General features: G+C 45.8%; 7 protein-coding genes, 1 non-coding gene and 1 pseudogene across 9 annotated transcripts in view; 3 read left to right on the top strand and 6 right to left on the bottom strand.

The window, feature by feature from the left end:
* The window catches only part of IGDCC3 (immunoglobulin superfamily DCC subclass member 3), a 45,502-nt gene extending 38,521 nt beyond the window's left edge, over nt 1-6,981 (bottom strand). Inside the window, 2 exon segments of the mRNA XM_049782850.1 lie at nt 4,066-4,371; nt 6,906-6,981. Coding sequence (XP_049638807.1) covers nt 4,066-4,371; nt 6,906-6,981 — 382 coding nt within the window.
* Nucleotides 6,982-14,546: 7,565 nt separating this feature from the next.
* IGDCC4 (immunoglobulin superfamily DCC subclass member 4) lies at nt 14,547-55,608 on the bottom strand. The gene is given in 22 exon segments (XM_049777643.1): nt 14,547-14,934; nt 15,176-15,313; nt 15,920-16,154; nt 16,569-16,674; nt 17,728-17,865; nt 18,039-18,198; nt 18,200-18,210; nt 19,918-20,045; nt 20,568-20,751; nt 24,266-24,367; nt 24,465-24,701; nt 25,880-25,937; nt 25,939-26,051; nt 26,779-26,916; nt 27,649-27,813; nt 28,590-29,003; nt 30,431-30,586; nt 33,860-34,000; nt 35,117-35,253; nt 42,679-42,820; nt 43,477-43,821; nt 55,549-55,608. Coding segments are annotated over 21 exon segments (3,525 nt in total). The 5' UTR covers nt 43,799-43,821; nt 55,549-55,608; the 3' UTR covers nt 14,547-14,634.
* An 18,048-nt stretch (nt 55,609-73,656) lies between these two features.
* DPP8 (dipeptidyl peptidase 8) lies at nt 73,657-138,187 on the bottom strand. Of its 2 annotated transcripts, XM_049777686.1 has the most exons (20): nt 138,048-138,187; nt 134,461-134,730; nt 128,184-128,296; nt 120,370-120,543; nt 117,093-117,261; nt 111,657-111,767; nt 110,425-110,553; nt 109,090-109,151; nt 107,643-107,743; nt 104,343-104,520; nt 103,086-103,245; nt 96,198-96,277; nt 86,505-86,657; nt 85,016-85,151; nt 83,064-83,209; nt 81,823-81,969; nt 80,342-80,494; nt 78,542-78,684; nt 76,155-76,266; nt 73,657-74,293 (listed from the first exon to the last, which is right to left on the bottom strand). In XM_049777686.1, the coding sequence occupies exons 1-20, from the start codon at nt 138,061-138,063 to the stop codon at nt 74,171-74,173; spliced, it is 2,676 nt and encodes an 891-aa protein (XP_049633643.1). In that variant the 5' UTR covers nt 138,064-138,187; the 3' UTR covers nt 73,657-74,170. The 2 variants fall into 2 exon arrangements, with proteins under 2 accessions (XP_049633643.1, XP_049633649.1); XM_049777692.1 differs by lacking the exon at nt 110,425-110,553.
* On the top strand, nt 121,272-121,378 carry LOC126026193 (U6 spliceosomal RNA). Its single transcript, XR_007501586.1, has one exon. It is a non-coding gene; the product is annotated as a U6 spliceosomal RNA (small nuclear RNA).
* A 21,232-nt stretch (nt 138,188-159,419) lies between the features above and the next one.
* On the top strand, nt 159,420-193,189 carry HACD3 (3-hydroxyacyl-CoA dehydratase 3). Its single transcript, XM_049778720.1, has 11 exons — nt 159,420-159,517; nt 175,431-175,473; nt 178,365-178,438; nt 179,329-179,493; nt 181,459-181,510; nt 182,446-182,556; nt 183,329-183,456; nt 185,091-185,203; nt 187,350-187,456; nt 188,668-188,799; nt 191,705-193,189. Exons 1-11 carry the CDS (start codon nt 159,431-159,433, stop codon nt 191,779-191,781), a joined length of 1,089 nt encoding a protein of 362 aa, XP_049634677.1. The 5' UTR covers nt 159,420-159,430; the 3' UTR covers nt 191,782-193,189.
* LOC126012314 (ubiquitin-like protein ATG12) lies at nt 169,367-174,292 on the bottom strand (annotated as a pseudogene).
* Nucleotides 188,961-189,566, bottom strand: GSTP1 (glutathione S-transferase pi 1). The gene is given in 5 exon segments (XM_049769404.1): nt 188,961-189,156; nt 189,158-189,270; nt 189,273-189,392; nt 189,395-189,518; nt 189,520-189,566. Coding segments are annotated over 5 exon segments (600 nt in total).
* A 502-nt stretch (nt 193,190-193,691) lies between the features above and the next one.
* On the bottom strand, nt 193,692-226,187 carry INTS14 (integrator complex subunit 14). Its single transcript, XM_049778686.1, is given in 15 exon segments — nt 193,692-194,671; nt 196,379-196,444; nt 198,388-198,506; nt 200,215-200,282; nt 200,284-200,346; nt 202,059-202,203; nt 205,898-205,990; nt 210,420-210,562; nt 211,003-211,121; nt 212,782-212,937; nt 220,060-220,167; nt 223,424-223,438; nt 223,441-223,554; nt 223,557-223,693; nt 226,164-226,187. Coding segments are annotated over 14 exon segments (1,554 nt in total). The 5' UTR covers nt 223,650-223,693; nt 226,164-226,187; the 3' UTR covers nt 193,692-194,419.
* An 18,992-nt stretch (nt 226,188-245,179) lies between these two features.
* Nucleotides 245,180-265,484, top strand: SLC24A1 (solute carrier family 24 member 1). Its single transcript, XM_049782841.1, has 8 exons — nt 245,180-247,000; nt 254,284-254,561; nt 257,051-257,244; nt 258,066-258,172; nt 261,881-262,303; nt 263,086-263,175; nt 264,060-264,226; nt 265,235-265,484. The coding sequence occupies exons 1-8, from the start codon at nt 245,180-245,182 to the stop codon at nt 265,482-265,484; spliced, it is 3,330 nt and encodes a 1,109-aa protein (XP_049638798.1).
* The last annotated feature ends 1,704 nt before the right edge of the window (nt 265,485-267,188 follow it).

Genomic DNA, 267,188 nt, shown 5'->3' with positions numbered 1-267,188 from the left:
CCAGGCTTTTCAGAAAGAGGTTAAAACGTAAGAGCTATCCTTGGTCTCCACTCATCCCATCCCTGACAAATGTCCCTGGTACACCATCTACCTGACTCCAGGGGAGGAGGGAAATAGCACAGATGCATATCTTGGGCTTTTGCTTGTAATGTCAGATAAACATCTTTTGGTGGCCAGAAAGATAGTACAGTAGAGAGGGCATCTGCCTTACATGTAGGCCAACCCATATTTGATCCCCAGCACCCCAGACAGTCTCCCATATCCACCAGGAGTCAGTCCAGAGCAGCAGTCAGACCCAGAAAGAGCTCTGAGGACAGCCAGGGTTGGACCAAAAACAAATAAACAAACAAAGCAGAAGACATTTTCTGTAGGTGAAACCACCTGGCACTCTCTATGCAGTAGACCAAAGTACAGGGGAGCTAGCTCCCAGCTATCTTACAGAGCAGTATCATACAAATTTTATAGATGAGACAACTGGGGTATGAAAGGGTTCTCTTGCCCAGCTTCTCCTCATTAGTGAACATTTCCATTCGAGCTCTCAAATTCTAAGCACAGGCAGAGCTGAGACACCCGATACGACGGCCACATGAGCACTCTTGGAGCCTGAGCCCCTTCAGCAGCAAAGAGAGATGATGCTCGTAGTTGAAGCTCTGCTTCAGTCATGCCTGGAACTGAAGTCCCACCCTTAGTCCTGAGAGATGCTGAAGTTCCACCCCTGTCATGCCAGAAGCTGAAGCCACACACACAGCCACATGAAGATCTGAAGCCTGGCCACAAGCATGCAGATGGAGCTGAAGCCCACCCTTGGCCCACAGGCCAAGGGCCTCACAGTCTGCTTTGTGAAAGCTGCTGTTCAAGGGGCAGGAGCATTCCAGCCACCACCTCTGGCCATGAGCTGAGGCCCCAAGAACCCCACCCCACAGTCCTTGGGTGGACTGCTTGGACCAGGCAGAAGGAGGCTGCGGCTTTGGAAGGCTTCTCACATCTTCTCCAGCAGGGCCTCTCCCTCCCACGTCACACAACATCTGCAGAGCCTTTGGGCCCAGTGCAGAGAATTGTTAGAGTCACCCCTGGCCTTTAATCAGGTGTCTAAGAACATCTGCTTGAGAAAGGGGACTCAGTCACCTGCTTCTAGATACCTAAGCACTTCCAGTGTTGCTGCTCTGTCCACAGTGCTCGATGCTCACTTCCCAGAGAGAGGCTATGTCAGACCCCTCCGGAGCCCTAAACCGATGAGCTAGGCTGATCCTACTGCCTGCCCTTCCCCTCCTACCCCCAGATTCTCAGTTCTCACACTGTTAGGAGCTTTTGGGAACCGTGGGCCTTCTCTCCATGAAGACGCAAAACCAGGGTCCTGGGCTGAAGATGGAGGAAGCAACACCACACTGGCTGGGGAGGAGGAGTGGAGCCACTCCAGGAAGACTTCACTCACCAGCCAGGTTTCCTTGCGCTCCCACCCTCTATCCAGCTCCCACCCTCTGTCCATGCTTCTCTGCCTCACACTCAGCCATCTGCTGAGGCTTCCACTCTGCCTGGAGCACCCGCCAGGGCAGGAGGGGTCGCTGAGCCAGAAGTGATTCCGTCTCAGGGTCCAGAGCTGCCTCCCAGAGAGCTCCATATGGGGGCCTCGGCCAGCCAGCCCAGGAACAAAGGGGAGACTTCAACTCATGAAGAGGGTGCCCGCCTTGGTGCGATTCATCACTCAGCAGCCGTTCAGAGCAACTGCACACAAGCCCTCAGCCGGCCCCAGGAAGAAACTTGTCAGCGAGCAGAGGAGGGGGAAGGCGAGGGCTGTGAGGGGGCTGGCACCATGGCTGGAGGGCAGCATATTACTTTGAGAGCCCTTCTGGCTCCTCTGATTCTCAGAATGTCAGTTTCCTCAACTTTCTCCCAAATCTCAGTTTTCTCCTCTGTAAAAAGGGGCCACAATAACAAGATAACAGCATGCCTCCCTGAGGGGTTGTGATGAATAAATAAGACAATCCTGCAGGGTACCTGGCACACATCAAGGCTTAGAGAGTAAGCCAGAGTGATCACCAACAAGACCTAGAGGGACCTCTTTACCCAGAACTCAAAGGTATAGGAATAGTTACCACTAGCCACCTGTCATGTCCAAGTATAATACTTCATTCTGGGGTCCAGAGAGAATACAATGGGCAGGGCTTTTGCTGTGTATGCTGCAAACTCCCTTTTGATTCCCAGTACCACATATGGTTCCCGGAGACCCACTGGATGTGGTTTAAAAGCCAAAACAAAAAGCAATTCAAAAAACTAAAGATGGTAAAACTCTACCTTTCAGCCATTCTCCAAGATACTGAAACTTTTTTTGTTGTTGTTGTTGTTGGGGGCACACTCTGCAGCTTGGAGCTGAGCTAAAATATCAGTCCTGGCAGGCTCAGGGGACCATAGGGATGCCAGAAATCAAACTTGAGTTGGCCACGTTCAAGACAAACACCCTACCTGCTGTGCTATCTATTATTCTGGTCCTACACTGGCAATTTTTGTTTAAATCACATGAAGATGAGAAGAAATTTTGTAATCACTGCGATGTACCTGAAATTATTATGTATTTTGTACAACAAATTATTGACAAGCTTTAAAACTTTTTTATTCTTTTCTGGAGGGTGGGGGGTCATACCCGATGGCACTCAGGGTTACTCCTGGCTCTGTGCTCAGGAATTCTCTCCTGGAAGGCACGGGAGATCATATGGGATGCTGGGATTTGAATCACCAAGCTGGATTGGTTGCTTGCAAGGCAAACACCCTACCACAGTGCTATCTCTCCGGCCCCAGAACTTTTTTTTTTGGTTTTTGAGTCACACCTGACAGCACTCAGAGGTTACTCCTCCTGGCTCTGCACTCAGACATCGCTCCTTGCAGGCTCAGGGGACCATATGGGATGTCGGGAATTGAACTTGGGCCTGACCTGGGCTGGCCACATGCAAATGCCCTATGCCCTATCGTAGTGCTAACTCTTTGGCCCCAACTTTTTTTTAATTAATTAAACTTGGGGGGGGTCATACCCGGCAGTGCTCAGGGGTTACTCCTGGCTCTATGCTCAGAAATCGCTCCTGGCAGGCTCGGGGATCATATGGGATGTTGGCATTTGAACCAGTGACCTTCTGCATGCAAAGAAAATGCCTTACCTCCATGCTATCTCTCTGGCCCCTTATTTATTTTTTTAAGCTTCAGAACTTAATTATAGGTATAAGATTTGAGTTTCAGACCACATATGGCAGTGCTCAGGGGTTCCTCTTGGTTCTGTGCTCAGAGGTCACTCCTGATGGTACGCAGGTGACCATAATTAGTGCCAGGGTTTAAGAATTAGTATATAACTGAAAAGTCTCACGGAGCCCAAATTACCCTTACAAATGCTTTTTTCTGTTTGTTTGTTCTTTGTTTTTTGTTTTGGGGCCACACCTGGTGGTGTTCAAGGGAACCTGCTGGCTCTGTGCTCAGAAATCATTCCTGACAGGCTCCGGAGATCATATGGATGTCGGGAATAGAATCCGGGTCAACCAATGTAAGGCAAATTCCCTATTCACTGTGCTGTCACTCCTAAACGCTCTTTTTAAATCAACCATAAAGTGTGGTAATTTCTTCTCACTAAACTCACTAACTGGAAGCTCACAATAAACCCATCACACAGATCAAAGAGCTAGGACAAGCTCATATACGCTGTCCCCATCTTTTTACTACAAGATTTACCAAATCACATTCAAGTCAGTTCGCCGAGTTCACAATACAATTTTCCTACCACATTTTCTGTTTGTTCCTTTTGGGCCACACCTGGCTGTGCCTAGGGATCGCCCTTAGTAGGCTCAGGGGGACCATCTGGGATGCTGTGGATCAAACCCGGGTTGTGAGTACATATAAGGAAAGGGCCCTGCCCACAGTTCTATTGCTCCAGCCCCTCCCACCACCTCTGACCATCTCAACTACTCAACACAGAGAAATTAGTCTCATAGAACTCAGAATAAGATGGGGCAGTTCCCCGGGCCCCAGAGCCTTCGTTGAGCTGGCCCTGGCCCCCAGTCTGGGAGAAATGTGAAGTTGTCCACTTACTAGCAGCCTGGATGCGAGCTTTCCGGCTGACTACAAGCCCGAAGCGATTCTGAGCCATGCATTCATAGTCCCCCTCGTCGGAAGTGCTGCCTCCCCTATCTGGCTCGAAGTGAGGGATCATCAGGGAACCGTTGGTCATCACAGAAGCTTGGGTGCTCTCGGGCAGCTCCACCCCATTCTTCCTCCAGGTGATCCGAACAGGGGGGTTCCCTTCCACCATACAGTCCAGCACAACAGGCTGCCCAGGGACGGCGACATCATCATGTGGCTCCAGAGCAAATGCCAGTTCCGAGGAGTGGCCAACAGCTGAGAGAGAGAGGAGAGAAAAGCAAATGGAGAGGTGAGCCAGGAAGAATGTCACACATGGGGCGTCTAGGATCCTGAATCTGAGCACCTCATCCCCATTGTTCTGTAATGTGCACAGAAATCTCTGGGGGGGGGAATTTAGATCTCCACATATTCATAATGGGCACAGGAGTGTATAAACCAGGATAACATCTGGGGGAGACACTGTTCATACATTCCCTTTGACAGATGAAGAGTCGATGCCCAGGCAAGTCCTTGCACTTCATGAATTGGAGACATGAAAACAAACTGGGGGCCGGCGAGGTGGTGCTAGAGGTAAGGTGTCTGCCTTGCAAGTGCTAGCCAAGGAAAGATCGAGAACGCGGTTTGATCCCCCGGCGGTTTGATCCCCCGGCGTCCCATATGGTCCCCCCAAGCCAGGGGCAATTTCTGAGCACTCAGCCAGGAGTAACCCCTGAGCATCAAATGGGTGTGGCCCAAAAAACAAAAACAAAAACAAAAACAAAAAAGAAGCAAACTGATCACAACGTATCTGTGGGCACCTTGGTGGTTGCTCTGAATAAGCAGTGGAGTCCCACAGAGGGACTAGGGGGACTTTAGACTAAGTGTTGGACTTCTCTGCCCATCCATTATGTTTGTCAGGAACAACACAATTGTGCAGGAGGTGGAACTGGTGATCCTAAGGAATAGACCCTAAGACACTATGGAAGTTCTCGGGAGATGGAACAGAGGGGAAAGCACTTGTTCTCATAGGGCTGACCTGGGTTCAATCCCTAGCATCCCTTGTGGTCCCCCAAACCCATCAGGAGTGATCCTTGAGTGCAGAGTCAGATGTAAGACTAGAGCACTGCCAGGTGTGGTTCCTAAAACAAATAATATCAATAATAAATAAGAATGTTGCTTCAGGCCCGGAGAGATAGCACAGCGGCGTTTGCCTTGCAAGCAGTCGATCCAGGACCTAAGGTGGTTGGTTCGAATCCCAGTGTCCCATATGGTCCCCCGTGCCTGCCAGGAGCTATTTCTGAGCAGACAGCCAGGAGTAATGCCTGAGCACGGCCAGGTGTGACCCCCCCCCCCCAAAAAAAAAGAATGTTGCTTCTTTCTGCAGCAAAAATCTTCCAAGGTACAGTGTGGGGTAGGAGCTGGAGTCAGGGTGTGGGCCATTCCAGCCCCCACCCCTGGGAGCCCTGGGTTTGCTAGGTTTGCTGGATTTGCTAAGGACACATGCCAGCTAACAAGCATCCGTTCAAGTTCCCAACCTTTTGGGAGGAGGTTCTTAGAACTTCAATTCTGGGCTCTGGTAGAAATCAGAAGGGAGTGGAGGAGGCAAAATAAGAGGTACCAAGGGAGTGGAGGCTTGGGGAGGAGCCTGGCAGGTGGCTCCAGTCTCCAGTCCCATGCAACATGCCCAGTTGCCAATATGCCCACAGACACAGTAGAGCAGTTACAACTTGGAGAGAAAAGTATCCTTGGGGCCAGAGTGATAGTCCAGCAGGTGGGATGTTTGCTTTGCACACAATTAACCTGAGTTCAATCCCCAGAACTGCATATTATTGGGCCGGAGAGATAGCAGGGAGGTAGGGCATTTGCCTTGCTTGCAGAAGGATTGTGGTTCAAGTCCCATATGGTCCCCGAACCTGCCAGGAGCGATTTCTGAGCGTAGAGCCAGGAGTAACCCCTAAGCATAGCCGGGTGTGACCCAAAAACTAAAGAAAAAAAAAAGAACTGCATATTGTCCCCCAGGTTCAGTCAGGAGTGAACATAGCTAGGTGTGGCCCCAAATCAAAAGAAACAAAAATCTTCTTAAAGTACTGCCAGGGAGGGCAATTATGGAGCCTTCTCAGATGGCAGGAACATGCTGCCCTGGACTGGCTCCTCCCGTGGAGCAGAGTGACCAAAGAAGGGAGAAGAAAGAAAAGGGCTGGGGCATTCCCCTATGTAGAGGAGGGGCGGGTCACACTTTAAGCCTCCGAAGGACTGCAGCCTCAAATCTCTGTGCCCTCTGCACCCAACCCAAGTTTGTGCGTTCAGACTCAGGAGAAGAACTGCGGGATAAAGTTTTCTGTCCATGCTGCAGAGGTCCGCCGAAATCACCCATGCACCCCTGTTCCATGACAACAAGGACAGAGGAGCTGGGGGTAGCAGACACAGCTCAGTGGACTGTGGGGGCCTGTGGTGGGGGACACAGGGAAGGAGTTCACTCAACCGGGGCTGCTTTTTGGTGCTTCTCGGTCCTCATTTGGGGTGATGCGAAGGCAGTGCCTAACCTCAGGGAAGTCCTTCCTTTCCTCCTCTCCCTCCTGCTTCTTTTCTCCCCTTCCTCCTCCAGGAGTCTTCTTTCTCCTCCGGAATCCTCCTTCTCCTCCTCCTGCGCTCCCGTCCTCCTCTGGGAAGCCTCTTGATCTTCCTCTGGTTCCGCATCCCGCGCACTCGCCCCAGACCCGATCTGCTTCCATCCAGGGGCTCAGCAACGCGCCCCCCACTGTGCCCAAGAGCCCCGTGCCCTTCTCCTGGCCTCCAGCCGCGAGCCCAGCCTTGCCGCACGGCCAGCATCTCCGCGGAACTCCGCGTCCTGCCCCCGGGGATGCTAAGATCCTCAGCACCCCGCATCTGCCCTGGGTACCGCACCCCTGGATCTATCTATCCGTCCATCCCGCTCAGTGCTTCGAGTCCCGGGTGCCCGCCCGGGTCGAGTCTTGTCGGCAGGTCGCTCCGCTGCCCCCAGACCCGCGTCCCCAAACGGGTCCTTGTGCAGTTACGCATCTCCAGCCCCGCGCGCGCCGCTGCCTCGCTCCAACGCTCAACTGGGGGGTTCGCTCGCGGGTCCGCACCCCCGGTTCTTCCCGGGTTTGCTCGTAGCTCCCCGCAGCCCGGTCCCCGGCCGGTCCTTCTGCAGGTCCGCGCCCCCCCGGGTGTGCCCACATGGCGCGGTGCGCCCAGGTCCGCGCCCCAAGGGTCTGTGCGCACATCGCGCGGTGCGCCCAGGTCCGCGCGCCCCAGGCCCGCCCCGCATAGCCTAGGTTCTAGGGTTCGGGCTCACCCCGGCCAGGCGCGGGTAGAAGCAGCAGCAGGAGCAGCAGCAGCAGCAGCGGCAGCGGCAGGAGCCGGAGCCAAAGCCGGAGCCGGGGCGGGCTCCTGGGCACAGCCATGGGGCTCTCCGTCCGCTTGCGGGGCGGCGACGCGCGCTTCGCGGGCTCCGCCGGCAGCTCACCGGGGCCGGGCCCGAGGCCGGGGCCGGGGCTGGGGATCTGGCCGGGGCCTCGCCCGGACGGCGCGGAGCTGGAGCCACATGCCCGCCTCAGCGTCTCCGGGGGCGCACCGCTTGCGCCATCTTGCACCCGCCGCGGCGATCTGTCAGCCGGCCTCGCCCAGGGCGCGCGCTCCGCACCCCGCGGCCCGCCCCGCTCCCCTCCCTCCCTTCCCCCAGCAGCCCCGCTCCCCCGAGGCCCGGGCTGGGGAACAAAAGAGCCGGCGAGCGCTCGGAGCGGCCGGACAAGCCCGGCTGCGCTGGCCACGGCGGCCCGTGCAGAATGGCAGTCCCGGGCTGCGTGCCGGACTCGCGGGGGACAGCGAGAACACGACCCTCGCTGGCCGCTGAGTCCTCGATCCCCCCCCCCCGCCCCTGGCCCCACGCACCTTTTCGGGATCATTGCCCCCCCCAAAAAGCTGTACCAAGTTGCTGCCGCCCGAGAGGCGTTGGGTCTGGCATGGGTTGGCCAGGGTCCTTCCACCCACACGCAGGGTGGGCAGCTCAGTTGCAAGAAGCTGATCTGGTCCAGAGTTCTTGGCGCCCGTGGAAATCGGGAGAGGCCTGTGAGGAGGCAGATTTGATGGATCCTGACTTCCAACAGCACAATCTGAGCCCCCCAAAGCATCCCTGATTCCACCCCAGTTCTTGCTGGCTCGGGAGACAGTCACTCGGGTGCTTAAGTGAAAGAGAAAAATAATCTTTTTCTCTCCCACTCACCCGATAGAAGTCCCGACAGATGACTGGGAAACTGGATTGGCACACTGAAAGTTGAAATTCCTGCTGCTGTCAAGATAGGACAGCAGGTGGGTACTTAACTTTTCATGCAGCCAACCGAGGCTCAATCTTCAGCACCGCATATTATTCTCCAAACCCACCAGAGTGATCCCTGATCATAGAGCCGAGAGGAAGCCCTAAACACTTCCCCGTGTGCCCCTCCTAAAAACTTTAAAATTCCAGCGGCATTTACATTTCTATGCGACAAAGAAGACTTTTAATAATTCATATGAGAGAAGGCATAAGGAGGAGAGAGAGAGTTCAAGATAAAAACATTCCAGAATGGACCATAGGTACTCAGGAGAACCCTCAGGAGATCTTCAACTTGGGTCCCTTAATCTATAGATTTTTTTTGGTTTTTTGTTTTGTTTTTTTTGGGTCACACCCGGCGGTGCTCAGGGGTTCCTCCTGGCTGTCTGCTCAGAAATAGCTCCTGGCAGGCACGGGGGACCATATGGGACACCGGGATTCGAACCAACCACCTTTGGTCCTGGATCGGCTGCTTGCAAGGCAAACACCGCTGTGCTATCTCTCCGGGCCCAGGTCCCTTAATCTACAAAGAGCATTTAAGTCCAATTGGACAGAATGGCCCTTCCAAATCAGGAGCATTTACTGTGTTCCTGGGCAGGAGGGGAAACAACATGATAGTGAATCTGTCTCACTAGTGTTAGAAGGGATGGCAGAAGAATAAACTGACACTTTTTTTGGGGGGTGGGCCACACCCAGTGATGTTCAGGTGTTCAGGGGTTACTCCTGGCTATGAGCTCAGAAATCGCTCCTGGCTTGGGGCACCATGTGGGACGCCAGGGATTGAACCCAAGTCCTGGGTGCTGGATCAACTGCGTGCTAGGCAAAAGCCCTACCGCTGCACTATCGCTCCAGCCTCAAGCTGACACTTGCTGATACCAGTCTTGTCTTTTAGTACCAATTCAGAAATCTAGGAAGCAGGAGTGTCACAATATATATAACTCATTTTTTTTTTTTTTTGGTTTTTGGGTCACACCCGGCGGTGCTCAGGGGTTACTCCTGGCTGTCTGCTCAGAAATAGCTCCTGGCAGGCACGGGGGACCATCTGGGATGCCGGGATTCGAACCAATCACCTTTGGTCCTGAATCGGTTGCTTGCAAGGCAAACGCGCTGTGCTATCTCTCCGGGCCCATAAAACTCATGTTTTATATAGCGAGTATAGCCCTACATAGCGGGTAAGGCGTTTGCATTGTATGTGACCAACCCAGGTTTGAACCCTGGCATCTCATATGATCCCACCGCCTACCAGGAGTAGTTTCTGAGCGCAGAACCAGGAATAACCCCGGAAAGCCACTGGGTGTGCCCACCAAAATAATCACCTCATTTTAGGGGCTGGAATAAAAATACAGCTGGTAAGTCCTTGCACACAGCTGGATCTGGGTTCAAGCCTTGGTATCTCATATGGTCTCCCTCAGTACCTCCAAAAGTGAGCCCTGAGTACAGACCCAGGAATAAGAGATGAGCATTTCCAGTGTGACCCAAAATTCCCAAACCCAAACAAAACAAATTAATGTTGGTGTCAAGAGGGGAAAACAACACAGCCTTCCAGGAAGAAATCAGAGCTGAGTTCACTGACTTGGCGGTTTTGTGCAGTCCTGGAGTCCCAGCAGTCTGTACCAGCAATTAGAAGGTAGGTGAGTAGAGAGACAGGATTTAAGGCAAAGGGAAGCATCAGAGAAATACAGGATCAGGGACACCTGCTAGTCCAAGGCAAACATTAACTTAATTGCAGGGAGGTGTCTCTGGGTACAAAGTCCTAGAATTTCCTCCTGCAATGTTTGAATTCTCAACACCCCCTTCTAGGCTTGTCCTGGATTCTGGAGGGGTCAAATCTGTGTCCTGAGCTGCTCTCATTTCAAATTCATTTTGACAAGTGTTTAATTCTTCTTTATCACAAAGCTTGGTTCAGAGTGATATGCAAATAATGCCTGTTCTGCTGCGTGCACTATCTCTCTGTATAATCTGTCAATTAACTCCCTGCTCAGCCTACAAGCCACTTTGGGGCGGGGGAGGGTAGCCTGGATAGAGCAGCCTCTGGTAGTAACAGAAGAATGTTCAGGCTCTACCCAAATCCTAGCCCAGCTTCTGAGATAGTGTGAGCATGGAGTGGTGTGGGACTTTGCCAGTTTAGGCATACTGGGTAAATGGCCATGTGGTGGTGGTGGGGTCTCTGAGCATGCAGGCAAGGACTCTAGGTATGGTCCAGCCATGAGCAATTCTGGTGAACAGAATTAGAAGAATTGGGGGTTGGAGGAGGGAGGTGCCTCAGCAATAAAAGGTAAAATACTTGCATTGCATATGTGAAGCACTGATTTCAATTCCCAGAACACACTCACACATGCACACACACAATTAAGCCCAACTCTCTGGAGCTGTTTATTCACTACCTGTTTGTACCCATGAAAGCTCAAAATAGCATGCTGGGATGAAAAGAGATCCATCCCCAGGGACAGAGTGAGAGTAGAGAGAATAGGGAGTTTGCCTTACATATGGCTGACTTGGGTTCGATCCTTGGGTTAGTCTGCCAGGAGTGATATCTGGAGTGGAAAAAACTGGAAAGAAGGGGCCGGAGAGATAGCATGGAGGTAAGGCATTTGCCTTTCATGCAGAAGGTCATTGGTTAGAATCCCAGCATCCCATATGGTCCCCGGAGCCTGCCAGGAGCAATTTCTGAGCTTAGAGCCAGGAATAACCCCTGAGCACTGCCAGGTGTGACCCAAAAACAAAAACAAACAAACAAACAGCGGCCAGGAAGGTGGTGCTAGAGGTAAGGTGTGTCTGCCTTGCAAGCGCTAGCGGTTGGATCCCCCGGCGTCCCATATGGTCCCCCCAAGCCAGGGGCAATTTCTGAGCATCAAACGGGTGTGGCCCAAAAACAAAAACAAAAACAAAAACAAAACAAAACAAAAAAACTGAAAAGAAAAAAAAACCTAGAGAACCAACAGAGCACAATCAGGAGCCAGAATGATAGTACAGGGATAGTTTGTTTGTTTGTTTGTTTGTTTGTTTGTTTTATGAGGCCAGTCATGATTGATTCTTAGCATCACATTTGTCCCCTGAGCCTACCAGGAGTGATACCAGAGAGCAGAGTTAGGAGTAAGTCCAGAGCACCATCAGGTGTGCTACACCTTCTCCCCCCCCCCAAAAAAAAGAGTATAATAAAAGAATGTACCAGTTTCAAAATTGCTGCCTTGGGACTGGAGCAATAACACAGTGTGTGTGTGGGGGACATTTGCTGAAATAGATATGGGCTAGATCCCTGCCATCCCATATGGTCCCTGGAGCCTGCCAGGTGTGATTCCTTTTTTTTTTTTTCTTTTTGTTTATGGGTCACACCCGGTGGTGCTCAGGGGTTACTCCTGGCTTTGTGCTCAGAAATCGCTCCTGGAGGCTCAGGGGACCATATGGGATGCTAGGAATTGAACCACCATCTCCTGGGTTTGGCCAGGTGCAAGGCAAACGCCCTACCTTTATGCTATCTCTCCGCCCCCTCCCCAGAATGATTTGGGGGGGTCACACCCAGCAGTGCTCAGGATTTATTCCTGGCTCCAGGCTCAAAAATTGCTCCTGGCAGACTCAGGGGACCATATGGGATGCCGGGATTCAAACCAATGACCTGCTGCATGAAAGGCAAATGCCTTACCTCCATGCTATCTCTCCGGGCCCCACAGAGTGATTTCTGAACACAGAGCCAGAAGTAACCCCTGAGCTATGCTGGGTATAGCAAAAAAAAAAATAAACATAGAAACAAACAAAAAAAATGCTGCCTTCCTCCATGTGCCAGAGGAAGATAACTCAGGTCTTTCTTTCACAGTCACTGCCTTTTCTCCTCAAAACCCAACATTGTTCCATCCTGCTAGGAAACAGTCTCTAAGGCAGGAAGACTAAATTCCAGTCAGTGGATCCTGGAAAGAAATCCACAGCTTTTAGAAAATGGTTTATTATTTCATTAAAGGACAGATACATGATCAATGTCTTGGCTTAACACTAAATAAAAGCATATTTGTAAAAAGAACAGAATGCTAGGAAAATAATTAAATAATGTGGCGTCAACTAAATACAAATAAATGAACGGGTACAGGTTACATTTGCCATGCATCAAGAAAAGAGAAGTTTAAAAGTGAGACGCAAACATGTAAGGCATCAATGGTAGGTGACAAAGGGAATAATACCCTGTGAAAGGCCAATAGGCTCTTTTCTAATAAAAATACTGTTCTAGAGACACAAACCTAATACTTCGCAAATTACCCAAAGCCCAAATCATATATAATGCTAGTAAGTAATGGCCACTTTCTTATCAACTGTGAGTTATAGGCAGATACGAGATTTATTACTTATTTGCTTTTGAGAAACAATTTTCCACCCAACCTAATGGGTTATAAATTGTCTCATTTGCAGCTATTTAATCTAAACCAGAACCTCAGTGCCAGTTAAACAAGAACATGAAAAATGACTATGTGGTGTAATGCTAAGCGCCTACTGTTAAAACAGCCATTTTATTCAGGACAGTTTTTTCCCCCCTTTTAGGGAAAAAAAAAATTAAACCAGCAAAATAAAACGAGGCCTTTGACCTTCAGCGCGATGATGAAACCTATGCACCGCCACACTGTACGCGGCAGAAATAGTGCAAGTGACAATTCTGTCCTTAGCAAGATACAAAACCCACATTCATAATCTTTAGTGTTATCACAGGCTGCTGAGAGGGGGAGGGGAGAAGACAGCGCAAGTGTCAACTGTAAATGACACCTGGGTAATCATAAACACAGATGCAGAGAGGGTCTGAGGAAGCATCAACTCGGCTGACAGTCACCATTAAAAAAATAATAATAAAGCGAAGGGAGACTGCTTGTTTCTGATTTGGCCCAGAAGCCAGAGTTAACCATCAATGTGCTCATCAGTTTCAAAACAAATTAAAAAAGAAGCTGCATGTCAGGAGGGAAAGATCCCAGGTTTTTCAATTCCTGTCAGAGAGACGGGGTGGACATCATTTGCTCCACACAGGAGACTGAAGTCCAGCGTGCCCCTGGATGGCAGGTCAACGGAGCAGGACTTCAGAACTGACTGGAAACTTAAAACCCAAACCCAAGATGAAATGAGCCTGTCATCCTCCTGGCCCCAGCTCTCAGGTCACAGACAAGTGCAGCATGAGAAGGCAGGAAGAGAGACCCCAAGGCCCTTGGGTCCAGTAAGCATCCCTCCCCACGGAGAAGAGGGGGGGTCCGTTTCTCCTTAATATCCTGGGTGATGTCCTCCTTCCCTGGACTTGATAAGCTGCAGTGGGGCTTCAATGTAGCCCCTCCAAGGAGAACCCCCCCATCTCATAGTGGGGGGTGTGATACAGAGAGGCCAGGAGGGATTCTGGCAGAAGGCGTGGGGTATGGGGAGTAGTGTGCCTGGGGGCGGGACATGGAGGCATAGAGATATGATGGGCCAGGGGATGAAGGCAGGAGAAGGGTCACGCTATGGCCTCGAAGCAGACATGAGGTAGCCATGTTGTCTGGGAGCAGTGCAGAGATGGAAGCCAGGCAGGAGAAGGGCATGCTACAAGGCAGGACTGGAGCGGGCAGAGACCAGGAGAGCAGAGAGGGAGCAGCAGGGGGAGTGGGGGCAAAGCACCAGGGCAGTGGAGGAAAGGGGGACAGAGCTTTTCAAATCCAGGCACTTCCCAAGTTACAAAATGAAACACAGAGCAGCTCAGTGAAGAGGCAGGCTACCCTGCCTATGGATTGGGGCTGGGCAAAGGGGTGGAAGTGGCGGTGAGATCGCACTCAATTGGCTGGCCAGGGTCGGGGCAGGCTGTCTGTCAGACAGGGCATTGGAGACACTCTCAGAGTGTGTAATAAAAGTGGGGCTCCGAGAGGGGCCCTCGGGTCGGCCAGTTGCCTGGGAGCTCCAGAGGGAGCCCTTATTTCCCAGATCACAAGCAGCAGCACAAGCACACAGGGGCCGGCCTGGCCTGAAGAGCTTCATGTGCCACAGGTACAGTCGTCCTTCTCCCTAGTCGAAGACCCCAAGAGGCTTCATGGTGGTCAGCCTCTGCAGACACACGTGTGTTACTTAGCACGTGTGTATACACGCATGGCTATGTTTGTCACATCCCGCCATCCAACTGCATCAGCCTGCACCCTCTGGGGGCACCGAGTAGAGGAGGAGACGGCAGCTCCGGGTGGACAGGGGGCCCTGGGCAGGCAGCTGTATCCGGAAGCCTCCTTCTATATCTCAAAGGACTCGGGAGCTGTGTAGGGGGACTCTGGCAGGCAACTGAGTTTGTCTGGCCCGAGGTTGGCCGTTTCACACCCTCCCAGCTCCCTGTCCAGCCACGTGGCCGCAGACCCAAGATCCATGAGTCCTGGGGTGAGGGCAGGAGCTTCTGGAGGAGGGGGGTCGTCAGGGGCCGGGTCCTGAAGTGGGAGCTCAGGGTCCCCTTCGGACATACAGAAGCCAGAGTGGACGATGACCTCGGCCTCCACCTGGTTCCTGCAGGTAGGGGGCGCCTTCTTCCTGCCATTGCCCTGGTGGTGTGGAGAGAGCAGAGACAAGGTGGTTGTCACGGGGAGCAGGGGAGTTGGACAAGGATCACGATGCACAGGACAGCCAGGTCCTCCCAAAGCCTGGAGGTATGTACGCAGCAATGGGGCATGCATACCAGAGGCACTGTCTCTCTGAGACGCCTGAGGGGGCCCACCCTCAGGTTCACAGCTGCAGGGCCACCCCAATATCAGAAACTCTGCTAGGCTGACCCGGCAAACTGACCTTGATGGCATCGTACACCAGAGCTTGCAGCAGGAGCGTCTGCCCGGTGCCAGCAGGAGGCAGCAGGGCCCGGGTCAGGGCAGGCATGGGGCCTGCCTGGGGCAGCTCGCAGCCTGCCCAGGCACCTGCCCAAGAGATCTGCACCTGGGAGAGAGGGGCGCTGAGGGATGGGCTGAAAAGTGGAGTGGGTAGGGGGTGACAGGGGTCCCAGATTTTTGGCCTCTGCTTCTCCATCCCTGAGGCTACAGGGAGGTGCTCAGATGGCTGAGAATCTGCGGGCACATCTGAGGATATGAGCTGCAAGTCATGAATCTAGAAGAGCCACGAACCCCCCCCCCCACCCATACACACACTGAGCAGGAATTCCTTAGTCATATGGGCAAGGAGAGGAGTCTCTGCATTGCCAGTGGGGCCCTTGGGGACCCTGTCCCACTTGGCTGCAGCCCTGAGCAAGTCTGACCCAGCAACCTGGCTCCTGAGGTCACTCAGAGCTGCTGGGAGGCAGTTTCATGGGGTGTCTGAGCACCCTGAGACACCTGCAAATGTCTTTGGGGACGGGGTGTTTGCCCTCTCCCATGAGATCCAGGCAGACACATCTGCTGCCTTGTCCAGGCTGATTTGCCCGGGGCGGGGTGGGGCTGGGGTTCTGGGCCAGGATGTGCTCTGACACCCCCTGCCGGCCCCACATGGGAGCAATGCGAGTGGCTCTGTCCTCGTGCTTTCTGGCACCCAACTTTTCCTCACCTTTCTCTTGGAGTGACCCCGGCCGCTGCCATCGGAAACGCCGCCCCCCATCAGGCTATGCACTTCGGCCCTCTCCTCAATGTCTGAGGGTGGAGGGGACCATTCCTGGGGGCGAGGGTGCACCAGGGACTCCAGTTCGTGAGCAGCTGGGGGGCTGGGAGGGCTGAGCCGGGCTCTGGAGTACAAGGCTGAATTCCCGGTAGTGGTGGCAGTGGATAGGCCTGGGAGGGCCTCCCTGGAAGGGGAGATCGGGCCAAGCACTGTGGTCAGGAGAGAAGGTTGACCTGTGCTCCTGTGTTCCTTCCTGCTCTCCTCTGGCACTTGGTTCCTCTTCTGTGCAACACCAGAAAGGGCCAAGACAGCCACTGCTCTGTCTGTGGGTCTCCCCACCACCCCTGCATTTTAGCCCCAGCTACCAAGAGACTAGGTGGGGCCTCTTTTCCAGTCAGAGAGGAAGCAGGACAGAGCACTGTTATAGCTCAGGGGCACAGAGGGGTAGATACATCATTCTCAATTCATGTTAGAGTCCTAAATAACCACATAGTGTGCTAGAAGAGATGTCTGGGGCAAGACACAGCCTTTCTCCCTGCTCTCTCTGCACTCACTGCTTCTGACAAGTTCTCCCCTCTGGGCCCGGCTTAAGGCCCACCTGTGGGGGCTGCGACGCAGGCCAGCACACATGCAGGCCAGGAGGCAGAGGAGACCCAGGCACACGCCTACGATGATGCCGGTGACCGACTGCACATCCAAAGAGTCTGGGAGGAGGAAGGCGTGGAGCAGAGGTTAATTCAGAAGGACTCCTGGCTTCCTCTGGAGAACCCTGCCTAGTTCAAGTCTCATCCCGGGGACTCTTCAAAATCTGTTGCAGGGAGAAGACAGATCCCTTCGCCCCCCCCCCCTCCATGTGTCCTTCCACAGCACACCCAGAAAGTTGTGGCCCCTCCAGATCTAGCAGGTTTTCAGGAAAAATGTGCTACTTGGCTGGGGCTGGGGCTGCTCACCTGAATAAGAAAATTATAGGCTTTGCATTGTGAGAGGCCCTGGTGTATCTTCAGGCCTATTGGCCCTAAACCAGACCAAACAAACCCTTGCCATGCCCTAGGACCAGTTTCAAGCCTGATTTTTTTTGGGGGGGTGTCCACACCTGGCAGTTCTCAGGGGTTTCTCCTGGCTCTATGCTCAGAAATCGCCCCTGGCAGGCACGGGGGACCATATGGGATGCTGGGAGTTGAACCACCATCTTTCTGCATGCAAGACAAATGCCTTACCTCCATACTATCTCTCCAGCCCCTTGATTTTTTTTTTCAGGAAAAGCTACACATTTTCATTTCCCAGAGCAATACTGCTTACCTAGCCACCCCATAAAGCCCAAGCCAAGCAAAGAATTACCCCCCAAAAAACTCATCTCCAAGCTCAGCCTGGATCCCATCCATCTGACCTCACCTCCCACTTAATATTGAACTACACAATGGGGCTGGAGAGATAGTACAGTGGGGAGCGCATTTGCCTTGCACACATCTGACTCAGTCTCAATCCTAGGTATCCTGTATGTATGATACCACCAGGAGTGATTCCTGACTTCAGAGCCAGGAGTAACCCCTGAGCATCGTTGGGTATGCTCCCCCCAAGCCCCACTGAACTACACCCATCTATTTATTTCCCTCCCAATGTGTCCTGATGGCAGAGCATTTTGCCCACATAAATGAGGCCCCGGATCCCTTACCACACACATGTAAGCCAAACTCTAGGGCTTACTACTGGGGAGACAGGGTTTCCCAGGATGCCCCACCCCACTCTTAATCTTATACCTGATGACTTCTCCTGCAGGGTGATCACATCCCGCCATCGTGAGAAGGGCCCAGGCCCCACTTCAGTGCGTGCACCCATCTTGAAGAAGTACCTGGTGTCGCTCTCCAGGCCCTGCACCTCCAAACTGAAGATATTGCCTGAGGGTTTGGGGTAGTAGAGGAGAGTGGGGTTGGCAGGTGGGGCTGGGAAGCAGATGGAGATCCTCCAGCTTTAGGCAGTGCCTTCTACCAGCTCCTGCAAGGGTCCCTTAGAACAAATGAGGGGCTCTTTGAGGACCCTTGCCCTGGAGAGACAGCTTGAGGGGCCTCACCCTCTGTGGTGAGCAGTGTCCACTGGTGCTCAGGCTGGCTGTGGTTGCTGCTATAAAGGATCAGGTACTCCACGATCTCTCCGTTGGGCTCTGTGGGTGGGCACCAGTGCAGCCGGACCGTGGATGGTGTCAGGGAGCTCAGGCGCAGGTCGGAGGGGGGGTGTGGAGGGCCCTAGGGTGCAGGGAGGAGATGAGAAGTGGGATTGGGAGTGGCCACTGGGAGCCGTGAGTGTGGACACGGCTTCCCTTTTCCTCCACTGGAACCAACCACAGAGCACAATTTGGATTGGCCCACGGTGAATTTATGAAAAACAGTGAGTTACCACCCACAATCCCATCCCCCCTCGACTTCCCAGAAGGCTTCTCATGCTTCCCAAATTTGCAAAGGAGGATGCTATATGCTCTTCTGGGAACTTTGGGGGAAAACTTTAGTTGGGGGGGCAGAAGAGATAGTGTAAACAGAGAGGGCACTTGTCTTGCATAGGGCCAGTATGGGTTCTGTGGTCTCCCAAGCCCTCCAGGAGTGATTCCTGAGCACAGAGGTAGGAGTAAGCCCTGACCACAGTCAGGTGTGTCCCACAAACATACAAACAAAAACTTGCAGCGGGGCCAGAGAGGCATCAAAGGGCTGACAGCAGGCATTGCTTGTAGGAGGCCTAGGTTCCATGCTAACACCAAGGAGTCCCTTGAACACTGCTGGGAGTGACTTGAGCAGAGCTAGAAGAAGCTCCAGAGCATGGCTAAATGTGACCTCAATACAATTTTGGGGGGACTGGTGGATACACCCGGTGGTGTTCAGGGATTACTGCTGGCTCTGCTCTCAGGAATTACTTCTGGCAGGGCTTGACAAGCCATATGGGATGTTGGAGATCAAACCTAGATCAGCCACCTGCTGATCAGCCTACCTGCTGTACTCTCTTTAGCCCCACAAACACAATATATATATATTTTGGTTTTTGGACCACACCCAGCAGTACTCAGGGTTACTACTGACTCTGTGCTCAGAAATCACTCCTGGCAGGCTTGGGGACCAATAGGATGTCAGGGGATTAAACCAGGGTTGGCAGCATGCAAATGCCTACCCATTGTGCTATCACTTGGCCACCAAACAGAATTTTTCTTTAATAAGCAAGTTCATGGCCAGAGTGATAGCGCGGCAGTAGGGCATTTGCCTTGCACACGGCTGTTCCAGGATGGACCTCGGTTCAATCCCATATGGTCCCCCAAGCCAGAAGTGATTTCTAAGCGCATAGCCAGGAGTAATCCCTGAGTGTCACCGGGTGTGGCCCAAAAACAAAACAAAAAAAGCAAATTCATGAGGACAGGGGGCCTCCAACACCCCCACCCCATCCCTGCTTTGCAATCTATTTTGGATCCTGTGAAGGGAGCCAAAGAACATCTGCTGGGAGAGAAAACATTCCCTGGATCTTGAAATGTCATTTGCAGGGAATCTCGAGTCTAAGATTTTCGAGAGGAATAGACCTATTTGTGTGTGTCTTACATTTTATTTTTTTGTGGTTCATAGGATGGAATCAGTGCCTTATTCAGGTGAGACACATGCTATAATGTATAGTCCCAGCCTTTCTATCTCTCTACTTTTCGACTGATCATCTGGGCTCAGGGGACCAAAGGCTGTGCTGGTATTAACTGCATGCAGAACAAATGTCTTAGCCCCTTATATCACCTCTCTGCCCCCTTTTGTATTTGTTTATTTGTCGGCCTCACCCAGGAGCACTCAGGCTTACTCCTGGCTTTGTTCTGTGCTTCACCATCACTCCTGCAGGTACTAAGGGGATCATATGGGGGAAGCCAGGGAATGCTGAAGCAGAGGAGTGGGGGGTCAGGATGGCTCGGTGGCTAGAGATCCAGGGCCACTCACGGTCCGGCAGGGTGGAGCGCTCCACCACGGAGCCGAAGGGCCCATCCATGTCCACGCCGTGGGACTGGACCGCAAACTCGTACTTGGTGAAGGGTTTCAGCCCACCAATGAGGACGTCTTCTCCAGAGCTGCAGAGGCAGGACAAGGGACTGCTGCTCCCCCGGCGCCATCTGCTGGCAGGACCGGCCCCAGCTCTCCCTCCAAGCCTAGGCCGCACCCAGACACCCGCCTTGGGAGGAGAGGGCTCCCAATGTCCTGGCCTGCACTGCCAATCTCCGGGAAGGCCCCACTCCTCCGGCAACCTCCTAGATCAATGCAAGTCATTCTCCACCCAAGCCACCAGCCTCAGGCACTATCTCCTTAAGTTTAACTTTCCTTGAAATCATCTCCCTCTGCTGCATTTTATGCCACATTTTTCTGCCAAACCAGCAGTTCCACAGAGCAGCTGTCTCCCCATCCACTAGGTGGTCTGCTCAGGACAATCTCAGGGGACAGAGAAACAATCCAACATCTTGTTTCCAAGGCTTGAGTACAAGGATCAGTTGTTTGGAGCTAGGTTTGGACTGGCCACCTCCCTCCAATTAGGTCATCAGACCCACAAGTTGCCCTCCAGAGTCCCCTCTCCTCTCCTCCTCTGCCCCTTGTCCCACCTGGTATAATAGGTGACCAGGGAGGCATTCCGTAGCCCCCAGGGGCTGAAGCGCACTGTGTAGTTAACGATCTTCACAGTGGTGAAATCTGGCTTCTTCCACCGCAGCCAAATGGATGTGGAGCTGTTGGATTCTGCATGGACATGAGCAGGGGGCAAGGGCGGGCCCCTCTGGACAGGTAGATCTGGTGGGTGACAGGCAGAGTGTGGAGAAGGAAGGGAGACACTAACCCCATCGTAGGGACAATGGTGTACAATTCCCTGCTGAGATACTTTTTTGTTTGTTTTGTCACACCCGGCAGTGCTCAGGGCTTACTCCTGGCTATATGCTCAGAAATAACTCCTGGCAGGCTCAGGGGACTATATGGGATGCAAGGATTCAAACCGCCGGCCCTCTGCATGCAAGGCAAATGCCTTACCTCCATACTATCTCTCCGGCCTCAGCTGAGATACTTTTTACCTACTCCTCTTTTTGTTTTTCTTGGGTGGGAGTCCAGCAGTATTCTTAGATGGACTGTTCGTTCATGTTGGACTGGAACAGGGACTGTTCCTAGCCCTATGCTTAGGAGTGACCCCTAGCAGAGCTGCTCTATCTCAGTGGTGCCAGGATAGAATTGAGGTTGGCCAGATATGAGATTACCTTTCCCACTTTCCCTTTGCTTTTGTTATTGGGTCAAACTTGGGGGGTGCATAACAGTTACTCCTGGCTCTACACTCAGGAATTATTCTTGGCAGTGCTTGAGGAAACATGGGGGATGATCAGGATCAAACCTGGGTCAGATGTGTGCAAGGCAAGCACATTACCCATTGTACTATTGCTCCAGCCCTTCCCACACTCTGCTTTGGTGCTCCCAATTGCATGATTCCTTCTTCATCGAAGAGAAAAATGAAACTCTCAGAATCCAAATTTGTTTGTTTGTTTTGGGCCACACCCAGCAGCACTCAAAGGTTACTCCTCTGTGCTCAGAAATTACTCCTGGATGGCTCAGGGGACCATATAGGATGCAGAGATTGAACCTGGGTCAGCTACATGCAAGGCAAAGGTCCTACTTGCTATACTATTACTGCAGCTCCAAATCGAAGTGATTCTTTTTGGTCAAGGTCATGCCGTAGCAGACTGTGAAATACCAAAATATAAGGATGCAATTGAAAGACAACAAATCATAGCACTTAGGAATATAGATTCTAGAGCTTCTAGAATATAGAACATAGATTCTAGAACATAGATTCTAGAGCCTTGTGCAAATGTCAGCTCTGCCATTGAATTAGGGGCCGGAGAGATAGCATGGAGGTAAGGTGTTTGCCTTGCATGCAGAAGGTTGGTGGTTGAATCCTGACATCCTATATGGGCCCCCGAGCCTGCCAGGAGCAATTTCTGAGCATAGAGCCAGGAGTAACCACTGAGCACAGCCAGGTATGACCCAAAAACTAAAATTTGAGAATTAGGAGTGGGAGAGATAGCACAGTGGTAGGGTGTTTGCCTTGCACGCAGCCAATTCAGGATGGAAGGTGGTTCAAATTCTGGCATCCCATATGGTTCCCTGGTGCCTGCTAGGAGCTATTTCTGAGCATAGAGCCAGGAGTAACCCCTGAGCGGCGCCGTGTGTGACCCCCCGAAAAAAAGTTAAGAATTAAATTGGTGTTTGAAAAGTTTAAAAAGTGTATCTTACATATCCCCCCAAAATTCATATGGTAAAATGGTAAAATCTGAACATATAGTAGAAGGTTCATGAATTGATCAGATAGTTGTCTTTTTTTGCTTTTTCTTTTTTGTAGTGTCAGGATCAGATCCAGGGTCTATTTTGGTTTTGTTTGGGGACCACACCCTCATAGAACTCAGGAATTATTTCTGGCTGAGTGCTCAGGGTCACACCCAGCAGTGCTCAGAGGATTGAACTCTTGCACTCAATGCATTACAGCTTCTTCACGTGTGCAGTTTATCACACACATTCCTAGGACAGAGCTGACACATAGTAGACACTTAATAAAAGATTTGCTGACTAGGCTGGACAGTCTAGGGGTTAACGTGCTTGCCTTGCATGTTGCAGACACTTGTTCCATCCCCAGCAGTGCAGGGTTCCCTGAGAACCATTGGGAGTGAGCTCTAAGCACAGAGACAGGAGCAATTATCTGAGCACCACTGGGTGTGGCTCAAACTGTCACCAGTGCTGTCCCCATAAAAGATTTAGAACTGGAATTAGAACTCAAGTTTCTTATCTCCTGGTTAAGTGCTCTTGCATCGTCTCACAGAGCATGCTGGTCAGGATGGGCTGCCAAAATGTCCAGTGCAGGGCAAGGGTCCTTCAGGGCACAGACTTTGCCTGGCACCCAGGAGTCCTGTGGGATCCTCTGGACTCTTGTGAATCAAGCCCCTGGAGTTCTCTAAGCTTTGGCTTTCTGATGGTCAAAGAGAAAACTCTGGGGCTAGAAAGATGTACAGCAGAGGTGCTTGTCTTGCACAAGAGGGTCAGTCCAGGCTTTATCCTGGCCCCACCGGAAGTGATCCCTGAGTAGAGCCAGGAGTAAGCCCTGAATACCACCAATTGTGACCCTAACCTCAAAATAAATAGACCGACAACATTAGCAAAGCTCATGGACAAGGAAAATGAAGGCCCTGAAAGGTGGGGAGCTATAGACAGAGGCTGTTTGGGACTAGAGGAGCACAATGATTAATGTGTTTGGCTGGCTTGCTAACTGGCCTACTGCCCTTCTCTAGGGGATGAGACAGGTATTTGAGGTCACTCTCTGGGGTGCTCAGGGACCCTCTGTGGCGCCAGAAATTGAACTGAGATCAGCTATATGACAAATAAGTGCCTTAACCCCAGAACTACTTCTTTGGGCCTCTACCACCCAAAAAAAATAATCATCAGCACCTCCTTAGAAATCAGCCTTCTACCCAGAGATAGCACAGCGGCGTTTGCCTTGCAAGCAGCCGATCCAGGACCAAAGGTGGTTGGTTCGAATCCCGGTGTCCCATATGGTCCCCCGTGCCTGCCAGGAGCTATTTCTGAGCAGACAGCCAGGAGTAACCCCTGAGCACCGCCGGGTGTGGCCCAAAAACCAAAAAAAAAAAAAAAGAGTAAAGAAAAAAAAATAAATCAGCCTTCTTTAAGAAAATATGCCCCAGGGGCTGGAGAGGTTGTGCTAGAGGTAGCAAGAGCTAGCCAAGGAAGGACGGAGGTTCGATCCCCTGGCGTCCCATATGGTCCCCCCAAGACAGGGGCAATTTCTGAGCGCTTAGCCAGGATTAACCTCATGAGCATCAAATGGGTGTAGCCCCCCCCCAAAAAAAACCAAAAAAAAAAACACAAACAAACAAAAAGGAAAATATTGGGGCCGGAGAGATAGCACAGCGGTAAGGCATTTGCCTTGCATGTGGAAGGTCGCTGGTCCAAATCCCAGCATCCCATATGGTGCCCCGAGCCTGCTGGGGGTGATTTCTGAGCGTAGAGCCAGGAATAACCCCTGAGCATTGCCGGGTATGACCCCCCCCCAAATATGCCCCAATTGCACCTGTAGCTTCCAGCACCCCCTGGACTGTTTTGATCTGTCCACTTTGAGAAGCATGATCAGATTGGCCTTTGGGGGCCTTAGAGAGCACCTGAGATGGCCTGACCACCAGGACTGGTCTGGGAGCAAGGGAGGACAAGGTGGCACTCGGCCTCGACCAACCCCTCTGCTGGTCTCCTGGTCCGTCACCTGGCGTGGGCGCCTTCTCTGTCTTGCCCTTCCACACAGCAGCATAGCCATCTTCATGTTTGTTGAACGCCACAAGCTTCACTTCATATAGCCGGCCAGGTACTGTGGAAGGTCACAGGAGTCCGAGGTCATCCTGCCCCCACCCCAAGTCCCGCCAACTCATCTTGCCCATCTTGCTGTCCTGCCCAGCCCTCCTCACCTAGCCGGGTCAGCTCGTACTGCTTCACCTTCCTCCTGAGCCGGATGGGCCCCACATCCCACGCCTGCTCTTCAAGGCCCTCAGGGGATCTCTCACCGTTGGCCTCCTCCTCAGGCCCCACTTCCCGCCAATAGAGTTTGTAGCCAGATATCTGGGTGGGGTGTGGCGGAGGCTGCCATGACACCATCAGGGACTCCATCCTTGCCCGGACCTTCAACTCTGTTGGAGCAAATGGGACTGGGGTAGAGGAACAAAGGGAGGAGGAGGAAAAGGAAGAGGAAATTAGAGTGAAGGAAAAGGAGGAGAGGAATGAAGAGGTGGTAGACAGGAGGGTCAGGGACAGAAGAGAAAGAGGAGGCAGAAAGAAGCAAAAAATAGGAGACGGCATTGAATAAAAACATGTCAGCCTTCTCCAGCTCTTGGTCAGCTATCCAGGCACTAGCCTAGACCCTAGACCCACTCTGGACAGGACCTCAACCCAGTTGCGAAGTCTACACATAAAGCTCCTGAGCATGTACAAAGAAATAAGTAAGGAGCACTTCTGGGAAGGATACCAGAGTCAGCACAGAGCCTTGTGCGCCTCTAGAAGAAGGGACATGCGATATTGGCCATCAGGGCCCACAGCTGAAAGGGACAACTGGCCAGAGTGTAGAGGTTCTCTCACTGGCAGTGCTCTGTATACTAGGTCCTCAGCAAGGCATCAGAGAAGTCCTGAAGTCCAGCAGACAGAGGCAGACTTATCTTTTTCTTTTTGTTTTATTTTTGGGTATGCCCAGTTGTGCTCACAGCTTACTCCTGGCTCTGCACTCATTGCTGATGAGCTTGAGGGACTCTATGGGGTGCCAGGGATCAAACCAGATCCACCAAGGCAAACACCTTACTTGCTGAAAGGTACTTACTTGCTGTACTTGTCCCAGATTTTGTTTGGGGTTTTCTTTTGGGGGCCATGCCTGGTGGACCATATTTGGTGCCAGTGGGAAAGAGCCTTACCTGTCTCACCAGCTCCTTTTTTTTTTTTTTTTTTTCTTTTTGGGTCACACCAGGCAGTGCTCAGGAGTTACTCCTGGCTCCATGCTCAGAAATCGCTCCTGGCAGGCATGGGGGACCATATGAAATGCCGGGATTTGAATCAATGACCTTCTGCATGAAAGGCAAATACCTTACCTCCATGCTATCTCTCCAGCCCCTCCAAACGTTTTATTGTGTAGTTTTGTTTATTTGCTTGTTTTGTTTTGGGGTCACACTCCACAGTGCTCCTGGGTTACTTCTGGCTCTCCACTCAGAATATGTAATGCCAGAAATTAAAACTGGATTGGCTTCATGCAAGGCTAATGTCCTACCCTCTATACTTTCACCCAGGCCCTGTTGGCAAATCCCAATGTCCCACAGGCCACTCTATCCCACAGGCCCCTCACCAAGGCTCTGGTTGTGCCCGCTGGGTGTCTGGTGCTCTGTCCACTGTGAGGGGGGGCCCATAGCCAGCACTGGTGCTGGCCGAAATGCGGACTCGGTACCCCTTGTTGGGCTGAAGCGAAGTCAGAGTCAGCTGTGTCTCATTGCCAGGCACCTCAGTGGAGAAGATCTGGTCTGCTGGGACAGGAAGGCCTGGCTGTGGGCAGGCAGTAGGGATAGAGGGGCGAGGCCCTTCCACTGACCCTCCCATCTCTGCTCCTGGCTCCTTATTGTCCCCTCAAACCACAGGTCCTGCAGCACCCCTAGCTGAGACTGACTGAAATCTGGGGCTCGTGACTTGGCTTGCCCCTCCTCCTCTCTATCCTTGGCCATGACCACACTCCCACATGGCCAGGATGGATGAAGGCACAGGGCGTTGTGTGATGCCATTTCCTTCAGAGCCCTGAATACCGCATTCCTCCATCTTGCCTTTCCTCACCCTTCCCTAGTCTTCTCCTAAATCTTCATTAGTTCCCCAATTCCGCTCTGGGCTACCAATTTCTCTACCACACTCTCCCACAGTCCCATTGCCCCTTCACTCTTTCACTTTCCCACCTTGAAGGGCCTCCGGGGATGAACAAGGCTTCCTTCCTTCCAGCCTTTTCATCCTGGGTCTCCCCCTACCCCTCAGCTTCCCCTTCTGTCTCCAGATGCTTTGACTTCCATTCTTATGGTTAATTCTTACAGGTTTTGTTGATAGGCTACATCCAATAATGCTCAGGAGTTAGTCCTGGCTCTGCACTCAGAAATTACTCCTGGTGGTGCTTGGGAGACCCAGGTTGGGCTTATGCAATAACTTACCTGCTGTACTAGTACATAGTTCTGGGTAGTTCTTATAGGGGAGTCCACCTGCCACACTTACCTTCCTTTCCCAAACCATACTCGATCTTGTACTTCGCCACCTGCCCATTGCTGAGGCTGGGGGGCAGGGGCAGCCATACCACCCTGATGTCTGAAGGGCTGGGGCTGGACAGCGACAGCTGTGGCGCAGCACTGGGGACTGAGACAAAACAAGTGTGAGCAGGTCGAAGTGTGAACGTCCACCTCTGTGGGAGGCGGGGACTGCGCGTTAAGCTCCACCCAGGGAAGGCGGGGCTGTTCTAAGCTCCACCCAGTGAGGGCAGGGTCGGTGGTCTGGCCCCACCCACTTGGAAAGCAGGTCTGCGAGCTAAGCTAAGTCTGAGTAAGCTAAGCTTGGAGCTTTTTCCTGGGAGCAAAAAAAAAAAAAAAAAAAGGAAATGGGTCTAGTCTTTTACATTCAGGGAGTTACCATCACCTAGCTTGACCTCTACCTGACTGGATGGGACTGGCATGGGGTGTCAGGAAGGGTCATCTGACACAGGGATGAGAGTCCTGTCTGGGTGACTGACCACAGGCCAGTTACTCTTTTTTTTTTTTTTTTTTTTTGGTTTTTGGGCCACACCCGGCAATGCTCAGGGGTTACTCCTGGCTGTCTGCTCAGAAATAGCTCCTGGCAGGCATGGGGACCATATGGGACACCCGGATTCAAACCAACCACCTTTGGTCCTGGATCGGCTGCTTGCAAGGCAAACGCCGCTGTGCTATCTCTCCGGGCCCAGGCCAGTTACTCTTGTGATTCTGGGCCTCAGTTTCCCTTCTAAGTTGGGGAGAAATGCCCTTGCCCTGCTCCCAGGGCACCAAGATGGCAAGCTTACCCCAGCAGAGGCAACCACTTTCCCCAACCCCACTCAGGGCGTTCTCTGGGCCCTACCATCGTCCAGTGTGTGGACCAGCGCAGGGCTGGAGGTGCGGCTGGCTCCCAGCTGGGAGTAGGCCACCACATAGAACTCATAGTCCGTGTTGGGTTCCAGGTCCCGAACCTGCAGTTCTGTTGTGTCATTGTTCACTGCAAACTGGTATTCCACATTGTCCACCCCTGGGGGCAGTGACACAGGACAGAGAGGTCAACATGAGGCCAATTGCAGGTGTCCAAGAATTCTTCCTACTGTCATAATCTCTGAAAACCTTTTATTTATTTATTTATTTACTTCTTTAGGTTTTGAGCCACATCCGGCAGTGCTCAGGGGTTACTCCTAGCTCTGGGCTCAGAAATCGCTCCTGGCAGGATCGGGAGACCATATGGGATGCTAGGGATTGAATCTGGTCTGTTCAGGGTTCACCTATGTACAAGGCAAACGCCCTAGAGCTGTATTATCGCTCCGGCCCCTATTTACTTATTTTTATTTTTTAGCTCAAGCATCCCAGGTCATCTGAGCTGGAGAGTATGAACTGCCCATCCCCTTCGGGGCTCATTCTATTTTTCTGCTCCTAGAAAGCTGTCTCCAAGGATGTAGGATATAGTACTATATAGTACGATAAAGATATAGTACTGTAGGGATGGATATAGTACCATAGGGATATAGTACCATAGGGAGGGCACTTACTTTGCATGTGGCCCACCTGGGTTTGACCTCCGACACCCCATATGGTCTCTGGAGCCCATCAGAAATGATCCCAGTCCTCCACAGAGTGGGATCCACTCTGAGGGATGTGAACCCTTTCCCCCAACCTCCTAAAAAGGGATTCAAACCGATTTGACGCCAAGAGAATGATTTCCTTCCCAAGGGGTTTCTTCTGGGACTCCCAGCTAACCCCAATCTCATTGAACCTGGGCCTCCCCAATGCGCCCACGACGCCCCCGGGTCTACGTACCCCGGGCCTTCTGGTAGTGGAGCGAGAAGCCGATGACCTGCTCGCTGTGCAGCTCGGGTCTCTCCCAGGCCACCCGCACGACGGAGCCGCTCAGCGCCGTGGCCGTGACGCGCGTCGGAGAGCTGGGCAGCCCCTCGCGCACCACCACGGTCAGCGGGGCGGCGGCGCACGCCGTGCCCGCGCTGTTCTCGGCCACGCACTGGTAGTAGCCGGCGTCCTGCAGGCCGATCTGCGTGATGACCAGGCTGCCGCCGCCGCCCTGCACCTTGACGCGCCCGTTGGGCTTCAGCGGCTCCCCGTCGTGCAGCCAGCGGAGCGCGGGCCGGGGTTCCCCGGAGGCGCGGCACACGAAGCGCGCGGTGCTCGCCCGGGTGCGGGACAGCGCTTCGGGCGCCTGCGAGATGGCCGGGGCCGCTGCGGGGCAGAGGGGACAGCGACGGAGCTCAGCCCCAGGGACTCGGACTCTCCTCTCTCCTCTCCGAAACATCCGATGGCTCCCACGGCCCCTTCCAAATCTTCAGGCTGCTTTTCCCGCTCCACTAGCCAGGCCAGCACCGTCCCGTCCGTCCAGCTTTCTCTCCAGAATCTCCGGCCTGCACCACCGGCTCTTCTGAAGGAACCCTCCTGTCCCTCCCCCGCCAGGGTTGTCCCACATGGCTCGAGCAGACAGACCCGTCTTCACAGCGAGCGCAGTCCTGACTTTTTATTTTCCTAGCACAGGAGTATCCAGAACCTTTCTCCAAATCCCCAACAACTCTAAACCCATCTCCCCTTAAGGTCCCACATCCCTTTCACCGCGCAATCCACCAAAGCCTCAGGAATCACCTCTAGCGCTCTCCATCCATCCTTCCTTCCTTCCTTCCTTCCTTCCTTCCTTCCTTCCTTCCTTCCTTCCTTCCTTCCTTCCTCCTTTCTTCTCTTCTTTCTTCCTTTCTTTCTTCTGCCTTCCTTCCTCTTCCTTCCTTCCTTCATTCTTCTCTTCTTTCTTCCTTTCCTCCTTTCTTCTGCCTTCAATCCTTTCTTCCTTCCTTCCTTCCCTTCCTTCCTCCTTTCTTCTTTTTTCTTCCTTTTCTCCTTTCTCTTTCTTCCTTTCCTTCTGCCTTCCTTCCTCTTCCTCCTTTCTTCTCTTTCTTCCTTTCCTTATTTCTTCTGCCTTCAATACTTTCTTTCCTTCCTTCCTTCCTTCCTTCCTTCCTTCCTTCCTTCCTTCCTTCCTTCCTCCTTTCTTCTCTTTTTCCTTTCTTTCTTCTCTTCTTCCTTTCCTTCTTTCTTCTGCCTTCCTTCCTTCCTTTCCTCCTTCCTTCCTTCCTCCCTCCTTTCTTCTCTTTCTTCCTTTCCTTCTTTCTTCTGCCTTCCTTCCTCCATTCTTCTTTCCTTCATTCTTCTGCCTTCAATCCTCTTTCTTTCTTTCTTTCTTTCTTTCTTTCTTTCTTTCTTTCTTTCTTTCTTTCTTTCTTTCTTTCTGTCTTTCTTTCTTTCTTTCTTTCTTCTTCCTTTTTTCCTTCCTTTCCTCCTTTCTTCTCTTCTTCCTTTCCTTCTTCTGCCTTCCTTCCTCTTCCTTCCTCATTTCTTCTTTCTTCCTTTCCTTATTTCTTCTGCCTTCAATCCCCTTTCCTTCCTTTCTTCCTCCTTTCTTCTCTTTTTCCTTCCTTTCCTCCTTTCTTCTGCCTGCCTGCCTACCTTCCTTCCTTCCTTCCTCCTTCCTTCCTTCCTCCTTCCGTCCTTCCTCCCTTCCTCCCTTCCTCCCTTCCTCCCTCCCTCCCTCCCTCCCTCCCTCCCTCCCTCCCTCCCTCCCTCCTCCTTCCTCCCTCTCTCCCTCCCTCCCTTCTTCCCCAGCTCACCTAGCACGCGGAGCTCGGCGGCGGCGGCGGCGAAGTGGCGCGTGCGGGGCTTGTTGGCGCGACACACGTACACGCCCGAGTGCCGGGGCTGTGCGCTGCGGATGAGCAGGTTGGTGCGGCCCAGGACGATGACATCCGTGGCAATGGGCTTACCGTCTGCGGGATGAAAGGGAGAGGGCAGGAGGGCCGCTGCGGCTTCTATTCGCCCGCTCACTGGACCTCCCTGTTAACTGGGCATCGTTTAAGGGGGGGAAAATTCACCATTGGAAGGAGAGAACAAATTTTTTCCTCCCCCGCCTCATTTCCATTTTAAAAGCCACCCGGAGAGATAAACCGGGGAGTCATCTGACCACAAAGAGCCCTGGCAAGAAGGATGCCTGAAATGTAGAGTTGTGAATATGCTCTGAGCACTGGGGTGTGACTTCCCAAACCCCACCCCACCTCCCAGTAAATAAATAATCAATTGAGGCTGGAGAGATAATAAAGCACTTTAGGGCATTTGCTTGCACGCGGCTGAGCAGGGTTCAACCCCCCTGCATTTTGGTCCCAAGATCAACACTGGTAGTAATTCCTGAATGCAGAGCTGGGAATAGCCCCTGAACATTGTGAGGAGTGATTTAAAAAAAAAAAAAAAAAGCAATAGATTATCAAGCAGTAATTAAAATCAAGTAGTCATTTAATTATTATTATCTAGAAGGAATTAAAATAAATTGTGAAACTCTGTTGAAGGAAATAGGACTTGGAACTCTTTAAATGCAGTATTCCCATTTGGGGGTGGGGCATATGCATTGAAGAAAATACACTCATATGTTAACAATTTTAGTCTGAGTGGTGGGAATTTTTCTCTTTCTGCTTCCTCCTAGCATGTGCAATGAAAACAAAGCAAGCCTTGCCCCTTCCGAGGTCACTTCCTGAAGATGAACTCCTGGGGTCAGGGTGAAAGTGCAACAGGTAGGACATCTTTCTTGAACATGACTGACCTGGATTTGATCCCCAGCACTCCATATGGTCCCCTAAGCCCCTTCAAGAGTGACCCCTGAGCACAAAACCAGGAGTAAGTCCTCAGCACCACTGCATGCTGACCAAACTAAGAAAAGAGAAATAAATGAAGTCCTTTCCAGCCATCTTTTCCCTATGAGTTAATGTCAAGGAGTACTATTCATTTTGCAAATGAGTTCTCAGAACTTCAAGGGCCAGCAAATTTTTTTTTTATTTTGGGTCACACCCAGCAGCGCTCAGGGGCTACTCCTGGCTCTATGCTCAGAAATCGCCCCCAGCAGGCTCGGGGGACCATATGGGATGCTGAGATTCGAACCACCATCCTTCTGCATCCACGCCTTATCTAGATGTTATCTCTCTGTCCCCAAATTCTCAAATTCTTACTGTGAACATACCTTATCCTGAGGAGTAGAGCCTAGAGCAGGCACCCTTTATGCCCCCTTCATATTTTCATATTTTGTTGTTGTTTGTGGTTTAGGGGCCACTCCCAGTAATGCTCAGGGCTTTCTACTGATTCTGGCTGTATTCATAGATCACTCTTGGTGGGGCTGGGGAACCATATGGGATGCCTGAGCTAGCTGCAAGGCAAGCGCCCTATCTACACTACTTAATTCTTGTACTATCTTCCTGGCCCCTCATTCTGTATTTCGTCGAGTTTTGTTCATTTATTTAGTTTGAGGGCCATTCTGTCTGTGCCCAGGCCTTATTCTTGGCTCTTTGTTCATCTCAAAAGGAATCACTTCTGGGGCCAGAAAGATAGCATGGAGGTAAAGCATTTGCCTTGCATGCAGAAGGTCGGTGGTTCGAATCCTGGCATCCCATATGGTCCCCCAAGCCTGTCAGGAGTGATTTCTGAGCATAGAGCTAGGAGTAGCCCCTGAGCACTGCCAGGTGTGACCCCAAAGCCAAAAAAAAAAAAAAAAAGGAAACACTTCTGATGGGGCTCAGGGGCCCTAATGGGGTACCAGAGATTCAAAATGAAGTTGGTGGGATACAAGGCAGGTCTGTTGGTGTTGGATTGTATTCTCTCTTATTCCTCTCCCCCATTCTGTATTTCTTTTTTTGTTTTGCTTTGTTTTGTGATTTTGTTTTTGGGCCACATTGGCTGTTCTCAGGACTTATTCCTGGCTCTGTGCTCAGGGATCATTCCTAAAGGAGCTTAGGGGATACTTTAGGGTACCAGAGATTGAACCCAGGTCTGTTATGTGCAAAGCAAGTGCCCTACCCACTATCTCTTTGGCCCCACCATTCTAATTCTATCTGGGCTCAGAGGGTCTGATCACCAGAGGGCACCTGCTACCTATGATGGAAAGAAGATAGTCTACAATTTCAAATTCCCTGGGTCATCCTGAGGCATGGTCAGAATTTGTAACTGATGGCGGAACAGAATGGTGACAACATGGCCCCGTAATGGCAGGACAAGGGATCCTCTTACTAGGCCAGAGTCCTAAGCGCAAGGAGACCACACAGGAAAGGAGACACAGAGAGCAGTGAATTTCATTAGCATACTGCAAGCACACAGTGCTGGGTCTACTTTTCTTTTCTCTCTCTCTCTCTCTCTCTCTCTCTCTCTCTCTCTCTCTCTCTCTCTCTCTCTCTCTCTCTCTCTCTCTCTCTCTCTCTCATTACATTGGCTGTGCCCAAGGCTTATTCCTTGCTTTGTGTTCAGGGATTACTCCTGGCAGAGCTCAGGGAACAATTTGTGGTGCCAGCGAAGAAACACAGTTTGATCGTGTGCAAGGCAAGAGCCCTGATGTAATACTATTGCTCAGGCCTCTAGGGTCTATTACTTTTATGTTTCAGTGCTCACCAGACACTGAATTATGAAATACCAGGTGTCAAACGGAGACATGGCAGGGAAAGAGACTGAGCCAGGAAGAGGATAAAGAGAACTAGTCTTGGAGGTAGGTACATAGAGTATAGTGAATAAGCTCTTTCCTTGCACGCAGCAGACCTGGGATCAACTCCCAGAACTCTATATAGTCCTGTGAGCCTGCCAGGAGTAAATCCTGAACCACTAGTAAGCCCTGAACACTGCTGAGTGTGGCCCCAAACAAACCAACAAACCAAGTAATCCCTGTTTTTCCTCCAAGCAGGATAGGAGGGTGTAGTGCTCTAGGAAGAGAAAAGAAAGTCTGGTGACTCTCCAAATGCCTCTCTGGGCCTCAGTCTTCTCATCTGTCCATCGGGAAGAGCAGCAGAAGCCCCTGGCTTACCCTAGGTGCTTGTGAGAAATAGGAGTGTTGAGAGTGGGGGTGTTAGGCCCGGTGCAGTTGCGTCTCTGGTGCCACCGTCACTTCGGTACTGACCGGCTACCTAGTACCTCCTTTCATTGCCTTTTGCATCCAGGGCTGCACCCCCTGAGTGGTCTCACACAAGGGCTGAAGGTCAAAGGGATAGTGACCACAGATCAGATCTTCATCCACTTACCCTGGCGAACCCAGGACACGAAGGGGGTAGGGTCAGCTGAGGCCACGCACTCCAGCACCACGCTCTGACCGGACACTACAGTGGTGTTCTCGGGGGCGGCCAGGATGACCACGTCCTGCCCACTGCCGGACACTGGGGGTTCTGCAGAAGGGCAGGCAGGGGGTTTCTTCACGAGCACCGCGCAGTGCGCCAATTGTCAGGGAGTCCGAGCAGACAAGGCCAAGGGGCAGTAGAGGTCAGCAGAGCTGTGGTTGAACCCCCCAAGCGCCTTCTCACCAGCAGATCCCCCCCCCCAGATCCTCCCTCCCAAATGCAGAGCCTGGTCCAGGCCAGAGCCTGGCTGGCTTCTGCACTTGGAATCAGGAGTCACGGTTGAGATCCAGCAGCGCCACGAACGTGCAGTGCGACCGTGGGCGATCCGGCTGCCAAGCGCCTCGGGTTTCCGCGTGGACAAGGCAGCCGGGCGGGCGGGCGCTCCAGTTTCTGCCAACCCGGCAGCTCTCGGAGCTTGTTCCTAGCCAAGAGCTTGGTGCAAGCGGGGCTGGCGCAGTGGCTCCCCGGTTTGTCCAGCAGGTGGAGGCCGGCCACCCAGGCAAAGGCGGGAGCCAGAGGACAGCTGATCCCCGCAATCCCGGGTCAGGGGCGCGCGGGGGCGGGAAGCTGGGAGGGCTGAAAGCGGAGCCACCGCCTTCCTGCATGGAGATCTGATAAGGAGCCCAGGGGCGCGCAGATGGTGCGTGGGGAGATGGGACCCAAAGCAGGTCCTTCTGAGCTCGCCTGCGCCTCCCCAACAACGCACCGGCCAGGGCTTTTCAGAGCAATCCAACAAGGACACTCAGCAGGAAGCCGGGACAGGAGGCCTGGACACCCACAGTGGCAACCCTGGGAGCAGGGCACTGACTGGCACCCCTCCATAGCCTCCCCTCTCCTCCCACCCTTGTCCCTAGACCTGAGATGAGAGAGCTTGGTTCTGTTCTACAGGGCAGACTGCAAGAAGCGGGGACCTGGCTTGCTGGCTCATCCTCTGCCCCTTCACCTGTATTTTGGGGGACCACACCCAATGGAGCTCAAGGATCACTCTAGTTTGCGCTAGCTGGGAAGGGTGGGGGGACTCTATGGGTTGCTAGGGATGGAACCTGGAAAGGCTTCATGCAAAGCAAGCAGTGCTCTCTCTGTCCGCCCCTCCCATCACCTACCTAAAGGCCCCATCCAGCCCTGGGACCCCCACTCCCTGAGCCCCCTGTCCAGCCCCCTCACCTCGGCGGGTCACCTGGAGTAAGGCCTCCTGGCTGAAACGCTGGCTGGCTGAGTTGGCGGCCACACAGCGGTAGGCACCGGCGTCATGTTCCTGAATGTCCAGGATCTGGAGGACGCCGTTGGGAAGAGTGATGAATCTTGGGAAGGGGAGAGGGTAGCTGTGAGGGGGTCAGGAGCCCCACAGAAGGCAGTGTGCCCCACCTGTCTGCCCGCCTCCCCTCCCCCCCAGCCTGAAGTAATTAGAACACTTTACTGCCGAATTAAAGTGCTGTTTCACAGGCTGGCAGCTACCCAACGAAATGGTCTAGCTGCACTAGGAGATGATGGTGGGGATAACTACACCTCATGTACTTTCTCAGCCATTGACACCCCTTCAGGGACTGTCCCCCAGATGTTCATCTGCACTTACCAGTGATGGAAGGAAAACTGGAGAAATAACCCCCAAGGCTGTCTGTCACAGTCAAAGACCCCAGTACCCATTGTACTGGGTCCTGTACATGGGTCTGGGCTCATTTACAAACTAGTTGCTGTGCAGTTGTTTAAAGGGAGGTGTGGGGTCTGGAGAGATCCTACGGTGGGTAGGGCACCTACCTTACAGTCAGTTGACCCAGGTTCAATCCCTAGCACCCTGTATAGTCTCCTGAGCACTGCCAGGAGTAATTCCTGATAGAACGAGGAGTAACCCCTGAGCATTGCTACATGTGGATTCTCAAAAAAAAAAACTTAAAGGGAGGTGTGGTGGGTGCATAATGTGTGTATGACTGGTCTGCAGATAAGTTTGCAATAAACCTCTCTGGTAGGGTCCAGAGACACAGTACAGTGGTGAGGGCATTTGTCTTGTATGTGACTCAGCTAGGCACACATAAGACCCCTGAGCCCGCCAGGTGTGTATGATCCCTGAGTAGAGAGACAGGAGGATGCCATATGTGGCCACAACCTCCCTTCCATTAAAAAAAGAAAATAACTCTAGATCGTGGATATATGACTCTGAGAATCACCTCACTTTTTTTTTTTTTTTTTTTTTTGGTTTTTGGGCCACACCCGGCGGTACTCAGGGGTTACTCTTGGCTGTCTGCTCAGAAATAGCTCCTGGCAGGCACGGGGGACCATATGGGACACCGGGATTCGAACCAACCACCTTTGGTCCTGGATTGGCTGCTTGCAAGGCAAACGCCACTGTGCTATCTCTCCGGGCCCTCACCTCACTTTTATGGTGGGACTTTTGCACGAAGCAGTCCTTTAGAAGCCATTCACTAAGAACTGGACATTTTGGAACTCATCCCTACAAGTTATTTGGGCATGCATCTCATAATTTTTGTTGAATAATTGTATTACTTAATTACATGTATTTTTAAAACTGAAAAAAAAAATAACTCTAGGGGCTGGGCCTTACACGCTGCGGCCCCAGGACAGATGGTGGTTCGATTCCCAGCATCCCATATGGTCCCTCCAGCCTGCCAGGAGCGATTTCTGAGCGCAGAGCCAGGAGTAACCCCTAAGCACCACAGGATGTGGCCCAAAAACAAAAACAAAACCCCAATAAAATAAAATAAACAACTCTAGGAATAAAGATTGTCTCTGAAAGGGGACTTGGATCAGACACAGCTCTTATACACATCAATACCAAATACCCCTGTTTGTACTGCCTCTTCCCTCTCCATTTACATCATTACTCACAATGATCATATTTGGCTCAAAATAAACCCCAAGAGAAGGAGCCGATCACAGCCTCAACCTCACTGGTGACTAAACTGAGGTTGGAGGGAACAGAGCATTCCTCACTGCTCTGCAGAGGGCACAGTGAGAACTTACTCTGGTGGGCCTGAGTGATAGCACAGTGGGGGAAGGCACATGTCTTGTATACAGCCTGCTGACCTGGTTTGATTCCTCAAAGCCCATATTGTTCCTTGAGCCTGACCAGGAGTGATTCCTGAGCCCAGAATCAGAGTAAGCCCTGAGCACCATTGGATGTGACCCAAAACAAGGAATAAAATTAACCTGGATGGGGCCAGAGAGATAGCATGGAGGTAAGATGTTTGCCTTTCATGCAGAAGGACGGTGGTTTGAATCCCGGCATCCCATATGGTCCCCTGTGCCTGCCAGGGGCGATTTCTGAGCTTAGAACCAGGAGTAACCTCTGAGCACTGCTGGGTGTGACCCAAAAGAAAAACAAAAAAGGGGGGAGCGGAGAGATAGCATGGAGGTAAGGCATTTGCCTTTCATGCAGAAGGTCATTGGTTCGAATCCTGGGCATCTCATATGGTCCCCCGAGCCTGCCAGGAGCGATTTCTGAGCGTGGAGCCAGGAGTAATCCCTGAGTACTGCTTGGTGTGACCCAAAACCCAAAATAAAATAAAATAAAAAATAAATAGCCTGGATGGCTTGGGACACGGTGACTTCTGACCCACAGGACTCTCTCTGACCCTCTGTAGTACCCTCCCATCATTGAAGTTGATGGTCTCACTGTTTTTAAGTCCACGGAAAGCATCAAGGACAAATTCATTCGCCAAACCCTTAAGAATTCACTGGTGCCCACAGGCTCCTGGGCATGATGACCACCTTCATATGCAGTCACTACTTCTTCCACGGGCAGAGCCATGCTCATAGCTCATGACATGCACCGGGATCACCAGACAGGGCCAAATGGTTGCTATCACTTTGCTGGGGCTAGCAGTCTCTGCCCTAAAGTCATGACCCTAGCCTGGCGCTGGACCCTGCCTGGGCCCTCAGAGGAGCTCGACCCCAGCCCCAGAATGACCCATGGTCCTGTCCTATTTAACGCCAAGACTCTCCCTTTTCTTCCCTGCCCTGTGTCCATGAGAGGGAGAATGACTCATTGTGTAGCTGACAAGATTATAGATATAGATATAGATTTCTTTTTTTTTTTTTTTTTGGGTCACACCCGGCAGTGCTCAGGGGTTACTCCTGGCTGTCTGCTCAGAAATAGCTCCTGGCAGGCACGGTGGACCATATGGGACACCGGGATTCGAACCAACCACCTTTGGTCCTGGATCGGCTGCTTGCAAGGCAAACGCTGCTGTGCTATTTCTCCGGGCCCTACTTCTATTTTTTATTTTGGGTCACATCGATTGGTTGGATCTGTTCTCAGGGGTCACTCCTGGCAGAGTTCAGAACCCTATTATGTGGTGCAAGGGATTGAACCTAGTTTGGCTGCATGCCAGGTAAGCACTACCATGCAGTACATCACTTCAGTCTTTAATTCAGGAATCTCAGATTGGTTCAGTTAGCATTTCGCATATTTCTCTTGGTGTCTCCCCTTCTCTGCTCCTGGCATCCCACAATAAAAAATAAAACTGACACATGGGATTAGAGAAATAGTACAGGGTTAGGGTAATTCTTTGGCAATGTGGATAACCCTGTTTCAGACCCTGGCATCACATGCTGGGTGCAGTCCTGGAGGCCCTGAGCTCTGCCAGAGCCTGGGGTTCCATTACACTGCAGGCCACATCCTTGTTCCCTCACACTGAACTGCCAGTCCAGTTGGCTGACAATCACAGCTGGGGTTGGGGCAGGCTTCAGAGCCCAGTTAGAATTCCCTCCATCCCCTGAAAGAGGTTCCTTTCAGTGGGTGCAGGCAGGCAAGGGCACTTTCTCTGCAAAGCTGGAAAGAGTAAAGTAGTCAGGGAGCACATCTTGCCTACATCGGATCAGGTTTGATCCCTGACACCCCATATGGTTTCCTGAATACTGGCAGAAATCCCTAATCCCAGAGTCTAGAAATAGCCCTGAGCACCACAGATGTGGCTCAAACTCACCCTGCCCCGAAATAAAAGTGTGTTAGATCTATACTGTACTCCAGCGATTGGAATTTGCTTTCATGGCACCTTCTAGTTTTGGTGAGGATCCTGGTCTTTTGTGGCTCCTTTATAGTAAGTGTGAAAGTTACCAAGGAGAGTTGGTTTAAAGAAATGTATTAAGTTAGTGATTCTATCAGTGGTTGAGTGATGGGCCCAACTTATGAAGGCGCTTTGTTTGAGCTTTGGAAAACAGTGCTTTCATTGATCACTGGTTCCCATGGAGGGAAAAATTATCCCCTATCATTCGAAATTAGTGTAAGTACCACGGAACAGCCTCAGGGTTGGCTCTTCACCATCAGCTCCAAAACTATGCACCCCCCAACGGAGTGAGTTATTAACTGCACATGTGCAAAGCCTGCGCCATATGGTCCGTTCAGCTGCAGTGCTGAGTTTATGAATAGCATATTTATACATGTGCTATATCTGAGCATGTGTAAAAATACATACCTCGGGCAGAATCAAGTTGCTGTTTTAGACATTTCTTTATTCCCCCACCCAGTGTGCGGGGGACATGTGAGCCTGGCTTATTTATAGATGAGGATCACTTTTCAGAGGACTTGGGGGCAAACACTCCTCCCTCCCAGAGTCCAGAAATTGGCAGCGCCCAACTTCTGGGAAAGGGCCGTGGCTTCATGGGATGATGCCTAAGCCAGAGGCTGGAAAGTGAGGGAGTTGTGCTGTTTGCTGAGGAGAAGTCATGCTGCTTGGAGCCCCTGCAGGACCACATAGATCAGCAACTGCTCCAGACCCCAATGCTTTCCCAGCACAACCATGAAATCACAGTGGGGCCAGAGGCGGAGCCCAATGTTCCAGATATAAGCTGTATGACCTGAGGCAAGTTACTCTATCTCTGATCCTGAGTTTCTCAATCAATCGTCTTCCAATTATAATCACTAGAGCTACATATACAGAACACAACAGTAAAGATGCCCAATAATGTAAGAAAGAAGATTAATGTCACAACAAAATTCTTTTTTTTTTTTTTTTTTTTTGGCCATACCCAGCAGTGCTCAGGGATTACTCCTGGCTCTGTGCTCAGAAATCACTACTGGAAGGCTTGGGATTCCGAGGATTGAATCCTGGCAGTCCTGGATTGGTTGCATGCAAGGCAAACGCCCTACCCACTGTGCTTTTGCTCCAGCCCAGCAACAAAATTCTTTTGTTGTTGTTTGTGTTATATCCAACTGTGCTCAGGGATCACTCCTGGCAGAAATCAGGGGAATCATATGGAGTACTGGCAATCAGACCTGGTTGAGGGCCAGAGTGATAGTGTAGCAGTAGGGCATGTGCCTTGCACACAGCTGACCCAGGACAGACCTGGGTTCGATCCCTGGCATTCCATATGGTTCCCCGAGTCAGGAGCGATTTCTAAGCATCACCGGGTGTGGCCCCAAAACCAAAACCAAAACCAAAACAAACAAACAAACAAAAAAAAAACCTGGGTTGATCACATGCAAAGCAAATACCTTATCTGCTGTATTATTTCTCTAGCCCACAAAATCTCTCTTTATAATAATAATAAGGAAGAATGGGACCAGAGCAATAGCACAGTAGGGAGGGAGACTACCTTGCACATGGCAGACTTGGGTTCATTCCCCGGCATCCTGTATGATCCTCTGAGCACTGCCAGGAATAACCCCTAAATACAGAACCAGGAGTAACCCTTGAGCACAGCTGGGTGTGGTCCAAAAACACAAAGGAGAAAGAAAGAAAGAAAGGAAGAAAGAAAGAAAGAAAGAAAGAAAGAAAGAAAGAAAGAAAGAAAGAAAAAAAAAGAAAGAAAGAAAGAAAGAAAGAAAGAAAGAAAAGAAAGAAAGAAAGAAAGAAAGAAAGAAAGAAAGAAAGAAGAAAGAAAGAGAGAAAGAAAGAAGAGAAAGATGAAAGAAAGAAGAAGAAAGAAGGAAAGAAAAAGAAAGAAAGAAAGAAAGAAAGAAGGAAAGAAGGAAAGAAAGAGAAAAAGAAAGAAAGAAGAAAGAAAGAGAGAAAGAAAGAAGAGAAAGATGAAAGAAAGAAGAGAGAAAGAGAAAAAGAGAAAGAAAGAGAGAGAAAGAAAAAAGAAGGAAAGAAAGGTAACTTAGGGGTTGGAGAGATAGTATAGTGGGTAGGCCACTTCCCCTGCATATGGCCATTTTGGGTTCAATCCCTAGCATCACATATCATCCCCAAGTCCCATAGAGAATAAAACCCTGAGAAGAAAACCAAGACTAAGCCCTGAGCTCTGTTGAGTGTGGCCCCAAGCAAAAAAAAAGGATAATTTGGTGGAGTCAAAGGAATAGCATAGGGGGCAAAATATTTGTCTTGCATGCTTTTACGTTTTTGCTTAGAGGCTGCACCTCAGAGTTCTAAAGGGCTCTCCCAGCAATGCTTGAGGAGGGGTCATGAAGCTAATACCAGGGCTAATACCCACACAACACCACAAAAGCATGTGCTCGAGCTGACTGAGCTATGGTTCCAGGTCCTTTATGACGGAGAATAAATCTAAGTGAGAGGTGACTTGCTAAGGAACCCCCAAAGTTAGCAGGACTGCATAGATCTTAGTGTCTATCTATCTATCCATCTATTTAGCTATTTATTAATTTTAAGGTGGGAACACACCGGTAGTGCTCAGGATTTACTGATTACTGGTTCTGCACTCAGGGATCACTCCTGCGTTCAGGGGACCATATTGGGTTGTTGGGATTGATGTGGGTCGGCAGCAGCATGCAAAACAGACAGCCTAGCTGTATACCTGCACTATCTCTCTGGCCCCAGTATTGTTATTTCTTTGCTATCCAAACATTTCCCTACACCTGTACCTAGGCCTAAGGCAGGATTAACAGTGAAGGAGCTTGGTACATTGCAGATGGGTGATGCAGAAAGCAGAGTTAGGACTCAGGAGGGCCACCGCCACTGGAGAGCAGAAAGCCAGACATGACAGGCTGAGAGCCAGGCATGGTAGGAATGGCCTTTGGAGCCACATTTCTGAAGCTGCAAGAATCCCTGGGGTCACAGGGCAACTCAAGAGCCTGCCTATGCAAATGAGCTTCTTTTCATGCTCAAACCCCAGGGTCTGTCCAGGAGGCCACAATAGGGACCAGGTGTTGGCTCTGGCTTCAGTTTCTCTCCTGCCTTGATGGACAGGGAGCAGGTAGACAGGAAGGATGTCCACCAGATGCTATTCCCAATTGCATGGGGATGAGGGTAAAGGTCACACAGCCTGGGCAGCTACCTCATGCAATGTAGTGAGGGCTAGTGGGAGGCTTCAGGGCTTGTCTTCCCACTTGTCCACAGCCTCCAGATTCTAAACAGATCCAAGCAAGAGAAAACCCCTCCAGCTACCTCCAAACTCTGAGCAAACAATGAATATTCTGCCATCAACTCTTTGTGTGGACAAACCACAGTTCCACTCTGACAGTCAGTCTCCTTCTCCATCAAACAAGATTGTCTGAAAGGTCTCAGAAGGGCTCGGAAGGGTTTGGAGGGGCTCAGAAAGGTTCAGCAGAAACTGGAAAAATTTGTCAGAGTTTGGAAGGGCTCAGGATGACTTGGAAAAGTTTGGATGATCTTGGAAAGATTCAGATGGGCAAAGGATTCAGAAGGGCTTTCACTCCCTGCCGTCTGGGCCCTGCAGCATGGTGGGAGTGAATGCTTGATGTGTGGTATTCCTTGGAATCAGCGAGTCACTCACTGTAAGTCAGGTGAGGAACTGGAGACCCCCTCCAACCCAGGCCTCCAGCAACCTACTCCCTCTTCCCAGGTACTCACCGGGGATCCTCCGGCACTACTCCCTGGTCCTTCTCCCAGGTGATGACTGGCGTGGGCAGACCTTCGATGTAGCATTGGAACCGGGCCGTCCCATTCTCCTCTACCACCTGAGACTCTGGGTGCTGGGAAAAGCCCAGGAGTGCTGGGGACAGGATAATAACACTTGGGTGGGACAGGAGAGGGACCTAGGAAGATGCACAGCACTAGACAGACACGCACAGGTGCAATGAAACAAGTGCAGACTGACGGAGACCCCACTGAGAGAGGCTCAGGCTGCCTGAAAGAAGTAGCATTAGGAATTCCTAGATCTCTCAGCCCATCATCTCAGCCTGCTCAGAGTGCAGGATCCAGAGGGCTAAAGAGATCCCACAATAGTAGCACAGGGAAGGCTCTTGCCCTGCATATGGCTGACCTGGGCTGGATCCCTGACGTCCCGCCAAGAGTGATCTTTGAATGTAGAACCAGGAGTAAACCCTGAAATTCACTAGTCCCAACCTCCAAAATATTCCTAGAATTTAGAAAGAATCAGCTTCTTCAGATCAGAAAATGCTATATTCTTGAGAGCCCCCATGTGGTGGGTGGGCCACAGGGTTAGTAGGTCTGACTCTCTGTGAATCTAACCCTCTTTCCAGCTTTTCAGAGGCTTGCCTGCAGGAGACATCATCTAGACTCCACGTGAAGAAAAGGAATAGGGGTATGGAAGAAGTAAGGGTAGTGAGGAGGTACCTCCATGCAGAGGGACTGGAGAGCAGAGCTCAGGTTCCTGGAGGATAGTACGACCCTGGGTGTAGCACTTACTGGCGATTTTGACGAGCACATCCTGGCTGGCCACTGCTCCAACGGGGCCTTGGGCCAGGCATGAATAGCTGCCCTCGATGACTGTGGGGGCTGCCTGGTCACTGCCACTGGGCTCAGGTGGTACATCCAGCCACAGGGATCCATTGGGCAGCAGAAGCAGATGGTCATGCTCCGGAAGGGCACCGCCATCCTTGCTCCATGTCACACCGGTAGGAGGGGCAGCAGCAGTCGACCCAAGGCCACAGTCCAGCACCGCAGCCTGCCCAGGGCCCAGGACCATGTGCAGGGGCCCTGCACCACAGCTCAGCTCCACTATGGCCATCTCCTGGGGTGGTGGCAGCTCCCCTGTATGGTGGTGGGGGGAAAGGGAGCACAGTTATCAGGCCACCCCCACATATCCATGTCCCATAGCCTCCACCTCAGTCCCAGGCAAGTCACAGAGATACCAGCTGGATTTAGTTGGTAAAGGAACAGGGCACTGTAGGGGTCTCAAACTCGCGGCCGGCGGGCCGTTTGCGGTCCTCCATACAACATTTTGTGGCCCTGCCCTAGAGGAATCTTTTTTTGTTTTGTTTTGTTTTAGTTGTTTGGGTCACACACTCCAATATTCAAGGCTTACTACTGACTTTACACTCAAGAATCACCCCGACTTTGCCTCCTGCGGCCCCCCCCCCAGGTAAATTGAGTTTGAGACCACTGGCCTAGGGTGAACCAGGACTGCTGCATGGATGGGAAGGTTGCAGAGCCCACATGGATGGGGAAATCATGTATTTGGGCTCCTCATGTCAAAGAAATGGCAGGAAAAGGCAAAGCCACAGAGACACACTGACAGCTGCTGGGACAGAGAGGGCGAAGAGAATGGAGGAGTGACAGCCGAGGAGCAGGAATTAGAGTAACTCTGGTCCTACAACATACAAATACCAGAGACTTGAGCAATAGTACAGTGAATAGGAACTTGCCTTTCATGTGGCTGACCTGAATTCAATCTTAGGCATCCTGTATGCTCCCCTGAGCCTGTCAGGAGTGACCCCTGAGAGCCAGGAATAACCTTTGGTTATCACTGAGTGTGGCCCCCAAATTGAAAGAAACCCATAAATACACTAACTCACACTCCCTCCTCTTGCACAGCCTATAGTTGATGAATTTTGTTTCAATAGAAAGGCCACAGTTGGGCTTTCCTACTGGGCTCACAAGGACACTGAGAAGACATGAGGGGAAGGGCTGCCATGGCCTGGCCTGTAGTGGGGGCATAGCCTCTCTTTTCCTCCTCTGGAACCTTCCAGAGTATCTTTGCTGCTAGTACCTGAGTGAAAACATACACTAGCATACACTAGGTGTGAAAATACTGTATCTAGAAAATATCCTCAATTTTTTTTTTGAGTATGCAGCTGACCCAGGTTTCATTCCCAGCACCTCATATGGTCCCCTCAAGTACTCCCAGGAATAAGCCCTGAAACACTAACAAAATGGCCCCAAAATAAAAACAAACACTGACCAAGTTAAGTAGATTACCTTGTAAAATAAAGTAGATGTCTCTCACTTCCATCTCCACATTCAGTGGAACAAGTTTATTGTAAAAATAAGCACTAACAATACTCCTCATATGGGCTGGAGAGATAACACAGTGGTAAGGTGTTTGCCTTACTCGAAGCCAACCCAGAATGGATGGTGGTTCAAATCCCGGCATCTCATATGGTCCCCTGAGCCTGCCAGGATCGATTTCTGAGCGCAGAGCCAGAAATAAACCCTGAGTACCACTGGGTGTGGCCCAAAAACAAACAAACAAACAAACAAACAACAAAATAGCAGAGGAGTGAAGTGCATGCAAAAACAGATATGGTTCTATCAGTTCTACAGGGCAATGCTGGTTGCCCTGTTTCTCAAATAACTTGGCCAGTTGGAACTATTTACTAGGTGGAAAAATACCTTCTTAGGGAACTGAAGTGATAGTACAGTGGGGAATGCACTTGCTTCACACATGGCTTACCTACGTTTGATCCCAGCACCCCATATGATTCCCAAGACCCATTAGAAGTGATCCCTGAGCACAGAGCCAGGAATGAGCCCTCACCAACACTAGGTGTAACATCTCCCCCCCAAAAAAAAATTACACATTGGGGTCAGAGAGATAGCACAGTATGAAAGGTGGTTGCCTTGAATGTTGACGCCGGGTCCAATTCCTGCCACCACATATGATCCACTGAGCCCCATCAGGTGTCTCTAAACAAATAATACATGTTGACTTGTGTGTGGTTGTTCCTATCCTGGGTAATTCCCACAAACTCTTCCTTTGTGGCAAGGGCTTCTGGAGTCTCTGAAGAGAATAGGCCCGAGGAGGCAGACGTGACATCTAGCCTGCATTTTGGATGTGGAGAATCAGCTGCAAGAATGAGCCTTGGGGGCCCGGAGAGATAGCACAGAGGCGTTTGCCTTGCAAGCAGCCGATCCAGGACCAAAGGTGGTTGGTTCAAATCCCGGTGTCCCATATGGTCCCCCGTGCCTGCCAGGAGCTATTTCTGAGCAGACAGCCAGGAGTAACCTCTGATCATTGCCGGGTGTGGCCCAAAAAAAAAACCAAAACAAAACAAAGAATGAGTCTTGGCACTTCTGGGGGGTGGGAGATACAGCTGGTCTCTTGTGCCTGATTAGGTTCTTCTGAGGGACCACGTCTGTCATGAATGGATGGCCTGGTAGGGCCTTTTCTAATGGTGTGTACTCAGTCTGGCCATATGGGACAGGAGGGACATGCAGGTGATTAACACATTAGCTGGGATTTCTTGTTTTCTGTTTATTTGGAATATGTATGTAAGTCTGTATGTATGCATGTATGTAGTCCACACAGCACTTCTCACATTCATATACTTTTTTGCAAGGGGAGGTTTGAGCCATACCCACTTGACCTGGGGTAACTCCTGGCAGTGTTAAGGGGACCATGTGGTACCAGGAATAGAACCAGATCTCTTGTATGCAAAGTGTATGTTCAGCCTTTTGAAGCATTTTCCAAGTAACCCCTTCATTCTCTTTGTGTGTGTGTGTGTGTGTGTGTGTGTGTGTGTGTGTGTGTGTTCTTAGGGAAACTCAGGGTTTTGTCCATGGGACATCTGTGCACCAACCCTGAACCAAACCTGTCACAACATATTTATTTATTTATTTATTTATTTATTTATTTATTTTGTTTTTCTTGGGGGGGGGCCACACCCAGCAGTGCTCAGGCATTACTCCTGGCTATCTGCTCAGAAATTGCTCCTGGCAGGCATGGGGGAACCATATGGGATGCTGGGATTTGAACCAACCATCTTGTTTTTTTTTTTTTGTTTTTTTTTTTTTGGTTTTTGGGCCACACCCTGTGACGCTCAGGGGTTACTCCTGGCTATGCGCTCAGAAGTTGCTCCTGGCTTCTTGGGGGACCATATGGGATGCCGGGGGATCGAACCGCGGTCCGTCCTAGGCTAGCGCAGGCAAGGCAGGCACCTTACCTTCAGCGCCACCGCCCGGCTTGAACCAACCATCTTAGGTCCTGCGTCGGCTGCTTGCAAGGCAAACGCTGCTGTGCTATCTCTCCTGCCTCACAACATATTTATTTTTAAAAAGTTGGCAAGAGGGGCCGGAGAGATAGCATGGAGGTAAGGCGTTTGCCTTTCATGCAGAAGGTCATTGGTTCGAATCCCAGCATCCCATATGGTCCCCCAAGCCTGCCAGGAGTGATTTCTGAGCCTGGAGCCAGGAGTAACCCCTGAGCACTGCCAGGTGTGACACACACACACACAAAAAAAGTTGGCAAGGGGCCAGAGCTATAGTACAGCAGATAGAGCCTTTGCCTTGCATGTGGCCAACCCTGGTTTAATCCCCAGTAAGGCAAGCACTGCTATACTACTGCACAGGTCCCATTGTGCATCATTTTAAACAGCACTTTAGCAAGACCCTCTGCCCACTCCTCAGATAGAGAGCTGGTTCTCATAGTCACATCTTCCACCACAGTCATATCTTCCACAGGCTGACCTGCTATCTCTATAAGCCTTTTTGTTTTGTTTTGTTTTTTTTGTTTTGGTCCACACCTGGCGGCACTCAGGGTTTACTCCTGACTCTGTGGTCAGAAATTTCTCCTAGCAGGCTCAGGGGATCATGGGATGCTGGGAATGGTACCCAGGTTGGCTGTATGCAAGACAGATGCCCTGCTCAATGTGCTATTGCTCTGGCCTCTATAAGCCACCTTTCTATCCTGCTTCAGGGCACTGAGAGTGAGCCAAGATAAAACCTCCACAGCTAGTCCAGACTGAGGGTCCTGGGGGAAAAGAAGCCAGTTCGGTGGTCAGGAATCAGGGGTCCCTCTGTGTGAGGCCAGCTGTGGAGTCTAGCTGGGTGGTTGTGGGTTCATCACGTGTCCTGGGAGCAAGGCTTTCTATCGGCTAGTCTGTGGCTGAAGAATTACTCAGTGGCCACACCTATCCCTAAACAAACACAGCCTATCAACACACACCCTTCATGTGGACACAATTTTCCACAAAGGTATGCACTCCCCCTTGTCCCTGCCACACTCCCCAATACACATCAGCATCTGTGGTTCCTGTGGGTGCTTAGGCCTCTTTCCCACTGGGGCTGAGATGGTGGGGTGCAGAGAAGTTCTGATCAGCAGAAATGAAGAGGGTGAGGCAGAATCTGGGGCCAAAGAGGGATAGCCAGACAAGATAGATGGACAGGACTTGACCTAAGCTTCTGTCTTTTTCAGTCCCTCTGCCTCTCCATCTCGGCAGAGTTAGGGGGATCTAGAGGAGCCAACCTTCGAGCCCACTGCTTTCCACTTTAATGGATACTTGCCACTGAATGCCCCAGTTTTGACCTTGTGGGGAGATCTATGCTCCATCCTGTCCTTCTACCTGGTGAGCTGAGCACCAGAACTCTCTGGGCCTCCTTTTCCACCAATGAAATGAAAGTGATAAAAATTCTGTGATTAGCACCAGTAAATGTCACGGGCTCCTTGCCCATGGCCCACAAACCATGTGATGACTCAAGCCCAGGGGTTCCCTTGGTCAAGGCTCTTCAAAGTCTGCCAAGGCTGCCCAGGTCCCTGTTCCTGACAAACAGGTCCCTCCCCTGTATTTCCCAGGCCCTGACTCTGGAGCAAAAACAGGTCAGGGGGAGGCAAGTTGGGCTCTTGGCCCAGCTGCTTCCAGGCCTTGAGCAGTGGGCTTAAGTTTCAGGACCGAGAGTGAGAGGCCCCCCAGGACATAAACCCTTGAGCCCTCCATCCCCCAAAGCATGTCCCAGGCTTGGAAAATCCCCTGCCTGGGAACAAACAATGTGAGCAGTTGGGGCCTGAGCAGCTGCTGGGCATGTCAGCAGCCCAGGCAGGACGGCAGCCAGAGGGGCCGGCTGGCTGGGGAGCTGAGGCAGCTCCGGTTCTCTTCCTGAATATTCATGGCCCAGCAGATGTCCACCTACCCCGCCATCCCAGCACCAACAGGACTGAAAGCAGGGAAGCAGACATAGGGGGTGCCATATTGATAGACGTGTCTGGGAGTCTGAGGGTAGCCGTTTTACAGAAGGGGAAAATGAGGCCCAAAATGTCTCCTCTCAAAGAAACAGTCTGGGGAATTCGCCTTTCCATCATCTAGGAATGAATTCTGCATTAAGGTGATTGTTGCTCTACCCAGAAAGGATTTGCCCACCCTCAGGGACCAACCCAACTTCTGTGCCCAGAACAGTCACTGTCTAGAACTGCCCGCAGGTCCCTTGCCCTTGGCCCCTCTGCACTGGATGGCACCACCAGCAGTGGGTAGACAAGCTCTACTTGGCTGGATTCAGAATTCCGGGCACTGCCATTCCTGGGACCTCAGCATGTCTATTTGAAGATGAAGGGTCAGCCCAGTTCCGGGACATTCTCCCTAGAATGCTCTCACCAGAGATGGGAGCAAATAAACCAGGCAAAGCCTCAGCACCCCAGAAGGTCTCCCGAGTTCCTCCAGAAGTGAGCCCTGATCAGAATCAAAAATGAACCTGAGTACCACAGGGCATGGCCCCAACCAAACAAAAACAAACAAGTTTTCACAGCCCAGGTTTCCAAGATGATGGCGACATACCACAGGTGCTCAGGAAACATTAGCCAGCTCTGTCCCCTAGGGGGGCTACCTCCCCCATGTCTTTCCCAGCTCTGGGAGAGACTCTTGAAGAGACACATACAGCTTCCATGCATGGGAGGCCCTAGGGCTATCTCTCAAACTCCTGTGCCTGACAAATTATTTCACCCCACTAAGAGCATAAATTAGATTTTACGAGGCGCAAATTAGAAGACAGATAAGAGATTCTCGCTGTGGAGGGCCAGTGCCAAGCCCAGTGCTGTTTGGTGGGATTAAGGGGGCTTGTTGCAGGAGGAGTGTCCACTTCTGGAGACCTCCCCCAATACTCCTTAGGAATATAGAAGATGTGTTTTGGGGGAGGGGGCAGTGGACAGAAAAGGCCAAGCTAAAGAATATGCCACAGACATCCCTCGCCTATCACTTCTGAATTTCAAGCCTGGCAGATTTATAACTTGTCTGGGGGCAATTCTCCATGACACCATCACTGATGTCCTTTCCCCTGTGCAGAACTCAGTTCTTTCCAGAAACCCTCACCTCTTTGCCCTTTGGCCACTCCCACAGCACACTCAAACGCCCTCCTCCAAACAGCTTGAAGGGGCCCCTGGCCCCTGAAGGCTCAGGGTAACTTCACCTAAAAGCATAATCTTGTGGAGGCACTTCAGTCTTAACTCCTGGCAAATAGAGCACCCTGTCCCCCATCCAGCTTCATGGTCCCAGCAGGCCATGGCTAAGTCCTTGCCTTTTCCCCCATTCAAACCCATAATAGTGTCCCAAGCAGGCTTTCTCGGTGCTCAGGGACTCATTAGGTCTCGTAAACAGTGAATTCTTCAATAAGGCATTCTTTGATCTAATGAGGCCATGCAGCTGCATGCCTTAAAATACAAGACAGCAACCCCCTTATGTTTTGGAGGGCTGTGGGTTTGGGTTATATCTGGATAGTACTTGGTGATTGTTCAGGTAGAACTGGGCTGGGCCTGTATGAAGGTAAGCACCTCAAGTCCTGTTCTTTTTGTTTGTTTTTGGTTTTGTTTTGTTTTGTTTTTAGGTCACACATGGCGGCACTCAGGGGTTATTCTTACCTCTGCACTCAGAAATCGCTCCTGGTAGGCACAGAGGACCATATGGGATGTCGGGATTTGAACCACCGTCCATCCTGAATTGGCTGCGTGCAAAGCAAACGCCCTGCTGCTGTGCTATCTCTCTGGCCCCACTTAAGCCCTGTTCTATCCCTTCCAAACTCTTCAGACTTTTTTTTTTGTTTTGTTTTTGGGCCATACCTGGTGGCACTCAGGGGTTACTCCTGGCTCTGAACTTAGAAATCACTCCTGGTGGGGCCCGGAGAGATAGCACAGCGGCGTTTGCCTTGCAAGCAGCCGATCCAGGACCAAAGGTGGTTGGTTCGAATCCCAGTGTCCCATGTGGTCCCCCGTGCCTGCCAGGAGCTATTTCTGAGCAGACAGCCAGGAGTAACCCCTGAGCAACGCTGGGTGTGGCCCAAAAACAAAAACAAAAAAAAAATCACTCCTGGCAGGCTCGGGGGTGGGGGTTTGGGGGAACATATGAGATGCCAGGGATTGAACCCGGGTTCCTTCAAGGTCATCTGCATGCAAGACAAATGCCCTACTACTATGCTCTTGCTCCAGCCCCCTTTCCAGGCTTTTCTAAACCCTGTTTTCCTTACTGTAAAAACTGTTTTAGTTTCCTTCAGAGCTGGGGATGACTTGAATACTCTATGTGGAAACTGTCTAGCATACCTAGTAGATGTCTTAAATGCTGATAAGTTACAGAAACAGAATCACAAATTCACAAATGGGGCTCTATACTTAAAACATTCACAGGGCAAGGGGCTCACGGGCTACAGGTTCTCTTGCTCTATGGCTTAGACGAGTAAAATACTAATAATAAAAATAATTTAAATATCCTTCCCTGGGTCAGAGACATAACTGAGGTTAAGGCACTTGCGTTAATCACAGTCAACCCTGGTTTGTTTCTGCACCATGTTCCCCCAAGCCCTACCAGGTTTGATTCCTGAATTCAGAGCCAGGAATAAGCCTTGAGCACCACAAAAGATGGCCCTAAAATGGGACAAAACAGAAAATCCTTTCCTTCTAGAGCCAGTGGGAGGGGACATGCTTTGCCCAAATGATGCCTGGGTTTGACCCCTAGCACCAATCCATTTCACTACAGAGAGACAAACAAATTTCTCCTCCTTGGACTGTCTCCCTGTATTTGCTACTTGTCTGCCAGAGTTCTGTCCTTCGGACCAAAGACAAGATAACAGAGGGGCCGGGCGGTGGCACTAGAGGTAAGGTGCCTGCCTTGCCTGCGCTAGCCTAGGACGGACCGCGGTTCGATCCCCCGGCTCCCATATGGTCCCCCAAGAAGCCAGGAGCAACTTCTGAGCGCATAGCCAGGAGTAACCCCTGAGCGTCACAGGGTGTGGCCCAAAAACCAAAAAACAAAACAAAGACAAGATAACAGGCCCCTAGAAATCCCTCACACCAGCTGCCATGCTCGGTCTGTTCCAGGAGAGCTTGCAGCGTCCCTGAATCCAAAGACCCCAAATGCAGATAGTGCTCAGCTGTGGGCAGCACAGAGAAAAACCAGGTATCTCTCTCTCTCTCAGACTGTCAGTCCTAGTGCTGCAGCTCTGGATTTTTCTTGCCAATCTCCCAGCTCTATCACCCTTCTGGCCAGCCTGGGGTAGAGTCCTCCCTATGAAAATGTTGGAGAAATGCAGGGAGCCCCCAGGTCCACTGAGCAGTGACATCTCTTCTGCATCTGAAATTCTGGGTATTTGTTGTGTGTTTGTTTGTTTTGGGATCATACCCGAACATGTCCAGGGCTTATGCCTGATGCTGCTCTTAGCAATCACACCTGGTAGGGCTCAGGGAACCATATGGATGCTGGAGATCAAACCTCGCTCAGCTATACTCAAAGTAAATGCCTACCCACTGTCCTAGCCCCTGAACTTATGGGTCTTCTAGGTCATCTAGTACCGCAGGAACAGCGGAGATAAAATTATAGGCAACAGGTGGGGTCACAGGCTAGGTGAGCATTTCAGAACCCAGACAGGCACTGGAGAGGTCAAAGTTGACCTTTATTGCACCATGAGAAGTCTCTCAGTTGTCTCATCTGTCAAATGGGTTCAAGATAAAGTCATATCTGGGATCCTGACAGCAGGCAATGTGAGACAATCTCTAATTATGAGACGACTCAACTTGAAAGTGTCTCTGTGAGGAGAGGTGAAAGGAAATGCCATTTACACTTCCCGTGCGGTTAATTGGTCCACAAAAGTACAAACTTCAGGTAACTTCTGGATAAGATTCACTATTAATGAGTTATAAAGAACAAACAGGGATCCAGTTCAATCTGCAGTACCTCGAGATCTCTCAAGTATCTCTGAGTATAGCCATGAAGGCCCAAGCACCACCCAGGCCAGACCTGTCTGCGTCCTCTGGCCCTTGCTATTGAGCTTTTGGACATACTGGCCAAGAATCCCCTGAAAGGGAACCCCAAGCCATCTGAACACCCCTTGGGGAACCCCCCTCACCAAAAACTCACTCCTTTGAGGAATGGTTGAGCCTGCTTCCTCCAACTAGGACTCAAAAGGGTCGCCCCACGCTCTAGAAGCTCAACTGGAGAGACAAGGAGGGGCTGTTCATGGGTGAGGAATTCCTGTGTTCTCAGACTCTCTGCCCGCCCCTCACTCTCTGCATTCTGACTGCATGGGAAGAGTTCCATTTCTTGCATATAATGAACATTGTCTAGAATATTCTACTACCTTCAAAGACAGACATCCCATTTCTAGAAAACACCTTCCCGGCTTCTATCTACTCCCAAACCAGTCAGCTGGTCACCAATATCCATCCCAAAACCCGGATCATTCATACTGAGCTCATAAACTATCTCTCGTATTTGCTGACCCTCAACCCATACATATCATTTGCTCTCCAATCCTAGTGATTTTCTTAATCAGCCTTAGAATTCATTACCTAGTCACCCCATTAGCTGCCTTCACCCTTTTTTCTGCATTATTTCCACAGCCTCCAATGAAGTGGGCACTTCCAACCGAGACCCTGCTCTGTTCATCCTCCACACTGGTGGCAACAGGCTACTGTGAAGCTGATTGTAAAACCCACCTGAGGCCTCATGCCGAAAACCTTGGCAAAATCTACAAAGTCCTTCATGAGCCTGGTTTGGTCCTTGTCTTTCCTCAGCCCTCCCCTATGCCCCAGCCTCACCACTTGTGTGTGAAACTCCAGCTGGACTGAGTGCATTTAGTGGCCCATATCAACTGACAGTCCGTCTTCCTGTGGAAGCCTTTTCCATTCTAACTCTTCTCCGGGTGAGCTCAGCTCTTGCATTCAGTCCTACCAGCTATTAATCCTGGAGGAAGCCTTCCCAGGCTGGCCTCCCAGAGGCCCAGCCACTCTGCTGAAGTCTTCCCAAACAGGAACTTGTCTACCTGTCAATCCCTCTTCTCCTTCTCCGTCCTGAAATCTTTGTTCTAAGGGCCGGGTGGGCACTCAGCTACGTGCAAAAGGTGCTCAGTAAAGGTTGGTTGGATGGATGACCTTGGTCCAAAAGAGAGTGGCAAGTTCGAGTGACCCAGGCCTGCTGAGTTTTCCACAAAGGGTTTGCAACTGCCGACCTATAGAGCAGTTGCTGTGTCCTACTCAGCCTAGGCAGCCCCAGGTCCACCCACCCTGCCTTGTGCCTCTTGGGCAGAAGCCCTGGCATTTACATGAGAGTCATCCCTCTTGGCGTGGAGAGCAGAGCTCCTTCCTGGAGTGCTTAGGAGACACAAGCACCCACCGGGGCAGGCTATTTTTTCTTAATTTCTCAGGCTCCTGGGCAGATCCCTCTGGTACATGCCCCCCCAATTCGCGCCCCTTGGCAAGCCAAGCCCCTCTGCCACCATGTACAGTCCCTGAGCAAGGTCCAGGCAGGAGAGGGGAATGTCTCTGTAGAGAGAAGGAGGTCTAGGCAGGCAGCCCCCACTTTCCCATCTGCTATTTGGGTTTCCAGGAGATGGGGCTTTGGGCTACCCACCCCTGCAGAGCCTCCTGCCTCCCCCTTTTCAATCCCAGCCTCCTTCCCACGTGGCCAGGCCGAGTAGTCTCTGCAAAGCCGCAGCAGCTGGAGAGAAACCCCCTCCCCACCCCCACAGGCAAGTCCCTCCCCGATTCGCCCCGGACACATCTCGGGGCCCCCCTCGGCAGGGAAGGCGAGAACCAGGCGAACAAAGCGGGCGGCCCATCCCCCGCACCGGGCCCTGCTGCTGCCACCTCCCTCCTTCCCGCTCCTCTCCAAACCACCCCAAAAACGCACACGGGCCCGCGCTGGGCTGCGGGAAGAAGGAGCCACACAGCACCGCAACAACCCGGACTTGGGGGGCCCCCCTTCCCTTCTTCACTCACCACACACACACACACACACCCAGTTCTATTCGGCACCCCGCAGGGGAATAAATGCCAAAGCAGGGGGAGGAGGCCGCGCTCCCCAAATCTGCACAAATGGGGGGACCCCGGAGTGACACGCGTCGCGTCCACCCCGAAAGCCAGTGCTGGACATGGACATGGACACTTCCACGAAAGCAACTGGTTTCCTGCCTCCTCCTCCTCCTGCTGGCCTCCTGGTGGAGATGGAGACGGGGGGTCACGGGGCCGGGGCACCCCGCAGGCACGCACATGCGGGGGCCACACCCACCGCAAAGTGGAGGGGTGCAGCCTGGGGTGCCCCGGAGGCCGCCTCGGGCGATGACACCCCGTCCCGTCCCTGCCTGCCTGCAGCCCCGAGCCCCGGCCGCACTCCACCCCGCGCGCAACGCCCGCCGCGCGCACTGCGGCCCCGGCGCCACGGTGCGTTTTTGCGCGCGCGCGCCTGCCGGCCCGCGGGGTGGGGGACACGCACACACACACACACAGACACACACACACGCGCGCACACGCACCCCCCGCGGACCAGGGCTGCCCCCCGCGCCGGCCGGCCTTACCCCGCGCCGCCAGCAGCCACAAGGTCAGCGCCAGCAGCCCGCCGCCGCGGCCCGCGCCTCCCCGCGCCATGGGCCCGGGCGGCCCGCTGCTGCCGCCGCTGCCCCGCCCGCCCGCCCGTCCGCCAGGCTCGGCCACCGCCACGGGAGGGCGCGCGGGGCGTCAGCGGCCCGGGAGGCGCGGCGCCGCGGGCGGGGGCGCGGCCTCGGGGGCCCGGGCCGAGCGGGGGCCGGCGCGGGGGCCCGGACTCCCGGCTGCCATCGCCATCTTGGGCGCCCCAAGCTCTCCCCGCCTCCGGGCGCCGCGGGGTCGAGTCCCCGCACCGGAGTCCGGGTCCTCATGGGCGCCCCGAAGGGCCTCGGCCACCTGCAGGGTCTCCCCCGCCTCCAACCAACATGGGGAGGGATGGCCAGGTGGGAGCTGTCACTGATCCAGGGCTGTGCAAGAGCCAGCCTCAGTTTCCCCCTCTAGGAAACTCACATCAGTGAGTGAGCACTTTTTTGTTTGTTTTTTTTTTTTTGGTTTTGGGGTCTCACCCACCTGCAGGGTCCCCCCCAGCTCCAACCAACCCGCGCAGCACGGGGAGGGATGGCCAGGTGGGAGCTGTCACTGACCCAAGAGCCAGCCTCAGTTTCCCACTCTAGGAAACTCACATCAGTGAGAGAGCACTTTTTTGTTTGTTTTTTTTTTTTTGGTTTTGGGGTCTCACCCACCTGCAGGGTCCCCCCCAGCTCCAACCAACCCGCGCAGCACGGGGAGGGATGGCCAGGTGGGAGCTGTCACTGACCCAAGAGCCAGCCTCAGTTTCCCACTCTAGGAAACTCACATCAGTGAGAGAGCACTTTTTTGTTTGTTTGTTTGTTTTTGGTTTTGGGGTCTCACCCCTGCAGCGCTCAGGGGTTCCTCCTGACTCTATGCTCAGAAATCGCTCCTGGGGTGCCGGGACAAACCACTGTCCTTCTGCATGCAAGGCAAGCACCTTACCTCCATGCTATCTCTCACCCAGGTTCCTACCTACCACACCATCCTGCCTCACTCAACATTTCTCCCCAAACAACGTCCAGTTCTCAAGCCAGGAAGACATTGGCTAGGCAAGCTGGATGGAGAGAGACTGGGTGACCTGTCTCATTCTCATTCAAGCAAAGAGGCCACTTCAGTGAGTGATGTCACTGACCTAGGGATGTGTAAGGGCCAGCCTCAGTTTCCCCCTCTAGGAAACTCACATCAGTGAGTGAGCACTTTTTTGTTTGTTTTTTTGGTTTTGGGGTCTCACCCACCTGCAGGGTCCCCCCCACCTCCAACCAACCCGCGCAGCACGGGGAGGGATGGCCAGGTGGGAGCTGTCACTGACCCAGGGCTGTGCAAGAGCCAGCCTCAGTTTCTCCCTCTAGGAAACTCACATCAGTGAGTGAGCACTTTTTTGTTTGTTTTTTTTTTGGTTTTGGGGTCTCACCCGGCAGCGCTCAGGGGTTCCTCCTGACTCTATGCTCAGAAATCGCTCCTGGCAGGCTCAGGGAACCATATGGGATGCAGGGACCCGAACAAACCACTGTCCTTCTGCATGCAAGGCAAGCACCTTACCTCCATGCTATCTCTCACCCAGGTTCCTACCTACCACACCATCCTGCCTCACTCAACATTTCCCCCCAAACAACGTCCACTTCTCAAGCCAGGAAGACAGTGGCTAGGCAAGCTGGATGGAGAGAGACTGGGTGACCTGTCTCATTCTCATTCAAGCCAAGAGGCCACTTTAGCGAGTGATGTCACTGACCTAGGGATGTGCAAGGGCCAGCCTCAGTTTCCCACTCTAGGAGGTAGTTTTTGTTTGTTTGTTTTTATTTGTTTGTTTTGTTTGTTTGTTTTTGGGTCACACCCGGCGGTGCTCAGGGGTTACTCCTGGCTGTCTGCTCAGAAATAGCTCCTGGCAGGCACAGGGGACCATATGGGACACCGGGATTCAAACCAACCACCTTTGGTCCTGGGCCGGCTGCTAGCAAGGCAAACGCCGCTGTGCTATCTCTCCGGGCCCGCGAGCACTTTCTTACTTACCCAGGGTCCTACCACACCATCCTGTCTCACTCAACCTTTCCCCAAATATGTCCAGTTCTCAAGCCAGAAGACATCGGCCAGGCAAGCTGGTTGGAGAGAGACTGGGGGATCCGTCTCATTCCCATTCAAGCCAAGAGGCCACGTTAGTGAGCGATGGTGCCCTCTCAATCATTGCTCGTTTATCCATAATAATGACCCAGGCTTTGCGAGTCTTCAAGAGAATCTGGCATTTAATCAATAGTAAGCTGAAGGGCTGGAGCAATAGTACTGCGGGGAAGGCTCTTGTATTGCACAGAGCCAACCCGAGTTAGATCTTCTGGATTCCGGATGGTCGGTCTCTCAGTACCACCAGAAATATTCCCTGAGTTCGGAGCTCTGAGTTAACACCTGAGCACTGCAAGGAGTAAGCTAAGACTGCTGGACCTCAGCAGCCTCTACCTTACGATTTGTTTTCTTTTATTGATACCCATATGTTATTTGTTTTGTTTTCTGGTCCCACTCGGTAGTAGGGGAGATATGGGATATTGGGGAGCTAACCCAGGTCAGTGGCATGCAAGCAAGCACCCTATCCGCTGTACTGTTGATCCAGTCTCTGTAGGAACCCAAATGTATGCTCTGGGCTAGACTCTCTCTGGAAGCTCAAAGTTGTGTATCAAGCTGACGGCTAAATATTTCTCTTGGCTATGAGGCATATGGAAGTGAACTGTCCCCAGACATGCTGTGCTGCCCCTCCCGCCATCTCCCCCCAACTTAGTTGCTAGTAGTTCCAATCTTCCCATTGCTCAAGTGGAAAATGTTAAGGAGACAGAGTCCCCAAGTGATAGCACTCCAGGTAGGCCACTTGCCTTGTATTTGGAAGACCTGGGTTCTTCCTTGTCACTCTATAGGGTAACCTGAGTACCATCCGGAGTGATCCCTGAGCACTGCCACATGTGGCTCCAAAAATAAAAAAATATTGGGAGTGACCATTGACGCTTCACATTCACATCCTCATGCTCTCCTGCCCCTGTGGACTGTAACACTAATCTCCTCATCAATCTCCTTATTTCTGTCCTTGTCTCTGTTCAGTTAATTCTCCATACAACATTCTGTTAAATTCGAACAAGAGCAGGGCCCAGAGCGATAGTACAATGGATAGGACACTTGCCTTGGCATACTACTGTTCCATCCCCAGCACCACAGGTGGTCCCCTGAACCCCCCACGAAGTGTGGCCTCAAAAACAGTAACAAATCTTATCACTTCACTTCTCTGCTCAAAACCCACCCATGCCCTCTGTCTCTGAGCCAAAACAAGAGTCCTTCCTCTACAGTCCTGTCCAGCTCCAGGCTTGTTCCAGCCTTAGCCTCTTTGCTGTAATGTGATCTTTCTGCCCCTCCCTTCCAGCCTCTAGATCACCCCCCCCCCACCCACACACACACATACACACATCCCTGCTGCTTCACAACTTCCAGACTGTCCTCTCTGTGTGCCTCTTCAAGCAGGTTCTGTTTTTACTTTATCAATAATTATTTGGTTTCAGGAGGACCAGTTTGCCTTCTTGTTTTGTTTTGTTTTAATCTGCTAGGTTCAGTGCTGAATTCTGAGCAGCTTGAACCTTCGGCACACAACACACACAATCTAATGAACTTCTCTATGCTCATTTCTCAGCACACAGGCTCAGGGGAGGAGGTTTGAGACATGATCTGCTCAGGCCAGCCAAATCTAGTGGAATGAAGAAGAGCTAAGCCTGTTCTCCTCCTGCGTTGGCTGCAGGACAGGTCCTGGGTCAGCTTGGGCAACTGCCTTTTACTCCCTGAGCCTCAGCTTAATCATGAGAAAAGAGAGCTGGAGAGCAAATACAGTTACCCAAAGAGTTCCAGAGAATTCTTACCATTAAAAGTAAATATGGAGGACTGGAGCGATAGCACAGCCATAAGATCTTTGCCTTGCAAGCGGCCAACGAAGGACGGCAGTTTGAATTCCGGCATTCCATATGGTCTCCCAAGCCTGCCAGGAGCAATTTTCTGAGCACAGAGCACAGGAGGAGTAACTCCTGGCACTGCCGAGTGTGACCCAAAAACCAAAAAAAGAAAAAAAAGTGAATATGAAAAGCTGAAGTGATAGTATAGGAATGGATAAGATATTTGGCTGGCAGGTCACTAACCTGGGTTCAATCCTTGGCATCCCATATGGTCCCCTGAGCACTGCCAGGAGTGTCTCATAGCACACAGTCAGGAACAACCCCTGAGCACTGACAGCTATTGCCCCAAAGCAAAACAAAGCAAAAGGGACCAGAATGATAGCACAGTGGGCAGCACACACATTTGCCTTGCATGTGAGTGACACAATTTCGATCCCTGGTGGTCCCATGTGGTCTCTCGAGCCTGCTGAGAGTAATTTCTGAGCGCAGAGCCAGAAGTAAGCTCTGAGTATCATGCAGTATGTCCCAAAGATCAAATAAATAAACAAATAAATAAATATGGAGGGCTGGAGAGAGTGCAGTGGGTAGGGCACTTGCCTGGCATGCAACTGACCTCGGTTCTATTCCTGGCACCACACAGGAATCCTGAAGCCCAGCCAGGTGTGCAGAGTCAGGAGTAAGCCCTGGGGCTGAAGTAGTGGTGCAGTGATAGGGCATTTGCCTTGCACTCGAGGTTTGACCCCTTCCCCCTGGCGTCCCCAAGCTAGGAGTGATTTCTGAGAGCATAGTCAAGAGTAACCCCTGAGCATCACCGGGTGTGGCCCAAAAATAAAAAATCAAAAAGAAACCAAAGAAAAACAAACAAAAAAAGGAGTAAGCCCTGAGCACAACTAGGTATGTCCCCATTTCTGCAAAAAGAACACAGGGACTGGAGAATAGTATAGAAATAAGGTGTTTGCCTTGCATGCAGCTGACTGCATGTGACGTATTAGGAACAATTTCTGAGCACTATTAGGAACAATTTCTGGACACTGTTGGCTGTGGCCCTACATCTCCCAAAAGATGAAAATGTGAGACAAGCGAGAGAGCTCCAAGAGCTGAGCATAATGAATTGCATGCTGGAGGCCAGGGTTCAATAATGCCAGTACCACATGGTCCTCTGAGGTCACCTCTGAGCACAGCACCACCAGTATGACCCCTCGCCCAAAGAATGAATGTGATGCCAGGCATGTGGCTTAACAATAAAGCACCTGCCTTGTAAACTCGAGGCTTTGAGTTTGACCTCTGGCCCTGCAAAATAAAATAAAAGTGAATGGGGAGGCAGGGAGTTGTCTAAGATGGTCAGGGTTACAGGCTCAGATTTGATCTATAGGAACCAAAAGACCAGCACTGCAGGGGATGGTCCTGGTGGTCTGGTGGGCCCAAGCAGTACAGCATGACTGGCTACTGGGACATCTGGCAAGGTGATTATCTATTACTAGCAATGACCCCAGACACTTGGGGTCCCCCCACCTTGCCCTAAATAAGTGGCTCTAGGGCCAGGGGTATGGATCAATTGGTCATGTACATGGTGATGTGCTCCGGATACCATATCAGTACCCAGTTGTGTGCCAGCACTGCTTAGTGTGAACCTCTTCAGACTCAAGACTTACCTCCTATAAGTCACCTGTGGGCCTCATCCCTTTGTCTATACCAGCAGACAGTGGATACTTTTTTTTTTCTTTTGAAAAAAGGTTACCTGGCAGTAATCAGGGGTTACTTCAGGCTCTGCACTCAGGAATCATTCCACTCCTGGTGGTGCTTGGGAAACTATGTGAGATGCCAGGGATTCAACCTTGCCTGATCGTATACAAGTATACAGAGCAAACATCCTACCTGCTGTACTATTGCTCTGGCCACAGATAATGTAATATTTCTTTCTTTTTTTGTTTTGTTTTGTTTGGGGGCCTTACCCAGCAGCACTCAGAGGTTACTCCTGGCTCTGTGAGCAGAAATTGCTCCTGGCAAGCTAGGGGGACTAAATGGGATGCCAGAGATCAAACCCCGGTCCACAGCATGCAAGGCAAACATCCTAGTGCTGTGCTATTTGTTCCAGCTCTGACAATGTATATTTCTGCCTTCTTCATTAACCTATTCTCTACATCTCAGAAGCCACTGGAGCGCCTTGAGGGAAGATATTGGCACTATAGAGGTGGCTATATATACAGTATTTTTTTTTTTTTTTTGGTTTTTCGGGCCACACCCGTTTGATGCTCAGGGGTTACTCCTGGCTAAGCGCTCAGAAATTGCCCCTGGCTTGGGGGGGACCATATGGGACGCTGGGGGATCGAACCGTGGTCCTTCCTTGGCTAGCGCTTGCAAGGCAGACACCTTACCTCTAGCGCCACCTCGCTGGCCCCTGTACTTTGTTTTTATTTTGTTGTTTGCACCACAGACAACCTGGGTTTGAACCATGCCAGGAGTGATCCCTGAGCACTGCAGGGTGTGGCTGAAAAAAGAAAAGAAAAACTTGCTATTCAGAGATTGGTCTCAGAAGCTATCTCCTTGGCTATGTGCCTATGTAATCAAGAGAAAAGGAACCTTGAAGGCACTGGCCATGTAGCACAGTAGTTAATCACTTGCAATAGGGAAAAACGGTGTTTTTTTTTTTTTTTTAATCAAAAAGGTGTTGCAGGGATCTGTGCTGCTTCAGCCTGACCTCCTATCCTGGCCTGCTGGCTTTTCTCCATTCCCCAGGAGACACTGTTTTCCACCTGTGCCCGTCATTGTCTGACTAGTGGCTCCAGAGCTGCTTCCTGCTTGGACCCTACTCCTTGCCAGCCAGCCAGCACTCAGATGGAGCCTTCCATCTTCCTGAGAGCTACTGTACCTCTCTTTAGAGGCTCCCACTGCTCCTCCCGCTGCTGAACACAGAGAAGTGAGGTGAGATAAGCCATGTCAAATATCCTCCCCTTAAGCCCCATCTCCTGTTCTCTTATTCCTGAGAGCAGGTCTTTCCTGGGACCTCTAATTTACTCTAATTTTGCTGGGATGAAGCTCCCATTATTCAAAGCTCATCACACTCCCTCTGTGGTGGCCTACTTGTCTCCCTCCTGGTGCCTGCCTGGGTCTCCTCCTCTCCAGGAAACCCACTCCAATACCTAGTCCCAAAGCAGCTTCTGGAACGTGGCCTTCCCTGTCCACCCTTTATCTCTGCTGCCCTGAAGAAATAGCTCCTCTACGAGCGTGGTGTTTTCTCCAAAGTTGCCAGCCACTCCATGCAGTATTGTCATCAGCTCTGCTCTGCAAAGGAAGCAGAAGCTCAGAGAGGTTAAGTAATGTGCCTATGGTTATATAGTAGGATGTGACAGTGGCAGTGGGTGATGGGACACAGGCCACTCTGAACTGCTATCCCGCTGATTTCTGGGAGTCTCACTGTGGCACTCAGCATCTCTCTCTGCACTCTCTCTTTGGCTTACCTGCCCTTGTTCACACATAGTCAGTGCTTTAAGAATAGGTCTGGCTCCTCTGGAGCATTCCCTGACCAGGCCATTGTTTACTGCCCAGTTTCCATTGTGGATATTGAAGCTAAGAAAGCAATTCACGTGAGTTCTGTGACCTTGGTCAAGGTACCCCGTGTCTCTGGAGCTTTAGCTTTTCTGGGATGGAGTGGAGTGAAGAAACGAGCCTTCTATTTGACATCTATTGGCTGTTTGTGAATTCCAACTGAAAATGCTATTGCCACAAGGGGATATTCTGCAAGTGGTGGGCGCTTCAGTGTCCAATGTCACCAACTGGTGTTGAGAAAGGTGTCATCTGCTAACAGATATAATTGTTGATGAAAGCTCAGGCAGGTGGGAGCAATGGAGACAGAACAGAGTCTCATTTCTATCATGGAGAATGCTGAGCCCAGGCTCCTCATACACATTCCAGAACCCGCTGTTCTCCCAAGATCCCCTAGAGCTGAGTCATATTCTTCTTTGCACTCAGCATCTATCATCTCTTTGGGACTCAAGCTGACAGCTCGGACTGTTCCCACTGGCAGCCTGGACTCCTTGGAGAGGATGAATAAGACACACGGGGCCATGCCAGCTCGAACCTCCTAAATCACTTACTTCCAAGGCCCTTCTTATGCCAGTCCTGTACTTGGCACTGTGGCCCTGACTGTATCTCTGTGAGAAAGAGATATACTTTAAGAGTCCAACAGGCTTGCTCAAGATCACAATTGTTGAACTTGAACTTTGGTCTGATAGATTCCAAATTCCCAACTCCTTCCCGTACTTTCCCTTCTTTCTCCAGCCAAGTTTAGGGAGATTCATATCCAAGACCCGCCCAGTCCATGCTTTCTGAGCTCAGCTTGAGTTCAGTCCCTGAAGGAAATCAGATTTCAGGCAAATACCATATTTTTCTCATTCTAAGACCCATTCTGAATTTGGGGAAAAGTGGGAAGCCTGTGTCCATCTTGGTGTTCTGTGTGGTGCTGGAGATCAAGTTTGGGTTAACTGTGTGCAAGGCATGTGCTCTATCAGGATCTAACAGTACCAACTTTGGTTCTAAGAAAGTTGGAGTTCTAGAGTGTTCACAAATACCTCAGACCATTGAGTACTTCTTATACCTCAGGAAGTTGGCATGGCTTAGTACCAGCTCTGCCACCTGTAATCTATATGGCTTTTCAGTCCTTTCTGGGCTTTCTTTTATCTGTAAAATGCTGAGATTTTGATTGGAGTGGGGCTACGTATGGTTGTGGTAACAACCCAGGGCTCTGTGTGGCAGGCTTGTTCCAGACCTTTGAATTATTCCCCCAAGATCAATGACAGGATTTTGGACATTTTTTGGGGGGGCAGAGCCAGGGATCCAGTGTAGGGCATCACATATGCAAGAGATGTGCTCCACCACCTCTCACATCCTTAGCTTGACTTTCTGCCCTTTTGGTTTGTTTTTTGGGTCACACCCTGCAGTTCTCAGGGGTTACTCCTGGCTCTATGCTCAGAAATTGTTCCTGGCAGGCTCGGGGGACCATATGGAACACCAGGATTTGAACCACTGACCTTCTGCATGCAAGGCAAAAGCCTTACCTCCATACTATCTCTCTGGCCTCGACTTTCTGCCATTTAAGCTGGAGAATTTATTTTCCCAACCATACATAAGCAAAAAGAAAATCTGCTTTGGATGGCAAGATCAGAAGGCTGCAATCCTGTGGTTTTTGCTCTTCTCTCCAACTCTTCCAGGGCCATCCCGGCCATAGCAAATATCTGTAGCTTCACTTTTGCCAATTCTGGTGCTGGAGTGAAAGAAGTGGGTAGTGTTTTGCCTTGCATAAGGCTGAGTGGGTTCGATCCCAAGTATCCCAGATAATACCCTGAGCCCACCAGGAGTAATTTCTGAGTGCAGAGCCAGAGAAAACCCCTGAGCACTGCTAGGTGTGATCCAAAATCAACCAACCAACCAACCAACCAAAAATAAATAAATAAATAAATAAATAAATAAATAAATAAATAAATAAATAACCCAACACTTTGACCAATCTGTCTGGTGTGGGAGAATGTTGCAGAGTGGTGAGTGAAGAGAGCAACAAAAGGAGTTTCAGGGTCGAGCTGTGAGCAGGTGACCTGGTTGCCTCACTTCCTGGCTCTGGGATTGACAGATTGACATTCTTTTTTTTTTTTTTTTTTTTGTGGTTTTTTGGGCCACACCCGGCAGTGCTCAGGGGTTATTTCTGGCTCCAGGCTCAGAAATTGCTCCTGGCAGGCACAGGGGACCATATGGGGCGCTGGGATTCGAACCGATGACCTCCTGCATGAAAGGCAAATGCCTTACCTCCATGCTATCTCTCCAGCCCCTGGGATTGACATTCTTATTTTTTTCTTTTTGGTTTTTGGGTCACACCCAGCAGCACTCAGGGGTTATTCCTGGCTTTATGCTCAGAAGTCGCCCCTGGCAGGCTGCGGGGGACCACATGGGGTGCCGGGATTTGAACCACTGTCCTTCTGCATGAAAGGCAAACGCCTTATCTCCATGCTATCTCGCCGGCCCTGACATTCTTATTTTTAAAGGTCAGAGTTTTTGGGGGTGGGAGGGAGTAGTGAAAATGGCAATGGGAGGGCCGGAGAGATAGCACAGCGGTAGGGCATTTCCCTTGCACGCAGCCAACCCAGGATGGACAGTGGTTCGAATCCTGGCATCCCATATGGTCCCCTGAGCTCTCCAGGAGTGATTTCTGAGTGCAGAGCCAGGAGTAACCCCTGAGTGCTGCAGGGTATGACTCAAAAACTAAAAGAAAAAGAAAAGAAAAGAAAATGGCAATGGGGTTTGTGCCACTCCAGCAGTGCTCAGGGATCTTGTTTTGCCAGGGGACAGCAGTGAAGAAGCAACTAAGTACTTTCACCTTTGTGCTACCTCTCCAGCCTGGTAAGAAAATTCCCATCACTGAAAAGACTTTACTTAAGGTGTGGGAAATAAATGGAAAGGAACACAGAGAGGCACCCAGATTATCTCCTAAAGGATTCTGGTACAAAAAGTATCATTTTTTGTTTTTAGGCCACACCCAGTGATGCTCAGGACTTATTTCTGGTTCTGCACTCAGAAATTACTGTGGCAGTGCTTAGGTGTAGAGAAAGCCTTATACCTCAATCCTGGGGAGATTGGGGTACGTGGGTCTGGAAGCAATGCCAACACAGGAAATAATCCACATCAGGTTAGAGAGAGAAAACAACTTCAGAACTTCCCCCACAAGCTGTCTGTAAGCAAGCTAAAGGGCACCGACAGTCTAGCAGTGGGGCCAAAACTAGAAGTCTCTCTGACCCGAGGTCTTTACTGAGAAGAGTAGGACCATCCCCATGGGTGGAGAACAGTATTAGAGGGTCAATCCAGAGTTCTTCCAGTAATACAGTGTCAATCCAGAGTTCTTCCTGTCCAGGTGGTAGGTACATCACATGCAAAGAGGAAATATCCTGACTAGAGTGAAAACCGTTACTCTACACTTAGGAGACCATATGGAGTACCAGGGATTGAACCTGGGTTGGCTGTGAGCAAGGCGAGTGCCCTACTTACTGTCCCTTTGCTCCAGCCCCTGTCAAACCTATTCTAATATTTCTGTTCCTACAACAAGCCTTCCCCCTCTCCGCATTGCTCTACCTCAGAGATTCTTATATTTTATATTGGAAAGCCTTTTGGTACTCTGACGCTAGATAGTGCAGGGTGCTTAAATATTCCCATTTCATACCTACAGAATTATGTATGAAATTTCTGAGCACAGAGCCAGGAGTAACCCCCTGAGCATTGCCGGGTGTGACCCATAAACAACAACAAAAAAGCCTAATATCAACCGTTACCCACATGTAAAGTGAAAGAAGAGCAGCATTTGGCAGTGCTGTTGAGGTGGGAGGTAAAATGGCTGAAAGCAAAATCTGTGCTCATCAAACTGTGTTTTCTCTTGGTCTAAAACACTGTCCACAGGACTTCAAATTTAATTTGTTTGGTTTTTAGGCCACATCTAGCAGCACTGAGGGGTTACTCCTGACCCTGCTCTCAGAAAGTGCTCTTGGCAGGTTCAGGGGGCCATATGGGATGGCAGGAATCGAATCTGGGTCTGTCCTGGGTTGGCTGTATACAAGAAAAACACCCTACCAATGTGCTATCACTCTAGCCTTCAAATCTAATTTTGTTTAAAGAAAACTGACTTCTTAAAATATTCTACAGTAGGGCCCAGAGAGATAGCACAACGGCATTTGCCTTGCAAGCAGCCGATCCAGGACCTAAGGTGGTTGGTTTGAATCCCGGTGTCCCATACGGTCCCCCGTGCCTGCCAAGAGCTATTTCTGAGCAGACAGCCAGGAGTAACCCCTGAGCACCGCCGAGTGTGGCCCCCCCCCCAAAAAAATTCTACAGTAGGGGCTGGAGAGATAGCATGGAGATAGGGTGTTTGCCTGGAAATACAGAAGGACGATAGTTCGAATCCCAGCATCCCCTATGGTCCCCCGAGCCTGTCAGGAGTGATTTCTGAGCGTAGAGCCAGGAGTAACCCGAGTGCTACCGCGTGTGACCCCAAAACAAAAATTTTCTATAGTTTCAATATACAGAACTACCACACACCCTAACACCAACATATCTGAACCCCTACCACCCCTACCATAGCCACTAGGTCACCTCTAGTCTGGTCTTCTCCTGCCCCCTCACCCTAGTCTCCTTACTTGGTAAGTGATTTTGTATTGGTGCGGAGAATTTGTCATTGTCTTATTGTCTTCTTTTGTTTTGGGGCTGCATCCAGCAGTGCTCAGGGCTTACTCCTGGCTCTGCACTCAGAAATCACTCTTGGCAGGCTTAGGGCGGGGGGGGGGGGGGGGCCAAACTATATGGGATGCTGGAGATGAAATTCAGGTCAGCCAAGTGTGTAACACCAACGCCCTACCCACTGTGCTATCACTCCAGTCTTATTCTCTTGTTCTGACAGATTATAGCTTTAAATGTTTGGGAATGAAAGTTGATAACCCATTCTTTGAAGTCATGTCTTCACCCACATTTCCATCCCCAGGTTAGGAAGCTGTGACAGGGGCTGGAGTGATAGTACAGAATGCTATCTCCAGGTTCAATCTCCAGCATCTGAGGTTCTGAGCCTGCCAGGAGTAAACCCTGAGCACTACTGGATATGATCCCAACTCCCCCACCCCAAATAAAGTTGCTACATACTAATTCCCCTGCTTGACATCACAGGCTTAGACTGCAATATGAACAACAGAAATGAGAAAAAGACAGCCAAGATGGTTCAAAAAAAAAAAAATTAGGCAGGACATTTTAAGTTCCCAATGGAGCTGCAAAAGCAGAGATCACATGCTCAGGGGTGCAACTCTGCCCGTAAATCAGTAATTGAACCCAGAAGCCAAGTCAATGGGGGAAAGCTCATTTTAGAGAAAAGTAGTATGGTGGTGTAGTTTCCAGAACCCTCCTGGTTGATGGGTTTTCCTACAGAGAAGTCACTTTTGAGTAGAATGTTAAAATAAACCATGTACCATTTATGGGGGCAAACAAGAGGGAATACCTGGAACCGGTCAACCTTCTCTCAAGTTTCCACTTCAAGAACGCAAATCTGGGTACCAGACCTATAGTATCTTCAAACTATGGCCCGCGGGCCACATACTGTATTTGTTCCCATTTTGTTTCTTCACTTCAAAAGAAGATATATGCAGTGTGCATAGGAATTTGTTCATAGTGTTTATTTTCACTATAGTCCGGTCCTTCAACGGTCTGAGGGACAGTGAACTGGCCCCGTTTAAAAAGTTTGAGGACCACTGGGAGGGTAGGGTGCTTACTTTGCACAGAGCTGATACAGGTTTGATCCTGAGCATCATCAGTAGGGATCACTGAATGCAAAGTCAGGAGTAAACCATGAGCACTGCTGGATGTGGCACAAAAGCAAAACTTAAGTCTCGGAGCAGAGCAGTTTCAGTTTGTACACAGCAAACCTAACAATTTCAAAACCTGTGATGAGTCCCACCTTAGCTATTTCAATGGAGCCAGATGTCTTCCAGTGTGGCAGGGGAACAGCAATGAGTCAATGGGCAAAATTGGGTTGATGAACATTTATTTAATCCTGGTAACTCCATCATTACTGCAAGCAGCTGTTTTCATGTTTTAACCTCATACCCACCAAAGCAGTAAGAGAGTAAGTAGCAGAGAACCCCCTATAGGTACTAAGCATAGCTTCCTTTGGTGTGAGAGATGAGGCTATACCAGCAGTGCTTGGAGCTTACTCCTGGCTCTGTCCTCAGGGATCACTTCTGGTGGAGCTCTATATAGGAGACTATATGCGGTACCGAGGATCAAACTGGGCTCAGCCATATGCAAAACAAGTACCTTACCCTCTGTACTACCTTCGCTCCTGCCCTTCTCTTTGGACTTGGATGCCTTTTCTGGCGAGTGTTTATACTAATCACTTAAACCGCAAGCACAGAACCTTGTTCACATGTATTACTGACTCCACAGTTGTCACTAATCGAGGCAAGATAGCACAAATAGGGAACCGACGACAAAGAAACATTTACATCAACTAATTTTAGCAGCATCTTTATTCCAACAAAGAACCTGTAATAAAATGCAACAAAACTAATGTTCCACTTTACATGATTAAAAGCCATGTAGCTGAAAATGAGAAAACCATAAACTTACTGGAGTGAGACATGCAATTCTTTTTATACAAGTCAGTGCTTCAAACAGCAGGCACTTTATGTTCTAAAATTAAAGACCTGAACTCCAATTGCATTGAATAAAACATAAATGTGCGTGTGGGTTATTTAAAAACAAACACTATGCGCGCACATGTGTGTATGTGTGTGTGTGCATGTATGTGACTTCTGAAATGATAACCTAAAGTTGTCTTTTGACAAAATAAGGAAAGTTGGAGCCAGCACTTGGCACTAACATGTCTCCACATTTTCGGCTGCCACTGGCTAGGTGAGGCTGGATGGGGCTGGGAAGGAGAGTCAGAGAAGGGTCTTTAATTCTGTTACATCAGCTAGGAATGGACACTCATGGTATCAAGAGAGAGACATGGTTCTTTCAAATAGCTTTAAGCTGGTTTCCCAGGCAAAAGCAAGCACTCAACCCAACATCCAAATCTCGTACCTCACCCTGGAAGACATATTTAGTGTAGTAATTAACTTCAGAATGTCATATACTAATTAGAAGTTCTGCTTCATTCATAAGCATGCTTAGCATTTACTTTAGAATGGAAAAAATTAACCATTTTATGTTATCTTTAAAATGTCTTATAGGAATATATTAATAAATACTTCTTAAGATTTTGCCTTTTCTACATAACATTTAACTACCATGAGTTAGAACATCTGTATGGAGTTTAGTACCCAATGAACACCAAACTGGCTATGTGGCCATGAATATATTTCTTCTCTATATGCAGGGTCTTCCTCTAATAAATGAGAACTTTAGGTTATATCTAAGGTATAATAACTTGACATTGTTATGATCCTATAGTAATGAGATCTTGCAGGAGTCATTCCACCTAAAGAGAGAACAATGTTACATGAAGTGGGTGCACCTTCTAGCAGAAACAAAACAAGCAGTAAAGAAAACTAAGCATCAATATCTAAATTTCAGTCTTTTGGAAGGTTAGACATGCACCATGACTTCATCCACATGTATGAGGCTTTCCATTCCTGGAAACAAGCTAGGAATGGCATAGAGGAAAACAAAACGTTCATTCCACAATGAATCTCCAACAACAGGGATACACACTTTAAAATTCTTCTTTTGGAGTAAGAAGCAGCTATCATAGATAAGCAGCTTACTTGACACTTTTTAGCTTCTTATAAATCAATCCAATGTAGAAATCAATCACCTAGTATCTTCTCAATACAATGCCATTTCTACAGTGTCTTCAAGTAATCCACAAGAAGCTTCCTTAGAAAAGCCTGTTAGAAATGCAGATTCCTGGTCTCCAACCAAATCACTCAAATGGAAATTTCCAAGTGAGGACCCAGACTGCCTCTTTGAGTTAGTATTGTGGGTAAATTTTAAGAAATATTTTTGATCTGGGGCCGGGAAGGTGGCGCTAGAGATAAGGTGTCTGCCTTGTAAGTGCTAGCCAAGGAACGGACCGCGGTTCGATCCCCCGGTGTCCCATATGGTCCCCCCAAGCCAGGGGCAATTTCTGAGCACTTAGCCAGGAGTAACCCCTGAGCATCAAACGGGTGTGGCCCAAAAACCAAAAAAAAAAAAAAAAAAAATATTTAAAAAAAAAAAAAGAAATATTTTTGATCTATATGTTCAAGACACTCGCATCTCTGTACACCTGTCTATTAAGCCTTCAAAAATCCATTTGATGTCTAACCTTGCACTTTCTCCCATGAAAACTTGTTACCTCACTTTCTAACTCTCATCAAAACTTGTTCATTTTAAATACTCTTTACTTTTAAAAAAATTGCTACCCACAGTTTGAGTGCGATTTCTGCCAAGTACCTGAAATAACAACAATGTTTTTCACCTTTATTTTAAAAATCAAATTCAGTCAAGAGTTTCTACAAGTGATTTTGGTTAAGAATTCTCTCTCTCACCAACAACAGAGCACCGCTGAAGGGATTGGGGAGGTGACAAGCATCCCTTATTACCAGAGGTAAAGGGAATGCAAGATTCAAAAGGATCTACCTGTGGCACCAAAAGCATATGAGTCTTTAAGGTCATTTTGGTAAAATAGGAGATACCATTTGGAAAAAACAGCCTTAATGTTTAGGAGGTTTCAAGTAGGCAGTTGAAAGCCACTGGACACCATTTTTACTTTACATATGAAATATGTAAATATGTAAATAGATCCTTGGAGGCATCCTTGGAGGCCAACCAGCCCACAAACATAACCCACCTTCAATTAGACAAATAAACATGTAAGTCTTGGGGAAAAATACCTTCCAGAAAAAACAAAAATTACTTAAATCAATTTAACATTACAAGAAAAACAAACAAACAAACCTAAAACTATCCAAAAAACCACACAAACAAATCTTGGCAGGACAACATACCATACACAAGAAAATCAATACATACACAGCCTATAGAATAGTATAAATGCACAAACACTGAAATCTAATTCTCACCCAAGGACAATGCCACCAGATCATTCTGACACTTCTGGACTTCGCCCAGCTCCCATCTGGTCCTCAAGGATGAAGTCTCTCTCAGTCACCAACCTCACCAACAGAAGCTACATGTTCTACAGGACAAATGTACTCTTCGGAAGTGGCAAGAAAATAACACTTTTTCCTGGGGCATTGCTGAAAAGTATTGGCAGTCGCTTTCCAAACAGGCCTGTGACCAAAGGATTAGGCTCCTAAAGCTCCTTTGGTCACTGTCTCCACTGTGCCCCACCTTGCATCCCAAGACTGAAAAAGGACACCAAGCCTATGAGTTTCCTTAGTAGTAATACGTTAGGACTCAATGAGGAAAAAGTCATGGCCAGTCAAAAAACTGCAGTCTTAGAACACTGAGCAGAGACCAGCTGAGAGTGAAAAGGTTGTCTAGAAACCTTTTTCATTTAAAGTTCCTAAAAGCTAAAATTAGGACTTAATCATTTTATAAGGGTATAGGAAGCTTACATTGTGAAGATTTCCAGCTTAAGTAGAAAATAAAAAAATTAGAATGAATATTATAAAATCAACTCTAAGAACTTTTCCCCTGAATAATAATTAAGTAACTGTGAAGATAAGATTTCTTAATTCTGGGTTTCCTAACTAATATTCTAGTTTTCTTTTCTTTTCTTTCTTTTTTTCTTTTTCTTTTCTTTTTTTTTTTTCTTTTTTCTTTTTTTTTTTTTTTTGAATACCTGGAGATACTCAGGACTTATTCCTAGCTCTGTATTTGGTGATCAATCCAGGCAGGGCTGAAGGATGGGTGGGTTGGGGAGAACATATGGGACATTGGGAACTGAACTTGTTTCCAGCAGCATGCAAAGTAAGCATCCTATCCAATGTACCATCGCTCCAGACCATATTCTAGAAACTTAAAAGTTTCAATTTCACTTCCCAAACTTTTGGGTATTTTTGGTAAAAATTATATATACTGCTTAGTTCTTAACACAGACTCTTGCTTTCTCTTACTGTCATTCTCCAGCGCTAGTCTCCCCACTCCCATGATTCCCTTCCAGTTCCCTCAATTCTGGAACACTTTGACGTGGAAATTGGAACCAATATTTTCTTTTTTGTTTGTTTATTTTTGGGCCACACCCGGTTGCGCTCAGTGGTAACTCCTGGCTCTGTGCTCAGAAAGCGTTCCTGGCAAGCTCGGGGGATCACCTGGGATACCAGGAATGGAAACCAGGTCCGTCCTGGGTCAGCCACATGCAAGGCAAACACCCTACCACTATGCAATCACTCTGGCCGTAGGAACCACTATTTTCTGAAAAATAGCAGTAAATGTGAACTTTATCCTTTTCTTAAAGGAAAATAAATTGCCTGCAAATATTTAAGCTTTAGTCATTTGATTAAAAAGTTTCTGCCTGTAATTATCAATAGTATGAGACTAATTAATTCCATGCTACATATATACTCACTTTTATGCGAAAGGTAAAACCCACTCTGTAATATCATCGAAGAGAACTATTTATACTAGATACAGTTTAAACTGGCTAAAAACTGGCCAGTTAAAATGAAACAAAGTCTTCAGGAGGCCACTAAGTTCTCCTTAAAAATCATGAATGACTAGTTAAGTCATAGATTTAATAGTGATTAGTTCATAACATGCTGGATACACCCCAAGGAAGAAGCATATGTTATTCAATTACATTTAAGCGCTCTCCAATCTGTAACTCGTCATAAATTCTCGAGTTGAACCAAACCAATCATTTCATATTTAAACAAACTTATAAGTATAACTAAAAATACACTAATTAAGTCCATGAGGTTTATAATGCTACTAGAAGTGAAAACAAGGTAGTATGGATACATGGTGCTAACGTCTTTACTCCTTTCAGTAGTTCTCACGGCACTGCTGCATCTCTTAGCAGTATGCCATTCAATTTTGTGTGCTGTGGTTAGGATGTTAGATTACTATCCACAAGCTGCATGGCCCCAAATAAACTTTTAGAAGTGTCATCTTGTACCAAAACACGATGATCAATTCTATGGTTCTCTATTGATTAGGATTCTTCATTTGGTTAAAAAGCCAGTGTACAAAGAAAGTCCTACACAGGTCAAAATTAGATCACTTTCAGAGCAGCAATACGTGATCCAAGGTTCTCTTGAAGGTAGTGCAAAAGATGCAGTTCGTAATGTTCTCCGGATTCAGGAACTCTTATGCTGTGTCTTTCCTGAGGATAGATCTTAACAACAACAACAAAAATTAAAAATGGAAAAGCGAATTTAATAAAACATCTCTTTCCTGAGGCTTTTCAGAGAGTGTCAACAGAATAAATAATATGGAACATAACCTTTCAAAGATACTATATGCATACAACCTGCCTTTTAAAAAACAATTCCTAGGGCTGGATTGATAGCACAGCAAGGAGGGTTTTTGCTTGCAGGTGGCCAACTCCGGTTCAATCCCCTGCATCCCATCTGGTCCCCTGAGCCTACTAGGAGCGATTTCTGAGCAAAGAGCCAGAAGTAATCCCTGAGTGAAGCCGGGTGTGAGCCAAAACAAAACAAAACAATTCCTGTATATTATATTAAGCTGAAGAGATTTTAGAGATGGGCAATAGGATCTCCAAGTGTAGTCTGTAGATTTCTAGTGTTTTAGAAACATTTTAAATTATAATCAAGGTCAAAACTACTTTTGAGGGGCTGGAGAGATAGCACAGTGGTAGAGCATTTGCCTTGCACGTGACAGACCTGGGATGGACCTGGATTTGATTCCCATTATCCCATATGGTCCCCCCTGAGCCTGCCAGGAGCAATTTCTGAATGCAGAGCAAGGAGTAACCCCTGAGTGCCACAGGGTGTGACCCAAAAACAAAATCAAACAAACAAAAACCTACTTTGAGGACCAGTATAGGAACTAGCATGCTTGTCTTACATATGGCCACCCCTGTTCTGTCACTGGCATACATGGTCCCTTAGCAAAACACTGCCAGGTGTGACCTTCCTCAAACTAGAAATCAAAAACAAGCAAACAAAAAAACAAATCTATTTTAAGAATAGCAAAGTAGGCTATAACAAATTTGAGCCAAAAACTTATCTTAATGCAAGGCAACTGCCGTACCCATTACTATCCCTCTGACCCCAGAGGTAGTTTCACTTAAAATTTTTGTTTTGCTTTTGACATATCACTCCTGGTGGTTTTTGAGGGCACCAAATGAAATGCCAGGAATCTAACCTGGGTCGACTGTATGCAAGGCAAGTGCACTACCCGCTATCACTCCAAACCCAGGGCGGGCACTTGCTTTTCATGTGTTCAACCCAGTTTGATTCCCAGTGCCCCATGTTTCTCCTGAGCCCTGCTAGGAGTGATACCTGAGCACAAAGTCAAAAGCACTGCTGGGCATGGGCCAAAAACAAAAAAACCAAAGAGTAGTGAATTAAATCCCATCATATTTTCTATAATTACAGACTGATATAAATACATAAGATGACAGACACAGGCATACAAATTACATACTAAGGTGAATTTACAGCCTGACTTTTAACGGAATCTTCATTTTCTTTCTTTCTTTTTCTTTCTTTCTTCTTTTTTCCTTCCTTCCTTCCTTCTTTCTTTTTTCCTTTCCTTTCCTCTTTCCTCTTCCCTCTCCCCTCCCCCTCCCCTCCCTCCCTCCCTCCCTCCCTCTCTCCCTTCCTTCCTTCCTTCCTTCCTTCCTTCCTTCCTTCCTTCCTTCCTTCCTTCCTTCCTTCCTTCCTTCCTTTCTTTTTTTAATTTTTGGGTCACACCCAGCAGTGCTCAGGGGTTACTCCTGGCTCTACGCTCAGAAATCACTCCCTGCAGGCTTAGGGACTATATGGAATGCCGGGATTTGAACCACCGACCGTCTGCATACAAGGCAAACGCCTTACCTCCATGCTATCTGTCTGGTCCCCAGAATCTTCATTTCTATCCAACAACAAGTATGTTTATTATTTAAGCTCTCTTAAGGAAAGAACAGTCAAAACTAAACATTTATTTGGCTGGGCTCCATAAACTATTAGATTTCAAGGTAATCAAACCCCATCGCGATTTAATTAGATTAGAAAAGGTAGAATAAAACTCACCTGTAAATCATACGGCTTTCCAGCCCTCACTAAAAAACTCAGTAATATACTGGTGTGTGCAAAATGGACATTCTCATCCAAAAACCCATGTAAGAGCAGTAAACGATTTGGTCTAGAAGGAGAAATCAGACATTTAGGCAAGAGAGTAGAATATTTGGGTAAACCATTTAACTCCTTTAAATGAATAATAATTAACTATGCTAACGTCCTTAAACCTTATTATTAAACTAAGAATTTAAAAATAATACAAGACTGTTCACATTAAGTTTATATTAACCAAGTATACTTGACATAAAAAATTTAAAGGTTTTTGTGGTTACTATTATATTCCTGCTAAGGGTCCAGCCTCAGAGTACTATGAGTAGGGCACTTGCCTTGGACACAGCTAACCTGGGTTCGATCCCCAACATCCCATATGTCCCAAGAGCCCTTCCAGGGCTCAGAACCTTGAGTAACTTCCAAGTATTGTGAATAGGTTCTCAAAAATAAATAAATAAATAAATAAATAAATAAATAAATAAATAAATAAATAAAGCAGTCCTTTTAAGAGGGCCAAAGAAATAGTATATCAGGTAAGACACTTGTTTTGATCCCTGGCACTCCATGTGATCCCCAGTTTGCTAGGAGTGACCCTTTAGCACAGAGCCAGGATTAAGCCGGGATCATTGCCAGTTGACCCCAAATAGCCCCTTCTCCCAAAAGAAGATGGCTAGGGGCCGGAGAGATAGCATGGAGGTAAGGTGTTTGTCTCGCATCCAGAAGGACGGTGGTTCGAATCCCAGCATCCCATATGGTCCCCATGCCTGCCAGGGGTGATTCCTGAGTGTAGAGCCAGGAGTGACCCCTGAGCACTGCCAGGTATGACCCAAAAACCAAAAACCAAAGATAGCTAGAGATAGTACCACGAATTAGGCACCTGACTCGTATGTGGTTGGCCCAACTTTGTTCTTGATACCCCATATGGTCCCTGATCTGCAGAGATAAACAAATGGGACATATGAAGCTGATAAACTTTTGCACCTCAAAGGAAATACTGACAAGAACACAAAGAATGGAAAAAACTATTTAGCCAATGCCCATCAGATAAGGGGCTAGTATCTAAGATATACAAGATCCTGACAGACTTAATAAGAAAAAAATCTAAACCAAAAAGGAAGGAGAAGAAATGAACAGACACTTTCTCAAAGAACAAATACAAATGGCCAAAAGGAACATAAAAAAATGCTCCACATCACTAACCATTAGGAAGATGCAAATCAAAATAACAATGAGTTACCATCTCATGCCACAGAGACTGGCACACATCACACACACAAAAGACCAATCAGTGCACACATCACACACACACACACACACACACACACACACACACACACACACACACACACACACACACACACACACACACACGACCAATCAGTGCTGGTGGGGATGTGGGAAGAACTTTCATTCACTATTGGTGGGAATGTTATCTAGGCCAGCCTTTATGGTAAACAATAGGGAAATTTCTCAAAAAACTGGAAATTGAACTCCCATATGATCCAGCTATACCACTCCTAGGGATATACTCTAAGAACACAAAAACAATACAAAAATGCCATCTGCAGCGTTATTTACAATAACCAGAAACTGGAAACAACCTAGATGCCTGACAACAGACGAATGGCTAGAGAAATTTTGATACATATACACAATAGAAAACTATGTAGCCATCAGGAAAAATGAAGTCATGAAATTTTCCTATACATGGATAGACATGGAAACTATTATGCTGAGTGAAATAAGTCAGAGAGAGAGACACACACAGAATAGTCTCACTCATCTATTGGATTTTAGAAAAATAAAAGTATATTAATAATAACCAGAGACAATAGAGATGAGGGCTGGAAGGACTGGCTCAAAATATGAAGCTTACCACAAAGAGAAGAGAGTTCAGTTAGAGAAATAACTACACTAACACCTATCATGACAGTGGTAGTAAGTGAGAGAAATAGGCAGGGGGTGGGGGAGGAGGAAAATGGGGGCATTGGTGGTGGGAAGGTTGCGCTGGTGAAGAGGGGGGCTTTTTTTTTTTAACTTTATTGATTGGTTGGTTGTTGGGCCACATCCAGCAGTGCTCTGGGGTTACTCCTGGCTCTACACTCAGAAATCACCACTGGCAGGCTGGGGGACCATATGGGATGCTGGGAATTGAACCAGGTCCCTCCTGGCTTGGTCGCAGGCAAGGCAAACGCCTTACCAATGTACTATCTCTCTGGCCCCAGGGGGGTGTTCTTTTTTTATGACTGAAACCCAACTACAAACATGTTTGTAAACATGGTGCTTAAATAAAGACATTATTAATTTTTTTAAACATTTATAATTGTAATTCAAAAGCTTGAACTTACTCAGAGGGAAATTTTTCTGCTTGCATGGCCACAGATCCTAAGTAGTAGCCCTGTTCATTCTGATCTGGGTGACCCATGTAACGTTCGGTATAGCCCGTATCATAGAAGATCCACAGAGTGACTGGAGCCCCAGCAATAGCAACCTGCATGAGACACCAGTGACAATTAAGTGTAGTTCAGAAACACAATGGCTAGCAGTGACAATGTAACTGCAAACTTAAAGGCTAAAATTATCTTTGGTTCTACAACTGAACCATTCATGGTCTCAGATAACTCCGAAAAATCATAGTTAAGGTCAAGAATTTGACACTGAGGGCAAAGAGTAATGTAATGTATTTTAAATGCAAGGCAAGTGCCTGCACTTGGCCAATCCAGGTCTGGTCACTGCACCTTACATGGTTTCTTGAACAGAGAACCAGGAGTAAGACCTGAGTGGCCGAACCAGGAGTAAGACCTGAGTGGCCCCCAAAACCCAGGGGAAAAAAATCAAGAATTTGTGAGTGAGCTTTCTGTTTCACAGACATGCTGAAAATCAATATTTCATTTGGAAGAGCACAAAAACAAACATGAAACCTTTTGTTAAAAGGGAAAAAATATCTAGAACACAGGAATGCCGCAATATAAATAAACTCATTCCTGCTACTGAGGGATAGTAGTGTGAAAAATGTCACTTTATTTAGGAAAAGTGGTCTTTTTTTAATAAGCTTTTGCTGGCAGTATAGAATTTAAAATAATGCAGTTAGAAATAAAAGGTGCTTGCTTTGTAAAAAAAAATAAATAAATAAAAAAGACGTTAGGTCAAGGCTTGTATCTGGCTCTATATTCAGGCAGGGATCATTCCTGCAAGGCTGGGGGTCCATATAAAGTGCTGGGGATTGAACCTAGGTTGGCTGTGTATAAGGCAAGTACTTGACAAGCTGTCCTATCATTCTGGCCTGCATTTTATACTATACATAAAGATTACCTGAATATACATGTAAGAATAAACACTATTACTCTTACTCTTAAATATAAAATATTTCACTGTAAAATAAAGTTATTATTGAAATAAAGAAAATCAGTACCACTCCCTCTACCTTAACAACTATCAGCACCCACCTATGTATTATTTTGTCTTTTTTTTTTTTTTTTTTTGGTTTTTGGGCCACACCCGGCGGTGCTCAGGGGTTACTCCTGGCTGTCTGCTCAGAAATAGCTCCTGGCAGGCACGGGGGACCATATGGGACATCGGGATTCGAACCAACCACCTTTGGTCCTGGATCGGCTGCTTGCAAGGCAAACGCCGCTGTGCTATCTCTCTGGGCCCTATTTTGTCTTTTATATATTTCTGCCTGCCATTCCGGGGCATAACAACTCAGGGTCATGCAAGGCAAGTCCTTTACTGCTGAGTTACATCTCTGGCCCAGCATCTAAATGTTTTAAATATTTAATCATTTGATCCATTCAGGACCCACAGCATGCTGAGAATCCAGCAGTGAACCAAACTAAACAAGTCCTGCCACAAGCTGGTAGTCTGACATTAAGACAAAGATTCACAATCCACTGTCGATACCACTGTGTTTTGCTGATCACTCAGCTGATGTCTTACAGTTTTAGATATACAAATACAGGCATATTTACATCTCACCTGGATATCATGTGTTGAACAAGATGCATATATCATATGCCTATACAGGAACCCTAACATTCCATAATATTGCCAACTCTGCAACATTCGTAAAAATCAATGTCTTTTTACTCTTCGATTTATGTAAAATTCTACCCTTATTACAAACACAAATACCTTAGGAAGTCACATACCCTGAAGATATCTGACCTCTGCATCAATGCCATGAGAGAGAGGTACCCTCCATAGGACCAGCCATGAATGCCCACACGGTCTAAGTCAATGAAATCATACTGAGAAGCCAGATACTGGAGGCCTTCCACCTGATCCTCAATTTCTATTTGACCCTGTCAAAAAAGAAAGAAAAAACAACAAGAACATTTTATTGATTTTGATAAAGATTTCTTTGTAAGAGAGCTTTTAAAGACAGTTTTTTTTTTTTTTTGAGAGGGGAAGGGTTGTTTTTTGGGTCACACCTGGTGGTACTCAGGGGTTACTCTTAGCTTTGCAGTCTGGAATTACTCGTGGCAGTGTTTGGGGGACCATATGGGATACTGAGGATTGAACCCAGATTGTCCACGTGTAAAGCAAATGCCCTACTCACTGTATTATCCCTCTGGCCCCAAAAGATGATAAAATGTTTTTAGTAAAAATACCTGTAGCTTTAGATTAGGATTTATTATCAATCAACATTCTGTTGCTTCCCAAATTTTTCATTCAGGGCTTTCACTTCTGGCCTGTCATAGGGTTGTTGTTATTATTATTAACCCCCAGGGGTTACTTGCTATGTGGGTTATTGCCCATTTCCATTTGTTCTGTTGTCTGCTAAAAGGTCAGCATCTTCCTTGCAACAAGCCTTCCTATACCCAAAGATTGAAAAATAAAAATAAACCTTCTTAAGTGGTTGACTAATTTTTACTTTTAAAATTCAGTAAAGCAGAAGAAAGCTCATTTGAACTTGCTGTCAGCCCTTCATCTAGCTCAAGGAACTGAACATACTATTGCTTTAAAATCTGATTATGTTCGAATTCTGACTGCCACCACCCAGTCCAGATTCATTGGCCTGCCAGTGAGCTCAACTGCACTTCACTAAGCTAAAAATCAAAAATGAAAACAAAAAAACTTACATGAGAATACAACATAAGGTCAAAGAACTGGCTGTGGGAGAAAGTTCTCATGTCTTACTCGGCATGTCCAATACAGTGGGAAACACAGTGACTGCCTTACTGTGCAAAAGGAACATCGGGTCTCATCATTTCCCAAAGCAGCAGAAAGGACAGGGGGCATCTCTAAAGGTAGCATTTAAAGCTTCCTGCAGAGAGAAAGAGGCTTGTCACAAGGAAGGCACTAACAGTTGGTTTCTCTCTTCACAGAAGACAGAACAAACCTCAATTATTCCTCTCAATAGGATACAGGAGGCAAAAAACTAAAAGGAGCTGCCTACTGGCTACTCTAGACACAGTGAACAGAAGAAAGCTCGTTCTATGTAGAAAAGGCCCATTTCAGTACCCCCAGATTAATCCCCTGGACACGAATAAGTGAGCATTGCCCTGCATCTTCGACCAGCCCTATTGCCCCCTCCCTGCTTACTCACAGGCCTCACCCTGACACTCTCTGGGAGACAATGCACCAAAATTGGAAATGGCCAAAGAGAACTATTTGCATGCTCACACACCATTTTATATTTAAAGGCGCCTTCGAATTTCAGCCCACGGTGACAGGATCCCCGGTTATCTATCACTACAACCACATAGCCCAGAGAGGCCAGGGTATTCAAGCGGAAGTATTTGACTCCTTTAAATCGATTATTCACCAGCTGCACCTGAGGAAAAAAATACAAGTTCAATAAAATTTAATGCATGGTAGTGTATAAACATAAAAGCAAAACAAAAAACAAAAACAAATCCCACCAAACAGTCAAAAAGAAGATTTTGATAGAGTGATAAAAAGCTGGTAGGATGCTTGCCTTGCACATGGGTGACCTGGGTTCGATTCCTAGCATCCCATATGATCTCCTGAGCCCACCAGGAATGATCCCTGTGCACAGAGTCAGTAATAAGCCCTGAGCTTTGCTGCATATGGCCCCAAACATTCCCTCACACACACACACACACACACACACACACAAAAGATTGTCAAGAAAATCAGAAAAACTAAAGATTTTTGTTATTTAACTTTAAAGTAAATTTGATTTACCTATACTAAGAACACAATATAAAATCTACCACAAGATCTTCTGTCTTTCCTGAGCTCTAACTGTATGATACTGAATCACTATTAGAGAATGATTCCACATAGCATCTTTAGAATTTATTCATCTAGCATAACTGAAAATAACTGATGCCCAATGATACGAACCTCCCATTTCCCACTGGTTTAAAAATTAATTTAAATCTTTTTGGGTTTCTTTTGTTGTTGCTGTTTTGGTCTCTTGGGACCTGAGAGATAGCATGGAGGTAGAGCATTTGCCTTGCATGCAGAAGGACAGTGGTTTGAATCTTGACATCCCAGATGGTCCCCCAAGCCTGCCAGGAGCGACTTCTGAGCGTAGAGCCAGGAGTGACCCAAAACCCAAAAACCAAAAAGGGGCCTCTTGAGTTTCATCAGGTGTGGCCAAATAATATCAGTGCTGGAGAGATAGTACAGCAGGGAGGTGTTTGCCTTGCTTATAGCTGACTGATCTGGGTTAGATCCCAGGTATTACTTACAGTTCCCTGAGACCTGCCAGGAGTGATCCCTGATTGCAGAGCAAGGAGTAAGCTCTATGCACTGCCAGGTGTGGCCCCCCAAACAAAATAAATACATGAAAATAAGAACAGAGGTTCAAGAAGGTGCCAATCTCAATTTCCCAGACATTTAAAAGGATCACTGAAAATACATCCATTCATATGTCTATCAGTATATAAATAGGCTTACCTGAGGTCCACCATATATGAACAGAACAGTGGGATATTTCTTTCCAGGTTGTAGATCATGAGGTTTGTAGAGCATCCCATATAATGTGAATCCAGTAGTACTTTCAAAAGAGAAAATTTCTGGTGGGGTATAGTCAGGAAGAGGACCTATAAAGAGACAACAGTATATGGAGGAACCTTTGGTTTGGTTTTTGGGCCACACTGGGGCAGTGTTCAGGACTTACTCCTTGTTCTGTTTTCAGGACTTATATTTGTTACTGGTTTCTGAACTGGAACAGCCATGTGCAAGGCAAATGCCTTAAGCCCTGTACAAGAAAGTTTATTTTAAAATAAATTAATGTGGGCCAGAGAGATAGCACAGTGGTAGGGCATTTGCCTTGCATGTGGCCAACCCAGGACTGATGGTGGTTTGATTCCTGGCATCCTATATGGTCCCCATAGCCTGCCAGGAGTGATTTCTGAGCACAGAGCCTGAGTGCTTCCAGGTGTGACTCAAAAACAAAAACAAAACAAAACAAAAAATTAATGTTGGGGAAGGAGGGATGGTACAGCAAATAGGAAACTTACTTTGCATGTGACTAAGCTAGGTTCAATTCCCTATACCAGAGTTCCCTGAGCACTGCCAGGCGTAATTCCTAAGAGCATAGTATGAAGTAACCCTTGCGCAAAGCTGGGTGTGGCCCCGAAAACAAACAAAAAAAGAAACTACTGTTATTTGCCGGCGTATAAGACGACCCCCTAATTTTGCAGTTTAAACATAGGTTTAGGCCTATATTCGCTGTATCAGACAGAACATTCCTGTGCGGCATGTGTTCCTGTGCTCACGTACCACAGTGAGCCAATCACAACAAGCAAAGATTCAAAGGTTATACTGTGATAGACTTCCTCTCTGACTCTGGCCAATCTGAGCAGACTTTTTACAGTGTAGATTCAGGTCCAGAAGAACATTGTCTAATTTGATGCATTAAACGCCTGCTTGGATTGGCTGAGTTAGAGGCGGTCCGAGCAGCCTTGCAGTGATTGTGCAGGATCTAGTTGGAAAATTCATTTTGTGGCAATATTCAGACAATTTTCGTTTAGCAGCATATTGAAACATTTTTCAGGATATACTCGGCGTATAAGTCGACCCCCGATTTTCGGTTGACTTGGTTTCAAAAGTCGTCTTATACGCCGGAAAATAGGGTAATGAACTTAGAAGCCACTGTACATGTAAAACTATGCCAATAATTTGTATACACTTTAGTGTACTGTTATTTATTTGCTTGTAGTGCAGGGAATTACACCTAGATTACATGGCTGGCTATAAGGCAGGAGCTTTATCACACACCTAATCCTGTGGTGTAGTTTGATAATTTTTTTTAGACATTTACCTGATTAGAAACAGGAAGCACAAATTTAACTTAACTTGTTCATGGCAGGCAATGAACAATCATTCCAGATCATTAGAGAGTAAGTTTAACCAGACCCCAAAAAAGGAAAGTCATTATCAGTCTTTGATTTATCAAAGCTATACAAACTTCTCTATAAGCATCTTTGCATATGCTACAATTTAAGCAGAGATCATGGTAACATTATAAATTCACTTGAGGACAATCTAACAGAAAAGAAATTATGAGGATAAGGTGAATTAAAGATAACATAATGAATCCATTCTTTGGCTAGAGAGCTCTTGCCAGGAAATGTGGAAACCTGTTACAGGTTACATGCACACATGTACTAATAATTCTACTTAAGATCAGCTTCAGGGCCCGGAGAGATAGCACAGCGGCGTTTGCCTTGCAAGCAGCCGATCCAGGACCAAAGGTGGTTGGTTCGAATCCCGGTGTCCCATATGGTCCCCCGTGCCTGCCAGGAGCTATTTCTGAGCAGACAGCCAGGAGGAACCCCTGAGCACCACTGGGTGTGACCCAAAAACCAAAAAAAAAAAAAAGATCAGCTTCAGGGAATGAGTACCTGCCGAATCCAAAAGGGTGGCCCAAAACTCCTTTGTTTTGCAAGATGGGTCGTCTTCAGGACTTGAGAGCTTGTAAAGGGACACACAGTGTGGATTCTTCTGATTACTGTACTTACTTATAAAGAAGTCACAGTGCTAGAGAAAGGAGAAACAACAATTTATTCACCTGAGGAAATTAAGAAGATTATCTGCTATACCCCTGTACTAAAGCTTCAGCAGGAATGTTAAGAGTTGGACCACCACTGCCATAGCGAAAACAATTTTTTGTGGGGAGAGGGTTGTCACACCTAGTGATGCTCAGAACCCTTATTCCTGTCTCTATGTCCAGGGATCACTTTGGCTGGTATTCAAGTAAATCATGTGGTGCCAGTACAATTTTTTGGTTTTTGTTTTAGGGGCACTTAGGCATGCCTGGTAGGGTTTGAGAGACTATATATATATATATATATATATATATATATATATATATATATATATATATATATATATATATATATATATACATATGTCAGACATATGCAAGACAAGCATCATATCCACTGTACTATCTCTCTGGCCCTTAGATATTATTGCACTAACCTATAAAAAGGAAAGCATTGGGTTTTTTGGGGAGGTTGGGCCCCCCAAATAGTGGCGGCACTCAGGGGACCATGAGATGCTGGAGATCAAACCTGGGTTGATTCAGGGTTGGCTGTGTGCAAGGCAAATGCCCTACCTGTTGTGCTATCACTTTGCCCCTTCCAAAAGCAAAGTTTTTAAAAAGTTTTTAAGGGGTCAGAACAATAGTACAGCAGATAGAGAGAACTTTCCTTGTACAAGGCTGAACTAAGATCCATTCCCAAGCAGAATACTCAGGGGATCATATGGGGTTCTGGGGACTGAACCTGGGTAGGTCACATGCAAAGCAAGTGGCTTATTCACCATACTATCACTCTGGTCCCAAGAATCAGACTTTTGTGGGAAAATTTCGCCATTTTTCATATGGGTCAAAAGCAACATTACAGAGGTCGGATATAAAATGTGAGCATTTGCCTTTCATGTGGATGACTTGTGTTCAATCCCTGAAACTCTGTATAGTCCCCCAAGCCAGCCAAGAGTAATCTCTTTTGGGGAAAGGAGTTTGAGCCATACACAATGGCCCTCAGGGGTTATTCCTGACTTTTCACTCAGAAATCGATCCTGGAAGACTCAGGGATCATATGGGATGGCGGGAATTGAACCAGGGTTGATGCTGGGTCAGCCACGTGCAAAGTAAATGCCCTACTGCTGTGATATTCTGGCCCCAGGAGAAACTTCAGAGTACAGAGCAAAGAGTAACCTCTGAGCAATGCCAGGTATGGTCACTCCAAATAAAAACACCCCCAAAAGAAGCATTATATAAGCAGATGCTTTATTTTATATATACACACATATGTTTATATACATACCCATCTATAACATATCTGTAAAAATATGATTAGACACCATTTGCTAACAGCACCTCATTACCTGGCTGATACAGCAAGAATGAGAATATCCCCGATCAGTCAGCCTCGTCACTTCTCCAGGATTGGCGTAACTGACCACATACAGATGATGTTCTAGAGGTGAGTCTTTGGTACCTTCAAAATAAACTAGCTTTCTGACTTCGTCAACTTGAATCTGCATAAAAGAACAACAAACTAGTGTTAGCCTGATCTTGGCAAGGCCAACAGTAATTTCACAAATAATTCTGTATAAATACTTAAAAGTATTTGCACCATCCTTTGATTTGGGCCTCTTCTTAAAATTTGCCTATCTGGGATCAGAGAGATAGTACAGTGGGTAGGGCACTTGCCTTGAACACAGTTAACCCAGGTTTGATCCCTAACATCCAATATGGTTCCCCAAGTTGGCAAGGAGTGATCCCTAATTACAGAGCCAGGAATAGAACCTCTGGAGCCAGGAATATAACCTCTGAACAAAGCTAGGTGTGGCCCCAAAACAAATAAAAATTTGCCATCAATGTTGATAAAGATGACTTAGTTTTCATTATGACCTATAGCCATAGACCTCTGGAGCTGTAGTGATAATACTATAATGTAGGGTACTAGTCTAGCTTGCAGCTGACCCTGTTCATTCTTCAGCATCCCATATGGTTCCCCAAGCTTTGCCAGGAGTGATTCCTGTGAGCAAAGCCAGAATAAATTCTGACCACCACCAGTTGAGGTCGCCCCAAAACTAACTAAACAAAATGAATTAAGTCTTTGGGGGCCAGAAAGACAGAATATCAGGTAAGGCGCATTCCTTGCATGTGGCCAACCCAAGTTAATCCCTGACACAACATAGGGTTTCCTAAATCCTACCAGGAGTAATCTTTCATCACAGGGGCAGAAGCCGAGTACTGACAAACAAAACAAAACAAAGAATAAGTTATATGGGGGCTGGAGCGATGGCACTGCGGTAGGGCGTTTGCTTGCATGCAGCTGACCCAGGATGGACCTGGGATTGATCCTCACCATCCCATATGGTCCACTGAGCCAGGAGTGATTTCTGAGTACATAGCCAGGAGTAACCCCTGAGCGTCACCAGGTGTGGCCCCAAAACAAAACAAAACCAAAAAGAATAGCTTATAGGGGGCTAGAAAGATGTTATGAGGGATAAGGGAAGTGACCCTGTTTTAATTCCTCCAGCACTGCTGGGTGTGATCCTGAAGGATCCTAAGCACCAAGGATGGCCTGGTCAATTGTTTGTTTGCTTTTGGACCATGCCTGACGGGGTGTTACTCTTGGCTCTCCATTCGGGAATTATTCCTGGCAGTATTTGGGTCACTATATGAGATACTGAAATTGAACCCAGATTGGCCACATGCAAGACAAACACCCTACCCACTGTACTATCACTTGTCCTGTGGCCCAATTCTTGGCACCTCAGGACTGAAGAAAAATCGAATCCTTAGGTTCTTCCATTGAAAACTGGCCTGGTTGTCCAAGAATTGCCAGGAAGGACGCTAAGCCCCTGAACACTTGTTGGGAGGTCTCTACCAAGCCCAAACCAAAGTGATAGTTGGGGCCAGGGACACAGTCAGTGGTGGTCAGGGGCCACAGTCAGCAGGCAAGGGCAAAGTCTGAGGTCAAGGCTCATTGTTTCATGTGCAGAGATCCAAGCTTGAGTTTGAGCACTTTCCTGCTGAATTTGAATTTTGAATTACTTAGGAAGTCCAAGAGAACATGTGCATGCTATTGGTTGTTTTCCTTCTGGTTTGTGCCTTTCAAGTCATTAAAATGACAACTCTCCCATAGGGGAGAAAAATATTTTATATTGCAACTGAAGTACAATTTTCACGCATATTTAAGAGTTTGATTATAGCAGCCTACATATTTTGCATGTATTATTATCTTGAGTAGTACTTTTTGTTTTTGGATAGCACCCAGTGTTGCTCAGGGATCACTCCTGGTGGGATTCTAGGGATTAAACCAAGATTGGTGGTATGCAAGACAAGGCTCTACCTACTGTACTACTCCACCTCTTTAGTCCAGCAACACTTTTCTTTTGTGCAAGCTGAAAAAAAGTGTCTTGGTTATTGGATTAGGAAATAACTGAATTCAATCAGTTTCAATACTGATATAATTTGTAAATGAGAAAAGATAACAGTATTTATCCTTTCATTTAGAATTCAAAAAAACTGCTAGTAATCTCAGCTGAATTCACTTAATATTTTTTCCAAGTTAGAGTAAATTCTAAACAAATAGCTTTCCTTTGTTTAAAAGATCTTCTATTGTCCTTTTCAAACACAAATACAATAAAAATAAAACCCCCGGTATATTTGTTTATACAGAAAACAGATACATTTAAAAAAATGAGTTTGTTTTTGTTATGGTTTGGTTTTGGACAACATCTGCTGCTACTCAGGTCCTAGTTCTGCAGAGGGAAAATTTCCAGTGATGCTCAGGGTCCATTTAGTGAGGGGATGTAAACAAACAAAAACCCCTAAAATATTGCCACGATACTGTTGACTCAGAAACCATATCTTTTTTTTTTTTTTTTTTTTTTTTTTTTTGGTTTTTGGGCCACACCCGGCGGTGCTCAGGGGTTACTCCTGGCTGTCTACTCAGAAATAGCTCCTGGCAGGCACGGGGGACCATATGGGACACCGGGATTCGAACCAACCACCTTTGGTCCTGGATCGGCTGCTTGCGAGGCAAACGCCGCTGAGCTATCTCTCCGGGCCCAGAAACCATATCTTAAGAACCAATTCTCTGGGGCCAGAGAGATAGCATGAAGGTAGGGTGTTTGCCTTGCATGCAGAAGACAGTGGTTCGAATTCCGGCATTCCATATGGTCCTGTGAGCCTGCCAGGATTGATTTCTGAGTGTAGAGCCAGAAGTAACCCCTGAGCGCTGCTGGGGGTTACCCACCCCCCACCCCCCAAAAAAAGAACCAATTCTCTACAATTGGCTTAGAAGTTCTGAGGCAGGAGCTGAATCAGCAGCACAACACAACAGGGAGTGCGTTTGCCTTGCACACATCCACCTGGTTCGATCCCCAGCACCCCATATGGTCCCCTCTGAGCCTTCCAGGAATAATTTCTGAGTGTAGAAACTGGAGTAACCCGAGTGCCACTGGGTGTGGCCCTAAACCAAAAAAGTTTCAAAGCAGTACCCAATTACTGTTCTTAGAAGTCTTTTTGGGGGCCTGGAGAGATAGCACAGCGGCGTTTGCCTTGCAAGCAGCCGATCCAGGATCAAAAGTGGTTGGTTCGAATCCCGTTGTCCCATATGGTCCCCCGTGCCTGCCAGGAGCTATTTCTGAGCAGACAGCCAGGAGTAACCCCTGAGCACCGCCGGGTGTGGCCCAAAAACCAAAAAAAAAAAAAAGTCTTTTTGGGAGGGAGCCAGAGAAATAGTGCAGCAGATAGGGTACTTGCCTTGCATGCAGTCAATTTAGGTTCAATCCCTGGAACCCAATCAAGTTCCATAAGTCCTGTCCAGATGATCCCTGAGAGCAAACTCAGGAGTAAATCTTGTGCAATTCTGTGTAGCCCCAAAACAAAAGTATCTTTCCTTCTCTGTTGCTGACCTAAGTTTGATTCCCAGCACTGCAAAGGGTCTCCTGAGCAGCATCAGGAATGACCTTTGATGGTAGTACAGCAGGTAGGGTGGCTTGCCTTGCACATGGTCAACCAGGTTCGATTCCTGGCATCCCATATGGTCCCCTTCCAGGAATAACTCCTGAGAGCAGAGCCAGGTGTAAACCCTGAGTTGTGGCTGGGTGTGGCCCCCAAAAACGAAACAAACAAAAAAGAAATCTTTATGGGCAGAGAGGTAGCACAAAAGGTACAGTGCACGGGGCCGGGAAGGTGGCGCTAGAGGTAAGGTGTCTGCCTTGCAAGCGCTAGCGAAGGACGGACCGGACCGCGGTTCGATCCCCGGCGTCCCATAAGGTCCCCCCAAGCCAGGGGCGATTTCTGAGCGCATAGCCAGGAGTAATCCCTGAGTGTCAAATGGGTGTGGCCCAAAAACCAAAAAAAAAAAAAAAAAAAGGTACAGTGCTTTCCTTACATGTGGCTGATTTTTGTTCAAATCTCTGAGTAGCACCAAGGGTTCGGATAGAGTAGCACAGAGTCCGGATAGCTCCTGAGCACTGCTGAATATGGACTCCCCCCAAAATGCAACAAAATAAAAAATTCCTTCTTCTGGTGGGAGTAAGAACACTGGCCAGAGTACAAAGAAGCAAAGGGTGACTTTTTAATAAAAAGGGGTGAGGACACTGGGGCAATAGTGGAAGGAAGCAGACACCTGGGTGGAGGGGGTGGTGCTGGAATAGTTTGTGTATGAAATTCTGATAATAACAGTTTCTTTTTTTTTTTTTTTTTTTTTGGTTTTTGGGCCACACCCGGTGATGCTCAGGGGTTACTCCTGGCTATGCGCTCAGAAGTCGCTCCTGGCTTGGGGGACCATATGGGACGCCGGGGAATCGAACCGCGGTCCGTCTCCTAGGCTAGCGCAGGTAAGGCAGGCACCTTACCTCCAGCGCCACCGCCCGGCCCCTGATAACAACAGTTTCAAAGCCACAGTGCCACCCCTCAAACAGAAGAGGAGGGAAAAAAAGCACAGTAAGAGAGGCATGTATGAATTATATAAATAAGGATGAAATAGAGAAAATTCAGGGCAGGAAAGAAAGAAAAGGAGGTTAAGGCCTGGCATGCAGCTGACTGGTTTGATCCCCAGCACCATCAAGGGTCACTTCTAAGAACAGAGGCCAAAACAGGGCAGGTACCAGGTGTAGCCCACACACTCACCCACCATCCCCCAAGATAAATGTTAGCAACTGATCTACAATTTAAAATAAAGACAAAAACAGAACATAATGGTTAGTAGTTCAACATTTAAGTTGGTCAAGTAAGGTTCAGAGCAACATATAAAGTTTTGAGAATTCCCTCAATATTAACCATCTTTACACAGCGTAAGTTTACATTTGTATAGTCTTCTGATACCAGGACCTAGAATTCTCCCATATTTATCAGGTGACAGACAAAAATATTCAAGGTCCAGTAAAAGAAAAAAAAAAAGATAAAATTCAGAAACATAGTGAGGAGGTCATATGGGACTGTCAGCAGGAATCTGATTTTATAGACAGTCTAAAGTTTTACCAATAGAAACAAAGCTGGGAACTAAGAGTGATCTCTACAGTAGTCAGTACATACAATCCTTTGATGACTCTGTATCAAACTGTAGAAATCATAGGCCTAAATCACTAAATACTGGTAGCATAATCAACTGTGTCACAAAGTTCTTAGATTTAACAGCAAGTTGAAACAAATACAAGGTACCATAAAAAAGTAAAAGCAAAACATTTTAGAATTCATTGAATTGCTATAGAAAGTCATAGCTGAGAGCAAAGTAAAAGAGGGTAGAACAGGGGTCTCAAACTCAGTTTACCTGGGGGCCACAGGAGGCTAGTTGGGGTGAGGCAGGGCCGCATAAGGGATTTCACCAAAAAAAAAAGTCCTCAAACGTCATTATTAACAGTTTTAATTATTTCTTCTGAACATGAATAGAACATTGAGTGAAGATCATCATGAACAGTCCTTCTGAACATGGCATCTTTTGCCTATTCCTTGCTGCCAGAGACTTGACAGTGCTTCTTCTCACAAATCTGAACCACATTTGGCTTTAGAGAGGAAGCAGTGGAGACCCTCAGTATGGCTTGAAGATGATCATCATTAAGTCTAGACCTGTACTTTGACTTATTGAAGTTCAATGCGGAGGATAACTTTTCACACAAATATGTGCTGTCAAAAAGGCACATGGTGTGCTTGAACATTCGGGAAAGCTCAGGGAAGCTGGGGGACAATTCTCTCAAAAACTGCCCATGCACGTCTGCTTTTCCACTAATCTCCCTGAACTTGGCTTTGAGATCAGAGTTGCATTGCAGGTCAATGAGTTCCATTTGAAGCACAGGAGGGACATCTTGCACATCAAAGGAAAAGGGGTCCACAAAAATTTTTAAAGTGGCTTTGTGCTTTTTGAAGTCTGCAAATCTGTGATCAAATCCCTTCTGTAGCTTAAAAATAGCATCAACGTATTTCTCACCACTGAATGGTATGCCTGCATCCACAAGTTCCTTGCATGCTGGGAAATGGTAAAGGTTTGTCTGAGAGAGCTGGGATTTCCATAACACAAGTTTTGTGGAGAATACTCTCATGTTGTCATAGGCAGCACTGATAAGCTGCCCTGGGCCTTGTAACATCTTGTTTAGTACATTCAGCTTATGTGTGATGTCAACAAGAAAAGCTAAGTCCATGAGCCATTTGTGATCACTCAACTCAGAAACAGCATTCCCATCCTTCTCCATGAAGGCTTTCACTTCTATCAACTCAAAAAATCTTTTCAGGACATTTCCCCTGCTGAGCCAACGTACCTCGGTGAAATAGAGGACATCTCCATATTCTGACTCCATTTCCTCTAACAAAGCACGGAACCTCCTGTGCTTTAAGCCCCTGGATCTGATTTGGTTGATGCATTTCACAACAACAGACATCACATTGTCACACGGCAGGCATTTACTGCAAAGGGCCTGCTGATGGATAATGCAGTGAAGAGCAATGGCCTTCTCTATACCCTCCTCTTCAAGTTTTTTTTTTTTTTGTACAAGTGCCACAGTCCATTTTTCCTCCCTGTCATCGATGGCACTCCATCGGTTATTATTCCAACAAATCTCTTCCATGGCAAACCTGCATTCTCAATGGCATCACACAGATGTTGAAATATCTCATTAGCGGTGATCTGGCCATGCATTGGAATTATTGTGAGCAGCTCCTCTATCAATTCAAAATTGCAATCAACACCACGGACATAAATTGTGAGCTGCTCAGTGTCTGTTATATCTGTGCCCTCATCAAGAGCAACTGAGTATGCATCAAAACATTTGGCTTTCTCACACAGTTGATGATAAATGTCACTTGACATGTCAGAAATACGCTCTGCCACGGTGTTGGCAGAAAGGCTGATTTTGCTAAACTGACCTTTCTTTTCTGGACAGATAATACTTGCAGCCTGTAACATGCATTTTATTTTTTTTAACAAACTCTCCTTCTGTGAATGGTTTCCCTGCCTTAGCAATCTCACTAACCATGTAACTAGCTTCAACTGATGCAACATTCTCTTTGGTTGCTTTCTTGAAGAAATCTTGTTGCCTCATTAGACATGCTTTAAGACTGGCAACCCGCTTGGCTCTCTCATTTCCTTGATATTTTGCACATTCCTCAGCATATTTAGTTGAATAATGGCATTTCAAGTTGTATTCCTTGTGCACTGCAACTTTCTCTGAGCAAGTAACACATGTGGGGATGCCCGTGCTCAACAAAGAAATACTGCGTCTCCCATTTTTCTTGAAATTGTCTGTGCTCGTCATCAATCTTTCTCTTCACTGCAGGTTTTGATGAAGTCATGATGAAGGTAGGACAAAATCTAATTCTGTAATAAGCTTCTCTCCCTTCTCTCCCTTAGGCCTCCGAAAATGCAAGGAACAGCGGGCAGGAGCAGTGGAAATGACGTCTGCGCTAGGCGCAAAGTATTCGCAATTATTCGATTATCCAATAATCGCAATAAAAAATCGCATTAGTAAGAAAAACATCTCATTAAACATTCGCATACCCTGAGCAGTTCCGTTCGGGGTATGCAAATGTTTAATGCGATTTTTTTCTTACTAATGAGATTTTTTTTTTTTTTTTTTTTTTTTTGTTTTTTGGGTCACACCCAGCGGTGTTCAGGGGTTACTCCTGGCTGTTTGCTCAGAAATAACTCCTACCAAAAAAAAAAAAAAAAAGGGGCCGGGCGGTGGCGCTCAAGGTAAGGTGCCTGCCTTACCTGCGCTAGCCTAGGAGACGGACCGCGGTTCGATCCCCCGGCGTCCCATATGGTCCCCCAAGCCAGGAGCGACTTCTGAGCGCATAGCCAGGAGTAACCCCTGAGCATCACCGGGTGTGGCCCAAAAACAAAAACAAAAAACAAAAAAAAAAAAAAGAAATAGCTCCTGGCAGGCACGAGGGACCATATGGGAAAACCGGGATTCGAACCAACCACCTTTGGTCCTGGGTCGGCTGCTTGCAAGGCAAACGCTGCTGTGCTATCTCTCCAGGCCCACTAATGCGATTTTTTATTGCGAATATTCGGTAAGTGAATAATTGCGAAACTGAGATATTTGAAGACCAGCCGCGGGCCGTGAGTCTGAGACCCCTGGGGTAGAGTCTTCTTTCCCTAAAAATCCAAACTCGAGGGGCTGGAGAGATAGCATGGAGGTAAGGTGTTTGCCTTGCATGCAGGATGGTGGTTTGAATCCCAGCATCCCATATGGTTCCCCGAGCATGCCAGGAGCGATTTCTGAGTGTAGAGCCAAGAGTAACCTCTGAGCACTGCTGAGTGTGATCCAAAAACCAAAAACCAAAAAAAAAAAAAATCCAAACTCTAAATGCCTACTATTCTTTTTGCTTGTTTGTTTGGAGGGGAGTCACATCTGGTGGCAGTGCTCAGGGGTTACTCTGGCTCAGCGCTCAGAAGTCGCTCCTTGCAGGCTTGAAGGACCATATGGGATGCCGGGATTTGAACCGGGGTCCATCCTGTGTTGGCTGCATGCAAGGCAAACACCTTACCACTGTGCTGTCGCTCCAGCCCCAGTGCCTACTATTCTTGCAGATGGAGAATTAGACTTTAAATTTGTGATGTGGATAAGTAAGTGAATAACAGAGTCACCACCTTTGAAGTAGTAAACATAATTTCTAGTATAGAAATGACATGTGTGGGCCGGGCGGTGGCGCTGGAGGTAAGGTGCCTGCCTTGCCTGCGCTAGCCTAGGACGGACCGCGGTTCGATCCCCCGGCGTCCCATATGGTCCCCCAAGAAGCCAGGAGCAACTTCTGAGCGCATAGCCAGGAGTAACCCCTGAGCGTCACAGGGTGTGGCCCAAAAACCAAAAAAAAAAAAAAAGAAATGACATGTGTGGGGTCAGTGATAGCACAACGGTAGATGTTTGCCTTGCATGCGGCTGACTCAGAATGGACCTGGGTTGGATCCCCGGCATCCCATATGGTCCCTGAGCCTGCCAGGAGTGATTTCTGCGGGCAGAGCAAAGAGCCAAGACACCTGAGCGCTGCCAGGTATGGCCCAAAACCAAACAAAAAAGAAATGACAGGAGTAGTCTATAAGAGATTTAAAAGTAATTTTCAACTATATTCTAACTCACATCTCTTCTTAGACTTAAAAAGTATGAACAACCCTTTCCTTATTAAGTCATAACAATATATCTGAAAATAATTATCTTTAACAACTAGAGCACATCTAAAATAAAAACTATAAGATAATTGATATTTGGGGCCAGAGAGATAGCATGAAGGTAAGCCGTTTGCCTTTCATGCAGAAGGTCATTGGTTCGAATTCAGGCATCCCATATGGTCCACCGAGCCTGCCAGGAGTGATTTCTGAGCATAGAGCCAGAAGTAACCCCTGAGCGCTGCTGGGTATGACCCCAAAACAAAAACAAACAAAAAAAATTAGTTGAGATTTGTTGAATTAAACTGTATTCCTTTATAACAACCAAGTTCTAAGTTCCTCACTTACTGCTATCAAAACAATGGAGTCATGCAAGTGCTACTGCTAATTTTCAGTACTATATTTAGTACAGCAGACATTGACAAAACAGTAACAGTTGAATAAAGGAACATACGTTAGATCCATGCCGGCCAAGCACTTCCCATTCACCACTGGTAATTGCTATTTCCTCTTTGATAGGACACTTGAAATCACCTAAAGATAAATAGTTATAATTTAGCACTTTATATCATACTGTGAACATATGAAATAAGAACAGCAAACTAAATTCCTCTCTTTTCCTACATTAAGAACATTTCAAGTTATAAGGAAGAAGCAATAGTACAGCAGGTAGGGCTTTTTTCCTCGTACTCAGCTGCCCAGGTTTGATCCCGAACACCACATATGCCTGAGCACTACTGGAAGTGATCCCTAAGCACAGAGCCAGTAATTTCTGAGTATCACTGATAGCACCAAAAACAAATGAAAAATTCAAGTTATAACTAGAGTAGTGAAAATATTTTGAAACTAGAGGTGATGGTTGCACAACTTTGTGGATACTGATTACCACTGAATTCCTCTATTTATTTATTTATTGGTTTTGGACCACACCTGGTGGTGCTCAGGGGTTACTCCTGGCTCTGTGCTCAGATCACTCCTGGTAGATTGGGGGACCATATGGGATTCTGGGAATTGAATCTGGGTCGGCCACTGCAAGGCAAATGCCCTACCTGCTGTGCTATAGCTCCAGCTCCCTGAATTGCTCAATTTAAAGAAGTTAAGGCTTGGGCAGTTTGTACAACCACCAACATTCTATTCCTGGCACCATTTATGGTCCCCTGAGTAGAGCCAGTAGTAAGCCCTGGGCACACCGGGTCTGGCCCAAAATCAATACCCGCCCCCCCAAAAAAAATAAAAGAAAGAAAGAAAAATGGAAAGTGTTTAATACTCTGTGAAATTCATCTTCATTTTTCTAAAGTCTAGAGTTAAAACAGTTCCAAGTTACGGGCAGGACAGATAGTACAGGAGATAAAGCCTTTCCCTTGCATGTGGCCAACTTATTTGACCCCCATCACCATAGATGGTCCCTTGAGCACTGTCAGGGGTCCATCCTGAGCACCATTGGGTGTAGGACCATGTTCCCCAACTCCTACCTCCAAAAGAAGTTCTTTATTTTTTGGTCATAGAGAGAGGATTAAGTGCTTTACTTGCAGGATCCCAATTGCCTGATTCCATCCCTGGTGTTCCATATGGTCCCCTCAACACTGCCAGGAGTGACCCCTGAGCAGAGTCCTGAGCATTTTTATATGTGGCCCCATCTCTCCTCCTCCCCACCCCAAAGGGTTTCACATTATTTAAGTCTTCACAATATTCTGAATAAAAGAATCTGTGAAAATAATATGAAAGGAGTAAAATACATTTCTTTTTTGTTTGTTATGGGGCCACAAGAAAGAATCTGGGGCTGAGAGAGAGTGGGTAGTGTGCTTGCCATGCACATGACTGACTTGGGTTCGATCCTTGGCATCCCATTTAGTTCCTGAGCCTGCCAAGAGTAATTTCTGAATACAGAGCCAGGAGCAATCCCCTGGGTGCCCCTGGATGTGGCCCAAAAACAATAAACAAAACCAAAAATACCAAAACAACAACAAAATCGGGGAGATGGCTAAAAGGGTATATGCTTTGCAAGTCAGAATCCTGGATTCAAGTCCTAGCATCATATGTTCCCCAAGCTCTGCCAGGTGTCCTTTAAATATGACTGGACACTCCCTCAAGAAAAACAAAACAACCAAAATGGAAACCACTTATCTCTGACTGCTGTTACTATCTATGGCTGTGGGGAAGGACAAGGAAGACAGGTTGATGCAAGATGATCAAGATGAAAAATAAAATGTACATCAAAGAAAAGGAGGAAGACGCAAGAGACAAAAAAGGGAAGAGAGAGTTGGAGAAGTGGCACAAGTGATAGGGCGTTTGCCTTGCATGCACTAACCTAGGATGGACCCAGGTTCGATCCCCCGGCTTCCCATATGGTCCCCCAAGCGAGGAGTGATTTCTGAGCGCATAGCCAGGAGCGCCTGAGCGCCACTGGGTGTGACCCAAAAACCAAAAAAAGGGGCCAGTGAGGTGGCGCTAGAGGTAAGATGTCTGCCTTGCAAGCGCTAGCCAAGGAAAGGACCACGGTTCGATCCCCCGGTGTTCCATATGGCCACCCCAAGCCAGGGGCAATTTCTGAGCGCGTAGCCAGAAGTAACCCCTGAGCACCACTGGGTGTGACTCAAAAACCAAATAAAAAAAAAAAAAAAAAAAAAGGAGGGGGAAAGAGAAAGCAAACAAACCAGAAGGCCTAGAAATACTGAATAGCAACAGAGACTGGGTACTCAAAGATGAATGCTGAGATAACAGCTCTCCTTAAATTCTTCAATCAAGATTATAAAAATTGGAGCTAGAGCGATAGCATAGTGGGAGGGTATTTACCTTGCATGAGGCTGCCCCTAGTTCAATCCCTAACATTCCATGGTTTCCCGAGCCAGCCAGATGTGATTCCTGAGTGCAGAGCTAAGAGTAACCATGAGCACAGTTGGGTGTGAACCCCCCAAATAAAATTAATTTAAAAAATAAAAAAAAATTAAATTAGGTGCCAAAGGGATAGTACAGAGGGCAGAGTGTTTGACTTGCATATGGCTAATCTGGGTTCAATCCCTAGTATCCCAGATGTTCTCCTGAACACCATCAAGAGTGATCCCTCAGGAAGTGCTGAGCACATCCCGGTAAGAACCAAAAGCAGGGGCCGGAGAGATAGTATGAAGGTAAGGGGTTTGCCTTGCATGCAGAAGGACGGTGGTTCGAATCCCAGCATCCCATATGGTCCCTCGAGCCTACCAGAAGCGATTTCTGAGCATAAAGCCAGGAGTAACCCCTGAGCGCTACCGGGTATGACCCAAAAACCAAAAAAAACAAACAACAACAAAAAAAGATGAAAATGTGGGACAAGCGAGAGAGCTCCAAGAGCTGAGCATAATGGATTGCATGTTGGAGGCCAGGGTTTGATAACCCCAGTACCACATGGTCCTCTGAGCACTATTTGAAGTCACCTCTGAGCACAGCATCACCAGTATGACCCCTTGCCCCAAAAGTGAATGTGATGCCAGGCAAAAGAAAGAATATTTTATTTTATTTATTTATTATTTTTTTTAAAAGAAAGAAAGCTCTCTTAAGAACTAAGGCGTGGGGCCGGAGAGATAGCATGGAGGCAAGGCATTTGCCTTGCATGTAGAAGGTCAGTGGTTTGAATCCCGAAATCCCATGTGGTCCCCCGAGCCTGCCAGGAGAGATTTCTGAGCCTGGAGCCAGGAGTAATCCCTGAGCACTGCCGGATGTAACCCAAAAACCAAAAAAAAAGAACTAAGGCTCAAAGAGCTCAAAGAGCTGAGTGCATGCCTTGCCTGCAGGAGGCTCAGGTTTGATCCCAGTTTCTCACTGTCCTTATACCCTTATATATCCGCTAGGTATGACCCACAAACAAAAAATTGGAGATAGCAAAGAGTTAAAATGCCTGCTTTGCATGTGGCTGATCTGTTGGGAACAGTTGCTATGCAGTCGGAATTGGCCCTCAGCACAGCTGTATAGTCCAACTCTGCCACAAAGAAACTAGTAGACTCCATGGGATAGCACATGTCTAACATGACCCTGCTAAGCACTGCTTAACAGCTATGATGGCCCATGAACCTTTCTGGAAGTAACCCTGGTGCTTCCCCCCAGCACCATTAGGAATGGTCCCTACAAAACAAAGTCATCATAGGCAGTATTTACTTCGGTAGTCTTAAAATGCAGCTCAGGGGCCAGAGAATAGGACAGGGTGCAGGGCACTTGCTTTGGCACACAGTCAAGCTCTGCCAGGAAAGATCCCTGAGCATAGAGTTAGGATTAAGTTCTTAGCCTGGTTCAGGACCTGGTGTTGCCCCAAACCAAAATATAAACAAGGGGACCGGAGAGATAGCATGGAGGTAAGGCATTTGCCTTGCATGCAGAAGGACAGTGGTTGGAATCCCAGCATCCTATATGGTCTCCTGTGCCTGCCAGGAGCAATTTCTGAGTGTAGAGCCAGGAGGTACCCCTGAGCACTGCCGGGTGACCCCCCAAAAAAAACAAAACAAAACAAAAAAACAAATACAAACAAAGTCTGTGACTTAGGGGAAGGAAAGGTAACACAGTGGGGAGTATTTGCTTTGCATGAAGCCAATCTGGATTTGATCTCCAGCATCCTATCTGTGTCCTGAGTACCAGCAGGAGTAATTCCTGAGTGCAGAGTCAGGAGTATCCCCTGGGTATGTCCTCCCCATAGAAAGTCTATGACTGGGGCTGGAGAGATAGCATGGAGGTAAGGCGTTTGCCTTTCATGCAAGAGGTCATCGGTTCGAATCCCAGCGTCCCATATGGTCCCCCGTGCCTGCCAGGAGCAATTTCTGAGCATGGAGCCAGGAGTAACCCCTGAGCACTGCCGGGTGTGACCCAAAAACCACAAAAAAAAAAAAAAAAAAAAAAAGAAAGTCTATGACTTAAAAAAAAATAATTAGGGTTGGAGCGATGATGCAGCAGGTAGGGCATTTGCCTTGTATGTGGCCAATGTGGGTTCAAATCCTGACATCCCGTATGGTCCTTCAAGCCTGCCAGGAGTGATTCCTGAGTGCAGAGCCAAAAGTAAGTTCTGAATGCCGTCCTGAGTGCAGAGCCAGGAGTAAGTTCTGAGTGCCATCAGGTATGGCCCCCCAAAAGATAAAAATGAAAGGAAGAAAGAGAGGGAAAGAAAGAAGGAAAGAAAAATAGGTACATAGATGTTGCTCATCATTTTCCAGATAAGAAAGAGGATACGGCAGTCGCCTTGCATGCAATCAACCCCAGTTTGACCCTTGGTACCTCATACGGTTCCCTGTACATTTCCAGGCATAATCCCTTAGCACAGAGCCAGGAGTGATCCCTACACAGAGCTGAGTGTGGCCTCAAAGCAGGACAAAAACAAATAGAAACAAAAGAACAGAAAAACACATGTATTTGCAATGATGTATAGAATCTGGAACCTTTAAGTACTGCAGATGGGAATGCAAAAAGTATTCTCACTATGGAAGTCAGTAGGGCAGATCCTCAAAAAAAATTATAAATGGAATCATCATATAATCCAGTTAATTTCATTTTTGGGTACGTGTCCAAGGAATTGATCACATTCTCAAACAAATATTGCACACCGATGCTCAGAGCAGCATTATTCACAATAGCCAAAACAGTAAAAATAACCCAGGTATCTGTGGACAAATGAATAGATAAAAACGTGGTACAACATTCAATAAAGTATTATTATTCAGCTTTCAAATGGAAGGATTTTCTGACACATTCAAGTATAGATGAAACATGAGGATATTATAATAAATGAACAAACCATCCACAAAGGGTAACAAGCCACGTGAATCATTTACATGTGGCATCTAAAGTTGCCAAATTCAGAGATAAAAAGTAAGTGCCGGGCTGGAGCAAGAGCACAGCAGGTAGGGTGTTTGCCTTGCAAAAGCTGACCCAGGACTAACCCAGGTTCAATCCCTGGCATGCCATAAAGTCCTGGGCCTGTCAGGAATGATTTCTGAGTGCAGAGCCAGGAGTAACCCATGAGTACAGCTGGATGTGGCCCAAAAACAAACAAACAAACAAAAAGTAAATGCCAAGGAAAAGGGAAAGATACTAGTTTCTCTCAGATCTGAAAGTTGAAAAGGGTTCTGGAGATACTGTCATGAGATGCATGACAATAATTTTTGCTATTTTCTACCACAATTTTAATAAGCATGATATAAATAAAGAAGTACTGGAGTGACAGCACAGTGGGTAGGGTGTTTGCCTTGCTGGTGGTTGACCTCGGTTCAATCCCTCACATCCCATTTGGTTCCCTGAGCTGCCAGGAGTGATTCCTGAGCACCTTTAGGTGTGGATCCCCACCCCTCCAAAATAAATATTCAAGGGCCAGAGAGCTAGTGCATAGTACTAAGGATTAAGGCTCTTGCCTTGAATGTAGATGACCCTCATAAGACTGCTAATGCCACATTGTCTCCCCCTTATGCCCAAGACCATGCACATAGAATAACCCCGACCACAGAGTCAGTAGTATTAAGCAACACTGAATGTGCAAACCCCCAAAAAAAACACACAAAGTATTCAAATGCATCTCGTTTCACCTTTCCTAACCTTACATTACCCAGAAAAAAAAACTCTTTTTTGGGGGGGGTAGAGGTGATTTGGGTCAGACCTAGATGTGTTCAGGGCTTACTTCTGGTTCTGTGCCACACCTGGCAGGGAGTGGGGTGCCAGAGTAAAATTCAGGTTGGCTGTGTGCAAAGCAAGTACCGTGCCTACTGTACTAGCACTCTGGGCACAAAGCTTCAATTTTTTGTTTGTTTGTTTGTTTTTGGGCTACACCCAGCGGTGCTCATGGGTTAACTCCTGGCTCTGTGCTCAGAAATCTATCCTGGCAGGCTTGGAGGACCATATGGAATGCTGGGAATTGAACCTGGGTTCGTCCCGTGTCAGTTACGTGTAAGACAAATGCCCTACCACTGTGCTAATACTCTGGCCCCTGTATTTCTTTTTTTTTTTTGGTTTTTGGGCCACACCCATTTGACGCTCAGGGGTTACTCCTGGCTATGTGCTCAGAAATCGCCCCTGGCTTGGGGGGACCATATGGGACGCCGGGGGATCGAACCGTGGTCCGTTCCTTGGTAGAGCTTACAAGGCAGACACCTTATCTCTAGCGCCACCTTCCCGGCCCCTGGCCCCTGTATTTCAATTGTAATTAAAATACATATTTTGGTTTGGGACCATACCCAAGGAACTCTATTTGCTGTACTATCTCTCTGGCTTCTTATAAATTAAGTTTAATGAAACATGTCCTGATGCTTATAAAGCATATAAAAGAAACATTTCCATGTCCCTTCCCCCTCCAAACTTCTACCCAGTTCTCTTTTTTAAGTTAAAAAAGATTCCTTACTTGGAGCAGGCAGCCCACCACTGGACCGTTTATATTTGCTTTCCTTTAAAATTGATGTGATTTTATATAAATGACGAAAACCCGTCTTGCATTCAGAGGCAAAAATAAACTCAATTTCATCTTCATGACTTTGGGGAAAAACATGAAAGATGTCATGGATCTGTAAAATAAACAGCTTAATTTACCATACACATTCATAAAACACTACACAAATAGCTCAATCGTACTGGAGAATGGAAAATTATTTGATGCACACACAGTGAAATGCAACCAACTATCAGTTGGGCATGGTATATTATGATATATTTGCCTGGCCTTTCTGATTTACTTATTTTTGTCAAAGACTTCATCCACTGAGAAATAAATGTTTCCAAATGGAGAACATAGAAAAATATAACCAAAAGCTTTTCCTTATTCATCTCTGTAACCCTTTGAAACATGACACACGATTGCTTAATAACATAAATCTTATTACAGAAATGGGGAATTTTTTTTTTAAGCTTTTCTTTTCCAGAGAGAAATATTCTTGCAGTTGAAGGGAAAACAGATGTTCGTCTGTTTTAGGTGATTCATATGAACTTTATATGCAGCCAGGGAGTAAGCTGGCTTTATTTATTTTGTATTTTAAGTTTTTCCTGTTAAATTGGAAAATACAAAATTCAATCCAAAACTGATATGCGTGAACATATGTGTATGATTTTTTTTTTAACTTATTGGTTATATGGTCAATGCTAGAGAAGCTGCCCAGGAGGAGGGGGGCACTCAGGCCAAATCTGTGAATCTGGGGGCACCACTTGAGCAACTAAGAGGCTGTTGGGATTTCAGAGGCTCGGGCATGTTTGAGGGAAGCCATTCAAAGAGACACTCACCAAGCCCAGGCTGGGTGGCCCCCAGTCTGAGATTAGTCAGGTCAAATTAATAAATTTTAGTACAGTATGCCAAGTTTAAATAAGATTTTTCTAGACGAGTCAAAGGGCAGCACTGATAAGTCTGTGTATTCATTATCTCATGTGTCAAAAACAAAACAAAACAAAACAAAACCAAGGATAAATCAGCAGACATTTCAATGACCCACTTTTTACTTTACAAAATCATTCCATTCTGGAACCATCACTTCAGTTTGAAATGCTCAAACTTCGCAATAACATTCACATTTACTCTGAAGTAAAATAAGTCATTATGATAGTTTGCAATAAAACTTCATTTGCTTTAGTATTGAGGAAATATTGAACTAGGTACAGTGGGGAAATCGCGTACATTTATCCAGATGTCTGTTGTTTCTTCATAGATAATTAATGGTGTTACAGAGTCAGGCACTGACTCAATGAGTCTCTGTCTCTCCATGGCATCATCTTCTACTGGGATAAATAATTCAGGTGAGATCAACACTATCTGTAGACGAGTTTGGGAGCGATCTAGTAGGATGGACCAAGCACTATATAAACAAAAGAACAACAAAAATAAATAAAGCAAGTTCTCAGAAAGTAAATATCACTCTTTTCTTTTTCTGGGCACCCATCAACTATTTCATTAAAAAATAATTTCTAGGGGCCAGAGAGATAGCATGGAGGTAAGGCGTTTGCCTTTCATGCAGGAGGTCATTGGTTCAAATCCCGGCACCCCATATGGTCCCCCGTGCCTGCCAGGAGCAATTTCTAAGCCTGGAGCCAGGAATAATCACTGAGCACTGCCGGGTGTGACCCCCCCCAAAAAAAAATATATATATATATAATTTCTAGGGAGTGATAGCACAGAGTAGGGTGTTTGCCTTGCATGCTGCTGACCTGGGACAAACCCAGATTCGATCCCCAGCCTCCCATATGGTCCCCCGAGCCTGCCAGGAGCGATTTCTAACTGCAGAGCAAAGAGTAACCCCTGAGCACTGCCGGGTATGGCCCAAAAACCAAATAATAATAATAATAATAACCAAATAACCAAATAATAACAATAATAATAATAATAATAATAATAATAATAATAATAGGGCCCAGAGAGATAGCACAGCGGTGTTTGCCTTGCAAGCAGCCCATCCAGGACCTAAGGTGGTTGGTTCGAATCCGGGTGTCCCATATGGTCCCCCGTGCCTGCCAGGAGCTATTTCTGAACAGACAGCCAGGAGTAACCCCTGAGCAAAGCCGGGTGTGGCCCAAAAACCAAAAAAATAAAAAATAATAAAAAAAAAATAATAATAATTTCTAGGGTTACAGAGTAGAGCAGATAGGGTGCTCGCCCTGCACACAGCCAACCTGGATTCAATTCACCGCAGCCCATGTAGTTCCTAGAACACTGCCAGTAGTGATTTCTGAGTACAAGGCCATGAGTAACTCCTGACCATTGATGTGTGTGACCCAGCAAAAGAAACTTCCTAGTACTGGAGTACTGGAGTACAGCACAGGGGATAACATGCTTGTATTGCATGTTGGGTTGGCTGACTTGGGTTTAATCTAAAGTACCATATATGATCCCCCAAGCCCTGCCAGGAATGATCCCTGAGTACTGTTGGGTGTGACCCAAAAATAAACAAACAAGCAAAAAACAAAATCAAAACAAAGGGGCTGGAGAGATAGCACAGCAGTAGGGCATTTGCATTGCCTGCAGCCAATCCCGGAGAAACCCGGTTCAATTCCCAGCGCATCCCATATGGTACCCTAGCCTGCCAGAGGCGCTTTCTGAGTGCAGAGCCAGGAGTGACCCCTGAGCGCCACTGGGTGTGGCCCAGAAACCAATCATACCAATAAAATTTAAAAAAACAAAACAAATAGAAAAAAGCAGAATAAAAATCCCATAACCACCTTTATAATTATAATTACTTACAAAGAGCTGGATACTTTTGGGGGCCAGAGAAACAGTACACTAAGTAGGAGATTTTGCCTTGCACGCAATAGATTCTGATTTGATCCTGGATATTTCCTATGCTTACCCTGAGCACCACCAGGAGTAATTTCTGAATGAGAACCAGGAATAAACCCTAAGCGCCACTGGGTATGACCTAAAAATTAAAAAACCAAACACAAAACAAAAAAACCACCAAGCAACTATGATAATGATAATAATTTATAAATAGCTTATTAAAAAATGGATACATTTAGAAGTCAGAGATGTTCCAGGTTAGACCCTGAAATTCCATATGGTCCCCTGAGCCTCACCAGAAGTAATTCCTGAGTGCAAAGAAACAATCTCTGAGCATCAATAGGTATGACCCAAACCTATGTCTGCCCTCCAATAAACCGGATACTTTTTAAACTTGGATAGAGATTTTTTTTTAGTGCAAAGCAAGGAGTAACTCCTAAGCATTGCCAGGTGGCCCCCCCTTTAAAACAGAAACTGTTCTTTCTCTGAAATCAACAAACTCTAGTCTTCTGAATTACACAATGAAAAAGAACCTACTTTACATGTGAGTGTTAATGTCATCTGACTTAATCACAAACAACCTCAAGTGGTAAGAGAATTAAAAAACTCCTAAGCTGGGCCCGGAGAGATAGCACAGCGGTGTTTGCCTTGCAAGCAGCCGATCCAGAACCAAAGGTGGTTGGTTCGAGTCCCGGTGTCCCATATGGTCCCCCGTGCCTGCCAGGAGCTATTTCTGAGCAGACAGCCAGGAGTAACCCCTGAGCACTGCCAGGTGTGACCCAAAAAAAAAAAATGAGAAAAAAAAAAAAAACAAAAAAAAAAACCTCCTAAGCTGGGGCCGGAGAGATTGCATGGAGGTAAGGCGTTTGCCTTGCATGCAGAAGAAGGGTGGTTCGAATCCTGGCATCCCATAGGGTCCCCCAAGCCTGCCAGGAGCGATTTCTGAGCGTAGAGCCAGGAGGAACCCCTGAGCACTGCTGGGAGTGACCCCAAAACCAAAACAAACAAACAAAACAAAAACAAACAAAAAACCCTCCTAAACTAATATAAACTAAACTTATAGCCTAAGCTAAGGTAACAATCTGTAAGTTCAAGGGGCCAGTGAGATAGTACAGCATAGGGCACTTGCCTTGCACACTGTTGACCTGAGTTCGATCCCCAACATTCCATATGGTTCCCTCGAGCCTGTTAAGACTAATACCTGAGTGCAGATCAAGAAGTAGGAGAACCACGGGTAATCCAAAAACAAATCCAAACTACAGATCTCTAGTCCACTCACCAGGAAAAATTCTTTGATCAAAAAGAACTATGCTGTAAAATTACTTGGAAAGACTGTTCCAACCAGTTAGACAAATTTAAGTCATTTATATTTTGTGGGGGGAGGGAGGGATTTAATCCATACTTTAGAGAGTGCTCAGGGGCTACTCCTGACCATGTTTGGGGGACCATATGTAGTGGTGGAAGGATGGAATCCAGGTTGGCCATATGCAAGGCAACGGCCTTAACACTTGTATTACCTCTCTCTTGCCCATATATGGGACCAGAACAATAGTACAGCAGGTATGCTTTTGCCTTGCAAGCTGACCTGGATTCAATCCTTGAAGCCCACCAAGAGTAACCTCTCAGCATTGCCACTAGGTGTGGCCCAAAAACAAAACAAAAGTATAAAATGTATGATGTAGAAAAGTGACAACTTAACATACGCACTATTTTCCCTCTGGAGTCCAGCCAGCTCTGGCAATATATTCAACTCCTTCAAACAGAATCTCAAAAGGTTGAATTAATTCTTTATCTATAACATCTATGACCTATTAAAAGAAGAGAAAAGGAATCTAGTTATAGAAGACTCAGAAAAATAGCTTGTGAACTTAAATCATTATCTTAAGCAACATGACACTTAGGTATTAAAAAAGATGCACAGAAGCCGGAGCAATAGTACAGCAGGTAGGATGTTTGCTTGCATGTGGCTGACCTGGGTTCAATCCCTGGCATCCCATATGGTTTCCTGAAGAATCACGGCCAGGACTGATTCCTGAGAGCAGAGCTAAGAGTAATCCCTGAGTATCACCAAGTGTGGCCCCCAAATTAGAAAGATAATAAAGTTAAAAATATGCAAAGGATATAGCAAATCTAACAAAAGCTCAGAGGTACCACACTGGAATTCTTTATGTTTAAAAAATTTCCACAAGGACATGGGGTACTGAGGTGGTGAGGTGAGGTAAATGTGTATACCAAGACCATAAATGTCAACACCATTGTAAACACATTACCTGAATTATAAAAATTAACAGTGACAATGACAAAGTTCTGCTGCTCAGGATCAAGGGTCACTCCTGAAGATAATCAGCCAACCAGGCAGAGGATTCAATGCTAGCATCCAGAAGTGCTTGATACCATAAAGGCAACATCTGGTGGTGCTCAAAGTCCCCAGAGTTATACCTGGAGGTGCTGGGGAACCAGATGGTACTAGGGATTAAACTCAGAGTATAGAAACAAGGTACGGGGGCCAGAGAGATAGCATGGAGGCAAGGCGTTTGCCTTTCATGCAGAAGGTCATTGGTTCGAATCCCGGCATCCAATATGGTCCCCCAAGCCTGCCAGGAGCAATTTCTGAGCATGGAGCCAGGAGTAACCCCTGAGCAAGGCTGGGTGTGACCAAAATAAAAAGAAAAAAAGAAAAACAAGGTACCCGCCCCACAGTCATCTCCCTGGCTCAAATCAAGACCTTTGTAAAAAGCCTAGCAGAGAAGATGGCATTTTAATTGATCTTGTAAGTATGTAACTTGTAACCATGGAATGCAGCTGTATAAGCAATAGAAGAATGTAGAATGTTTAATTTACCAAAGATATCTATCTAACACAATAGGCAGTTTACCAATCACTTTACCAAAGACTTACTACTTTTTAAAAGAATGATCTGGGGAAGTAACTAACTGGAAAAGAAAAATCTACTGGGAGGGAGAGATAAATATGCAAACTCCCATGTTTCTACCTTGGAAATTAGCAAAATGTTTGAGAGTAGAAAATGATGACATTAAGATCCACATGTATCATAATAAGCTCATAAAGTCCAAAACCAAAAATCACTAATGATACCGACAAAACCAGTATAATGAATGACATACAAATTGTTAATTCAACATTCTATATTTACCCTTCCTTCAGCATCAATCATTATCTCTGACATCTTGAAAGTGACTTTAGGGTTTGCTGTGCCTTTAGAAAGGAAACAATAAAGCAGGTCCAAAATCAGTAAAAAAAACTTTTGCCAGATCAAATACACTTAAAGAATTTAAGTCAGCAGTACTACAGAAACAGAACTTTACATCTTTCAGAATCCTATCTCAAATTAATCTATTTCAGTGGGTATCTCTTCCCTCAAAAAATAAATAAATAAATAAATAAAAAGGCAGAAAATAAAAAGAGTCTATGAAATAAAGAAGGTAATTCTGTGCCATGTTAAAATTAAAATGTTGTAGGGGCCAGAGAGATAGCATGGAGGTAAGGCATTTGCCTTGCATGCAGAAGTACAGTGTTTCGAATCCCACATCCCATATTGTCCCCCAAGCCTGCCAGGAGTGATTTCTGAGCACAGAGCCAGGAGTAACCCCTGATCAATGCAAGGTGTGACTCAAAAACAAAACAAAGAAAAAAAATTAAAATGTTATATACTGCAAAACAGACACATTTTAAGATAAAAATTAAATGAGATCAAATTCCTTACAATAATCTTTATTTCCTCGGTTTGCTTTGGGTAGGATGCTTGCTTTTGCACACAGTTGACCAGAGCTCTATCCCTGGCAACCCATATGGTCCAAGCCCTGGCAGGAGTGATTCCTGAGTGACAGAAACAAGCCCTACGCACAGCCAGGTAATGTCCCACCCCATCCCCAAATATTTATTTCCTAGCAATGATACCTTTAATTCATTCCTTAATATAACTAATTTTGTGCATATTCAGAAAATAATAATTTTGTGAAATAAAAAGAATCCATGGGGCCGGAGAGATAGCATGGAGGTAAGGCGTTTGCCTCTCATGCAAAAGGTCATCGGTTCGAATCCCGGCGTCCCATATGGTCCCCTGTGCTTGCCAGGAGTGACTTCTGAGCATGGAACCAGGAGTAACTCCTGAGCACTGCCGGGTGAGACCCAAAAACCAAAAAAAAAAAAAAAAAAAAAGAATCCATGGGGTCAGAAAAATAGTCCACTTGTTTTGCACATGGCTGATTGGATTCAATCCCCAACACCCCATATAATCTTCGGAGCTTAGCCAGGAGGCGAGCCCTAAGCACAGAACCAGGTGTGATCTAAGAACAAAAAAATAAAATGAAACAAAACAAAAACAGTCCATGTTTTAAAACTTTACTGCAGTGACATTTATACAAACCACCCACACTGAGGCTTTAAGCAATCAACACTGAATCAACAAGACCAAAGCCTTGTCTGCAAAGCAGAAATGAATAGCTATTAATGCTAATGAGAATATTACCAGTTTTGGGATAGCGGAATGAATCTGCCCTCCTTGTTTCCAACATAGGAGATGTAACATGAATAATCTCCACTTCAGATTCATCATTTTCTTCATACAGAATTCTAAGAATTTTGTTGCCACTAGGAGCTAAAAAAAAAAAAAAAAAAATGAAAATAATAAAAACCAGCCATTCCCTAATGTATTATTTGAGAGAAAAGTAACTTATGTATAAAATATACTACTCTATATGAAAATATCACAAAAATTACATCGCAAAAAGTCTTTGCAGTAAGAAGGTAAGTTACTGCTTAGATACTAATTAAAAGGTATTCATTTTCTGTGGCAAAAATTAAAAGTATATGTATAAAATTAATACTATGCTTTTTGATTGTTTCTGGGCCACACCCAGGCGCTCAAGAGTTACTCCTGGCTCTGTGACTGCAGCAGAGACACTGATTTGAATCCCAGCACTAGATATGGCCTGTGTACCGCCAGGTGTAGCCCCAAAACAAAACCAGAAATAAAATTATTAAGGATAATCAGTGCTTCATGAAATTTGTTTTCAGTGTTTTCTGTGACTGTTGTGATTGTCCTATTTGACTATGTTAGGGGCTCCAGATCTCTTGGAGGGGTATTAATGAGGTGAGGCCATGATATATATGTTGGGGACAGAATCAGGATCTCACACACATAAGTATGTGCTTTCAAATTGAGCCACAGAACTGGTTTCTTTTGAGTTAACTAAGCCATTTGTTAAGGCAAATTCTGTAGTCAGTCATACACTTCTATAGCAAATCAATAAGGACATGGTATATTTTATTTTGTCATCAACATTACCAAAATTAGCTTCTAAATAAAAAATTGGCTAAAGGACTTAAAGACCCTGAGGCAGAAAGCCACACAATACAATTATTTTCATTTATTACAATGGGATACAGCCTGAATATTTTAAATAACTATTAGAAGGATCAAATCTTTGGCACTTTAAGCACCTACTATTCAAGATTCAGAAGTGGTGTAATTAATCAGTTGGCTTTTCAATACTTTATTTTAAACCTCTTTACTTGTTGGGCCAGAGATAGGACAGCAGTCTTGCATAAAACCAACCCTAGGGTCAAACCCAGCACCACATGATCCCCCAAGCCCATTAGGAGTGACCCCTAAGCGCAGAGCCAAAAGTATACCCTAAGCACTGCCAAGTGTGGCCCCAAAAACCAAAAATAATTAAGTGAAATAAAAATAAATCTTACTTGTTTCAGCTTCTGGACACCACCAATAGCCGGAATATCTGTCAAATTCTTCTTGAAGAACAAAGGTAGCTACTCCTGCTGACCTGGGGTCCTCTTCCATGCTGGCTAGCTCTAGAATGACATAAAAGACAGTATGATCACAGGAAGGTCTTTATCTCTAAATTTTTTAGTTTTTTTTTTTTTTTTTTTTTTTTTTTAACATACTCAGTGGTACTCAGGGCTTACTCCTGGTGGGGTTCGGCAGACTAAATGAGATGCCCAGACTCAAACCAGGATCGGCTGTGTGCAAGGCAAGTGTCCTACCTACTGTACAATCTCTCTGGCCCCAGTTCTTTATCTTTTCTAGTTGCAAAATACAATAGTTTCTTTTGAAGGTAGCTATAACACAGTGCTAAAATCAGAAGCCAAATGGACCAGTTGGGTCCTCTGGCAGTGATGGGGACTCTAGGGCAACAAAAGGTGATGCTTGGGAGTACCCAGTAGCATGAGGTATCAGAAATCTAACCCTGACCATTACACTCTCTAGTCCTATGTCATTTTTGCTGCAACATTAAATTTTAAAATAATGTATCACTTCATGACTGAAGAATGGTGGTAAGTGTGTTTGACTTGTGACTGACCTGGGCTCAATCCCCAGCTGACATGGGTTTGATTCCCACATGGTCTCTGGAGCCCCACTAGGAATGATTTCTGAGCTTTGAGATAGGAATAACCCTGAGCACTGTCAGGTGTGGTCCCAAAACAACAACTAAAAATCGATTACTTGACGTACAAACCAAGTAAGAAAAATATGTTGTCTAGTAAGGTATGAGGGTGTGTTTGAGCCACAGCTGGTGGTGCTCTGACTCCTGGCTCTGCACTCAGGGATCACTCCTAGAGGGCTGAGGGTATCATATGGGAGATCATATGGAGATCAAACCCAGGTAGGTCACATACAAAGCAAATGCCCTACCTGCTATACTATCACTCCAGCTCCTGTATTAATGCTTTTAAGTTTTAATTTTTCAATCTTTACGTGGTATAGAAAACATTTATAGGGGCCGGAGAGATAGCATGGAGATAAGGCGTTTGCCTTTCATACAGAAGGTCATCGGTTTGAATCCTGGCACCCATATGGTCCCCTGAGCCTGCCAGGAGTGATATATGAGCATAGAGAGCCAGGAGTAACCCCTGAGTGCTGCCGGGTGTGACCCAAAAAACAAAACAAAACAAAGCAAAAATACATTTATAAAAGGAAAAAGCAGGGGCCGGAGAGATAGCATGGAGGTAGGGTGTTTTCCTAGCATGCAGAAAGACGGTGGTTCGAAACCCGTCATCCCATATGGTCCCTCGAGCCTGCCAGGAGTGATTTCTGAGCATAGTAGAGCCCCCTGGGCGTTGCTGCGTGTGACCAAAAAAAAAGGGGGGGGAGGGAAGCAGGGGTCGGAGTGGTAGCACAGTGCTAAGGCATCTGCCTTGCCCACACTAGCTTAGGACGAACTGTGATTTGATCTACTGGGGTCCCATATGGTCCCCCAAGCCAAGAGTGATTTCTGAGTGCATAGCCAGGAGTAACCCCTGAGCATCACTGGGTGTGGCCCAAAAACCCAAAAAAAGGAAAAAGCAGGCAATGTCCTCTTCCTATTTATTACCACAGCAACTTTGTATTTTGGAAGGGGGGCCACAACCAGCAATAGTCATGGGTTATTCCTGGCTCTGTACTCAGAATTACTCCTGGCACGACTTAAAGGACCATATGGGATGCTGGGGATCAAACCTAGGTCAACTGCATGGAAGGCAAGAGCCCTAATCACTGTACTTTCTCTCTGGCCCCCAAAGCAACTTTAATAAATTGTACTATTGTATTGTTGGTTTTTGGGTCACAACCAGCAGTGTTCAGGGGTTACTCCTGGCTCCAAACTCAGAAATCGCCCTTGGCAGGCAGGCTCGGGGGACCATATGGGATGCCAGGATTCAAACCAATGACCTTCTGCATGAAAGGCAAACACCTTACCTCTATGCTATCTCTCCGGGCCCTGTACCATTGTATTGCTGAGGACAAACCTTTCCTCAGCTCTTTTAGGTTCAGTGATTGGAGGCTTGCGAATTAAACTGACCAACTAAGGCAGGGGTCTCAAACTCGAGGCCCGTGGGCCATTTTGCGGCCCTCCATACAACATTTTGTGGCCCGCGGCCAGCCTTCAAATATCGCAGTATTTGCGATTATTCGCAATAAAAATCACATTAGTAAGAAAAATATCGCATTAAACATTCGCATACCCCAAGTAGTTCTGTTCGGGGTATGCAAATGTTTAATGCAATTTTTTGCGATTTTTTTCCTTAATAATGCGATTTTTTTATTGCGAATATTTGGTAAGCGAAATCCCTTATGTGGCCCTGCCTCACCCTGACTTTGCCTCCTGCGGCCCCCAGGTAAATTGAGTTTGAGACCCCTGAACTAAGGACTATCAAGGAAAGATTTAAATAGATCTATATCTATATCTAATATACTGCATGTCCTACCCACTGTACTACTGCTCTGGCCCCCTGGGACAGACCGTACTCCCTAATGCTCTATCACTGTAAATTGTTAAAGTCTTATTTTGTAACACTGATACTCTTAATGATAAAAAAAACATTTGTTGTCAATACTAATACTAATAGTCTAAATTCTAAAATATCACCAGAGTAGTTAATGAAGTACAATATTCAGTAAATCTGCTTTGCGGGTATCAGAAACAAAAATTAGACAAAGGAGCTTTTAGACTAGCCATACTTGGTAGTGGAAGTTAATTTTTAATTATGTGTTTTATTTTTGTTTGTTATTTACTTTTTTTTTTTTTTTTTGCTTTTTTGGGGCATATCCAGTGACGCTCAGGGGTTACTCCTGGCTATACACTCAGCTCCTGGCTTGGGGGACCATATGGGATGCCGGGGAATCAAACTTCAGTCCATCCTAAGTTAGCGCGTGCAAAGCAAACACCTTACCGATTGTGCCACCACTCTGGCTCCTAATTATGTGTTTTTAATTGATGTAAACACTGGTTTAAAAGAGTGTAATGTTTATATAATTTAGTATAAAAATCAATCTTAAGCTCTGATTCACCTGTCCAACAACAACAAAAAAAAACAATAAACCGTTTCTCATATTTCATTTGTCTGGAAACTTTAGAGAAAAAGATTTACATCTATTCTTTTTTTTTTTTTTTTTTTTTGGTTATTTTTTTGGGTTTTTTTTGGGGGGGCCACACCCGGTGACGCTCAAGGGTTACTCCTGGCAATGTGCTCAGAAGTCACTCCTGGCTTGGAGGACCATATGGGACTCCGGGGGACAGAACCGCAGTCTGTCCTAGGCTAGCGCTGGCAAGGCAGACACCTTACCTCTAGCGCCACCACGCCGGCCCCTACATCTATTCTTTATGCCTTTCTTTTTCATCCACAACTTTCTGTGCTTAAAGTACTATTTAAGTATTTTAATTACTTAAACAATTAGTATAATTCAAAATCAGTATAATTCTGGGGCCGGAGCAATAGAGCAAGTAGGGCACTTGCCTTGCATGTGGCTGGCCCATGTTCATCCCAGGCATCCCATATGGTTCCCGGAGTCCGCCAAGAGTGATTCCTAAGCGCAGAGCCAAGAGTAACCCCTGAGCATTTGCCTGGTGTGACCCCAAAACAAAACAAACAAAAAAAGAATTAGTATAATTCTAAGTTAGTATGAATTACTGTAATTTTAATTAGTATGACTTTACTTAGAATTAGTATAACCATATTAATAAAGTCCAATAAAATACTGTATAAAACATACAATTCTGGAGCCAGAAAGATGATACAGCAGGTAGGGCACTTGCCTTGTATGTGGCCAACCCAGTTCAATCTCTGACATCCCATATGGTCCCTGAGCCTTCCAGAGAGATCCCTGAGTATAAAGCCAGAAGTAAACCCTGAGCACCAGGTGTGGCCCAAATCTCCTACATACCCCCCAAAAGTATATAAACAATTCTACATGTCATTTTATATTTCCTATGCCAAAATAACAGATTCTATAAAAAGAGAAGACAAGTTGTTAGATAGTTCTTAGGGCTGGACAAATACCATATACACTTGAGTATAAGCCAAGATTTTCCAGCACAAAATTTGTGCCAAAAAACCCAAACTCAGCTTATACTTGGGTCTTTGAAAGCAAGCGGCTCTTCTGAAGCTTTGCCTGGGCTCTGACAGCAGGGCTGATAGTGAAGGGGCAGAGAGCAGCATTAGTTAATATTTTAATTGGCTATTAATTTGCACAAATGTATGTTTTACATTGGTAAATGAAAAGTTCTTTTTTTCTTTAGATTGACAGCTAACTGCCCGATCCTGTATATAGCATTAAGAAACAAAGTATGCAATGCTATATTTGTTTTAAATGTCACCGATGGCTTTGCCACTCCCAGGTTTGTTTGTTTTTTTTTTCCTTCAGAAACAAGTCCAAATGGCTCTTTATGTCCCCTGCCCTAAGGGCTCCAAAACAAAATAAAAGGCATCTGCATTCCTATGTTCATTGCAGCACCATTCACAATAGCAGGAATCTGGAAACAACCCAGGTGTCCAAAAGCAGATGAGTGGGTAAAGAAACTATGGAACATCTACACAATGAAATACTACACAACTGTTAGGAAAAACGAAGTGATGAGATTTGCTTATACACAGATAGACCTGGAGAATATCGTGTTGAGTGAAATGAATCAGAGGGGCAGACAAAGGATGATCACACTCATTTGCTGGATACATATTCAAAACAACCGCATAGTATAAGAATGATACCCAAAGGTAACAGAAACAAAGGCAGGAGGACTGGTTCATGGCAGAAACCTGCCACAAAGGGGAAGGAAGTATAATTAGGACAGAGAAGGGGCCATCATGACAATGATTGGGAATAAACAAGAATGGGGTGCTGAAAGGAAGTAAAGTAATATGAAGATACCCTACCAGTAAACAACAGTGGAAAATAATGGAGGATAAAAAAAGAAGAAAAGCGTCTTTCTTAGAAGCAGGCCTGGGGGAAGCAGGAGGAAAATGAGACATTGGTGGCTGGAAATGTGCACTGAAGAGCTGGGTGCTGTCTGACTGAAACTCAACCATCAACAACTTTTTAACTCTGTATGATGATTCAACTTAAAAAAAAAAGAAAACCAAATTGCTTTAATTTTAAAATGTAAGTGAAAGTAAAAGACATGAAACCAAACTTTTCTGGAAGCAGCTGTGATGAAACACAAACCCATTTTGGGAGGCAGGAGCAATAGCACAACAGTAGGGCATTTGCCTTCTATGCAGCCAACCCTGGAAGGATTCTGGTTCAATTCCCAGCATCCCATATGGTGCCCTGAGTCTGCCAGGATGGTTTCTGAGCACAGAGCCAGTAGAAACCCTCAAGCGCCACCAGGTGTGACTCAAAAACCCAAAAACAAAACAAATTACCATTGTGCACATAGGTGAGTCTCCTCTCTTCCTTCGTCACAATGTTGGATATCCAAATATCGTTGCTGTGTATAAAAGCAATCCAGTCTGGATCAGCAGGGCATAATTTTGGATCCATTCGAATATTAGGACAACTAGTTTCCACTAAATTGGGCCGTAAGGGTTGTTGCTGAAAAGTAAGTAACATTTTAAGGCAAGTATCAGACGCATACATGTTCATTTGTCAGTAACCTACCTATCAAGGTAAGATATTAAACATGTTAACTACCTCATAGAAAAATATGCTTTGTTTTTCACACACCAAACTGTGCTCAAGTCTTACTCCTAGCTCTATGCACAGGGGTCATTCCTGGTGGAGCTCAGGGGACCACTTATGATGCTGGGGAAAACTGGGATCAGACAAGGCAAGGGAAGAAAGTGTCTTAAACTTGTATGAAATTATCTCCTCATACCCCCATTATTATACACACAACTTTGGGATTTGGGGGGTCACACTAGGCTATACTCAGAGCTTACTTTAGACTCTGCTCAGGGACCACTCCTCATGGGGTTCAGGGGACCATAAGTGGTGCTAGGATTAAATCAGGGTAGGCCAAGTACAAGGCAAATGCCTTATACCCTGTATTATCTCTCTGGCCCCAAGACTCTTTTTCATTAAACAAATAAATAAGCTATGATTTTAAAATTAAGAGTACTAGGGAAAAAAAGGTTATTCAAAGGGCTGGAGCACAAACCGAATATCAGAGAGTCCTTAATTTGAGCCCTAGCTTTAATTTGGCACTACATGATCACAAGCACGAGGAAGGTTCCTAACATGGCTGAGTGTGACCCAAATAAAAAACATAAGGTTAAGGACAACAGAAGAGCAATTAAAGAAACTATCATGGAGCTGGAGAGATAGCACAGTGGTAGAGTGTTTGCCTTACAAACAGCTGACCCAGAACTAAAGGTGGTTCGAATCCCAGCACTTCATATGGTCCCATGTGCCTGCCAGGAGTGATTTCTGAGCATATAGCCAGGAGTAACCCCTGAGCACTACCAGGTGTGAGAAAGGAAAAGGGAAAGAAAAAGGGAAAGGGAAGGGAAGAAAAGAAAGAAAAGGAAGGAGAGAGAGAGAGAGAGAGAGAGAGAGAGAGAGAGAGAGAGAGAGAGAGAGAGAGAGAGAGAATGACAGCATTTTACATATGTTGCCAGGAATTGGACTTAAGAGAGTATAGAGACTAAGGTGCTTCCCTTGCCATCTGCACATCTCAGTCTGAATACCTAGCTCCACATATTAAACTGTCAGGTTCTCTCCTGAACACAAAGCCAGGAACAGTCCCTGAGCACTGTTGGGTGAGAACCCAAAAGAAAAACTAATAAAAAAATTAATTTTGGGGCCCGGAGAGATAGCACAGCGGCGTTTGCTTTGCAAGCAGCCGATCCAGGACCAAAGGTGGTTGGTTCGAATCCCGGTGTCCCATAGCCAGGAGCTATTTCTGAGCAGACAGCCAGGAGTAACAGGAGTAACCCCTGAGCACCGACAGGTGTGACCCAAAAACCAAAAAAAAATTAATTTTGTTGTTAAAATTCTAATGGCTATTGGGGCCGGAACAGTGGCACAAGCCATAGGCATCTGCCTTGAGCGCGCTAGCCTAGGATAGACCATGGTTCGATCCCCTGTCGTCCCATATGGTCCCCCAAGCCAGGAGCAATTTCTGTGTGCATAGCCAGGAGTAACACTCGAGCATCACTGAATGTGGCCAAAAAACTAAAAAAAAAAAAATCTAATGGCTATTAAAGTCTGTTATTAAATATGTTCAACATTAAATATATTTTTTATTAACTATTTCAACTTAGTTTTTACCAATAACAATCTGTTGGAAGATCTCAGTGAAGGTGACCAGAAAGTAGGCTCAAAGGCCTGGAGTGCATGTGTTGGGGGCGGGGCGGCTGTCACTGAATAGTCTTCCTAGGAACCTAGCTAGCAGTGAACTCCCTACTACTGCATATGGCCCAGAGATTAAAACCAGAATTTGCACGAAAGTATTAATTTAACAGCAATTAAAAAATACCACAGAGGACTGAAGTGATAGGACAATATGTAGGGTGTCTGACTTGCACACAGCCAACCAGGATCCTTATGGTCCCCTGAGACTGCCAGGAATAAGTTTTGAGCTCAGAGCCATGAGTAACCCTGAAGAATGTCTGGGTGTGGCCCCAAAACAAAACAAATACCATAGGTCCTGAGAGATAGTACAGCAGGGAGGGCAATTCCCTTGTATGTAGCCAACCAGGGCTTGATATTGGACATCCCATCTCCAAGCCATCCAGGAGTATCCCCCATGAGTATCGCCAGATGTAGAAAAACAAAACAAAACAAAACAAAATAAACAACCCCTCTCAGATTTAAATAATTTAGTAAAATGAAATAAGGGAACCAAAAACAGATTGCCTTGTGATAACATTATCTTCAAAAAATCTCCTTCAAAACTTAATCTTAGGGGCCAGAGAGATAGCATGGAGGTAAGGCATTTGCCTGCAGAAGGATGGTGGTTTGAATCCCAGCATCCCATATGGTCCCCGGAGCCTGCCAGGAGCGATTTCTGAGCACAGAGCCAGGAGTAACTCCTGAGCACTGCCAGGTGAGACCCAAAAACCAAAAACAAACAAACAAAATAAAATTAAAAAAAACCTTAATCTTAAAATGAGCATTAAAATTTAAATGTATGTGGCCCAAGAGATAGCACAGCAGTAGGGCATTTGCCTTGCACATGGCTAACCCAGGAGATGAGATGATGGTTCGATTTCTAGCATCCCATATGGTCCCCTGAGCCTACCACGGTCAATTTCTGAGTGCAGAGCCAGGAGTAACCCCTGATTGATGTCAGGTGTGACCCAAAAACCAAAATTAATAAATGAATTTAAATATTTATATGACTAGAAGAATGAACTCAAATTGAAAATCAATATCCACGTTTCTTCTTTACCACTAAATTTCTTTTTTCTTTTTTTTTTTTGGTTTTTGGGCCACACCCGGTAACACTCAGGGGTTACTCCTGGCTATGTGCTCAGAAGTTGCTCCTGGCTTGGGGGACCATATGGGACACCGGGGGATCGAACCGCGGTCCGTCCAAGGGTAGCGCAGGCAAGGCAGGCACCTTACCTTTAGCGCCACCGCCTGGCCCCACCACTAAATTTCTTAGTGGGTAACTTTTTGGTTTTGTTATCTTTCTGATTTGGTTGCAAATAACTTTAGTGCCAAAAACAGATTTAACAAGTGGTAACATCAACTTACAGTAAATCCTTGTGGCCCTCCATCTTTTATGTGGTAAATCCCACTACCAGCTTGAAACAGAAATGTTCCACTTCCTTGGTGATAATCATAAGAAGCAATTCCAACTGTCCCAATGCGTTTTCTTTCTCTTAATAGTTCTTCTTCTCGAGAATACATTCCATAGTCCAGTGTTGCCTGATGAAAAGAGGAAAGGAACCCACTCCAGTCTTTGAGAAATTTGCTTTTAGCACTAACTCTCAGCATCTTCAACATTATGAAGTCTACGTACTGGATAATTCGAAAATTTGCAAGCAACTTATTTTTTCTCTCAGCTCCACCCAGCAGTGCTGGGAATATACTTGACTTGGTGTATAGGGGACACATAATGAGGACTGAACCCAGACCCAGGATTCCTAATTCCAAAGTATGTGCTTCAGTTCCCCATCACCAATTTTTGGGCCAAAACTGGCAATACCCAAGGCTTTATTACTCTTTTCTCTAAGCTAATGGGTTCAGGAAGCACTCCTGGAGGGATCTGGGGGACCATGTAGGATGCTAGGGATTGAACACAAGTCAACCACTTGGAAAACAAGCGCCCACACACTGTACAGTATTCTCTCTCCAGTCCCAATGTTTTTCTCTCTTTTACTAATTTGGCTACATTTTGTTCTACATTTGGTTGCTAACTTAAAAAAAAAAGACAGGGGGCCGGGCGGTGGCGCTAAAGGTAAGGTGCCTGCCTTACCTGCGCTAGCCTAGGAGACGGACCGCGGTTCGATCCCCCGGCGTCCCATATGGTCCCCCAAGCCAGGAGCGACTTCTGAGCGCATAGCCAGGAGTAACCCCTGAGCGTTACCGGGTGTGGCCCAAAAAACAAAAAAAACAAAAAAAAAAAAAAAAAAAACAAAAAAAAAAGACAGATAGTGCTTGTTTTGGCAGCACATATACTAAAATTGGAATGATACAGAGAAGATTAGCATGGTCCTTGTGCAAGGATGACACGCAAATTCATGAAGTGGTCCATATTTAAAAAAATAAAAGAAAGAAAAGTAAGGAAGCAACCAACGAAGCAAGGAACGAAGGAAGGAACGAATCAAGGAAGCAAGGAAGGAAGGAAGGAAGGAAGGAAGGAAGGAAGGAAGGAAGGAAGGAAGGAAGGAAGGAAGGAAGGAAGGAAGGAAAGACAGAAAGAGAGAAAGAGAGAACGAGAGAACGAGAGAAAGAGAGGAAGGAAGGAAGGAAGGAAGGAAGGAAGGAAGGAAGGAAGGAAGGAAGGAAGGAAGGAAGGAAGGAAGGAAGGAAGGAAGGAAGGAAGGAAGGAAGGAAGGAAGGAAGGAAAGACAGAAAGAGAAAGAGAGAACGAGAGAAAGAGAGAGAGAAAGAGAGAAAGAGAGAGAGAAAGAGAGAGAGAGAGAAAGAGAGGAAGGAAGGAAGGAAGGAAGGAAGGAAGGAAGGAAGGAAGGAAGGAAGGAAGGAAGGAAGGAAGGAAGGAAGGAAGGAAGGAAGGAAGGAAGGAAGGAAGGAAGGAAAGACAGAAAGACAGAAAGAAAGAGAGAAAGAGAGAGAAAGAGAGGAAGGAAGGAAGGAAGGAAGGAAGGAAGGAAGGAAGGAAGGAAGGAAGGAAGGAAGGAAGGAAGGAAGGAAGGAAGGAAGGAAGGAAGGAAGGAAGGAAGGAAAAGACAGACAGAACAAGATGTCTATCAATGATTTATTTTGTCTGTTTCTGGGCCACACTTGGCAGCGCTCAGGAGTTACTCCTGGCTCTGTGCTCAGAAATCCCTCCTGGCAGGCTCGGGGAACTATATGGGATGCCGGGAATCGAACCCAGGTCTGTCCTAGGTTGGCTGTGTGCAAAGCAAATGCCCCACCGCTGTGCTATCTCTCTGGTCCCCCTGTCCATCTATGTTTTGTGTTTTCTTTTAGGGTCATATGTGGAGTGTTCAGGATTTACTCCTGGCTTTGCATTCAGGGATTATTCCTGGTTGTGCTCAGAAATGGCTCCTAGCAGGCTTGGGGGACCATATGGGATGCCGGGATTTGAACCACCGTCTGTTCTGGATATGCTGTGTTCAAGACAAATGCCCTACCACTAATATATCTCCCTGGCCCCTAGTAATTAATGATAAATAAGAGGTTTCTCCAAGCAAAAATAGTAACTGATACACATATAAAATTTTAAATGGGGGGGGGGGGAGAGCACAGAGAGATAGCATGGAGACAGGGCGTTTGCCCTGCATACAGAAGGACAGTGGTTCGAATCCCGGCATCCCATATGGTCCCCTGAGCCTGCCAGGAGCGATTTCTGAGCATAGAGCCAGGAGTAACCCCTGAGCGCTGCTGGGTATGACCCCAAAAAACAAAAACAAAACAAAATTTTAAATGGGGAGCACACTGACAACATGGGTTTGATCCTCGGCATCCCACATGGTCGCTTGTATACTTCCAGAAGTGATTCCTTACAGCAGAGCCAAGAAAGATCCCTAAGCAGGGGTTAAACAAAAATAAATAAGTTTTTAATGGGGAAAGAAAAAAAAAAATTAAGTGCTAACTTTTTCTTTCCCAACCTAACTTTCTATATTTTTAGGTAGAGGAAGAAAAAAAGAAAAACTAACAAAAACCCAAAAACCCGACATTGGATGTCAAAGGATAGTGGTCCCAAGAAAGGAACTAAACTAAGTGGGTCTTAGAGCTGCCCCAGCTAACAGCTTTGAGACTTTCCACATGGTTGTACAGGGATGAAGAAATCAATGGGTCAAAAGAGAATCACCAGATTAGAGAGATGGTACAAGAATTAAGGGGTAAGACTGAAGTGATAGCATAGCAGGGAGGTTGTTTGCCTTGCATGAGGCCAACCCAGATTCCAGATTTGATCCCTGACATCCTATATTGTCCCCCAAGCCAGCCAAGAAATGATCTATATGTAAAGATTCAGCATTAAGTCGTAAGCATTGCTAGGTGTGCCCCAGCCCCTAAAAAAATTGGGGCTGGAGTGATATCACAGCAAATAAGGCACTTGCCTTGTATGCGGCTGACCTAGATTTGATCCCCAGCATCCCTTATGATCCTCCCAGCCTGCCAGGAGTTAATTTCAGAGCACAGAGCCAGGAAGACCCCGAGTACTGCCAAAAACCAAACCCCCCCAAAAAATGAATTAATGTGAGGGGGCCAGAGATAGTACAGTGGGGAGGACATTTGTCTTGAATACAACTGACCAGGGTTTGATCCCCAGCACCTTATAGTGTCACCTGAGCCTAGCAGGAGTTATCCCTGAGTGCTGAGCCAGGAGTAAGTCCTGAGCACAGATGGGAGTTGGTAAAAATAAATAAAGAGCACACACGGAGTGAACCTTGAGCACAGAGCCAGGAGTAGCCCCTGAACATCATCAGTTATAGCCTAAATCTCACCCACACTCCTAGCCCCACAACACTAAATAAATCACTAAGGAAATAAAAGAATACTTTGGGGGCTGGAGAGATAGCACAGCATAGTTTGCCTTGCAAGCAGCTGACCCAAGACCTAAGGTGGTTGGTTCGAATCCCGGTGTTCTATATGGTCCCCCGTGCCTGCCAGGAGCTATTTCTGAGCAGAGAGCCAGGAGTAACCCCTGAGCACCGTCGGGCATGGCCCAAAAACCAAAAATAAAGAATACTTTGCTGGCTGGAGAAAGAGCACAGAGGGTAAGGGTATGGTATTTGCCTTGCACATGACCAACCCAGGTTTGATCCCCTTATAGACTCCTGAGCATCCCATATAGTCCCCCAAGCCTGACAGGAGTGATTTCTGAGCGCAAAGAGCACCACTGGGTGTCGCCAAAAAAACAAACAAAAAAGAATGCTCTGAAACAGAAGAAAGGATATACTGTCTGAGCAACAGCACAACGAGAGGGCATTTTCCTTGAACACAGGTGACATGGGTAAGATCCTTGGAATCCCGTCTGAGTATTGCTGGTATGGCCAAAACCCCAAAAAACTAAAAAATAAAAATAAAGGGCCGGGCGGTGGCGCTGAAGGTAAGGTGCCTGCCTTGCCTGTGCTAGCCTTGGACGGACCGTGGTTCGATCCCCCGGTGTCCCATATGGTCCCCCAAGCCAGGAGCAACTTCTGAGCACATAGCCAGGAGTAACTCCTGAGCTAGTTACCGGGTGTGGCCCAAAAACCCAAAAATAAATAAATAAAAATAGAAATAAAAAGCCTCATTTTTTTAAATTTATTTTTGGTGGTAGTGGTGGTGGTGGTGGGTGGATTAAAAAAATGCCTCTCTATCTTGGGCTGAGAAGCAAAATCTGGTGTACTATCTCTCTTTGCCCCACCCCATTATTTTTAAAAGAGAACTCAAAAAAAAAGAGAGAGAGAGAGAGAGAACTCAAATCATACGCTACCTATATACCTTAGTCACTGAGGGAAAATAAGCAAACTAAATCACAGAACAAGGGGCCAGAGCTATAGTGCAGCCGTAGGGCGTATGCCTTGTAGGTGACTGACCCAGGACGGACCTCGGTTCAATCCCTGGCATTCCATATGGTCCCCCAAGCCAGGAGTGATTGCTGAGCACATAGCCAGGAGTAACCCCTGAGCATCACTGGGTGTGGCTCCCCCAAAGAAAATACCAAAAAAAAAAAAAAAAAATCACAGATCAAGCAAAAGGAAATATTATAAATTCAAATAAAAACAAGTAAAGCAGAATAGAAAAACAATACTCAAAGTCCAGTACAGTGAGCAGAGCATCTGTAGTACAGTGAGCAGAGCATCTGCCTTACATGTGACATACACGGGTTTAATCCCAATCACCACATATGGTCCCCTGAGTCTACCAGGAACAATCTGGCATAAAGCCCGAAGGACATCCTGAGCACACAGAATGTGGCCCCAAGATGTTTTAGGGCAGGGGTCTCAAACTCAATTTACCTGGGGGCCATAGGAGGCAAAGTCAAGGTGAGGCAGGGCCGCATAAGGAATTTCACAAAAAAAAAAAAAAAGTCCTCAAACATCATTATTAACAGTTTTAATTATTTCTTCTGAACATGAATAGAACATTGAGTGAAGATCATGAACAGTTCTGAACATGGCATCTTTTGCCTATTCCTTGCTGCCAGAGACTTGACAGCGCTTCTTCTCACAAATCTGAACCACATTTGGCTTTAGAGAGGAAGCAGTTGAGACCCTCAGTATGGCTTGAAGATGATCATCATTAAGTCTAGACCTGTACTTTAACTTATTGAAGTTCAATGCAGAGAATAACTTTTCACACAAATATGGGCTCTTGCCAAAAAGGCACATGGTGCGCTTGAACAATCGGGAAAGCTCAGGTAAGCTGGGGGGCAATTCTCTCAAAAATTGCCCATGCGGGCCCGGAGAGATAGCACAGTGGCGTTTGCCTTGCAAGCAGCCGATCCATGACCAAAGGTCATTGGTTCGAATCCCGGTGTCCCATATGGTCCCCGTGCCTGCCAGGAGCTATTTCTGAGCAGACAGCCAGGAGTAACCCCTGAGCACCGCTGGGTGTGGCCCAAAAACCAAAAAAAAAAAAAAAAAAAAAATTGCCCATGCATGTCTGCTTTTCCACTAATCTCCCTGAACTTGGCTTTGAGATCAGAGTTGCACTGCAGGTCAATGAGCTCCATTTGAAGCACAGGAGGGGCATCTTGCACATCAAAGGAAAAGGGGTCCACAAAAATTTTGAAAGTGGCTCTGTGCTTTTTGAAGTCTGCAAATCTGTGATCAAATCCCTTCTCTAGCTTAAAAATAGCATCAACATATTTCTCACCACTGAATGGTATGCCTGCATCCACAAGTTCCTTGCATGCTGGGAAATGGCAAAGGTTTGTCTGAGAGAGCTGGGATTTCCATAACACAAGTTTTGTGGAGAATGCTCTCACGTTGTCATAGGCAGCACTGATAAGCTGCCCTGGGCCTTGTAACATCTTGTTTAGTACATTCAGCTTATGTGTGATGTCAACAAGAAAAGCTAAGTCCATGAGCCATTTGTGATTATTCAACTCAGAAACAGCATTCCCATCCTTCTCCATGAAGGCTTTCACTTCTCTCAACTCAAAAAATCTTTTCAGGACATTTCCCCTGCTGAGCCAACGTACCTCGGTGAAATAGAGCACATCTCCATATTCTGACTCCATTTCCTCTAACAAAGCACGGAACCTCCTGTGCTTTAAGCCCCTGGATCTGATTTGGTTGATGCATTTCACAACAACAGACATCACATTGTCACACGACAGGCATTTACTGCAAACGGCCTGCTGATGGGTAATGCAGTGAAGAGCAATGGCCTTCTCTATACCCTCCTCTTCAAGTTTTCTTTGAACAAGTGCCCCAGTCCATTTTTCCTCCCTGTCATCGATGGTGCTCCATCGGTTATTTTTCCAACAAACCTCTTCCATGGCAAACCTGCATTCTCAATGGCATCACACAGATGCCGAAATATCTCATTAGCGGTGGTCTGGCCATGCATTGGAATTATTGTGAGCAGCTCCTCTGTCAATTCAAAATTGCAATCAACACCATGGACATAAATTGTGAGCTGCTCAGTGTCTGTTATATCTGTGCCCTCGTCAAGAGCAACTGAGTATGCATCAAAACATTTGGCTTTCTCACACAGTTGATAATAAATGTCACTTGACATGTCAGAAATACGCTCTGCCACGGTGTTGGCAGAAAGGCTTATTTTGCTAAACTGACCTTTCTTTTCCGGACAGATAATACTTGCAGCCTTAACATGCGTTTTATTTTTTTAACAAACTCTCCTTCTTTGAATGATTTCCCTGCCTTAGCAATCATCTCACTAACCATGTAACGGCTTCTACTGATGCAACATTCTCTTTGGTTGCTTTCTTGAAGAAATCTTGTTGCCTCATTAGACATGCTTTAAGACTGGCAACCCGCTTGGCTCTCTCATTTCCTTGATATTTTGCACATTCCTCAGCATGTTTAGTTGCATAATGGCATTTCAAGTTGTATTCCTTGTGCACTGCAACTTTCTCTGAGCAAGTAACACATGTGGGGATGCCCCTGTGCTCAACAAAAAAATACTGTGTCTCCCACTTTTCTTGAAATTATCTGTGCTCGTCATCAATCTTTCTTTTCACAGCAGGTTTTGATGAAGTCATAATGAAGGTAGGACAAAATCTAATTCTGTAATAAACTCCTCTCTCTTCTCTCCCTTAGGCCTCCGATAATGCAAGGGACAGCGGGCAGGAGCAGCGGAAATGACGTCTGCGCTAGGCGCAAAGTATTCGCGATTATTCGCTTACTGAATATTCGCAATAAAAAATCGCATTAGTAAGAAAAAAAATCGCAAAACATTTCATTAAACATCTGCATACCCCGAACGGAACTGCTTGGGGTATGCGAATGTCTAATGCGATTTTTTTCTTACCAACGCGATTTTTATTGCGATTATCCGGTAAGCGAATAATCGCGAATACTGCGATATTTGAAGGCCGGCCGCGGGCCGTGAGTTTGAGACCCTTGTTTTAGGGGCTGGGTATAGAGCTCAGTGGCGAGGGGCCTTGATGCATTTCATGTGCCAAGACCCAAATTCAAACTCTCGCACTGTGGTCACAGAAACTCCAAGTAGTAATGGGTGGAGCTGGTAAATCGCAATCTGTCCCTACTTAGTCCTGCTTCCTTAGTCCCTAACACTGTTTGGACAAGTGCTGTCCTAAGCTCCCTGAGCACTGCTTGAAGGTGCCTCCTACCCAAAATAAGTTTCAAATTATTTTCATTTACATCTTCTTCAAATATAAAACCCAATTAAATTCCTGCCTTTAGATAAATGCAGTATCCAACATACACCAAATTCGCAGGAATAATATTTACTCATACCTGAAAAAGATCCAAAAGAGGCTTCCAAGACAGCATTAGGACTGCTGCTTTGTTGATGGTTTTGGGAACTTCAGAATAAAATAGTGTATTTTCTCTATTCTCGCCAGACATAGCTAAGAGAAAAGAGCCAGTTTAAAATTTTAAAAAAGGCATCCTGTATTGATCATAGTAGAAAATAGATAACTCCTGTATACTGCAAGCCTATAAAAAATGATTAGCTAGCAAACTGTACATGGGCCAGATAAAACAGTACAGAAAGGAAGGCACTCGCTTTGAGTGGGGCCAACCAATCTCATCACCAGAATCATGTATGGCTCCAGCTCCCTAAGGAACTGAGAGGGGTTACTCCTGAGTAAATAACCAGAAGTAGCTTCTGAGTAATGCCAGGTGTGGCCCCAACCCTCACCCCACAAAAAGTGAGGAAGTAAAAAGAAAGTATATCACACTTGTCATAAGCTATGAAGTTTTCTTTAATAAAACAGGCTTTTGACTAAAAATGTGGCTCAGTGGTATAGCACCAGCCTTGAAAACATGAGACCCTATGTTTAATTCCCTGTACCACATATACCACACATATGAAGGGCCGGAGCAACAGCATCAAGGCCAGAACAATAGCACAGCAGGTAGGGCATTTTCTTTGTACGTGGCTGACCTGGATTCGAACCCCAGCATTCCCTATGGTCCCGAGCCCACAAGAAGGGTTGATTTCTGGACACAGAGCCAAGAGTAACCCCGTAGTGCTGCTAGGTGTGGCCCAAAAACAAATAAATAAGCAAACATACCACACACACACAGAAAATTAAATAAAATATACACTTGGATTGGAGATAGTATAAAGGTTAATGTGCTTGCCAAGAATGGGCTATGAGAAATCGTGATTCCCCCAGGTAGCCCCAAAATGAAACAAACAAACAAAACACACAACTAAAGAAAATACACAGGGCCGGGAAGGTGGCACTAGAGGTAAGGTGTGCCTTGCAAGCGCTTGAGTAGGACGGACCGTGGTTCGGTCCCCCGGAGTCACATATGGTCCCCCCAAGACGGGCGACTTCTGAGCGCATAGGCCAGGAGTAACCCCTGAGCGTCAAACGGGTGTGGCCCAAAAACCCAAAAAAAAAAAAGAAAAAAAAAGAAAATACACAGAGGTTTTATTTTATTTTCATATTCAGATTCTAGTCTCACACAAAAATAAAAGCATGTGAGATGATATAAAAACTGCTATTTTTAGTTTTGGCTTGGTTTTGGGGTCACAACTGGTAGTATTCAGGGGTTACTTTTGGCTCTGTGCTCAGAAAGCACTCCAGGCAGGGCTGGAGCCATAGCAGTGGGTTAAGCATTTGCCTTGTAGGAAGCTGACCTGAGTTTGATTCCCGGCATCCCGTATGGTACCGAGCCTTCCAGGAGTGATTTCTGAGTGCAGAGTCAAGAGTAACCCCTTGGTACTGCCAGGTATGGCCCAGAAATCAAAATAAATAAAATAGCTCTTGCCGCCCCCCTTTTAGTTTTTTTGGAAGCTGCAAATTTGCAATAGACTCATGAGATTCCAAATGCCATGCTGGTATTTTGGGACATCAGATTTAGCTACTTCAGTATTCCAAATTTGAGTGAGTGAATGAGTGAGTGGGTAGGTGGGTGGGTGAGCAAGTACCCAGCAATATTCAGTGGCTGCTCCTGACTCTACACACATGAATCACTCCTGGGGATGCTAAGGGGACCATATGGAATGCCATAGATCAAACCTGGGTTAGCCAGGTTACTCCAAATTACTCCAAATTTGAATGCAGCTAAGAAAATTTGAGGAGTTCACCTCAGCCTTCGTAAGATTAATTTCTAGGCTCTGTGTAAATAACAGAAACACAGGGCTAGGAATCTGCCTCATATGAGAGAATAGCAGAACTTTCTTCCATACTTATTCCTTCCTTCACTTTCCTTGAGCTTTTTAGAAGTGGTAATTTTTGTGAGCCTTTCATTGTAGAAGGGCTTTGTTAATTTTTGAATTTTCTTTGAAATATTTATTATCGTTATTGCCACCGTATTTTTTTTTTTTTTTTTTTTTTGGTTTTTAGGTCACACCCAGCAGCGCTCAGGGGGTACTCCTAGCTCTACACTTAGAAATTGCTCCTGGAAGGCTGGGGGACCATATGGGATACTGGGATTCGAACCACCGTCCTTCTGCATGCAAGGCAAACACCCTACCTCCATGCTATCTCTCTGGCCCAGGGGTCCTCAAACTTTTTAAACAGGGGGCCAGTTCACTGTCCCTCAGACCATTGGAGGGTCTGACTCTAGTAAAAACAAAACTTATGAACGAATTCTTTTTTTTTTCTTTCTTTCTTTTTTTTTGGTTTTTGGGCCACACCCGTTTGACGCTCAGGGGTTACTCCTGGCTATGTGCTCAGAAGTCGCCCCTGGCTTGGGGGGACCATATGGGACGCCGGGGGATCGAACCGCGGTCCGTTCCTTGGCTAGCGCTTGTAAGGCAGACACCTTACCTCTAGCGCCACCTTCCCGGCCCCTATGAACGAATTCTTATGCACACTGCATAGATCTTATTTTGCAATGAAGAAACAAAACAGATACAAATACAATATGTGGCCCGCGGGCCATAGTTTGAGGACCACTGCTCTGGCCCCATTGCCACAGTATTTATATTACTCTTATTTTCTATAATGCTGATTCTATCCTATTCTGATATTTTTATTTATTTATTGCAAGATTTCATAAAACAGACCTTGCTTATTCTAAGTGGAGTACTATTTAGCAGGAGAGGTAGTTAAGGCAGAAAGACATCTGCCTTGTATGCAGTTGACTCCAGTTGGATACCTGGCATCACATGGTGCCTTCTCAGTCCCCTAGCACTGCATCTTAGGTCTTTGCACTGAACAGCAGAACTAAAGTCTCCTGAGCCCTCCTTAGAATCCCCCCAAAAGTAAAAAAGTTTGAACAAAAGTTTTCTTAGACTTTTTCCCAAAAAGAATACAGTTTTTTATAAACCATATATATACAATACATATATATATATATATATTGGTTTTTGAGCCACACCCAGCGGTGCTCAGGGGTTACTCTGGCTATCTGCTCAAAAGTAGCTCCTGGCAGGCACGGGGGACCAAATGGGACGCCGGAATTCGAACCAACCTTCTTAGGTCCTAGATTGGCTGCTTGCAATGCAAACGCCACTGTGCTATCTCTCTGGCCCCTATAAACCATATATGAATGTTGTTAATGGTTTGGGGTTTTTTTGTTTTTTTTTTTTTGGAGGGGGGGCACACCCTGGAGTGCTCAGGTTTACTCTTGGTTCTGTGCTCTGAAATCACTCCTGGTTCCAGGGACCATCTAGAATGCTGGGGATCTAATACAAATCAGCTATGTGCAAAGTAAATGCCCTACCTATTGATTTACCAATCTGGCCCAGATTCTATGTTGTTTTAATAAGTACAACTTTCATTTAAAACATCAAAGATGAGGGGCCGGAGAGATAGCATGGAGGTAGGGTGTTTGCCTTGCAGGCAGAAGGTCATCAATTCGAATCCCGGTGTCCCATATGGTCCCCAGGGCCTGCCAGGAGCAATTTCTGAGCATAGAGCCAGGCGTAACCCCTAAGCATTGCCGGGTATGACCCAAAAACCAAAAAATAAATAAAACATCAAAGTTTTGGGTTAATAGTACAAACAGTAGGATGCTTGCCTCTGTGCATTTAACCAGAATTAGATCCCCAGTACTAGACATGGTCCCCACGCCCCACCGGGAATAATCCCTGAGAAGTTAGGAGTAAGCCCAGAGTACTGCTATGTGGCCCGAAACAACAACAACAGAAACAAAAATCAAAAAAAGAGTTCTTTACGTGACCATATTTTTTTTTTTTTTTTTTTTTTTTTTTTTGGTTTTTGGGCCACACCCGGTAACGCTCAGGGGTTACTCCTGGCTATGCGCTCAGAAGTCGCTCCTGGCTTGGGGGACCATATGGGACGCCGGGGGATCGAACCGCGGTCCGTCTCCTAGGCTAGCGCAGGTAAGGCAGGCACCTTACCTCCAGCGCCACCGCCCGGCCCCACGTGACCATATTTTTAAGTTTTCTTCAAGAGGGCTGTTGAGTCCTCAAATATATAAAAAATTATTTTCAGACAAGTGGTATGTGCTTTGCATGCATCTAGCCTAGGTTCAATTTCAATCCCCAGCATCTCCTGTGGTCTTCCAGCACTGCCAGAAGTGATTAAGTGCAGAGTCAGATGCCTAAGCATTGCTAGATGTGGCCCAAATACAAAAAAAAAAAAAAAAAGAAGAGAAAGAAAAGAATTCTCGGGGCCGGAGAGATAGCATGGAGGTAAGGCGTTTGCCTTTCATGCAGGTCATCGGTTCGAATCCCAGCGTCCCATATGGTCCCCCGTGCCTGCCAGGAGCAATTTCTGAGCCTGGAGCCAGGAGTAACCCCTGAGCACTGCCGGGTGTGACCCAAAAACCACAAAAAAAAAAAAAAAAAAAAAAAAAAAAAAGAATTCTCAACTAACTACAAATGAGTCACTCTGCACAATCATCTCAGTGACCTTTAAATTCCATAAAGTCTTCCTTATTTTCATTGATGATCAATAAAAATTTTCAGGTACTCTGTGTACATATACACCATTTCTATAGCACAACATATTTTTATTATTTATTGTCTACTGACACACGTTGATGTTCAAAGTATGTTTAAAATTTTAAAATGGGCCAGAGAGATAACATGGAGGTAAGGCATTTGCCTTGCATGCAGAAATTCAGTGGTTCGAATCCCAGCATCCCATGTGGTCCCCCAAGCCGGCCACAGGCGACTTCTGAGCGCAGAGCCAGGAATAATCCCTGAGCGCTGCCAGGTATGATCCCCCAAAAAATTAATTAAAAAAAATAAAATTTTAAAACAATAGTATTTTTATATGAAGACAATTTCAATTTGGATGTATAAACAAGATCTGAACAAGTATGTGATTTCAAATGTTTTTCAGGTATGTAATTTTCTTTACAAACCTAAAATTAAAAAAATTAATTTTGCCTAACTTCATTGATATATATGTCAAATTAACAGGTTTTAAATGAGAATGCTAAACAAGTTAATTTTATAGAAATATAAGCAAACAGGGGCCAGAGAGATAGCATGGAGGTAATATCGTTTGCCTTGCATGCAGAAGGTTGGTGGCTTGAATCCTGGCATCCCATATGGTCCCCCAAGACTGCCACGGGCGACTTCTGAGCGCAGAGCCAGGAGTAACCCCTGAGCACTGCCGGGTATAACCCAAAAACAAAAACAAAAACAAAAAAATACAAGCAAACAATAGTTAAGGATGGAGAAAAGAGACGGGATGCTCCAAAGGCTAAAATGCTTCATATGCGGGGCCGGGCGGTGGCGCTGGAGGTAAGGTGCCTGCCTTGCCTGCGCTAGTCTAGGACGGACCGCGGTTCGATCCCCCGGCGTCCCATATGGTCCCCCAAGAAGCCAGGAGCAACTTCTGAGTGCATAGCCAGGAGTAACCCCTGAGCGTCACAGGGTGTGGCCCAAAAACCAAAAAAAAAAAAAAAAATGCTTCATATGCAAGAGCCCCGATTCCATGCAGGGCACCACACCAAATGATCCCCAGAAAACCTCCTAGAGCAGCCTAGAGCACTGAGCCAGAAGTAGCCCAAGCACAGGGGTTTGGGTTTGAGCCTCTCTCCCAAAACATATTAAAACCAAGGTGACAGAAAATTGGAACAGGGTTAGTAAGAAGCTTGATTTGCATGTGGCAAACCCTGTTTGATCTTCAACACCCCCATATGGTTGGACAAGTCTACCAGGAGTAAGCCCTGAGCAAAGTTGGTGTGGCCTAAAAATCAAAACTAAAAAAACTAAACAATAAGCAAAACCCCCTCACAATTAAAAATAGTGAGATCTCTCTGGGTTAGAGCATTCACACAAAGGGTTGATCTCATGCTCTGTACTCTGGAGACCCAGGATAGTCCCCGACACTCCTGCAACCCCCTGCACACCAATGAGAATAGTTCCTGTGCTAGGTGTGTCCACCCTTCACCCCCAAAGTTTCCTCTTGGGGCTGGAGCAATAGTACAGTAGGCAGGGTGTTTGCCTTGCATGCAGTTAACCTGGATTCAATCGCCAGCCTCGCATATGATCCCCTGAGCATCACTAGAAGTGATACCTAAGCAAAGTCAGGAGTAATCCCTGAGCACCACTGGGTATGGTCCCAAAACAAAAACTAAAAAAGTATATATATATAAAGGTTCTTCTCAAAAGCTGTGATTTTATACTCACCAAGGTAATAGATCCTGTCTGAATGAGGCCCATCAAGATCATTCCTCTTCACAAACATGAAATCATGTGGTGCCTTGGCCATCATGTAGCCATGATATTTTCTAGTATCAGCAAGCAGCTTTTTAAGCTGACTCCAGGAATACCGCTCAACATAAAACGGCTCCAATTTAGGCTGATCCTGGGACTCAATATTCTCTTCACAGTCTGCAGTTTCAAAGATCTCAACACCCAACTGTTCTGTTTCCATCGCTGCTGCCATGTTGCATTTTCCTAGAAAAAGAAAAGGTATATGAAGTTTTTCACAGGCCTGCCTTCCCTTAATCAGAATGACAGCATTAACAGCAGCCCTCCCTACCAACTAGGAAAAGCAAAGAAAGGGAAGAGGAGTTTTCAGCATAGTTTCAAGATAACCTAGCCAGAAAAACAGTAGGTCCTCTTTCTGCCAAGTTTAAAAATGAGATTTGAAAAAAAAAAATTGGGGTCATGTCCATTCGAGTGACTATAAATCCCTTTGGGGACTTTTATAAAAGGCTCTCCTTAGGTATCTTTTGCCAAAATTCCTTTTACTTTCCCACACTGGAAGGAAACAGGCCAGGCCATATGCCAATTGGCCACTATGCTCCTGTCCTAGAGCATGTCAATAGTGAAGTTTAATGCGCCAAGGGAGTTAAGTGTTGTTACACTTAAAAAAAGTAACACAAATTTATAAATACGTTACTTCTTCAGCTAACAGAAACAATCTTACAATGTACTTGAAATAATCTTCCTAAAGCACTTACCAAATATAACATAGTTGCCTTTAAAACTCAACTGCAGAGAAAAGACAACTGGCTGGCTTTTTTGGTGTCTTGTCTAAATGTCGCTATTTTTTGTTTTGTTTTGTTTTTGGGCCACACCTGGTGATGCTCAGGGGTTACTCTTGGCTATGCACTCAGAAATCGCTCCTGGCTTGGGGGGACAATATGGGATGCCAGGGGATCAAACCTCGGTATGTCCTAGGCTAGCGTGGACAAGGCTGCTCCGGCCTCTAAATGTCACTATTTTAAGATCGCCATTTTTTTTTTTTTTTTGGTTTTTGGGTCACACCTGGCAGCGCTAAGAGATGCCCCACATATAACTTGGGGTGGGGGCACACCCAGCAGCACTCAGGGATTACTCTTGGTTCTGTGCTCAGAAATCGCTCCTGGGACCCAGAAATAGCAGAGCAGTAAGGCATTTGCCTTGCACGCAGCCAACACACAATGGATCCCGGTTCGAATCCCGTCATCCCGTTTGGTCCCCCAAGCCTGCCAGGAGCAACTTCTAAGCACTCCTCAGAGAGTAACTTACTCTTCAGGAGTAACCCCCGAGGGTTTCCGGGTGTGACCCAAAAGACAAAAAACAGACAAACAACAACAAAAAAAAAAACAAGAAATTTTTGCTAGGGGCCAGAGCGGTGGCGCAAGCGGTAGGGCATTTGCCTACCACGAGCTAACCTAGGACAGACCGTGATTTGATCCCCTGGCATCCCATATGGTCCCCTAAGCCAGAAACGATTTCAGAGCGCATAGCCAGGAGTAAGTAACCCCTAAGCATCACCAGGTGTGACCCAAAAAGCAAAAAGAAAAAAATTTTTTGCTGAAAACTACTTACTGTGATATTTGCATGTGCATTATTTCGGACAGTAACAAAAAGATACCGTAAAAATTCTGGATCTATCAGTTCCTTTTGGAATTGGTAAGAGGTCTTGGGAAACTGCATTTATGTAACCAATTTTCCATTAATTATTAACTGTTCCCAAAAAAATCAATACATGGTTGTTTATTTAATGTTCTTTTTAAACTCCAATCTTGTAGGATGACAAGGCTTTCAAAGTAAGGATTACCAACCAGAGGAAAAGGAAATTATCAGGTGTAGGTTGTAATCAGGCATGCATTTGGGAACACAAAATAAACTGAACTAGTCTAGTTGAGATCCTGTGACACTGTTCCATGCCATGATAACATAAACTACCATTTTCAAGGTAACATTAAAAAAATGATAAACTCGGGCCGGGCGGTGGCGCTAAAGGTAAGGTGCCTGCCTTGCCTGCGCTAGCCTTGGACGGACCGAGGTTCGATCCCCCGGTGTCCCATATGGTCCCCCAAGCCAGGAGCAACTTCTGAGCACATAGCCAGGAGTAACCCCCTGAGCGTTACCGGGTGTGGCCCAAAAACCAAAAAAAAAAAAAAAAAAAAAAAAAGATAAACTCGGGCCCGGAGAGAAAGCACAGCGGCGTTTGCCTTGCAAGCAGCCGATCCAGGACCAAAGGTGGTTGGTTCGAATCCCGGTGTCCCATATGGTCCCCCGTGCCTGCCAGGAGCTATTTCTGAGCAGACAGCCAGGAGTAACCCCTGAGCACCGCCGGGTGTGACCCAAAAACCAAAAAAAATAAATAAATAAAAGATAAACTCTTGGGGCTGGAGAGATAGCATGGAGGTAAGGCTAAGGTAAGGTAAGGTAAGGAGGGTCAGTGGTTCAAATTCCAGCATCTCATATGGACCCCTGAGCCTGCCAGGGGCAATTTCTGAGTGTAGAGCCAGGAGGAACCCCTGCGCGCTGCTGGGTGTGACCCAAAAACCAAAAAAATAATAATAATAATAATAAACTAATTATAGCCTGTATACAATTTATTATTACAATTGGTTCTTTTCCTTCTAGGATTAAAAGCCAAAAGGCTCAGCAAATGGATTCTGAATAGGGAGTCATTCCTATGGGCAGAGTTCTTCTGCCCATCTATATGCCAGTGGTATCCTACTCCCAATTAAATGTCAATAGACCTAGTTTAGTAGGACTAAGGAAGCAAAGAAGCCACATAAACAGGGCTAATTTCTTCTAGCTAGGAGATGTGTGTGTGTGTGTGTGTGTGTGTGTGTGTGTGTGTGTGTGTGTGTGTGTTCCTAGGGGTGTGTGTGTGTGTTCCTAGCTAGGAGAGGTGTGTGTGTGCTAGCTAGGAGTGATGAGTAGTGGTGTGTGTGTGTGTGTGTGTGTGTGTGTGTGTGTGTGTGTGTGTGTATGGTCTAATTTATAATCCCCCAACCTAGCTAGGAGTGATTCATGTGTGTGTGTGTGTGTTTGTGTCTGTGTGGCCTAAACACACACTCACCCCTACACCACCAGCCAAAAAAATAAAAATAAAAACAAAGCCATTAACAGCAACATCATCTAGTATTCCTAAATTGCACTAGGTTCCTAGACCAGTGGTTTCCTCTGCTGCTACAATTCAGTGCAAATATGCAGGTGTGAAAAAGTTGAAAACCTCTGCCCTATTTTTGTATCTTTATACACGCATACCCATGTGCACACATATACACACTCGAAATAATGCTTTAATACTGTTATGCAGAGCATAGAAAGTCATTTCTAAGAACTGTTCTTGCATAATTTTAGTCAGTGACACAGATCTATAACTCACTTCCAGATCTTGACAATTAAATATCCTCCAACTGTATGACTCTAGTTTTCTAATTTCGACAAGTTAGGAACAGGATTAGCCTAAATGCTCGTCCCAATGAATGTCTTTTGCTACCCACCTACTTCTGTACTTAGGCAGGTTCCCCGGTGCCTACCTGAATTGTATTTCATCTGTCCAGATCTCTTTTACATTCAGAAGACCTATTTTCAAGTGACTGAACTTCAAGGACAGATCCCCTCGGCTCATCCTGCTTGGTTGGCACAGGAGTCTTTCTTTTCCTTTTTCTCACCATTCAATCCTGCTCACCAGGATAATGAGATAAGATTATTAGGCTGGCAATCATGATTAAACATGAATCACAAATAGCCAAACAAATTAAATGTTTCAAGTAATACTTAAATCGATAATATAGAAATATTCTTTGGGTATATTTACAATGTCCGAATTACTTTATATCTGCATTTTAGATTAACATTCTAAATATTCATGGGGCTGGAGAGATAGCATGAGGGAAGGCATTTGCTTTCATGCAGAAGGTCTGTGGTTCGAATCCCAGCATCCCATATGGTCCCCCTAAGCGTGCCAGGAGGCGATTTTCTGAGCATAGAGCCAGTAGGTGACCTGAGTGCTGCGAGTGTGACCCAAAAAACAAAAAACAACAACAACAAAAAAATTAAATATTCACAAGAAGGTCCAATTTATCAAAAGAAAATGTGTAATCTTGACGTCTACATATTACAAGAAAATTATGGCAAAAAGTTTCAAATAAAAATAACCTTATATGTGGCTATAGTAAGAGGCATAAACCTGGTGGTCACTGCCAAATCCTCTAAGAATCACAGTTGAGGTGCCGGAGGAGATAGCTCAGCGGCGTTTGCCTTGCAAGCAGTCGGATCCAGGACCAAAGGTAGTTGGTTCAAATCCCGATGTCCTACATGGTCCCCCGTGCCTGCCAGGAGCTATTTCTGAGCAGACAGCCAGGAGTAACCCTGAGCATCGCCGGGTTTAGGGGTGGCCCAAAAACCGAAAAAAAAAAAAAAAAAAAAAAAGAACTCTACAACAGGCCATCCTTGTGGAAAAGGAACTAACTTGCTATAAATAGAGTTTACACAGAAATAAAGAATGCTTTATAAGCACACCCCACTTCTGCTTCTTTCTTTCCACGAACACCCTGAAACAGAAATAGCTAACTTTTCGGGAAAACAAGTGTTTACATTGAAATGCTGAATTAAAAAAAAAAAAAAGGTGGGGAGTCTGTGATTCCTATTAGTTACGCTTTAGTTCTTATTTTCTCAGACCTGAGCAGGTGAAAGAAAGATGACATGGCAAGAAGAGTTTAGGGGGCAATGGGACACCAGCGAAGGTCAGTCAAAACTCCCAACCGGGGTTATCCTAATCCAGGTTCCTTCACAAGCATGAAACCCCTCCAGGCTCCCCCAATGAAGGTCCTCACTGGGTTAGGACACACAGCTCTTTAAGAGCAAAAATCTGAAGCAGTCCTGATGTCATTCCTTTTCAAACCAGGAGCCCAAAGAGTCATGCAACTTCGAAAAGCAGCCCGCACGCAGGCTTTCCTTGAAAACCTCCCTATTCCACTTTGAGGATCCTGGGCCAGATGAGACTCACAGTCAAGGGAAAGGGAGAAAAACTATATATATATAGTATAATATTATTATATTATATACACATATATTTCTTCCAGCTAGGAGGGATGGAGTAAAAGGAGCAGATAAAAATGAAAGAGTTTGGGGGTGAAGGGTGGGAGAAAAATCAGGGTGTGTGTGTAAGTAAACTTGCAAAATAGGCGTGTACGTGTGTGTGTATAAGCTTGCAAAAAAAAATGCGCACGCGCGTGTAAGCTTGCAAAAGAGGCGTTGTGGTGTGTGTGTGTGTAAGCTTGCAAAAGAGGCTCGTGTGTGTGTGTGTGTGTGTGTGTGTGTGTAAGCTTGCAAGAGGCTAGGGTATGTGTGTGTGTGTGTGTGTAAGCTTGCAAGAGGCCAGGGTATGTGTGTGTGTGTGTGTAAGGTTGCAAAAGAGGCCCGGGTGTATGTGTGTGTGTAAGCTTACAAAAAAAGGCGTGTGTGTGTCGTATGTGTGTAAGCTGCAAATAAAAAGGCTTGTGTGTGTGTTGTGTGTGTGTGTGTGTGTGTCTGTAAGCTTGCAAGGAGGGAGAGAATGACAAGGGAGTGCGGTGGGCGGGGGGGGGGGGGGCCTCGACCTCGAGCGGACCAGCAAAGTGAATAAACAGAAGCGTAGCTGGAGCACCAGACACTCAACTAAACTAAAATCAATCAAATGAAATGCAATCCATGTCAGTTGGACTGGGGCGGGCGCGGCCTCCCCCCCCCCGACCCGCCTCTGCACGACTCGGCACGCCGCAGCTAACGGCCGCGGAAGGCCGGGGAGACGTTGGGGGCCCGGGCAGCGCGGGCCTCCGCGCTCCCTCTTCCGGCCGGCGGCGCCCCCGGGGCTCCCTCGGGCTCCCCCGGGCTCCCCGGGCTCCGGCCCACAGGCCGCCGCGGGCGAGGACAGGCGATCGGACAGCGCACCTTCACCCCGGCCCGCCCCGGCCGTCCGACGCCCGCTCGCTCGCTCGCTCGCTCGCTACGGCGCCGGCCCGCGCCGCTCCATGCCGCGCCGCCTCCGCTCCGCGCCGCTCGGCCTCCCTGCGCCCCGGCGGCCGACGCGCCCCTCGCGACCCGACCCGGGCGGCGAACGCGGCGCTGGAAGGCGGCGGCGCCCGGCACTTCCGGCTCCCGCGCCCCGCCCTCCTTCCGCCGCCCGCGCGCGCCGCACCAAGCGCGGCGTCGCGCCCGGCCCGAGGGCGCCGCCCCGCGCCGCGGCGCCCCCTGCAGGCCCGGAGGACGGACGCGCCGCCTGGCAGCCCCTGGCCAGACTGGCAGGGGCCGCAGAGACCAAGGTGAGCACTTGTTTGCTCCTTGGATTGTGGCCCCATTTTTTTTTTAATGATATTAGTTTTTATTTTTATTTATTTATTATTTATTTATTTTTTTTTTTTTCCCCTCGGGTGGAGGAGGAAGAGGAAAAGGAGGAAGGAGAAGGAAGTGGAGGAGGAAGAGGAAAGGGAGGAAGGAGGAGGAAGTGGAGTAGGAAAGAAGAGGAGGAGGAGGAAGAAGAGGAGGAAGAGGAGGAGGAAGGAGGAGGAGAAGAGGAGGGAGGAGGAAGAGGAGGAGGAAGAAGAGGAGGAGGAAAGAAGAGGAGGAAGAGGAGGAGGAAGGAGGAGGAAGAGAGGAGGAAGGAGAGGAGGAAGAGGAGAGGAGGAAGAGGAAAGGAGGAGGAAAAAGGAGGAAAAGGGAGGAGGAAAGTGGAGGGAAGGAAGGAAGAGGAGGAGGAGGAGGAGGAAGAGGAGGAAGGAGGAGGAAAGAAGAGGAGGAGGAAGAAGAGGAGGGAGGAGGAAGAAAAGGAGGGAGGAGGAAGAAGAGGAGGAGGAAGAGGAAGAGGAAGGAGGAAGAGGAGAGGAAAGAGGAGGAAGAGGGAAGGAAGGAGGGAAGAAGAGGAGGAGGAAGGAGGAGGAAGAGCAGGAGGAAGGAGGAAGGAGGAGGAAGAAGAGGAGGGAGGAGGAAGAAGAGGGAGGAGGAAGGAGGAGGAAGAAGAGGAGGGCGAAGGAGGAGGAAGAAGAGCAGGAGGAAGGAGGAGGAAGAAAAGGAGGGAGGAGGAAGAAGAGAAAAAAAAGGAAAGGAGGCAGAAAAGAAAGAGATCATTTTTATTTTGACCAAATTGGATTACATATCTTTCACAGTAATATTTTAGGTACGTATTAACATTGAATCAGGGGAATTCCCATCACACAACTTGTCCTCCCTCTACCCCAGTTCCCTGCTTTCATTCCATATACTCCTCCCTTACCCTTCCTTACCCCCCCCACCCCGGACTGCTAGTATAAGTGGTCCCCTCTGTGTCTAGCTTGTTGTAGAATGGGTATCGATTCTTTTGTCCTTGCTTTGGGTTCGGAGTTTAAGTCCAATCATTTTTGTTACTACTTAGTGATCAAACAACTGTTTGGTCTTGGTACCTTCCATTATTTCCCCCTCAATTTGAGAGGATTTTTGCCCCATTTTATTATTTTTTTTCTCTTTCCATCAAACAGAACCACATAACTTGAATCATCTTGTTCTGCCTCACAAGTTGAGGGGGAAATAATGGAAGGTACCAAGACCAAACAGTCCTATGAACATTAAGTAGAAATAAAAGGGCCCAGAGAGATAGCACAGCAGTGTTTGCCTTGCAAGCAGCCGATCCAGGACCAAAGGTGGTTGGTTCGAATCCCAGTGTCCCATATGGTCCCCTGTGCCAGCCAGGAGCTATTTCTGAGCAGACAGCCAGGAGTAACCCCTGAGCAACGCCGGATGTGGCCCAAAAGCCAAAAAAAAAAGTAGAAATAAAAAAAAATGATCAGACTTAAACACCAAATCCGAAGCCAATGACTACCAAATCGATACCCAATTTACAACAGGCTAGACACAGAGGGGACCACTTATACTAGCAGCCCAGGGGGTAAAAGAGGGGGATATGGGATGCGTGTTGGGAACAGGGGTGGAGGGAGGACAGCATTGATGGTGGCAATGTCCCTGATTCAATGTCACTATGTACCTAAAATATTACTGTGATGTATTTGTAATCCACTTTGGTCAAAATAAAAAGGAAAAATAAAACAGTTCCCCCCCCCTCTCTCTCCCTCTCCCTCTCTCTCTCTCTCTCTCCCCACACACACACACACCACACACACACACACACACACACAACACCCTGAACAGGAAAAGTGGGGACAGGTGTGTGGACCTGTTGAATACTTGCCTTGCAAGTGTGAGGTCCTACGTTTGAACCCTCACACCTTCAAAGTATCTCAGAGGGGCCGAAGCAGTGGTGCAAGCGGTAACATCTGCCTTGCATGCGCTAGCCTAGAACCGACCACGGTTTAACTCCCGGCATCCCATATAGTCCCCCAAAGCCAGGAGTGATTTCTGAGTGCAGAGCCAGGAGAAATCCCCTGAGCATCATCAGTTGTGGCCCAAAAACCTAAATAAATAAATAAAAGTATCTCAGGACCAAAATGGGTAGGGCGCTCGCCTTGCATGCATTTGTGTTGGCTAAATTTCTTTTTTGTTTTTGCTATTACTGTTCATTTATTTGTTTTTGTGGGGAGGGCACATCGGAAGATGATCAAGGCTGACTTCCAATCTGCACTCAGGAATCACTTCTGGCAGAATCAGGGTTTATACAGGATGCCAGGATTAAACCAAGGTTTGGCTGTGTGCAAGGCAAGCACTCTAGCCTCTGTACTATTACTTCAGTCCCTAAATTTCTTTTCTTCTTTCCTTCCCTTTTATTTTTTATTTTTTTATTTTTATTTTTTTTTTTGTTTGGTTTTTTGGGTCACACCCGGCGGTGCTCAGGGGTTACTCCTGGCTGTCTGCTCAGAAATAGCTCCTGGCAGGCACGGGGGACCATATGGGACACCGGCATTCGAACCAACCACCTTTGGTCCTGGATTGGCTGCTTGCAAGGCAAACGCCACTGTGCTATCTCTCCGGGCCCCCTTTTATTTTTTTTATTTTGGGTCACACCCAGTGGCACTTAGGGGTTACTCCTGGTTTTGCACTTAGAAATCACTCCTGGCAGGTATGGGGACCATATAGGATGCCGGGATTTGAGCCACCGCCTGTCCTGGATCAGATGCATGCAGTCTCTTCTATATATTTTTTAGAATAATTTTATTTTTTTGGTTTTTGGGTCACACCCGGCAGCGCTCAGGGGATACTCCTGACTCTACACTCAGAAATCGCTCCTGGCTGGCTCGGGGGACCACATGGGATAACAGGATTCGAACCACTGTCCTTCTGCATGCAAGGCAAACACTTTACCTCCGTGCTATCTCTCCAGCCCCTATAATAATTTTTATTTTTATTTTTTATTTTTTATTTTTTTGGGTTTTGGGCCATACCCGGTAACGCTTAGGGGTTACTCCTGGCTATGTGCTCAGAAGTTGCTCCTGGCTTGGGGGACCATATGGGACACCGGGGGATCGAACCGCGGTCCGTCCAAGGCCAGAGCAGGCAAGGCAGGCACCTTACCTTTAGCGCCACCGCCCGGCCCCGATAATTTTTATTTTGACCGAAGTGGATTACATATCTTCCATAGTAAATTTTAGGTACATTTTGACATGAATCAGGGGCATTTCCACCACCAATGTTGTCCTCCCTTCACTCCTGTTCCCAGCATGCATCCCATATCCCCCTCTTTTACCCCTCGGGCTGTTAGTATAAGTGGTCCCCTCTGTATCTAGCTTGTTGTAGATTGGGTACCAATTCTGTTGTCGTTGGCTTTTGATTTGGTGTTTAAGTCTGATCATTTTTTATTTCTACTTAATGATCACACAACTGTTTGTTCTTGATACCCTCCATTATTTCCCCCTCAGTTTGTGAGGCAGAACAATATGGTTCAAGTTATGTGGTTCTGTTTGAAGGAAAGAAAAAATAAAATGGGGCAAAAAACAGGGGCTGGAGAGATCACATGGAGGTAGGATGTTTGCCTTGCATACAGAAGGATGGTGGTTCAAATCCTGGCATCCCATATGGTCCCCCGAGCCTGCCAGGAGCGATTTCTGAGCGTAGAGCTAGTAGTGACCCCTGAGTAGTGACCCCAAAAGAAAAAAAACAAAAGGGGGGAACAAAACTTAAACAAGCAAAAAATGGGTGAAGTCCTTTTAAAGGCTATAAATATCAATTTGAGAGGAGAAAGGGAAAAAGGAAGAAAAACATAACAACAATACAAAAAGAAAAATCAAAAAAGCACCACAGCAATAAAGACAACCATCACTATAACCATGGTCTTGAAATAAAAACAAAACAAAGCACAAAAAAATGAAAAAACAAACAAAATAAAAATTTATTTTGTGCTTCTCTTTTTCTCTTCTTTCTTTCTTTCTTCTTTCTTTCTTTCTTTCTTCTCTTTCTTTTCTTTCTTTCTTTCTTTTTTTTTTTTTTTTTTGCATAGGCACAGTAAATATTGGGGAGATTAGAAAGGGAATTCCCTCAGCCTAAGAGATACAGGGTTTCTCCGCCCTTGAAGTATATTGTCATGGAACTACTGACTTCGTACATGGTACATATTCATTTACTCTCCCCTAGGTCCTTTTGTGATGCATGGAAACCTTCCGGTCCATTATGGATAATAAAATCAGACCTCTGTATCTAGAGATCTTGGTATCTGTACAGATCAAAGGATGGAGCCTAGGATGGAGTCTTTCTTTACAGTTCTAGAAGTTCTGTTCCATCACTGTTGTTTTAATCAGTCTTCTGTAGTTGGTGGTCTTGGTTTTTGTACTGATCCTAGGACAAAAACATAGGATAGAGTCTTTCATTATGTTTCCAGAAGACCTGCTCAGTTGCAATTGTCTCAGTAAGACCTCTGGAATTAGAGATCTTGGTTGTTGTACAGATCGTACCAGGGGTCTCAAACTCAATTTACCTGGGGACCACAGGAGGCAAAGTCGAGGTGATCTTGAGTACAAAAAGTCAGTAGTAAGCCTTGAACATTGGGGGATGTGACCCAAACAACAAAAACAAAACAAAACAAAAAAAGATTCCTCTAGGACAGGGCCACAAAATGTTGTACGGAGGGCCGCAAATGGCCCGCGGGCCACGAGTTTGAGACCTCCGTGACCAAAACCTAGACTAGGGTCTTTTTTTTAATGGTCTCAGGATAAGTTCTGCCCAGTCATAGTTGTCACAGTCAGTCTTTTGTAGATTGCAATTTTGGCTTTTGCACAGATCAAAGGATGACAAGTCTTCTGATTTCTTTTCTTTTTTTTAATTTTTTTTTATTTTTATTTTTGGAGCACACCCGGCAGTGCTCAGGGGTTACTCCTGGCTCTATGTTCAGAATTCGGTCCTGGCAGACTCAGGGGACCATATGGGATGCCGGAATTCGAACCACCGATCTTCTGCATGCAAGGCAAACACTTTACCTTCATACTATCTCTCCGGCCCTATTTCTGATTTCATCTTATCCGTTAGATGGTGAGGTAAGAAAACCTGCTCTTAGATCAATTTGTTGTCATTTCCTCATTGTCAGGATGTCATATCAAAACTGGCATATGTTGGTGTAAGAGCAGTATTAAGAGTGTCCCAGAGGGAGTTTGGTTCCTGGAGCTGTTGCAGAGAACTGTGTAGGTTCTAAGTCTAGGATCTAGGTTGGTTTCAACCCCATATTTTTTAAGTTTATTTTATTTATTATTATTATTATTATTATTATTATTATTATTATTATTATTATGGTTTTTGGGTCACACCCGGCTGCACTGAGGGGTTACTACTGGCTCTATGCTCAGAAATCGTTCCTGGGCCCGGAGAGATAGCACAGCGGCGTTTGCCTTGCAAGCAGCCGATCCAGGACCAAAGGTGGTTGGTTCGAATTCCGGTGTCCCATATGGTCCCCCGTGCCTGCCAGGAGCTATTTCTGAGCAGACAGCCAGGAGTAACCCCTGAGCACCGCCGGGTGTGGCCCAAAAACCAAAAAGAAAACCAAACAAACAAAAAAAAAAAAACAAAAACCAAAAAATAAAACAAGAAATTACTCCTGGCAGGCTCGGGGGACCACATGGGATTCGAACCACCGTCCTTCTGCATGCAACGCAAATGCCCAACCTCCATGCTATCTCTCCGGCCCCTTGTTTGTTTTTAGGTAATACCTGGCAGTACTCAGGACTTACTCCTATATCTGTATCCAGGGATACCTCCTGGGAGGTTTGGGGGACCTTCTGGGATGCCAGCAATAGAATCCAGACCAGCTACATATAAGGCAGGCACCCTATTAGCTGTACTCTCCAGTCTGTATTAACAAATATTTTGAGAGTACAAGTCAATATGGGACTTTAGAAGGAGGTGCCAAGACATATAAGAATTAAAGACATTATTTTATCACCCAGAGGTAAGAGGTGCAGTTGATGAGGCTGGTATTTTTTTTGTTTCCATTTTTGTTGAGGTGTCATTATTTACAATAATATTAATGATAATTTCATGCCCACATTGTCTCATTCTTTGTGCCAGCTTCCTTCTACCCATCGCTCCCTCCACTCTTCCCCCAGTCTTATAGACCAACACTCTTATTCTGTGGAATGACCATATAACAACATTTTGTTTTCATTTGGGGCCACACCCAGCAGTGCTCAGGGATGACTCCTGGTTCTGTGCTCAGAGACACTCCTGACTGACTCAGGGATCTATTGTCGAGGTCTATTGTCTATTGGGTTAGGTGCCACACATGCGGATTCAAGGCAAACTCCCTACCCCACTGTACTATCTCTTCAGCACTCTATAATAACATTAAGTTAATTTTAATTTACTTTGTTGGGGCCCCACAGTGATAGCACAGCAGGAGGGCCTTTGTCCTGCACGCAACCAACCCATGATGGACCCCGGTTCAATTCCTGGCACCCCATGTGGTCCCCCATGCCAGAAGCGACTTCTGAATGCAGAGCCAGGAATAACCTCTGAGTGCCGCCTGGTGTGACACAAAAACCCAAATAAATAGGGGCTGGAGAGATAGCATAGCGGTAAGGCATTTGCCTTGCATGCTGAAGGACAGTGGTTTGAATCTCGATATCCCATATGGTCCCCGGAGCCTGCCAGGAGCAATTTCTGAGCATAGAACCAGGAGTAACCCCTGAGTGCTACTGGGTGTGACCCCCCCCCAAACCCAAATAAATAAATAATAAACCTATTTTGTTGCAATTAAGAAAAGCTCTATATGTCACATAAAAACAAAAAGATTTAAAAAAACTAGGGCGTAAAAAAAAAAAAAACTAGGGTGTAGGGCTGATAAGCATGTGACTTGCTACCAGTGGAACATAAGACAGGTCCCTTGACCAATGTTTGTTTCTCCTAGATCAAAGCACACCTTGAGAAAGATGAAGGGGATAGAGCCTATGGAGAAAACTGGAAAAATGGTTACAGACACTGGGAAACATAGAGTGCCCTTATTTTCTGTTAGTCCCCAAAAGTTTGTATCTGTGGTCTGTGTTGTTTAGAACTTACTGTAATGGCGCGAATAAAAAATATACACTCTGAGGTTAAATGAACCTTCAATCAGTTTTGTTCAGTTTTGGGGTCACGCCTTTGCTACTCAAGGGCTACATCAGGTCCGGTTCTCTGAGCTTGTTCAGGGATCAGACATATGTGCTGGGAATTGAATCGAGGGTTCATGCATGCAAGGATTCCTCTAGCCCTTTAAGCTACCTCCCTCACACTCCATAGACTTTTTTTCTTTTGGGGATAACTCATGTCTTTGCATTCAGGAATTACTCCTGTCTGTGTCTGAGACCATAAGGGATATCAGGGATCAAACCTGTACTGGCCATGTGCAAGGCAAAGGCCCTTCTAGCTGCACTATTGCTCTGACCCTATCACCATCCATCCTGGATCGGCTGCGTGCAAGGCAAACGCCCTACCGCTGTGCTATATCTCCAACAGGGAGATTTTTTTTGGGGGGCCACACCCGTTTGATGCTCAGGGGTTACTCCTGGCTAAGTGCTCAGGAATCGCCCCATGGCTTCGGGGGACCATATGGGATGCCGGGGGATCGAACCGCGGTCCTTCCTTGGCTAGCGCTTGCAAGGCAGATACCTTACCTCTAGTGCCACCTCACCGGCCCCAATAGGGAGATATTTTAAAGGGCTGTTGTAAGGCATAGATTTAAAAATGATAATTGAGGCTGGAGAGATAGCATAGAGGTAGGGCATTTGTCTTGCTTGCAGAAGGACAGTGGTTCGAATCCCAGCATCCCAGATGGTCCCCTGAGCCTGCCAGGGGCGATTTCTGAGCATAGAACCAAGAGTAACGCCTGAGCATTGCCAGGTGTGACCCCCCCAAAAAAAACCCAAAAATAAATAAATAAATAAATAAATAAAATAATTGATGCCATCATCTCAGAGCTATGTCACGTGTTTCTGTTCTTATAAATCTAATGATGGTGGGACCAGAGGTTAAAGCACTTGTCTTACATGCAGCTGAGGCAGTGATAATGGTTGTAATTCTGCCACTGCATATGGTCTTTTCTGTTTTAGGGGGCACATACAGCTCCACTCAGGGATTACTCTTGGCTCTGTGCTCAGAAATCACTCCTGGAAGGCTTGGGGGGACCATACGGATGCTTGGGATCCAATCTGGGTCGACAGTGTGCAAGGCAAAGGCCCTACCCACTGTGTTATCTCTCTGGCCCCTCACACATGGTCTTCCTGAGCACAGACCCAGGAGTGACCCCTAGGTACCACCATGTGTGTTCCCTTACTCAAGGAAGATTAATGATGTGCTTTTCTATGTATGTCTGTGTTTAGTAATATTTAAAATTCGCACCACCTTCAATACAATGACAGTAAAGGGTCATCATTGGTAATCGTTGGTCACGGACACTAGGAGGCGCTGTTTAAAAGAAAAAGGAGACACTTGTGCGGCCATCTCTCCTTAAGGAGATTTATAATCTAATCCGAGAATGGGATACCAAATTTGTGAAGTACATACCCAGAGCAGTTGATTTATAAAGAGATGTCCATTTCCCTCCACATTTTGTCCCTTTTCAGATCAGTAGTTACAATCCAAACTTCAAAAACAAAACAGCACTTGGCTTGCATACAGCCAACATGGGTTCAATTCCTGGCATCCCATATGATCCCCCCAGCACCACCAGGAGTAATTTCTGAGTGCTGAGCAAGGAGTAATCCTTGAAGACTGCCAGAACCAAAAACCAAAATAAATAAATAAATAAATAAAACTTTACCTTACTAGCTTTTTATACTAAAGGTTTTTAATAGAGATAATACCATTGAGTAAAAAATATATACACACACACTCATATATCTGAAAGTATATAGGGCTAGGGAAATAGTTCAGTGGGTACAGTTCTTGCTTTGCATGCAACGGATCCCGGTTTGATCCCTGCAGCAAATATAGTCCCCAAACACCATAAAGCATGATACCTGAGCTCAGAGCCAGGAATAGCCCTGAACACTGCTGGGTGTGGCACACACACACACACACACACACACACACACACACACACACACACACACACACACTTTTTCAAGTCTAGAGCTGGGAAGTGGCTCATCTCATTCCTCCAATTGTGTGAGACCCTGGTTTTGATCTCTGACACCTCCCCTGATTTTGACTTATTTTTGTAGCCTAAAAGTGTTTATGGTAGGGCCCAGAGAGATAGCACAGCAGCGTTTGCCTTTCAAGCTGCCGATCCAGGACCAAAGGTAGTTGGTTCGAATCCCAGTGTCCCATATGGTCCCCTGTGCCTGCCAGGAGCTATTTCTAAGCAGACAACCAGGAGAAACCTCTGAGCACCGCTGGGTGTGGCCCCCAAAAAAACAAAAAAAAAAAGTGTCTATGGTAAAAATTATTTTCCCCGGGGCTGGAGCGATAGCACAACAGTAGGGAGTTTACTGTTGAGTAATTGTTGTAATATTGTTTTTGCCTGTCATCCCACCTGGACCTTCCAGGTGGGGGTGGTTAAGGAAATAAATAAATAGCTTGTTGGGGAGGCATAGGGAGCTCTTTTGCCAGAACTGACTGCTTGTTCGGTTTGCTTTTTGGAGCTGACTGCAACTGACAAAAGACTTTCTTTGCTGAACCTTTGGTCCCCTAATCTTTTGCATTCATTGATTATTCACGTCCTATATTATTAACAAAGTCTCCCCCAAAAGGGGGGATGGAAGAATGGGATTCAATTTATCATTCTGGGAGTCATTCTTAGACTTGGAGACCATCAACAAGGGGTTTGACCTCCCACCACACACACATATATATATAAATTTATAACAAAATTATTTTCCCCTTGTAGTTCTCCAGTAACCCAATTTTTTTGCATGTGGCCAACCCAGGATGGTCCCAGAGGTTCGATCTCTGGCATCCCATATGGTCCCCCGAGCCAGCCAGGAGTGATTTCTGAGCGCAAAGCCAGGAGTAATCTCTAAGCACTGCCAGGTGTGGCCCCCAAACAAACAAAATTATTTTCCCCTTGCAGTTCTCCAGTAACCCAATTTTTTTCCTCACAAGAAACTGATGTTATTTCTTGTGAGGAAAAAAATTGGGTTACTGGAGATTATATATATATATATATATATATATATATATATATATATATATCCAGTGATTTGTGTGTGAGGGGACAAGGGGGTTGGGCAACACAAGAAATCCTCAGGGCTTGCTCCTGGTTCTGTGCTCAGGGATCACTCTTGGCTGGCAGGGTTCAGAGTAGCATATGTGATATTGGAGATTGAACTCTGGACAGCCACCTGCTAGGCAAGTACCATACCTGCTTTACTATCTAGTGGTATTTACTACTACTGGTGCCCCATTAGTCAGTGATATATTTTTTGTTATTTTGCTTTTTAGGGTCACATCCAGCTGTGCTCAGGGTATACTCCTGGCTCTGCGCACAGAAATGCTCTTGATGGGCTCTGGGTGGGTGGGTGGGTGGGTGGGGACTATATGGGATGCCGGGATTTGAATCACCATCCATCCTGAATCAGCTGCTTGCAAGGCAAATTACTGCTGTGCTATCTCTCCGGCCTGATTATCATACACAAACAAATGTATATCTAGAGAGAGATATGATTCCTTTCATAGGACTATTTTGTTTGTTTTTGTGCCATAACTGTTGATGCTTATGTAGTATTCCTGATTCTGCACTCAGGAATCACTCCTGGCATTACTGAGGGTATGGGATGCCAGAGATGGGTTGGCTGCAAGCAAGGCAAGTGCTTTACCATTGTACTGTTTATCTGGCCCCGGGCTGTGCTATTTTTATACAAATGGTAGCATAGTCATCTGTCCTGGGTAACCATCTGGATGACCATGAGAGACAGGATTTACCAGATGGATCACACTGAGTAGTGTAGAAAGACCAATTTTTCACATCCACGATTGCTGAGTCTGAAGAAGGAAACCTCTGCTCAGTTATTAGAATTATATATTGACAAACTATATATTTACTATATATTGAAGGGAAGTTTTTGCCAGCAAATCATTTCCTGGTATATCCATCCTTTTGGTATAGTTTGAAGGGCACAGGGCTAGAAGCTGGTACATAGAATTCCTAGTGGGGTGTTGAAGAGTGGGGGATTTTAATTCAGTTTAGTCTTCCACTCCCAGTCAGTTTCATGACTTCGTTTGGTTTTGGTTGTGGACATCTCTTTGACTGATTAATACCATGCAAGGCACTATAGAATTCTACACCGTGGGGCAGGAGAGATAGCATGGAGTTAGGGCATTTGCCTTGCATGCAGAACGATGGTGGTTTGAATCCCCGCATCCCATATGGTTCCCGAACCTGCCAGGATCAATTTCTGAGCATAGAGCCAGGTATGACCCCAAAATAAAAACAAAAACAAAAAGAATTCTTTCTACACTTTATTTTTAGTTTTTGGACCATACCCAACAGTGATTACTTCTGACTCGGCACTCAAGGATCACACCTGATGGTACCGGGGGATCATATATGATGCATGGAATTGAATCCCTAGGAAGGGGATTCCCATGCAAGACAAATGTCCTGTCTGCTCTACTATGTCTAGGCCCTCTACAGCTTATTTTTGAAATCTCTTTCCAGAATAACAAATGTTTGAAAAGTGATTCACAGAAGGTTCTTGCTTTCTTGCCAAAGACAAGTGTACAACTTAAGCATTGAGCACATGCTTTTTTTTAAATTTTTTATTTTTAATTATGAGAACAATGATGCAAAGAGGACAAGGTAAAGTTACAGTGAAAGAACAATCGCCCATAAACAGAGTTCTCAGAAGAAATCCCCTTGCTGACGCCTAAATATTGAACTTACAGTCAAAAAAACATTAAGAAAAATAAGGCAGAACCCATGTACAATTACTTTGTCCACAAGTCCCCAGATTATAGTACATTATAACATTTGTTAGTAGTACACAAAGCAACATAAAGCCATGAGATTTATGTGACTCCTTAACTTTGAAGGCATAGTATTTTTATATATTCATGCACATACATATTAGTTTAAGTTAACATCAAAAGTTTAAGAGGTTTTTTTTAAGGGTTAGTCAAAAGGGCACAGTAAAAACGGTGTTAGAGTGGCAAATACTGTTTGCATAGGCCCACCAAAATATGGGGGTCATAGAAAGGAATAGCCTTGATCTATATACAAGGAGACCACTACCCCTGAAGTTTCCTGGCATAAGACTAACTCTAGGCTCCAGGCAAACTAGTTTATTCAATCCAAGTCATTGTCTGTAGGAGCACATGCTTTTTTTTATTATTATAGAAAACACTCAGGAAAGTCTCACGTGATCTGAAAAGAGAGAGATCACCTTTTTGGACTTGAGAAGATTGTATCTATGGCCAGAGAGATAGTACAGTGGTTAAGGCACTTGCCTTGCTGACTGACTGGGTTTGATCTCAGAAATGATTCCTGAGCACAAAGCCAGGAGTATAGTCCCTGAGCACTGCTAGGTATGTGCCCCCTCTCCCCCAAAAAGACTATAAGGTAGAGCATACACATCAGAGAGAATTTGCAGTTTCATTAAACTAGCATTATCATAAAAGCCCTCAGTAGGTTGGTACTGCTACCTAGCCCTGCCAGTGTCCCCTCGAGCTCTCCAGAAATAATTCTTGAACATTGCCAGGTGTCATCCAAAACCAAAACCTAATCAAAGCCTACCCCCCCAAGAAAAGAAAGTTCCAGATTTTTTTTGGGGGGCGGAGGTTGGGTCACACACAGCAGTACTCAGGGGTTACTCCTGGCTCTGCACTCAGAAATCACTCCTGGCAGGTTCGGGGGACCATATGGGATGCCAGGAATCGAACTATCGTCCTTCTGCATTCAAGGCAAACACCCTACCTCCATGCTATCTCTCTGACTCCTTTTTGTTTTGTTTTGTTTTGGTTTTTTAAAAGTTCCAGATTTTTGAGCTAGGTAATTAATTACACAGGTATACACAGGCAAAAAGTCAACTTAAGCTGATGTTTATTTACAATTATCCATTTCGTATACATTTTTTTTTCTTTTAGCCATATTTAGCTTTGCTCAGGGCTTCTTGATTCTGTGCTCAGGTATCACTCTTGAAGGTGCTCAGGGGACTTTATAAAGTATCAGGGATTAAACCCATGTCAACTGTATGGAGAATTTAACCACTGTACTATCTCCCTAGCTTCACATTTCAATTTTTTTTTGTTTGTTTTTGGGCCACACCCGGCGGTGCTCAGGGGTTACTCCTGGCTGTCTGCTCAGAAATAGCTCCTGGCAGGCACAGGGGACCATATGGGACACTGGGATTCGAACCAACCACCTTTGGTCCTGGATCAGCTTCTTGCAAGGCAAACACCGCTGTGCTATCTCTCCGGGCCCCACATTTCAATTATTAAAATGTGCCTTATTTGGGGGGCAGAGAGATAGCACACAGGTAGGGCATTTGCCTTGCACACCGTAGAGCAGGATGGACGGACGGTGGTTCAAATCCCGGCATCCCATATGGTTCCCCAGGGTGCCTACCAGGAGCAGTTTCTGAGAGCAGAGCCAGGAGTATCCCCTGAGCGCTGCTGGGTGTGACCCCCCAAAAAAAAGTGTGCCCTATTTGGGCCTGATGAGATAGTATAGTTCGTAAGGCACTTTTCTTGCATGTTGTTGTTGGTTTGATCCCTAGCACTCCAGAAGGTCCTTGAGTCCACCAGAAGTGATCCCTTAAGAAGAGATATGTATAACCCCTGAGCACTGCTGAATATGGCCCCAACCAACCTGTCCATCACCATGTACTTTATAGTGCATCTGCATGTAGTAAAGCAATGTAATTACAAATGCTTTTATCAGTTAAAAATTTTTTTTTCTTGGGGCCGAGAAGGTGGCGCTAGAGGTAAGGTGTCTGCCTTGCAAGCGCTAGCGTAGGATGGACCATGGTTTGATCCCCCGGTGTCCCATATGGTCCCCTCAAGCCAGGGGCGATTTCTGAGCGCATAGCCAGGAGTAATTTTTGAGCATCAAACGGTGTGGCCCAAAAACCAAAAAAAAAATTTTTTTTCTTGATATTTGGGTCACACCTGGCATTGCTCAGGGATTACTCCTAGCAGGCCAGGTGGACCCTGGGGGGGGGGGGTCTAGGGCCATGTGGACCCTAGGCCAGCCACGTACTATGTTAGCATCTGTTTTCTGTAGTATTATTTTGGTTCCAATTTAAAAATGTTTACTTTAGGGACATAGAATGTAAAGTGGCATACCCCAATTCTATCCTTGGCACCACATTTGACCCATGAAACCCTGTTTAGAATGATCTGAGCATAGTGCTAGGTATAAGCGCTAAACACCATTCGGTATGGCCCTCAAACCACCAAAAAAGATATTTATTTGGGGTTGGCAAGATAAAACAGAGGGAGAGTGTTGTGTATGTAAACATTTTAATGGGATTATTATGTTACTGACCCTACTCTGATCGGTGATTGTGCTCTACCCTAGGGTGTGACCTGGCATTCTGCTCCCACTCTAGGGTGGTACCTGATTCTGCTACCACCATTGAGTGGTACCTGATCCCACCATTGGGTGGAACCTGATTCTGGGGCATAAAAGCAAGGGTCTGTGGAAGGTGAGGGGCTTTTTTCCTGTGGCCTATTCTTAGGCCTTTTGGCTTTGGCCTCTTCACAGAATAAAGAGCTGTTTTCTTCGGAAGCCTGACTGCCTGTTGGCTTTCTTCCCGCCGCATTCACCTCAGAATCGCCGACTAAACAGGGTAACAGACACGTGGTCTGAGCTGGAGGAGAAAGGCCTCATCCTCCATCCCTCCATCAGTCAACCTCTTCAGGGGCTGACTTGCCACAGGAGAGGTGCTTGCCACCCTGGTTTGATCCCTGTCACAGCATATGGTCCTCTGGGCACTGCTAGGAGTGATCTCTGAGCTCTTATCCAGGAATAAGTTCTGAACACAGCCAGATATCCGCCCCTGGAACTAAAATAAAACAGTGAAAGAAGTGATGCCAGGGGCCGGAGAGATAGCATGGAGGTAAAGCGTTTGCCTTGGATGCAGAAGGTCGGTGGTTTGAATCCTGGCATTCCATATGGTCCCAGGATGGAGCCAGGAGTTGTAACCCCTGAGCGTTGCTGGGTGTGACCCAAAAACCAAAAAAAAAAAAAAAAAAAAAAAAAAGAAAAAGAAAAGAAAAAAACACTTGCCTTGCACAGGGCTGACCCAAATACAGTCAACAATGCCAAATATGTTCCACAAGGTCAGAAATGGCCTCTGAGAAGAGAGCTGGGAGTAATCCCTCAGCTTTGTGGGTGTGGCCCCGAAACCAATAAAATTCGGGACTTTTAAGGTTATTGTTCCTATCTCTCATATGGCGATTTCAACACCATCCACTACTTTGCATAGAACTGAGTCCTCCCCTTTGCCAGGCACTCCTATAACCACATATTTGTTAGTCCTAATATCCCATTTTGAACACTTCATGGCTCTCTGTCTGTGGGGTTTAGTACAAACACTCCACTGAAGCAAACAAAACCTTTCTTTTTTTTTTTTTTTGGTTTTTCGGGCCACACCCGTTTGATGCTCAGGGGTTATTCCTGGCTAAGCGCTCAGAAATTGCCCCTGGCTTGGGGGGACCATATGGGACGCCGGGGGATCGAACCGTGGTCCTTTCCTTGGCTAGCGCTTGCAAGGCAGACACCTTGCCTCTAGCGCCACCTCGCCGGCCCAACAAACCTTTCTTAATACATTTCCTAATTGCTTTTTCTGTTCTAGACTAACCTCTCCCTATACTCCAAATCCTCTGTACCCATAACTTTCCATATTGTTTCATGTTTGACCCACTTCTGTGTGTTACCCCCCACCCCACCCCCACCTCTCTTCCTCTGCTCTTGTTCTGAGGAGTTTTACAGTTCACTGTCTTGCTCTCAAATGCCTGATTCTGGCTTCCACCATTCTGCTTCCAGCTTTCTATTTCTTTTTGAGGGGTTATTTTGGGCCATACATGGTGGTGGTCTGCATTCAAGACTCAATCACCCCTGAAACATATGGGTTACTGGGATTAAATCTAGGTTGGTAGTATGCAAGAGCCCTCCCTTCTGCTGCTTCTTTCTTGTTTTGTTTTGTTTTTGTGCCACACCTGGCGCACTCAGGGTTTACTCCTGGCTCTGCACTCAGAAATCGCTCCTGGCAGGTTCCGCAGATTATATGAGATGCAGGGGATGGAACCTGCGTTTGTCCGGCTTGGCTATCTGTAAGGCAAACACTACACTGCTGTGTTATCTTTCTGGCCCCTGCTTCCTCTTTCTTTGTGTGCTCAACACAGCCAACAGAAAAAAAATTTTCATTTTATAAAAATCACCTGTTGAGTTATGTTTCCTGAGGGGCTGGAATGATAGCACAGTGGGAAGGGTGTTTGCCTTGCATGCTGCCAACCTGGGTTTGATCCTTGGCATCCTATATGGTCCCTGAGCCTGCAAGGAGTGATTTCTGAGCTCTGAGTAACCCCTGAGCTCTGCCGGGTGTGACCCCAAAACCAATCCCCCCAAAAATGTTTTCTGAGATCAGAACTTCATTTAACTTCATCTCTACAGTACTGAGCTCAGTACTTTGCTAAAGGTATGAATGCTAGCAGAACTGACAAAAAAGTTTTGTGTTTTTGCTGTTGTGTATGTTTGCAGGGTGAGTATGGAACCCAGGATTTCACACATGTAAAACATGACAGCTGACCACTAAGCCACCTCTCAGCTCAAAGTCTGAATTTGCCCAGAAGCTTGATTTTCATAGCAGCATTGCTTGTTCTGGCAAATTGATTCGAGATGATAGTTTAGACAAATTAGTGATGTGTTTTCTCCCTACCACACACACCCAGTGGTGCTCAGAGTTCACTTCTGTCTCTGGTCTCACTTTGGAGATACTACTCAGGGGACCATCTAGGATGCTGGGGATGGATGGATGGTCGTTTTCCTACAAGACAAAAGTCATACCTGCTATACTACTGCTCTGGCCGGAAAGGTCTTTTTGAAACGACAATTTTCCTGCACTGTTCTACTGGATTGCAACTAGTCCTAGGCAATATCTGAAACAATGAGAAGTGAGTTGAGTTAAACATTGTTTCTCAGGGGTCGGAGAGATAGCACAGCGGTAGGGCATTTGCCTTGCAAGCAGCCCAGGATGAACGGTGGTTCGAATCCTGGCATCCGATATGGTTCCCCATGCCTACCTGGAGCGATTTCTGAGCGTAGAGCGGAGTAACCCCTGAGTGCTGCTGGGTGTGACCGCAAAAAAATCCAAATACCAAAGTAAAATAAAATAAATTGTGTGTGTGTGTGTGTGTGTGTGTGTGTGTTTGGTTTTTGAGTGACACAAAAATCCAAACACAGGGGCTGGAGAGATAGCACGAAGATAGGGCATTTAGGGCATTTGCCTTGCATGCAGAAGGATGGTGGTTCAAATCTCGGCATCCCATATGGTTCCCCTGAGCCTGCCAGTAGGCCAGGAGTGATTTCTGAGTGCAGAGCCAGGAGGAACCCAGAAAGGAAGGAAGGAAGGAGGAAGGAAGGAAGGAAGGAAGGAAGGAAGGAAGGAAGGAAGGAAGGAAGGAAGGAAGGAAGGAAGGAAGGAGAGAAAGAAAGAAAAGAAAGGAGGGCCAGAGAGATAGCATGGAGGTAAGATGTTTGCCTTGCATGCAGAAGGTTGGTGGTTCGAATCCTGGCAACCCATATGGTCTGCCGAGCCTGCCAGGAGCAATTTCTGAGCGAAGAGCCAAACACCAAAAAAAAGAGAAATGTATCATATGTATGCAAATATATAAATATATTTTATATAAAATATAAATATTTCATAAATGCATATAAATAATATACATTATACATTATATATACATATAGCACTGTCCTTCCTGAATAGGCTGCGTGCAAGGCCAACTCCGGCGGATGGCGTCACGCCAGGACGTCACGCACACAGCCCCGCCCTTCGCCCGGGCTTTCGGCGCTCAATTCCCGCGCCACGCCCCCTACTCGTCTCTGCACATGCACGGCCCCGGCGTCGGGCGTCTGGGGGCTCAGAGCCGCCGCGGAGCGCGATGCCGACGGAAGACGTCACGCCACGACGTCACGCAAAGCCCCGCCCTTCTCTGCGGGCTCTCGGCGCTCACGTCCACGCCACGCCCCACTTGCCTCTGCGCATGCGCGGCTCCGGCACGAAAGCCGGCGGAGGACGTCACGTCAGATGTCACGCACAAGTCCCGCCCTCGCCGCCGGCTCTCGGCGCTCTGGCCTGCGCCGCCTCCCGCTCGTGTCTGCGCATGCGCGGCCCCGGCGTGGGCCGTCTGGGGGCTCAGACTCGCCGCGGAGCGCGATGCCGGCAGAGGACGTCACGCCAGTCGTCACGCACAAGTCCCGCCCCTCGCCGCCGGCTCGCGCTGCGCATGCGCGGCCCCGGCGTGGGGCGTCTGGACAGCACCGCTCGGTTGGGTCGGCTCCGCGCTCGCACTCGGGAGCGAGGCCGCAGGGAGGGCGCCGCGTCCGCTGGGCCGCCCGGCCATGGAGCCCCAGGTGCTGACGCCGCATGTCTACTGGGCCCAGCGCCACCGCGAGCTGTACCTGCGCGTGGAGCTGAGCGACGTGCAGGTCAGATCGCGCCCCGGGGCCTGGGGAACGCGGGGCGCCCTCCCCGGCTCCCCGCAGCCTGACCGGCTGTGGCCTGACCCTCGGGAGCATGCAGGAGGTCCAGGGAGGTCCCGGAAAGCCCCCCTGGGGTTCTGACGGCCGCAGGTGGGCCTCGCCCCCACCCAGGGCCTCCCCCAAGCTCCTGATTCTCCGCTGATGAGATTGCAGCTGGGCTGCAGGAAGGAGGAGTGTGCAGGTTCTTGCCCGGTTTGCATGGAGAACTTCAGCGCATTGCACACCCCTGTTGGGCCCCCAACTCCTGCCCTGGGAACAAGCCAGCCCCTCCCAAACTGCGGCCATCGCAAGGCCCCTGAGGCCCCCGAATCTTCTCTGTGCATGCCTTCTCGGGTGAGAGTGCAGCTTCAACTGTTGGAGGAGCCAAGGCTGTCCTGGCCAGAAAGCCTCTGAGTGCCTCCTTGTGCTGCCATTTCGTATGTTAGGCCAGGTTGATGGATGTGTTTCCATCAGAGAATGGATACATGTCAGTGCTTTTTGGTTCTTCCAGGGTGTTTTAATAAAAAGGGGGAAAAAAACCCAACGTATTTTATAGGTGGGGATCAAAGTCTCCATTTAGAGAGTTTGTCAATAATCAATAGGAAGTTCATTCTTCCATGTTTATCCTAGTACAGTGAGCAACTATGTTTGATACCAACCCTTGCCCTGGGAACAAGCCAACACCTCCTGAATTGTGGCCATCGCTAGACCCCTGAACCTCCATATCTTTGTGCATGCCTCTTCAGCGTCTTCAGCTTCAACTGTTGGAGGAGCCAAGGCTGTCCTGGCCAGAAAGCCTCTTGAGTGCCTCCTTGTGCTGCCATTTCGTATGTTAGGCCAGGTTGATGGATGTGTTTCCATCAGAGAATGGATCCATGTCAGTGCTTTTTTGTTCTTCCAGGGTGTTTTAATAAAAAGGGGGAAAAAACCCAACATATTTTATAGGTGGGGATCAAAGTCTCCATTTAGAGAGTTTGTCAATAATCAATAGGAAGTTCATTCTTCCATGTTTATCCTAGTATATTGAACAACTATGTTTGATACAAACCCTTGCCCTGAGAACAAGCCAACACCTCTTGAATTGTGGCCATCGCTAGACCCCTGAACCTCCATATCTCTGTGCATGCCTTCTCGGGTGAGAGTGCAGCGTCTTCAGCTTCAACTGTTGGAGGAGCCAAGGCTGTCCTGGCCAGAAAGCCTCTGAGTGCCTCCTTGCGCTGCCATTTCGTATGTTAGGCCAGGTTGATGGATGTGTTTCCATCAGAGAATGGATACATGTCAGTGCTTTTTTGTTTTTTCCAGGGTGTTTTAATAAAAAGGGGGGAAAAAACCCAACGTATTTTATAGGTGGGGATCAAAGTCTCCATTTAGAGAGTTTGCAAATAATCAATCGGAAGTTTATCCTAGTACAGTGAACAACTATGTTTCATACAAACCCTTGCCCAGAGAACAAGCCAACACCTCCTAAATTGTGGCCATCGCTAGACCCCTGAGCCTCCTTATCTCTGTGCATGCCTTCTCGGGTGAGAGTGCAGCGTCTTCAGCTTCAACTGTTGGAGGAGCCAAGGCTGTCCTGGCCAGAAAGCCTCTGAGTGCCTCCTTGTGCTGCCATTTTGTATGTTAGGCCAGGTTGATGGATGTGTTTCCATCAGAGAATGGATACATGTCAGTGCTTTTTTGTTTTTCCAGGGTGTTTAATAAAAAGGGGGAAAAAAACCCAACGTATTTTATAGGTGGGGATCAAAAGTCTCCATTTAGAGAGTTTGTCAGTAATCAGTCAGAAGTTCATTCTTCCATGTTTATCCTAGTACATTGAACAACTATGTTTGATTCCAACGCTTGCCCTGAGAACAAGCCAACACCTCCTGAATTGTGGCCATCGCTAGACCCCTGAGCCTCCATATCTCTGTGCATGCCTTCTAGGGTGCCAAAGAAAGCAGTCTGTTGGTATTCCTTGAGGTGCTGACATGCTTTCCATCCCCTACATCTGAATACCGCCAGGAGTAATTCTTGAGAGCAAAGCCAGGAATAAGCCCTGAGCACCGCTTGGGTGTGGCCCCAAAACAATCCCCTACCCCCCCCCCCAAAAGTTCAGAATATGTGACATTCTCTTTAAGAACTCAAGCATTAAATTAAACCAAGTAAACTCACACCTGACCCCCTCCAGATGTGTCCTACAATTTAAAGACATGTAATCTGTAATGTTATGGGATGCATTAATAAAAAAGGTGTTTTTTTGGGGAATGGAGTGTTTGTGAAAAGAAAAATTAGTTGCACAAATTTTGGAGAGGTTCCCAGGGCTTTATCCTGACTCTTTGCTAAGGAATGATTTCTTGTGGTCTTGGCGGCCACATGGAGTACTGGGTATTGAAACTAGGATGGCTTGTGCAAGGCAAAACCCTACCTATTGTACTATGGTCTGACCCAGAGAAAATTCCCTTTTTCAAGTGGGGAAATTTTTTTCACTTAGGCTCTTTAAAAAAATTTCCCACCTGTAATTCTGACGTTGCAGCTTTAGTTATAGTTTAGAAGTAACATGTTAATATGGTCTGAGCCATAGTACAGCCAGTCGGGTGCTTGCCGTTAAGGAGGCCTGACCTGAGTTTAATCTGCGTTACTCCATATGGTCATTGAGACCAGTCAGGAATAAGCCCTTAACACAGCCAGCTATAGCTCCCAAACCTTATCTTTCTTTCTTTCTTTTTATTTTTTAAAACCCTATCTTTCAACGTTATTCGTAAAATAAAATCTACCACCTGTCAAGATTTACAATGATGATTGAGACGTGACTTTTTTTTTTGTTTGTTTTTGGGCCACACCCGGTAACGCTCAGGGGTTACTCCTGGCTATGCGCTCAGAAGTTGCTCCTGGCTTGGGGGACCATATGGGACGCCGGGGGATCGAACCGCGGTCTGTCCAAGGCTAGCACAGGCAAGGCAGGCACCTTACCTCTAGTGCCACCGCCCGGCCCCAAGACATGACTTTTTCAAGTGCAAAGTTTTCTGGAAGGCAGCTTGTCTTATAGCAACACAAATGTTTTGTACAAGAGTAATTTATCCGTTGAATTGGAGATTAATATTAAATATAAAAGGAATTTGTTGTCTCTTTTTTTGTTTAGAAATGAAATTACAAGGGCTGGAGAGATCGCACAGCATAGGGCATTTGCCTTGCAAACAGCCGACCCAGGATCAAACTTGGTTTGAATCCCCGCCTCCCATATGGTTCCCTGAGCTTGCCAGGAGAGATTTCTGAGCAGATATCCAAGAGTAATCCCTGAGTGCCGCCAGATGTGGCCCAAAAACCAAAAATCAAAAAAAAAAAAAAAAAAAAAAGAGATTACATATTATTGTCAAACTTGAAGTTGAGAGAACTGTAAGACATAGAGGACCTTCAGCCTGGTGTCTGACTTTGTTTAGTTTCAACACTCCATAGCTAGACTCAGGACCTACCTATCCGGTTTCATCACTCCTTGCATCAAGGGACAGTTCCCTCACCTATCTTGAGGCTCCTTAAGAAGATTTCAGGACTGCTCATAGGATTTAGGGCTTGGTGACTAGGGCAGTGTCGGAGTTCAATGTAGATTAAATTTTGCTTGAAGTGAGGCAACTCTGGGGTTGAGTCGCTGAGTAAATCTTATCTCTTGGGGAGGAGAAACAAGCACAAACATGAACTTGGGTGAGAAGAGAAGCAGCTCCTCACTGTGCTCAGGATAGGAGAGGTGTCTGGTAATGTGTGGGTGTCTGGCAGTGTGTGAGTACCTGGCAGTATGGGGGTGGCATCGTGTGAACTGTATGTGCATCATATTTCTGTATGTGCTTACACAATGACATGTCCTTTGTCAAAATTTCAAAACCCCTTTAGGTTGGTACTGGGAGATAGTTTATGCCCAATAATAGAATGAAGTGGCCAAGGCTGTGATTACCAGCCCTGCTTCTGAATGTCAAGGTTGCAGTTTAAAAAAAAAATGCAGTTTCATGCAGAGCCTGTGAATCATTGTGAAACCAGTGATTCTGGCTCAGAGTGAAGCACTTCATTTTATTTTATTTGTGCAATGAAAACTTTACTATCTACTCTGATCTGACTTGAAACTTAGTACTGGGTTGTTGGACAGCTTTCTACTGCCCCTGTTGTTTATAGTGTATTTAACTTTTTATTTTATTTTATTTTATTTTGTGGTAGGGGGCAATCCCAGCTGTGCTCAGTTCTTTATTTTGATTCAGTGCTTGCTATTGTTGGGCTCAAGAAACCATATGTAGTACTAGGGATAAAACCCAGGTCATCTACATGAAGGCAAGCACTCTGCCTGCTACCTCTTGAACTCAGTGTGAATTTTTTTTTTTGTTTTGTTTTGTTTTTTTGGGTCACACTCGGCAGTGCTCAGGGGTTCCTCTGGCTCTATGCTCAGAAATCACTTCTGGCAGGCTCAGGGGACCATATGGGATGCCGGGATTCAAACCACTGACCTGCCTGCAAGGCAAATGCCATGTAATCTCTCCGGCCCCTCAGTGTGAATTTTTTAATTTTAGTTGAGCATCCAGTCTGTTCCCCTCCATTTCTGAGTCTCCAGAGAACTGTCATGTTGTCACATGTTCTCTGCTCTGTACATTGTAGCTTTGGCAGAGGCCAGCTGAAGTCCCTAGGGCCAGGGCTCCTTACTTTTAAAAAAAAGAGTACAGAAATTATTTTCAGAGTAAGCGAATTGGAGAGGTTTGTGCCAACAGCCATAGTTGCTGAAGCGTTTGTTCATCTGTTGAGGTTTCTGTTCTGTTTGAACTGTATGCGTACAAAGTGCAGAACTGTTTGCACTCCAATAGGAGTGTCAGGGGTTTTTGTCCTCTCAAGAGAGACTAGGGCGGGGCTGGAGAGATAGCTCAGTGGTAGGGCATTTGCCTTGAAAGCTCCCACCCAGGACCAACGGTGGTGGTTCAAATCTCGTATGGTCCCCTTGCCTTCTAGGAGCGATTTCTGAGCAGAGCCAGGAGTAATCCGCTGGGCGTGGCCCAAAAACAAAACCAAAAAAAAAAAGAGAGAGAGAGAGAGAGAGAGACTGGGGTAGGAGAGATGGTTCAAAGGGCTGGAACATGTGGGTTGTATGTGGGAGTCCCGTGTTCCCGCCCTAGCATTGTATAGTCACCTAGCACTAAAAGAAATAGCCTCATGAACTTCCATGACCCTAAAGCAACAACAATAAGACCAACAAAAAAAGTAAGAGCGATAGCACAGCAGTAGGATGTTTGCCTTGCACATGGCCGACCCAGGACAGATCTGGGTTCGATTTCCGGCATCCCATATGGTCCCCTGAGCCTGCCAGGAGCGATTTCTGAGTGTAGAGCCAGGAGTAACCCCCGAGTGTCACTGGAGGTGCCCCCCCCCAAAAAAAAGTAATAGAATAGTCTGGTGGGAATGGTATAATTGAAGTTATGGAATAAAAGGCCCTGTTTTCTTTTCTTTGTTTTGTTTTTGTTTTTGGGCCATACCTGGTGATGCTCAGGGGTCCTGGCTATGCACTTAGAAATCACCCCTGGCTTGGGGGACCATATGGGATGCCAGGGGATTGAACCGCTGTCTGTCCTAGGTTAGCCGTACCACTTGTACCACTGCTCTGGTCCCTGTTTTAATTTTTCTTTTATTTTGGTTTTTGGGTCACACCAGGCGGTGCTCAGGGTTACTCCTGGCTCTGCACTTAGAAATCGCCTCTGGCAGGCTCGGGGGGATATATGGGATTCCAGGAATCGAACCAGGGTCCGTCTGTAGTTGGCCATGTGCAAGGCAGATGCCCTACCGCTGTGCTATCCCTCTGGCCTCAAAGGCCCTGCTTATAAAAGTCAGCAAAACTACTACAGAAAATATAACAGAGACTCTTCAGGACCTTTGAACTGAGAGGAATGCTCAGAATAAGACGCATAGACAGGACTACTCATGGTGGGCTCAGTGGACCATATGGGGCGCCGGGGATTGAACCCAGGTCGGCTGCATGCAAGGCAAGTGCTTACCCATTGTACTATTGCTCTGGCCCAAGACATAAACTCTCTCTCCGTTTTTTTTTTTTTTTTTTTGATCACACCTGGCAGGCTTGGGGGACTATATGGGCCCCACTATTAATTGTGGAATCTAGTATGTCTAGCTGCTTCCTTGGCTGTGGTGCCCAGTTAGAGCTGCCAGGTGGGCCCTAGCACACACACACTACCAGCAGTGATGCTGCCAATGTGCCTAGTGTCAGTGGGAAGCACCTGCGATCAAACTTCCACATTTTCAAGGCAGTTTCTGGGTTGGCCACTTGCAAGGCAAATGCCCTACCACTGTGCTATCTCTCCAGTCCCTTCAAGGCAGTTTCTTTGCCTCAGAACCATGCCATAGCCCCTATTGATTTTTTTGGGGGGGGAGGGAAATTTGGTGGGTCACATGCTCAGAGCATACTCCTGACTCTGCACCCAAGGATTGCTCCTGGCAGGGCTCAGGGGACCATATGAGATGGGATGCTGGGGACTGAACCAGGGTTGGCCCTGGGTTGACCATGTGTAAGGCAAATACCCTAGTTCCACCGCTGAGCTATCACTCTGGCCCCACAAATTAGCATCTGAAGGGCCAAATTGAACCCATAATATTTGGTTTACAGAGAATTCTTTTTATTTGTATTGGTTTTCCATTTGAATTCATCCTTTGTGTTCACTGTGGAGTTTGGCAGTGGCTGTTTTCAAGTCCCATAAAAACATACAATTTAACATCCAGATCTCTGCTCAAAGTCACCTTCATACAGGGACATTACTTTTCCTTTTTCTCTTTGTGGGATTTTTCGTGGGCAGGGGGAGAGTTGATGTGGGATAACACCCAGCAGTGCTTGGATATCATCCCTGGAACCACATGCAGTGCAATATTGGGTCAGAGGCCAATTTGCTAGGAAAGTAGGAAAGTGCCTTAACCCCTGTACTACCTCTCACACCCTCTTTTTCTTTTCTTTTTACTTTTCTTTTCTTTTTTTTTTTTTTTTTTCTTTCTTTCTTTTTTTGTTTTTGGGCCACACCCAGTGATGCTCAGGGGTTACTCCTGGCTCTGTGCTCAGAAATCACTCCTGGCTTGGGGGACATTATGAGATGCCCGGGATCTATCCGAGGTCAGCCACTTGCAAGGTACCATACCACTGTTATTGCTCTGGCCCCTCTTTTCTTTTTCTTTTTTCACTTTTTTTTGCCTCCCCTTTCACTTTTTTTTGTTTTGTTTTGTTTTGTTTTGTTTTTTGGGGGGGCCACACCTGTTTGACACTCAGGGGTTACTCCTGGCTATACGCTCAGAAATCACTCCTGGCTTGGGACCATATGGGATGCCGGGGGATCGAACTGCAATCCATCCTAGGCTAGCGCTTGCAAGGCAGACACTTTACCTCTAGCGTTACCGCTCTGACTCCCCTTTTTCACTTAACATTTATTATCAAAACTATTTGAGGAATTTTCTTACCCTTATTATTAGTCTTCTATCATAGCCTGGGCATTTAAGATTTTATTTTGTTTCAGCCCCCCCCCCCTTTCTTTAAATTTTGTAATCCCTGAGCATTACCACATCCAGCAATGCTCCAGGCTTACTCCTGGTTCTGTGCTCAGGGATCACTCCTGGCAGAGCTGGAAGCAAGGAGAATTACTCTGGTGATGCCAGAGATGAAATCAGTGTTGGACTCAGTCAAGAAAAGTGTCTGAAGCCCTGTACAATCATTGGTCATTGGCAGGGACCTCATGTACCTTGCTCACGGCCAAGTCCCAGATATGTATTGTGCCAGATACAAGCTCCAACAAGTATGAGTAGGAACACGTCAAGTCAAGGTGTACAAGGTGTACTCAGGAAGCAAAAAGATGAAGTGTTTAGAGTACCATAGCATGGTCTGCAACCTCTCACTATAGCAAGGATCACAGCCAGGACTATGTTTGATCCTATCAGCACACAATTAAACACACACTTAAATACAAACAGATGGGCCAGCGACGTGGCACTAGAGGTAAGGTGTCTGCCTTGCAAGCGCTAGTCAAGGAAAGATTGCGGTTCGTTCCTCCGGCATCCCATATGGTCCCCCCAAACCAGGGGCAATTTCTGAGTGCTTAGCCAGGAGTAACCCCAGAGCATCAAACGGGTGTGGCCTGAAAAACCAAAAAAAAAAAAAAAAAAAAAAAGTCAATCACAAAAGCAGTTTTATAGTGCTTTCCAACACTTTGGGAAAATTCCTAGAGCTATAGTTGTTGTATGAGCACTTCATGTCCATTTTTTATGACTGTTTTATGCATATTAAGTTTATATAAGTCCATCCACTCTTTTTTTTGGGGGGGGGTCACACCCAGCAGCACTCAAATGTTAATCCTGGCTCTACGCTCAGAAATCACTCCTGGCAGGCTTGGGGGACCATATGGGATGCCTGGATTCGAACTACCTTTCATCCTGGGTTAGCCACGTGCAAGGCAAACTCCTTACCACTGTGCTATCTCTCTGGCGTCAATTATCAAAACTTTTGAGTTGTGTCCTTTATGAAGATTCATTCTTTTTAATTTTTTATTATTATTATTATTATTATTATTATTATTATTATTATTATTATTATTATTATTATTATTTTGGTTTTTGGGCCACACCCGGCAGTGCTCAGGGGTTACTCCTGGCTGTCTGCTCAGAAATAGCTCCTGGCAGGCACGGGGGACCATATGGGACACCGGGATTCGAACCAACCACCTTTGGTCCTGGATCGGCTGCTTGCAAGGCAAACGCCGCTGTGCTATCTCTCCGGGCCCAATTTATTATTTTCTTTTATTCTTTTTTTTGGTTATATATTTTTATTAATATTTTTATTTAAATACCTTGATTACAAACATGTTTGTGGTTGGGATTCAGTCATGTAAAAAACACCCCCCTTCACCAGTGCAACTTTCACATCCTCAATGTCCCAAATCTCCCTCCTCTCCACCCTACCCCCTCCTGTACTCTAGACAGGCTTTCCACTTCCCTCATTCATTCACATTGCTATGATAGTTCTCAATGTAGTTATTTCTCTAGCTGTACTCATTCCTCTTCGTGGTGAGCTTCATGTAGTGAGCTGGAACTTCCAGCCCTCTTCTTTTGTCTCTGAAAATTATTGCAAGAATGTCTTTTATTTTTCTTAAAACCCATAGATGAGTGAGACTATTCTGTGTCTATATCTCTCTTTCTGACTTATTTCACTCAGCATAATAGATTCCATGTACATCCATGTATAGGAAAATTTCATGACTTCATCTCTCCTGATGGTTGCATAATATTTCATTGTGTATATGTACCACAGTTTCTTTAGCAATTCATATATTGAAGGGCATCTTGGTTGTTTCCAGAGTCTGGCTATGGTAAATAGTGCTGCAATAAATATAGGTGTAAGGAAGGGATTTTTGTATTGTGTTTTTGTGTTCCTAGGATAGTGGTATTGTGGTATAGCTGGATTGTATGGGAGCTCAATTTCCAGTTTTTGGAGTAATCTTCATATCGCTTTCCATAATGATTGGACTAGACAGCATTCCCACCAGCAGTGGATAAGAGTTTCTTTCTCTCCACATCCCCGCCAGCACTGCTTGTTCTCATTCTTTGTGAAGTGTGCCAATCTCTGTGGCGTGAGATGGTACCTCATAGTTGTTTTGATTTGCATCTTCCTGATTATTAGTGATGTGGAGCATTTTTTCATGTGCCTTTTGGCCATTTGTATTTTTTTTTTTTTGTCAAAGTGTCTGTTCATTTCTTCTCCCCATTTTTTGATGGGATTAGATTTTTTTTTTTTTAAGATTCATTTTAAATGAGCAGGAACTTATTCTCTGTTGTTCATCCCCAGGCTTGAGAGTTTCAGTAATGTAAGACCAATTTGCCATCATTATGAAAACACTTGTAGAGGGTTCCAACCTCTTGATCTGGGGGAGAGGCAAAGGACTGATGGACATAAATAAATACTTGTTCTGAGGCCACAAATTTGAGGAACTTTTTGATGAAGTCAGTGAATCCTCAGATAGTTTGGGTTCATTCCACTGCCTGTTTTAATGATTGGAGGGTCTCTTACAGCCTTCCATAAGATGTTACTTTTCTTCTTGGCTTCATTAACAGGTTCCTCTGTTCTTGGGGAGACTACAGTGGAAGAAGGAGGCTTTAGCTGTTTTTGGGGACACCTCTGTAGGTGCATCCCCCTCAGCAGTAGTGGCAGCTGGGAGTTGGAGGGAGGATGTGGGTTCCTCAGCTATCTTGCTCCCAGGCACTCAAAGTTGGAGCACCTGTTATAAATTTTTTCCAAACGTGGCAGAGCCCAAGTCTTACTCTTGGCTTTGTGATCAGGGAACACGCACTCCTGGCGGCGTTCAGGGTACTATATAATTCAGGGGTCTCAAACTCGAGGGCCATTTGCGGCCCTCTGTACAACATTTTGTGGCCCTGCCCTAGAGGAATCTTTTTTTGGTTTGTTTTGTTTTAGTTGTTTGGGTCACACCCCCCAATGTTCAAGGCTTACTACTGACTTTGCACTCAAGGATCACCCGACTTTGCCTCCTGCGGCCCCCAGGTAAATTGAGTTTGAGACCCCTGCATAGTGCTGAAGGTTGAACCCTGCCTGGCCGTGAACAAGGCAAGTGTCCTTACCCATTGTAGTTTCTCTTCGGCTCTCAACCCATCAAGTTTTGAGGTGGTTTCTTTTAGTCTGATAGATAACTGAAACACACATTTTTCAGTCTGCTGTAAGAATATAGTGGGCTTATTCGATGATATAGTTATTGTTTTTAGGCATGAAAAAGCTGGGCTAATTGTGTAGGAGCATGTCTTTATTCAGAGAAGTCTGCTGAAATATTTATTAGTCAAATGTCCTAGATGAATTTGAACAGAGGAGGAATGAGTAAATAAGATTAACTGATGAGGGCCTGGCGAGATTAGATTGCACAGCGGCGTTTGCCTTGCAAGTAGCCGATCCAGGACCAAAGGTGGATCCCGGTGTCCCATATGGTCCCCCGTGCCTGCCAGGAGCTATTTCTGAGCAGACAGCCAGGAGTGACCCCTGAGCAGTGCTGGGTGTGGCCCAAAAACCAAAAAAAAAAAAAAGATTAACTGATGAAAGGTTTGTGAGTATTCATTTGACTTAATATTTTATGGGTTATAAATTTTAAAATAAAATGTTGCAGGGGTTGGAGAGATAGCACAGCAGGAGGCCGTTTGCCTTGCACGCAGCCAATCCAGGACGGACAGTGGTTTGAATCCCGGCATTCCACCTGGTCCCCCGAGCCTGCCAGGAGCAATTTCTGAGCGCAGAGCCAGGAGTAACCCCTGTGTGCCCCTGGGTGTGACCCAAAAACCAAAAAAAGAAAATGTTGCAGAAGAAGGTTGCTAAAAATAGACACTGTTTCAAAAAAAAAATAAAAATAAAAATAGACACTGTTTCAAGGGGGAACCCATTACCCACCTATTTGGTGATTCATCACAAGGACTAGGCATATAGTCGTACTTCCAGCTAATTTTTCTTATAATAAAAAAAATTGCTACAAAAGCAGTAAAAGAAAAAAATATCAGCCTAGTCAGGAGAAATAATTTTTTTTTGGGGGGGCCACACCCAGTGATGCTCAGGGGTTACTCCTGGCTATCCACTCAGAAATCGCTCCTGGCTTGGGGACCACTTGGGACGCTGGGGGATCGAACCGAGGTCCGTCCTAGGTTAGCGCGTGCAAGGCAGACGCTCTACTGCTTGCACCACCACTCCAGCTCTAGGAGAAATAATTTTTTTTTTTTTTTTTTGGTTTTTGGGCCACACCCGGTAATGCACAGGGGTTACTCCTGGCTATGTGCTATGTGCTCAGAAGTTGCTCCTGGCTTGGGGGACCATATGGGATGCCGGGGGATCGAACCGCAGTCCGTCCAAGGCTAGCGCAGGCAAGGCAGGCACCTTACCTTTAGTGCCACCACCCGGACCCGAGAAATAATTTTAAGGTCTTTTCCTTCTTGTTCCCTGGCAAGGACTAGGCAAGTGAGTGTACTTTTTCCTTCTCTTCCTCCTCCACCTCCTCCTCCTCCTCCTCCTCCTCCAACAACAACAACAACAATAACAACAACAACAAAATGGGTTTACTTAAATGTTAACATTTCTTTCAGGGAGGCCCACCAATGATTTGGTACTTCTGGGTTTATTGGGGTTTTTAATTTATGAATCTGCTGCCACATATAGAATTCTGGGCTCCCAGGGAGAGCCTAGTATCCTCTGTTAAATGTCAAAATCACTCTGCTAATAGACACAGTGAAGGCACAGTGGACCCAGCTTCACTAGTTAGGGAGTGGAGGAAATCCATAAATATTTTGCAAGTTTACAAAACTTCAGTACATACACTGCTTCCTAAAGCATGTCTGCACAAATCTTCAGACTTTGACAGTATAGAGAAAGCTCTTTGATCACAGTGCAATTGAAGTAGAAATTAATAATTGAAGCACTGGAGTGGTAATACAGCAGGTAGGGCATTTACCTTGTATGCGGCTGATCTGGGTTTGATCACCGCCTTCGATATGGTATCCCAAGCACCACCAGGAGTAATTCCTAGGTTTAGAGTCAGGAATAAACCCATAGCATTGTCAAGTGTGGCCTCCAAAACAACAACACCACCAACAACAATAACAAAAAGAAATATATGAGAAAAAAAGAAAAGTTCAGAGTTAGAGAGATAGTACAGGGGAAGGTCACTTGTCTTACATGCTGCTGATCTGGGTTCTATCTCTGGCACTACATACAATTTGCAAGCACTGTGAGAAATGATATCTGAGTACAAAATCAGGCGTAAACCCTGAGGGCACTTGAGTGCGGCTCCTCATCTCCACTCTCCCCAAATAAATAATTAAAAAAAATGTAAAAAGGAGCCCGGAGAGATAGCACAGCGGCGTTTGCCTTGCAAGCAGCCGATTCAGGACCGAAGGTGGTTGGTTCGAATCCCGGTGTCCCATATGGTCCCCCGTGCCTGCCAGGAGCTACTTCTGAGCAGACAGCCAGGAGTAACTCCTGAGCACCACCAGATGTGGCCTAAAAATCAAAATAAAAAAATTTAAAAAGGGGGGCCAGAGAGATAGCATGGAGGTAGGGTGTTTGCCTTGCATGCAGGAGGACGGTGGTTTGAATCCCTTGTGGTTCCCCGAGCCTACCAAGAGCGATTTCTGAGAGTAGAGTCAGGAGTAACCCCTGAGCACTCCTGGGTATGACCCAAAAACCAAAAAAAAAAAAAAGAAGCATTTCTCAGTAGCTCACGTTTTCAAGAAAAAAGTATAGGGACCAGAGAGAGAGGTTTTATCCCTGGCACTGACTATGATTTCCTCTGAATTCTGCAAGGGATCAACTCTGAGCACAGAGCCAGAATAGCCCTGATCACTGTGGGTTTTGGGCCCCTCCCAGATTCCCCCACTCAGAAGTATAAGAAATTAGAAAAAACTAGAAAATTCTCCTCAAGCTTGTTGAAATAAAGAGCAGAAATAAGAGGCAAAACAACTACATGTTTTTGAAAAAGACAAAATTGACAGATTTCTTGACACAATCAAGTCTCAAATCTTTAACAGTAATGAAAATGAGGACAACAATAGAAGCTAAAAGACATTAAAATATTAAAGACTTGTCCAATATGTAAGTAGATATATCCTTAGAATGTAAAAAATTTTCTCTCTTTCTTGCAATCTTGGGGAATCATATAAATTGCTAGGGATCGAGGCTGGAGTGATAGCATAGTGAGTAGGGCATTTGCCTTGCATGTGGCTGACCCTGGTTCTATTCCCAGCACCCCATATGGTCCCCAGAGCCTGTCAGTAATTTCTGAGCGCAGAGCCATGAGTAACCCTGAGCACCACTGGGAGTGTCCCCCCCACCCCCCAAAAAAAAGCCAGGGATAAAAGACCCACTGTACTGTTACTTCAGCCCCTAAAAACAGCTTCTTATCCAATAAATAGAAAACAACCAGTTATTGCAAACACCAATAATTAAATTGATACAGATGTGCAAAATCTTCCCAGAATGAAAATTTGAGGTTCAAATTGCTTCACCCAAATTTTTTTTTGTTTTTGTTTTTGTTTTTGGGCCACACCCGGTGATGCTCAGGGGTTACTCCTGGCTATGTGCTCAGAAGTTGCTCCTGGCGAGGGGGACCATATGGGACACCGGGGGATCGAACCACGGTCCATCCAAGGCTAGCGCAGGCAAGGCAGGCACCTTACCTCTAGCGCCACCGCCAGGCCCCCTTCACCCAAATTTTGACTTAACATTTAAAGCAACAGTTCTTGCTGTATCAGTTATCTGTTGCTAATGACAAGTTATCCCAAAAGAAGCCAGGTAGGATGACACCCAGCTATTACCCCAAAACAGAGGCATTTCCCTGATTTTCTCTTCCTTTTCACCTCGCCCTTTGATATGTGAAAGCCCACCTGAATCTTGTTCCACCCTCCCTCACCCGTCTGAATTTGTACTGAGAAGAAAGGAAGAGCAGTTTTTGTTTTGTTTTGTTTTGTTTTGTTTTCTGGGGCACTCGGGTTGCACCTGGCTGGGGGGCTATATGGGATGCCAGGGGATCAAACTTGCATCCGTCCAGGGTCAGCTGTGTGCAAGGCAAACACCCTGTGGCTATGCTACCACTCCAGCTCCAGCAGTTTTGGTTTTGGCAGGCTCAGGCAGAGAGACCACGAGACACAGACTGACTCCATGACTCTCCTGACTGGCTTGCTTTATTCATCCTTTGTGGCCACCCTACCTTCATCAGACATGTCCCTTGTGTCAGAAGTTGTCTGGGTAGGACGATTCTGTGTGGTCACAGTTGTGCTAAGGTCACACGATGACCTGGAGTGTCTGCTCACTCGCAGGTGCTCGATATCGTCCCACCTAGACCTGGCATTCTCATCATTCTCATCTTGTCTAGCTGTCTGGGAGCCTCAACCCAAGTGGAGATGTCCTGTAGGGCCCTTCTCAGAAGCCACAGGGCTGTTTCCCTGATCTTAGCAGAGTGTCGACTTAAATCTTTTTTTTTTTTTTGGTTTTGGGTCACACCCCGGCAGCACTCAGGGATTACTCCTGGCTCTATGTTCAGAAATCACTCCTGGCAGGCCCGGGGGACCTGGGATACTGGGATTCAAACCACTGACCTTCTGCATGCAAGGCCAATGTCTTACCTCCATGCTTTCTCTCTGGCCCTCGACTAAGCCTTTTTTTTGTTTTGGGGCCACACCCAACGGTTTTTAGGGATTACTCTTTGTTCTGCACTCAGCGATCACTCCTGGTGGTGTTTAGGGGATCATATGGGATGTTGGGGATTGAGCCTGGTTGGCTGTGTGCAAGGCAAGTGCCCTACTTGCTGTACTATTCAGTCTGGTCATGGGACCATGCTCTTAAAGCCTATGTGTAGTGTTTTACTTCTTGTTTGGTTTTTTGTATATTTCTCTTGAAACTAGTTAATATCTTTTCTTTTTCTTTTTTTAGTTAATATTTTTTCACAGGAAGTGACTCATCTGTTCCACAGGATTAGCAGCCTCCACAGTATAGGGGCTGAGTTGGAGCAAATACTTACTTGTTCTGGAGTACCTCCTGTAACCTCTTGTGCCCTTTCTTTTTTCAGGGTTGTCTGGTTGGGCCTTGCAGTTCTGTGTCACTGCAGGCAATGTAGGATAGTAGTTTTCAACCTGTGGAGCAGAGGTTGGCAAACATTGGCTTAAGGCCCTTCTGGCAAGGACCCACAGTTTCCTGAGAGAGGCTGAGAACTGTGGAGATTAGAAGGACATACTGGGTCTGTTCTCTGTGGAAGGGAGGTCACAGGCAGGTGGGCCAGGTCAGGGGAGGGAGGCTGAGGAGAAAAAATCTTGGTATAGTTGTCATTGAAATATCCATTTTATATCCTTGATCTCTTTACAGAACCCTGCCATCAGCATCGCCGACAATGCCCTGCATTTCAAAGGTCAGTGTCTGTGCTCACTTCCCTGGTCAGCTAGATAATTTGGAAAAGTATGGTGAGAAAAGTAAAAAATTAAAAGGTGGCGAAAAGATAGAGTAAAAACAATTGAAGTGAGGGGCCGGGAAGGTGGCGCTAGAGGTAAGGTGTCTGCCTTGCAAGCTCTAGCGTAGGATGGACCTCGGTTCGATCCCCCGGCATCCCATATGGTCTCCCTAAGCCAGGGGCGATTCTGAGCGCATAGCCAGGAGTAACCCCTGAGCGTCAAACGGATGTGCCCAAAAACAAAAACAAAAAAACAACAAAAAACGAAAACAATCGAAGAGGATATGGAGAGTATTATGCTGAACAAAATGAGTTAAAGGAATAGGGATAGGTATAGAATGATTGCAATCCTTTGTGAAATGTTAAAAAATAGTATGGTTATAATATCCAAAGACAGTAGTAATGAGGAGCAGGAGGACTGGTCCATAGTAGGAAGGTTGTCACAAAGAGTAGGGGAGTGCAGTTAGGGCAGGAAAGGGAGCACTATGACAAGGAGAGCTGAAAATGATCATTCTAGATTAGGTGCTGAAAGGAGGTAAAGTGATATGTATGATACCCCTTCAGAAACCATATTGCAGTGCACTGATGGAAGAAAGCATGGGTGTTGGACATTGTATAGCTGAAATGCTATCATGAACAACTTTGTAACTGAATCTCATGGTGATTCAAAATAAATACAAAAAAATTCAGGGCATGAAATTGGAGATCTCTCTCCTGCCTCAGGTCTACTGCCATCTTAGCTGGCTTATTGACTTCTCTGAACTCATAAAATAAGTGTGTTATGCTATAATCTGTATTTCTCAAGTTCAGAGACACTTTAGAATATGTGCACAGGATCCTCCAGGCGTGGACCCTAAAGTGAAAGACATAGTAAGGGTGAAATGCGGTCACTATTTTTTTTTCTAGGTGGAGGACACCTAGCAGTGTTCATGGATCATTCTTGATGGGCTTGGAGATCCATATGGGTGCAAGGGATTGAACTCAGTTTGATAGTGTGCAAGGCAAGTGCCCTGTCTACTGTTTGGCCTCAGATGAAATGTTCTTTTTTTTTTTTTTTTTTTTTTTTGGGTCACGCCCGGCAGTGCTCAGGGGTTATTCCTGGCTCCAGGCTCAGAAATTGCTCCTGGCAGGCACGGGGGACCATATCTCCGGCCCCAGAAGAGATGCTCTTTTTATTTATTTATTTTTTTTGGGGGGCCACACACGTTTGATGCTCAGAGGTTACTCCTGGCTAAGCGCTCAGGAATTGCCCCTGGCTTGGGGGGACCACATGGGACGCCGGGGGATCCAACCGAGGTCCTTCCTTGGCTAGCGCTTGCAAGGCAGACACTTTACCTCTAGCGCCACCTCTCTGGCCCCCAGAAGAGATGTTCTTAATGAAATTTTGGGACTTCCCAAAAATAATACACTTGCAAACCAGTTTCTCATCCTTTGGCTCTGTGGCTCTCTTTTTATAACTTCATTAGCAGATTCTTGCAGTACTCAAGAAGGTGGGCCTGGGTCCACGACTGCCATAGGGTGGCTTCTCCCCACTTCTCTTCTGCTTCCTTGGCATGGCATAGGCAAGTGACTGAGACTTAGGGAGGTGAAGGGTTTCTATTTCACCTGAGATTTCCATTTACCTTCGTGTGCCTGCATAGAACCTCAGTGGTTTTTGTGTTCACTTTCTCTAATAGCAGCTCATATTTGTGAGGAGTGACTTGGTGTCAGAGGTTAAGAGTTGAGGCTGTGTTTGAGAAAATAGTCTGTAGTCAGCTGTAGCAGGTTTTAGGCAGCTTGTAGCATATATAGGCAGCTGAGGCAAGATCCCAGGAGAGTCCCATGTGACAGATGAGTCAGAGGTAGTGGGAAAGCAATGGTAATGGTAGGATGGCCACTGGCTGCTCGCACCTACATTGGGTGCTTGTTTGCTATGGGGTAAGGAGTCGAGGTATGATGAAGAGACAACCTAATGTCATTACAGGGCCTTTGATCTCATTTCTTTCTTAAGAATGACTTAACCTGGGGCAGGAGTGATAGCTCAGCAGGTAAGGCATTTGCCTTGCACACAGCCCACTGGGTTTGATCCCTAACATCCCATATAGGGAGTACCACCAGGAGTGATTCCTGAGCTCAGAGTCAGGAGTAAACCCTGAACACCTCTGGATGTGGTCCCAAACCAAAACCAAACAGATAATTACTTAAGTTTATTTCTCTTTCCATCTTCCATTAAGAGGGGCCACACAGAGAAATCAGCTTCTGCAACCTTTATGCCTGATTGAGAGAAATTAGAGCTAGAGCTATCTTTCAGATCATCCAGCATGTCTGTGTACTTGGAAACTTTCTTTAACTATAATCAAGATAATATTTCTCTGGCCAGATGTTTTTTGGCCTTGGATTCAGAGCCTAAGTAAATGTGAAAGTTAAAGTTTATTTGATGCTTTATTTGATGCCTTTGGCTTTGTTTTCTCTCATCCTTTCCTACCTATTTGTATGGAGGGTCTTATCAAAGTCATATTGGGAAAGTGATTAAATATTCTAGAACTGACCATGAGAAAAGTGTATGGAGAGGGTTGGGTTGTAATTCAGAACTAGAGTACGTGCTTGCATATGTAAAGCCCTGGTTTTAATTGCTGGTACTTAAAAAAAAAAAAAAAACACAACCCATAAAATTAAATTGAGATAGAGAGGTAAAATTTTATTTAATGCTTAGTTTTTCTACCTGGTAGCAACTCTACTTACAGTTTTGGCAGGACCGTTTATATTTGCATGTTTATGAACACATTAACTACACCTGCTTCCTTTTAGGGTGGGTTGGTGGTGGTACTTTGCTTTACTCCAATTCACAGCCATCTATTTCTCTTTCATCACAGCTCAGGGACATGGTGCCAAGGGAGACAATTTCTATGAATTTCACCTAGACTTTTTGGACCCTGTGAAGCCTGAGGTATGTTTGTTCTTTCTCATTTTTCCCCTTGTGTAGGAGTTCTCCTCATCAGTGAAATGAGGAGCAATAGGAAAGAAGCAAAGAGAGAGGAGGGAAAAAAAAGCAGAGTATAGCTCTTATATTTGGAACAGAGCCCAGATTATTTTTGTTCCTGAGAAACCTGAAAGCCAGAGAACAAAATTGAACCTGCAGTGGAAACTGGCCTCTTTTTTGCTTTGAGCCTCCAGGTTCCTCTGTGTCAGAGGATTAGATTGGCAGCTTTGAGTATTCTTAGTGTTGCTGGTGTCTAGCCATGGGAATAGTGTGGCCCCATGGTTTCCTGAAAGCACATGTGTACCAGATCTGTGACTGCAACTGGGCCAGTGAGAACAAGTAGAGATCAGATAGGGCTGAGGCTGCTGTGTGTGTGATTAAGTTTTCTCTTCTCTAATTAGGAGGGAAGAGAGTTCAGCAGAGGATCCCTTTCAGGTCCCTTTCAGCCTTCTGGCTTTGCACACCTGCTTTGTATGCAGAGGGGAGAGTTGCTTTGTTGATAAGCCTTATCCATTCTGATTCTGGCCCTGAGGTAGGCCTTTCTTCTAATAGAGTTTGCTCTGCCCTGAAGGGATCCCTGATAGAAGTTAGAAAGATTGTGCAGTTTAGAGTGCTAGGATATGGATCTGGCAAGAGGACCCTAATGCATTCCTCTTGGAAAGCCACTATTGCTTGTTTTTTTTGGGTGGAGTCAGAGAGAAACTGCTGTGCTCTGCCTGGGTGTTCCCTTACAGGCTATGAAGGAGCAGAGAAGACAAGACAGAACTAAGAGGGCAGCTTTTCCAGAGAGCCACTCTGGTAGGGTTTGGCGTTGGGCTAGGAGATTGCCTTCTCTCACCTTGTCTCTTTCCTCCTAGCCGGTTTATAAAGTGACCCAGAGGCAGGTGAACATCACTGTGCAAAAGAAGGCGAGTCAGTGGTGGGAGAGACTCACCAAGCAGGAGAAGCGCCCACTGTTTTTGGCACCTGACTTTGATCGCTGGCTGGACGAGTCTGATGCAGAAATGGAGCTTAGAGCCAAGGTTAGTAAGGTCCGTGGTTCTAGACCACAATCACGAGGAGCCCACATTTTGGGGGTCACCTCACTGTTCATTAGGGTCTGACAAAGTTAGGTTAGAAAGTGAGTTTAAAGGGCTGGCATTCAGGCTTGTGTGTGTGTCTCAGGTTCCATCCCAGCACCATATCATACTCCAAAGCACCACAGACGTGGCCTCCAAATACCAATAGGTGTGGTCCCCAAAACCCTGTCCTAAACCAGGAGACCTGGTTTCTTAGAACTTGTCCTGTATTTCATAAATTGTCCCTCAGTTGGAATTTACTTGATTGGATGTGATGATGGGGTTTGGAGAGAAAAGTGACATTGTCATTTGTCACATATCATTGGTACATACCGACTGTCAGTATTATTTGGCCTGTTGATCTGCTGGCTTTTCCAGTCTCCAGTGGAATTATTCCTCCTGGTTTCTCAGTCCCAATTTATTTTTGTTTGTTTGTTTGCTTTTGGGTCACACCTCAGGGGTTACTCAGGGGTTACTCCTGGCTCTGTGCTCAGAAATGGCTCCTGGCAGGCTCAGGGACCTAATGGGATGCTGGGAGAACCACTATCTTGAATCAGCTGCTTGCAAGGCAAACACCCTACCACTGTGCTATCTCTCTGGCCCATCAGTCCCTGTTTTTTGTGAGGGGTAGGGGTTTCCCAAGCAGAATTCTTAGCCCTAGGGCCATTCCCAGGGCAGTTTGCCAGCTGTACAGGTTGAAAGGCCTGCTACTCTGGCCTGATGTCACAGGGCTGCTGTGCCCAGTGCTGCTCTGGAGCTCCCAGGGACACCAGTGGTGCTATTTGGGGATGATATGTGGTGTCAGGCATGGTGCCAGCCCTTTGCTCATTTCTCTGATCCTCTTCCTTCCCACTTTGGGAGATAGACACTGTGCACATCCTGTGCTTTAGGAGTGGGCAGTTCTGCTTTCATGGGAATTCCTCTACAGATCTCCTAATTGTAGAGGAATTATCTCCCACTTATTTAATGTTTGATATTATGGTTTGGGTTTGAATCCAGTGTTGTGTTACTTAAATTTGTTCAGAGAGTTCTAGTTGTGACTGTTGATAGCTATTTCCATTGGCCTCCATGTCTTGGACACAAAACTTTTTCAAGTACTTTTTTGACTTCTGCCTCAGTAGGGTGCTCCATGTCTCCCACTTCCCTCAGTTCTGGGCATGAAGTTCTTTAGCCCTAGAATGAGCCAGGAATTCAAAGAATTCTGTTCTTTCTGTTGGAGAAATCCAACAGAAATATATATAGTGGAAATCTAGGTCAGGGTGTTGGATAAGTCCTGAGTGCTGGATATTATTGCTTCCAGACCATGGGAGCTGAAGTATGTGTGTGTGCTTATCCACACATATGCAGTTACCATAATACTTGCTCCAGTCGTCTCCATCTCTTGACACCCAGTGCGAGTTCATACTGATAATTGGAGACATAATTTTGACTTTGGGACATTTTTTTTTACAGGGGAACCAAATACTCAGTGGTGCTCAGGGCTTACTTTTGAGACTCTCTCCTTCATAGTTGGGAAGTCAATTGGTTTGATTCTGGAATATTGGCTGGGTGTCCTATGGTGTTTGTGAGACCCATTTAAGAGAATGCTGGATTTTTTGTTTTGTTTTTATGTTTTTTGGGCCATACCCATGATGCTCAGGGGTTACTCCTGGCTGTAAGCTCAAAAATCATTACTTGCATGCTTGTGGGACCATACAGGATGCCAGAGATCGAACCTGGGTCAGTCCTGTGCAAGGCAAATGTCCTAACAGCTTTGATATTGCTCTGGCCCCAGGGATTCTGGCTTTTTGATGTTGGAATGAAGGCATTTTTCTCCCCACTGTATCATGAATACCCAGGAGGTAGTTCAAAGTGCTGAAAACCATGGATGCCTGTTCATTTGCTGAGTATTCTAATTTTTATTCTTGGCAAACCTTTGTCTAATTCTAGGAGGAAGAACATCTGAATCGACTCCGACTGGAACAGGAAGGCTCCCCTGAATGTAAGTAGGCTCTGCTGTCATGGAAGTTAACTGGTTGGCTGGTGACTGGCAGGCAGTGGATGAGTCTGATGAGCAGGAACGCTAGTGTGGTAGGATGAATTGAGAAATCTTTTGTGTCCAGAGCTTTGAGGACTACACAACACAAGTTGGTGCTGTGGCATGAAAGGACTTGTCTCCTGGACTGGCCTTGTATCTGGTGGCTGGAAATCTCGCGCAGACCGGTGTTCTTTAGTCTTTGATACCTACGGCCTGGCCCCCTATTTCTTCTTCTGGTCCACATTCTAGCTGTGATGACCATCGGGGTAGACTTTTCTGCACCAGCACACATGAAGTTGAACATTGGCAGATAGACAACTGGAGTATATCCCACAGAGGCCGAGGATATAATCATGGGCCACAAACTGCCCTCCATACAACATTTTGTGGCTCTGCCCTAGAGGAATCTTTTTTGTTTTGTTTTGTTTTAGTTGTTTGGGTCACACACCCCCAGTGTTCAAGGCTTACTACTGACTTTGCACTCAAGGATCACCCCAACTTTGCCTCCTGCAGCCCCCAGGTAAATTGAGTTTGAGACCCCTGGTGTAACAGGTCGAACTGGAGTTTGCAGTGTATAAGGCAAGTGCCTTACTTACCTTTGAACTGTCTGTCCAGTGCAGGGCCTGTTTTTCTTTTTTTCCTATTGAATTTGTTGTCTACATACTTTCCTTTCACATCTGTGATGGGAGAGATGTCTGAAGACACAACGGAGTTCCCAGTATTCCTCGTGACATTCCTGCTAGGTTTCTCTCTAGGAACTGGAGCCCAAACTGGTGCAGACCTGGGCCAGGTATTGGTGTAGGTGCTTACAGGCACCTAGTGGGAAAGAGGGAAGATATCATCCCTCTCCTGCCAAGGCCAGTGTGTTTAACAGTGTGCTGCCTTGCTTTGTGTTCCAGCCCTGGCAAACCTGAGGAAAGGGTATCTGTTCATGTATAATCTCGTGCAGTTCTTGGGCTACTCCTGGATGTTTGTCAACATGACCGTGCGGTACTTAATCTTTGGAAAAGGCAAGTACAAATACAACATTGTAAGAATTGTCTGTCCCTTTTTCATCAGAATACTCTGTCACAGTAATGCTCTCTGCCTTTTGGATTAATAATCAATCACTCCTGGGGCTGGAGAGATTGTACAGCAGATAAGGCGCTTGCCTTGCATGCGGCTGTCTTGGGTTAAATCTTGGCATTCTATATGGTCCCTTGAGCCACCAGGAGTGAACCTAGAGCACTGCTGGATTTGGTCCCCAGACAAATAACCAACTCGTACTTTTAAGACTTAGGACTTCCTGCCTGACCATAATATCTCAACTCCCATGGCCTTGTGAAGCAAGTAGATTAGATAGTCTGTGCATTTATTAGGGGTTGAAGAAGGCCTCTGAGATGGCTAAAGAAATGTCCCATGTCCATTCAGCTAGGGGCACATCTTAGGAATTTTCCTTTCCCCGTGGGGCCATGCATTTATAATTGGATAAATTGATATGATATTCCCAGTGCTGAAGTCACATAGCACCAAAAGGAATCTCACTTTTTTGGATTCTATATAAACTTTCAAATGGATTTTTTCCTAATTTTTTTTGGTCATACCTAGTGGTGCTTACTCTTGACTCTGTGTTCAGGGATCATTCCTGGCTATGCTGGGGGCCACAGTAGGGTGCCAGGGATTGAACCAAGTTTAATGGGGTATAAGACAAGCGCCCTCCCTGCTGTCTTGGTAGTTATACAGTTTGATAGGAATTTATTGGAATTTGTTGACTGAGTTGCTCTTTCCATATTTTCCTCCTAGAGTCCTTCTATGACACATTCCATAGTATTGCTGACATGATGTACTTTTGCCAGATGCTATCACTTGTAGAAACCATCAATGCCGCAGTTGGAGTCACAAGGTCTCCTGTGCTACCTTCTCTCATCCAGGTATTGAACTGTGGAGCTCACAGGAAGACAGTGAAAGATTTCAGGGCTCCTTTAATAGCTTGACATGGAAAGTGGCATTCAATCATTTTTTCTATTTGGGTGGAGCACACCTGGCAGTGCCCCTGGCTCTGTACTCAGGATTCACTCCTGGCTGTGCTGGGAGAGTGGGGGGCATATAGGATGCCAGGGATAGAACCTGGATCAGCTGCATGCAAGGCAAATGCCTTACCTGCTGCAGTATCACTCTGGCTCTTACATTTTTTTTTACTTTACTTTTTTTTAAAAGGAAGTAGTGACCAGTAACATGAAAAAAATGTGCATGTGTGTGTATGTATATTATTACTATGTTTTTTGCTTATCAGGGATTAGTAGAACCAAGCCTTCTGATGGAGTATCTAGGGCATTGTGGAAGGTTCACCGTCATTGTAGGTCTGTCAACCTTTCTGGGATGACTCAGGAGTATAATGTGGAGAAAAGCAAGTCACAGCTCAAATATATGCAGTGTGATAATCTGACTGCTTAAAATGAGGCAAAAGCACTGTGCTGTTTAGGAATACTTGTGTGCGCAGTAAACTTAGAAAGAAAAGTAGTGGAATACTTTATACCAGGGGTCTCAAACTCGCGGCCCTCGAGCTGTTTGCGGCCCTCTGTACAACATTTTGTGGCCCTGCCCTAGAGGAATCTTTTTTTGTTTTGTTTTGTTTTAGTTGTTTGGGTCACACCCCTCAATGTTCAAGGCTTACTACTGACTTTGCACTCAAGGATCACCCCGACTTTGCCTCCTGCGGCCCCCAGGTAAATTGAGTTTGAGACCCCTGGTTTACACTGAATAGTGTTAGGCTATACCTGTGCAATCATGTACATATATACCTTTATTTGCACTACACTGGTCATAGTTTTTTTTTTTTTTAAATAAATAAAACTTGGGGTCTGAGCTGTGGTGCAAGCGGTAGGGCATTTGCCTTGCATGTGGCTGACCTAGGATGGACTGCAGTTCCATTCCCCAGCGTCCCATATGGTCTCCCAAGCCAGGAGCGATTTTTAAACACCTAGCGAGGAGTGACCCCAAGCGTCACCAGGTGTGGTCCAAAAAAGCAAAAACAAAAACAAACCAAAAAAAACCACTTTATTTCGTCAGCCCAGAGGAGACGACCTGGTAATAGTCTTTTTTTTTTTTTTTTTTTTGGTGTTTGGGCCACACCCGGCGGTGCTCAGGGGTTCCTCCTGGCTGTCTGCTCAGAAATAGCTCCTGGCAGGCATGGGGGACCCTATGGGACACCGGGATTCGAACCAACCACCTTAGGTCCTGGATCGGCTGCTTGCAAGGCAAACACCGCTGTGCTATCTCTCCGGGCCCTGGTAATAGTCTTATTAGCTTGGGTTGTGTACATGTAAGAGCTTATTTATTTATTTATTTATTTAAAAATACACTCCTTATGATGTCATATTTACATTACAGATTTCCTGTTTATCAGGAGAGACTAGTTTGGGTACTTTAACTTGTTCTCAAACTGGAGCAAGAGCTGAAATTACTTAAACTAACCTTTTCCCATTGATCTTGAACTTAGGTTAGACCGTACATTTATGATTTTGTGTATACTTAAATTTGCACTTTTTTTTTTTTTTCCTAATAGCTTCTTGGAAGAAATTTTATTTTGTTTTTTATCATCGGCACCATGGAAGAAATGCAGAACAAAGCTGTGGTTTTCTTTGTGTTCTATGCGTGGAGTGCGATTGAAATTTTCAGGTGGGTAGAAGAGGCCTCCTGGGGCTGGAATGCCGCTCCCTTGAGAGGCTCTTTCTCTGTGAGGTGCTACTTTTGTAGTCAGAGTCCCATTTGATTCAGGATTCAGAGTTGCTTTGTGGAGAGTTTTAGCCACATCTCTGCTCTGCAGATGGGAGGCAGAGCTCTTTGGAAAGCTGTTACTGGTTTCCAGGAATGAGCCCGCTCACCAGGGAGCACAAAGGAAGATCTGGAAATTAAAGGGCCATCTTACATCTTTCAGATCTTGCTGTCTTGTTGGAGAGAGAGTGGAAACATTCACATGGGAAAATTCTGGAGAGAGCGGAAGAAAAATGGCATAATTGAGGTTGGGTAGAAGTTGCTAAACCAATCTTTTAGAAGAAATGATAGACATTAATTTTTTACTTCCAAAAGGATTTTTTTCCAATTTTTTTTGGCCATACCCAGCAATGCTCCTGGGTCACACCCAGTGTGCTCAGGGTTACTCCTGGCTCTGCATTCAGAAATTATTCCTGGCAGGCCTCGGGGACCATATGGGATGCTGGGGATCAAACCTGGGTTGGCCGTGTGTAAAGCAAATGCCCTATCCACTATGCTGTTGCTCTGGCCCAAGAACACATTTTTTTCCTTTATTTTTAAGAACACATTTTTTATGCCATATATTTTAAAATAAAAAAGTATTATTGATTAGAGATTTTTTTTTTTTTTTTTTTTTTACTTTTTGGTTTGGTTTACGTTCCTGCCCCATTTTTGGTTTTTGGTGCCACCTCCGGCGGTGCTCAAGGGTTATTTCCATTTCTGGCAGGCTCGGGGGACCATTTGGGATGCCTGGGATTGAATGTGGGTTGGCTGCATGCAAGACTATCACTCTGGCCCTGATAATATACTTGAATATTGATTTTTGGGGGGAGTAGCACATGCTATGCGTGATCCTCAGGAACTGATCATTTGTGGTGCCGGTTAGTGAACTGGCATAATGTGAATTGTGGCTACATCTTTGGGAAAGAAAGTGTCTTAACCTTTGTACTATCTCTCCAGTCACTGTGTACTTATTTTTATAGAGATCAGGTGCCATTCTAAACCACTTGGAGTATCGATAAGAATAAAAGCCAAGAAGATTCTGAGCATCTTAGTTCATATGCTGAGCTAGTTCAAAGAGGTCCCTTTTAGGTTTTTGTTTAGTCATCTATAAAGAAAGTTCATATTCTTTTTTCTCTTGTTTTTGGGTCTCACCTAGCAGTGTTCAGGGCTAACTCCTTGCTCTGCGCTCAGGAATCACTCATGGCAGGCTCAGGCACATTCCTGTGTGATTGGTTTTTTTTTTTGGGGGGGTTTTTGGACCACACCTGACGGTGCCTCAGATGTTACTCCTGGCTGTCTGCTCAGAAATAGCTCCTGGCAGGCACGGGGGACCATATGGGACACCGGGATTCGAACCAACCACCTTTGATCCTATATCGGCTGCTTGCAAGGCAAACGCCGCTGTGCTATCTTTCCGGGCCCGTGATTCTTTTTTTTTTATATTTTCTTTTGGGCCACACCTGGCTGAGCTAATGTGTTACTCCTGGCTCTGCATTCAGGAATCATTCCTGGCAGTCTCAGGGATTCACGTGGGATTCTGGGGATCCATTGCAGGTCTGTTGCATGCAAGGCAAGTGCCCTACCTGTGTGATTCTTGGGACTGAATCCATTTCGACTGCAAGGCAAGTTCCTTACTTGCTTTATCTAACAGTTTAAGCTTGTCTCTGTCCTGAAAATTTAAAGTTCTTTTAAAAGTTTTGGGAGGGGCTGGAGTGATAGCACAGTAGGTAGGGCTTTTGCCTTGCACGCAGCCACACACGCGTTCGACCCAGGTTCGATCCCTGGCATCTTGTATCATCCCCTAGCCTGCCAGGAGTAGTTTCTGAGTGCAGAGACAGGAGTAACCACTGAGCACTTGCTGGATGTGGTCCCAAAACAAAACAAGAAACAAAATTGGGAGGACAAATGTTAGTTAGTATGTAGTTTAGGATGATCGTTCTGTTATGCAGAAGACTGTGTAACTAATGGTAAAATGATTCTTGTTGGGGCTGAGATTCTTCCTGCATGATGTTCTAGGACTGCATACAGAACTTGAAGTAGCTTTTCCTCTGTTTTCCTGTCTAAATAGGTATCCTTTCTACATGCTCACCTGCATTGACATGGATTGGAAGGTGCTCACATGGCTCCGTTACACAGTGTGGATCCCCTTATATCCCTTGGGATGCTTGGCAGAAGGTATTTTCAGGAATACCAGGGCTTGTTTGTTTGTTTGCTTGCTTGATAACTTCATGTTCTGCACTCAGTGATCACTCTTGAGGGGGCCACATGTGGTTCTGGGGATCGAACCCAAGACAGCCAGGTTCAAAGCGAACATCTTACCCGCTATACTATCATGACAGCCCCCAAGACACCAGATCTTTGTAGCTCTGTTGCAAGGTCTAGCTGATCTTCTCATTCTGCCAACCTTTGTTTGATCAGTGGTGGTTGTACTTTTCAACAGTTCTTTGAAAAGAAATTCATATTTCCATATTTTTGGTACCCAGATGGTTCCAGGGAAGTAGCTCATTTTATAAAAAGACTTGGAAGCCAGGCACCCGATTTATATGGTATTTTTAACTATCCAAATCATATTCCATTGATGAGATGATAACCATGATCCTGTTTCTGGGCCACATCCGGTTGTGCTGAGGGCTCACTCCTGGCTCTGTGCTCAACAGAAACACCTGGTGGGCTTATGGGACTATGTGGGATTTCAAAGATTGAACTCAGGTTGGCTGTGTGCATTACAAGCAACCTACCCTCTGTACTATCACTCTGGCCCCTTATTTTATTAATTTTATTAATTGTGTTACACTGGCAGTGCGCGCTCAGGAGTTACTCCTGGCTCTATGCTCAGAAATCGCTCCTGGCAGGTCCTGGGGGACCATATGGGATGCTGGGATTCGAACCGCTGACCTTCTGTGTGCAAGGCAAACACCTTATCTCCATGCTATCTCTCTGGCCCCGATTTAAAATTTTTAAAATGTGTCTTTGGTGCCATACCTGGAAGTACTTGGAAATTATTCCTGGCTCTGCACTCAGGAATCACTGCTGGATGGCTTAAGGGTTCCAGGGATTGAACCTGAGTTGGCCATGTGCAAGGCAAGCCCTCTACCTGTGACACTATCTCTGACCCCCAATACATTTATTTTAGTCTGAGAAATGGTTGGTGAATCTGGTAATAATCACTTCTTCATTCCTGAGAACAGAAAACTTAACCAGGTTCCTCACTTGTCTTATGTTGTTAGTTTAGAGGCTTATCAGGAAAACCCTGTTGTTGGGGGAGGCTAGTGGAGACATCTAAGAGAGACAGGAGTATAATGTTGGATGATAGGAGGAAAGAATGTCTGCAGAAACTGAGGGCTCATTTTACTGTCACTAAATGTAACCATTGTTTCTGTTTTCAGCTGTTACAGTGATCCAGTCAATCCCAGTATTCAATGAATCAGGAAGATTCAGCTTCACACTTCCATATCCAATAAACTTCAAAGTCAGATTTTCCTTTTTTCTTCAGATTTACCTTATATTGTTATTCTTAGGTGAGTATGGACTATAATAGATTTCATTTGGCTCTATGATATCACTTCCTACAGGGTAGACTTACAGGGCTAAACATTATTACTTTTTTATTAATTCCATTTTTGATTTTTGGGCCATACCTGATGACACTTAGGGATACTCCTGGCTCTACACTCAGGAATCACCCTTGGTGGTGCTCAGGCCTAGAAGGGTTTGATCTTGGGCTGGTGTTGAGTAGGGTTTTGTAGGCATGTAGGATGAGCAGGGGCAGCTCATCCAGGCAGCCGGGCTCCAGAGTCTGGTGGATCAGCATCAGGTTCAGCAGGTTGTATTCAGCAAAGGAGATCTGGTCGCCCACCAGAAGGCCTGGCCCCCCTGGTTCTGGCCAGCAGAGTCTCAGATAGCTTCAGGTGCCTGGATAGTTTCTTCATACAGTCGACCTTGCCCGCCTTGCAGTAGGTGTAGATGAGGTTGGCATAGTTGCAGTGAAGCAGTCCTCTATGCCATCCTTTGCCATGTCCATCAGGGTGGCCTCGCGAGGGTTCTTCCAGTACAGCCCCAGGGAGTGGCCTAGGTGGCACCTGAGGGCATTGGACTGGTACAGTGTGAGGTGAGGTCTCTGTCCTGCAATTTGAGGAGCTGCCGATACAGGTAGAAGGCCTTGAGCAGGTCCTGCAGCCAGTACTCCCTGCCAGCTATCTCCTCCTTCCAGCTCTGGCCTTGGTCAGCCAGCAGCATGGGGCTGACACCCTCTGACAGGGAAGTAGATGATGGTGTAGGGTGGCATTGTGCGGTGCAGATGGAGGCGGTGTAGTTAATCCTTAGAATAATTATTTTGTTTTTGGGCTACACTGGTAACACTCAGAGGTTACTCCTGATTATGCGCTCAGATATCGTTCCCGGCTTGGGGGACCATATGGGATGCCGGGGGATCGAATTGTGGTCCATCCTAGATTAGTGCATGCAAGGCAAATGGCCTACCACTTGTGCCACCACTCCAGCTCCTCAGAATATTTTTTTTTTTTTTGGGTCACACCCGGCGGTGTTCAGGGATTACTCCTGGCTGTCTGCTCAGAAATAGCTCCTGGCAGGCACGGGGGACCATATGGGACACCAGGATTCGAACCAACCACCTTTGGTCCTGGATCGGCTGCTTGCAAGGCAAACGCCACTGTGCTATCTCTCCTGGCCCTCAGAATAATTTTTAACGAAGAAAATTCTTAGCTGTTTCACATTTGAAGGGAGGAAGCCATCTTTAATTTATCACTCTCCTATTATTGTCCAAACCCAGGATTGCCTAACAAGGTTCTCTGAGGAGCGATATGCATAAAGAATATTTCAGAGGAGGAATAAGGATGAGAAAGAGGTGTAAAATAGTTGTAAAGCTGGAAGGGGGGTGGGAAGCTGGCCAATGATTTGCGGTAACGATTTGCCGTGCACACAGCCGACTCAGGACGGACATGGGTTTGATCCTCGGTATCTCAAATGGTCCCCCAAGTCTGTGAGGCATGGTTTCTGAGTGCAGACACCCCCCTACCCCACCCCGCAAATAAAGAAGTTGGAAGACGGGCCCGGAGAGATAGCACAGCGGCGTTTGCCTTGCAAGCAGCCGATCCAGGACCAAAGGTGGTTGGTTCGAATCCGGGTGTCCCATATGGTCCCCCGTGCCTGCCAGGAGCTATTTCTGAGCAGACAGCCAGGAGTAACCCCTGAGCACCACCGGGTGTGGGCCCCCCCCCCAAAAAAAAAAAAAAGAATTTGGAAGAGAGCCAAGAAGGAGAGCCAAGGGCCAGAGTTGAGTGATTGGTGTGTGTGCTTGGGTCTGGATTTGATCCCAGGCATCACATGGTCCCCTAAGCAGTAAGATAGGAGAAACCCCAGAACACTACTGGGTATGACACAAACCTTTTTTTGGGTGGTCGCTCCAGGGTGCTCACGGGTTACTTCTAGCTCTGTGTCAAGGAGTCACTCCTGGCAGGCAGTGGAGACCATATGAAATGCAGGGGATTGATTCTAGATAAGTTCTGTGTGAAGCAAGCATACCTGCTGTACTACTATTCCAGCCCCTTTCATACCTTTATAGCTGTTGCTTAAAACATGTTGTCACCTAAGTATAATTACAACTTGTGTCATTTCTTTTTCTTTTTTTTCTTTTTTGGTTTCTGGGCCACACCCGGCGGTGCTCAGGGGTGACTCCTGGCTGTCTGCTCAGAAATAGCTCCTGGCAGGCACGGGGGACCATATGGGACACCGGGATTCGAACCAACCACCTTAGGTCCTGGATCGGCTGCTTGCAAGACAAACGCCGCTGTGCTATCTCTCCGGGCCCTTGTGTCATTTCTTGAGGTTGTTTTGTTTTGTGTGCTCAAGACCATATGTGGTGTCTTGATTTGGACCATTTCCCATTAACTTTTGTATATTCAGTCTGATTCTCCATATTGGGTGGCAACTAGATTTCCAATTTACTTATGTACTTTATGTGAATCTTGCTATATTAGGGAACTCTATAATTAGTGAGATGTTTAGGGATGGCGAGAGCTCGGTGGGCTGGAACAAGCAGTGGCAGTTATGTGGGAGGCTGGGTTTGTTCCAGTCCTGCCCAGTGCCACCAGAGCCTGGGGTAGTATCCTCAGCACCACTAACTCTGCCACTAACTCACTTGCCCCCCAAAAAGTTTTGGTGGTACTTACTGTATGATGACTTACTTTGGTGTTAATGAAAAATTTTATGATGAAACGTGAAATAAAATGTCATTGTAAACCACCAAAATTGATTCCCTCTAAGTGCCTCGTAATAATTTGTTCTAATTGCTTTTCCCTAGTTCCTACAATACGCTGGGCCAGGAAAACTGGCCTAGAGATCATCTCTGGCCCGAGTTCTGAACCAAGAGTCTTGTTTTTATTGATCTCTTTTTCCTTCTTTCAGGACTATACGTAAATTTTCGTCACCTTTACAAACAGCGCAGGCGGCGGTATGGGCACAAGAAGAAAAAGATTCATTAAGAGAGAGATAAAAATGACTTCTTGCCAGTTTGAGCCTAATCTATAATTCTTACGATTTTACCTTGTTGTACTGATGTAAGTTTTTTTAATGTTCAGTGGATAAACTTTCAGTGAGGCTGTCGTCCCTTTCCCCTGGTAACATTCCTGAATTTACGGTATTACCTTAGCATAGCCCTTGCATGCCATGGAGATCCGACAGCTGATGACAGCTTCAATCTCGTGTATGTTAGTGACAGACTCGATGGCGGAAGACTCAGTCCCAACCCACCCATACCGTGAGTCAATGTGCTTTGCCCGTGTCCTTATCCTGCCAAGTACAGACCATTCTGATTGATAGTTCAGGTTTGTTCTTTCCAGCTTTTGTTTATGGAGAAAAAAAAAAAAGACTATATTGCTATATTGGTTTATAGGGCACAAATGACTCAGGCCCTGAAATGTTCTGTTCCAGCTGGATATTTGGTAGATGTAATGGCACTGATTATTTTTTTGAAAATCAAGTTTCTCAGTCACTAATGAAGCATTTCTGAGTCTGGGTGGGGCTAGAGAAGATGCATTATCTCTGACATCTTTTGGCTTCTTTAACGTCAGAGCTTACCTGTCTATGTAGGCAGTGAGAAACACAGTGATTTCAGAGAAACAAGTCAGAACCTTGGAACACCACAATCACTTTATTCCTAGCTAAATCAGCAGCATCCTCAACACTAATTCATGTGAGATGTTATTTAGAAAGCAGTGAGAGCCCACGTTTATATCTGTCACAGTGAGTGGTAGAACTGTCTGTTTTTTGAATAGAACTCGAGACTTTGCACTGCTACTTCTTGTCTGCAGGAGGATAGTGAAAACAGGGCTTTAGCTAGAGAACCGGCAGCTGCAAAGATTCCTCACAGGGATCCCATCAGAGGGGAATTGAAAGACTCTAGATGTTTTGAAATTTGGTTTAAAAAAACAGACAACCAAACCCCATCAATTTCCTTTAGTACATTCCAAGTAAATGCAGATATTAGAAATAAGATGTGTGTAAAATAATTTTATGGCATTCCAGCTCTTTCTGTTGTGTCATTTCCACTGTTCCTGGGGAAAGGGACTCGATGAGTGAAGCCATTTTTCTGAGGCCACGTTGGAAATTTGGTTTGACCTAACGCGATTAGCATAGGCTGGCTGATTTTTTTTGTTTTTGTTTTTATTCATTGCACTGAAGGATATTCTGCATGTCTGTAACTTATGTCAGCACCTGTTTGTATTAACTTCTCATGTGCATTCAGCTGTGTGAAACTGGGCAGGTCAGCTTTGCAGTAAATTATGCTGCAGAAATTTGTAGTTGTTGATTGTTATAAAACCATTATTTGCTATCTGAGGAAGCAAAAAAGACTGTATTTCTATTAAATATTTACAATCAAAATCCTAATAACTTGTCCTTAAGTTTTGTGACATAGTATTATATATTATAGCAATTCAACATCTTAAGCCAAACATGGTTGCTGAAGATGTTGGGAGGTCCACAGAGCAATTTGAAAAACATTGGGCCAGGGCAATGGATCAAAGTGCTAATCCATTCTTTGCACATAGGAGGCCTGGGTTTAGTCCCTGGTACCACATGATTCCTGAAGTACCAAGCCAGGAGAGCACCAGAGCACAGCTGGATGTGACTCAAAAGCTTGTACCTCATAAGAAAAACAAAAAAACAGGGCCAGAGTGATAGCACAGCGGTGGGGTATTTGTTTTGCATGCAGCCAACCCCTGACGGACCTGCGTTTGATTCTAGCATCCTATATGGTCCCCCGAGCCTGCCAGGAGCAAATTCTGAGCACTGAGCCAGGAGTAACCCTTTAAAGCCTTCGGGAGTGACCCAAAAACAAAAACGAAAAACAAAAGCGCGAGTGATGCAAATAAAGCCCAAAGCAGTCACACAATTTGCCCACCATCATGAAACCAAGTGGTTTACTGTTAGAATCCAGCTGCACAGAACATGACTGCGGCAGTAAGGCCTCATAGGGAGTCATAAGAGTCAACCTGGAACCCAGGGATTTGGGGATTGGCTGTGTAGGTAGCCGAAGTCAGGTGATCAGAACAAAGGCAAAACCCCATTAGATCCCCAGAGAAAACATTTTATAGAAAATATTTTGTTTTCATATTTTAAAAAAGGAGAAATAGTCATCATTTAACACATAAGTGGTCATTCAAAAGTTTGTATTTCAAGACATACCAAAAACACCTCAGGATATCCATCAGTTTTGTGCCAAAGTTCTCAACTCAGTGATGCTAGGCTTGTATCTGGCCAGCCCAGCCCGTTTGGACTGCTCAGTTCAAGAACAAAAGCTTGAAAAGGTGACTTTGTGGCTGAAAGGAGAAAGAAAGTGCCTTTGAGGAAGCCTGGGAGCCCTGCTGGTCAGGGTTCCATAGCCAGTGTGGGGAGCTCTGTGTTCGTCCTTCAGACCTTTCATAGGAGCACTTCTGGGCTTAGGGATTCAAGCCCTAGAAAGCCAGAGGCCAGTGGTCCCCACTCCTTGAGCCTTTCTCAGGCCAGTGTGGTCACTACGCCCAGACGGTGGGAAGGCCTGCAGTGACTGCTGTGCAGGTCAACAGCCAGAAGGATCTTCACCCTCTCTCATCTTCACTTGAAACACCGAGGCAGATGTCATCACATCCTTTCAGCGCTGCTCCCAGAGAAGTCTGTATGCAAAGGAGTGATGTTGTGGTCGTAGCGGACATGATCTGCAGAGCCGCTGCTGGCTAGCTTGAGCTGCTGGGCTGCGTGGGTGAGCTGGAAGGCGGCGTCAGGATGGGCCGTGTCGGGCAGCAGGGTGCACTCCCGTTCTAGCATGTCCGCCACCCCTTTCAGCAGGTCCAGGAAGCCAAAGGCCAGGGCGGCCTTTCTTAAACGGTTCAGCTCCTGCAACATGGGAAAAGGACTTTCTGAGATGTATTCTCCTTATCTCTGAACACACTTGGGGAAGAGATGTGAGGAACAGTTGTGACATGACTGGTCAGAAAACTGGAATGGAAGAGGCTTAACAGACACAGGCTTATACCTTATACCCCCAGTGAGTCCCAGTGAGACCAAACACTGCACACATCACTGGTTCTCCCTTTCTCAGGTCTACAGGCCTGCCCTAAATCTCAGGTTCTTAAACTGAGGGCCTTTCCTGGCTGGGTCTCCCACTTTTGTGTTGGGGACTGAGCCCAAGCCTATACACGTATGAAGCATACATGCACCATGACAGTGTTCTTAAGTAGCTCTGGAGGGGTAGGAAGGTGAGTGTCCATCCCCACTGAGCAGTGTGACCAGGGCCAGCTGCACTCCTCTTTGGCTCAATCACAGAAAGGGCTGCAGGAAAGAGGGCAGAACCCCGTCAGCTGCCTGGCAGGGCTGTTGACCACCAGAAGCAGAGAGGAGCTCTGACTCCCTCTTCGGCTGCTAGTGGGCAACAGGGAAGTTCAGAGAAAAAGGCCAGAGTCCAGTTAGGGAGAATGTGTGGGAAGCTAGCTTGGAGGGGGTTATGTGAGGGGTTAGGGCTCAACATTTGTACTGCAGCTGGGTGCCTCTGGCTGAACTCTAAGGCTCTTCTCCATTTTGCTGGCATGCTATGCAATTAGGTTTAAAGACAAGAGAGACATAAAGGTAATGGGGTAACAAAGTTCTAAGTTTTCTAGAAGAGATGCTAACCTGGGGCTAGCAATGGAAAGTTAGAACAGCTGACAACATAGCATATACTTAAGTTAATTGCCGTTAACCAGCAGAAAGGTGGAGAAAACAAGGAAAAGCCCAAATGCCTGCTCCCCTCTCCTACGTTGCGTTCCTGTCTAGATATGTTCTAACTTCGATTCATAAATGTGTGGTTTTAGGATGTCATTTCCTGAAAGCTCCACTGCAATGCAATCACCACAGCCAGATGTGACACTGTCAGACTTGCTATCACCAGAGGGTAGTGATGACAGTAGTGAATTAAGAGAATGTTAAAAGGGAGCAGTGGGTATTTTTTTGTTTGTTTGTTTTGGTGCCACACCAGGCTGGCTTATTCCTGGCTCTCTCTGCTCAGAGAGCATTTCTGATGGATTCAGCAACCATAAGGTATGTTGGGTCTGCTGCATGCAAGGCAAACCCCTCCCCCATGCCTGCTATACTATGGCTCTGGCCCTGGGAAAAAAAGTAAGATATAAGGGGATAGGGCCGGAGAGATAGCATAGAGGTATTTGCTTTGCATGCAGAAGCAAGGTGGTTTGAATCCTGGCATCCCGCATCCCGTATGGTCCCCCGAGCCTGCCGGGGGCGATTTCTGAGCATAGAGCCAGGAGTAGCCCGAGCACTGCCAGGTGTGACCCAAAAACAAAACAAAAAAGATATAAGGAGGCAAAATATAAGGGCTACGGCCCACATGTTCTTTGAGCTTCCCTCATCTGCTTACAGCAGAACAGCCCTTCTATATAAACGAGACCATTTAAACACTGTAATGTCTTTACTCATGAACTACTAGAGGAAACAAACCACACATTTCTAACTTCTGTTCATTTCTCTCTGCTGCCACAATTCTTTGTGACCCGTTTACTTTTAGTAATAAACAGGGCCCTCTGCTTCCATCTAATACGAAGCCTCACTCACCTTATAGAATGTTTGTGTTTTTTCAGGTAGTTTTCTTGCATTTCTTAAAATCTTCTGTACATCTGTCTATAAGGATAAAAAGAAGTCAACGTTAGAATTCCACTGCCAACAGATGATGGCTCTAAATGCTCCCGAAAGTGACAATGGGAACGGCTATGATCAAGATGAAGGTCCTCTGGCAGGAATTGTGCATTGGTGAAGGGATGGGGGTTGGAACATTATAAGACTAAAACTCAATCAGGAACATTGTAATTATGTATTTCACTGTGATTCAATTAAATTTATTAAAATATGAGATGGTCCCTGTGGAGTTAATGTCACAGTTCTGTTCAATACTAGTAAAGTACTTCCTCCTTCAAGATGCTTGATAATAAATTCTGAGGGAACAGAAAGAAATATGTAGTTAGATACTTTCATTTTTGGTTGTTTTTGTTTTTGGACCATACCTAGTGGCGTTTAGAGTTTACTCCTGGCTCTGCACCTAAGAATCACTCCAGATGGGCTTGGAGGATCATATAGAAAGCCAGGTATTGAACCTGGGTTGGCTACTTACAAGGCAAACGCCTTACCTGATGTAGTATCATTCTGGCCTGCCAGCTGCTTTCTGACAAGGAGTCCAAGACCATTCAGTGGACAAAGAATAGTCTCAACAAACAGTGAACTTAAGTTTAACTCTTTTTTTGTTTTTGTTTTGGGCCACACCTGGAACATTGCTCAGGGTTTACTCCTGGCTCTTCACTCAGTCGCTCCTGGCATACATTGTTGGTAGGAATTTAAAAATGGTATGGTCATTTGAAACTGGCAATACTTACCTTAATTAAACTAAGGAGCTAGATGAAAATAAGATATAAAACTAATTTATTTATAAAAAATAATAAGTTATAACTAGAAGTGAAGTGGTTCTAACTGCCCTTGTAAAGGGCAGAGGTCAAGCCTGGAAAGGAGAAGCTGGTTCTCCAACAAAGAGAAGAGGCCTCTCTGTCTGCTTTAGCAGGCAGCACTGTCCATCCTCCAGAAAGGCACTCAGAGGAGACTTCATCAACAGGAGTGAATTCTGCTGTCTGTGGCCTAATTTCCTCATCTTATTTGGCTGAGGTTAGACTGACTCATCGGAAGAAAAAAGGACAAAGTGCTCAGAGAAGAAAAAATGGCTCAAGAGATTATTCAAATCAGGTGTTAAAAGCCTTTGTCAGTGAAAGGAAATGGGACTGTGCCCCTTCTCAACAGCAATTTATCTTTATAATAGTTTAACCTTAGTTCCCTGTGAAAGATGTTCCTGATACCCCAATGTAATGCCTAAGCTAAGTTCTACTGTGATGATGGAAGCAATAATCACAAGCTTGTTACATCTTTTTCAGAATTGCTGCTAAAGATAATGCCCATGATGTTACAACCTGACCTTCACAAAACTTTCACCTTAAAATTCAATGCCAGGACAATGTGTAACTCTAAAAGGAACGACATACTGTTTCTTTCATTAGACAGGAAAAGCCAAATAACTCAGTGTTTGTTTGTTTTGTTTGTTTTTGTTTTGTTTTGTTTTTTTTGGGTCACACACGGTTGCGCTCAGGGGTTACTCCTGGCTCTATGCTCAGAAGTCGCTCCTGGCAGGCTCAGGACCATATGGGATGCCGGGATTCAAACCACTGACCTACCTTGTGCATGCAAGGCAAACGCTTTACCTCCATGCCATCTCAGCAGCCTCAACTTAATGTTTTTTGACCTTTGGAGAGGGAAGCTCAGAGCCAAATCACACAAATACAATTAGCATTCTGCCTTAGGTTCTTGGCACATTTGTATCCCATTTTGTACAAAATGAATTTGCTATAAATGTGTCGGACTTACCCTAGGTTATCCTCATACTTTTTGGAAATAAGACAAACATTAGTAGTAAGTGAATTACTAAGTATCAAAGAAAAGGAAGATCAAATCAAATGCCCACCTGTGGCCAGACTACCACTACCTTTTCTGATTGACCTTGTGGGAAAATATCAGGACCATAATCTTACCTGCAGGCCACTGGGCTTGATCCAGACAGTCACATTCTGGGCATAACTACGTTTGTTTTTGGGCTGCAGTGGAAATGGGCTCTTATTGTCATCCTCACCATAAGGGTTTTCTTTAGCATCTTTAGAAAAACAAACATGTTATATTCTTGATAATACCCACAACACAATTACATTTCCATTAAGACCAGAAGCTCTTAGATGTCCTTTATCTTTTTGTTGTTGTTGTTGTTGTTGTTGGGCCACACCCGGCGGTGCTCAGGGGTTACTCCTGGCTGTCTGCTCAGAAATAGCTCCTGGCAGGCACAGGGGACCATAGCCGGTGTGCTATCTCTCCGGGCCAGTCCTTTATCTTTTATATCCTTTTAAGAAAGTCCTAATTAATGAAGTCCATTAAATTCAGTACTACTAAGGAAACTTCACAGAAGTCTTGATATAGGAACCTGAAAAATAATGAAGTGAAAACTGCTTCATGTTTAAAACTGGAAGATGGAGTCACATGCAGAGGTGCTGGGGAATAACTCCTGGGTTTTCTTGCCCAGGAATCTTCCTGGTGGTGCTCAGTGAGCACACGCAGTGTCGGGGCCTGACGTGTGGTCAGCCATGTGCAAAAAGGCAAGCACCTTGGGCCCGGAGAGAGAGCACAGCGGTGTTTGCCTTGCAAGCAGCTGATCAGGACCAAAGGTGGTTGGTTCGAATCTCGGTGTCCCCGTGCCTGCCAGGAGCTATTTCTGAGCAGACAGCCAGGAGTAACCCCTGAGCAACGCCGGGTGTGGCCCAAAAACCAAAAAAAAAAAAAAAAAAAAAAAAAGGCAACCACCTTAACTCCTGTATATGCTCTTCAACCCTGCCTAATGTTTAAAAAGAAAGAAGCCAATTTGTTTGTTTATTATGCCATGCCTGTCAGTGCTCAGGGGTTACTCTTGACTCTGCACTCATGAATTACTCCTGGGTTTGTTCAGGGGACCGCATGGGATGATGGGGATCAAACCTAAGTTGGCAGTGTGCAAGGAAAATGCCCTACCTGCAATATTATCACTCCAGCCCTTATTTACATGCTAAAACAGTAAGATCAGAGAACATATGATGTTTAATTTTAAAATATACATACATATGTATTTACATATAGATATATTACATAGATTGCAGTTCTGGAATATATTCCATCATATATTCTCAAATGACTTTCTGTAGTGATGGGAATTTCCTCTTTTTTTTTGTTTTTTTGGGCCACACCTGGTGACGCTCAGGGGTTACTCCTGGCTATGTGCTCAGAAATTGCTCCTGGCTTGGGGGACCATATGGAATGCCAGGGATTGAACCGAGGTCCGTCCTAGGCTAGCGCGGGCAAGGCAGAGACGCCTTACCGCTTGTGCCACCGCTCCGGCCCTGGAAATTTCCTCTTTTTAAATGATAGTTTAAAATTATATTGCCAAGGGGTCGGAGTGATAGCACAGCGGTACTGCTTTTGCCTTGCATGCAGCCAACCCAGGACGAACCCTGGTTCAATTTAGTTTGAAAAGGAAATTGGATTAAATCATCTTGGACTGACTGGGTTTCTTGCTTGCAAATAGTGTGCTCAGGAAGAAAATGTTTAATGAGTATACAGTGAGAGAATTTCTACGGACTAAAGCAACCTAAATGTTACTTTCACCTGGGCTATAAAGAATTCAGCTATTAAATTCTCTCAGGTTCTCCACATACATGTCTGGCATTAGAGACCAAAACATAGCCATAAGGCAAGTCAAGTAGATCTCTGCCTGCTTGGTCAGAGCCATGTAGAACAGCAGAGACAACACAAAAATAAATATAATCTCACATAGGTCATACCTGAAATAGGACCCAACTGTGCCATTTTTCCTAGCCATGGGAGAGGTTCTGGGCTGGGCTCAAAGAGACATCATGAGGTTCGATTTCTTCTTGCTGTCAGCTTGGGAGTAGAGCATTCCATGCCATTCAGGACTATATGGAGAGAAGATGGAAGATCAGAAAAATACAGAGCCAACAAACTTGTAGTTTTCATTTTAGATGCAGAGGATTTTACTTTGAAATGAGGTCATTATTTTATTAAAGTTAAGCCCTAAAACTGAAAATGCATCAAGCATGAAAATGTTATTGTCATTCTCAGGAATAATTATTTAGATAAAATTATGCAGCTCAAATGCAATCCTGTAATTGAGGTTAAAAAAAGTCATATAGGGTCAGCAATAATTGTAGGAGTTGTAAGGACAAATAAGGCTTGATTATTTGTGAGACTTTTCCACTATCACATGAGTAATTCACAGCAGTACCAAGACAGAAAAGCTCCTAGCAAAGGGTACAAGGAGCTTGGCTACCAAGGAATCTGGCAAGATAATCCCTCCTAAAAAATGAAATCTGAGGGCCAGATAGTACAGTAAGTAGCACACTTGCCTTGTACACAGCTGATCTAGGTTCAGTCCCTGGGACCTTATATGGTCTCAAGCTTACCAGGAGTAATCCCTGAGTTTGGGAGTCAGAAGTAGCTGGTGTATGGCCCCCACAAACAAAAACACCTGAAATCTGAGCCAGAGATGTGGTGGATCATCTGCTTTGTATGTGTGTGGCCTTAGATAGATACCTCACCACTGGAAAAAAATAAAACAACAAAAAGGGAGGCATTCTTCTTTTTGACCCAAATAATTACAACTCAAGCAGAAATGGAGCCAGATTTCTTTGGTGGATGACACCTAACCTCTTAATCTTCTATCACCCCATCTGAAGCCAGAGATGATAGGGTATATTCTGCTGAGGTTAGGAGAGTCAGTTTCCATTCTAACAGTGGATATTTGAAAGGGCAAAAGAGATTTTTGCAAATTTTGAGACATGAAGTATGTGAAAGTTGGAAGGACTTTCTCTTTAGATGAAGGGAAGGTCTAGAGTAGAATGGGAATAAGCTTGGGCTATGGAGCAGGAAGGCATAAGGAAAACCCCCAGCTCTGTCAGTGAGTAAGGCCTTGAGGAAGTTCTAGGACCTTTCCAAGTCTCAGTGTCCTCATCTACAGACTGCAGGATTCTCCTGTACAGTTTCAAGGGATTCGGTGAGCTGACAGATATAAAAACAGACAGTCTCTAAACTGTCTAATGGCATCAACACATTATTTTCATTTAGGATGCTGCTTCATTCTGAAGATGAGGAGTCAGTGAACACTACAGAAATTCCTATAGCAAGCTGGTGGCATTGCTCTCATACTGAGGATCCCAAGAAAAGGAAAAAGTTTACTCATTGCCCTGCATCTCAGACAGAAAAGAGGGAAAGTAATAAAGGCCACACCGTAAAAGCAATCAATACAATTAAGGGCTCACTCTCTATTCATATTTAAGAGATGATTTAAGGAGTAGTTTAGGAGTTGGTGAAAGATGGGAAGGGGGAAAAAGAAGATGACTAGTATATTTTTTTTCTTTTTAAAAAAATTTTGGGTCACGCCCAGCAGTGTTCAGGGCTTCCATTCAGGTCTTTACACTCAGGGGTCACTCCTGACAGTGCAGGAGACACAGGTGGTGGGAGATCAAACCCAGGCCCACAGCATGCATATTCACCCACTTTTATATAATTTGGGATCAAAGATCTTTCCATTTCAGAAAAATACAGGAAATAGTTCGCTTTGTAATGGATTCCCTTTTCACATTGACCAAATGTAAACAAAATTTCCTACCCTAATTGGACAATTGCCACCATTCCTTCAACTTTTAGGCTGCCATGAAGCAGGACACAAAAGTTGGGTATTTTGCCTGCAATCTGATTGGCTGAATTTTCATCTTCGGTGTCATCAGTTATGCCAGTACCCACCTCATCACCTTCTGTGAAAAGAAAAGGTCAGATTGAGATTAATTACCAAAAAATACTGAGTCCTAATTATATTCTTTGCTGTTTCCTGCTTTGGAAGGAAACTATGTATTTCATAGGAATATATAAATTATGAAAAACTCAAATTCTAGTTTTTTGAGTTTCAAATAAAAATCTGTTTTCAGAATATACAGACTTTATTTATATGAAATATCTAGAACAGGCAAATCTATAGAGACAAAAGGAATATTCATAGTCATCTCAGGCAGAGGGAGATGGAGGTGGCTGGCTGGTTGGTAGTCAAAGGGTTTCTTTTTGGGATGGTGAAAATTGTACAACTCTGGTTTCTAAAATCATTGTAGCAATAATAAGTACTGTATTTTCCGGTGTATAAGACAACTCTTGAAACAAAAAAAAAAGTCAACCGAAAATCGGGGTCGTCTTATATATATCCTGAAAAATGTTTCAATATGCCACTAAACGAAAATTGTCTGAATATTGCCACAAAATGAATTTCCCAACTCGATCCTGCACCAATCACTGCCAGGCTGCTCAGACAGCCTCTCTCACTCAGCCAATCCAAGCAGGCTTTTGATGCATGCAAATTAGACAATGTTCTGGACCCAAATCTGCACTGTAAAAAGCCTGCTCAGAGTGGCCAGAGTCAGAGAGGAAGTCTATGACAGTAGAACCTTTGAACCTTTGCTTGTTGTGATAGGCTCACTGTGGTACACACAGTTGCAGCACAGGAACGTTCTGTCTTAGACAGTGAATATAGGCCTAAACCTATGTTTTAACTGTAAAATTAGGGGGTCATCTTATACGCCGGAAAATACGGTATATTTATAACTCTGTAAATATACTAAACCCCACTAAACTTTACTCTAAGGAGGTGAAGTATAGGGTACATAAATTATAATTCAATATAGCCACCACAAAAAATGTGAGTCTTCCAGTTTTTTTTTTTTTTTTTGGGGTGGGGGTAAGATGGGGCTAGAGTTTGGGTCACACCTAATAGTGCTCAGGGTTTACTCCTAACTCTGCACTCAGGATTTACTCCTGGAGGGAACCATATGTGGTGCAAGAAATGGAATCCAGGTCTGCTGTATGTAAGACAATCCACCGTACTATCTCTTTGGTCCCAAGTGTTCCAGTTTTTTTTTGTTTGTTTGTTTGTTTTGATTTTTGGGCCACACCTGGCAGTGCTCAGGGGTTACTCCTGGCTATCTGCTCAGAAATAGCTCCTGGCAGGCAAGGGGGACCATATGGGAAGCCGGGATTTAAACCAATCACCTTAGGGCCTGGATCTGCTGCTTGCAAGGCAAACACCACTGTGCTATCTCTCTGGCCCCAAGTGTTCCACTTTCTACTGGGTTGCTCTCTAAGGGTTCTAGGCACCATCAAAGTAGATCTCTTGGGGCCAGCGAGGTGGTGCTTGCTTTCGATCCCCTGGTGTCCCATATGCTCCCCCCAAGCCTGGGGCAATTTCTGAGCGCTTACCCAGGAGTAACCCCTGAGCATCAAATGGGTGTGGCCCGGAAAAAACAAAAAGAAGGAACTCTGAGGAGTCAAGAGTGTCTTCAACGAACAGTCTTAGGCAGCACATGGATGGGGGATCCCAAACGTGAAAAGCAATTACTCCAGAAATGAATGGACTCATCTCTCCAGGTCTAGGGTCGCTCATCTACTCTTCCAACAAACTAGCTTCCTTTCAGAGTTGCCTAGCTGCTCAATTTTATTCAGATTTTCTTTTTCTTTTCTCTCTTTTTTTTGGTTTTAGTCAGACTTTCTAATCTGCCCCATTTAGCCTCTTCTTACATTTCTTCTTTTTTTTGACCCACACCCAGTGGCATCCAAGGGTTGTTCAGGTGTAACAGAAGTTACTTCTGATGGTACTTGAAGGAATATGTGGTGCTCAAGAGTGAACCCATACCTCCCAGAGGCAAAGCATTTGCTTCATCCCATGTCCATTTTCTTTGTAGGCAATTTACATGAGTATAAATAGAATTCCTCCATCATGGCAGAAATAATGAAAACCTGGTTGGTTGCTAACATATGAAAAAACAAGATCTATACAGTATAATAACTAGAACTATAGTTCTATGGAAATATACCAAGTTCCTGTGCAAGTATGACTGGGATTTAAGAAACATTTAACATAAATGGGCAGCTACATCTCAGAGATAACTCAGGAAGTGGAAATTAAGTCACTTTGTGGAGAAGCTGGTAAGTAAAAATCAGATGGAGGGCAGAGAAATAATTCAGAGTTAAGCTGCTTGCCTTGCACACATTCGATCCTGGTTCCATTTTCAGTTTGGTCTCCGACACTGCATATGATGCCCTGTGTATCACCAGCAGTGACCACTGAGCACTGAGCCAGGAATAGCATCAAAGACGAACAAAAAAGTAAATGGCAAATTTAGAATAATGTCCAAAGATCTAGAGATGGGTATTCTCCAGAAAGGCTAAAATTGTGGGTCATAACTTTCTAATTCCCAGGAGTATATTACAGTAGTGAGACCTCATTCATCTATCCATTAAGTAGGAATTTCTGAGTAGTTACTACAGGCTAACCACTACTAGGACAAAGAACAAATACAGGCCCGGAGAGATAGCACAGCGGCGTTTGCCTTGCAAGCAGCCGATCCAGGACCAAAGGTAGTTGGTTCGAATCCCGGTGTCCCATATGGTCCCTCGTGCCTGCCAGGAGCTATTTCTGAGCAGACAGCCAGGATTAACTCCTGAGTATCAGCCGGGTGTGGCCAAAAAAACCAAAAAAAAAAAAAAAAAAAAAAAAAAAAAAAAAAAAAGAACAAATACAATCCTTTTCCTCTGGAAAAATTTTCTGACTTTTCACAGGAAACTTTCTGAAAACAACTCTGATTTTCTTAGCACCTTTCACAGAACTGTGGCTGAGGGATTAAGTATTCTCATGTCTAAAGAAAACTTCTAGGGCCTGCCTTGCAGGCATGATGCTGATTTCCATTTCCACTACAGTATACATGCTGCGTACAATTAGCAGCAAAACTGCTTTTGTGATCCTCAGAGCCACAATAAAGTATAAGATCTCTGGCATACTACAGCTAAGAATGCAGTTACTCCAACCAAATGTGTGTGACCTCCTGCCCAGTCATCACAACAATGATGATGAAAAGAGAGAAGAAAACAAGACTGTACTTAAATAAAAGTAACAATAATGGGCCAGATTGATAGCATAGCAGAAAGGGTGTTTGCCTTGCATGAGGCTGGGTTCGATCCCTGGTATAACATATGGTCCCCTGAGTAATTTATCAGGAGTAATTTATGAGTGCAGAGCCAGGAGTAATCTCTGAGAGCTGCCGGGTATGACCCAAAATTCAAAACAAAACCAAAACAAAAAAACAATGTCAAAATGCTTTCTACTGGGTAAAGTTGAATAGTTTTCTAGCATAGAAACCATACATCCAGGAGGCCAGAGAGATAGCTTAGTGGGGAATCTATGAATGAAGGAGGCCCCGGTTTGATCCTGGTATCTTAGTCTTTCAGGCTCTATTGAGAATAACCCAGAGCACTGAACCGGAAATAAGCCTGAGCACCAACTAGTGGTGTCCCTAAACAAAACAAAATGCCATCTAACTGAAAAAAGAACTATACAAGTATTTAATAATTAGGAATAACTTTAGATAACAGTAAACATATGTTTATTCATACTGAATAGGCAGAACTTACCTTTGTTAAGTGCTATAGGTAGGACCAGATGTCTGGACAGAACTGGGGGACTTGAAATATCAGCAATATCAATAAATCCCACTATTTCCAAGTCTGAAAGGTATAAACAGAAGTTATGCTTTGAGAAATTAGCCATTATTCTTCTATGTACGAAACTTTACAAACATGTTTAAATGCTTATGCAAAAAAACTCGACGTGAAGAATTAAAATATGATGACTAGGAAGATTAGTAAGTATCTCTAAACAACCCAATATTTACACGTAAGTATCTCTAGAAATAATGTCTTCAGGGTTATTTTTGGGTGGGTCACATTACTGTGTTCAGGGATCACTCCTGATGGGCTTGGGGGATCATTAAGTAGTGTGGGGATCAAACCTGGGCCAGCTGCATTCAACGCGAGTGACCTTTCTATGTATTATCTCTCTGGGTCCCCTTATAAGGGACTGTTATTTTTTATATGACAAGCTAGGCTTGATGATGCTGGGTCTGTCAGTCAAGGACATTCCATTACTAGGGGGGGCGCTGTAGCCACACATTTTCACAGAAGTCTCAAGCAGCCATCCTTGGAGGGAAAGTTAATGAGTTACTAACTTTTTTGTGAGGAATACATTCTCTACAAAGGTAAGGTAGTAGCAATCTAGATGTGAGAGTAATTTCCACAATTTATAGAAGGCATATTAAAGACCAAAATATTTGCAGAGAATATTTATTTATAAAAATGAATACTTGGGATGGGCTGGAGAGATAGCATGGAGATAAGGCGTTTGCCTTGCATGCAGAAGGACGGTGGTTCAAATCCCAGCATTCCATATGGTTCCCCGAGCCTGCCAGGAGCTATTTCTAAGCGTAGAGCCAGGAGGAACCCCTGAGCGCTGCCAGCTGTGACTCTCCCCCAAAAAAGCAAAAAACCAAACAAATGAAAACTTTGGGGCCGGAGAGATAGCACAGCGGTGTTTGCCTTGCAAGCAGAAGATCCAGGACCTAAGGTGGTTGGTTCGAATCCCGGTGTCCCATATGGTCCCTGTGCCTGCCAGGAGCTATTTTTTTTTTTTTTTTTTTTTTAGTTTTTGGGTCACACCCGGCAGTGCTCAGGGGTTACTCCTGGCTGTCTGCTCAGAAATAGCTCCTGGCAGGCACGGGGGACCATATGGGACACCGGGATTCGAACCAACCACCTTTGGTCCTGTATCGGCTGCTTGCAAGGCAAACACCGCTGTGCTATCTCTCCGGGCCCTTTTTTTTTTTTTTTTTTTGGTTTTTGGGCCACACCCAGCATTGCTCAGGGGTTACTCCTGGCTGTCTGCTCAGAAATAGGAATAAGGAATGTGCTCCAGTCCTTTGTGCTATCTCCCAAGTCTGAACCAAAGTACTTCTTAAAAAAATGTTTTTCTGGGCCAGAGTGATGTGGTAGGTAGGACATTTGCCTTGCACATGTCCAACTTAAGATTTGATTCCTGGCACCACATACGGTCCCTGAGTAGCACCAGGAGTAATTCATGGGTGCAAAGCCTCCTGAGCATTGCTGGGTGTAGCCGAAAATGAAAAACGAACAAACAAAAAAACCAACAATCAAGTTTATTTTCTCTTTTTGATTATATAAATAGAATCTAGAGCCTGACACAAAAAAATTATGAGGTAAAATATAATCAGTCACACATCATCACTAAAGGAAACTTCAGTTAGTATTTTATTATTTTTAAATCTTTCTTCTGGATACATACACATTCCTATTTTCAAGAACTTGGTGAGTGCATCGTACCTCTGGTACCTCTGGTACAGTCCAGCTTCTCTAAGGATTTGCTGTCATGAGGAGTTAGATAAGACAAGGAAAGGTCTGTGGATACTTGTGGAAAGATATTGGCACTATGGTGGTAGTTGGTGTGTTATGCTGTGCCCCTATACCATATAAACACTGGAAATGGGAGAGAGCACAAAGGGTTGGAGCCTAAGATTTACATGTGCTGGACTCTGAGTTCAATTTTCAGCACTCTCCCTCCCTGACCACAGGTTGTAGACTTAGTGGTTCCCAGCACTACACTGCTGGATCTGAACATAGAATAGTCAGGCCAGGAGTAGGCCCAAAACAGAACAAAAATTATATTCTTTAAATTAAAAAGAATTAGATTTACGGTATGAAGCTCACCACTAAGAGTGGTGAGTTCGGTTAGAGAAATAACTACACTGACAACTATGGTGACAATGTCAGTGAGTGAGAGAAGTAGAATGCCTATCTTGAATATAGGTGGGGTGGGGGAGGAGGGAGATGGGAATGTTGCACTGGTGAAGGGGGTTTTCTTTTTATGACTGAAACCCAAGTATAATCATGCTTGTAATCAAGGTGCTTAAATAAGGATATCATAAAAATTAAAACTTTTTCATTTTAGAAGTTTTATTTTGTTTTGGTGGAGAGTGATGCACTCAGGAATTACTCCTGATGGCACTTGGGAGACCAAATGGGATATCCAGGTTTGGTGTGTGCAAAGCAAGTACCCTATCGCTGTCTAATTGCTCTGGCCCCAAAAGTAGGACTTCTTTTTTTTGTAATTTCTAGCCGTGCTCAGGGCTGACACTTAGCTCTGCAATTCAGGTCTGACTCCTAGAAGGCTTGGGGTACTATATGGGGTGCCAGAGGTCAAATCTGGGTTGGTTGCATGCAAAGAAAGCTCTAATATCTGTATGCTCGCTCAAGTTCTACTTTATTACTTTATGTGTGTGTGTGTGTGTGGGGGGGGGGTCCCAAGTAATGCTCAGGGGCCACATGTGGTAATATATCCAACCACGTAGGCTGGAGGGTCAATGCTGGGTCTAAGGATGCTGCTGGAAACCACTCTGGCCACCCTGATGGTGCTTAGGGACCTCCAGGACACTAGCTGGTGTGCTCAGAGGTCCATGTGTGTTAGAGTTTGAATTCAGGTTTTGGAACATGCAAAATATGGCTCCTAACCATTGAGTTACCTCCCCAGTCCCACTCTTTTTCACTTTTATTTAGGGGGGGGGGGGAGTTGGGCCACCCCTGGCGGTGCTCAGGGGTTACTCCTGGCTTTGCACTCAGAAATCGCTCCTGGGGGGCCAGAGAGATAGCATGGAGGTAAGGTGTTTGCCTTGCATGCAGAAGGATGATGGTTCGAATCCCAGCATCCCATATGGTCCCCCGAGACTGCCAGGAGCGATTTCTGAGTGTAGAGCCAGGAATAACCCGAGTGCTGCTGGGTGTGACCCCAACCAAAACAAAACAAGATTCGCTCCTGCACAGGTCTGGGGACCATATGGAATGCTGGGGATCAAACCTGGATCCGTCCAGGGTCAGCCAAAGTCCAAGGCAAATGCCCTACCCCTGCTATGCTACCACTCTGGCCCCTCTTTTTCACCTTTTTTTGTTTTGTTTTGTTTTGCTTTATTGTTTTTAGGCCATGCCCAGCAGTGCTCAGGAGTTACACCCCACTCTGCACTTCTAAATGGCTCCTGGCTCAGGGACCACATGGGATGCTGAGATTGAACCTGTTTCCCTCCTGGGTCAGCTGTGAGCAAGGCAAATGCTCTACCTCTGGCCCCTCCTCCTTTTAACTTTTGCTGATCTTATTTTACTAAGCATTATACCAGCTAAATTAACCAGGTAAAAGTGGTGGTACACTGCTTTCTTTTAGTAACACAAGCAACAGCTTTATTGGAGTTGAGAGTTTAGGAATCATTTAGTAGATTCCACTCACCTAACAAGGAAGAATTTGAAAAGATTGGTAGGAATAAAAATTAACTACAGAAGCAAGATATACCCAATTATAGTGTTTAATTAATCTTAATATCTCTATAAAAGTTTCAAGAATTTCAATGCCTTGATTTTTATCTTCTAGTAATTTGTGGCAATAATTATCTAAACTGGAAGACTAGTTGTGACTTCACTGGGAGTCCATTAAAATTGCTTCATCTGGGCCTGGAGAGATAGCACAGCAGCGTTTGCCTTGCAAGCAGCCGATCCAGACCAAAGGTGGTTGGTTCGAATCCCGGTGTCCCATATGGTCCCCCGTGCCTGCCAGGAGCTATTTCTGAGCAGACAGCCAGGAGTAACCCCTGAGCACCTCCGGGAGTGACCCAAAAGCAAACAAACAAACAAACAAACAAATTGCTTCATCTTAGAGTTAAGAATTTGGGCCTAGAGAGATAGCACAGCAGTGTTTGCCTTGCAAGCAGCTGATCCAGGACCAAAGGTGGTTGGTTCGAATCCCGGTGTCCCATATGGTCCCCCGTGCCTGCCAGGAGCTATTTCTGAGCAGACAGCCAGGAGTAACCCCTGAGCACCGCCGGGTGTAGCCCAAAAACCAAATATATATATAATTCTTTCTACATTCCTGGATAGAAAAATAAAAGTAAAAGAAAGTCAGGGAAATTCAACAGAAGAGTTTTTCTAAGGGGATAGGTTTGTGGAAGGTGTGGGGTTGGAACACTGCATAGACCCCTACTATTAATAGTATTGTAAATTCGTATTGTAAAATTAAAAAAGGAAGCAAGAAGTTTTTGAAAGTTACCTGTGTTAATGACTTTCGGGATAGGGTCAATCTCTTCATCAACAACAAAAGGTTCTGGTCTGGGAAAGACTTGCACATCAGCAGTGAGGTGGCCACACTTGAGCATGGCATGAAAAGGCGTATAAGCCAGGTCTATTAGTTTTCTAGAACATGATGATGAATTGTTATAGGAAGGATATAAAATATAAAATAAAATACATACAAAATAATTTTTTTCAAGATGCAAAATTTGTTTTCCCTTTAGGTTGATGCCCAAACTAAGATCTAATCAGCTGTGAAATAGAACAAATCTGACATTTCTGGTGAGGAAATTTCAATTCTGAAACACCCCAAAGCAAGTTAATCTTTGAAATTGCTGAGTCAAAGCAAGGAAGTCAATATCCAACAGACATTAAAGATTTAGTCATGTTTATTTTAATAGGGAATGAACTTTAAAAAAAAATCACAAACAATTAAATTATTATAACAGAAAATGTATAACTGGGGAAGGTGAAATGACACAATTAGAAACAATAAAATGATATTACTGATATCAAATTAGAATACAAATTAGGTAAGGAAGATTAATTAAGGATATACTTACCCAAACATAGACTGAACATTTTTCAAGCACAAGGGGCCATCAATAGTAAAAATCTGCCCTTCGCCATTGTTTAAATCTATGAGTCGTTCAAGGCAGTCCAAGGAATCAGTGCTCTGAAGCTGCAAAAGCAAAATGGAAGACCAGTTTAAAACGGCAAAAAAGGCAGTTTATTAGTAGATGTACCACACCCTTCGCAATGATATGGACCAAAAATTAAAAGAAAAAATTTTTTGAATTTTGGGCCACACCCAGCTCAAAGATTACGCCTGGTTCTGCTTTCAGGAATTACTCCTGGTGGTGCTCAGGGGACCATGTGGGATACCAGGGACTGAACCCAGGTTAGTCATATAAAGGCAGTGCCTTACCTGCAGGACTCTCTGCTCCAAGAGAAAATTTTCTTTTTTTCCTTCTTTTTGGTTTTTGGGTCACACCTAGCAGTGCTCAGGAGTTACTGTTGGCTCTGCACTCAGAAGTCACTCCTGGCAGACTCAGGGGACCATATGGGATGGTGGGATTCGAACTAGGGTCTGTCTTGTGTTGGTTGCATGCAAGGCAAATACCATTTTTTTGTTTGTTTGTTTGTTTGTTTTTGGGCCACACCCGGCTTTGCTCAGGGGTTACTCCTGGCTGTCTGCTCAGAAATAGCTCCTGGGTGTCCATATGGGACACCGGGATTTGAACCAGCCACCTTTGGTCCTGGATCGGCTGCTTGCAAGGCAAACGCCGCTGTGCTATCTCTCTGGGCCCAGAAGAAATTTTTTTTTTTTTTTTTTTTTTGTTTTTGGGCCACACCTGGTAACGCTCAGGGGTTACTCCTGGCTATGCGCTCAGAAGTCGCTCCTGGCTTGGGGGACCATATGGGACGCCGGGGGATCGAACCGCGGTCCGTCTCCTAGGCTAGCGCAGGTAAGGCAGGCACCTTACCTCCAGCGCCACCGCCCGGCCCCAGAAGAAATTTTTTTAATGTGAAAAAAAATAAACTAATAATTATGGGGCCAGAGAGATAGCATAGCAGTAGGCCATTTGCCTTGCACACAGCCGATCCAGGACAAACGGTGGTTCAAATCCCGGCATCCCAAATGGTCCCCCATGCCTGCGAGGAGCAATTTCTGAGTGCAGAGCCAGGAGTAACCCCTGAGCATTGCCAAGTGTGACCCAAAAACAAACCAACCAAACAAGCAAATAAACAAAACTAATAATCTGATTCAGATTTAATAAAAAACTGTTATGTAAATAGAGACCAGTCAAACTATTTCATTCAGAAGTAGTTTTGCAAAGATTCTCAGATGACCAGTTTATATTTAAACAGCATCTTTTCCCAAAAGCAATTCAACTTTTTTGATAAGAATTACCATATCAACATTGTACAAAAGAAAAACCAAAATGCAGAGAAATTTAAAAGATCTTTCCAAATAGATGAGAAAGTCAGAAAGCAAAGTCAACAGTTATGTTGAATTATCGAATCAAAGTACACTTCTACCAGTATTTCTCAGGAGAGTTCCCTTTCCTAACCTCCCCTCAAAGGAATTATAACTCATTGTCATTTGAAGGTCTTGTGGGAAGCAGGCTGGTAACAACTCCAATTAAGTCTTTAGGGGCAGTATACTAAACCTTTAAAGAACCTGAGACCCAATTTTTCAAATATAGTTCGTGGTAATCAGTGGTTGAAATCAATGGAGTTCAGTGTGATAGCTGTAAAATGGAGTTATTAATGAAATACTGAAAAAACTGGTCAAAATTCCAAAATATATCTAACTGAAAAATAGTAGAAAGCACTACCTCTTCCAAATTTGCCATGCACATGATGTATAGCTTAGATGGAAAAGGAAAAGGAAGCGGAAATCTGTTATTCTCACTTCTCTGACTGTGAGTCGCTAGAGAATGCCGCAATGATCCTCTCCCAATGCCAAGGCAGCCATCTGTGACCAGAACAACCTGTTGGTAAAAAGTGAGAAGAGATCTGTAAATGGATTGCCAAGTATATATTTATTTAAATCAGCCTCACTTAGTACTGTTTTCATTTCTCCATAATAACATTTACATGGGAAATCCTACCTCTGCAGGAATATAAACCACCAAGTGAATAATTCTCAAAAATGATCTAATCAAGTGAAAGACAACACAAAATAAAGCAAGGTGTACATATCTTTAAATTAAACGAAGAAACATCCCTTTTATGAAGTTGTAAAACATGCGGAACAAAGTTAAAATTAACATGATTTGTGGTACCTAGGATACTGACTATATAGAAACATGAGCAAGATTAATTGGGATGATAGGAAGCTTCTGTATCTTGGGGCCAGAGCGATAGTACACTGGGTAGGGTATTTATTTGCCTTACATGCTTGTGACCCAGGTTCAGTCCCTGGCATCCCATATGGTCCTCTAGTCTGCCAGGAGTAATGCGAGTGCTGCTAGGTATGGCCAAACAAATAAAACCACACACACACACACACACACACACACAAATCCAAACCAAAACAAAAACAAGAGATGCTCTGCATCTTAATTATAATAGTGGTTACATAGGTGTATACCTCTGTCAAAATTTGGTGCATATATTATATCTAATTTAAACTAAAAAACAAAAACAGCTAATATTAGGGGCATTTACAAACCATTCATAGCTAATTATCTGTTTATTAAAATTAGTTAAACACTGAGAAGATTTAAACAACAACAACAACGATCTGTGTACTGGACAGGGCTTTCTGCATTGCCCTTTAATTCTGAGTTGAAATTAGACGCTGCTCTGCACCATCCTGACTTCAAAGGTAGGATATACAGATAGATTCCAGGACCTTCAATACAGAGACAGGATACCAACAACAAAGACTGTGAAAAATATAACTGTATGGGCACTACAGACAATGACCAGGATTGGACAAACTAGTTTGCCTGGAGCCTAGAAATGGTTCTATGCCAGGAAACTTCAGGGGTAAGGTCTCCTTGTACTTAGGCCTAAGGTTTTTCCTTTCCATGACCCCCATACTTTGGTGGGCCCATGCAAACGATAATTGCCACTCTAACATTGTTTATACAGTGCTCCTTTGACTCTAAACCTTTAAGTAAAAATATCTGGAACTGCAAAAAAAATGGTTTAGATTAGTGTTAACATATATGCTTTTAGTTAAACTAGCATTCTGGGGGATAAAGGAGGAAGAAAGGGATGTATGCTTGGGAACAGGGATGAAGGGAGGACAACACTGGGGGTGATGGATATTCCCCTGATTCAATGTTAATATGTACCTAAAATACTACTGTGAAAGATATGTAAGTCATTATGATAAAAAAATTGTGTTTTATTTAGAAATGTTCTTTGACTTACATGTATTATTATATTATATTAATTATATGTTATATTATGTTACTATATTATGTTATGTCAGTTTATCTCAATATGTTAATCAATTTTGTCTCTTGAATAAATTCTTACAATTAAAAAAAAAATAATCCAGACCAGGCCAAAAAAAAAAAGTTATAAACTACTTTAGTTTGGCAATAAGACATTAGCAGCAGACACAGCCTCAGGACCCACTTTATAGGCGTTCCTAGGAAGGACCAGCACAGAATTCTGAATAATCACACTTGCTTATCTTTCCCAGGTCAACTAAAATGACCATTGTTTAGAAAATGTACTTAAAAAAAAAGCATTTAGGGGGCCCGGAGACATAGCACAGCAGCATTTGCCTTGCAAGCAGCCGATTCAGGACGAAAGGTGGTTGGTTCGAATCCCAGTATCCTGTATGGTCCCCGTGCCTGCCAGGAGCTATTTCTGAGCAGACAGCCAGGAGTAACCCCTGAGCAACACTGGGTGTGGCCCAAAAACAAAAACAAAAACAAAACAAAAACAAAAAAAAAGCATTTAGGGCCCGGAGAGATAGCACAGCTGTGTTTGCCTTGCAAGCAGCTGATCTAGGACCAAAGGTGGTTGGTTCAAATCCCGTGTCCCATATGGTCCCCTGTGCCTGCCAGGAGCTATTTCTGAGCAGACAGCCAGGAGTAACCCCTGAGCAATGCCAGGTGTGGCCCAAAAACCAAAAACAAACAAACAAACAAAAAAAGCCATTTAAACAGAAATGTACAAAACCTTTAACAGGGTTCTTTTTGGGGGTACTCAGAGCTTACTCTTGGCCGGGTTCAGAACATATACACTGCCAGGCATAGAACCTGGGTTGGAGGCATGCAAAGCAGGCCGTTGCTCTGTACTATTTTGTTTTGTTTTGTTTTGTTTTTTGAGGGAAGGGTAGAGGGATCCCATACATGGCAGTGCTCAGGGCCTCTTCCTGACTCTGTGCTTAGGACCTTTGGCGGTGTTCTTGGGACCATACATGTTGCTGGGGATTTGAACCCACTTGAACTATATCTAACCCCTAAAATGGATACTTAAGCAATGTATAATTAAAAAAAAAAAAAAAGTCAACAAAATATAACAATAGATGTTAGTCACAGATAGATGTTGATCACCTGTTTTTCTCATTACTTCAAAGTGATCCAGAAATAAATTAGGCTTTCCAAGTATTATGGGGAGGATTACTTTCCTCTACTCTGCCTAGCCTAGAAACTTGCTAACCACGAATATTTAAGTTAGTATTTGGTGGGGGAGGGGAAAATGATAGCATTTGGTAGTTGAACCTCATGAAGTGCCAAAATTGGCTCTTATTTCTAAAGTTCAAGAATCTTAAAAAAAAAAAAAAAAAAAGAATCTTTTTTTTTTATTTTTTATTTTTGGGCCACACCCGGTAATGTTCAGGGGTTACTCCTGGCTATGTGCTCAGAAGTTGCTCCTGGCTTGGGGGACCATATGGGACACCGGGGGATCGAACCGCGGTCCGTCCAAGGATAGCGCAGGCAAGGCAGGCACCTTACCTTTAGCGCCACCGCCCGGCCCCAAGTTCAAGAATCTTTCCAAGAGGGATGTCACCTTTTGGAAAGACCTGTATTGAGGTAGAGCTATCTCCCTCAACCCCAGAGCCACCCTCTCTAGTAAACTCTTCTATGATCCTGATAATGGCATTCAGTCACCTATTGCTCCTGCGAAAAGACCAATTCCAACATCACTTCCTCTATTCCTTCATGATTCTTTTTGTTTGTTTGTTTGTTTTTTGTTTTGGGCCACACCCGGTGACGCTAGGGGTATTCCTAGCTATGCACTCAGAAATCACTCCTGGCTTGGGGGACTATATGGGATGCCGGGGGGATCTAACGACGGTCTGTCCTAGATCAACCATATGCAAGGCAAACACCCTACCACTGTGCCACGGCTCCGGCCCCTCATGAGTCATTTTTTATTTATGTTAGAATTTTAGATTCTTTTTTTGTTTTACTTTTTTGTTTGTTTGTTTTGATTTTGGGTCACACCCAGCAGGGCTCAGGAACCACTTCTGGCTCTACGCTCATCAGAAATCGCCCCCGGCAGGCTCAGTGGACCAAATGCGATGCCGGGATTCGAACCACCATCCTGCATGCAAAGCAAGCACCTTACCACTGTGCTATCTCTCCGGCCCTTTTTATTTTACTTTTTAAATTTTTGTTTTTGGGTCACACTAAGCAATGTTCAGGGCTTACTCCTAGCTTTCAGGGATCACACTTAGCAGGTTCAGAGAAATATATGGGTTGCTGGGATTGAATCTGGGTTGGCTGTGTGCAAATCAAGCATCCTACCTGCTGTACTATGACTCTCATTTTACTTTTATTTATTTATTTTGTTTTTTGGAACATATCCAGTGGCACTCAGCATTAGTCCTGGTTCTGCTCTCAGAAATCACTTCGGGCAGGCTCAGGGAACATGCTATGGCTCAAACCTGGGTTGGCCATATGCAAGGCTAATGTCTTACCTGTTGTGCTACACTCTGGCCCCTCCTGTTTTATTTTTTTAACAATAATTTAAGTTTGTATGATTATACAGTAATAATATTTTTTCATAATGATTCTTTTTTTTTTTTTCTTTCTTTCTTTCTTTCTTTCTTTTTTTTTCCCCGGCCACGCCCGGTAACGCTCAGGAGTTACTCCAGGCTATGCACTCAGAAATTACTCCTGGCTTGGGAGACCATATGGGATGCCCAGGGATCGAAGCACGGTCTGTCCCCGCTAGCGCATGCAAGGCAGATGCCTTACTGCTTAGCACCATCACTCTGGTCCCACTCTTTCTTCTTCTTTTTTTTTTTTAACTTGTCAGTGGTACTAGGAATGCAGGGCTGTTGCATTGAACCATGCAGCACATGGGGTTCTAACCTATTCCTCCAGCATGTATTCCAGCTGTTTTGCTATCCCTCATAATGTGTCACTAAGTCTATCTTTTTCCCTCTAGGCAATCACAGTTGTATTTAGTTTTGGGTATTGTATTGGAGATCAAGCCTCACTCAGCCTGCACTCAAATGCTTTGTGTCAACTTTCTAGCACCACATTTAAATTTATTCAATGAAGATTTTATTCAAGTATATCAAGCATTAAGCAACAATGACTTTTCTGAGGTAGTTGATAGACCTCTGACAAATAGACTGTTTTGTTTTGTTTTATTTTGGTTTTTGGGCCACAACCGGCGGTGCTCAGGGGTTACTCCTGGCTGTCTACTCAGAAATAGCTCCTGGCAGGCACGGGGTACCATATGGGACACCGGGATTCGAACCAACCACCTTTGGTCCTGGATCGGCTACTTGCAAGGCAAACACTGCTGTGCTATCTCTCCGGGCCCTTGTTTTGTTTTTTTGGGCCACAACCAGCAGAGCTGAGGGCTTACTCCAAGCTTTAAGCTCAGGGATCATTCCCGGTGGGACTTGGGGTACCGTATATGGTGCTGGGAATAAAACCTGGATCAGCTGTGTTAAGCAAGTGCCTTAACCCACTACACTGTCTCTCGGGCTCCAATGTTTTCTTTTTAATTAAAAAATAAATACCTGGGCCGGGCGGTGGCGCTGGAGGTAAGGTGCCTGCCTTACCTGCGCTAGCCTAGGAGACGGACCGCGGTTCGATCCCCCGGCGTCCCATATGGTCCCCCAAGCCAGGAGCGACTTCTGAGCGCATAGCCAGGAGTAACCCCTGAGCGTCACCGGGTGTGGCCCAAAAACCAAAATAAATAAATAAATAAATAAATAAATAAATAAATAAATAAATAAATACCGGGGCCAGAGGGATAGCACAGCGGCGTTTGCCTTGCAAGCAGACGACCCAGGACCAAAGGGTGGTTGGTTGGAATCCCGGCATCCCATATGGTCCCCTGTGCCTGTCAGGAACTATTTCTGAGCAGACAGTTAAGAGTAACCCCCCCCCCCAGCACAGCCGGGCGTGGCCCAAACACAAAACAAAACAAAACAAAATAAATAAATACCAGGGGCTGGAGCAATTATACAGCAGGTATGAGAGGTGTTTCTTTTTGTATTTTGCAGACCTGGATTTAATCCCTAGTTTCCCCTAGCATATTCCCCCAAGACTGCCCAGGAGTGATTCCTGAACAGTAAGCCTTGAGCAAAGACAAGCATGGCCCCAAAATAAAACAAACTGAAAACAAACCAGTAATGATGATGACACTACCGAGGACCCTATAATAGAAGAGTCTATACCAGGGGCTAACAAAAATGGCTGACAGCCCAGATCTGCTTTTTTTTGGGGGTGGGGAACCATAATGCGGTGCTGTGTGCCAGGCAAGCACCTTAACTCTGGCTCCCACTGCCTGTTTTTACAAATAAAATTTTATTTTAACACCATCTAAATCAGTGCCTTTCCTTTTTTCCCACATACAAACTGCCAGGGACCCATGAATTAGCAATGGAAAGACATTGCCATAAATAGGGCTTCTTGCGTTTTTTCATCTGTGATCACTTTTCACCGGAGAAATGCAACATGGACAAGAAATGTAACTCAAGGGTTGGAGACAGTACAGCAAATATAGGACACTTGCCTTGCACATGGCTGACCTGGGTTTGATCCTTGAGCACAGAACCAGGAGTAAGCCCTGAGCACTGCCACTCGTGGCCCAAAACAACCAAAAAAAGGAAAGAAATGCAACTCAGGCACATGATGCCATAAATGTCTAGGATTCAATTATGAAATCAGCTTTGAACACATTTTGGTTGTTGCACATTAAAAAAATTTTTACTATTACCAAAATTTTCAATATGCCCACATTCAGTTACAAGGCTCAAGTTTAAGAAGCTAGGGTCTAAATAAATACATTTACTGTCTAGACTGTTTTCAGACTATGCTAAGTTAAATATTTCCTACAAATACTTGCAAAGTCTAAAAAGCAGGAAGTTTGTTGACTGTGGATTATAATGATCTTCCTTTTAGTAATTTTCTGTAAATGCTATTACTTCTCAGAGTACCTGTTTATATAAAATGTCCCACTTTTTTTCCTGCAATCATCTTTACTGATTGCTGTAATGTGGACCTATTGTAGACTCAAGCAACAAATTCCTTTATATTCGTATTTCTCAAATTTTAGATGATTTAATTAGGATGGCTAAGTTTATTAAATAAATGCCACATAGAGATTAAATAAATGCTGACTACATTTGTACAGTACAACTGTTTATAATTTTATCAGTGGGGCCAAAGTGATAATACAGCTGGTAAGGCATTTGCCTTGCATATGGCTGACCCAGGTTCCATTACTGGCACCCCATATGGTCCTCTAAGTCCTGCCAGTTCTCAAGTGGAGTCAGGAATAAGCCCTGAGTACTGCCAAGTGTGACTCAAGTCTCCCACCCCCACCCGAACACACACACACACACACACACACACACACACACACACACACACACGAAAAACAGAATTCTTTCAGGGAATTTTAATCCACTGTGAGCTTTTCATGTTTTTTACAAACAATACTAGTTTGCAGTAAGTCAATTTGCTAGGCATATGCTATCCTTAGGGCATAATTTTGCTGCTTTCTTAAGCATATTAGTCTTGATTTAGAGCCTCCTTACAAAAATACCAATAGAGTATAATGTGTTTTGTGGAAATTACAATTCATGTTGTGTCGAAAGCCTGGAGAAAAATCAAAGCACCTCTGTGGTTAATGCTTCTCACTTAGGTCAATGAAAAAGAATTGATCATTACCTGGCAAGGAATCGCACCACCCCACTCCTGCTGAACGATGCTGCAAACACCAACTAATGCAGACTCTAGGCAGGTCTTGTCATAATCATCCATATTGCTTAGTGCTTCCTGATTGGATAGAGAGAAAAAAATGGTTATTATTTTTTTTGTTTTAATATGTTGTTAGAAAACAATCATAAACTGTTTCTAAACATTCATAAAACAAGAAGTTATACAGGAAACTATCCAAAGCACAGTATAGCACAAAATTTGGTCTATCAAAAGCACAGGGTCCTGGGGCCGGAGCAGTGGTGCAAACGGTAATGCCTTGCCCACACTAGCCTAGGACGGATAGTGGTTCGATTCCCCAGCGTCCCATATGGTACCCTAAGCCAGGAGAGATTTCTGAGCACATAGCCAGGAGTGTGGCCCCAAAACAAAAAAACAACACAAAACAAAAAAGAAACTTTCTCAACTATAAAGGATCATTAAAGGGCATCTCTATGTTCAATTCCTTACCTGGGGAGACTGAACAATCCATCAAGTCCTTGTATTAAATAAACAGGCCTTAGGGAAAAGATTCAAGTGATGTTTTAAACACATCACAAAATTAATAAAAAAACGTATTGAGTAATGATCTGTTACTCAGCATTCTAGGCACTTTATGCAAGAATTTAATTATTGTGATAGGTAAAAGTTAGCTTGTTTTTAAATGAGGAAACTAAAGTATAGGTATTAGTATAAAGTATTAGGTAACTTTCTACATCTCATGCTCATAGGTGGCAAAGTCTAGCTTTGAACCCAGGTAGTCTGGCTCCTGATTCTTGTTTTAACTATTACTCTGAATAACTTACATAGCAATTCTCTTTCCAGTTGCAGAACATCATAATTCTTTATAGTACTTGTAAAAAATACAATAAAACAAGCAAAACTGCATTGATTCAATTACAAAATCAATTACATTGATCCCAGATTTCTAAACTGTCCAATAGTTATTAAACTATTCAGTTTAATTCCACAATCTTATGGCAAGGTACTGCACTCAACACTATTAGAAATATTAGTGATTTAGGAGTTGGAGAGAGAGCACAGTGGTAGGGCATTTGCCTTGCATTCGGCTGACCCAGGAGGGACCTGGTTAGATTCCCGGCATCCCTTCTGGACCCCAGCCTGGCAGGGGTGATTTCTGAGTGCAGAGCCAGAAGTAACCCCTGACCACCACTGGGTGTGGCCCAAAAACCAATCAATCAATAAAGTTTAAAAATTTTTTTAAAAAAGAAATATTAGGGGGACCGACGAGGTGGTGCTAGAGGTAAGGTGTCCGCCTTGCAAGAGCTAGCCAAGGAAGGACCGCGGTTCGATCCCCCGAGTCCCATATGGTCCCCCCAAGCCAGGGGTGACTTCTGAGCATCAAACGGGTGTGGTCCGAAAAAAAAAAAAGAGAGAGAGAAATATTAGTGATTTAGAGCTGTTGTCAGAAATCAAATTCTTTGGCATTATACACACAACACCTGTAGAAATTAACATTACCAACTTAGGGTTAAATATAATATTTCTTTTTTTTTTTTTTTTTGGGTTTTTGGGCCACACCCGTTTGACGCTCAGGGGTTACTCCTGGCTATGTGCTCAGAAATAGCCCCTGGCTTGAGGGGACCATATGGGACGCCGGGGGATCGAACCACTGTCCGTCCTATGCTAGCACTTGCAAGGCAGACACCTTACCTCTAGCGCCACCTTCCCGGCCCCTAAATATAATATTTCTTAACATGTATAAATCATAGGTTATTTGTTGGGGAGGAATATAATTTCAGGGACTATAGAGATAGTTCAGTGGCTGGGAGCATATGCTTTGATTGACTCCCTCCTCCGTATTGCAAGGTTTCCCAAGCAGCATGCTAAGAATAACCTTCAAATACCATGATGGGAATAATCAGAGTACTACCAGGTATGGTCCTATCAAAAATAAAGTATACACTTTTGAACTGCTCTAGAGAAGAGTTTTTTTAAAATAAGGAATGACTGGGTTTTTTTTTTTCAAGCTTTATGGAAAAGTGAAAAAGAATTAAGTATTTGATTGACTTAAGGACCTGAACTGAGGAATGGACAATACATCTTGAGACGCTTCCTTTCCCACAGAGAATTTCAGAAAACCAAGAGAAAAAATGGGGGGGACGACAACTTATCACTCTGTCTACCATATTTTTTGCTTTATAAGACGCACCTGATCCTAAGACACACATAGTTTTTAGAGGTGGAAAACAAGAGACATCAGGAACCGGTAGCTGGGAACAACCAGCCTGCGGGGCTGAAGTATATTTATAATATGCTGGTCCACAGCTGGTTAAACACATTTACCTAATCCTTTTTTTTTTACAGCAGAAAGTAACAAAAACATTTCTTAAATACTTTTTCATTAATAATAATAAAAAAAGTCCCCTGCACTCAGGCTTCAGCTCCAGGTGGCATTTGCTCCATAAGACATACAAAAATTTCCCCACATCTTTGGGGGGGGGGGGAGTGAGTCATATGGTATGAAAATACGATAATAGCCCTACTAAAGGCATATAGCCAAGTGATTGTAAATTCTTTTTTTTTTTTTTTTGGTTGTAAATTCTTTTTTTTTTTTTTTGATTGTAAATTCTTATCTTAAATCTTCTTATCTAGACTCAGGCCGGAGTGGTGGTTCAAGCGGTAGGGCGTTTCCCTTGCACATGCTAACCTTGGATGGACGGTGGTTCAATTCCCCCCCCCACCCCCCCCCCGGGCATCCCACATGGTCTCCCAAGCCAGGAGCAATTTCTGAGTGCATAGCCAGGAGTAACCCCTGAGCATCACTGGGTATGGCCCAAAAACAAAATCAAAACCTAAAGTTAGACTCAAATATTAAAAACACGTAGGTCTTTCCTGGCATCCCATACGGTCCCCCTATCCTGCAGGAGTGACTTCTGAGCACAGAGCCAGACTTCTGAGCCCTGAGCACACACCTGAGTGCCGTTGGGTATGACCCCCCAAAACCAAACCAAAACAAAACAAAACCTCAAATACACATAGATTATCATTAAGTAATTTTAAGTTATAAATATTCAATGCAACAGTGAAACAACTTATTTTTCTTTCTATAAATTTGGGCCCTGATTGTAGCTCAGTGCATGCCTCAGATGTAAAGCCCTACAAATAACAACTTTGGGCATCAAAGAGAGTGAAGAGTAAGACCTTGGATATATATGATATTATTAAAACTATAAATATATATATAGTATATATAATAGGGGGTTATACACACACACACACATATACATATACATTCATACTATGTATAATACACATGTGTACATGCATATACACAGTTATATATGTATAAATTATTATAGATATAATTTTGTACCTGTAGGGTGTTATAGATCTCTTTGTGAAGGGAACCATCAGCTCCCAGAGAGAGGAAAACACTACCAAGGCTGTAAACTCAAGCTTGTAATTTGTGCCTATGAGTTCAAACAGCATTGTTAAACCATGGGGCGTGCTAGATGTTTGCGCTGATATTCCTCTGAGCCCGCAATAGAAACAGGCCGGGTCATTGAAAGGGAGACGTCCATTACCACCACCGTTGGCATGATGAAGATGATCCCAGTGTTCCCAAGTAGAATGCAGAAATGATCTAGGAAATAGAATAAAATTAAATTTTATATGCATAAAAAGGTTCTTCCACCATATTTTAACCCAATTTTCCTGAGTGAAGGCAATTCCATGCAAACTGAAGTTAACGAGTAAACCTACAAAGATGTCAGTGGTCAGGGAGCAAGCAGCTTAAATTCATTGTAAAGAATGTTGCAGAGATGGGGCTGGTGAGGTGGCGCTAGAGGTAAGGTGTCTGCCTTGCAAGCAGGACCGCAGTTCGATCCACCGGCGTACCATATGGTCCCCCCAAACCAGGGGCAATTTTTGAGTGCTTAGCCAGGAGTAACCCCTGAGCATCAAATGGGTGTGGCCCCCAAAACAAAAAACAAACAAAAAAAGAATGTTGTAGATTCACTTATTAAATTATCACATACCAAGAACTACCTTAAGTATCTCTATTAAAATAAAACACTTAATTCAGGTAACCCTTGACTTTCAGACTCAATTTTCATTCAGCTTACTATAAGAAACAGGAAACAGTTTTTATACCATCTCTTCAACACTTATTAAAGATTATTAAAGAGCTGGGGTTGAAGAGATAGCATGGAGGTAAGGCGTTTGCCTTTCATGCAGAAGGATGGTGGTTCAAATCCCTGCATACCATATGATCCCCCCGAAGCCTGCCAGGAGCGATTTCTGTCTGTAGAGTCAGGAGGAACCCCTGAGCACTGCTGGATGTAACCCAACCCCCCAAAAAAAGATTATTAAGGAGCATTTCCTTTGTCTTTTGGTCCGTACTACTCAGGGTTTACTACTGGTTCTGCACTCAGGGATTACTCCTAGTGGTTGATATGGGGTGTGCATAAATGCACGCGCACACAAAACAGATATGAAAATTAATGTTTATGAATTTCTTTTTTAGAATTGCCTTCAAAATATTTAAGTGACCAGACTGCTGGTTCTAGTGTCCGAGTGCAAGCTAACATTCCCTTCATTAACAGGGTCTTTGGAATTCAAAGTCGGCTGTGTGAAGAATGTCACAAAAAGGGGTTAAGGAGCAAGTAGGACACCATCTATCACACAATGGCCTGAGAGAACATTTCAAATAGTTACACCTCACCCATTCCATGAGATAGAAATTAGTTCAAGGGGCCGGTAGGTGGCGCTGGAGGTAAGGTGTCCTGCCTTGCAAGCGCTAGCCAAGGAAGGACCCGCGGTTCGATCCCCCGGCGTCCCATATGGTCCCCCCAAGCCAGGGGCGATTTCTGAGCACATAGCCAGGAGTAACCCTGAGCGTCAAACGGGTGTGGCCCAAAAACCAAAAAAAAAAAAAAAAAAAGAAATTAGTTCAAAATATTTACTTTGATAGAAAAAAATATCCTGCCTTTGCTGTTGCATTAAACAGAGGGTGCTAAATATAATTTACTCTTAGGTGGACTTGCTGTCACAACTACAACACAACACTTACCCACACAGACCATGGTATATCACTTTATACCTTATATATACAAGTATGTACCAACGGACATTGTTTTGGAAAGCCTCCAGGAAAAAGGTTAGACGTTATTAAATTTTGAGAATTTTATTTTTGGGTTTTGGGCAATACTCACCAGTGCTTAGGATTTATTCCTGGCTCTGTGCTCAGGAATGAACTCTTGGATTAATTCAAGGATTGCTCCTGGTGGTGTTCAGACACTGTATGCAGGGCCCAGGGATCAAACCTGGGCCAGCTGCATTCAAGTCAAGAGCCTTAACCCCTCAACTTTTTCTTGAGAATTTTTTTTTTTTTTTTTAGTTTTTGGGTCACACCCGGCAGTGCTCAGGGGTGACTCCTGGCTGTCTGCTCAGAAATAGCTCCTGGCAGGCACGGGGGACCATATGGGACACCGGGATTCGAACCAACCACCTTTGGTCCTGTATCCGCTGCTTGCAAGGCAAACGTCGCTGTGCTATCTCTCCGGGCCCGAGAATTTTTATAAGAATCCACTTTAGGGGCTGGAGTGATGGTAAGGCATTACGCGGCCAACACAGAATGGACCCTGGTTCGAATTCCAGCATCCCATATGGTCCCCCAAGCCTACCAAGAGCGACTTCTGAGCGCAGAACCAGCAGTAACTCCTGAGCACTGCAGGGTGTGACCCAGAAACCAAAAAAAAAAAAAAATTTTTTTAAAAATCCACTTTAATTTGTTGACCCTGTTTCCCAATTCCCCTTCTCTACATAATTACTATTAAGATAGTTTGGATCAAGACTAATAGGTGCTTCCCTTCTCTTTAGAGCTAATTTTTATTTGCATATGGGGAAAAACAGGGGGGTCACATGTGATGGTGCTCCAATGCTACTCCTGGCTCCAAGCACAGGACACCACGGTGCTGGGTATGAAACTGGGCTGCCTACAGCAAGGTGTGTGCCTTAAGGCCCTGTACTATCTGGCCTAGAATCTTCAGTTCCATAACTCATTTTCAAACCATCACTATGCATTCCACTTTTTCAGCAATCTCTGTGATCACCTCCAATGTGCTTCTGCTTGGCTGCTAGGGGCACTGAAAAATACCAAAGGGAACAATCCAGGAGGACCCTGCGGAGTGTCCTGGGGTCTCATTGGGTTTCCTTGAGCGGCTAAGAGGCATTCATTCCTCTACAGAGGTGGTTTAGGGGTCTTTCCTGAGCTTCAGCTGAGCTGCTCTGGAACACTGGGCAGCATCATTTTCCATCACTGTATCCAAAGAGCCCCTCAGCATACAGATGTCTGAGTGTCTAAAGACAAAGGAGAAAACTCGTGTGTGTGTGTGTGTGTGTGTGTGCTGGAGAAAGCGGGTGTGTGTGTGCATGTGTGTGAAGGTGCTTTTGTATCCATCACCAAAAACACAACACTCTAGGAGCTGGAGAAAGCGTGTGTGTGTGTGTGTGTGTGTGTGTGCTGGAGAAAGCGGGTGTGTGTGTGTATGTGTGTGAAGGTGCTTTCTGTATCCATCACCAAAAACACAACACTCTAGGAGCTGGAGAAAGCGTGTGTGTGTGTGTGTGTGTGTGTGTGTGTGTGTGTGTGTGTGTGTGTGTGTGTAGCTCCCCCTCTGCAGTGTGCAGGACGGCACACCCAGAGGGTGTGTGTGTGTGTGTGTGTGTGTGTGTGTGTGTGTGGGTGTGTGTGTGTGTGTGTGTGTGTGTGTGTGTGTGTGTGTGTGTGTGTGTGTGTGTGTGTGTGTGTGTGTGTGTGTGTGTGTGTGTGTGTGTGTAGCTCCCCCTCTGCAGTGTGCAGGACGGCATACCCAGAGGGTTGTGTTTGCGCGTGCGCATGCGCGCGACGCTCAGCGCGGGCCTGGACTCGGGGCCCGCCGGTGTCTGCGCGGTGCGGCCGAGGCGAGGTCGGAGCGCAGCCGGGCCCGGCGCCCCCCCCCCCCACGCACACGCCCCCCCGCCCCCCCGTCGGGCCCCGCGGCGCCCGCCCGCCCGCCCGCCGCCCGCGCCTCCCGGCCCGCACCCCGCGCCACTCACCCGCGCCGCGTCGGCCGGTCCGTCCGCCGAAACGTTCCCCCGCGCGCACGGCCCGGAGCCACGACGGCCGCGCGCTCAAGGGGCCGACCCGGCCGGACCTGGCCGCCAGGGGGCGTCGCGGCCCTCCCAGCGCCGGCCCAACCTCACCGGCCGCCCGCCACCCCCCCAGATTGCCACAGAGACAGAGAAGAGAGAGAGAGAGACAGAGACAGAGACAGAAAGAGAGACACAGAGACAAACAGAGACAGAAAGACAGAGAGAGAAACAGAGAGAGACAGAGAGGGACAGAGAGACACAGAGAGAAACAGAGACAGAGAGACACAGAGACAGAAAGACAGAGAGAGAAACAGAAAGACAGAGAAACAGAGACACAGAGAGAGGAGAGAGACAGGAAGAGACAGAGAGAGAAACAGAGAGACAGAGAGAAATAGAGACAGAGAAACAGAGAGACAGACACGGAGAGAAACAGAGACAGAAACAGAGACAGAAAGACAGAGAGAAACAGAGAGACAGAAATAGAGAGAGACAGAGAAACAGAGACAGAGACACAGAAAGAAACAGACAGAAAGACAGAGAGAAACAGAGACAGAGAAACAGAGACACAGAGAGAGGAGAGAGACAGAAAGAGACAGAGAGACAGAGAAACAGAGAGACAGAAAGACAGAGATAAACAGAGACAGAGACAGAGAGACACTGAGAGAAACAGAGAGACAGAAATAGAGAGAGAGAGAGACAGAGAAACAGAGACAGAGAGAAACAAAGACAGAAAGACAGAGAAACAGAGACAGAGAAATAGAGACAGAGAGAGAAACACAGACAGACACAGAGAGAAACAGAAACAGAGAGACAGAGAGAGAAACAGAGAGACACAGAGAGAAACAGAGAGACAGAAAGACAGAGAGAGAAACAGAGACAGAGAGAAATAGAGAGACACAGAGAGACACAGAGAGAAACAGAGATAGAGAGAGACAGAGAGAGAAACAGACAGAGAGAGCAGAGAGAGGGAGAGAGAGAGAAAGAGAGAGAGAAGTTCTGGAAGTTCTCCCTATCCTGACCTAGGGGCCCAGTCCCCAAAATTCCCCCCTGGAGACTCCCAGGCCCTCACCCCTGCAAAGCCCCTCCTTGGATGTGGCTCATCACATCAGCCCATGCTCAAGGCATGTTATGCATTCCATTGGCGGTGGGCCATCAGCTCCAAAGCCTTGTTCTTCTAATCTTGACTTTCAGGAAAACAGAGAAGTCAAAGGGTGGTTGATTAAAAGGACAATAAAAGGGAAATTCTATGGGATCAGAGAGGGATATGGCTGCCACTAAGGTGTTGATTTAATCCCCAGGAACGCATAGGGTCCCCTGAGCCCCATAGGAGTGATCCCTGAGTAGGGGACAGCTTGGTTTGGAGTGTGTCCCCAAAACCAAAAGAAAAGAACAGTAGATAGAGATATGTGTGCTATGTAAAACAACTGGTAAGTGGTTTATTTTTCTTTTTTTTCTTTTTTTTTGGGTTTTTGAGTCACATCTGGCAGTGCTCAGGAGTTACTCCTGGCTCTATGCTCAGAAATCGCCCCTGGCAGGCACAGGGGACCATCTGGGATGCCGGGATTTGAACCACTGTCCTTCTGCATGAAAGGCAAACGTCTTACCTTCATGCTATCTCTCCAGCCCCAAGTGGTTTATTTTTTAAGCCTTGGTCCATTAAACATCAGAAGATTAGTACAGGGGTATGACTTAGGTGGGAATGCACATGAGATGCCCTGGGTTTGGTGTGTCTCCTGCACCTCGTGGTCCTCTGGGCACCCTTGGGTGTAGCCAGAGTGGCCCTGAGTACTTCTGGGTTCTAGTAACTTCAGGTTTGGACCTTACAACATAGTTTTAATTTTATGTTTAATTTTTTAAATTAAAAATTGTTTTTTGTAAAGTTTTATTTATTTATTTATTTATTTGGTTTTTGGGCCACACCCGGTGAAGATCAGGGGTTACACCTGGCTCTGCACTCAGAAATTACTCTTGGCTCGGGGGACCATATGGACACCTGGAATGGAACCAAGGTCTGTCCAAGGTTTGCCACGTACAAGGCAAACGCCCTACTGGTGCGCCATCGCTCCGGCCCCTAATATTTTTTTATTTGTTTAGTGAAGCAAGATAAAATTTCCTATAACATCTTTTTTATAGGAACTTACTTAGAAAAATGTGAGGGGAGAGAAAGGGAGAAGTCCATGTTTCAGAGAGAACACAGGCTTCTCTGGAGCGGAAATAAGCAAGTTTTAACAGGCTTGAAGGAAAGACTGCAGCAACATTGTTTTTTTTTTGTTTGTTTGTTTTGTTTTTTGGGTCACACCCAGCAGCACTCAGGGGTTACTCCTGGCTCTACGCTCAGAAATCGATCCTGGCAGGCTCGGGAGACTATATGGGATGCTGAGATTCAAACCACCGTCCTCTACATGGAAGGCAAATGCTCTACCTCCAAGCTATCTCTCCAGCCCCTGCTGCAAAGTTTTTAAAAAGGCTATTCAAAGATTATAAAATCAGAAAACACCGGCACTAAAAATTATTAGTGGACTTCAAGGAGATGTCTTTTAGGCGAAAATTAATAACAAGTATTACTCTAATGATGATGGATATTGTATATAATATGATCTATAATGACAATCCATAATTATATAGAATATTGTGATATTCATTATTATTCAATAAAGCCATAATGCCTTTCAAGCTAGCTAATGAATTTTGCTTTCCCACTCAAGAGACGTTCAGTATTTGCCTGTTTCCACATACATATTAAAGAAAATCAATTCTTGCCTTAGCAAATCTATCATTCCTTTATTGTTCTTACTTGGAAGCAGTCGACTGCCTTCAGAGAGGCATTAAAAGGCAGCATGATTGGTTTGCAGATGGGTATAGTGAAGGTTGGTTACTGACAGAAATACGGAACTGCTGACTCAAGGCCAGGTTCTGGGGCTCATGAAGACCCATGATCCTAGTGCTGAGAAATGTAGACTCCCAGGCATGGTGAAGGAATTCAAATGTCATGAGTTGGTGTCTGGGCATTTTTATTTTTAAGTCCTCTGGGATGATTTTATTTTTCAACAGAGGTGATGGGTAGAATAAGTGAGTGAGAAAAGGAGGGAAGTGATGAGCTCCTGTTACATTCTTGTGGGGAACTTTACCTTATATCATATATTCTGTCTCTTCTGTTTCTTTTCCATGGTCAAGTCTTACTTCCAATTCCCTTTCTCTTATCGAATTCATCCTGTTATTATTATTATTATTATTATTATTATTATTATTATTTTTGCCAAAGTTAAAGTCCAAAAAAAATAGTGGATGTGACCATTTCTTTTCTTTCTTTCTTTCTTTTTTGGGGGCCACACCCATTTGATGCTCAGGGGTTACTCCTGGCTAAGTTCTCAGAAATTGCCCCTGGCTTGGGGGGACCATATGGGATGCCGGGGGATCGAACCGAGGTCCTTCCTTGGCTAGCACTTGCAAGGCAGACACCTTATCTCTAGTGCCACCTCACCGGCTCTATGATATGACCATTTCTTGATAATATTTTGTTGTTTTTGTGCTACACTTGATGGTGCTCAGGGTTGCTACTGGCTCTGCATCTAGGAATTACTCCTGGTGGTGCTCAGAGACCTTATAGGATGTCAGTGATTGAATCTAAGTCGATTGTGTGCAAGGCAAGTGTCCTACCTGATATTTTATCACTCTGCCTACCCTTAATATTTTATTTTTGGAAATTGCAAACATAGAAAACACATGTAACTGCAACTTTTTATTAAAGAGCTCAATGAATTGAAAAGTAGATGCTGATTTTCCAGGGCGGGACTTCAGAACATAAAAACCGGCCGGCAGACTGCTGCAGAAGCTGGATTTCCTGCTTGGGACATCAGGCGGGGAAAAGACACGAATCTAAGCCTGCGCAGAGGGGCCCAACTGTGAGTGTGAACTGTAAATATCTGTCTACTGTCCTCTTGTGTGAAACTCTTGGGAGTGGGGCAAAAGAGCTCCAGAAATCTGCTCTCCCTCTCCCGGAGGCCATTTCGTGGGCGGGACTTCAGAACATAAAAAACCGGCCGGCAGACTGCTGCAGAAGCTGGATTCCCTGCTTGGGACATCAGGCGGGGAAAAGACACGAATCTAAGCCTGCGCAGAGGGGCCCAACTGTGAGTGTGAACTGTAAATATCTGTCTACTGTCCTCTTGTGTGAAACTCTTGGGAGTGGGGCAAAAGAGGCTCCATCAGAGCACGGCCGCTCCGCTTCGCTACGCGGCCGTGCACTCCTTCTAAGAAAAGAACACCATTGCAACAATAAGAAAAAATCACACTAAGAACTGTGCTATATCAGAGAAGCAAGCATTTCTCTCTGGACTGTCTTCTCTGTTGCATGCTCGGGCCTAAGATTTGACCCAGTGTGAGGCTTCATCCACGGAGGACTCCCCTCCCTTAGAGGCAAGTCAGCCCATCCAGAAAGGGAGGAGCCAGAGGAGTGTGCTGCCTACATCATATAGACAATGAATACCACCACAACACGTAGAAAAACCCACAATACAAGTGTGACAATGGGGAAACAACGCAGGCCAGCATCAGACATAGAGAATGAAGATGACAATTCTGAGGACCAGATAATGACTGAACAACTAATCAACCTCTCAGATAAGGACTTTAGACTAGCAATATGGAAGGTGCTCAACAGACTTCAAGAAACCATGGATCGAGTTGAACAGAACACTAATAAGAACCAAGAAAATATGAAGGCAGAAATGACAAAACTCCAAACTGAAATAATATGTCAACTAACAGGACTGAAAAAGTCAGTAAACGAAGTGAATGACAAAATGGATAAGCTCTGGGACAGGGTATCAGAAGCTGAGAATAGACTTGGTGCTGTGGAAGATGAGATACATAACAATTCCATACAGCAGGAGAGATTGGACAAAAAACTTAAAGCAAATGAGCAGACAACGGAAAAATTAGTCAAAGAATGGGAACAGATGAAAATAGAAGTCTATGATAAGATCAACAGAAACAACTTAAGAATCATTGGCGTCCCAGAGACCCAGGAAGAAAATTCCCAGGAAGAATCAATGGTCAAGAACATCATTAAAGAGAAATTTCCAGAGCTAAAGAATATAGGTGATCAAATCCTGCATGCTCGAAGAGTACCAACCAAAAGAGACCCCAGAAAAACCACCCCAAGACACATCCTAGTCACAATGACAAATCCCACAGATAGAGACAGAATTCTGAAAACAGCAAGATCAAAAGGGGAAATTACATTCAAGCAAGCATCCTTGAGATTTACAGCAGACCTGTCACCAGAAACACTCAATGCCAGAAAGCAGTGGTGGGATATTGTGACAAGACTGAATGAAATGAATGCTTCACCCAGAATACTATACCCAGCAAAACTCACTTTCCGGTTTGACGGAAGAATACATGGTTTCACTGACAAAAAGCAGCTCAGAAACTTTACAGACACAAAACCAGTCTTAAGAGAAAAACTGAAAGACCTAATTTAAGACAAGACTAACCAAAAGACACCAAATTTCGATATAAAGATGGCATTAAATCCCAGGACAATTCTTTCTCTCAACGTCAATGGACTAAATGCACCAGTCAAGAGACACAGAGTGGCTAAATGGATCAAAAAACTCAATCCAACCTTCTGCTGCCTACAAGAAACACACCTGAATAGTCAGAACAAACATAGACTCAAAATAAAAGGCTGGAGAAAAATCATCCAAGCAAACAACACCCATAAAAAAGCTGGAGTGGCCATACTAATATCAGATAATGCAAACTTTATACTCAGGAAGGTTGTAAGGGACAAAGATGGACATTTTATATTAATCAAGGGGTATATAGAGCAGGAAGAATTCACTCTCCTAAACATATATGCACCAAATGAGGGGCCAGCAAAATATTTAATACAACTGTTGACAAATCTGAAAAATAATATCAATAACAACACAATAATTGTGGGGGACCTTAACACGGCTTTGTCAACACTGGATAGGTCAACCAGACTGAAACCCAACAAGAATATACTAGACCTGAGGAGAGAAATGGAAGAAAGAGGCCTAGTGGATATATATAGGACACTCCACCCCCAGAAACCTGGATACACATTCTTCTCCAATGTACATGGGACATTCTCCAGGATAGACTACATGCTGACACATAAAACATATCTCCATAATATCAAGAGGATAGAAATTTTGCAGACTACCTTTGCTGACCACAAGGCTCTGAAATTATTTGTGAATTCCAAAGGGACTCAGAAGAAAAACATTAACACCTGGAAGTTAAACAGCCTCATACTCAATAACCAGTGGGTCCGAGATGAAATCAAGGAGGAAATCAAAAGGTTCCTGGAAACAAATGACAATAAAGACACAAACTATCAGAACTTATGGGACACAGCAAAAGCAGTACTGAGAGGAAAATTTATAGCTTTGCAAGCACACATCAGGAAGGAAGAAGGAGCTTACCTGAGTAGCTTAATGACACAGCTAATAGAACTAGAAAGTGCTCAACGAAAAGTAGATGCTTAGGGAAAGGGGCCTGATACCCAGACAGTAAGGCCACGTGGATAAGACCAAGACTTCAATTCTTTCAACCTTTCTACTTTATAAATAAAGCTAAAAACTCTGAAGCTTTCAACTTTAGATCAAATAATGGGGCCACTATTAAATTAAGTTGTGTTTCAAACTCAGCAGCTAAATGGAGGGGCTAGAAAATAAATGTTTTGGCAGGAATAAATTGGCAATGCTAAATTGCCCCACAAATGATTGCTTATGGAAAAAGGAACTAATGCAGATATTGCTAAAGGATCCAGGGATTACAAATGGAAAAGAATATTTGCATTACTATTTCAATATAGATTTTGAAATGGGGGAATGCTGATGGGGGAAAGGACTTTGACTCCAGGTGGGGGGTGAAAATAAGTTTAGGCTTACAGGCCCTGCAGTCTTGGGCTTAAGAGCATCTTCTTTCTTGGTTGTAATGTTCTCAATGCTCAAATTAAAGATGTGACCTGTGAAGGCCAGATCCAACTTGGGATGATTATCCATTTCCTGAAATTCTCTGGAAATCTCTGATTTCTTCTTTACCCAATTGAAGTGATCTTGCAAGGAGATGTTAAAGTTGATGGCTTTATTCTGATCTGTGAAACCAGTACCAATTAAACACTTTGCCCAATGTCATTCTGGATCCAGACTGTAAGAAGTAATAGATTCTCACAGTCCCCACAGAAATCCTTATTTAACTGTTCTACTAGAGCTTCAGCAAAGAGCTCTCCTGAAACTTTATCCTTGAATTTGATAAAGAAGCTTCCTTTATAAAATGACATAGAAGCGACCAGTTTAATTGACTTGCCTAATTTCTTGTTAGATTCTCTCAGGAATAAATCCTTTATAGCAGCCATATGAGTTAGTATGAAAAGTCCATTATCTTTCTCTTGCGGAGTAAATTGCATTTGGAGGCCCTGGGTGGAATACAGCTGAAGCTGACCCCTGGCTTCATACACAGGACAAGCATCAACCCTGCCGCCATCTTGATTGTGCCTAGTTGACATACTTCCTATAGGTTTTGACAAAAACAGTGCCTGTAGCCACTGTTCATTGTCTTATACAGAATAGTTTTTACTGCTATAAAAATCCTTAGTGTTCTTTTTATATATATATCTATATATATCTATATATATATATTTTTTACTCGTTTTGGGGTCAAACCTGGCAATGTTCAAGGGTTACTCCTGGCTCTTCAGTGAGGAATTATTCTTGGCAAGATTCAGGGAACCACATGGGGTGCCAAGAATCAAACCCAGTCAGCACATGTAAAACAAGTGTCCTACCTGCTGTACTTTCTCTTTAACCTCTATGTTTTGACTCTATACCTTTTCCTTGACTCTCAGCCACTACTCATCTTTTCTTTGTCCCCATGGTTTTGTTATTTCCATATTATTCAATCTGTTGACTTTTTGGAATGACTTCTTTTGCATAATACTTTGCACTTCATAGCTGTTGATGATTTAATACTAATTTCTGTTTAGGCTAAATAGTATTCCACTTTGTTTACTGGAATGCATCTTGGTTATTCTCAAATTGTGACAACTATGAATAAATCTTCTATAAACATCTATGTGCAGATTTTTGTGTGGACATATATTTTAGATTCATTTGAAAAAGTGCCAAGGAGAGAGAGAATAAATTTTGGATTGAATGGTAGATTTATATTTAGTTTTGTAAGAAGTAGCCAAACTCTCAAAGTATCTATCCTATTTTGAATTCTTAGTAAAATATGCTATTTTGTAGCCTTACTAGCATTTTAAATTGTCAGTATTTTGAATGTGACCATTCTGGAATTTGATGGTGATATTTCATTGTTGTCTAATTATAATTCCCTAAAATGCATGATGTTGAGCCTCTAACCATATGATAACTTTCTCTCTAGATATTTCTTTGGTCAAGTAAATTTTTTTCAGGATTTTTGCTGACATTTAAATCAGGTTGGACTGGAGCAGGTGGGGCATTTACCTTGCATGCAGCTGATCCCTGGGTTTGGTCCAGGTACAATATATGGTTCCCAGGAAATTCCTAGGAGAAATCCCTGAGTTCAGAACCAGGCTCAGGATAGGCCTTCTGTCCTTACTTTCCTGCTCGAGAGTAGGCTCTGTACTTCATAAAAGCTGTAGTCTGTCGGGCAGTTCTCTCTCTCTCTCTCTCTCTCTCTCTCTCTCTCTCTCTCTCTCTCTCTCTCTCTCTCTCTCTCCTCTCTCTCTCTTCTTGACAAGACAGATTGCTACTTGGCCACATGTATTTCACTCTCAGTTTTGTTTGGATTATTTCTTGTGGTGACTCATGCCCTAGACCTGCTTTACCTGAATCAAATTAAAGCATTTGGGGTCATTACAACTGTGCCCAAATAGGAACCTAAATTTATCATAATGATGTCATTCCATATATTAATATAAAGGAATTAATCTAGTTTTAAAAATTTGGATTTGGGGGACTGGAGTGGTAGCACAGTGATAAGGCATTTGTCTTACATTAGGCATCCCAGGATGGATGGAAGTTTGAACGCCAGCATCCCATATGTTCCCCCAAGCCAGCCAGGAGCGATTTTTGAGCACAGAACCAGGAGTAACGCCTCAGCATCACTAGGTATGGCCCAAAACCAAAAAAAAAAAATTGGATTTGGATTTGGAGTAAAATCTCACAAAAGTTAAATATTTTTTTTTTTTTGCTGAAACTTAGTTTGTTAGATCTCAATTATTTTCTTTTTTTTGGGGGGGGTCCACACCCAGCAGTGCTCAGGGGTTATTCCTGACTCTACAATCAGAAATCTCTCCTGGCAGGCTCTGGGGACCATATGGGATGCCGGGATTCGAACCACCGTCCTTCTGCATGCAAGGCAAAAGCCTTACATCCATGCTATCTCTCCGGCCCCAGATTTCAATTATTTTCAAGGAATTATTCACATGATATTTTCTAAGACAGAAACAAACTCCATGACTTTCTCCTGACTGTCTTGATTTATTAATCCTTTGCAGCTACCTGCACCAGACCTGTCCACCTGGGTGTGACGTGATTTCACAACATGGGACTTATTTTATAGAAGTTCTCTTTCACTAAACGAGACTCATTCCCTTTCTCCTGTTCTGCTACAACTGTGGGAGTCATTGAATGGCAGAGAACTTGAAAGGCCTGTCTGCTGCCCTGTCTAGTTTCTAGGACCTTCTTCCTCATCTGCAGGCACTGTTGTCAGATCTGCACATTTGCCCTGCTGCTCTGTTCCAGGAAGAAGAGAAAATGAAACAACCTGGTCACACAGGCAAATCAGCGTTCTCTTCTTCCTTCCCCTGTTCACACACATTTGTTCTCTGAAAGCCCACCAACCTCTGACTGTCACTCCTCCACTGTCCTGGCTATGTGGAGCAAGAATCTCCTTGCTGGGATGTTCTTTTTCAGTCCATTCATAGATTTGCTGATCCTGTGCCAGATAGAAGGCTTTAGGCTTCAATCATGAAGGTGCCAAGCAGAATCCCCGTCTTCTGGGAGCTCACTGCTAGTAATATTCACCAACAGCCAGTAATAAGGCCATATAGTATGGTGTGGTTACAATAGAATAAACAGGACCTACCATCCCCAATATAATTTAAGATTTCCAATAGCAGAATAATAGAAATTACAATACCAGGCACATGTTAATATGTTTCTCTTATTAATTTGCCTATTAATCTCCCACAGCTTACCAAGCAGGAAGTGACATTATTCTCCTTGGTTTACAGTCACTGACAAGTTAAATAATGTGCCCCAATTCACACTGCTAGTAGAGATGGTGCTTCCACTCTCAATTAAGCAGTAAACATTTCTACAGCCTGTTGAGTTTCAAAATATGCTACCACTCCATGAGAACAAGACAGAAGGGGTCAGGAGTCTCCCTTGGCTAGTACAATTTAGGTTAGGTACAAAAAAGAACTGCTTGGCAGGGCTTGGTATGTGCCTAGCATGTGGCTGTGGCCATGACAGTGCCTCAAATCCTGGTCCTGCTTTTATTTTTGGTTTTTGGGCCACTCCTGGCTATGCACTCAGAAATCACTCCTGACTTGGGGGGCCATATGGGACACCAGGGGATTGAACCATGATCCATCCTAGGTCAGACGCATGCAAGGCAAAAATGCCCTACTGCTGTGCCACCGTACAGCTCCTGGTCCTGCTTTTGCTTCACTGAGCACCACTATTTCTGAGTATTGTTGAGTATGGCCCCTCCCAGCTACCCCTCCCAGAACTGCTTGGCAATGGGTAGTATGCATGTTTGAGCAAAAGGAATCCCCTAATAAAATCTCTCCTGAATTTCTTATTTTTCTTTTTTGGGGTGTGTTTCTAATTGGTGATCAGGGGCTAGGGGCTCCACTGGCAAGTCTCTGACAATTGTAGTTCAAAACAAGGGCATGAAGAGGTGGTGCTATTCAAGTCTGTGGTGCTGAGGATTACTTAGATCATCCCCGTAGTGCTCAGAATCCTCCAGGGTTGTACCCGAAGATGGTTGGAGCATTATATGGTATCAGGGACTGATACATTACACCTAGGTGAAGGTGTAATGTACCCTAACTGCTGGACTCTTCTCTCATATCAATATGGCAAAAATCATATAAAAATAGAGAAATTACTCTAAGGGGTAAAGATCCTTTATAATTTCACCCACCACATGAATGTTTTAAATTAATATATTTATTTAAACACCTTGATTACAAATATGATTGTAGTTGGGTTTCAGTCATGTAAAGAACATCCCCCTTCACCGTGCAACATTCCCACCACCAATGTCCCAAATCTCCCTCCTCCCCACCCCAGCCACACCTATACTCGAGACAGGCTTTCTACTTCCCTCATTCATTCACATTGTTAGGATAGTTCTCAATGTAGTTATTTCTCTAACTGCACTCATCACTCTTTGTGGTGAGCTTCATGTCATGAGCTGGACCTTCCAGCCCTCCTCTCTTTTGTCTCTGGAAATTATTGTAAAAATGTCTTTTATTTTTCTTCAAACCCATAGATGAGTGAGACTATTCTGCGTCTATCTGTCTCCCTCTGACTTATTTCATTCAGCATAATAGCCACCACATGAAATTTATCTTTCCTCTTGGGGCCTGGTGAAGAGTATGTTAGATGGCTGATTGAGAGGTCACTAGATGGGGTTCTGCCTACTGTAGCCTCAAAACAGGAGTGCAGTGTAAGCAGGACTGGAAAGTGGCTCAGCTGTAGAGTACATACCTGGTTGTATGAAGCGCAGGTTCAGCTCCAGGACTGGGAAAAAACAAAAACACAAAGACAAGCAGAATGTGGGAATAGTAGAAGTCAATGCTCCTCCACTGGCTTCCACATGCAGGGAGACTCAAAAATGCCTGGATAGGGAGAGAGAACCTCTACATGAGAGGACATGCCATGTGCTTTGCAGAGGGGCAGGGTGCTTCCATATTGAACTGAAATGGGACTGGACAAGCTGTGGGCAGTAATTTGCTATGCATGTATTCTCTGGAGACAGGAGGGATGAGGAACAGCCATCTATGTCAGAAACATTATCTAAGTGAATTAAATGGCTTTTGTGAATAGGGAGGGTCCTGGCCCCCACTTTTACCAGATCCAGCCTTGAACAAGAGGCATTGTTCCTGTGATATCTTAGGGTATTATAGCCTGCTCTGTGGAGACATATCAGTACCCCTTCTCCCAACAATTTCCATTAGGTCTAATAGACTATTTTATTGTATTATTACTATTATGTATATATAATATTCATCTGCTGTGCTAGTGATCAGCCACGTGCAAGGCAAACACTTTACTTCTGTACTATTTTTTTAGTTCCTAATAAAAATATTTTTGGTCATACCCAGCAGTGTTCAGGGGATTTCTCCTGGCCCTGTGCATTTCTGGCAGTGCTCAGGGGATTCTGAGAGATTTAACTTCTGGGATTCTGGAGATTTAACTCAGGTATGCCCTGCCTGCTGTGGGAACTGCTCTGGGAACTCCAGTTCCCATAATAAATCATTTTAAATGAAACTTTAAAATAGGAGTTTTTATCTAATCCAATCAAAAAATACGAAAAGGGGGCTGGAGAGATAGCATGGAGGTAGGGCATTTACCTTGCATGCAAAAGGACAGTGGTTCGAATTCTGGCAACCCATATGGTCCCCTGAGCCTGCCAGGAGCAATTTCTGAGCATAGAGCCAGGAGTAACTCCTGAGTGCTACCAGGTGTGACCCTCCAAAAAATGGGGAGAGGAAATGAACAGACATTTCCTCAAAGAAGAAATATAGATGACCAAAAGGCACATGAAAAAAATGCTCCACATCACTAATGATTAGGGAGATGCAAATCAAAACAACAATGAGGTACCATCTCACACCACAAAGACTGGCACACATCACAAAGAACAAGAACAATCAGTGCTGGTGGGGATGTGGAGAGAAAGGAATTCTCATTCACTGTTGGGGGAATGCCTTCTAGTCTAGCCTAGAAAACAATATGGATATTCCTCAAAAAATTGGAAATTGAATTTCCATATGATCTAGGAATACCACTCCTAGGGGTATACTCTAGGAAAACAAAAACACAATACAAAACTGTCCTCTGCATGCCTGGAATCTGGAAACAACCTAGGTATCTGACAACAGATGAGTGGCTAAAGAAATGGTGGTACATATACACAATGAAATACTATCTAGCTGTCGGGAAAAATGAAGTCATGAAATTTTCCTATACAAGGATGGATATGGAAACTATTATTCTGAGTGAAATGAGTCAGAGGGAGAGAGACACAGAATATTCTCACTCATCTATGGGATTTAAGAAAAATAAATGACAGTATGGTAATAAAGTCCAGAGACAATAGAGATGAGGACCAGAAGGACCAGTCCATGATATGACACTTACTACAAAGAGTGGTGAATGCAATCAGAGAAATAACTTCACTAACAACTATCATGGTAATGGTAGTGAGTGAGAGAAATAGAATGCCAGTCTCGAATACAGGCAGGGGTTTGGTGTGGAGGGATATGGGGGCATTGGTGGTGAAAAGGTTGCATTGGTGAAGGGGGGGGGGTGTACTTTTTATGACTGAAATCCAACTACAAACATGTTTGTAACCATGGTGCTTAAATAAAGATATTATAGAAAATATAAAAACAACATCACAGTGAAAAAATAAAATAAAATAGGGATTTTGGACATTTGCAAATAATAGGCCCAACAGTCCTTTATTTAAAAATATTTTAGTTCTTGGGGCCGGAGAGATAGAATGGAGGTAAGGCCTTTCATGCAGAAGGTCATCGGTTCGAATCCTGGCGTCCCATATGGTCCCCCATGTCTGCCAGGAGCAATTTCTGAGCATGGAGCCAGGAATAACCCCTGAGCACTGCTGGGTGTGACCCCCCAAAAAAAACCATAAAAATATTTTAGTTCTTAGAAGCATGATGGGTGTACAGAAAAATCAAGCAGATATTTTCCTTCATGGCAGCTTGGGGAGAGTTAAGGGCATACCTGGCTATGCTTGGTTAGGACTTCTTCCTAGCTCTGTGCTCAGGGATCACTCCTGGAAGGCTCAGAGGGACCATAGGTGATGCTGGGGATTGAACCCACATCGACCGTATACAATGCAAGTGCCCTACCCTGCTGTACTATCTATCTACATGGCTTTCTATTTCCTAGTTTTTATTTTGTTTTTGTGCCACACTCGGGTATATTCAGGGGTTACTTTTGGTTATACACTCGAATCACTTCTGGCAATACATGAGGGATGATAGGGGTTGCTGGGGCTAGTAACTGGGTTTACTACCTGTACTACAAAGCAACTTTCCCATTATATTATCTCTCTTTGACCCATCTTTTTTTTTTTTAATTTTGGTTTCTCATCCAGACTAGGTGGTGCACAGGGGTTACTCCTGGTTCTGCCCTCAAAAATTACTCCTGGCAGTCTGGGGGGCCATATAGGATGCCAGGATTGAACCCCCGTCAGCTGTGTGCAAGGCAAACGCCCTATCTGCTGCCCTAGCCAGCATTTTTAATGCTCATTCTGACATCCACACTACAACTAGATAGAATAGGCATTATCCTTACCATTACCATTTGAATGGCGTTTAAAACCATAGTAGCAAATAAATGCTAGAGTTTATTGAGGTCTTCTAGTTTCTTAGGCCTTAGGTACTTGGTTCCTTCACAACACCTTCTGGATCTTTCCAGATTTTTCTTCTCACTAAGCATAGAAACAATGAAACATTCCTCTCTCTTAGTTTGAAAACAAGGTTTTTAAAAATGTGTTTGTTTGTTTTGGTTTTTGGACCACACTTAGCAGTGCTCCTGGCTCTATACTCAGGAATTATTCCCCGATGGTTCCAGAGACTATCAGGATCGAATGGGCATCTGCATGCAAGACAAACACTATTCTTTGTATCATCATTCTGGCCCACTACAAACAAGTTTAAGAAGTCTCCTAATTTTTCTCCTTAACTATAGGAGCCCTGTGGAGCCCATCTGTTCCCTGGTGGAAGCTCTGTCAGAGTCACTGGGACCCAGAAGTTGTACAATGTCCTGCTAAGCTTCTTAGAGGCAGGTATTAACAGGGATTGGATATTCTTCGCCTGAAATGACCTTCACACCCAACCCTGCCTTGAATTAACATCCAAAGGTGAGCTGAGGGCCAGAGAATGGGATGATCCCTGCTGTCCAGCTTGAAACCCTGTTTCTGACAAGATTCCAGAACTGAGAAGAAACCAGATGTCCAGGTCTGAAGGTAAATGACATGACGTGATTTGCTAGGCACGATCTGCTGGGACAGCAGCTCAGCACTCTTATGCAACACAGACACTCAGAAAGCAAGAAGCCCTCTGAGGTTAATTAGGCAGTCAGCAGACTTGCTGTGAAGTGTGGTTATAGCCAAGATCAGGTGAACAGGAAGATGTGGAAATAAAGATAGGACTCAAGGGCAAAGGAGAAAATTAATGTATTGTATGTGCTTTGTTTTCTTTTGAAGACAATTGATTTTGCCTCCCTAATTAGTATGGTATGCTGGCAAGGCCTTAGAAGGCTCCTCAACATTGTCTCCACTAACAGTGTGGCTTAGAGCAAGTCACAGCTCCTTTATGGACCTCAGCTTCTTCCTGCCTCCAAAAGGAAGAAGAGCTGTACTGAATGGTGTCAGTTCCGAGTGCTTTTAACTCTGTGGGTTACTCATCTCACTCCTATTCTATTACCTCTTATGCAAACTCAATCTTTTCCATTATTATGTAATAATCTGTGGACATGAGGTAGATATTTAATGAAGATTTAATAGGCTATGCTGCAATCTTTCTTTATCAACTGAGGATCTTTAAGGCCCTTTGCTCTATTCTCCTCCTGTGTCCTTATGTCAAAACCAACACGTGGGGCATTTGATTCTGTATAAAACAGTCACAGTAGCTTGTGTTGTTTTATTTTCCTGGCATTTCTGTGACCTGGTTGCTGAAATAGAAAGGCACAGTTATTTTTGTTAAAGTCAATAAAAATTTTTATACCATGACAACTTGCATATAACACTAAGTTTAAACTGTTAAACAAAACAATAGACTATCCTGAAAAATTAGTTTCCTTCCCTCCCTTTCTTCCCCCATGGTCCCAAGTTTCTCTTCTCCAGACATCTTTCCAGAGAGCATCTTTGTGTATTTAACATGCTTATTCTTCTGCCTATTACACAGATGAAGTGCCAGGCTCATCCTGTGCAAAGGGACATAGGTGCTGGCAGAGCTGGGAACCTAGGTCTTTCACTCCTCATCTTCTTCCTGTTATCCCTGTCACTTTCCAGGGAACATCATGGCATTAACTTCCAGGCCAGGGTGTGGCAGAGTCCCTTTGAGTCAGTGCAGAAAACCAGTATTCATCCAGGAATTTGGCTCTAGTGGTAGAACTTATAATTAGCCTCTGAAAGATCCTGAATTTGATCTCTAGGCATCATTTGCCCAGCCCTCACTCTTCTCCCACAACACTGCATATCCCCCTATGCACACAGAATGCAATAACCTACCCACCGTCTGCCAGGTATGGCCCTGGGCTTCTCTCTGGGAGTACTACCAGAATTGACCCCTCTTTAAAAAAAAAAAGATCTCAATATTGGGGCCAGAAGAGCCAGGAGTAACCTCTGAGTGCTGCCAGGTGTGACCCCCCCCAAAAAAACCCTCAATATTTCTGGCACTTATCTCTCTCTCTCTCTCTCTCTCTCTCTCTCTCTCTCTCTCTCTCTCTAAAGCTTAAAATAAAAATAAAATTTTCTTTCCCCCCCTTTTTTGTTTGGTGGTGGGGTGAGTAAACCTGTGTTCCTCAGAGGTTACTCCTGGTTCTACACTTAGGAATTTCTGTGGGGTTTTTTGGGGACCAAATGGGGTACTGGGAATTGAGCCCTATCCGTTGTACTATCTCTCTGAACTAAAATTTTATTCCTTCTGTCTGGCCTCTGAGAATGTGAAATATGCAGCCTGGGGTACCAGCTAATAATGACCGAGCTCCTGTTCCCACAGTTTTAGACTTGAGAAATGTCAGCCGGCTTCCCGCAGGGAAAGTGGGGTATACTCTACTAGGTAGGGGTACAACTGTACTCAACTTAGATAATCTGTTGCCAATGGACAGGGCCCCTGGAGCAGGGGTAGGTAGTTCTGTTCTTGAAATAGTCTCCACCACAAAGGCCTGTGTGACAGTCACTTTGTCAGGTGAGGGATGGCATAGTTTGACAGGTCAGGACACCACATACACAGTACCCTCTTATGTGTCTCATTTTGTGTCTGAAAAAAGTCTCTGATTTTGTGTCCCGCAAGAAAAATTGAATGCAGAGCACAAAATAGCAAAAGAAAGGTAGAGGAGGTAAGTAGAAACATGAGAACCCACTGGGACCAAGTAAAGTTTATTCATGGGGTACAAAGTAGCAAAGACATTCCCTTAAATGCATAAATTGGGGTATAAGGGGATCACTAGAGCTGTCTGTTTGCCTGTTTACTGTGTCCTTCTCTTTCTCCTCCCCCAAATACCTGCAATCTGGGGTCCTAAGCACATTTGACCACTTTTGTCACTTCCATAGATGACCATGAGACTATAAAATGTCATGGTGCCAGGTGGGCATGGTTTTGATTTGTTATAGTATTATAATGATGGTCTAATGAGCTCAAGTTTGCTCAGTGGTCATCAGTGATTGACTTCTGCTTCCCCTCCCTGCTCCCCGAAAGCTCCACTAGGCTTTCTTTACCACCATGTAGTAGAACAGGGGCCTGTTTTGTATCACTGAGTTAGTCTGTCCACAGTGCTTTTCCTGATTGCAGGACCTCACACATTCCATCTTCTACCTCCTTCTGTCACAAGGTCAAATAACTTTTTCTTCATCTTCTAGCTTTGTAGCTACCTTGTCGGGACTGCATGGAGAAGTCTCCTCCGATCACCATCCTGGATCCCAACACAGACCCCGTCTTTCCAAGGACAGAATGAGGGGCCATCTCTAACATAAAACTGTTCTCATGGGGAAGCTGATTAGGATGGGGACACAGGAGAGGCGGATATTCGGGCCAAAACGACTTCTTTGGAGTCGCTTATTCTTCTTTCTGGGAATACTGCTCCTTGGTTCTCTCTACCAGCACATGAGGAGTTCCCAGGGCCTGCCCTCCCTGTGGGGGGCAGTCTCTTTGCCATTCCCTATAAAACTGGCTGGTCGGGACCTCCCCAGGAAGGAGGTGATGGTGAGCAGTGATCCTTGGAGAGTCAACTCTGGAATGGAGAGTGGGACTCCAGTGCCTCTCCCCACCCAGGATGGGGCTGAAACAAGACCTGGCTGGACACTGGGAAGTACCCACAGGCTGCCCAGAAGAGCAGCACGACCCAAAGATAGCTCCAGTCCCACTAGAACAGACACTGAAAGCGTGAGGGGAACCCTCGGCACCACGCCTGGGAGAGGACAGATGGATCCCACTTCAACCGCATCCACAATGACGGGGACCAAGGCAACCCTAACACCGGCTTGGGGAGAAATGAGCCACCATCCAACTCAAATCCGGGCAGTGGTGAGGAAGAACAGCCCATCTCTGGGCACTAGGCATGTGGTCAGTCATATTCCTCCCATGCTCATGACCATGATGAGAACCCAGGAGGTCACCCCAAGATCCACAGTGAAAGGCAGGGAAACAGTGGTGACCTACACAGCACTGAAGACCACTCCTTCCAACAGAGGGCAGGAAGTCACTACATCCTCAACCCAAGGTGTCCTGGCTCACACCCCAACAGTCCTGGACAGCGACATAGAAACAAATTCCCTGACTGCTCCTAGTAGAGCAAAGGGCAGAGACAGTGGCAGCTCAACTGTCTCCCAGGGACTAGTAGGGGAGAACTACCTCTCAACTCCACCAGGAACTGTCTTGGCGCACCCCCCAACCACCCCTCAGCCATCAGAGACCTCAACCAAGTCAGACAATAGGCCCATAGGAGCCCACACCTCTACTGCTGCCCAGCGACAGGGGGACTCCTCCTCCAGAACCAGTGCTCTGACTTTTAGCACTTCCTCGACTACTTTCTGGGGGCTGTCAAAGAAACTTCCACAAGCACCGAGCACCTCAGCAAGTGCCCCCAGTAGGGCAAGCATAGTCACTCAGGACCATGGCTGTGTGGTGCTGCAGCCAGACCCCATCACACTCACTGTCCCCTTCCCCAACCACATCCAGCCCAGTCCCTCAGGACTGCCCCCCAGCCAGCCAGCCCACCCCCCTAAAGGAGAGTACCCTCCGGACTTGTTCAGTGTGGAGGAGCGACAGCAGGGCTGGCTGATCTTGCACATCTTCGGCATGATGTATGTGTTTGTGGCCTTGGCCATCGTGTGTGACGAGTACTTCGTTCCCGCACTGGGAGTCATCACGGACAAGCTACGGATATCGGAGGACGTGGCTGGTGCCACATTTATGGCTGCTGGTGGCTCAGCCCCTGAGCTCTTTACCTCCCTCATCGGTGTCTTCATCTCTCACAGCAACGTGGGCATTGGCACCATAGTGGGCTCGGCTGTGTTTAATATTCTCTTTGTTATCGGCACCTGCTCCCTCTTGTCCCGGGAGATCCTCAACCTCACTTGGTGGCCCCTGTTCCGGGATGTCTCCTTCTACATCCTGGACCTGATGATGCTCATCCTCTTCTTCCTGGACAGCCTCATTGCCTGGTGGGAGAGCCTGCTGCTGTTGCTGGCCTACGCCGTCTACGTGCTCACCATGAAGTGGAACCAGCAGCTGGAGTGCTGGGTGAAGGAGCAGCTCAACAAGAGGCCGGCCACCAAGGTCACGGCCCTTGGAGATCTCAGCAAGGTAAGGACAGGCTGGCCCGCTGTGCTTTAGCCCTTTTGAGGCAAAGGGTGGAGAAGGAAACAGTAGATTGTAAGAAATGAGTGCTTTGGTGCCTTAGCAATTCAACCCACAGTTTAAGGCCTGTTTTCTGCCAGGCAGTGTTTAGGGGCTTTTGCAAGAGTGACTGGCTAACCTTTCAGGCATCCTACAAAATGGTTGCTATTGTGATTCCTCCGTAGTTAGGGCAAGAAACTGAGGCTTAGGGAAGTGAAACTGTTCAAAGCCACATAACAGAGAGTCAGTAGAACCCTGCCTGGTTTATTCTTTGGAAATGACAGTTGAGCTGGTCTTTGGTTATTGTCCAAAGCATTATTAGGGAAGAATAAATGACCATCTCTTTCAGGAGGGTAGTGTTGAGGATTTATCTAGAACTCTTTCTTTTTTTAAAGTTTGTTCATTCATTCATTCATTCATTCATTCATTCATTCATTTATTTATTTATTTATTTATTTATTTATTTATTGACACCACCTGGAAGTGCTCAGGTATCACTCCTACTTCTGAGCTCAGGTATCATTTCTGGATGGTTCAGAAGACCATATAGGATGTTGGAGATTAAACCTGGTTTGGCCACCTGTGATGCTGGAGATCGAACCTGTTTTGGCCACCTGCAAGGCAAATGCCCCATCCGCTATATTATCTCTCATGTCCATAGAGCCCTCACTTTTATTTAATCCTGTTTTGTTCACATTCCACACACGAAGTGACTAGAGTTCTGAATGCGTGGGAGGAGTTTTCAGTTGTAAATATTAGAAGATGAAGGCTAGAGTGATAGTAGTGGCTAAGGCCTTTGTTTTGCATGTGACTGATGTGGCTTTAATCCCTCACACCACTGTTTGGTTCCCTAGGCTCCACTAGGGGTGATCCCTGAGCATAGAGTCAAGTGTAAGCCCTAAGCACAACTGGGTGTGGCCCCCAAACCAAAAGAAAACATTGTATTTTCTGGCATATAAGATGACTGGGCGTATAAGATGACCCCTTACTTTTCCTGTTAAAATATAGGCCTTGGGCACCGGAAAGTCACATACCAGCGATGACACCCAGAGACTGGGTGGGATGCAGCGCTCAGTAACTCAGCTCCTCTGTGTGCCCTGAAAGATGAATCAGGACAAGCTGAGAACTGAGTGATGACACTTGGCAGCTGCATGGGATGTGGCAGTAAGAGGGGGGCAGATCACTTATCTCTGAAGCTGGAGTAAGTTTTAGCATGCTGTATACCAGCGTATAAGATGACCCCTGACTTTTTTTTTTAATTTTTATTTTGATCATATTGGCTTACATATCTTTCACAGTAGTATTTTAGGTACATATTAACATTGAATCAAGGGAATACCCATCACCAAATTTGTCCTCCTTCCATCCCCGTTCCCTTCCTGCAACCCATATCCCCCACCACCACCCCCTGGGCTGCTAGAATAGGTGGTCCCTTCTTTGATGACCCCTGACTTTTAAGAAGTTTTTTGTGGGTTAAAAAGTCATCTTATACTCCAGACAATACATAGGTCATGAGGAGCAGAAAGAAGAGTCAAACACACACACACATACACACAAATGCTTATATACATAAATGAAATATTGGTGCAGACAGGGCCTCCATACAGTCACTGATGATCAACTCTGGGTGTAGAGCCCTCTCTACTTACTGGACAGGTAGCCCTGGGGCCTTATGCCAGGCCAAACCAAATACCTACTATTTCTCCTCTTCCTAATCAATAAAGCCTCTTTGGAGCAGCATCTCTGAAAGCAGGTGCCACAGAAACTCAGGCTTATTTTACTTTTTTTTTTGGGGGGGCCACACTTGAGTGGTGCTCAGGAGTTACTCCTGGTGTTGCTTGGAAGACCATATGGGATGCTTGAGATTGAACTCGGGTAGGCAAAGGCAAACATCGTACCCACTCCAGCCCCAGAAGCTCAGACTTTTTGAGTCAACCATATTCCAAGGGCCAATGAAAGGTGGGACAAAATTGTGGTTAAAAACTAGGATTGGGCGGGGCTGGAGAGATAGCATGGAAATAAGGCATTTGCCTTACATGCAGACAGACGGTGGTTCAAATCCCGGCATCCCATATTGTCCCCCGTGCCTGCCAGGGGCGATTTCTGAGCATCGAGCCAGGAGTAACCCCTGAGCGCTGCCGGGTGTGACCACCCAAAACAAAACAAAACAAAACAAAACAAAAAATAAAAAACAAAACAAAACAACCTGGGATTGAAACAAGTTCTGAACCATGGTCACTCAGAAAATCTAGCAGGCGCAAGAGAAGGGTAGATGAGTGAGTTTGCTCTTTTCTGGATGGAAACAGGAACAAGGAAGGTAGGACTCTCAGCTCCTCTTCGGTCAGTCAGTCAGCTTGGGTGAGGTGCATTAAGCTTACCATTGCCGTTGTCTTTCTGCCTTCAAGGGCTGTGTCCTGACATCTCTCTAGCAGCAGTTCCATTTTCTCTGGGAACCCCAACAACTTAGAGAGAAAGGAGTGGGAGGGAATCCTCACGTCTGCAAGACATGTTTTCTCTGTGCACTGTCTTAGCAACTTCTCATGAAAATCCTACCAAGCAGAGATGGTTATTCCATTTTGCAAATGAGGAAAACTGAAGTTTAGAGAGAATTAGTCAGCTTCTTAGCCAGTTTTCTGGCCCTTATCACAGGAACATGAATACTTATATATGTATATATATGAGTTTTAACTGAGGTTTCACTGTTAACTACCCCTATTATTCTGGGCAAGTCAACAATTAATAATCTTAATATAATCAATAAAAGATTATATTTTAACATAAAACATATTTATCATTGGCTTGCACTAGTATAGGATTTTGGGATATAATTTCATATTTCATATGCATGATATCATACTCCCACCAAAGTTTAATGCCATCCACCATACATACTATCCCTTACTAATTTCTTCTACTTATGCTTTCTCATTCATATCATACCACTGAGTCTAGAAGTTAGTTCTGTTGTCAGATTTTTTTTTGACCTAAAGTTCACTGTTTTATTCATATTCCATGTTTAAGTGAAACCCTCTGGAATTTGTCTTTCATTTACTATTTATTTTAGGTCTTTGATCCCCCTTCCTTAATTGGGTTCCATTCTTATTTGTTGATAGAATTCTTTATATATTTTGTTTCATTTTCTTTATATATTTTGGATATTAACACTGATGTATAATGTATAACTATTTTCTCCATTTGCTAGGTTATTTTTTTTTAAAGTTTATTTTCTTTCTATCTCTTTTTTTTGGGCCAAACCTGGTTGTGCTGAGGGGATACCCCCAGCTTTGTTATTCAAGAGTTGTTCCTGGTAGTGCTTGAGGGACCATAGGTGTTGGGTATCAAATCTGGACTCCCACATGCTAACCATGCACTCAGTCCTTTGAGCAATATCCCTGGTCATTTCTGGTAGTTTATTTTGCCTTTAATTTGGAGTATATCCCCCTATCTTCACTGTACTTTATGATTTGGATTTAACATGCACTCCATTTGCAACAAGTTATGATCTAGTTTCCTTGCCTTTTCTTTCTTTCTTTCTTTCTTTCTTTCTTTCTTTCTTTCTTTCTTTCTTTCTTTCTTTCTTTCTTTCTTTCTTTCTTTCTTTCTTTCTTTCTTTCTTTCTTTCTTTCTTTCTTTCTTTCTTTCTTTCTTTCTTTCTTTCTTTCTTTCTTTCTTTCTTTCTTTCTTTCTTTCTTTCTTTCTTTCTTTCTTTCTTTCTTTCTTTCTTTCTTTCTTTCTTTCTTTCTTCCCCACATCTGGTAGCACTCAGGGGTTACTCCTGGCTCTGCACTAGAAAACCTCTGCTGGCAGGCTCTGGAGACCATATGGGATGCCAAGGATAGAACCCGGGTCCATCCCAGGTCACTGTGTGCAAGGCAAACACCCTACCGCTGTGCTGTTACTCTGGCCCTAGTTTCCTTTTCTTATGCACGTGGGTGTTTCATCACCATTCACTGAAGAGGTCTTCCTGGGCTTAGCTCCTATGTTGTAGAATAGAGATCAGTGTACATGTGGATTGATTTCTGGGCTCTCTAGTTTATTCCACTCGCCTGTGCATATGTTTTTATTCTGATGTTACACTGAAAAAGCCTGACTGGAAAAGCTGTGTGGAAAGTGGAAGATGGCTTCAGAGACTACAGTTGGGCTTGGTCAAAACTTTGACACTTTGAACTATGCTGCGAGTATTAAGCACGTGGCATGTTTAAAAGGCTTAATAGAAGCTCGATGCAAAATAATTATGCATTATATATTAATCACCATATTTTAAATAATTGAATGAAATCAATTATTAAAATAAATTTTACCCATTTATTGAAATGCTACTTTTGAAAAATGTGACTAACATCACAGTCATCTTTTACATTTTGTTCCTGTAGTACAACGGAAGACTGGAGATGAGCAGGAGGCCGGTGAGCTCAGCTAAGGAATCCAGACTCCTTTTGAGAATGAGGGCTTTCAGGAACTAGGTGTGATGCCTGATTGGATGTAGATTTTGAGGAAGAGGAAGTGAACTGCGTAGATGTTTGGGTTTAGACAAAGATCAAGAGGAGAATCTGTTTTGGGTGAAGAGTCAAGTGCAAGGTTTCTGGCTCATGTTACCAAGGTGAGGGTAGGACCCAGGCCAGGGAGTCCATTAATCTTTGCTGAGTGAAAACAGAACAATAAAACAACAACAAAGCCTGAAGCTACTCATATGTTCTACCAGTCTCAGATGCCTTCCCTGCCCCTCTGGGCACAGCCTCTTTGTCTTTTTGCTTCTCAGTCCTGAACGTTGTCAGGTGATACTATCATTGGTCTCAGTTCCTTTAAGGATTTAGAATCCTTATGCCGCATCCCCACAAGGTGAGCACAGCCCCTTGCAAGGACAAGTGGTCAGGAAATGATAGTGGAATGGATGAGTAAATAAGATGGATGGCTTAGGGGAACCCTGGGGCAGGCAATGCGGCTGCTTTTTCTGAGAGTCTGAGCTGACCCTGGAGGTATGGGGTCAGGGAGGCAATGGGCAGCAGAAAATATTAATGACTGCCTGGAAGCCCTTGACAATAAGAGAGAAACATGCTCAAGGGAGAACATGGACTTCTCCAAGGAGGAGAGAGCTGCAGTACATATCCCAGCATGCAAGTATGAAAGTAAAAAATCTCAAGAAGGGAGATGCAGGAGAGATGTGTGCTGGGGACCACATACATGGGCTGTCAACATGCCTGTGTGTTTTTTCTTCGTTCCCAGTTGACTTCCATAGGATTTTCCCAATCTGCCCCTTGTGGAACTTTTTACCTAGGTAAGAATCCATTACTAGAGTGTTTGCCAGGGGGAAGAGTTGATGGTATTATTGATATTCCTTTCCTGGCCTTTGTTCCTGCTGGAGCTTCTTTTTGGTGGGAGCAGAGGGTGGGAGCAACTTCTCTGGACCTGCAATGGTGCCAGGTAAAGTTCTCTTCAGCCTTTAGTTCCTGTGCCCACAGATAGATTCTGGCAGTAATGCTGGGAAGTGCTATCATGCTGAATGAGTTAGACAATCTGCCTGAAAGATGCCCTGTGGGGTGGCTTGTCCATTTGTATGTATACATGTAGTTATGAATAAACTGGCATGTGCTATGGAGGAAAAGAATAAAATTTTAGAAAAGAGAATGAGATGGGCACTGGGAGACAGAGGAAGATGATGAACAGAGAAAGATGGGGACAGAGGAAGGGTTTGTGAAGCAGAGGCACAAAACAAAGGGTGGGATGGGGGAGAAGTCTTTCAAATGAGGAACCAGGAGTCCATGTGTATTGCTTGGGGGTCTCTTCTGGGAGGACCAAGTGCTGGAGATTGAACCTGTATGATGTGTTCAGCCCTTTGAACTAAATCCCAGGTCAAGGATGGTGGATTTAGGGGGCTGTAAGCCAGCTGTTGTTGGGGACCTTGGTGAGTGGATTCATTTACCAGAGACACTGTATACAGATGCAGTGACATCATTTTCTGAGTCACATATCTCTGGAGATGTATCTGTTTCCTTTGTCCCTGCAGAAGGAATAGAAAGAGGCAGGGTTTCCCAAAAATCATCATCACTTTCATCCCTGTTTGCAATGGAACAGGTGGTGATAACATGCAGCTGAAATAACAGCAGAGTCTCAGAGGATGACATTGAGCAGTGTGGGAGGGGGCACTTAGGAAGGGTATAGGCAGGAAGGAGTAGCCTTGGAGGAGGTGTCAGAAAGTTAGCCCAGAAAGTCACTGTATTCCTAGCTTGTATGGTGAATGTGAGCCTCAGATTTGCAAAAGACTGGGCGAGATGAAGAATTTAATCACTTTACTTTTTTTTTTTTTTTTTTTTTTTTTGGGCGGGCCATGCTCAGGAGTTGCTCCTGGCTTTGCAGTCAGGAATCTCTCCTAGTAGGACTGAGAGGATCACATGAGATGCTGGAGATCAAAAGCCAGGGTGCAAGGCAAGCTCCCTACCAGTTGTACCATCACTCCAACTCCTAAAAGCTTAATCACTTTAATGCGCAATACTTGGAATGTCCCCAAATTAAGAGAAACATTGGAGAGGCACAGGAGACAGAGGAGTCTGGGATTTCTGGAAAAAAATAAAGGTGCTTTAACTCTTTTGGGCCTGGAGATGTTTGGGAAATTGACAGTCTTAGGAGGTCCCAGAGCCTGAATCTTAGATTCTGAAGGCCACAAGTCCACCTTGAGAAAACCTTTAGGTCTGTTGTGGCGCAGTGTCTGAGCACAGCCACTAGAGGACGGGCGAGGACAGCTCCAGAAGCTCGAGTGGCTGATGGCGCCTTGGGAGCCGGGCTTGGTATATCTCCCAGGGTTATTCAGATGGAGTTGGCTGAAAGAGTCTGAGCAAACCCCTACCCAGCCCTGCCCCTTGGCTCTGTAGATGTCTCTGAGCAGGTGGGAGAAGAGAAGGACTAGAATGTAGAAGTCCTGGCTGCTAGTCTTGACTTTGGCTGGGGCCATAAGTAGCGTTTCTAAATGTTGGCGAGACAGAAGGGAATGGAATTTTAGCCTGAATGATTCTTGACTAAAACAGTGTGAGAACTGTGGTGTGGGTGGGCGCAAGTGTGTGTCCTGAGGCTTGCTCTGGTCTGTGGCATCACTAGGGAGTGTTGCAAGCCTAGCAGAGAGGAAACAGTGGAGCTAGTGTGAGCTGGGGGCAGCTGCCGTGAGGCTACCCTGACTCTGGGGAAGGGAGGTCCCTGGTGTGGGTGCTCGCACATGTTGGGCAGGGCCCAATGAGGCCTGTGTGGCTCTCCCCTGCCAGCTCCCGTCTGTGTCCATGCTGACCCGTGAGAGCAGTTCAGCCTCTCTGCATAGCAGCACCATCCGCAGCACCATCTTCTGGCTCATGCTCCACAGCCTGGACCCTCTGGGGGAAGGTAAGCAGGGTAGTGCCATGTTGGATCCCGCTGCTGCCAGGGTGCAGAAAGAAGCTGAAACAGCCAGGCCAAGAGCTGGTGCAGGAGAAGCGAGGCAACAGGGGAGTGTGGCAGGAAGTCAGCGGGTGAGGAGACGGAAACCCAGAATCTCCCAGGAATCCAGGTGAGAGATTTGGTTGCACAGGTGTGGACAGTGTCATAGCCAGCACTGACTCATCTATGTTGGGGCTCCCCTTTCAAGGCCCCTAACACACACATCAGCTCATGGCCTTCAGAGTCTCCAGAAGGACAATTCCACCTGGGCTACTCTTGGGGTCCCTCCTGGGATAGCTCCCCCCTGCCAAGTCTCTGGTGTTCTGACCCTGTGCCCATGCCTATGCATATGATGCCATCTGCCTTTGGTGATGGTGTGAGTGGGGACACCATATGATCTGCTCTGGGACATGGTCCTACTCCCAGAGCTGCCCGGTTCTACCCTGACTCTACCCAGGAGTACTGTGAGGAAAGCCTCGGCTCTCAGACATTCCAGCTGTTTTTCCACACAGTTGTCCAGATGGTTCCACCCTTTCCAGGTGTTTCAGCTCTTTCCACAGAGTCTAGCTATGCTCTTATCTCTCACTTACTCTCTGAAGGGTATCTACTTCCAGAGATTTTACTCAGGTGTGTGTGTGTGTGTGTGTGTGTGTGTGTGTGTGTGTGTGTGTGTGTGTGTGTTGTGAGAGTAAAGGTCAGAGTATATGTGAGTCAGTGTGTAAAAGTCAGAGTGCATGTGTAAGAATGTTGTGAGAGTCAGAGTGTGTTTGTACGAGAACCACAAGTGTGTGTGAGAGAGTATATGGGGTATATGTGAGGGAGAGAGAGAGACACGGAGAGGTACTGCAACAGCCCTGTTTTCCCATGTGGCTTGGGAATGAGAAGTTAGGGACTATGTCAGCCCCTCTAACAGGCAGGGGGAACCCTTGACACCAGTCATCTGGGTGTGCCTGCTTTGTACCAGGGTGCAAGAGTAGTATGGATGGAGGTAATTGAGTGTCCATTTCCCACACTGAGAGATGACAGGTCTCTGGTCTTGAGGGAGCATGATTGTAGGGAGGTGCTGGAGGGGAGAACCTCCCAGCCTTGCTTCTTCTCTGCCCATCTGGGACCCTGACAGCTTGATCTACAATGGCTCCCCACATTGCACAATCTCTGTCCAAATGTGTGTGACCCCTAAGGGTCCCTCCACATGAAAACCCTTGGCAACTCTGGCCTCGTCAACACAGATTTGCTTCCTGGCCACGAGAGATGCTCTTAGTTCCTGTTGTCAATTCGTGGGTGTCATCAGAGCTAAAGCTTAAGTGCTTTTTAGATGCCAAACTGTGTTTCAAGCATGCTCATGTATTTATTAATTTACTCGTCAACAAGTCTGAGATATTACCGATGAAGAACCGAGGAAGGAATAGTCAGACTATGGTTTCAATCTCATGCTGTCTGGCTCCAAAAGCTGAGCTAATGTAATGATGTTTATAGGAGGCATGAAAGCATTTCTGTAAACTGTCTGATGGACTCCTGTATAAGTGCTGAGTATGCCAGGGTGTGGCCTCTTTAGGGAAGAGACTGAAGTTTAGAGTCACCCAGGACTCAGCAGCAGACAAGCAGGAATGCAGATGACACTCTGTAGCACTAGGTTCTGTCATATTTTCCCTCCCCTCTCCTTGCCCTGGGTTTCAGAGCCAAGGAGACCATGCGCAAGGCAAGTGCTCTAACCCTGTAACATCTCCCACCCTTTTCCAACTTTCCTGACAGCACCATCTTCACAGTGGACGGAGACCCTGTTCTGGCTGCAGGTGTCTGAGGTCAGAAAGGGCGTTGTCTGGGAGCCTGGGTTTGGCTCTTTCTAGATCCCACTGTAGTGGAAAGTTCATGAGCACAGCCACCTGCATTTCCCCCAGAAGTATGCGGAGATTCTAATCACTTCAAGGAAGTTCACTTTCGAGACTGGCAGAAGTTCACTTTCGAGTTTGGCAGAATTCCCTAGCTCTCCCTCACCCACATGGTGCATTCTAGTCAGACATGGCCAGCTAAAGCTGGACCCTCTCAGCATGCAGGCAGCCTGCACTGGTGTTCAAAAAGACCATTCCCACGAGTTCCTGAGTCTAAGTGTGTCTCTTACCAGAAAGGAAACAGATCTCAAGAGGGAAACTGACTTGCTCAAAGTCACAGCCAGTGTGATGGTGCAGGGAATTTATTTATTTGTGTTTTTTATTTATTTTTTTGTTTGTTTATTTGGGAGCCATGCCCAGTGATGCTCAGGAGTCACTCCTGGCTCTGCATTCAGGAATCACTTCTGACAGTTTTTGGAGGACCAACTACTAAGGGGTGCAAGGGGTTGAACCTGGGTCAGTTGTGTACAAGGCAAGTACCCTTCCTAGTTGTACAACTGCTCTGGCCCAGTGCAGGGAATTTAAGAAGTTGGGGAGTGGAGGGGGCCAGGAAAATAGTGCAGTGCAGGAGTGCATCTTTAGTATTCCATCCCTAGCACCCTTTGGTGCCCCTCCGTCCAGCATTACTGGATGTGGCACCCTCCACCCAACCCCAACCCCCAAAAAGCAAAGAGTTTGGGAATTGGGTACCACTAATAAATCTAGTAGGACTAGTATGCACCATTCGCAGAACAGACTGTCCATACTACTTTGGCATCTTTGGCTGCCCACTGACCAGCCTCACTGAAGGCTGTGGCTGGGACACTGCAGTTTGGACACGAGCTCTTTCCTTTTCATTCCTAGCTGGTCCCTCCAAGGACAAAGAGCATGAGAGCTTGAATCACAAGGCTGGGAAGCCCCCCAAAGCTGAGAGGAAATCAGAAGGTGAGAGATTGGCGAGACATGCGGATTCTCCTACCACCTTCTTTCTTCTCATAGTCTCACCAGGCACATGGCTGGAATGGTGGTGGGCACTGCCTTGACCCATGAAGGGCTCTCATTCAAACACAGTTGCTGGCTTTAGGGCATCACCCGCAACTCTCTGCTCCTCAGATGGGGCAGGACCAGGCTAGGCCAAGATTGTGACTTTTCTCTTCCTTTTGCTCAGTCATCTTTCTTTCAGATTCTCTTCCTGCTTCAGGTCACTTCTACCCAAGATAGGGCTACTGGGAACTGGCAGGCTGAGATCACACACATTAATGAAGGAAGGCTGACATCTTTGTGATAGCTAGATGGGCAGCATACCAGAGCCTGCCCAATTCATTTAGCAGCCCTGGAGGGAGTTAGAGCAGCAGACATTCTCTTCTAGAGACAAGAAACAGAAGTCCAGAGAGGTCAGGTGATTTTCCCTAAGTCACATAGTCAAGAAGTAAGCAAATTCCAGCTCTCTTGACTTTCCAACATTTTCCTTCCCAATTAAACACACATCCTAGATCCTGCCTTGGAAATTGTGAATCTCATGTACTTGGCGGGGGCAGATGCTTCACTTGTCCCCTGTCACACCACCTGGGGAAGGAGTGTCTGAGAATAGTGGAAGCAGAGATGGCTCTCCTCTCCCCCACGGTGAGCTGGGCAGTGACAGTTCATATCATCTTTCCTGCACACAAGTTCCCCTGCACCTACCATATCCGTGTGAGACCCCTGGAACAGACAATGGCCCTGTCTTCTGCCCCTCGTCTGACCTGTCCCATGTTTCTCCTTTAAAGAGGAGGAGCTGGCTGAGCTCCCTGCAGTCATGGCTTCACCAGACCCAGCGCTGGGCACCCAGGGCGAGGAGGAGGAGGAGGAGGAGGAGGAGGACGGTGGCAGGCAGGTAGGCATGCGCCTCTGATGGTGGTGTCTAAGAGGCTGGAACTTGCTCATGCAAATATCCTGCTCTATGGAGGTCTGACCTGCTGTATGCAGGGAAAGCCCTGAGCTCTCCCTGGGGTCAGCAAGCTCGTGGGGGCCAGGCCTGTCATGGCAGCATATCAATGTGTGAGTCATCTCAGTGAACATCAGGGAAGATAGACCATGGGTGTGCCCATGAGTTCAGGAGGTTGGAGATGCAGGGGAGGGGGTGTCATGGATGAGCTCCTCAGAACCTTCCAGCACCTCAACTTGTTCACAGGCTGACATTGCTCCTGAGAGCCACAGAGTTCCTCCATGACACACAGCACTCTGGTCTCTAAGCTTTTCTCCATCCCATGCTTGGTCTGTCTTTCCCTCCACCTACCTTCACATACCCAGCCTCAGCCCTTTCTCCAGACTAGTGCAAAGCCTCCCTGGTTTATGTTTCCTGCTCCTGTTCCCCATCTCAGACCCAAGGTGCTGTCCTTAGGGACCTTCTAGTCAGTCACCTTTCTTGTGCTAGGTTTCATTTGGAGGGGTAAGTGGACCACACCCAGTGGTACTCAGGGCTGACTCCTGGTGCTATGCTCAGAGGCTGGAGGGCTCCTGGAAGGCTCTAGTGACTGCGGTGCAGGGATTGAACCCAGGTGCAAGGCAAGTGCCCTTGCCACTGTTCTATATCCCAGGCCACTCTGAGTCTATGTTCTTCCCTGGCTGGGTAGTGGGTGTGGAGGCAGGATCCAGGTCTTAATGGAGTCTGACTTCTACACAGACTTATATGGAGACACAACACCTGGCATAAGAATCTGCAGTAAAGATGTTTTTGGTATGCAAGTGCTTCCCTCTTTGTTTCTTCTGCTTGATACCCATAGGCACTAAATTGTAGTTCGTCCTTTTTTGGGGGGCATCACTTTACTATGCTCAGGGCTTACTCCTGGTTCTGTGCTCAGGAATCATTCCTAGTGTGGCTCAGGGGATCACTGTTGTACTGGGATTGAACCCAGATTGGCTCCATGCTAGGCAAGTGCCTTTCCCTCTACACTATTTCTCTGGCTCTCCAAGCCCCTCATTTCTTTTTCTTTTCTTTTCTTTTTTTTTTATTTTGTATTTGGGTAACACGGAGTGTGGTTGCACTCAGGGATTACTCTTGGCTGTACACTCAGAAATTAATCCTGGCAAACTCAAGGGGCCATATTGATGCAGAGGTTCAAACCCAGGTCAGCCAGCCATGCTCTACGCTCTGTGCTATTGCTCTGGCTGGCCCCTCATTCCTAAGCCAGTGACTTGAGGTTCCATGTCTGAGATCTCTCATCTTTATGGTTCAGTGAGTGCCCTGAGGAGGCTCATTGCCAGCTCAAGTAAGGCCTGCGAAGACATACAACTCATGCCAGGACTCCTAGGAATGAGGGTGAGCATATCTGAGGACTAATCCTTGGTCTGGGGAGGCAGCTGTGACCCCTGTGAGAAGATGACGTGTCCCTTTCTCCCTGTGGAGGTTTGTTAGCTGTCTGGCATCAGTTCACAGGAGGATCAACCCTTGAGAAGGAGTCCTGGGACAGAGGCAGCTGGGGCAGGGAGTAGGGGGCTTTGATGCTGAGACAGAAGAAGGGGCTGTGTGCTCAAGCCACATGCTGAGTGGTGACAAGCTGGGCAGGTACAATCAGTGTCATGCTCTGGCATGGAGTCCCTTCCTGAGACTGGGGGCGTAAGTATGTTGGAATGATTTCCCACAAATCTCTTTTCACGCCCAGTTCAAAATCCAAGCCTCATACATATTCATTGATGCCACCAGGCTCTCAGCCTCGCAGTGTGTTAGAATTTGAGGAAATTAAAAAAAATCGCCCTTCTCTCTCTCTCAGTCAGTGAGGTCAGAAAAGCCAGCTGGGTTCATGGGCAGGAATGTTTGTAAGGTCTTTAGATGATGCCAGCATGGGGGCAGAGCTGAGTCACTGCACTTCTGTTCATGTCGCTGGGACATGTACAAGTGTACAGAATTTGGAATAGTGTATGAGCGAACAGCTCACTTACTCAAGGGACTGTAAGAAGATTCTCATAGGTGATAGGCCTGTGCCTTATCCAAGGAGCTGCAGATTCACAGGCTCCAAGTCCCTGACAAGTCTGCAGACAGCTTAAGGGGAGTTTTTCTCCCAGCCAGCGCCTTCTCTCACAAGCTTTCACTCACAAGTGAAGAACACTTATGAAGAACACTTGTGAGTGCTTTAAAATAGTGTTGGTTGGGGCCAAAGCTTAGCACAACAGGTAGAGTGCTTGCCTGGCACACAGTAGATCTCGATTTGATCTCCAACATCCCAAGCTCTGCTGAGCACAGAGCCAGGAGTAAGCCCAGAGCATCACCTGGTGTCATTCAAAAACCAAACCAAACCAAAGGTGTTGCCTTCTAGAAACCAAGATTCTGGTTTACCTGGCCTAGGAGGCATATGTTTCTTTCTTTTTTTTTTTTTTTTTTTATGGTTTTTGGGTCACACCCGCAGTGCTCAGGGGTTATTCCTGGCTCCGTGCTCAGAAATTACTCCTGGCAGGCACAGGGGATCATATGGGACGCCGGGATTTGAACTGATGACCTTCTGCATGAAAGGCAAATGCCTTACCTCCATGCTATCTCTCCGGCCCCGAGGCATATGTTTCTAATAAACTCCCCAGAGATCTCATTTGGCCCTGGCACTGGCGAAGAGCAATTTTGTGGTGAAGTGGCTGAGATGTGGATTTTTCAAACACTGAGGACTTCACTTACAAACTGTGGACCAAGGGGCTGGAGAGATAGCACAGTGGTGTTTGCCTTGCAACCAGCCAACCTAGGACCTAAGGTGGTTGGTTTGAATCCTGGCGTCCCATATGGTCCCCTGTACCTGCCAGGAGCTATTTCTGAGCAGATATCCAGGAGTAACCCCTGAGCACTGTCAGGTGTGGCCCAAAAACAAACAAACAAACAAAAAAACCCAAAAAAACCCCCCAAAAATAAACAAAACAAAATAAAAAACAAACTGTTGTCCAAGGGGCAAGTTATTGCATCTCTTTATGGAGTTTTCTATATATCAGATAGGGTTAACTCTTCCTGCCTCAGAAATTGGGCACAAGAAGTATGGGGGAGAACAAGTTATTGTTAAATCACTTAGCCTGGTGCCTAACACCTAAAACTCAATAAACAGGCAGCACCATCATTGCTTTTATTTTATACTAATGAGTTTGGGAGTTTTAGTGGACTCAGCCCTTTGAGGGAACAGGATAAACCAGGGGATAATCCTGTTTCACTGTGTGGTGGGCTGGGCTCAGTTCTGGAAGTCTGCCATGAGGTCACCAAGATTGGGAGAAGGCTGTCAGCTCCAGCATGGGGAATGCGAGGAAGAGGGCCATGTTGTGGGTCAGTATTCAGGAGCAAATTTCTATATGCCAGGAGAGTACCTGGGTGTGGACACGAACATAAATTGTGCGAGGATTGTTAATGGTGACACAGCTGCTCTAGGGAGGTGTTCTCCATGCCTAGAAGGGCTCAAATAAATACCAAATGACATGGAGTTCTGGAGTGAAGGGCATTTTCCTTAATGATAGCACCGTTTTCTTCCTCATCCTCATACACATTCTGAGAGAATGAAAAAAGAAAAATGGGAAGAAAGTGGTCTGGGAAGTAGACAGTGCACACCTGGCCCATTCACGTGTGGGCTTTGGCTTGCAGGAAGGCGAGATGGGAGCTGAGGACACCGGCCAAAGCCAAGAGCCAGATGGAGGGCCATCGTCCCTGGTGGACAAGGACGAAGTGCAGCCAGAGGACAGGCACGGGGAAGATGCTGGAGGTGACTCTGAAAAGCAGAAATTCAATGAGGAAAGTCACAGTGGCGAAGCCAAAAACAATGAGAAATGTGCAGATGGTGAAGGAGGAGGAGATGGAGGTGACAGTGATGAAGACGAAGAAGAGGGGGAAGAGGAGGACGAAGAAGAGGAAGATGAAGATGAAGAGGAGGAGGAGGAGGTGGAGGAGGAGCAGGATGTGCCGCTGTCCCTGGAGTGGCCCAGGAGCCGGCAGAAGCAGGTCTTGTATCTCTTCCTCCTGCCCATCGTGCTCCCGCTCTGGCTGACGGTGCCAGATGTGCGGAGGCCGGTGAGTGTCCAGCTCTGTCCCTAGGGAGGTGGTGGTGCCCGGGCACTTTCCTTCAAGAGGAGGTGGACAGGGTCAGGAGACTGGCAAAGGCAGGGATGAAGAGACAGTTCTGGAGGCTACAGGCACCTGGAGCCTGGGAGGACCTCAGATGTATCTTCCACTGTAAGCCACAGTTAAGACTTGGTTCCTGAATTCCGAGCTCAGCTCCTTGCCTTAAATGTGGGAATAGGGCCACTCTACAGCCCCCAAGTTTTACTGAGAGGCTGGAAATGTAGGATGCTCAGAGCGGCTTCTGCAGATCCAGGGAAGGTCTGAGTGACATCTGTCCTTAGAGGCGCCCTTCACGGTCTGCAGTCTGTGAGAGGCTGCAGAAGGGAAACTAGGCTCTTACCTGATCTGGTTCCAAAGCAGCAAACAATGCTCCCTAAACTGCTGAGCCCACTGGCTGGACCCCCTTGCAGGCCACCACCCCTCCCTTCCTGGGAATTGCCAAACTCTCAGGGAGCAGCAGTTACTCATCTCTAGAAGCTCTTCTTTCCTCTTTTCCTCAAAAGCTCGCAAAATCTTTATTTTAGGGTCCCATCTTATGGGTGGTCAGGGCTTTCTCCTGGCTCTGCACTCAGGAACATTCCTGGTGGGACTTAGGATACCCTATGGAATGCTATGGATTGAACCCAGATTTCCTATGTGCAAGGCAAATGCCTCACTCACTGTATTGTTCTTATTATTGAAAACTTTGAATTTCTGCACCTTATCTCTCCTTCCTTTCAACCTTTCCCCAGGAATCTAGGAAACTATTTGTCCTCACCTTCTTGGGCTCTATCTCATGGATTGCCATGTTCTCGTACCTCCTGGTGTGGTGGGCGCACCAGGTAAGTGGGCACTAGGAGAGAAATCCTTCTCGGGTGCCAGGACACATTCTCCTTTGGGGAGCATCCATGCCAGAGAGTGATCAGGGCAAAGGCCTCTCTGTTTGAGGGCTCAAAGCCTCAAACAAAAGACGTTGTCTTGTTGTGGAGAATGTGTAGTAGTCAACTGAGGCTCTGTCTGGTACAGTACTCACATAGCCTTTGAACCTCTGCTCCCTCCCTACTTTGTGTGGAGTCAGGGTTCAAGCCCAAGGCCTCCCACATTTGGTTATGGCCTCCACCCTGAACCCCACACCTGGCTTCCCATTGACAAGCCTTGCTTCCTCTAGCCACGCTATGTGCCCCCCTCTCCTCTCTAGCTGCACTCAGGACAAGCAGCTCAGCTTTGCTTCTTCTCTTCATTGGCATTTCACTAGACTTTCCTCTGAGCGCCCAGGGTCTTGTTCTCTCCGAAAACTGTGCTCAGCATCCACCTGCAATTGTTTCTACACTGGGTTAATAGCAGGGCTGGACCGCACTGCTCAGACTTCTGTCTCCAGCCTCCAGCTTAGTTCCTGGAACAAAGCAGGTTCCATGGCTCCAGTGATGAAAACGTGCCAGGAACAAATCCTTGGAGGGGCATTTCTTTTGGGAAGGCAGCATTGCAGGGGAATGAGTCAGAGGTGCATTTTTTAGTCTAACTTGGAAAGGAGTCGCAGCCTTCCATGAGTGGTGGGGGTAGGGGCAGAATTCTTCACCATGGCTGCCTTCTCCCAATAGCACATTTTGCCCTCTCCTTCCCTCCCTTGGCCACTGTGGGTCTGACCTAAGATGTATGACTGGTGCTTTGAAGCACATCGGATTTATGATGTTGCTATGGTTTCCCAATGACCATTTCTGCTTACCAGGTTGGTGAGACAATAGGGATTTCTGAAGAGATTATGGGGTTGACGATTCTAGCTGCAGGAACCTCGATTCCGGACCTCATCACCAGTGTGATTGTTGCTCGGAAAGGCTTGGGAGACATGGCTGTGTCAAGCTCGGTGGGCAGTAACATATTTGATATCACCGTGGGGTGAGTGAGTGACAAAGTGGCTTTCCAAGGCATATTAAATATGACTGGAGAACATTTTGTTGGCTCTGTTTGCTGGTTTTCTGCTTCATTAATTATACATGAAATAAAGGGCATTTGTATTGCTTGTTTCTCCAAGGCACAAAGTAGCATCCATTCATCACAACCAGATGGGATAATAGAACTAAAATGCTTCTTGAAATGTAACCGATTGGAATTTATAGATTAAATGAAAAATGAAGTCCATTAAATTCCATTACCAAATTCAGCCAAATCTCCTCAACGTCCAGTGTGGTTGGAAGGAGCAATGACTCCATCCCACTTCCTGACATTCCTACTGCCTGGCATTTGGACTCTTCCCAGTTAAGAGGCTCTGGAACCATTTCAGCAAATGTGCATAGTCCTTTCCTGCTCCTCTGTCTTCTCTCATCTCTGTCAAAGACAAGCACCTGGGCTATTTTCAATTCCCCATCATGCCCCCGGTTCCTTAATTCAGATTTGTTTTTGTGCATATGCAGAGGGGGTATGTAAGTGGGCTGAGGAGAGGCCAATCACTAAAGAATTTAAGGAAAAATGTTCAGTTAGGTCTTATTTTACAAATCTAGAGAAAAAGCAATTAACCAAGTTGGGTCAGTTATATCAAAGGCAGGAAGTACTCCTGGTGGGCTGGGGGTATCATATAGGTTGTAGGGATCAAACCTGAGTCAAATGCATGCACGGCAAATGCCCTACCCACTGTACTATTGCTCTGACTCCAAAGAGTGAATTTTAAAAGCTTATCCCCAGAAAACTTGAGTTTGAACATAGGTTAAAATTGCTGATCCTCAGGATGCAATTCAGTGGTCTCAAACCATTGTTTCCTCATCAGTGAAACAGAGCTAATATTTTCAGCTGTTCCAGAGTTCTGTTTTGTAATTTTTAGAAAAATAAGTGTTTTGCAAATTGTAAAATATTGTATCGATGGGATTAGCAGCAACCATCCAAATAATGATACTGCATCTTGTCTTTCAGCTTGCCTGTTCCTTGGCTACTTTTCTCTCTGATCCATGGTTTACAGCCTGTCCCAGTCAGCAGCAATGGCCTGTTCTGTGCAATTGTTTTGCTTTTTCTCATGCTGCTGTTTGTGATCTCTTCCATTGCCTCGTGCAAATGGAGAATGAATAAGATCCTGGGCTTCACGATGTTCCTCCTTTATTTCGCATTCCTGATCATCAGCGTGATGTTAGAGGATCGAGTCATAGCCTGTCCTGTATCTGTCTGACTCAGTTACTGCTGCTCAACGTGAACACAGATCAAAAACAGTGCTGGAAAAAGATACTGCATCTCTTGTTCCATCAACAAAACAATGAACATGATCCAGAGCATGAGCCACATGGCGGACAGCCCTGATCGGAAGGTTATCTGGAAAGAACTGATCTTTGGCACAGCAACTCGCTGTGGTGCTGCTGGAAGATGCTCATTTGCACTGCTGGACAGTAGCTAATGAAGGCTGAGAGGAGGAAGCAGTTTCCTCAAGGAGAGACACCTGGGGTTGAGTTCCGGCAGGTGCAGTGGCTTAAAAAAACAACACTCATTCCCTGGTGAATCTGGAGAGCTTCTGATTCAGATGCGAACCAGTCACCTCCCAGGGCTCCCGCCCCTTGCACAGTGCCCCTTGCCATTTCCTTTCCTGTTCAGGAGATGAGATTCCATCAGGCCTGTGATGGAATTACAGGTTGGACTACTGGGGAGTTTAAGTGGCCAACCCAGGTTTGATCACTTGCACCTCATGCTGTCTTCAGAGCACTGCTGGGAGCGATTCCTGAGTGCAGTTAGGAGTAAGCTCTGCACATTGCCAGGTGTAACCCAAAACCAACCAAATTAAATAAGGAGTCAAGACTATAGGAAAAAATTTATATAGGGGCCGGAGTGATGGTGCAGCGGTAGGGCGTTTGCCTTGTACACAGCTGACCCAGGACGGACTCAGTTTGACCCTCTGGCATCCCAAGCCAGGAGCAATTTCTGAGTGCCTAGCCAGGAGTAACCCGAGTGTCACCGGGCATGGCCCAAAAATTAAAAAAAAAATTTATATAACAGGAATAAAGTAGCACTGTAACTCACAGCCTAGTAAAAGGTGTACCAATATTTTGTAGCTTAAGAAGGCTACACTAGGGCCCGGTGAGATAGCACAGTGGCGTTTGCTTTGCAAGCAGCCGATCCAGGACCTAAGGTGGTTGGTTCGAATCCCAGTGTCCCATACATATGGTCCCCCGTGCCTGCCAGGAGCTATTTCTGAGCAGACAGCCAGGAGTAACCCCTGAGCATCGCCGGGTGTGGCCCAAAAACGAAGAAAAAAAAAAAAAAAAAGAAGATAATGATCAGAAGAAATTCATAAAAAGCTTATTAATAATTAGCACAACGACAACATGGTGAGAAAAGTACTGCTACTTCTAAGGATAGTAAAGGACACTTGTCTTAAAAAAGCCCAACTAGAAACAGGGGCTGGAGCAATAGCATAGTGAGTTTGATCCCAATGGTCCGCACTCAGGAGTTACTCGTGGCTCTATGCTCAGAAATCACTCCTGGCAGGCTGGGGGGACCATATGGGATGCCGGAATTCGAACCACTGATCTTCTGCATGCAAGGTAAATGCCTTACCTCCATGCTATCTCTCTGGCCCCAACTGTTAGTTCTGATAAAAGCCAGGGCTAACCCCTGAGCACACCAGGTGTGTCCTAAAAACCAAATCAAACAAAACCAAAAAAACATGGAAACATTTCACGTGGGGTTTTAAATGCTTGTTTACTAAATCTATGGTGTAGTGCTTTTGCATCCAGCAATCAGTGGCATCAAGATTAAAGATGGAAGAATGCTGTTACTGGATTTGAAGCAAAAGGGGCTCAGGTGACTGTAGATCACTATAGGAAATAATGACTTTAATCACAAATGAGAGAAAAGATTCCCAGAAGACCAGGGGATAGCAGGA

This window comes from Suncus etruscus, chromosome 1 (genome assembly GCF_024139225.1).
Source record: "Suncus etruscus isolate mSunEtr1 chromosome 1, mSunEtr1.pri.cur, whole genome shotgun sequence".
NCBI lineage: Eukaryota > Metazoa > Chordata > Mammalia > Eulipotyphla > Soricidae > Suncus > Suncus etruscus.
This window is presented reverse-complemented; position numbering and strand designations above follow the sequence as displayed.

Bases quoted from the DNA above. Each gene is read 5' to 3' on its own strand.
- DPP8 (XM_049777686.1), bottom strand. The intron at 103,246-104,342 runs GTACGCGATTTC...TTTATTTTACAG, and splicing joins CAACAGACATCTGGATAAAT to ATCCATGACATCTTTCATGT. The intron at 86,658-96,197 runs GTATGTTCCTTT...TCTTTTATGCAG, and splicing joins TTGGCCGGCATGGATCTAAC to ATTCAAGTTGACGAAGTCAG.
- SLC24A1 (XM_049782841.1), top strand. From the start codon at position 245,180: ATGGGGAAGCTGATTAGGATGGGGACACAGGAGAGGCGGATATTCGGG. The intron at 254,562-257,050 runs GTGAGAGATTTG...CACCATTCGCAG, and splicing joins AGAATCTCCCAGGAATCCAG to AACAGACTGTCCATACTACT. The intron at 262,304-263,085 runs GTGAGTGTCCAG...ACCTTTCCCCAG, and splicing joins TGCCAGATGTGCGGAGGCCG to GAATCTAGGAAACTATTTGT.
- HACD3 (XM_049778720.1), top strand. From the start codon at position 159,431: ATGGAGCCCCAGGTGCTGACGCCGCATGTCTACTGGGCCCAGCGCCAC. The intron at 182,557-183,328 runs GCAAGTACAAAT...TTTTCCTCCTAG, and splicing joins GTACTTAATCTTTGGAAAAG to AGTCCTTCTATGACACATTC. The intron at 183,457-185,090 runs GTATTGAACTGT...TTTTCCTAATAG, and splicing joins TGCTACCTTCTCTCATCCAG to CTTCTTGGAAGAAATTTTAT.